This window comes from Megalops cyprinoides, chromosome 6 (genome assembly GCF_013368585.1).
Source record: "Megalops cyprinoides isolate fMegCyp1 chromosome 6, fMegCyp1.pri, whole genome shotgun sequence".
Classification (NCBI taxonomy): Eukaryota; Metazoa; Chordata; class Actinopteri; order Elopiformes; family Megalopidae; genus Megalops; species Megalops cyprinoides.
The window spans coordinates 11,447,501-11,720,000 of NC_050588.1; the positions used below are offsets into that span (position 1 = coordinate 11,447,501).

The following is a 272,500-nucleotide window of genomic DNA, read 5'->3' on the forward strand; positions in this document are numbered from 1 at the left end:
TGCCTGCAGTGGAGTATTCCTTTATACTTATGGGATGTTTTTACAAAACTCCTCGGGAAGGGTCTTTGTAATGTGTTTGTCCCATTTAGCAAAATCTGACTTAATAAATGGGCTGGCATGTAGGGCAATTGGTGGACCAGTTGATTTATAGATTTTTTTAGCCAAATGTTAATTAGGATTTCAACCTGGTTTCTTTTCTTAATGGAGTAAAATGCCCTGGTTTATTTATCCCTCAGTTCATTCACTGCAAGTCTGGAATTTTCACGTCCTGATTCTGAGACTCAGATGAGTGTACTGTATGCAGTGTTCTATCACATTCCTTTCCAATATAAAATGGTGTCCGTGCCTCTCCCTTTTTCCACACCTTTCAGTATGATCTTTTTTAGCTTTACCTGATGCTTGACTACACAGCGCTTATTTGTCTCATCCCCTCAGCACACTTAAATCCCAGGATGCACTGTGTGTCATGACTCCCCAGGCAGTCCCCGCTGTCGCTGCAATGCTGTTAATCATGTGACTCCCAAATTCCCTGTTGCCTCTGTATCCATTGCTCTGGGCCAGGCAGATGCTCTCAAAGAAGTAGCCACCTGACAGGAAGGCGAGGTGTTAGAGTGTTAGCAGGGCCCCGGGGCTCACAGCTGAGGCCTGATTGGACACCACGTGACATGTGATGGATTGCATCTGGCAGCAGGGCCACCTGCCCAAGACAGGAATGCAAGACTATATCTCAATGGGTTTGTGCGTGTGGCATTTTATGCCAGGGTTTTTTATTTCTTAACAGAATGTCCCTCAGCATATGAATTTGAATATAGCACAGAACACATAATGGTTGTAGCTGGGTTTTTTATTCTCAAAGGCGTCTCAGAGAGAAGTGAAAGCGAGCCCAGGGGAAAGTGTTTGGTTGATGAAACAGGCTTCCTGGGGTACATTTTAAAATGCTTTTTAAATTTTTCTGGAGGACTTCAAATAAATGTCAAGCTCCCATTAGACATGCGTATATACAGTAATTGCGAGATAAAATACTTTTTTTCTGAGTAGCTCTGGGCGCTGTTTATTTTCCCATTTTTCAAAGCAGATGCGGTTTAGGCCGACATTTATGGTTTAATTTAGGCCAGCACTTTGTAATCGGATCTCGATTTCTGCGGGGTGTTAAAACATCGTTCTGTGCCTACGTGGGGCAAGGAAACAGCTGTTGGAGATGATTCATGGGAGCAATTCAAAGCCTCTGCCTTTCAGCCTTAGAGAGAGCTTAGAGTTGGTGAGCTGGGGAAGTTTCATTATGCCCAGCAAGCAGACCTACAGTAACTGAACATCAGTGATGTCATCATCTGGATGTAAATCAGGGCTCAGACACAGTCAGGTGGAGCATTAATAACATGTCTCCCTCATCTTCAGTGTCCTACATTAACATGATTTGTCCATTTCTGTTAACCCATACTGAGAGTGGATCAGATTTAGGCCCTCGAGCTAAACAAATAAGACAATGCAAAAGGTCACCTGTCATTTATTTCATCGTTTTATTAAGCCCCCAAAAATGTGCCAGACCGGCAGGTTTGTGTGTTGTTTGCGATTGATGGCCACAGGATTGATGTCACCCCAGTTTTTGGCCTGTTCAGTTGTTTAAGTACGACTCCTGTGTTGCTGACAGATTCTGCCTCAGTCCACCACTGCTGTGCTGTGCTTATTTAAGGTGGTTAATGATCACTGCTATGGCCCAATTTTTGTGGCCTCCAAAGAGCAAGACTGTGAGAGTCGGCCTTGGCTCGGATGGGGGCCTCGGGTGCACGTTTGCAATGGAACGGATACGAAGGTTTGGTCAGCACCCTCCCATCGCGTTCTGCCCCGGGACAAGCAAACAAGAGGGCTATGATTCGCTCCCGAAATCCGACCAAACGCTGATTCAACTTTAAACACTCCCGCGCTCGTATTCCTGCAAGTTGCGTACATGGTCTTCTGAAGTTTCAGCTAGAGGAACACCATATTACCACTGACTCCGTTCCAAGCTTTTGTCCGGAGCTCAACAAATTGGCAACTCCCCTGGGTGCTGAAATTTGCCTCTGATGGTGAGACCTTCGGCCCAGGATTTGCATAGAGGATTTACATGCCAGCGTACGAGGGGAAAGCTCTTTCAGCCGGGGCAAGGTCCAGCCAAGCCAGGTTGACAGTTTTTTTGTGCCTTTACTTCCTTGTGCCTGTCTCTGACCTTACTTCTCCAGCGGTGTTTGCCTGGAAACTAATGAAAAGGAACGAGGGGGCAACTGGATGTTCATGGGAAAAAAAGCAGCCTTTGGTCCTCAGTGGTACTCTTGGCCTGTTGGGGAAAAGTTCTCTGATCTGAGACGTTTTGCATCTCCCAGGAGACAGTCCTGCTATACTGCTGTTGCTCAGTGTGAAAAGTTTCCATTGGAATGGTAGAGGTGGCATTAGGCCACACTAAATATGTTGGTGGTTGAAGTTCGTTGGCATAACAGGAAGTGACATCCGATATCCCTTTAAAGTAGGCGACGAGGGGGACAATTATGCGTCCTGGAGCTGTGAACTACACCTTCTAATCTCTGAATGCTGAATGCAGCCCATTGTATCATAGCTGGGACAGAGCTATGCATGCACATGGAGAGCCTTATATAAGTGGCTGATAAAGGGAGTTATATTGAGTCGGCAGAGAGATAAGGGACACCGGGAGCAAAGTTTCAAGAGCAGCGAGCCAAGGGGACAGAGGAGTCACAAGCGAGCCTGCCAAGACCGAGCCTCTACCAGCTGCTCTTTATACCACCCGGCTCAAAAAACAACCCCATCGCTAAGGAGGAGGGTAAACAAGGCGGGGGAGGGTCAAAGGTTGCTCCGCGCACATGAGAGGGTGAACAGGACGCAGCCCGGAGCTGACGAGGACGGCAGAGACGAGGCCACGCTCGAGACAGCAGGAACAGACAGGGACTATCGTTTCAGCTACACTGCGAACCAGGGTACATCCCGGCGGCATGGGCGGTGCACCAGCTCTCTGGGTTGTGTATCTGTCACCACACATCACCGCCAGCGCTGTGACCCACACGTCTGGAGCCGGAGCCTTGGGAGAGAGGGGAGAAGACTGCAGTGTGAGGGAAACTCCTGGACGTCATATTTCATCTGCAGTATGAAGGACACTCCTGGACTTTCTGTTTCATGGGACATTTCTTCTACATAATTGCTGACTGGAATGAACAGGGCAAAGAACCGATTCTTTTGACTTTTTGCTACTTATTTGCTGCTTATTTTGCTACATTATTTCTCAAAATGATTTTTATCGTGTGCTTATACATCTGTGTTGTCGAAACGCCTTGGACAGAGCATGAATCAAAAAAACAGAAAATTCAGAGCTGAGCGGGGTAAAACTTGGACGGTGATTCCCTGACCCCGGGAAAGAGAAACTCCTGGAAAGCGGCGGAATGGAAATCGAAAGATTGTGAATGGGGAAAGTTCCAGTCAACACAAACTGGCTGAATAACAACCTTTGACAGTGCAGAGGGCAGCTGCTATCTGATCGAATGGGAGCCGTTCGTTTCCAGTCTTGAGCGCCTGTTTTGGGCCAGTAGGCAGTCCAAGCTGCAGGCTAAGCACAGTGTGGCCACGCAGAGTGCTGGACCTGACCAAGCCTTTGTTGCCATCAGCTGGGAAAACCCCTCCTCAAAAATTGTTGCGTTGTTCCCTCTCGCTGGCTGTGATTTCATTTCCCTGTCTTGGTGGGTTTTGATTGAAGAGTGCGCCCTCTGTGGGTGAGCTTGAGTACAGTTGGGCTGCAGGTCAGCAGAGAGAGATTTCCCTAGTGGCTGTTGCAAGTTAGACCTCTAATTCTATTCAACAAGCAGCGTGCCAAGTTCTCTGGAGAAAAATTATTATGAGGCAAGTTTGTGCTGTGGTTTGTGCCCTCCTTCCTTTCGTACAGCCCTAATAGATCAACCAGACCACATCTGAGAGCTAAAATCTCCATCTGAACAGCGGTGGTGTCGAGGAACTTGGTGGAGCACGGCCAAGAAAGGCCAACTTCTCTAAACAGCTCTTTCAACGGTTAGCGCTTGTTTCTGAATCGGAAGAGATCCTTGGGAGGATTTTATTTTCTTCTTTCACTAATTCTTGAGCCACATTCCCGGGACTTCCGCGGCACCCTCGGGGGAGTCCGATGTGTGACAAGGCCCTCTGGGCGCTACAGGGGCCGAGCATGCTCAACTTCCGCCAGCGGACGTGGCACGTGCCCAACGGCACGGACCTCCCCAAGCTGCAGGGGGGGATCCTGACCCACTACAGCTCCCTGACTGAGCTGCAGCTGCTGCAGGCCCACAGGATCCAGGGGACGGGGCTGGTGGCCGCCCGCGTGCAGTGCTTTGAGGCCAAGGACCTCCCGCCCCCCCGCCCCAAGTCCGTCAGCAGCCCCTCTCTCCCCACCAGCCACCAGGAGAATGAGAGGAAGCGTACGTCCAAGGTACAGACCCTCTTAGGGACTCACTGAGAGAGCTGCTTATTTTTTCTTTATATTTGTATCGCTGTGTATGTATCTAATTTATGTACTATGCATTGTCTACAATTGTGTACATTTTCCCTGCAGATAAAAATATTGAATGGCTCTGGCATCCAATTCAATCAAAAAGTCTTGCTGTTGATGATTTTTCTACCTGTCAGCAACAATGTCATTGCCATGGCTATACATAACACCCATGGTGATAAATAACTGTAATCAACTAATAGTACTTACAACACATTTTAATATATTACTAATTACAGAGCGATAATGCTTTAAGCAGATAATAATTATTTCTTTTTAAATTCGACTTAATTGATATTATCGGTGGAAGTAAATAATTGGCAATGATATTTACTGATACAAATCTTTTATATCCAGTTAGTCCAGATAGATGCGTCGCAGACGTTTTAAACGGAATGGTTCTCATCCTCTCGCATTGCACAGTCCTATAGAACCTTTTGTACATTTATGTAAGGTTTACTTCAGCAGTATGTTTCTCACCAGATAATTACTTCTCCAGTCACATCCACATAACTTAAACTGCAGACTGAGTCCTGGCAGTCATCCTCAACTTTATGACCCGTCGCAATTCTGTCTCGCCTTTTTACACCATAAAGTCAGTCGCTTGCGTGACTCTGATGTCGTGCATGTGTCAGGAGCTAGAGTTTTCCCGCTCGTTGTGTTACACAACTGCGTGTTCCCAAGAACCCTCTTCGGTTAACCATGGGAGGAGGACGCCTTAGAGGACCAGGCGAGACAGGCAGACTGGGACACAGGTGATTGGATTAAAGGTGACCAACGCCCTGTTGGAGTGATCCCCTGGCCTGCAGGAAAATGCCCAAATCCAAACCGGTGTTCCTCAACTCACAATTGTATAGTGTTACTGTATCCCCAGTGGTCTTCATTACTCCAGCGTCTCCAAGCAGGGGATTACGTGGTAAATTTTAAAATGAAACACAGAGGAAGTATTTGGTTGGACTCAACAGGCGTTTATAAATCTGCCTTGTAAAGTTCAGTGACCTTGTGTGTGTTTGGTACTTAAAATGAATTTCATGTCACTAGTAAGATGTACCTTACATGTTAACTTACATGTTAACCTTACACGGTGATTGAGAAGAAATGTACTGAAACAGCTCACAGGTGCCCTTTAATCCACTGACAATATAGATTAATTCCACCGTAAGCAATTACCCTGGATCAGATCCAGTACTTCATATGTAATAGTTGCAAATGGTAGCAAAAAGGGGAATTTACTAGCTGGTCCTGGGTCAGTTATGTGGGAAGAAAGTACCTAGGGGCCCAATAACACTATCAGAGCTAGTAGAGAAGTATCATTGGTTCAGGTGAGATGGTGATCATTAGATGAATTAGGTGGTTAATGGGCCAGTTGTAATCTATCTGCAGGTACAGCAACCCCCAAATGACAAGGGTTAAATCATAAGATTCTACAGCCTTGCTACTGTTTCCTGGCCAGACCTGTCAACCAGAATCCCTCTGCTGAGATATTATACTTAAAGATGTAGACATGAAGGACTTAAGTCAACTGATTTGTTTCAAGGAAAGAGGAAATGAAGAACAGTATTCAGCTCCTCTTATCTACTATAAGCTGCTATCTCACTCTCAAAAAGGCCTATTCATGACACAAGCTCTAATCTAACTGGCCCCAGACAGCAGAAGTGATTAATGGGCCTGTTGACAATTACAGTAATTAGGCTGACACAATTAATATTTAATTAGTTTCTGGGCATCAGAATGCAATCCGCATACAATGGACAGTGACCGTTTCTCACTCCCTCATCACAGACAGTCAATGGGAGGAGTGGCCTGCCCAGGGTTACCTCGGTTTCTGCTGTGAAGTAGGAGCGGCTCTTTTTATACTATTCATGACTGTGTGACTGAATTTTGAAACTTAACACTGCAGCGCTGGTTTTAAGAAATTTCACCTTCCTGGGGCAATTTTCACCGAGAGGGTCAGCGGACAGGCAGTACCTCAGTGACACGCGTTGCATAGCTGGACTACAAATGTGCAACATTGTCGAAAGTACAAGAGAACACTGTGCTCGAACACAGTGCTACCATGCACCGTACAGCCGTGCTCGGATGTTGTTCGGGACGTCAAGGGAGCCGAGATATGCACTTTGTAGCCGTTCGCTGACTTGGAGCTGCATCATACACGCCTCTAGTGTTTCATTATTATGGAAAGCATATCCAGTTCTGTTCTGTAGAATGCTCTCTCCCCTCGGTCTCTCCTTTGTGCAAATGTTAATTTAGCTGTGTGAGACACTCACATCAAGGCTGGACTGTATGCTTTCAGTGTGAATTTGACAGCTGTTAGCATTTCAGTTGAAGCCGCCACTGCACGGTGTCGTGTGACAGTGCGTCCCCAGGCCTGACCAGACCGAGAGCCACAGGGTCAGCTGGTGTTTTAGTGATGACAGAGGTGGGAGGGGCCAGCTGGAGCCGGCTGCAGCTGGGCGGGGACTGTGGCTCTCGGTCTGTGTGTGTGTGTGTGTGGGAGCTGACTCTGTTCAGACAGGTGTGGAGAGTAGAGGGACTAGAGAGAGCTCCCCCTGCCTCGTCTGACTTTGCCCTTTGCTCGGCCAGGACCGAACGCTTTGAGCGCTTCCCTTTTTGGGACGGTTAGCAGTGGCACGGCAGTAGGAGCCTGGACCGCTGTGCTTTCGTCATTGCTTTTGTTCGGTGGGGGAGGGCGGTCCGCGGGGGGGCCGTCGGATAAACGAACCGATTGGATCGAGGAGCGGCTGAACGAACCATGGTGCGCATCGGGCGCCTCTCGTCCCGGCACAGCTGGGACCTGCTGCACCTCGCACCCGAAAGCCACCTGGACAGAGACGAGACCCTCAGGCAGGATCCCGCTCCCACACAGTGCCAGGTGAGAGGGGCCACGGGGCACTCAGCTCACGGCTGATTTATTTTATTTTTTATTTATCCTTTATTTAACCAGGAAGGTCCCATTGAGATACAATATCTCTTCTGCCAGGGAGTCCTGGTGTGCTGCCAGCTGCTGCTGGTCTAGCCTATGATCCCCTTCCTTTGTGATTTTATACTAGTGATATTAGTGTGCCGCTATCAATTCTGAAACTGAAGCTGCTGCCTGATTCGGAGGAAGCGTCTGAAGTGTCAGTATCCGTGTTTCCTTTCTGCAGAATTGCGTCTGCCTCTCCTGTAATGGGCATCCATTTGTTTTCCACACGAGCTCGCAGAAACGCTTCAGCTGACTTTCGAGATGAGGCTTGCTTTTGATGCACAGCTGAGATATTTGGAAACTGGGGGGAATGCACCACCAGGAAGTCCTTTCAGTGGCCCCTGGTGCTGTTTTTGGGCTTTTTCTTCCTCAGAGGGGCTTGTTTTAGGGAGTTTCCACCATTGAAATGCGATCCTGACTTGTGTGTGCTTGCGTGCTTGGTGTCAGACTGTTTTCACACCATTAATCAAATGAGCTGATTAAAGAGGTTTCCTTATCTCTGTGGTAAGAACAATAGGCCTGCTGGAGGGGATACTGAGGTTAGCTGTTGTTGTTCATCAGACCTGTGAGAGTAAATATTACTTCATACAGGGAAATAAAAATGTCAGACTGAGGAAAAAGTAGAGATTAGAGGCCAGGGGTTGCACCGCAAGATGTCATCAGTTGAGGAACAATTGTTAAATTGTCTCCCTGTAGCACCTGGTAGTTGCTTTAGTTACAAGGCTGGGAGATGCCCTTCCAAAGACAGTTCAGTTCCTTGAATGGTGACTGTGACATAGGTTTGGACAAAGCAGCTTATAATCAGTTAGTCAAGAGGAGGGTTGGTTCGAAATGTGGGACTCGTGGCATGTCGGGTCAGTGGTGTGAAGTGTCAGTGTCACCCTGCAGTAGACCTCCTAACCTAAGGGTTGTTGTGTCAGTTGTGGAGATGTACTGTGCCGTTGTACCTTCTTGAAGTCCATCATTTTGTAAATGGAATATGAGATTAACAGAGAGACAGACACAGAGACACAGAAGTCTGAGCAGGTGGGGAGTTTCCCCGTGCTATGACGTGCCTTGACATGGTTCAAATAAAAGAGCGTGACGCAGTTTGGAAATCTCTGATGGTTCCAGACAAAGTGAGATAAGGTGCTGGTTTAGGGGGAAACTGGTGCTCGGACAAAACCGCTACTCTTCTATCTAAAGAGATCAAGGTCACTGCCGCTGTCAGGTGTGATTGGTGGCATATAACCCACAGCAGCCAACGAGGTGCTTGCTGTTTGCGTTTCCCCCTCCTCCTTTCACTTCTCAGGTGTTTTCGGTTACTTCTTTCTGGAAAATGTGGTGTGTGTGAATGTGTGAGACTCTGATCTGCCTGCGCAGCTGGAAAGTGTGTATGTGTCTGTGTGTGTGTGTGTGTGTGTGTGTTTGTCTCTATGTGTGTGTGCGCGGTGTGTGCGCCACCGCTCAGGCTGTGTGGCTGAATTCATGACAGTTCTGCACATTGCAATGGCAGTGCGTATACAATAGCACAGATGCTGTGGGACTCAAATCTGTCATTGGATCAGGAAGGAAAAGTTGTGCCTGAGGGCTGGTGGGTGGAAGGCGGGCCAACAAGGAAACGGGACTTGGGGAGAAAACAAAACTGCTAAGCGAGCTCCTGGCATCTGCTGCGCCGGGACATCGTCCCATGCGCGCTCGGCAAGCTGTTCCCCCGCTCGGCCCCGCCCTCCCACTCTTATGCAGATCACGGCACGGCCCCGCCCCCTTTTCCTGCTCGCACAATAGGGCAGGATCCTGGAGTTGCCATGACATCAGGGCAGTCCCTATCAGCAATGCAGGCAGGGCTAGCTCAGTTGGCGGAGTTCACCTCGCGGCGCAGGGCAACTGACACACACTCTCCGGGAGAACTCGGATGCGCTGCCACGGATCCGCACATCCCTCTCCACCTCAGCACAGGACGCTCCGACCCTCGCGGAGCACTTTGGGGGAAGATACGCGGGACCCCCTCGCTGCCTCCGTGATTCTCGTCCATAGGAGCACCCCTCACCTTCAAACGCGTACAACCTCAGCCTGATGTGAAGGCTCAGACTACAGCGTAGCAGGTTTGCGTGTGGGTCAGGATTTTCTTTTTGGGGGGGAGGCGGTTTTGACAGACAGAGGATTTCAGCGTCCAGCGGTTCAGGCCAGCATGGGCCGGGCCACACGCTAAAGAGATACGATGGTCTTCGTTGCTTTTGACATGCCGCTGGCTTCCATGGTGAGTGCAGCTCGTCGGTACCCTCTTATTGACACTAGGGTCAAGCAGGAGCCGTACACATGAAGGAGCTGTACACATCCTTGAGCTGCGAGTTTTTTAATAACGTGATCTTTAGCTGAGACCAGTGCTAAGTGCAGCACAGGGCACTGCTTGCAGATTGCATCAGACAACTCTTGTAGTATCAGAGGAAAACAGTTTTTTCCTTTTTAACATAAACTTGCAGGTGTTGTTCTTTCTCTCGTGTGTTGATACATAGGACCTTTTGTGTGTGTGTGTTTCATAGCTTTTTTTTTTAATTTCTTTCTTTTGGGAGACAAGTCCCTGCAAAATCTGTTGCAGCCGCCTCTTCAAATACAAAGCACTAGACCTTAAATCAACATGACAGGAACTACATTCCAATACGGTAATAACGCTCTCACATTAGCGCTCCGGCTCGGAGTGAACCGGAATGCGGTCCGTCTTGTTCTCGTTCAGAACGTCGCCGCACCAGGCATCAGTCATCCTCATTAGCCGAGGTGATGAGGTAGCCGAATCGTCTGCTGACACCTGTGTCCTCTCCCTGCCCAGCAGGAGTCCCCCCCCACCCCCTGAGATCAAAAGGGCCGGCCGGTCCGCGGGGGACTGTTTGCTTGCCCCGTTCTGGAATCCCTGCCAGCCCGAACCCCCGGCAGTTGTAAAAATAGTGAGGGACAGTTTTAAAAGGACACTCGCCTCATAAGTGAGCCGTTAAAATTCCAGCGCTCTTATTCTCTTATTTATTCATCCAGGAATTTTGTGGTTGGCGGGGGGGGGGGGGGGGGGGGGGGGGGGGGACGAGAAGGGGACGAGGTGCTAGTCTGATTTATTTGTCCCAAGTGTTCTCATTAGCGTTGGTCCGAGATAAACAACCCCAACAAAGAACGGAGGTATTTTCCTTTCGTTGCGTAACATTACTTCTCATGCCAGCTTGTGTATGTGTATGTGTGTGTGTTTTTTAACCAAAGTGACAAAGTGTGTAGGTTTTGGCTGTTTATGTAACAGACTCCTGATGGCAGATAGCAAGGACAGCGGCCTGATATTGCAATCCGAGCAAGGGGAGAATTCCTGCTGCTTCCTCTGTGCTCTGATGGGCAGCACAGATCATCTTGATCAAACTCCGCCAAAACCGAACCTTTGGCTTTGACCCGCTTTCCTCTTGCTCTTTATAAAAGGTCAGGCGGTACAGGCGAAGTGAAAACACTGACGCATGTGATCGCGAGCAGGAATGCCGGCTTTTGTCGGCTGCGTCCTCAGACAGACGCAGGGACGCAGCGCGCCTCTGGCGTGTCCCGAGAGCCGGCCGCAGCATTGCGCCGAGGTTAACAGATGGGCCGTCTCGAATGCGCTATCCGTCTTGTGTCGCCGCGTGAGCAGCGCCGCTGCTGTTTGTCTTGCGCCCCTGAACGCAGGAGCAAACCAGTGAAGGGCCGTCCCACCCAGTGCTGCTCCGGAGCCGGAGGGGCACGGTCGTCTAAGGGTTAATGGGGTTTTACGCTCACACAATGGTAGCGTGTAGTGTACTGGTTAGATCCGCTAGACCGCAGGGTCGGGAGTTCAAGACTTTGCTGAAATAATGCTCTTGTACCTTTGAGTGGGGTACTTTAATTCAATTGCCTTTGTACTAAGAGTCCAGCTGAACAAATGTGTTGTGGAATGTGGAAGAAAACCCTTTTCCAGCAGGAGAGAGCAGGAACCAGGCTAGCATTAGCTGGACCCAACACATGCCTACTGAGTGCAGCAATACTGCTTGTTCATTGCATTACCAGTAACCAAAGCTGTAGAAAATGTTGTCACTCTACCCGGACTATAACAACCTGTTGGACAGGGTGATGTGCAATGCTGATGTTTCCCTTGACAAAAATACGCTCCTTATTAATTTTCTCTCACTTAGTTTGCTGTGATCAGTGATGGTGGCATGCTCCTTTCCCCTTTCAGTGTTTGATCTCCAGTGTTGCAAGATAGTTTGCTGAACTTTTGATTAGGCCAGTGCCAGTAATGCTCCCTGCCTCAACTGACTCAGCATGACAGAGTAATAAGTAATGTAAAATAACTGCAAAGGTTGGCAAGTGAGCTAGCCTGGTTTCCAGCTTTAAATTGAGCAAGAGGTATAAGTCACCCCAGATAAGGAAATGTGCTGCATAAATACATAGTGACTTAACATTCTTTGCATGTAGGCATTCTTATCCTGGATCATTTGAACATGCTATGTCAGCTGTACATACAATAGGGTGTTTAAGGGAATTTCTACCTCAACATTTATCAAATCAGTGTTCCACCTGCCTAACTGCCACGCCACAGGTTTCTTATCTGAAACTGGCACCTTTCCTTTTCCGCCATCAGTTGTTCCCCTTCTCCTTTCCTCTCCTCTCATTCCATTGTGAGTCGGGCTCATCCACGTTTTTGTGTGCCGTCTTGACATTCTCTCATCTTTTCCCCTCACCCCCCTGCCGTGTGACCCCGCAGTCAGGGTCACGGGTGACAGGGGTCATGCACTAGGGAACAGCTCTCGAAGGAAGCCTGTGAAGACCTGAGTTTTGTAGTCTATAAATGATGCGTGTCTTTGTCAAAACCATAAAATGGATGGATTAAGAGTGCAGATATTATTTTCATCAGTGTTTTAAAATGGCATGGGTGTGAAAAATTGGGGGATCCAGGGAAGCCTTGTGTCTGAGCCCCAGCCATGTCCATATATTAGAACAATGGCCTGCTCTGGTGACATCACCGGTGGGTTCTCCTGGCGTAATGGTATTTTCTTAGGTTCTTCATGAGGTGATCGCAGTTCCACCTCAGGAATTCTGTCTCATCCCCTCTTGCTCTTTTTCCCTCCCCTGGGGCCAGGATTGTCCTTAATGGTATTTTCACCTGGGCTTTTATGACGTCAGTCCTCTCACAGGAACACCTTCTTTCTTTCCTTTTCCTCGCTCGTCTCTCTCCGTCTCTGTCCTTCCCTCCCATAAGGCTGATTATGTTTCCTCTGCTTTTTAATGCACTCTTCCGTCTCTCGTTCTCTCTCTCCTCAGTTTTTTTTTCTTAGCTTCAAAAGTACGTCAGCAGATATTGTCATAATTAATGCCGCCGAAGCAAAACTGTAAAGAACATCAACTATAAGTGCAACAGACAGACACTGAAGTGTTTAAAGTGTTTAAAGCGATTGCAACAATAACAAAAAAAAAGTGGTTGAACAATAACTTCTTTTCCATGGGTCTTGAGTCATCGTTTTGTCATATTTCCTCCAGTGGTATCAGGCCAGACCCAAGAACTTGTGCTCTCTGTCTCTCAGGGTCAAGCACGTCGCCGCAAGAACATGACCGAGTTCCTGGGGGACTCCAGCATTCCGTCCTCAGACTCTCTGGCCCAGCTGGGCGGCTCCCTCCCCAGTGTGGGGACCGGCCCAGACAACTGGAAGAACCGGGCTGCCAGCCGCTTCAGCGGGTTCTTCAGCTCCGGTGCCGTGGCAGGGTCCTTCGGCAAGGTAGGAATCCCCACGGGGGGGAGGCCGGGGTGGAGGTGGGGGATTGCGGGGGAGGTGGGCGTCCCACAGCAGCAAGGGAAACCCGGGCATTCATGAGCGCAGCGTGTTTACACAAACCACTGTCCCAGCAGAGGCCGGGGTCAGAGGTCGCATCCGCCCCGGCTTCCTCTCCGCGCGTTCCCTTCAAGACGATCAGATACGGCTGACGTAGATCCTATTCACAAAACAATGGCTTTCTGTCGCTGCGGTGCTCAAGGAGTGTTTAAGAGGTGCCTTGGGGTTTCGCTCTGAGGACAATAACACAAAGGGGACGTCCCACTGCAGTCTGAAGTACATCAACGTCCAGTGTGGAAAAATGCAGTTAAGCGTTTTAAAAGAAAACCCCCAGTACAGGAATACTGTTGTACATACCAGGCAGCTACTCCAAGTACTAAATAATGATAGCTTCACCCAAGCGCTTTCCCAGAGTTTCATCTTCAAACACTCAGAACTTTCCCAAAGATCTTTCAGTAAGCCTTTAATTATGAACTGAAAATTAAAGGTTGAAAGTTCATGAAATGGTTAACATTCTTTTCTGCAGTTTCTTCTCAGTAATTGCCAGATGATTTGCCTGAAGGCCAAGTGATGCACTGCTGAGTCATTAATTTGTTTTCATAACCGAGTCGTTAGACAGCATATATAGATGGCATGGTGACACATGGAAACGCATTAGTGTAATCCATATTTGATGTGCAATTATAATGAATTAATACCCTGTCTGCGAGAGTCAGACAGAAACACACAGCACAAAGTAGCCAACACCACCAGACTTCGGAATTGCCTAATTTATTCTTCCTGCTGGTGAACTGCTTTATAATTCATACATGTTATTATTCACCATCATTATGTTATAATTGGGCCGTTCTCAAGGGAGTGCTGTTAGGGGAATGTGCAAATTAGAACACTGACATTTACTTTCAAAGTTTGAAACAACTTCAGTCAGTGGGTTGGAGCTTAGAGCTGCTAGCCAGCTCTCGACAGTTGATGTGGAAAAAGCTGCAGCAACTCCATGGAAGCAGATGTCATTTGACTTTAATATTCACATTGTACATACTCGTATTTGGCAAGCAGTCTCATCCAGAGAGACTTACAAAGCAACACCATAGACATGTAGATGATAATTTACCACTAACAGCAGTCACCTCCTAAGTCCTATACTGTGTGAGAGTTGTTGGAGTTTACTTGACGGATCCCAGCAGGGTTGCGTTCCTTCAGCAGAAGCATAGTCAAAGACTAACACATGCACACTTCTTGGAAGCAAGACTTGCCTCTCGTCCCCTAATGACACCCCCCCTCCGTACCCTTACGGACAGAGATATGACATCATCAGACGCGTCCTGTCATTCTCCTGTCACTCTCCCATCAGCCCCATTCACCCGGCCCGTCTCGGCCCTGGGGAGGCGGGTCGGCAGGGGCGGGCTTTAGCTCCCAGGGGACCTCCCATCTCCCGCCTTGGTGCCGCCTGGCACAAAGACAGGGTGAGCCGGGGGCAAGCTGTCACCCTCTGCGGCTCTTCCTGGAAAGACGGCTCCTCCCTCCCCGCCCCTCTTAGCGCCCGGCCTTTGTCTCTCGGGCCTTTGTCTGACTCCTCTCGCCACACATGTGCATTTGCATAATTACATTAGGCCACTTTGGGCCTGACAGTGTTTTGGATGGACTGTTATTACTGTGCCAAGGATTTAGCATGAAAGATCTGGCTGAATTGTACACGTGTTGAATGACTTCTGACCCTCGGCAATCAAGCAGACTGTCTGATCCTGAAGTGCACAGGGCTGATTGAATGGTGTGATAACCTCTCCCATTGTTAGTTCTGTAAGTGTGGGGGGCCCATTTCTGTTACTATTGTCCTCTAAATTTAGTTTTGTTTGATTCTTTGTTTGAAATTTCAGTAAGTGCTCTATTCAGACATAAATTAAGTTTGTACAATAATGACAGAGCTGCCACCGAAATCAAATCTCAAGCATAAAGAAATACAGCCATGACGTTCGCTCTGAAATGGAAAAATAGTCTTTAGTCTTGCTTTTTTAGTTTGAAAGCAGTGCAGCTGAAAAGAATGCTTTGACATTCTAGTAGCCTTGATCAGAATGTAATTAGAACAAAGATGCTTTATTTAGATGGCACAAGTGTTACAGTATCAAAACAGTTTACAGTACTCAAAGAGTAGATTGTCTTTGCTCAGCCTATGAAATCAATGACTTTTTCTCCCTCATTCTTCCTTCTTCCTTCTTCCTCCCTTTCTATCTCCCTCTCCTTTTCTTCTTCCATCCTTTTCTTCGCTCCCTCTCCGCCCCTCTCTCTGCCTCCCTCTCTCTCCCACTCTCTCCCTCTGTCCTCTCTGCCTCCCTCTCTGCCCCTCTCTCTGCCTCCCTCTCTCTCCCACTCTCTCCCTGTCGCTCTGTCCCTCTCTCCCTCTGTCCTCTCTGCCTCCCTCTCTCTCTCCCTCTCTCTCTCTCTCTCAGGAGGTGGACCGTGTGGAGCAGCTGCAGAGTAAGCTGCACTCCTACACCCTGCTGGGTCTGCCCAAGGTGCCCCAGCAGCTCTCCTTCCACCACGACTCCTGGGAGGAGGAAGAGGAGGAGACCAGCCTGGAGCTGGAGGAGAGCTGGCAGCAGCTGCTGGAGAACCCCGAGGTACTGCAGGGCTACACACACACACACACACACACACACACACACATACATGCACACACACACACACACACACACACACACACACACACATGCACTCATACTGACCCTGACCTACACCACCTTCCACATGCAGCTCCCAGGAGAGCTATCAGGATGAATGGAACGCCTCCATGCCTAATAAAGAACTCAACACAATAGATCACTGCTCTCAAACTTCCTCAATGCTGTCCACACAGAAAGAGAACAGACTCCTATCCCCAGTAGGCACAGTGACACAGGCCCTGCCCTGCTTCAACAGTTATGTCTTTACAACCAGCCCATAAGGCAGGCTGACAATCAAAGATCACCTGTCCACATTTTTCCCAGCAGACAAACGGCTCACTGGATTTATGAGCATAATTTAGACTGATATAAAAAGAGATAAATGACATTCCACATTCATCACTGATGGCTCCACAAAGGTGTGTACTGGTAGTGAGGTCGATGATTGAGGAACATTATTGTCATGCCTCTTACGGCGCCCTGCCTATTTCTTACATAAAGAATCAGGATATAAATGGATATTATTTTACTGCTCTTTATTTGGTTGACGCCCTCACCCAGGGGGATTTACAGCACTGAGAGGACACCGTAGCATGGCAACATACAACACAAAATTGAAACTTGCCATTTGTATGCCTACTTGTAACCTACCAATGAACTACATGTACGTACAGCCAAGAACATCACTATTCAAATGCAAACATTGCATGCATTACATACAAACCTACAAACATTACTTAGACACAGGAATTAACCAGCCTGTAGAGCCTGTAGTACAATCTACTGTATTATCATTTCAATATATATAGCAATGCAGGTCTTACAAATACATGTAAGTGCAGTGCAAATACCAAGTTACCAAGACCAGCAAATCAAAGTGTAATTTACAATTACAAGCTGGCAACTTCCTGCAACACCCTGAACCTAAGCATTGACCTGAAAGAGCTTAATTAGAAGACATGCTGAAAGTGGGAGATGTCATCCATTGCCTGTTTGCATGCTGGGCCTGTAAGGCATGGGTGTGGTCAGTGCATGGTGAGTGACTTTTGCTTTCCTCTTCGCAGTCTCTAACCAGGCGGCAGTTCCACCAGCAGGAGGCGATATGGGAGCTGCTGCAGACAGAGGCCACCTACATCAAGAAGCTGCGCGTGATCACAGATGTGAGTGGCCGGCCACGTTACTGAGAGCTGCGGTCGTGACAGCTCACTGACTGCTGGAGCACGACACACTTTACCGAGAGATTTGGTCTTACTTTTAACATTTAACGTGTCGGCCGTCAGTTTTGTTTCTTGAATTGCGGGAGTAGTTTGGTTATAATACTGAGTGAGTGAGAGTGTGAGTCTGCTCCTCTCTCTTACATTACATTACATTGTTGACATTTAGCAGACGCTCTTATCTAGAGCAACTTACGTAGGTGACAGGTTTTTTACATGTTATTCATTTGTACAGCTGGATATTTACTAAGACAATCGTGGGTTAAGTACCTTGCCCAAGGGTACAACAGCAGTGCGCTAGCGGGGAACTTGAACCGGCAGCCTTTCGGTTACAAGTCCTACTCCTTACCACTATGCTACACTGCCGCCCCTCTTGCCCTGTGCTCTTCCTGTTTGTGAGTGTGCTCCTCTCTCTCTCTCCGCCCCCCAGCTGTTCCTGTGCGGGCTGCTGAACCTGCAGGAGAGTGGGCTCCTGAGCGAGGTGGAGCCGGCACGCCTTTTCAGCAACATCCAAGAAATTGTGCGCCTGCATACGGCTCTGTGGGCCCAGGTCATGCTGCCGGCGCTGGAGAAGGCCCGGGAGAATCGCACCCTCCTCAACCCCATCGACCTGCACCAGGGATTCAAAACTGTGAGTGGCTCCTCATCCCATTCACTGAGCTTATGCCAGCGCACTCACACACACACACACACACACACACACACACACACACACACACACACACACACACACACACACACACACATATATACACACAAACAACACAACACACTGGAGCAACCTCTCAAATAAGTACAACCACCTCTCTGATAAACTACCTCAGACAAACACAAATGTGTGCATATTCAAGCTTTTAATTGAAATGTTCAATTACAGTTAAAATTCATTAAATTGACCTGCCTGTGACCGTGTTATATGGTTCCCCTGGGTGTCACCAGTTTGGCTCCAGGTTCAAGCCCTACATCCGTTACTGCATGGAGGAGGAGGCCTGTATGGAGTACATGCGCAGCCTGCTGCGAGACAACGAGCTCTTCAGGATCTACGTGACGGTTAGAGGCGCTTTAAACTCTCACCTTTCATTACCCCACCCCTCACTGCTGCGCTTAAATATCTCCTACATCCCTGCTTACACTTCACACTTACACAGGGTAACTAATGGGTCTGAACCCGCAAAATGCTGTTCTCAGCATTGTTCCTCCGTGTGCCTGCGCACACCCTCTGCCCTTTCCTCCCTCTTTACTCCTGGATGGAGTCAGTGTCCCATGACTGGGTGTGCCAACCTCCTGCTCTCTGTACTCCCACAGTGGGCGGAGACGCACAAGCAGTGTAACAGGCTGAAGCTGACGGACATGCTGGTGAAGCCCCACCAGCGGCTCACAAAGTACCCGCTGCTGCTGAAGAGCGTTCTGAAGAAGACGGACGAGCCGGCGGCACGCGACGCCGTCAGCAGCATGGTGAGGGGAGAGAGGGGATTGGAGGAGAGGGAGGGAAAGCGGGAGGGAGGAGTGGAGACTGGGGGAGGTAAGGAAGTAGTAGGGAGGGAGTGAGTGGAGTGGACTGACTGTAGGGAGGGAAAGATGAGAGAAAATAAATAGAAGAGAGGGTAGTGACGACAGGGAAAAATAGCAGAGAAGGAAGGAGGGAAAAGGGAATGAAGGAGGGGAGAGTGAGGAAAGGGAGAGTGGGGATAAAAGTGGGAAGGTGGGGAGAAAGGCAGGGCACAGGTAGGAAGGATATGGACAGGGAGTTTGTGGATGTGGAGAGAAGGAGTTTAAAAGAGAAGAGGGAGAAATGGGAAAGTGGAGAAAAAGAGAATAAGGGAGGGGTGGAAGCTAGTGCCTCGGTCATATCTCTCGGCTGTCTGGCCATTAGTGCCTGTGTGTGACAGTGTGACACAGTGGGGGTGTGACATGTGTCGGCGCTGCCTTCCAGGTGGCCTCGGTGGAGGGCTTCATCAACAGCGTGGACTCCCAGATGCGCCAGCGGCAGGAGCAGCAGAAGCTGGCCACCATTTCCGCCCGCATCGAGTCCTACGAGGCCGTGGAGGGGGGCAGCGAGGAGGTGGAGAAGGTGAGGGGGACACCGGTTACAGCGTTCTCCCCGGAAGCCCAGCGAAGGGGCAAGACGAGGCAAAAGCAGTTTAAACTACATGCTCCCTTAGGCTCCCACATACTGAACAATGTACAGTGCTAACATTAGAGATCCTACTCATTCATCCAGCCACGCAACTGCTGGAGTGATTCATACACAGCAGCAGTGCCCAGCCCGTGGGACACATCCCACAAATCTCTGACCTTTCTCTGCCTCCCCACCATCTCCGCCCCTTCAGATCCTGCGCGAGTTCAACCGCTTCGACCTGACGGCCCCCATGGTGGGCACCGCCCCCGAGGAGACGCGGCAGCTCCACCTGGAGGGGGCGCTGCGCATGAAAGAGGGAAAGGACAGCAGGGTGAGCGCCGCCGCCTGTCACCAGGCCCCAGGGCCACACAGACATCCGCAAGCAACCGGCAAGCAGCCCTCTTTAAACCTGTGACACTTTCAGAACTGGGGAGGGAAGCTGAAACAGGCCCACCCAGGCAGTAATCAATTAAATCAGAGGTTCAACAAGTGCCCAGCTGAAGAACAGCCAACAGACACAATGTGCTGTTAAATGATGAGGAACAAAATTGCACTCCTGTTCACGAAAGTTGTCAGTCCGGTTGGGTGCCTCAGCCCAGTCCCTGAGTCTGACTGATGCCTTTGCGCAGAAGCCAACAGCCCGCGCCAGTCGACGCGGAGAAACCCATGACAGTTACCAACGTGTCTGTGTGTGCCACTGTGTCTCTCTCCCAGATGGAGGTGTACTGCTTCCTGTTTACTGACCTGCTGCTGATCACCAAGTCGGTGAAGCGCGTGGAGAAGGTCAAGGTGATCCGGCAGCCCCTCCTCATCCACAATGTGGTGTGCAGAGAGCTCAAGGACCCCGGTGAGTGTGGACCTGCAACACTGTCATGAAAAATGATGCTGCATACCCACCTTCCTCTACTCACCGTCTAATAATCACATTACAGCCACTTTCACCATACCAGACTCCTCTAATTAATTTACAGCCACCGTCTCTTGACTAAAGTCCACCTGATGCCCACCAGCCCGTGTTAAACTGTCATGCCTGTGCGTCTTGCCATCATATCCACCATCATAGGGGCCGTCCGCATCCCCCCTCAGTTACCCACGCACAGGCCGCTCAGCTATAAAAGTCACCACAGTGAGTTGTGCTGCAGGGAATCTGACCTTTCTCTCTTCCTCCCCCGGAACGCCCTCCCACCGTCGCCCCCCTCCTCAGGCTCCTTCCTCCTCGTCTACCTCAACGAGTTCCACAGCGCCGTGGCCGCCTACTCCTTCCAGGCCAACAGCGCAGCCCAGGGGCGCAGCTGGGTGGAGGCCATCTGCAACGTCCAGGTACGGGTCGTCTCTGAGCAAAGCTGATGGGGGGCAACAGACAACACAGAAATCTCACACGCGTTAACTGACCTCAGATCAGAGCAGTTACCAAGCTCAGGGTTTGTCAGTAGGGCATGTCGACCAGTGTGCCTGCACCCAGTGAACCCACAACATTACTGTAACCAAGGAAGTTTAAGGAAGGACAGGGCATTTGTTAATCCCCCCTGCTGTGTTCTTTTTATGTCACTGACAGAATTGCATTCTTTCTAGTGTGTACCTGCCCGTACTGTTTGCTGGTTTCATGATGAAATCTCTGCTCCTGGGCTGGTCGTTGGTGACCCTCCCTATTATAGTATCCAATCATGTATGCTTTGAATGGTGTGAAGTCCCCTTGCTGTTCAATCAATGTTTATGAAGGGCTGCGTGAGGTATATTCTCTCCAGTCACCTCCACTTCCACATCCCCCCTCCACCTCCACATCCCCCACCAAACACATGTGCGCACACGCACACACACACACACATACACATACACACTAACTGTGAGGGAGCAATTCACACATACCAGTAAGGGTGTGAGACATAGACGAAGGGGTTTAGGTTTTCGGTTTCATACTCTCACCATCTGTAACGGTATCAGTTACCAGCCTGTAACTGATACCTGAATGTTATGTCACATAAAGCCTCCTTTGTGTGGGGTTCTGCTTAGTGTAGGACTGTAATGTGGAGTCTCTTTACACAGAACCAGCTACAGAGGCTGCGCTCCGAGGAGCATGTCCGGCAGCAGGTGACAACCCTTCAGCAGAGAGTGGAGGAGGAGGAGGAGAGCAGCAACTCCGCCGCCAGCTCCCCCTGTCTGAAGCACAAGGAACAGCAGAGTGAAAGGTACCTGGTCTGCAGGCATGCATGCTCTTTAGACTCGGAGCTCTGAGCTAGTATTGAATTGTTAATAACTCAAAAACATATGACGATATACATAAATTATGTTGTATGATTCTCACTTCAGTATGCGCACTGCCAGCCTACTAACCGCCTGGTGAATTGTACAACTGAATCAGAATGGAATTATGTTAATGAATCTTTACATTGCTGTAAATTCACTCAAACCCCCTCCCTCTTCACTCTCACAGCCAATCTGACGGCTCGACGGAAACACTATCAGTGGCTGTTATGGAGGAGACAGCTGGGACCAAAGATTCTTCGTCTCTCCGGACAGACTCCGGGGACTCTTTTGGAGAGCGCTCAGCGTCTGAGATTGAGAGCCCTTCCCCCTGTTCAATGACCCTGACCTCCGACCCCAGAGGACTCCAGCAGCTTCTCCCCATAGAGGAGGGGGTCAAGCCTGAGAGGTCTGAGGGCCCAGGCGGCCTGGACATAGATGGTCAGTGTCGCTCACTATCCATGGACAGCGCCTACGGGACCCTGTCCCCCGAGTCACTGCTGAGAGAGCTGCACCTGAGGGCGAGGCCCAGCCAGAGCGAGGGGGAGGAGACCGAGGGCGAGGAGGTGGAGCAGGAGGAGGAGGACGAGGACGACACAGCATCCAGCAGCTCCCAGCTCTCGGTGGGCCACTCCCTCAAACCGCGGCGACGCCCCCCGTTGCAGCCCCGCCCCCACTGCCTGCAGATCTTTGCCCTCAGGTCCCGCTCTGAGGACAACCTGCTTCAGAGGCTCCACCAGCACCCCGGTCCCAGCACGCCGGACGCCGGCCAAGAGACGCAGGCGCAGGGGAGAGGGGAGAGGGGAGTCAGCAAAAGCCTGTCCCACCTCTGTAAGCACAGGTGCCAAAGCACAGAGCTCATCTTTCAGGCAGACACGGGGCAGCCCGACACCGGCAAGGACCCCATGACCCACAGCACCCCCTCAGACAAACTGACCGACACCTTGAGGAGGGCCGAGGCCCGGCAGATCCAAAGGGCCCTGTCCTGCGACAGCAGCAGGAGCTGCCCCTGCAGTCGGGCCAGCAGCAGCGGGTCGGACAGCGAGTCGGCGCCCGCTGCCTTTCAGGAGGGGAAGTACTACCTGGGGGACGGCATCCCGGAGGAGGACGCCCCCATCGATGTGGACTCCGGGACAGCCAGGAGGTCACCCAGCGAGCTTCACGGCTCCTCCCAGCAGCACAAGAAACTGACCCTGGCTCAGCTGTACAGGATACGTACCACCCTGGTGCTCAACTCCACGCTCACAGCATCGTGAGTCCCCCCGCATTCCCCCCTCTATCCTCCTCTGCCCTCTCTGTTCACCCCCTTATCCTCATTTCAGTTACTTTATCATGACACTGACTCGCCCCCCTTCTCTTCCTCTGTTTCTACCATTGCCTGTCTCCCATAGTGCCCCCTTGTTCTTACATCCCATCCCACCACTCTCTCATAGGGTCAGATAGCTGCTAAGTTGCTATGTCAATGCCAAATTATTTAATGCAGAGGTTTTCAACCTTACTGTGGAGTCTTGTGTCCTCCTCACTCCCATTTTTTTTTTTTATTACCAAAGTCCTGAATTATGATGTTTACCCTGTCAGTTTATTTGTTTATTCATTTAGCAGATGCTCGAACAGCTCATCAATGCATATGATAAAGAAGTAAGCGCAAACCGTCATGCAACTTTTGAACAAATGCAAATGCAGCTAGGATAGGGTTAGGATAACCTTAGCCCTAACTGACTAAACTGACCAAGTAAAGCGCTGAAATAGAACATCAACAGCTTAACAGACCTGAGCGCTACCCCTTCAGTTTTATTTTTACATATGATTATTTAACTTGATCCCAAATACCCACTTCAGCCCTTTAAAGCAACCATTTGGGTACCTGTGCTGCTAGGTGAAAATCTCTTAATTAAGGATTTGCTGCCAGTCTTGATCACAGCAGGAATCCCCAGGTGGATCACACCTCATTTGGGCACCCACGCGACCATGCAGAGACGCCTGCACACATTTGCATTGTTAGCCAAATGGAAGAGTTATATATATTTTTATATAACAAGTTTAGCATGCAAAACGTCCTTGGCCCGCCCCGTTCCTGAAGGCCACATTTAGCACAGCTATTGTCTACGGCTGAGGCGGGTGTGGGAAGCTGGCATTTGGACATGGAGTCCTTTTGTCCCAGCAGGGATCTATGAACTTTAATCAAATGATCTCAGCCTCCACCCAAGCCAATAAAGGCCATTTGCTTATCACAGTGAGATGTGAGAAAACAGTTTGGATCAATGGACATTGTAATGGTATTTCCCTGCAATGCATATTCTATTTCTAAATGTTCCAGATCTATTTTTCCATAGCAGTTCAGATGGTATGGTCCTTTGTTACAACTTGGAGGAGACACCTATGCGCAGCAGTGGTCTTACTTGATGTAACTGACGTAAAACCTAGAATAGATATGCAAATGTTTGCACAATGTACCTCTAATGTAACAGGAACATTGTGGCTTTGCAACAATGTTAAAGCTACAATATGCAAATATCCTCATAAAGCCTGTGTAAAGTTAGTATAGGGCACACTAAATTTTTTTTTGCCTATTTAAGGCAATTTAATGTACATCTAGAGTGTTTTTCTTTTTATTTTACTCTTTATTATTAAGTTACATGTATCCAGTATATCAGAGACATGAAATTTTTGACATTTTCTAGAGTAGTTCAGTAATACTCAAAAATGAAACAGGGAATGTGTTTGGTTGGAGGTGTTCAGCCCATTTCTTTTGAGACGAGTGTTTGCATATTCATTAAGTGTGTGTCATTTTCTGTTTTTTTTCCTAGGGAAGTGTAGTCACACTTGGGAACAACAAGATGCCATTTACAGGCCTCCTGGTGGAACTGTGCGACCAGAGCTTTCGGACTCCATGGGACTGAATTCCCTGCGACACAGATGCACTCTTAAGTGTGAACTCGCGTATGACTCCCTCCCTTCCCAATGACAAGACTAAAGATTTACATTTTCTCAGTCTATCCTCCCCATTACAATGATAATAATAATGCCTATTATTATTTGTCTGCGTTGAGTTTGCATGGGAAGGGAGGGACCAGGGAGATGAATTGTTTGCACTTTGTAGCAGTAAGGGGGTGTGAAGTTGGACACTGAAGGAGACTGGAAAGTGAGAAAGACAGAACTACAAGCCCCAAAGTGACTGAGCAAATGTGTGGGAGAGAGAGAGAGAAAGAGAGCGAGCGAGAGAGGCCGCCCACGTCTATTCCAGAAAAGACTTCCAACCCTGACCGGGCCATGACTTTTGACCCCTGAGGACACCACTGCCCATGGGAAAAAATCAAAAGGGGAGGGTTAGACGCACACATTGGTGATGTGGGCGAAAAAGGACCACACAAGAAAAAAATGACTACAAAAAAAAAAAAACAACATTATAAACCTATAGCACCTTGGATTTCTTTTGTGTTCTTTGCTTCCCCCTGTGCTGTTTTAGAGAAAATACAAAAAATGCACAATAGTATCTTAAATGAGTGTTAAGAAGAAACAATAACTGGTGGGAAGGACTTGCCACATAAAAAAGAGTGCACTCCTTACATGTATGTGCACGCACCTGCGTGTGTGTGTGTGTGTGTATGTGCACGCACCTGCGTGTGTGTGTGTGTGTGTGTGCATGCACCTGCGTGTGTGTGTGTGTGTGTGTATGTGCACGCACCTGTGTGTGTGTGTGTGTGTGTGTGTGTGTGTGTGTGTGTGTGTGTGTATGTGCACGCACCTGCGTGTGTGTGTGTGTGTGTGTGTGTTTGTGTGTGTGTGGTAGAGAGAGGGAGAGATGGAGAAAGAGAGAAGAAGAGAAATATATTTGCCTGAGCACTCACAGTCTGACTGAACCTGATGGGAGCCTGGTTATCTCTGGAGTACGCCAACGCTGCCATGTTGCCGCAAAGTACTGCAGGAATGCTCCATAGCTATCTAGGTGACAAGTGTACTATCTAGAGCAATGTGTAACATCAGGATGGATTTATATGCCATGCAATACCACTCTGCATAACCAGGTTTCTGCCTCAGTCACTTCCTGCTGTAATTAGCAATGGGTGTGGAAGGCTCGCCACCTCCTGGCAGCCATGTGCTGGCAATCATTGATTGATTTGAACCATTATTCTCTGCCACAGAGAACAACAACAGTCAAAGTGAGAGAACAACACTTTGATTGGTTCAAATCTAAGTCTAACCTGACTAGCTCATTGATTGCATTTGATAGATCCACCCACTAAATCCTCCATCCTCCTTGAAGTCCACTCACCCATGTATTTAAAACACAGCCTTGCTAAAACTCACTATTGTGTTCCGTTGTGTTGGTTGATTATTGCAGCAAGTGCAAGTCATCCTGGTTTTAAAATGGGAGCAGTGGGACACTAGGAGCTTAGCTGCTCTTTGAAACCACGTCAACAGAGAAAGAGCTGAAATTGTGCTGTGGAGTTATTGCAGGAAGGTAACTTTATATTATCCGACATTCCACTAAACACAGGCTTGGCTAACTCCATCCTGGCGAGAGACGGGTTAGAGGTGGAGCGTTGGTTTTAGCATTCCCAATCAGAGGAAGCCAGGAACACAACCAAGAGCAAACGCATGCTCTTTAAAGGGTCTGACATGCATTTTAAAGGATTGGCGTTTGCGGACAGTGACCTAACGTTTGGTTTGGGTTTGCGACTAACGCGAGGTGGAACGGGGGAGACTGTGACGAGGTAGACGGCTGAGAGCCTTTCGTGAGCTGTGGCCCTTCTGAACTTGAACATTTCTTGGGGTTTATTTTGAGGTGGTTGCCAGATCTGTCATGTCGCTAACAGTATTACAGCTCATTTCTGTTTCTGCAAAGCTTTGTTTAACTGTTCAGGACTGTAGTCCAACTGTATCAAAAGGCAACGCAGTTATGGAGACCAAACACTTGAGTCAGAACAGGCACTCTGCCTGGCTGAATTCAAGGACCTGCTGCCTCCTTGTGGATAATGTAGGAATTACATAACCTTGAAACCTTGAAAATGACTTGAGCTTACAGTAAGGGGGTGATTGAATCCGGCAGCCAAGCAGTATTGCATTGACTTTCAACGATTGATTTGAGGCATTGGTGTTTATGTTTTTACCATGTCAACCTGATGTTTAAAAAAATGACGTGACTTATAAGTGCCAGTGTCTTCAATTCAGATGTTGAAGTTAAAGCCAAAGTGTTTTGCAGCTGGGTTAAATGGTCTCAAAAATATGTTTTCTTTTGAAAATCTATGTAATGGCAGGGACAGAGACACATGCTACACAAGGCCTATATGGTCTGGTTGAATTACAGCTTGTTATACTGAAAGGATCCTTTTAATTTACCCTTTGTAATGTTTCCCAAATCTAATAGGTTAAAACCTGTTTTCTCATTGTTTTGTGTATGTGTCATATTTATTGAGCTTGCTTCGTTTTATATGAAATATATGGTTTGTATTATTTGGATACATGCATTTGTGACATCTTCTTAGTACATATGCGTTGTCTCATTGTGACGCGTTTGATTCAAATGTTCGGTCATAATCACAAATCTGCTTTGAAAACAAAGAAATTGCTTACCCCTGGCTGGAATGTCTCAATCTTAAATTAAAGAAACGTTCCACAGTTCATGTATAGCGCCTTGTAATGGTCTGTGCCTTAACAACCTTTATTCTTGCCAACAGTGCGCTTGCCTTGTGCAAAAGTCTACCTTCAAATTTTCCATTGGTTTAACTATATCGATTCAACTGCATTGTCATGAATTCTGTTATAGCACCCCCATAGTGAATGGAGAACAGCATATTTATGAAACAAATCTGAATGATGTTATGGTAAAAAATTAGCATCTTGAAAGGGACTAAATATTTAGAACAATGATTATGATGATTACAATGATCATAAAACTGAATTAGACTATGAAAAAACTGCAGCTGGATACATTTTTTTTACTGCCTTTGGTTCTGGAAACTCGTACATTTTCTCTTGACATTCTTTATTAACTTCCTTATAATCACATGGTCAAAAGTATGGTCATGGAGCATGTCTTCAGTGCAGACCAGTTAACAGCCCATTAAACCATCACTGATAAGACACTTCCAGTGAGATGTGCTTTATTTTTAGCAATCACAGTACACTCCTCACTTACTCAGGAAATTTACTTGACCAAAAGAATCAGCTAGAAATGTAGCAGACATTAAGGCAAGACTATGATGTGGGAGAAGTTAGGAGTCAATTCATCAGTGTAACAGACACAGCGAGATTCAGATCCATAACTGCTGGGTCCCGAGTCTTGTGCTCTATCTTCTGCTGCTCATATAAATCACCCAAAGCATACCAACCAGCTGTGCTGTTCCCTCGCTAATAAAGCATAATAATAGATTTTATTTGTTAAGCACTCTGCTGCAGGCAAAGCTCTGTGATGCATAAAAAAGGAGCTGTGTATAAAAGATGAAAGACCAGGGTCTGCTAGCAGACAGCAGGAAGTTACTAGTGACTCATAAAAGGACATTTTGCTCAGACCTATGAATGGACTCACTCCCATAATTCCTTGGACCACAGGGCGTCCTGGTTTTCACAGAAAACGGCATGTTCAGGGACCTTTGCCCTGAAAGTGGTATAAAAACTGCAAACATTCATGATTCCAATCTGATGAATTTATTGCCTTGTATCATACTAATTCATCATGCGAAAAGCTAATATTTCTGTGACCTTAACAACTATGAAAGAAGTTATCCATGGTGTGCAAAATTATACCCTTGAAAGCATGCGTTCACAAGAGCTGTTCTTGTATGTTATGCCCAATGCCTTCATACATCTCAGCTGTCATCAGTGGAGTCACGGCCAGAGAACAAGCTTTGTTTGGTTCACTGGTGGTTTTTCTAGTCAGCAGCACTTTGTAGCATTAATTGAATCCCTCTGTGATTCCGGATGCTGGCGTGTTACGGGCTGGGCCGGGCTCTGACTCTCCGGCCCATGCTGGCTGCCATTGTGGCTTCTCTTCCTGCTGACTCAGAGCCTCGGTCTGGCTGCTGTGACACTCTGGGATGGTGCTGCTGCGGATCTGAATGCCTGCTGGTCTGGTAGGAGTCCCAGTGGGATGGGGTGGGCCACTCCCGAGATCGTTAACAAACAATACTGGGGCAACACAGGCTAATCCAGTCTTTTTCTCTCTCTCTCTCTCTCTCTCTCTCTCTCTCTCTCTCTCTCTCTCTCTCTCTCTCTCTCTCTCTCTCTCTCACACACACACACACACACACACACACACACACTCACACACACACACACACACACACTCACGCACACAGACATACACGTACATTCTCCCTCTGGCCCGCTCACTCTGCCTCACTCGTTCTCTCTCACACACATGCACACACTCACTTTCACACTGTCACTCTCACTCACTCTCTTACAAACACACGCATACACTCTCTCCCTCTCTTTCTCCCTTTCTCTCTCTCATGCACACGCACACGCATACACACACACACACACACAGTGTGTTTAACCACACTTGCAGTATTGATGGAACACAGACACAAGCCACACTTCACAGTTTCAGGAAAGATTCCACATGAATTATTATTGTTATGAATTATTGCATACCATCTTAGGTTCAATATCCTCCTAAAACTGGATTTCTCACAAGCCACACCTTTGTTTTTTCCGAAACCATTTTTTTTTTTTTTTTTTTTTTTTTTTTTACAAAAAGACATGCAGTTCCATAAAAGACTCGCTAGATGGAAGCAAAGTTCAGTTTTTCCCCAGAGTACTGCAGCCTATCTGCACTGCCACAGTCTAAAATGTTCTTACAACAGGTGATGTCATAGACAACAACTCTTTCCACCCTTACTTTTTCCTGCTTATTTGAGAAATCACTTTCAAGATAAAATATCAAAAGGGGGCACAACAAACTAGCAGCAATGCATAAGGTTACTCTAAGACTATGACAATCCATACACATATATACATGTATATATTTCATTTTACATTTGACATGAGGGGGAGGCGATGGACTGGCTATCTTGACTAACATACACTGCAGTTCAGCTGGTGATCGGGATAACCTCCCCTCTCTCATGGTCATTATGCTGTAACAGCATTCAAAATTTCAAAGGACCAAACGATGGCATTTTTTATCACAGCACTTAATGAATTTATAACTTCCCCTTCATGATCACTTCAGGGGCTCTGAGGGGTGACAAGTTGGCCAACCACTTTTTTTCTGCTGTACTGGTAAGAATTGCTTTACCATTTCAGTTATATAGTTACATATATATATGTATTCATGCGTATGTGTCAATGTTACATTGTATAATATGTCTGGGATAAGCCTTTGTGCTGAATGGGCAAATAATCATACTTGTAATAATACTATCATTACTGTTAATAATGATGCTAATGTTAACAATAAAAATAATAGCGGCAACAGCCATTTTTATGATAATGTTTAACATACCGGAAAAGAGTACGGACTCTCTTCCTGCTGTTGACTGCCTTTCCCACATGTCCTTGCTGCCCTGCTGAAGTTGCACTAGCAATCATGTCTCAGATTATTACATTATTACTTATGTAGTTATAATTATTTACATTTCACTCCTGTGTTATTAGTTCACGTCCTAAAATGAGATCAGTTTGTTTATGATTGGCAGTGTTAACACAACATCATAAACAATCAGCTTCACCACACTGAAGTACGACGTGCCCATAGACAGGAATGCCACTTCACTGCAACCTTTTGCCCAATCAGTTATCATTTAATCTTTCCTAAATATGAGAAACGGCAGGCACTCTCCAGGGTCTGGGACTGCCTTGGTGGATCCCCTTGTTAGTTGCCACCTGTTGGTAAAAGTAGAGTGCTGCCGTTCACTTTGGGGGGTTGCCTTTCACTCGGCCAATGAGTTAGTGAGTGATAGAGTGAGTGAGCGACACAGCTGCTCTGTTGCTGCTTAATTGCGGCCAGAAAACAAACACTGCTGGTTTACTCCAGCACCTTCAGGCCAGGTTCCTGAGTCCTGGGAACAGAGGGGCGATTGTTCTCCCAGACGCTTCTGAGACGCAGCGCGAGCTGAGTCTGCAAACAGGCCACCTCTTCCCGCTGCCTCCCGGGGGCCTATAAATACCCGCCCGCTTCGGTCTGGGCCAGGCGAGGCCGCCTTTGTCTCCTGGCACAATGGGAGCACCGCTGAGATCCCCGTTGGAAAGCTGAGCCCGCGGCGGGGGGTTAGGGCGCGGAGAGGAGGTCTGCCCCTGCTAACAGCCTCCCGTCACAGAGACCTGCGTGTTAGTCCCTCCCACCCTCTTTAAGGTAACAAATCCAGGAAGAGACCAGAGGACTACACTGGCTTATTATTGGGCTTACCCTTCTTTTTTAGCAGGCCCTGAGGGCGGCTGGAAAATAGAGCTGTAAACCAGATCTCACATTAGATCCCACTGTATTTCACATATGAATTTTCCTCACAGTGGAGGCCAGGTATTTTTAGAACTGCTTTTTTATCACAGACAAGCCTTGTTAGATTAAAACTGGTTTGAAAGGCTGTAGGTTTCATAGGTTTCACTCCACGAGTTTAGTCACTGGGTTCCTTGTCTTGACGAAACGGAAGCACTGGACCCCCCTCCTCCCCATTCATCTGGTCTGTGTCATCCCCCCAGACTGCATGACCCTCTGAATCTCATTCAAGTAATATTACAGTTTTGGAAATCCTGCAGGACTGTTCCTTAATTGGACCTCTTCTGTACTTCTGCAAATAGGCCAATGGTTTCAATCTTGACCTTTAGAAAAGCAGTCAAAACAACCACAAGGCAAATGTTCTCTCTCCTAACCAAAACTGCTGGGAAATGCTTCAAAAAATGTATTCTTGACTGTGTGTGCCAATGTCTCCTTTTTAAAAGAGAGCATATATCAAAAGCAATGAGGGGCAACGACAAAGTCAAATAAACCACTCTCTAGTGGTAAGTGCAGCAGGTGGTCATCCATGATGTCATTTCATCCCTTTTTAGTTTGTGCAGTTATTTTTGCACTGGTAAATATGTGCATAATGTCCATCCGGGACGGGGTTTAACTGTATTTTTATCTCAAGGCCGTCACTGTGTTCATGTTGGTAAATTGCCCCTGACCTTTGAATGGGCGCTGTGCTGGAAGTCCCTGTACGTACAGTTACCCTTGTGAGAAGCAGGAATCAAGAAAAATATCCGCAATGAGGAAAATACCCGCTAAAATCTTGTCTCGAGATGGGGGGCAAACCGCTACCCTGACACGAGGTTACCAGCAGAACCAGTCAACAAAGGAGAGCCGCGAAAGAAGAAAACGCCTTCTCAGAGGAAAATATGCTGGAGGGATTGGGGAGACCAGACTGGAGAGGATCCAAATTGGGCAAAACTTCTCAGCGCACTGCATTCCTCTGAAGGGGATATTAAAACCGTGCACAAACTACGAGGTGAGGGGGTGGGGCAGCCTAATTATTTGTATTCCCACAGAAATGTGTCTGTTGTTTTCTGTAACGGTATGGCAATTTACAAATTACATTTAAGACGTGATTGAGCCCACGTTCTGAACGGGAAATGCAATTTGTTATTAATGCACAGCCTTGAAGGGGCTGTACTGAAGCCATTTGATGAATATAAGCAGTATCCAATACTGTTTTTAATGGAAACTCACATTTCAAAGACAGTGTACGTGTATCTTTCAGTGGGCTACAATATCTCCATGCGAAACAGGCGTGGACAACTTTTATCGAAGTGATTTCTTTCACTTGGTAACATGCTTCTTAAAGTGTTTTCAAGCTGTCTTTTAAACAGACATTTGAAAGAAATGTGGACGTGAAGTTCAAAGCTGTAACACAGCGTTGAGTGAAAAGTACAGGACCGCAGAAACGGGTGGGTTGGAGGGGGTGAGGCAGAGTGCAGCGGTGGAGTTGAATTACACCGGCTTGGGGGTCCGTGCGGGTGGAGTCAGGGGATGTCCCGCAGTTAGACAGAGGCAGGTCGACACAGTGCTGCTGTTGTTGCGGGTCGACTAACAGCTGGTCTGTACGCGCCCGATCCCGTCTCCTGAGAGTCACTGTGCCGACCTACACACCTCCAAGGCAGGTGTACCGCGGTCCTGTTCGGCTGTAAACTTCTCTACAAGTTACTGTGCTTTGTTCCAGCCAAAAAACTGATCGGATATGGAGACTGCAAGAGTGCATATAATTACACGCATACTCCTGCTGTTTCAAAGTGAGTATTTATACCGCAACAATCAGTCTTTAATTACTGCAATCGAGTGTGTATTTGCTGGCTCAGATTTTCTATATCGGTGATATAGATACAGATTTTCTATATAAGTGACTTTGCGCAAATTCTTTATAAGCATATTTACAAATGCATTGTGTTTTGTTAAAATTAAAATCAAAAACAAATTTGTATTGTAAAATATATTCATATATGTGTGTGTTATGTGAAATACTTGTTTTCGTCCAGTGGCAAAATGTTGTGAAAAACACTTCTACTAACAGTTTCTGAATGTCGAGAGCCTCGACCTGGTTCTGACTTGTTGGACTCTGCATGTCTGAGTTTATCCCAGAAAGTACTAATGGAAGCAACCGGACTTCCAAAGCAGCTGCGCAACACTGCAGAAATATCGCGGTCTCTCAATATTCATCGGTCAAAAGCGGGTTGAAATCATGGCCTGTGTTTCCTTTGGCTTGACTCCGAATTACACTTACCTGTTTGTTTTGATAGGCTACGAGTCCGCCTGGCGCTAGATACATTAGAGGGGGGTGGTAGGCTGGGGACTTTAGGGATGGTCGCAGTTGAGGTCACCGGGCCAGTGGAGCGGGTGAACAGTAGTAACGCAGCGGAACCGCGCACCAGCTGAACGAGATCGGCACGCGAGGCTCTCGCTGTCCTCTCTGCAGCGCATTGCGTTTAGACCTAAGAATCTTCACAACAAGACTTCTTGATGGTTTTTCAAGCTGCGTCTCCTCACCGCACTCCAGCTGCAGACCTGAATGTCATAACCAGCTGTCGCTACAGTGGGAGAGGGCTTGACGGGTTGTCAGTTTTGATAGATCTGAGAATGAGTCCGGCAATAACTTCAGTGCCCCAGAGGAACATGATCGGCCAAGATTTACAGGATTTGTGGCAAGCGAAATCAAGTAGTCATTGTTTTTGCGCAGTTCTTCTGAGAAAGCTGGCTGGCTGTAACAGACGTCAAATAACATAACACGCCCTGCTCCATTTCTTGCATAGGTTACGTCATTGTTTTTGTCTTATTATTTTTGCGCATATCTATAGTTATTACATTTGTAGACTTTACCAACAGACTGACATCATTCATGAAGGCTTTATACCGAAACAATTGAATGTTTCTTAAAAACAAAATGTTAATCTGTTATGAGTGTGGGGAGGGTAAGAGCCGAGGAAGCGAGGCACGGTGTCTGGTTGTTAATGAGCCAGTAGGTCGGCGCGCTGTTCTCCGGGGGCTTTATAGAAATGTGTTTTGAGTTAGAGGAGGGGGCGGTGGGCGAATCACAGAGGGGATCTGCTTAGAGAGGGTTGTGATTAGACACGTCGCTCTCGTGGGGCTGGTCGTAAACTACAGAGTGATTCTTGTGTGATTCATTACGAGGGGATGGGCGCGGTGAGCCGCTACTGTTATTTGCACCGTCAGGAGTTTACCAAATTGCGGGGGAGAGGAAATTGAGAGAGGCAGAGAGGGAGAGGAGGGAGAGGCAGAGAAAGAAAAACTGTGGAGGAGACGAGCGCGAGAGCAGGACAGCTCGAGGGGTGACAAACGACACAAACAGCAACTGACAGCAGATATTTAGAAACATCTGCAGCTGTAGAGAATACCGCGAAGAATAAAGTGATGACATATTTTGGGGGAAAAAGGCTGGCAAGAGGAGAGATTGGATGAAGAGAAGCAGAGTCATAAAGAAGAGGAAATGCATGATTTGTCTGCAGAGCAGTTAGGTCGGTCACGGATGAAGAGCTGACACAGCACTCTTTGCACCATCAGATCAGAGAGCTGCTAAGAGTTCATGCCGACACCCAGACTGGCAAAAAGTTGCAGTTTAGGGAGAGCTGCGCTGCTCCAGGGCAGTGTTGCCGTGGTGTAAGGCTGCTGCAAAAAAGCCTGCTCAGCAAAACAGGGGAGGCAAACAGAACAGAGCGTGACTGACTCCAGAACCGCAAGTGTCAACACAGCCCTCCACCCCAGGCACACAGACTCACCCCGGGGACAGGCGGCCTCTCATTGGTCCCTTGCGTGTAGGTGCCCGGCACAGCTTTGCGCCCCAGGACAGAGATTTAGCCTTTACAGAGACTCCGTGATTGGTTCTGCGATTATGGGTGTTGTTTTTTTCTGCACTCCCAGCAGACGGATGGGGGAGATGCGTGCATGTGTGTGTGTGTGCGTGTGCTTTTGCGAGTGTGAGCGTGTGAGCGCATGTACACGTGGACCCGCGTCTTGGCCGAGTGCTTCCTCAGCACATTCCGGCACTGTGTCTCATGCAAGCACTTTCACTCAGGTGTCAGTGTGTCACCCTCAAGCCGACACACTCAGCACTGAGTAATTCTTCGCTCCTTTTTGGGGGATTTTGTAATGACCTTCAGGACTGGCTTTTTGGCCGTCTCCCATGATTCCACTGTGATGTGATGCCAAGATGCCTCTTTTTTCTGCTTTCTCAAACCCCTGTGTGGACACTGTGCCGTGCTTAGCAAACCATGAGTCATTGTGCCAGGAAGAGCTCTTTTCTCTGCTTGGCACTGCTTAACTTCTCAGTGCAGTCGTGAGGATAAGGACTACCTGCACCATTTGGTTGATGGACTCTTGGCACTAGCGTTTGATGCCTATGACAGGTAGCTCAGTGGACTTCAATGGACTTCAATGTCCAAATGCACTGGTGTTCAGGTTACATTTACCTGTACCATAATGCACCAGAAACTGCCTTGCTAGACCTGTATCACGCTATGTTAAATAGTAGCTATTGACTCCAAAACATTTCCAGATCCACTTTACAATAACAATTTGTTAATTATATCACCTTTTGTCTCTTAATAGTGACACTGCAGGCTAAGCATTTAGGTGATAGGTGTTAACATTTAGGTGCAGTTAAATAAAAGCAAATAATTGTACATAACAGGGAACCATGCTACAAAAAGGACGCAGAAGGTTAGCCTGTGAGTTGCACATGCTGGAATGGAGCATGCGGTGCAGGACAGTAATCATGGATGGTGGATCCCCAGTTGAACGAACAGTAGTTACTGCATGTGTGGCAGCCCTAAAAGTAGTTGTTAGGTTTTTCAGCTGTTCTGCAGTCATTGAGTGTGCATGCAGAAGAGCAAAGAGCAGATTAAAGGATGTGCATTTTACAAGGGCTTTTTCCCCTATGAGAACCTGCTCCTTGATTTGAAGTGAGTCATCTGTGGTGCGGTAGGGTTACTCAGACTGCCTCAGTGAGCTTAGGGAAAGGCCTGCTTTTTTTTACTTGCCGTGGGTCACGTGCCCAAACTGTCAGCGATCATGACACTCCCAGTGTTATGCGGTATGAAGGTTACAGGCATAATCTGTTTGCAAAATAAGGGTCAACTACGTCAACATTTTTTCCCTTCTGCAAAAACCTCTAAGGATATGGTACTCTGTGGTTGGCGATCTCCTGGGATGGGAAGAGCTAACCATGGGGTCAGTGGATTTACACCTCTGACTTTCCCATGGTGGGTAATACAGAGGGGTGTCACATCTGTGGGCATTCTGGTGGTTAGAGACATTCTAATGAATCAGCCCCTCCTAGCTTTTGAACACTGAAACAGGAATCTGACTCAACATTTGTAAGCAAAAATACAAATACTTATCCAATCAAGAACATTTTTCTACAATAGCGTGTGCAAAAATCCCCCTTTTGTTTACATGTAGTAATGACACATGTTTATTTAATATGAAGTGAGTCTCATCTTTTCCCTTCCACTAGGGAAATTCCACTGACGTGCAACATCGCCCCAAAGCAGATTGTCTTATTTTCATTCGCCACTTTTAATTGTAGTTCCATGGAACTAGTCAATACAGGTCAGTGTAAAAAACAAACAGTGTCTCCTTTTCGTTGTGTATACAGAAGGTATTGTTTGCTTCTGGAAAAGGTAGTCTCTCTTCTCCGTCACATCTTCAGGAGAGATCATAAAGTTTAGTGGCTGTTTTGTCAGGCGTTCTCTTCCATTGGTTCCAAACACACACCTACATTGGCCAAATGTAGTTTAAATGTGCCCTGGCTGTATTTAGTACAACATATACAACTCTACCGACCCCACCTCACCTACAAACTGCTAGAAATAGAAATGGCCTTATAAGATTGGCCAACTTCAAGTGTACCAGTTCACACATGCATGGAGCCAATAAGCCCTCTTCCTCACTGCTGAACCCGGGTCAGTCTGGTCCGAACCCCCAGATGAATGAGATAGGCGTACGGGGATTTTGTATAGTGGAGGATGGCGTAAGCACAGCAGACAAAAACAGGCATGCTGTATTTTTAATTCCAAATAAACTGAGGTCTGAGAGCGGGTAGGAACTGGCTGTTTGTGCCGTGAATCACTCCGCAGTGGCTTAGGAGTTGAAAAACACTCTGCGGAAAAAGATCAGCCTCACAGTGCATCAGTGTCTCGACAGTGGATTTCCCAAACTGACTACCACTGAGTGACTTATGTGACCATTGTAACACACACACACGTGTGCACAGGTATACATAGATTCGTATGGAGATGTTGAAGTTATAGATTGACTCTTGATGGTTTATTCCATGCGGTGAGCAAAGCTACCATTAACTTCATTTTGCAAAAGGAAAGTGTGCAGTAGACAGGACTAATGATGCATCTTGACAGTGTTGATGCAGGCTAATAAGCCCTGGCTGCATTTTTGCCACATCAGTACTGACTTGACAGAAACCAGCTGAGGATGAATGGGGACTCTGTGCACTTTGTGTCTTTGTGTTGACCCTCTTGCACATAGCAGTCCTGTCCCAGACGTAACGGTATGTGTAAACGTCTGAGTTTGGAATCCTCCTTTATTCTTTCCCTTCCTCCCGTCCTACCTTGCTTTCCTTCTGTCCTTGCATCCCCCTTCTCTCTTTCTCTCTCCCTCTCCCTCTCTCTCTCTCTCTCTCTGTCTGTGGCTGCCACAGTGGCACAGCTGTCTGGCACAGCTGTGCTGATGTCGTAATTATGCTGCTCTAACAAGGAGCGTGCAATTAATTGAGCACATGTTGAACAGGCACAGATTTAACCACAGGATAGCCAATCAGCATATGCAAGGAGTAGGAAAGGTGACCACAGGCCTGGGGTCAGCTCAGGACAGATATAGAGTAACTTCGCATCTGCAACCCCTTCTCCAAATACAGGGTGGAGTCAGGCCCGGCACTGTGGGGGTGCTTAGGGGTGCATACGGACCTCAGTGCACCCCCAGTTGTTTCCTTTTAACCCGATGTCTACATATAGTATTTATTACGTTTTTTTTAAGATGTGACTTTTTGTGCCCGCCCGTGGATTGCAGTTGCACCCCTCTGTATTTTTTCCTGGTGACGGGCCTGGGAGGAGTTGACCTGAGATACGATCCGGTACTCTCTGCCCTTGAAAACACATCTAAGATCAGTTTGTCAACCCCCGATCCTAATATAGACAGTGTATTGTGAAATTTTTATTCTCATCCAGGATCAGTTTCTAAGAGCAGTACCTACACATATCCTCAGCTTGCCCCCTCAGCTTCCCTTAAAAACAAATCATGTACCATAAGCGCTCAACCTCGCAAGACGTTATTCAACTGAAAAAATACAACACAGAAAGCCAGATGTTACAGTATCACATCTGGAATCTTGTCAATTTTCCAGGAGACTGCTGTACTGTATATGCTTAGATGTAATTTTCCCTTCTCAAAAAGCAATGTATGTCAGCACACGGTATTGCAACCTGCAATTTTATGTATACAGTGTGTTGTAGAACACTTTTTAAAACTGGTCATTCCTTTATTATGTTCTAGAGAAATAAGACCACAAACATGAAATGTTAAATAATTGTTAATTGTTTTGTAATATATGGTGTCTATTTCAACATAGATAAGATATTCTTCATATTTGCACTCTATATTACATCATTTTTACATCAGCTTGGGTAGGACCGTGTGTTCTGTTTTGACGCCCACATTCAATTCAACCGACAAGCACTTTACTTTGTCTAATACATTTAACAAAGTTAATTTTCTTTAAATCATACGCATTTCACCTTATTTTAGCCATTGTCATCATGTTGTGTAGCCCATAATGTTGTTAACATAATTAGTCTTACTTAATTACTTACTAAAAGGTAAGTTAAAGCCAAAAGGGGTTAGGTAGATTGAATGTGGGTCTTATTTGGCTAACAATCTATGGGCCCTTTCTGAATAAAAATATGTAGGTATGTACTCATTTTGAAGATGAAAGTGACCCCAGTGAATCTAAACAATGTATGTCAGTCTTAATGATACTATACTGTCATAAACAATCACAACAAGTCTTAGGTGCAAGTCTCAAGCAAGCACCTGTGTGAGCAGTCCATAGTGAGGCAGGAGCACATGCCTGAGTGCCCACCGTCATTCTGAGACCCCAGGCTGTGCACTGCATCCCTGGAATGCATCCTGAGTCGGACTGTCCCTTGTGTACACACACATGAGTGCTTATAAGTCTTTTTGCTTCTTTCCTTTTCAGTTGCTGTCGCCTTCCTGTGCGCAGTCGGTAAGTTTAAATATTGTAAACTGCAATTGCATTTCTGCCCTGCCGTCCTAATCCAGTAAACACATTTGATTCATTTTCTTTATAGCGTCAGTGTAGAATAGGCTAAAGCAGGACTGTTGGGATGCATATAGTGAATCCTGAAGTAAACTCACGCTGGAAAATCAAATAATATCAAAAAGGTGGTATTTGTCGAATGCATTTCTTTTGTAGTGCTTGGTACGCAACATACAAGGGAGACATACAACACAGTAACATGATTTTACTGGAATGAGCATGAGAAATATCCAGGACATCTGGGTCAGTTTAAAGTGAAAACAGTCCCAGTAATAGGTCTCATATTTGGGCAGTTACTGTACATTCCAGAAAGATAAGGAGGATTTGCCTATGCTCCAGTACTGGGCCATTTATCCAGCATACCTGTGTAGAGAGTGCTTTCTTTATTTTTATTAACAAACTCCATGTCAAAAAAAGAGTGTTTCGTTCTCACTTTGCGTAATTGTAAGATAGATGCTGCTTGCATAATCACCAACTAACAATTTAGTGCTCACTGTAAGTCAATGCCATGACCTGAGAATGTGAGTTTTTGTGTGTCCCTCAGTTTCAGGGCAGAACGGGGAGAGCGTGGTGGTGGGAGAGTTCAACATTAGTGCCCCTGCAGGCTCGGAGGCCGTACTGCAGTGCCACAGCCAGCGCATGGTGTGGACCCAGGACCGGCTGAAGGACCGGCAGCGCGTGGTCCACTGGGACCTGTTCCGGAGTGCGCCAGACTACTCCATGGAGCGGGTGCTGGACATGTTCTCGGCTGGTGACCAGCGCATCTATAACGGCTACAACAAGGGCCGTGTCAGCATGCCCATGACTGCCTTCAATGACGGCAACTTCTCCCTGGTCATTAAGGGTAATCCTGTCTCAGCCTATTGGACCACATTAACTAGCATTCCTGTTGTCCTGCCCTGACTGTCACTGATAGGATAGCGTGCTATTCAGTTCATGATTACCAATCAGTTAACTGCAACACCAATCTGTCAATGTTGAGTGCTGGTTTGGGAAAAATGGAACCTACCCAGAGAGTTGTGTGCAAATCTTGAGTATGTTGCAGGTATCATATTTAATCCGATTTGCCCCTGTAAATATACACCAGTAAAAATGGACAATGTATGAAGACTTAAGCTGTGTCAGTTACCACGGGAAGCAAACTGCCGATAATCGAATCATTTTTGCCTTGGTGTTCATGCTTTTCTGCTCTGTGCAGATGTGGCCATGAGTGACAGGGGCATCTACTCCTGCAACCTGCACCACCACTACTGCCACCTGTACGAAACCATCAAAGTGCAGCTCAACGTCACCAAGTCACGTAAGCACTGACCCCGCCCCCTTCATTCCATAGGTCTCCCATGACACCCTGGAGAGTTCTGCCATATTGGTTCATTCCCTTTCTTTGCTGGTGTCTGCCTTTAAGACTCCTCTCTATCCTTCATATTTGATCCTTTTAATGTCCTTTCATGATGGACGATGAATTCATCTTTAAATACTGAGCGTGAAACTACAAGCAGGACAGATTTCTTGCAGGTTTTTCCACAGTGAATTGTAACTGTATTGTAAATGGTGTTTCTCCTCCTCCTCTGCGCAGCCCGTAAGGAGCGGCGCTTCTGGGACGGGGAGAAGGCTGTGTTCGTGGTGCTGGTGGGCAGCACGGTGGTCCTGCCGTGCGTGAACCGCCACCCGGTGTGGACGGAGGCCCACAGGGAGGAGGAGCAGCAGGTGGTGCACTGGGACCGGCAGCTGCCGGGCGTGCGGCACGACCGCGCAGACCGCCTCATCGACCTGTACGCGTCCGGCGAGCGCCGGCAGTACGGCCCGCTCTTCCTCCGCCGCAAGATGAACATCTCGGGCGAGGCCTTCTCGCTGGGCGACTTCTCGCTCATCATCTCCGACCTGCGCCCGCCGGACGAGGGCGTGTACTCCTGCCACCTGCACCACCACTACTGCGGCCTGCACGAGAGGCGCATCTTCCACGTCAGCGTGGGGCCCCCCCTGGTCCCCGACCAGTCCCCGGCTCCCCGCCTCCTCCCCCAGGACGACCCAAGTAAGAGACCCCTTCATGTGTGCACCCCTTCCTTTCTTCCTCATACTTTTACAGGATGAGCCTTTTCATTTAGAGGCCAGTGTGTCAGCTGGACTTCCAGCAAGAAACACTGAACTACTCTGGTGCCTACAGTGGTAGGCTTCTCACCTCACAAGGGTCTGAATGGAGGCTGTTGGCTCAGGGAAATGATGTCAGACTCATGTGCAGTACCCTACAGTAAACTCAAAACACGACTGCTCTCTGTCCTTCATTACTCTGCTCTCCTCTTTGTGTGATGTTTACTCTCTATTCATTTTCCTTTTGTTTTGTCTTGGTTTCCCCCCCCTTCCTGGGGGACCCTTCCTTTATCTGTGTGTCTCAGCCTCTTAGTTTTCCTTTTTCCTCAGATCGCCATCTGAGTAGAGGAGGAGTGGGGGGATGGGGTGCGCGGGGTGCGGGCCAAGAATAGTTTGCGGTTGTTACTGGATTTCATTTATATATGTTTTGTTATGCATTCCTTCCCACAATGTCAGCATGTTTCTGAGCCAGACCGAGTAGGCCCCCACCCCCCCTTCCGAAACCCCCCCTCCCACTGCCCAACAGAACACAGAACACAGAGGAAGAGAGGGGAGGGGGAACGCTCTATTTTCGTTGTGGTGTCTCTGGTCACGGCTCCTACACCCCATACCGATAAATCACAATCCCTTACCAGTGCGTTTACTGTGCTCCTCGTTGCTAAACTCCGTCTTTCAGTCCGTTCAGATCGAGTCTTTCTCTTTGTATTTCTCCCCCTGCATCCCTGGGCAGGCCGATGATCAGATAGCTGCGTCTGTTTGATGCGTGGCAGGGGAAAAAGGGGGAGATTTAGGGATTGTGTTCTTTGGATCAGGGAGAGAGAAAAAAAGAAGGAGGTAGGGCATGCCTTCTTGGATTGTGTGAGAGGAAAGGCAGAAATATGGCGGGGGGGGGGGGGGGGGGGATCTGCTGAAAAACCGCTAATGGTGAAGTCTGGGGAAGTAGCATTGGTTTCATTGGAAAGGTTTCTCATTTTTGTCCTATTGAGAAATGGCTATGTTTCTTGGAGCCAGAATTTCATATATCTCAGAGGAGCAAGAGAGGAGGAAGAAGGACAGAGAGGGAGAGTGAGTGAGAAAGAAAGCAAAAAGACCCTAGGCTCATTTCATTAGGAGGGGAAGAGAGGAAACGCTTCCTGTGTTTTCAGAGGTACTTAAAACTTGAATTTAACATGTTGTTGTAGAGATAATGATGCATTCATGAAAGAAAATCAGGATTCAATCTCAGAGTTGCCTCCTTGAATTTGGATCGGTAATTTTTCTTTCTTTCTGTCTTTCTTTCTTTTTGAAGAACTGAATCCTTTGTTATCATGACCTGGTCCTACTTCTTGTTGACTTTGGCCCAGTAGACTCTTACAGTACAGCATGCAATAACACACTGAATAATATATAAAATATGTTTAGGTTAAGTTTATCTTAAAATTAAACTATCATACCCTTACTCTACTGAGTGTAAAGAGCAAAGTAAGTTATAAACACTCTCTCACTCCCTCTCTTACTCTCACTCCCTCTCTCACTCCCTCTCTCACTATCTCCCCGTCTCCCACACACACACACCCTATCTCTCTCTTTCTCTCTCTCTTGTCCTCTCCCTCTCGTTCTATCTCACATCTGACCTGGCCATCCTCCATCTACACTACCCATTGACATTTCACTTTATTTGTTGACCCTAGTTGGTTGATGTGAAAGACTTTAAGGCCTTGCCATGTTTTGAGCAGTTCCTCAACCACCCTCTCATGTGTGAACATATGAACACCTTCATGAACACACTGTAGGTAATGCTGGTTATGATAAACAGAAATACTAATACTGCTCAAACAACTACAATGCCTAGGTAAAATGCGTGAACAGCTGCAAACGTGTAGGTACGGAGTGCGGCAAAGAGCGAGAAAAATCATAAACAGACTGGCCAGCTGTCTCGCTCTCTCTCCCTCCCTCCTTCCCTCTCACTCTTCCTCCCTCCCTCTCACTCTGCCTCCCTCTCTCTTTCTCTCTCCCTTTGGGTTTGGAGCTGCCAGTTGTTTATCGACAGGAAAAGGAAGCTGCCTACAGCTGTTTTGCATCTGGCCAGCTGTAACATGAAAGAAAAATGCGAGACAGAGTTTGTGTGAGATTTGTGTCGTCTCTCCCCCTTTTGCAAAAAATGCTGGCCGTCTTCTCGGTCTGGTTTTTGTAAGGAGTGACTGGATCTGCCTAGTTCAAAGTCTCTCATAAAGAGTTTCAGGCAAGAGTTCTGGTACTGTGCAAAGGAATTACAGGCGAAAGATCCACGGATTTCTACTTTTCAAAATAGCTAGAGGTGGCTCTTCCCTGTGCCTTTGAATGTGACATATTGGATTACTTACACCTGTAAACATTGAGATTTAGCACGTGTCTGTGTTCAGGTTTTATAGTGTTTGTCTTCTCAGATGTGTGGGGAACATTGTGTCCCTGACTGTCTCATCAGAGGTGCTTCGCTTCCTTCATTGCGGTGGGCAGAATTATGGGAACTGTCAATAGTCTCTCTGTGTGGAGGGTGCTTGAGCTCTGAAGGAAGTGAAATGGGGGCCAAGCCAGAGGAATGGAGTCACCCGCGTGCTTGGTGGTCGAGGACACCTCACACAATGTCTGTGCTTTGTCTCTGTCAATGGTCACGCCCTCATCTCCAAGCCCAGAGCGTCAGGGCCCATCCAGCGGCGACTCCTACTTCCTGGCAGCCGTCACCCCGGCCAAGTCTACTTCTCCAGTTTCGCCCCTGCCAGAGCGCATCCTTCATACTCAGCCAGTCGCATGCTAGTCCCTGCAGTCTGTGACTCCCCAGCCAGGCCTCGCCCCCCCCTCTCCTCTCTGGCCCCTCATTGGTGGAACAAGTGACCCACCCCACTCAGGGTAGCTGAGTCACTCACCTCCTCCTGGTGCCAGCTAAAGATGCACCTCTTCAGACCGTACCCATATGGTTGTCTTTAAGACTTAACGTAGTCATAGTGGTGCGTCATGATGATAAACACCAGTTTGTTTTTGTTTTTGCACTTGAATGTAAACTGAACTCTGCTTGCCTTCGATTCCTCCTGGAGTGGTTTTCATTACTGTGCTGCTTAATGTTTAGCACTCATAACTACTGTGGGTTGCCCTGGTTAAGTACACAAAGAATTAACAGTAATGATGATAATAATAACAGCAATATTAACTATAATAATATATAAGACATAAATGGCAGCAGAAATATTTTAATACATAACACATACTTTGATGTAAAAAAAATTGTATTCAATATCTGAATATGTATCAGGTTGCTAGGTGGTCAAGGAAATTCAGCAGGTCACTTGCTTTTTTTTTTTTTTTTTGAAGTGACAGCAGGTCACTTGCTTAACTGAAAGTTTGTCCGGAGAATGCCAGGGGATGGTAGTTGATTGAAGGCACTGCCTATGGACTGCCTATGGCTGGCCCTGTAGGAACATGGTGGCCTAGCAGGCTTTCAGCACCAGCCACTGTGATTGTCTGTGGTTTCAAGGCACAGCAGGCAATGATGGTGATCAGGGTAACCAGAGAGAGGCCAGCTGATTATAATGATTACAGGAGCCTCCAACAGTTAGGGGGGCAGTGACAATCATGTCTTTGTGGTTGTATTGCCATGCCCTTAAATTACCATACCGTGAAGGGGGTGTAAATTCATGAGTGTGGTGTGAAGGTGCAGATTGCTGACCATGTTAATTATATAGAAGGGCAACAGCTTAGAGTCTACTAGATGCGCCTTCCCTTGCTCCTCTAGAAAACAACTGGATGTGAGAAGATCTTAAGTAAAATCAACCCAAAAAGTTGCTTGAATGTATGAGAACAGAAAAACCATACAAAAGTGTTCATTTGGACATACAGTACCAAGCATTTGTAAACAAGCTTTGTGAAGGGCAGGGCATGCGTGGTGTATCCAACTAACGATGGTCCCGGGGTTTCAGCACTTAAACTTTTTCCATAAAACAAAACAATTTTTCAGCTGTCAGACTGATGTACATGTTAACTGTTGGTTGTCAGGGGTTTTAAAATGTTGTTTGCTACATCTCAAGCCTTTGCTGTTTGTTCAATCTGCTCCAAAGTGCTTTAATGGTGTCAGCCAGTAGTAATAAATTTGAGCTCTGGCCTGTGGGTCTTTAAAGTGATGGGTAGCCGCAAGGCGTTGACACAGACTGACTCATCTAAAACACCTCCCTCATGAAAGTGCGGTCGTTACTGTGGTTATTCTGCGGTCGACCGCCCACAACACGTTCCTGCCATTGTCTGCCCTCAGTTAGTAAATTTTGCAGACCGGGAAAGCAACGTCTCACCTCTGTAAAGTCCATTCTTCTCGATTCGTCTCTCACCCCTCTTTCCTCTCCGTTCCTCCAGCCACCACTGCACAGTCCACTTTTCCCTCTCTGAAAAGTGGCCGAGCTTCGCTTGCATCTCGGTTAAACGGCCCCCTCCCCGTTCTTTGATGTGTACGTCCCTCGCGAGCCAGGGCCGTGACATCACTTCCTGCCAGCTGCGGGTCGACCCATCAGCTGTTTACTGCCGAGGAAGGGAAGCAGTGAGGAAGGGTCACAGAGAAGGTTCGGGAGAGAAAGCCTGGTTTTTTAAACAAGCTGATCAGCCAGCACTTTTGGAGAGAGAAAGCCCTAACCAGCGCAGTCCAAAAAGCCACAGAAGAACCTCCCCCCTTCTTTCTTTTCGTCCCCCTCCTCCTTGCCTGCGCTGTGTTTTTCTGCCAGGAAAAATAAATCGCTGCATGACTTCAGGTCTGGAACTCATTCCGGCTCAAAAACACTTGGATGGCGCGCTGTGGCTCCTCCTTGACTGGCAGACATAAAATAGGGCTGGATGAGACAGGCATGGGCGGCTCAGGCCCTCAAACCCAGCAGAAGAGCACAGAAGCCAGAGAGCCTCTCCACAGCTGTTTGGCCTCTGCTTTAGCAGCACTTTGAGTGGATGATGTAAGAGAGGCTTATCCATCTTTGTTCCCAGGGGAGATCTTTTGTCCTTTCTTTTTCTACTCTAATGATAGACTAAGGAACTTTCCAATTAAGCACTGGAAAAAAATGGAAAAATGAAAATGAAACATCCCTATGAACCTTAGGTGGTTTTAGCATAATTACAGGCTCAGTCAGAGTTGCCTTGAGGAGCAGATCTAAATATTTTATCACACTAATTCAATGAACCTGAATTCAGCACATAGTGCATCAAAAATATTTCTTTGGGAAACTGTTTGATGTACCTCCACCATTGCAAAGGACATCTGCTTACTGTGTGCATGGTACACTACACCAAGCATTTCCCTGCGTTTCAAATTCAAATCCTTACTGTCCTTCTTACATTGAGCTAACAATTGTTTATGCCCTATAAGATAAATATTGCATACTTACTTTAATGTCAAGTTTTAACATTTTTCAGCAAATGATCCTATCTACGTACAAGGCCAGACAGGAACTCTGAAGCCGTCTCATAACCTTACCGTGGTATTCTAGTCACTCTATAACATTTCTGGAAGGCTGTCAAGATGTAATAGCCTATAGCCTGGGTAGGATGCCTGATCAGACTGGTACTGATGCAGTGACCTCTTGTTGTCCACTTTCTTCTCAGACACCAACATGGTGGAGGTGCCACGTGTCATCAATGTCATCCTGCCTGAGCATCGAGGTCACTTCCTGCAGCAGGTCGGCTACATCCTGGCCACTCTCCTCCTCCTGGCCCTCATTGCCATCGCTGTCATCCTGTTCAGCCGTCGCTGCAGGAAGAGAGGTGTGTGTCGTATCTGCCTGTCTGTCTGCTGAGAAAACAGCATGTTTCTTTATGGTCATCCACTTCAGTATCTGCCTCAATGCTGAATTCCTGTAAAAAGGTTCTAAGAGTGTGTGTGTGTGTGTGTGTGTGTGTGTGTGTGTGTGTGTGTGTGTGTGTGTGTGTGTGTTTGTTGGGGGGGTTCAGAAGGTTTAAAGTGTTTGGCTGGATGTCTCAAACCATTTACTGTAAACACCAGCTCTGTAAACCCGTTTACTTGGTGTGTGTTCAGTGTCAGTGTATCTAAGCACTTTCCCTTACCTTCAATATACTTACTGACTCCAACCAATATGTTCTGAAAATCACTGTCAAGTTTCAAATACATATGCATGGTAAATAATCGCTGCATGGTAAACTACAGATATTTCTCTTACAGGACAGCCCTTTAATAAATGTGCGTGCGTTTGTATTTCAGGGCTGGAGTATGACCTGCGCAGATCTGAACGGTGAGCAGATCCCTCTGTTACTCAACACAAATACGACCCCAACACCTCTGGGTCCCCAGCTTACACACTGAGGAGGACCTGGTGTGAACCTGGGGCAGATTCTGTAGTGGCAAATTAGAGTCAACATTGTATTCATTCCATCATTTATTATTTTTCATAACGTGTCTGAGCGGTGCTTTGGTGCCCCATTCTCTGTAGGATCATCAGTAGGGTTTGCATGAGTTGCGTTAATGCGCGCCACAGTGCATCCTACTAAACGGCCCTGCTCTGTGTGTCTGGTTATGCAGGGGGAACGTGACCTCCAATGACTTCGAGATGGGCGTCACGGAGCTGAAGATGTGCAACCAGGAGGAAATGAGGCTGGGTGAGCAGTGCGCATGGGGCCCTCACGGTCCTTCAGCTGAGCCAAATTTATACTGACCGATTAGTCTGGCTCACGTTAACCCTAACCTGTGCTTCCCTCTGTTGCAGACTACAAAAACAACATCCTGAAGGAGAAGGCAGAGATGTCAAAGCTGCCGTCCCCGAAAGTCATCGACCTGGACAAAGGTATTGAAACTGCAGTCCTTAATACAGAATTTACAATGCAGCTTTAGCAAGGACTTTAATTTAACAACTTTTCCCACACCATACTGTACATCTTAAATAATAATTGCTGGGTACACCATGGATAACTTGTCTGAAAACAGCCCTAGGTGTACTTTAATTGGTTAGAAATATATACACTCACAAAAGCCTTACTTGATTTTTCTCTCTCTCTCTCCTGCTCTCTCTCTCTTTCTCTCTTTGCAGAGATGGAGAAAAAGGCGTGGAAGTGAGGGACTGCATGCCGCTGGCTGGCCCAGGGCACACAAAGAGAGAGGAGGAGTAAAAGAGAAGGGAGGGAATGGAGGGATGTGTGGAGGAAGGAGGAGTGTAAGGAGAGAGGGGAGAGTCCTAACTTCACTGCTTCAGAGCCCGTGGCACCAGCTGTGTGACCACGCCCACCTTTTGACGGCTGCTGCGCTGATTCGCTGCAGGGATGGCGGTGGCTTCCTCCAGAACAATTTAGCCTTCACTGAGCTATCATCACAAGCCTCACGCTTCTGTCAATATATGGTCAAATATGAAGTCCAGAAGATAAGGAAAGCATATTTAATAAATGGAAATAATTAATATATATATTTTAATTGATGTATTCACATATTTAATACATGGTAATAATGACCATAGAATATGATCACAGAATATATTGATTATCGTCGTTTTCATATATGAAATCTTACTCATATGTTTTAAATTTTATTATATAATATTCTGGATGGAATTTGACATTGTATGTAATTTTTCTAATATATTTCCTGAGCTCTGGATTTATATTTTAGCATATATTGCTTTTTCCTATCATTGTAAGCGAGCTGCATGAGGGACATTGTTCATCTTGGATGCAGGTGGGTTGCAGTTTAGCCACCAATGCTATAGGGCTCATCCATCTTAATAGGATCCATTGGACCTATCTGTTTAATTTCATATACTGTAGCTAGTTTCTGGAGCAAAGCAGCAATCTGTAATCAACAGTGTGCTTTATAATCAAAGGACGCATCTAGTTTGTCAACACTGATTATCTTTGAATAACCTATGATATAATTAGTTTCTCTGGGTGTCTATCATTTACCCTTTGAGCCTTTTGACTATATTCACAGTGGCTGCTGTTTACATATTTTCCTTTGCCTGGACAGATTTTGACAGGCTTTTGTTCATGTCACATATAGAAGTTTCGCAAATGGCTGCCTGCGTCTGTAAATATCTGATTTGCCTCATGACAGTTACACATACATGCTGTGTGATAGTGATGGGATAGCAAAGCCATTTCTAAAATTAAGATTGCAGTGCCTCATCCCAGGTAGTGTTTATATTCTGTAAGATATTTTTAGCTTAAAAAGTCTGAATGTTGTTATAGGACCAATCAAAATGCACCTTGTTCAAGGCTCAGGAGTCAAACCAGCAGCCTTGTGGTCAAAAGCCCAGTTCCATAACCACTATGCCACACAGTAGATTGACAGCACAGCTGCTGATAAAACAGTGATATCATTAGCAAAACTCAACAGCAACATCATAGGTGAGAATCTGCTTTATGCATTCGAACAGTACTGTAATACGCTGCCCGCGACTTCCAGGGGACATCTGTTAGGAAGTCCCAATAGGCAAGACTGATTCCTGCTCTCTCCTCTCTCCCTCTCGTTGCAGTTACTCCCAGCTTCTTATTGCCAGTGTTTCTGTATTTTATTGTATTGCTCCTGTATCCCCATGTGACTACTCCTGTTTGCTTATGGTGTCACGGTTATCAACGGTACAACAGTTTTGATATTTGCTAAAAAGATGTGACAGGCAGATGTGCAATCGCCCGCAGCCACAGTGTCACACATCAGTAAGCTAAAGATTGAAATGTGCTCTGTGGGAGCATAAAGACATCCAAAGTAACAGTTATGCAACTCAACGCCCAGCCACTGAAAACATAACTTACCACCGCTGCCTATCGAATATACTACATCTTCTTCTAACAGTTAAACCATATGCCCAGACATATATTCTCTATGTTAATCCCTATTCTCTATGTTAGCCTGGTAGTCCATTGCATTCTGCATTTTCCACGCAGTGATTATGTGGCCATAGTGATTCAGTCATGTTGGCAAGGTTACAACCCCCTCTTAAAGTTCAAATGTAATTTCCACTAATGCTGTCATGTCAGAAGCCAACTTTGATTAACTCTGGCAGGCCTCACCGTCACCATGGAAAAGACACCACTTGGAACATTAGGACTAGGTCAAGGGCTCTTCTGTCTGTCTCTCTCTATAAAAGCACATCGGTACAATAAATACCTTATCCATTTTTGTTACAGTAGAAAGCATGCAATATGTCTGCTGTGAAAAATGCTTTTTTATTTCAAATCAACACAGCCTTCTGCATGACACGCTCTCCCAGCTAGCACCCAGCGCCCTCGTTGAATTGCTGTCACATTACCGCTACGTTAGCACATTGCCTTAAGGTCACGACAGCGTCTTGGAAATGTTGGGGGCTAGCTGTAAAGGTAGTGTCATTTGGTTCTATAGTTTTCATGGAGTAAGTTCAGTGAGGTGGGCTCCTCCCCCATTTTTTTGTGTTTGTTTATTTCTTCTGTGTTGAGATGCGTTCAAACCCGTGGTGAGCACAACAGACCTCTGCTTGCCATGGTGACTGTAGCTTGGCAAAAGAGCGGTCTCAACGTGCACCCACTTGCAACCTTACACAAGTCCTTTGGGATTCGCTCACACCTGCATCTAACCCTGGCACACCCATATTACAAGGCAGTGTCCTTAACAGGAAATGCCTGGTCGGGCCAGCGGTCACCATTTTCGACAAGGGCGAAGTTGCCCACGTTAGTGCATGTCAGGCCAGTGTTCTTGTGTGGCAGGCCCACTCAGCTCTGGTCCTGGAGGGCCACAGGTTGGTTATAGCCAGACACTTAAGTCGCCTGATTCAGTGAATTTACGTACTGTCTTAACTTAACCAGTTCGATTCCTCCTGCAGTGTTGAGAGTGCCCTCTAGTGGTTCAAAAACAGCTGGAAATCAGCCCCCCGGGAGCAGATTTGAGAGGCCTTGTCAAATGGTCTGTGAAAGGGGTGGGCGTGGCAGTGGTGGTGGTGATGGGGGATGGGGTCCACAAAGGTATACTGAGGGTGTGAAGATTTTGTTTTGAAGATCACAGAAGGCAACGAAACCATGTTTTAATGCATTCCAATAAAACAGCTGGATTCTGTATTTGTGTCTGTGTGTTCATCACTCCCACCACTCAGAAGTATGTCTTTGTGTGTCTGTTTATCTGCCTCTGTAGAATGAGTTGCAGCTGTGTTTCCCTGTGTATTCATGAGTGAAATCAACAAATTCCATCTATTTTGTGTGCGGAGCCCTGCTCAACATAAATATGTTGCAATGCATGGGGAAGTACGCAGTTTGATATGTGAACTGCTGTGCAAATTGCACCATAGCTCCACATCTCGAAAGGTGCAAGTTAATTATCCCCTGGATCTCCACAAAAGTCTAAATACTATTCAAATACCTTTATTGTGAGGTCATATGTGTAAAAGACACCCTCCTCTGTGATCCTGCTTGCTTTGAAGGCAGTAGATTGTATCATGACAAAAACCTCTACTGGTCTAACAGCAATTTTGTTAATGTGGTGAACTAACATTCAATCTCAAGCACGTCCCAAAAAAACAATTTCATCCGACAGGTAATTAAATGCCTCCAGCCCTGTTTTATGCAACCTATTCTTCGAGGAATATGAAGTTTATTCATCCTCCTCGTTCTGCATCTTAAATTAGGGGAGCAGACGCATATTTTCCAGATAATGTTTTCTTAAAAGGTTTGCCATGGCAGCGAGAAATGCCAAATCTGGCTCAATGGCATATATGGAATGCGTGTCCGCAGTATTGAGTGTCTAAATTGCCTGTCTGCAAAGTTCGTTACATAAATGGAAATATAAATGAAAACAAAGACTTGTCTGGAGTGAAACAGGAGTACCTCATAAGCTATCCATGCGGCCGTCAAGAATCAGAACAGATGGACTGCCCCCCCATAGAGCTGGATCACAAGGCTGACACCTACATCGGGGGACCAATTCACAGAGGCTTAACAGCAAATAAAGCGGTCCAAATTACAACACAGGCCCCAACTCAGTCTCACATTTAAACTGGTGTCAGAAAAGCAGGATTCCAAAGCAGGCCACTGCCCAATGTGCCTGTGATAGGGAATGCCTTATATTAAAGCCAGAATCATTAAATCTTTTTAATGACTTATTTCATTTTGTTGGGTTGAATTTATGAATCTAAATCGACTTTGCTGCAACACATTTTTCATAAACAAGTCACAGTAGCATAATGCACAATTAAATTATACATCTCTCCTCTACAATTTAAGAAAATTATTACTTTGTTTCATATTTCTGTCTACATTGTTCTTCATAACCTTAGGGCTGTTTTTTTAAATTAAAGTGATAAACATTCTCATGTTATAGTACACGTCTTGTACAGTATCTGGGATTCTCTTAACAGTTTGAGTGGTGTATGTTCATTGGCAAAAAGGTCAATTTTAGAACTATTTTAGATGATAGTCGATTATATTGTATGTCAGTGTAGTCTAGATGGTAAGATCGTATTTCAAAAGTCTTTTTAATGATGTGAGAAGACACGGAGACACATTTTTAAGAAATAATGCATACCATCAAGCATACCAAACCGTACACTAACAAGACTGTGCCTCTATTATCGATACATTCACACGTCGATCCAAACATGCTAAGAGCTTCAAAACACTAAACACAAAGGCAGCTGTGACCAATGTGAAACGCCAGCACAGATAAATCAGTTGCAAATACTAACCAACAGCCACGGCTAAAGGCTGTTAAGTGCTTCTGATGAAATGGCACTAGATCAGTTCTTTTTGGCTAGATAAGATATAGATATTATTCTGTGAGTAGCTGCTGCACTAAAACGCTTCTTTGCAGAAACCTGGGTCATCTCGAGGTTGCAGTCAGTCCACTTCGGCTTCAGGCAAAGCGCTAAGGTATAGTAGGCTACATTGCTGTTGCAGTGGGAACAGGCTTGTACCGAATTTACCAGGCAGCCCTCCATCCCCTCGCGTCACTGCTACAGGACAAATAGCGCCACTTGGCTGAAGCACTCAATCGTGTTCCGATAGGCCTGGATAACCGTATTAATTCGAGCTGTTTTAGAAAAAATAAAAGATGGGAGTGTCCATACTGTATATGCCTTGAGATTAAATTCTTGCATGGGGCTATATTTCAGTAAATTTAGACACTACAAAAAAATAGACTCTACAACAAAAAGTGTCCCATAGTTGGTTCAGTTTTTTCTGTCTAATAGTTTAGATAGTTTCGGTTTACCACAGTCATGCTTAAAGTGGACGGAGTCAGAAACATCCCAGATTCTTCAGACCGACGTGAATGACTCGAATCGTTTCAAAATTATTTCAGCCGGAATGCTCGACGGTGTTACTGGAGGTGTAGCCAATGCGTATTCATGTAGCAACTATTCCACACCCCGCCCGTCAAAGAAAGAAAAAATCGCCTTGTAATGAAATCGGCCAAACAAGATACTTCGATGTAGGCTACTGAAAGTACCCATCGTATTTTAATGCGCGTCACATCAGAAACAAAAGGCAGCGGGTAAACTGAATTGTGATCATTTTACATTTATCCATCTTGCTGGAGCCCTTGAACTGGGCGACTTGATAGAAATGCTCAAGTGCACATCATGCATAAGGCCACATGAATGACAGTACCAGTATGTAAAAAACGCGGCCCAGACCACATTAAACAGGTGTCAATCAATGTGTCCCGCGGAGCTATGTCGGCACCAAACTGAAAATACACAGATAGCGTTGCAATGGCCAGAACAAAAACAACAATAACAATGGGTGATGATGGGTGCGATAATAACACCCTGCATGGACTATCAAAACGAAAAACTTAAGTGCTACAATTGTATGGGGTTTATACTTTATCAGGCCCTTTAATTACTGTAATCCCTGATCAGTTTTATGATACAAACTGCATTGACGACGACAGACCGTACCCTAGCAGCCTGTGCAGTCTCAGAATTTGGCTTGATTGCCTCTCTCCCACTATAGATGAGACATACCATAATTCTTGAGGTCACACGGGTCGAAAAACTAGACACGTGCCGCCGAGAAGTGTATAATAGTAGTCGTAATCATCATAATCTTTGTCCACCTTATTGTGCACACTAGTACTTGGTAGTGTTATTATTTGTGCCGTTTTATCCAGATCAACTGCATTATTCATAAGGGCTGAAGGAGTGCGTGTTCACTGAAAGCAATTTTGAAATTAGGCTAACTACTTTGAAATCAGGCAAACTTATATGGGGTTCTATCTTTTCATAATTACCCATTGCAGCAGACAGAAAACCACGGATCCGTTATGCTCTTTTTATTCACCCTGTTTAGTTTAATTGCGGCAGCTAGCGTTCATATAAGACTCCACTTACTGAATTGCAGAAATAAAAACGTACGGTACACCGCATGGTGGCAGCACCGGTTAGGGAAATCGCTGGAAAGCCAGCGATATTCCCAGCTCTGTCTTGCAAGGATATGAATCGTCCCTTCCTGTTTTAGCTACAGACTGGACTAGCTAGGTAGCTAGCAACCGTACTGTTGAGACACATTGGAACTGCATTACAGACACCCAGGTCTCGGCTATGTCTGTGTTCCAGCCTGTGTTGTTAAATACAGGTTTATTTATTTTATAGCGTGTAATATACCGTCGGATGTATTTATTGACAGTAGCTATTATTATTTATAGCAGTACTTGCCTAGGTGGCTAGCTAGCTAACGTTATAGGTTTTGTATTGCACCGCCACAGCCCTTTTTCCTTTCTCTACTTCAATGATTGTCCTATTCACATTCTCATGGCGGAGACTAAAATAATCTATCATATAGACGAGGAGGAGACTCCTTACTTAGTGAAATTGACAGTTCCTCCTGAGAAAGTCACTTTGGCAGATTTCAAAAATGTCCTTAACAATCGTCCGGTCAACAGTTACAAATTCTTCTTTAAATCCATGGACCAAGATTTTGGGTAAGTACAGTAGCTGGCTGGCTGGCTAGCTAGCTAGCTAGCTAAAATGCATTCTTTCTTTGGCTTGTCTTGATATTCATGTGGCTGTGAGCTTGTGAATGAAGGTGTTGTTAGCTGTCTAAATGAAAAAATATGTTAAATTCTTAAATATTGTAGTTTTCACAATTTTTGTTGACAATGACAACCCAGCGACTTTTTAGTGCCACCTTAATTAATCGGAGCCAATTGTGTAAAGCCTGATTGGCACCTGTTTCATGTTTGGTGCATATCCTAACCAGACCGCTTGTCCGAATGTTATCTGGCGACTAGGTACTCCGTTAACACTGGGCCAAACGTTTTGCGTCTTTATTAAATGTGGCGTGTTGCTTAGATAACTAAGTTAGCTGTCAGATAGCTACTAGCTACCCATTTGTAGCTAACAGGCTCGTTACGTGTACATTCGTATCAGTGATCTGCTTGAAGTGTTTGTGTTTTGAACGACAGCGACCTAGCCACTTGTTTGCTTAGCTAGCTTGCTTGCTTGACAGCCACTGAAGTTTGTCATATCTCATAAATGATTAACTTAAGATACATCCAGCGAGATAAATTATGTGATCAAGATGACAGTTTACCTGTAATATTTATTTAGATACAAGTGCATTGTATAAAATGACTCTAAAAGCACATTATTATTATTATTATTACTATTATTATTATTATTGTTATTATTATTATGTAGTTAACGTTATGTATTAATAAGCAAAATTGGTTGGCTACAGTAAACTTGATTTGTAGCTAACGTTAGCTAACACTTGCTCACGTGTACCTAGCTGATTAAAAACCAATGTAATGTTAGCGAGCTAGCTGTAGCCATGTACTGTCAAGACAGTCGGAGTCATTTGGGTGAACGCTAGCTAGTTAGGTAATACACGAGCTGATCTTTGATTGCATTGTCCTAGCGTGTCTGCAAACGGAGTGATTTCAAAAAGCCTAGATTATTTCCAGGGTTACTTGCTCTTCTGTGGCATATAATCAGTCACAGCCAGTGAATTCGTTAGGCAGAATATGTTTGCTGTATTTCATGTTAGGTTAATAAGTTCGTGTTTTGCATGAATTTATCGAAATTGGAATATACACTTATATAAACTTAGCCATCCAGCTTGATAGACAACTTGGCAGTTAAATTGTTCTGTCAACCTAATCAGACCGTTAGCTAGCTACATGTTCATACGATAGAAGGAACAATGATTTGCGGCTGCTAAAGCATATTTATTCATACAGCTGGTCAGCCTCAGCAATGTAGAAGCGTTCTGTCATGGTTCCGACTTATTTTGCAAGTGGCGACGACGCTTGTTGAAACAGTTGTATTCTCTTTCAGTGTGGTTAATTTTGCGTGAAAGCGGTTAGGGTTAATACTGTTTTTCTGATGGCTATCGAAGGCCGCACGTCAGCTGGAATATTGTAGCCCGGGGTATAAACATGGCTGCCCGGGAGACGAGCTCTACCTGCAAGAGGCGAGCACCGCGGACTGACGGCCTGGCATGCCATGGTTTCCATGAACAACATTAATGTTAGGCAGATAGCATAACCACAAAAAGAGCACATCTAATACTCATACACCGAGGGTCTATTGTGTATGTTAAATTTCAACCAAAGTCCATGCACAGCATCAGTCTTTCGATGAAACTTTTGTTGCCTCTATTTTCTAAATTGTTATCGAAATGAAATGCCGGTAGCTGCGAGCTGTAATGAATACAAAAACGTAAGGACTAGTTTGTTATTTATACGTGAGTAGCAATTATTCATAAACTTTTAAAACCGCCATAATTTAAACATTTTCTGTTGACAAAGATCGCTGTCTGTGATTTCAGTGAGTTAGGGACAGACCGTCTACCTCTGTGATGTGGAATGTTTACTGGTCTGGCCTGCTGCAAGTGCACTAGTTCACTGAAAGATGCTTCATGACAGTAGGTATTGGGCACTCAAAGACAGTGTTGATTTTTTAATGGCAGTTTCTGACAAGAAAATGAACTGTAATGCACTGATTGTAAACTGTAGGCACTGGACTTGCAGCACACGTGTGTTGCACCAGCGCAATTTACCATGACATTTGTAAAAATGTTATGCAGCACAATACAGCTGGCCTGAATTAATCTTGGAAGGCACACATTTGTTTAGGAGATGAAATACATACTGCAGAAAATGTTTGGTTGTGGCTCTGTACCTCAGAGCAATTCAGACTTGTCAGGCAGCTGTTGTGTTCCTCTGCAGTGTGTCACATGGTTTGCACCTGTGTGATGACTGGACGCAGATTGCATGTGCTTGCTTTAAGCAAGGATTTCCCTCACATAGGCCTGTACCTCTTACAAACGTCTCCTAATGGACTGGCCTCTTAAGGACAGAAATTGGCCAATTGATGTAAAGAATCCTGTCGTGAATGGTCTAACTTGCCACATGGAACATTTCTGTAAGAGTCAGTCTTGGTTCTGTGGTTCTGCCAGGACTGTGTCTGCCTGTCTGTCTATCTGTCTATCTTTGTCAGTTACAGAAAGGCATAGTGTGGTTTCACAGGAGCATACACACGCAACTCCTTTGTGTCAGGGTAGACTGGTCTGTTGTCAGTTGTTGTAAAAATCCATCTGTGGGAAGAGTATTGCTTTGGTAAATTCTCCTGTTTTGTATTCTTGTCAGTTTTTCACTTGAGATTGCTTTGTGTGCTTCAGTACGCTATGGCGATAACCTCTCTGTGTTGTGCGGCTGTCCTGTGGGTGGATATGTGCTTGACCTCTCCCCCCCCCCATTCAGATAAAATCCAAGCCTTGAATAGTCCAGAGGTCAAAGGTCAACCTCCTCTGGGAGGGGTCTCTAGTTTTGTTTTGTGTTTTATGAAGTGTACCCCAGAAGTAGGGAATTGGGACTGGAGCTTGTTGTGTCTAGTGGCTGTCCGCTATCTTGTGATAACCTTATTGGGAATCTGGCTTGTGTCTGGCTTCGATCTTTATAATAGTATGTGATCAGCCTGGTGCCCCATCTGTAAAGGTGTGCCTCTGTGGCTGTCTTTAGTTCTCAGTTCTACTGGGTCTGAACAGGAAAGTTGTATGAAACCTTACTGGAGTTGGGTGTTCCTGAAGTCACTTTTACATCAACTGGAAAGGCCACCTTGCACTGCTTTTGCTCTAGGTCTGAAAGGCCAAACTGCTGTGCTGGAGAAAGGTGACACAAAGCAGACTTTATCCATCCATCCCCTGAGCTATTCTGACAGGAATGTCCCTTGATGTGTTGAACGATGGACTGATCGAGCTGACAGCTGATGAATAGCTTCAGGTCAGGTCACGTTTCAGGATTTCAGCCACATAAGTAGCTGACCACTTTTTTGCAGCCATGGAGACAGGAAGAGCTCAGTGGTCTATTGAGGAGAACCTCATGCCATTGAAATTTGGGCAGAGGGTGAAATTCAGAGAAATGTGCAAGGATGGCAACTGTGTGTTTAAGAGACACACAGTTGGCTCCCCATAACACTGAAGAGGACTGAAACAGGTCCGGTAACTTGGGATTAATAGCCACAGAGCCACACTTAGCCAGCTTGTGTCACACAGAATGTATTCAGACAAGTGTAAAACAGGTTAAAGTGTCACTTGATCCCAGAGTTCTGTCAAACACCCTTTGACCTCACCACAGGGGGACGGCAGCAGTTGTTTGACCACTGCAGCGGGTGCCAAGTGTTGCTTTTCCAGTCAGGCCCGAGCCAGTTTGCGTCATTTAAGGGTATGCTCTTACATGGTGAACAAAGCAGGACCACAACAGGACCAGGCTGGAGAGATCCAATCAGAGGCCACAGAATATGACTACAACTCCAATGATTCTGCCTCTGTTTCCTTTAGAGAATGAAAAGGCAATCAGAACCTGTAAACAAGAGGTGCCGGCTGCAGTATCTTGTCTTTTTTTTCTTGTTTTTGTTTTTTTTTTTTTTTGTCCAGGCTTTGAGGAGTATTCCAGGCTCTAGCAGAAGGTACCCTTGGTTCACACACATGCATCAGGGTCTCATGAGGGCTCGGGAGAACACACACAGCTCAAACAAGCAGGCTGAGAATGAATCTCAGGAAAACATTGCCCTGGGGCATCAAAGCTCCCCCTGTGCCAGCCTGGCACTAGGTATTAGCCTACATGCTGGAATCCAAGTGGCCAGATAAGCAGGCGTGGTGGAATGTCTCCTCTCTGGTCTGAGAATAGAAGTGGCCCACCATCCGTACTGAAGAGAAGCATGCGGACAGCTGCACCCCCAAAATCAATCCAATCAATATGGCCACTGTACACAAAATGCGTCCCCATAGTACCAGATACTGATTTCAAGGTGGACTTTTCAGCTCCTCTCATTTGTTAGCCAGTGTCTGTGAACCTTGAAAGAAAAACAGGTAACGTGTGTTATGGATTCTCAAGAATTAGCACAGACTGGAAATGTTACTGACAGGATTAAACCCCTTGAGATGAGGGGGAGGTTGTGTAAAGATAAGATAAATATAATTAGTGTGTTGCAGGAGCAATACAAATAAGGTTAGTCTAAATTTTGATAACTTCACAACTTCTATTGGAAGGTTTTGAAATTATTTGGAAAAATACTGTATTTAAAAGAAAATCAAATCTTTCAAGAGATGTGTATGTAGTTCTAATTATGAGAACTGCTATTCAGATATATATTCCTTTTAAAGTAATAAAAATATATAGAGGTACAAAGTATAGAGGGAGGTGTGATATGCTATAACCCTTCATCCTGAAAGCTTTAAATTATAAAAATGATCAGACATATTTTCTCAGTTTTCTCATATTTTCATATTTTACAGTGTCTACCCTGATCCCCTTACTTTCAAGCCATTGACTTGAAAATCAGCATCAGGACTGAGCTGAGCTGCAGTAGTTCGTTTCTAAGGGAAAATTTCACTTTCTCTTCACACCACAGCAGGTGTATAGATATGGCTTTCTGTAGACAGAAATCTGGCCAGGAGCAAAGGATGCAAGCTACAGAAGTTGAGGGGACACTGAAGCCCACTGTGCATTACCTGCAGTGCACCAGTCAGAAAACAGAGCCATTAAAATCCCCAGTCGGGGAGCACACTCGTCACTTGGAGTGACCACAAGAGCTGGGTGGATGACTGACAATTACAATGTGGCAAACGCAGGCTGGCAGCAGCCCATTCCCTGGGCTCTCCTCACTCCCCGAAGGTTTGCCCATCCCCACCTTACCCCTGTGTGCTTTTTTGCTGCCTTAGAGCTGCAAGGAGTGGTTCAGCTGGACCAGTTAAAGCTTTGGGACCAGTGTAGTGCCTGGGGAGGGGGAAAGATCACAAGACAACAACTTCCATCCCCCCCAGGCCACACACACACACACACACACACAATCACATCACCCCACCTCCTTCCTCCTCCCCTTTCCTATTTTTGTGCTTCCAGTCTTGTTCACCTCCTCCACCCTGGGAGACGGGGGACAAGCAAAGCCAGGGAAGGACGTCATGCCAGAGCCAGCCCTAAACAACCCCCCCCCCCCTTCACCACCACCACAGTATCACACACCCATATCTAACGACACAGCCGTTTAGTGTAAATAAACACACTCTAATCACCAGCTGCAGACATCAACACACACATACACGCAAACTCTGCAGCAGTCCGCCCAGTTCCAATATTAAGCAATCTCCAGCAAATCTCGTGTATCAGTCCAGAAAATCTGTGGAGGCACGCCTCGGGAAGGCAGCTGGGAGCGAGCGTGGTGACAGGCACCCAAACAGATGTCAGCATTAACAGCACATCTTGTCATTTGACGGATTTCCTCCGGGTCTGGGCTCTGTGGCTGTGAGACCGCTGGTAATCGAAATAAAACAAATCTGCACGCCGAGATGTGTGCTGCGCGAATTCAGTTGACGGGTCTCGCCCCTTTTTCTTCAACACGAATCACGATCGGATGAGTGTTGCTTCGGAGTTTGCGACACCGCTCGGCCATTCGTGTTAGCCCAGCGGTTCCGGAGCGGTCATGTCTCGGAACGCGTTCCTGCCCGCGTACGTGTGGCCAAACGTGCCTGCGTTTTAAATGCCGGCGGGCGGGGGGGAGAGCAGCGCCAGTCTGTTTGACGTGGTCTGAAGACTCTGCGGCTCCTGGTGTGCGCGTATTTAAAGCCCTCTTTGTCACCTGAGGCGAGCGGGCGGATTTTTGCCGTGCCGGAGCGGAGATAGTGCACCGCAGCAGCAGGGGTTCTGGCAGGATACCACCTGCTGGGTCCTTTTGCTCTGCCGGCCTGTCTGTGGCGTGCCTGATATATTTCAGGTAGCGCTGTCCTTTTTTGTGGCCTTTCTCTATCAGTGCCAGCGTTAAACGATTCTCAGCGGTCGTTAATCTGTCCTCACTGCATCTGTAACACAGCGGTGTTTATTAACAGTGCAGCTGTACCAGGTGCTGTATTTTTTCCTGCATCCTTATGTAAGAAGAGATGGAAAATCTCACCTTAGACTCGTAAAAAATGAAATGATAAACAGCTCAGATAATGCCCATTTAGGACTGCAGTATAGCACCCCTTGTGTGTTTATTTGACATCATGGTTTCTGAATCCTTTAACAGGAGCAGGAAGATAGGTTAGTGGTGATGAATGGTGGTGAATTAAACAGACAAATGATAATAGATCTTGAATAGAATAGATCTTGTCTGCATGATAGAGTGGACAAGGGTGTCCATTGCACATCACCTCTTCAATGATATTTGGCTTCTCTCGATTGATGGATTAATAGAAAAGCACACATCGCCTTCCACAGAAGGACAAAAATTACAAAGACCATAGTATCAGAATAGATTTTTTTTCAACATGTTCAGTGCTCAATGTAAATGTGCAATTTAAAAAAAAAATCCAAAATATGCCATACCTGTTTACACAAAGCTCGCTATACTCATTAAATACAAAGTCATACACAAATTTCACCTTAGAATAGAAAACTGTTGTAAATGGTAATAGTATACCCTAGTTTATATATTAAGGTATGAATTCCTAGCTCCAGAATACTTTCCAAATATCCTAGCCTGTATTCCTTTTGTTTATCTGGTTATCATATTTAAAGCCTTTTCAGTTAGAAAAGGAAAGAATTATATTTTCTATTTAAAGGCCTGAATAAGTGAGATTTTAAAAGAATATTCTTGTGCGAGGGAGCCTCACCTCAGTGCCTAACCTTAGATCTCTGAAAAGGCAACTGGCAATACTACATCAAGCTGCATTGTGCTAAGTATGTACCACTACAACCTCGGCACTCACGGAGAAGCTCTTAGATGAGACAAGTGCAATCTGATACACTTGCAAACAGCCAGCAGGTGTTTTCCACACTACAAGCTGCACTGTGCACGACAGTGAAGTGTACGCGCATTGGAGGATAGGGGCTATCTCTCTGTCTTAGCATCTCCATATCTTGGCTGACCTACAAACCCCTATATCTGATGGAGCACAGCTTGTGAGCTCCCTGTCATTGTTGGAAAATGACAGGGTAGCAAACCCAGGCCACAGAGCTCGTCTTGTGCTCAAGGTGAGCGCCTCAGCCACTGAATTACTTGGGAGCTCAAGGAACTGGCAGAATGTATGTCCACTTGTCACATCACACAGGGATGGAGAAACATGAAGTAGGGCTGTTCTAATCAGCGGATTACTCAGTCAAGCACAGGGAGCCTGGGTGTTAGGAATGAGGTATTCTGTCCAAACGTCATGGCCCTTGGATGCCGCTGATTCTCAGCTCACACACAACTTGTTCAAGCATTTCTCTCCACATCACACATCCTGTGTAGTGGCACTCACTGTTCCAAACCATTTTGACTTGGCTTGGTGGACTAGATGTCTTACCATACCTACCCTATCACTAGTGATGTACCGGTGAAAGAGTTGAGGGTCACCTTGTCAGCTTGTTGCCTGTTTTGCGTAATGGGAGTAATTTGCCTCACAACCAGGCGCTAGAGCAGCAATTTGCCTGCCTTGTGTCTGCATGGGTGAGAATGGGGGAAAGACTGAATCCCTGGACTCCAGACTAGTTCAGTGGTTAAGCTGCTGGCCTTTAATGCAAGCAGAGCTCTGCAGGGCGGGTTCAGTCCCAGCCGTGTTATCAGATGACAATGACTGGGAGCCCACAGTGGCAGGATAATTTGGCTTCGCTGTGCTGGTTGTAGGGGTGGGCCGGGGTCACTGATTTCAGCACTCTCCAGTGAGACAAGCCTACTATATAGCTGCCAATTCCACACAGGGTAAAGGGCAAAGAAGCATACAAGGTCAGCTGTGTGATGCCAGGCTTTATGATATACCATCACCCTGAGTCTCACTAGCATGTTTCTTTTCCCTAAATGTATCTGTAAAAAGTCCTTAGTTGTTACTAGTTTATTAGTAGCAGCACCCCAAACCTGGGCACAGAACACTTGAATACTGCTGAACATTACCAGTTACAACCTTCTCAACAGGTCCACTGTGAGCATATTGTCTGTCATTTTAGACTCAGTTTTGTAACGTTGTCATTGTTCTTCATTCTAGGGCTGTAATGGTTGCCCAATATGGATCACAATGTTGATTCAAATGTAATATGGTCGTGTCAATCAGATGTGTTTCAGACGGGTTTGTATGGGAATATTAATGCAAATGTATATGCTCCTTAGCTGGTGTGATAATCCGTTACATACGGCTGTCTATTATTAATCTATGCGGTCAGACGTATTGCACATATTTGAAAACAACACGGAAAAAGGAAAATGGCAGGTTTACAATGCGCAAGTACAGCGAAAATATTCAAAGCTCCCCCTTCAGAGAAACCAAATGCATTACACCACCTGTTTAAATATTCATTCAGCCCATTGGAAATACCACAATCTTTAAGGGAGAAGGCAGATGAGGAGGCCAACAGATACAACAATGAAGACTCCCTACTCCTGACCGGGGACAGGGCAGAGTGGCAATGGACCCAAAAAGTCAAAGTCCCTATGCTGTCAGATCTTGCTAAGCACTACCCGTGTACATCTCCCATCAGTGTCCCAGCAAAGTGAGTTTTTAGTTCTGCCAGACATGTTGTAAATGTATTGAGAATAGCTCCAAACTTACAGCATGCTGACGAGTCATAATTTTTAAAGAAGAACCTTAAGGACCTAGCTTTCAATTGTGACTATGGTTTGATTAAAATAAGTGTAGCCTTTCCAGATTTAAGTTTTTTTTTGGTGGCAAATACATGACACTGGTCGCAGTAGGGCCAGTAGGGTAATTCACAGTAAATTGAAAGTTTAAAATTCAGTATTAAGAATATTTGCAGCACCTTCAAAGAACATAGCCATGGTGCAACTAGTCTGTTGTGCTGTGAGAAGTTAACATTTCAACAAATAAGCAATTACTTACTACTGGAAAGCAAATCAACTATAATTTTACAAAATGTACTAAAAACAGTGCTAGCTGGCCCACATGCAACAGGCAATGAAGGGTGTGTAATGCTAGGAGCACCAATGTATTGCCTGATGGTGCATCATATTGCATCATGTGGTAGGAAGTTCAGATGTCAATGATTTGTATTGTTGTCCTTGTATGGAACTTGGACTGTGTCATTTTGAAGTCTGAGATTTAAACCCCTAGTTCATTCAGGTATGATCATTCATTGATTATAGGGTTGTGAACATCCAGTACAAGAAAATACTGACCTCTTTCAATTAGAGATATTTGGCAATCAGCTTGCAAATGAACCATAGCCACATATTCCGAGTGATTTACTCGACTTTGAGGAAAAAGAGTTGATGGTCACCTTGCAAGTTTGTCACCCCCTGTAAGTTTGCCTGATAGGTGAAATTTGCCTCAGAACTAGGGCAGCAATTTGCCTGCTGTGTGTCAGGACAGGTGAGTTTAAATTGGCAGTGATTTGCTTGCTGCCATTTTCATTTTAACGTAAGTGGCAAGTGTTTTGCCTGGTATTTGTACAGGTGGATATAAAAGAGCAGGGATTTGCCTTTGGTTACACAGAGCAGGGAAAAAGCACCAGCGGCTCGGGTTGACCGCTGGACAGCATCGGAGGGGAAGGGTGAAACGCTGTGACGATGGAGAGGGCCGCCTTCGCCATCATCGTTGCTGTGTGTCTCCGCAGTGGGACCGCGGGCCTCGTCCGGGAGCATTTTTACGTGCCGACAGAATTGAAATGGCAGGACGCACTACAGCACTGCAACTACTACTACAGGACCTTGTCTTCCATCTGGAGCCAGGAAGAGGCCACTCAGCTATCTCTGGCTGCCGGAGATGCAGGTGGAGAGCTAGCCTGGATCGGCCTGTACCGACACCATGAGGACTGGAGGTTGATCGACTGGACAAGCGCCGAATACTTTAACTGGCGCCGCTCCCTGTTCTGCGCCTTCATGATGGAAGATGGGACTTGGCAGCAACTGTCCTGTTACGAAGAATTGCCTTTCGTCTGTTACGACAATACGCCTAATGGCAGGCATTACACCTACGTCAGTGATAAAAGAAACTGGTATGTAGCTCAAGCACACTGTCAGAAATACCACACAGGACTGGCCAGTGTAAGGAACTGGACAGAGAACTGGGATGTCAGGAAGGCCTTTAACAACGAAAAGTCTGCCTGGATCGGTCTCTTCAATAACCCCTGGGAGTGGTCAGATGGAGCAAGCTCCAGTTTTCGGAATTTTGTAGTCTATGAGCCTAACAATTATGGTGGCAGTCAGTGGTGTGTGAGAGCACAGCAGTTTGGCTGGGAAGACTGTGACTGCTCTGCTGAATGGGTGTCTGTCATCTGTTGTGATGAAGACCGCACCAAGCCTGTATGGCAGAGATGCCAGTATTACTCTGGATTTAAGGCCTGGAATGAATCCCAGGCTTTCTGCAGGGACCTTGGTAAGGACCTTCCCACTGTTTACAGTCCTGAAGAGTCTAACTTTCTAATGAATCTGCTACCTTTAGGGTTTCATTACCATTGGATTGGGATGTTCCATGGCAAGGAAAACTGGCTGTGGTCTGACCATGAGAATGTTAGCTTCACCAACTGGAGGGCCAGGCTCTTCTGCGCAGTGATGGACTCGGAGGGGTACTGGAGTGACCAAGTCTGCTCCAAGGAGCACCCTTTCGTGTGCCGCGCCAAGGTCCCGGGCGGCAGGGAGAACTACACGTACACTCTGGTACTGGAGCGGAAGACATGGGCTGCGGCCATGAGGCACTGCAGGGACCTGGACTCGGACCTGGCGGCTGTGAGGAACCATGAGGAGAATGCTGCCCTCACGAAAGAGGCCCAGTTCATTGGGAAGTTCTGGATCGGGGTGTTCAATGACCCCTGGAGGTGGACCGAAGGCAGACAACGCCCCACATTCCGAATCTGGAGGAGCGGCGAGCCCAATTTGGACCAAGACACTGAAAATTGCGTGGCGACGTATCAGGGCACGTGGTTAGACATGTCATGCGATGTTGCGTACCCCTTCTTCTGCGTGGACTACATGCGTGAGATGGTCCTGGTGCAGGAGAGGAAGACGTGGGAGGAAGCTCTGGAGCGCTGCCGGTCCAACCTCACCGACCTGACCAGCCTGGTCTCGGAGAAGGAGATGCGGCTGGCCAAGATGAAGGTGGCCAGGGCCGAGACAGCCTACGTGTGGACGGGCCTCCGCTTCCTGGGCGGAGTTTGGCTGTGGGTGAATGGGGAGGCTTTGGGGTATGAGAACTGGGGCAGTGGTGGCCCGCCTCAGTGCCCTGTGCCTCACCGCTGCGGAGCACTGTCCGTTCAGAGCGGATTGTGGGAGGCCCGGCCTTGCGAGGAGGAGCTCAATTTCCTCTGCTACTCTCAGTGAAGGAGACCACCAGGAGAGAGAGTGCCCAGAGAGTGCCAACTAACCTCCCTCAGCACACAAGCAGCAATGCACTGGGGGGTTTTAATGTGATCTTCCTATTTTTATCCCGCTTCTGACCATTGTTTTTCGACATAGTTATAGATACAGAATACAGTTTGAAACAGCTGTTTATATAATAATATTGGAAGTTCAGACTGTTGTTTTGATCACTACCAGTCCTGTGTTGTTGGGACTTGTGCATACATGTTCTTTTTCCAAAATCATCTAGTACTGTAAATGTGTTAATCATGATTGATCATCAGAACATATTTCAAGAATATATAATTAGAGGATAGGTAGTAATCCAGAGGAGAAATGAAGAAGTCAAGGTTATGTACTTGGATTGGTCATGCTTGTTTGTGTGGATGTTTTCCTTTCCAGATGTTTACCATTTTAGCTTTTAAATTAATTTTCTGATTGACTCAATGTAAACCCCCACCATTCAATCTTCTTTTGTTGTAATTTGTAAGCTGTCACACTAGTTTTCGTGAAAATGTTCAATAAATGGTAGTCCACTTCTGAGATCTCAAAAGGCACTGAAAGTTCTTTATACAAGTAGATAAGAGAAATACCATACCTTAATTAAGAAAAATCTATTCTCAAAACTGCTGCGCCTGCAGTTAGTTTCTTAGCTACTGTGTTACACAAGAATTCTTTTGATTAAAATTTTAGGCTGTTTAATGTGCACTAGATAATACATTTATTAAAGACTGCATTAAAATTCCCTTCAGAAAATCAATGGCTTTAACCTTGTTGCTGTCCCAGTAATACAATGTGTCTGCATTTTTGGGTGTGCGGAGGAGTAACTATTGGGTGTATTTGGACGGTTGTGTGCATGTGTGCACTTATGTGTGTGCCCTTTGCATAGAGGAATCAGTTAGTGTGTACGTGCAATGAGCGTGTATATTCAGCCACTGAAATTGTAATCTGGATGGAATGAATTTAATCGATTGCACCATTCTGCCATGTTTAAAAGTAGCTTGTGTCTGTTGTGGCTCAGGAAGTTAGATGTTACAAATTAAATGTTTTTCCACAAGGTCAGAAGAAAATACCTTCTTCCCAGGAGCGACCTGCCAGGACTGTGTTGCCAATTCTCATCTGATGGGTGAATAGATGTGAAAATGCAAATTACCAACTACTTGCACTCTTCAGACTCTCTGCTGTAGTCTGAAGCCACAGCAGCAGATACAAACACTACATTACTGAATGGCTATAATCACAGTCTAAATGACTGTAATCACACAACCCACTTGATTCCCGTGTCTGTACTGGAACAGAAGACCGCATCAGTCCCCTCATTGGTTGCCTCTCCAAGCTGTCCCACACTTCCTAAACACGGGTGTCACGTGACATCCAGATTCCTGAAAAATGGCATAACGTGCCCCTGGGTCCTGGAAGAGACAGCCCTGTTAAATTTTTAGGTATACTACAGCGCCCCCCCTCCAGCATCTCCGCTCTTCTATTTGCATTTCAAACTCGCGGGTGTCCCTGCCAGTCAGCCGGTCCCACCAAACGCTCCTCTCCGCCCGTCTGTCTGCCTGCTCCAGTGTCCCAGCTGCCTGACCTGCCTCTCTCCCTCCCTCTGCACCTTAAGGTCCTTTCACATCTTTCACTCTGCCACTTTTTATCCAGGCGTCTGAAAGCGGGCTGACGCACATTAGAAAAGTGTTTTGCCAGCCACCTCTTCAGGTGGTCTGACACAGATTCTGCCCGCCGCGCTTGAAGCGTGTGCTCAGAGGATCCCACATCAAATTGACAGGAATAAAAGTGGCAGTTGTGTAGCTTCCCCTGAAGCCATCACTTCGTATTGCAGCAGTGTCGAAAGAAAATATCATGGATTCTCTTAATTGTTGCAGAATTCCTTTAACATCTTAAACAAGTTTTCTGTCTAATGTATTGAACTATAGCTTTCTCTACTCTTTCTTAATCTTTCCCTTCTTCGCTGATGGGCCCTTCTCCCGGTTTTTCTCTCCCTGTCACTCTCTCCTCCTCCTGCCCTCTCTGTGGCTCGCTCTCAGGCCTGTTCTGTAGAAAGTGACACCGTGCGGTGGGTGTGGTGACAGCGGCCTGTCTTTCATGGGGTCACGGGAGGGAGGGGGAAAAGGGGGAGGGTGGAGAGTGTGAGGTATTCCCAGGGGAATCTCCACTCCCAAGGAGCCTCGCCCACTCTATTAATAACCTCCCTCTGCCCCCCCCATGACCTGCCCCAGTCACACACGCTCACCACTCTCACACTCTCCCACTGTCTGTCATGATCATGTTGTCATCGCCGTGCATCTCCACGGTAACTCGATTCCCACAGAGTGGGAAAGGCAGCGGTTTCTCCAGGACTGGCCCAGTGCATGATGTGGGGGCCTGGCTCCGATGTGAATGTTGTCTGCTGGTGTTTCTACCGGTGGTGCTGTGGGGAGAGCAGAAGTTCCCACTATGAGGAGTCTCGCCAGATTCCTGGCAATCATGACTCGGCAGGTGGTTTGTAAGGCGAGGAAAACGCAGGCCCGCACCTTGACCGTTGTTCATCTTTCCCACAGGGTCGTCAAGGAGGAGATCTCCGATGACAATGCCAAGCTGCCCTGCTTCAATGGGAGAGTGGTGTCCTGGGTAAGTTGGAGTGACGCTGCCTAGTCCAAAACCACAGCATTTCCCAGACCTGCTCCTTGGGTCCCACTTTACACTGCAAGATGAGCTTGCTGCTCATTGGGGTTGATTGAGCTGCATAATGTATGCTGATCTTTAATTGTCATCTTCTCATCTGATTACACTATAAATTATTTGTGAAAAAAGTACTGCTGGTTCATTTGTGTCATTATAAGAATAAAGTGTTTATTCAAAATGTTTGTGATAATATCATCCCCTCAACAAAAATGGTGCCACACTCTCAACTGAGCTTAATTAGTTTATCAATTACCAGTGCTAAGCTCCATTGAGCAACTAATCACTCTTTATCAATTTAGGTGATTACTCGGCTGTATTTTTAATTTGTAGAACAGGCACAGATGAACATGAACGACTTACAGGAAGAGACCTGTACTTGTATCCTTCAATCTGATTGAACTCATTTTCAACTACCGATATCTCTAACAAGGAAAAACTGGCTGATGCGTGTTATGTGATGTCAAATTAAGATCATTAAGATCAGTTATCTGTGCTGGAATTGAAAGCGGCATACACAGAGGGGCCCCCAGGACCAGGTTGGAGAAACACTGCCATGGCTCGCTGCTGCATGAACCGGTCCGGCATAGCGCTGTGCAGTGAATCACCTTAATGCAGCACCTATACAAAATCGAACAGTTTGGCCGTGTGGCACAGAGCACAGGGTAAAGCGGTTGACTGTAACGTTATGAGTTAGCATTGTCCGCCAGGCGAACAACGGAATACAATCAGGAAAAGCCTTTTGTGCTGATGTGGAGAAAGACCTTGCAGTGCAGCACAATGCCATGTTGCAACACACAGTACCATTTAAAGATGGAGTGGTATTCAGTGTAGCGTTGTGCAGTGTTGGCCCTTATGAAATAATCTGGGGGAATTGGTGATACACAGTACAGGCAGTGCCCGGGTTATGTATCACTCAACAACCACAGACTCAGTTCTACGCAATTCCGCTTAAAATATAAAAGTATAGAAATATAAAATGTAGAAATGTAAAAAATACAGGATGTGTAGGTCATAAGGAAGCAATATTTACTGTATTCATGAGACTTGCAGTGTAAAGAATGGTACGGTATGACACCGCACTGCACACAAATGTAAGGTTGGTAGGAGATACTTACATAAACGTTACATAAAGTTAAAGTAATGTAGCGACTTCCAATACGAAACTCTTATGCAACTCTGTCCATATATTACACATGATCAGGTCATATTAGGATCCACTCCAACATGTTCTTCAACACCCGTACTCGCATCTTTTATATTAGAGGAACTGCACTCCACAGGATACTACACACAAGTCGTATGCACGCACAGGCTTTCAGAATTAAATGCACGCAATCTGCCGCATTTCCCTTCCAGTTCTGGTCACGTGAGATGCTTTGTGGCCACCCGTCAATCCAAATGCTCTGTGCGGAACTCAGTCCAACGTCTGTCTGTCTGTCTGTCTGTGTATCCGTCCATCTGTTCCCAGCTGGTCCTGGCGGAGAGCTCCCACTCGGACGGGGTGTCGCTGTGCACGGAGAGCCACCCGGAGCTGCCACCGCCCCTGGAGAGAACGGGGGGCATCGGGGACTCCAGACCCCCATCCTTCCAGTGAGTTACGCGCCTATGCTGGGATGCACTTCCACAGGACTGCACACCATGAGTACAACCCACACACACACACACACATGTACTGTTGCTGTACTTCACGCTTGGTATACACATGCAAGCACATACACACAGCACAGAATATACACACACAGGCTTGAAAGCAGCACTTATAATACACACATATCCACAGTACAATTATGTAATACACACACAGCACACACATACACAGGCACACGCACTTGAAATTATACAAACATGCTAATTCTGCTACACACTGGTTGTTAATACATGTGTTCACGCTCTCTCTGATCCATCACCGCAGTGAGCATGTGGACACACTACATACTCTTGGTTCTTGTATACAGTTAATACATGTACTTGGTGATAGCAATGCATGCAAAATGTACATATGCAGGTACTGTAAATATACACGCTGTTCTATGCAGTGATCACACAAACTCAGTCTTGTACTGACTAAATATAAACATATACTGTTCTTACCCCTGTAAAAATGCTCCAAACACTGAATGCATGCATACACACGTGTGCACACACACACGCGCACACTCACACATACACACACACACACACACACACACACACGCACACTTGCCTCGTACAGTAACATCTGGTTTGAAAAAGCACCCCTACTGTTTTCACGTTAATTTGATTATCTTTATCCAAATCAACGGCACTGAGGAGCTAGCCAGCTGGAGGCCTGGTGTCTTTAATGACTGGCCATATGGACTCATCCAAGACCACGGCGCCGCTCGACCAGGCCTCTCATACGCGTCACGCTTTAATGGAGAGGACCTTATGCCTGTTAGGGTTAGACTTAACGCACCGGGGTCCTCCCAGCCATGTAATTACTGTACACACCAGCAGTTTCATCTGCATAATAGTATTGTTAACACGTGTTCCCCCATTTCACTCCCCAAATAGCAAGGACACTGTAAAAGGACTCCTTAATGAGAGCGTACTATGGCTTGGAGCCCTTAGCACAAGTACAGCCCAGGTTGGCGCTCATCTATAGTTAAGTGTTAATGATGCAGAGAAAAAAAAAACAGCACAGGGCAATATTTTGATGCCCAAAGGTTCAATGTGGAGCCCTGCCTTGAACTCGTTCCACTGTTACACAGCACTAGATTTAAACAGTAAACACAGAGTTCTGGTTGGATGTTCTGGTTACCTAGTTAGGAGAAATTCCTATCCAAATTTAGGGAGAAAGGGCTCAGAGGCGTTCTTGGTGGTGCTAGCGGCGATCTCGGGGTCTTTATTAATAACACGCAAATCTTCAACTCATAATATCTATTTCGGGGCGCATGACACCCAAGACGAACTGCTCCTATTTGTCCCCTATGTGCGGCTCCTCGCAATCAGTCTGGCGCTCACTTTGATGACTGCTTCGTTGACCTTCCCTTTCCTGCTGTATCTACTGCCCTCTGGTGTTGACAATGGGGAAAATTCCGTGCTCCCTCCCCACCGCCTCTCTTTCCACTGACAGGCATTGAACCTCTTTCACCAGAGATTAATGTGGTTGATGCCCTGTATTAAATCTCCCCCGATTTCCATTACAAAGGAAGCGCAGGTATCGTCCGCAAAAAAAGCCTTACGTTGTAATAATTACCCCGGTTTCTCATTGTGTCGCGTCTTATTAATATTCATGCGTGTCTGTGTTTGCAGTGTGTAGAATGGGCGTGCGGTTCCGTGGGCGGTGGTGGGGTGAATGTGTTTGCGCGGGTAATCCGGATTAGCGACATAAAAAAAACACCCATCTCCATTCCCCTCAGGACTCCGCCGGGTCGCGCAGCTGCGACAGGATCATGGATTCTGTAGAAACTGGCACAAGATGAATCGGCCGTCTGTGCGCTTTCTGTAACACTGCCACCGACGCCCAGTGCGCCCCATAACGCGTCTACTGTATCGTGGCAGTGACCCATAAAACTACAACATTCCGCCAACGCCGCGACACGTTTATTACAATAAATCGCCTTTACTTACTAAATAAATATTATGCAATGCATTTGCAACCGTGAACGTGATTGATGTAGACCAAAGGGCAACGTAACTCACATTGAAAGCAGATGGGGGAAAAGTTCGGTTAATTTTGACTATTCAAACATTAAAAAAAAAAAAAAACTAAGTCACCGGTTTGTGACTTTACACAAATTCAAATTTGCATGTGTGGCTAATAGGCTACTTGTGTGTTGCAACCTAAATCCACAAGGGGGAGACGTTAGTCAAATATTTATATCCTCATTAATAATGGAAGCAGGGTCTCATTATTTATGACAAATGACCTGTCCTCAAAGAGCAGCGCAGTATTAGCCGTAAGACAACACACACAAAAAATGCAACACAGGCAATACGAACAAAGCCATTTATTTAAGTATGGCCTGAAACATATTTATGGCACTGTGCCTCGTGGGTAAAATCCAGCGCATGGCTCTAAGAACCGGTAGGCAGTTGGAAACAGAACAGCTATCATGACTGTAAAGTTGACTCAGATGTTGTTGAGATGTTTCCATTAGTGTTATTGAAAATGCTGATGATTTGACTAGTGGCTGTTAAGGCACACAAAGAGCGCGCTGGCTCAGTAACAGAAGAGCATAATACTGTATGCTCATTCACCCATTCTGTGTGTTTACAGCTACAGTATGCACTCAATTAGCACAGCCAGGCGCATCATAGTGAAATCTTAATGACTGTGAAGGCTCCTCTGCCTTTGAGCAGCTCGGCGTGCATAGAGCTGGACCCTCACAGTACTGAAGGTTCTGTATCCTTTTCTCTCAGTGGGGGGTTAATCCATTTTAATGCAGCATTTTGTTCCTGAGCTTTCATTTTTGATTGTGATTGTGTGCCTGATGTGTGTGTGTCTGTTGCGTGGTGTGTGTTTGTGTGTGTGCATGTGTGTGTACGCGCGTGCGTGCGTGCGCGCGCGCGCGCGTGTGTGTGTACACGAGTGCGTGCACATGTGCGTGTGTGTTATGTGTGAGAGAGAGAGCCCAGAGGTCATCAGGTAGGTACTGCACGGTTCTCACCGGACTCATGTTACCCAGCTGCCTGCGAGCGCCTCTCCCATACCTGCCCCAAGGCGAGACGGAGGGAGGGAGGGAGGGGGGGGATGTCTTTCGACACCTGTGATAAGATAACCCTCCCTCCGGCACATCCGCGCCCGGCCCTGCGAACTTCACACCTGCGGTGCCCTGCCCTCCTCCCTCCCAGCCCCCCCGACACCGCACATTCGGCAGGGCTCTGCATACCACGCTAGAACAAGATGAACTCCTGGGTAACACTCCTCAGGGCTGCCAAACCCTCCTCTCACGCATTTCTGACAAATCTAGGGCTTGTCTCTGAACAAATGCCATTGGACCTATCTAATTGGAGCTTGGAATTCATTTGAATTTTTTTGGTTCTACCCAACGGAGTGTTAGTGTGAAGTTGAGTGTGTCATGTTAATGGCCTCTACAGCCCTGTTTCATAAAAGCTTGACCAGACAGTTTATTTTCTCATAGAGCAAACAATTCACGCTTTCAAAGTCAAACCCGGAACATTACCTCTGGATGATAAAAGGTAATGAATGCCACTGAGGAGGGAGATCTGGATTCTGTCAAGGTATCACTTTCCACGCCATAATAAAATCCAGTCCTCCTCGAGGGCGCGAGTCTGAATTCCACACTCGTTTGAGGTGGTTTCCTCTGGGTGCGAATTGCAGGGAGACACCCTGTTGTAATGCAGGAGAGGGACTGCCAGGGGGGCGCCAGCAGGACTGAGGCGGTGTCTCTTGTTTCAGTGCCCATGCGGTGAGCAGTCGTGACGGTCTGGACACGGAGACGGGCAGCGAGTCCCTGCTCAGCCACCGGAGAGAGAGGGAGCGAGAGAGGGCCCGGAGGAGGAGAGAGGCAGAGTGTAAGTACCACTGGGGAAGGGAGGGGGAGGGAGGGAACGAGGGAGGGAACGAGGGGGTGAGAGACAGTGTAAGTAATGTTGAGGAAGGGGGAAGGAGGGAGGGAAAGAGGGGGATAGAAGGAAGGGGCAAGAGAGAGGGAGGGAGAAGGAGGGAGTGAGAAGTGATGGGAGCAGGGGTAAGAGAGAGGAAGAAGCAGAACTGAACACCAGGGAGAACAGACAGAGGAAGAGGGGCGGAGAAAGAGGAAGGGAAAGCGAGACAAGGGAGAGTGACACTGGAGGGATAGAGATGGAGGAGAGAGGAGTTTGAATAAAATCAAGAACACACAGTACAAGTTCAGTCTCAATTATGGCCCTTGAGATTCTAGAGTCATATGCAGTCGAACCCTGTAACACCTTGTAGCGTGTGAGGAACTTGCAGGTTATGCCCTTATGAATGCCTGCAAGCCACATTTCAATTTTGTGCAAGTCTCAATATTTTCACCAGAGTGAGGTTGGGTGTCAGGTTTCACAAGCCGAAGCTTCAAAGCAGGACTGCCACAGCCAATGAAAAATGACCATTCAGCAACGCGTTGTGCCAGCAGTTGTTTCTGGCAAGCTGTTTCCTGCACAAACATAACAACAAGAATCAGCAGGAGAGCTGTGGAAAAAGGAAAACACAATGGCCACGAGAGGCGACGACCAATTCCAAAAATACATGTTAAACAGAAGCAGAATATTAGGAGCTTATTTAGGCGTGGAGAGAACAGGAACGCTCATTTGAATCTAGGAACGTTCACAGCAGCACAGTAAGTGGAAAGGAAGCAGTCAGGACCCAGTAGGAATGGGCGGTCTTTTTGCTTGTCCAGGAGTTATGTCCTGTAGTTAAATACCACTTAGCAAGCATGGTGAAATATCACAATATTGGCAAAACTCATCTTAATAGCTGTAGCTGCTTCCTGAAGTGGTGATGCATACTATGACTTCTTATGACTCAGGCCCTATGCGTCAGTTCTCCAGAGATCCAATAGCAGCCATGTAGCCATGTAGCGCAATGGAAGTGCCACACTGAAAAAATCATACTGTGTGTTCTGAGCTTAACACTGGGAAGAGGAAAGAAAAGGGGTAAGAAAGGAAGACAGTGGAGGAGGAAAGAAGGTAACACTGGGGGGAAGAGAGACTGTGGGGAAAAAAGTGAGAGAGAGAGGGATAGACAAATAGAGGATGGGAGAGTTGGAAAGGGGTGAAACAGGACAGTGAGAGAAGAAGAAGGCAACAGTCAGATGATACAAAAGAGAGGGATGACTAGAGACAAGGGTGGAGAAAGAGGATGGAGAGGGGAGGTGGTGAGAACAGAGAGAGTGAAAGAGGCACAAGGCAGAGTAGAATGGAGAGGAAGACAAGGAGAAGGTGGGGAATGGGGAGCCAAGGTCAGAGCACCGCGGGTCTTCACCACTTCCCGTGCTCAAAATGCCTCCCCGAGCCCACAGCTCCCACGAGGGCAGGGAACCGCCCGCAAATACGGGGAGCCGCCGGCCGTTTCGGGAAGAGAGGGTAACGTGAGAGCGAGTCACACAGCTGCAAGAGAGGTGGCAGGTTACAGGGACGCCGACGGAAAACACATTTCGACATTTTTGCCGAATGACCCGGGAACTCCCGGTTGCTTTCTCTGTCATTCTAGAACTCGTCTCCTGTTTCCCGGAGACAGGTCCAGGAGACTCTGTTCCCATTTCATCATTTCACTTCATCCGTCCTTTTTTCTTTTTTTTGGTCACGCGATTGCAAAGGCGGGAGACAAAGGCCGCCCTTCGCGTTCTGAGGGGATTACAGGCTAGCTGAGTTTGTTTTTCTTTTTCAGTTTCGCAAACAGAGCCACTTCATTGAACATTTTTTTTAGAAGCTTGGTGGGTTGACATCTAAAGAAAGGATTCTGTTATTAGTTTTTCTTTGCGGGACCATTTTTTGGAGGGTTTGTTTTCTTGACCGCGAACACACACATCCTCACACAAGAATGGTTCCAATCAGGAAAGGTCGTTTGGAGAGACCCACGCATGGCTTGTTCCCTCGCTGAGAGCTGTTCCAAAACTTTGAAGGGCTCATGGGGAAGGAATGCTCCTCGCCTCCTTGGGCCTCAGTGAGGCGTCCAAACACAGAGACGCAGGACTGATGTGGAAAAAAGGCCAGCGTTTTTAAACTGTATTGATTGTGTGGCTCTTGAACCATACAAAGGCAATGGTTCACAGTCCATTATTGCTCATAGCTCAGCTGTCTGTTGATGAATATCGGAAAAAACAACTGCCAGCACCTTAAAGCCGCTTCATAGTGTTGGATGTAGAAGGACTGCGCTGATTGGGGTGGTGTGCGTGCGTGCTGTGTGTATGTACAAGTGCGTGCATGTATGTGTGTGTCCACGTAGGATTTGACACATTCACTGTGGGAGAGCTTGCGTGGTGCCGCTTTGCCACTGTTTCTCCAGGTGGGTTTGTGCCATCACAGAGAAAACACTGTTCGGGTTGAAAGAGCTGTCCATGGTAACGTCGCTGAGTCCTAAACGATTGACAGTGAACCCCTAAACCAGCTCCCACGATCAGTAGTGATCCCCGCCTGCCCCCCCCCCCACACACACACACAAACACACACACAAAACCTCCCCCCAATAAGGACAAAGAGCGAAAGGACTCCCGTTCATCGCCATTCCAGGCAGCGTTTAAAGGCTTAGCGTTATCCTGCTCCCTTTCATTACCCACACGCATGAGCACGGCCTGTGCGCTGTTCCCATAATAACACGGCACGCCACCCCTGCACTGTATTTATACATGTGCCACTTCCTCGCACTGGGAGGGGAGGCTGCAGAGACCCCGCTGCAGAGCGGCCCAGCATTGCAGCCACACGGACCCTTTTAAGAGGAAATACCCTCTATATTTATCCCCCCCACCCCCGGCTTTGCCTGCCCACGCCCTCACAGACCCCTCCCTCCTCTCCTCCTTCCCTCCAAATCTTCCCAGGCTCGCAGTTATTTTTGGAATGATTCTGATAACACACACAATGAGAACCTACATTTATAATCTCCCTGAGCAGCTCTGTCTCTCACATACATACACACACGCTAATATGCCTTGTAATCCCTCTCTGTCTCGATCTGTTTCTCCTTCCTGCCCTAAGCTCTACACACGCCTTCTCTGCACAGGCCCCTCGTTAGTATAGCTCTCCTTAATTAACTTGGCTTAATTAGAAACCGGAGATGAGGGTCTATGGGGGGGACACTGGTGAAGGCTTCCTGGAGAAAATAAACGAGTGGTGTAGACATGAGAAAAGAGGACCTGGGAGCTTGTTACATGAGTGCAGTACTGTATTCCATTAAGAGGTGGAATCTGTGTGTGTGTATATGTGTGTGTGTGCGCGCACCAATGGACGTGTTGCAACGTACCTCCAAGGGTTGGTTTCCAAAATTCCCGCTTCCAGCTTCCCTCAAAAACAAACCTGTTCCCAAGTTTCCTCAGTAACACCGATCTTGGACCAGAGGACAACGGTAGATGGAGCAGCTGGTTGTTTACTTCTATGCAGAGCACTGACCTGTGATCAGTATTGCCGACGGGAGTAGAGAACAAGGTAAAAGATTTGGAACGCAACCAAAGGATCAGTTTAAAGAATATTTTGAAATGTTGTAGACAAGGCCCCCCGCTCCCATTCTGTTCTCTACATCTATGCCTTAGTTTGATCACATCCATATATAGTATACACTGATCATATATTACTCCATCTGCTCCCATACACTTTCAGAAAATATACAGGTGTGTATATTTATTATGTTTTCAGCATCTGTGTGATTCATTGATCACTCCAGTGACTTTTACCTTTGCATAAGCACAGCAACACTAAGGGACTGGGCATAGGTAATGAGGTGGTTTAACCTTTTGAATGTCAAGTGTGGTTATAATTAAGAAAGAAAAATGCAGAAAGGGTTGAAAAATGGCCCTCTTATCAAGAACTATCAATATGTTTTGAGGCCAGACTAAGTTCTGTACAGCTGCTGCCTGTGTTCACAGCCAGCCAGTTTATAACCTGTCAAGAGAGCACAGGTGAACACAGCGCGTCGCCAGTGGACCGTGAGATTGTGCTCCAACTTCACGAGTGTTCTCACGCTGCACGGTCCACATCACGGTCCGTCGTCAGTTTTTATGGTCAATGAATCAAAATGGACGCTGAAAAGAACCCATAATCCAAATGCAGCAATCAGCTATACAGTCTGCACCAGCACGAGGACCGGAGCGGTGCTGGCGGCGCCGATCCTAATCGCGACTTCAAAGTGCGCCGCGCCAGGGGCCCACATATGCACTGCAGATAAGCCGGCGCTGGATGGGTCCCAGGGTATTTGCGCGCGCTCTCTGCAGAACGGCTGATCCCCCCTGGTATGTTCTAAAGATGCGCTCCGTATGTAGGACGCTTACTTTAGCCCGGGGCTCCGTGCTTCACCCAGTTTGAGCGTTCCGTGCTCTGCCGATCCGTCGCTGGGGTTTTGAGGGGGTTTGGCCGCCGGACGCTGCCCTGTATCCGAGCGCTAGCATGGATACGCCTGTTCTCATGGGCCTGGAGAGCTGCCCTCCGGGAGGCGTCAGAGGTGGATCTCACCCCCGGCTGCTGACTTTACACCTGCAATAGCAGGTGTTTCAAGCTCTCGTCCAGTGAGTGGCTCCAATTAAGTCATTAAGGCCTGAATCGGAAGGAGGGTCACTGGACACCGGTGCATTAGTGTGTGCTCAGCTGCAGCATATTACCAGAGCTGCCACAGCATGCCTGCCTTTTGAGGGGATATCAAACGCGGTCCTCTTCAAACAAATCCGCTGGCTGCTTCAAACCTGCTCTTGACCCTGCTGGAGAAAGCAATCAGGTCGGGATTGATCACCCATGGGTAGCTTACAGCAGGGCTTCTCAGCGCTGGTGCCGGAGGGCCCCCAATCCCTGCAGGCTTTCCTTCCAGCCAGGCACTCAGCCACCTGATTCAACACATCATGGTCGTGATTGAGATATCGGCCTTCCCCCTGCCTGCTTCCCCAGCTCTGGGTGTGAGTAGTTTGAAGATGGAAGAGCAGCTGGGCAGCAGAGCACCCCAGACCTGGAGCCGAGTGGCCCTGTGTTGCTGGGGACCCCTCAGGGACAGGAAAGCCGCGCAGAGCTATTTATTTATCTGGATAATGGGACCCAGATATCAGCCCCCCCCCCCCCCCCCCCACACACACACACACACACACACACAACCTCCCCCGATTTTATCTAACCAATGATCTGTGTGCTGTCACAACATCAATCTCCTCCGCCCCCCCACCCTGAAGAATTTGGAGGGGGCAGTGGCGCGGCTCCACGGGGGAAGCGAAGCAAGGCTGCATCCTCCGCCTCTCGGGTCTGAGAACAGTGGGGCCGCCACCGAGGTGCTGAAGGAGTAATTATCGCCCCGCTTCCCATTCCCGTCCCCGCACCCCAGCGGGGCGCCCGCCCTCGCGGGCTCGCCGGTGCTAATTAACCGCGAGCGGCGGGGATCCAGCCCCCCCCCCCCACGGCACGCCTCGCTCACGCACACGGCCGCCCGGGCAGCCGCTTAAAAAGACACGGTAAACACGGTGAAAACGGAGACGGGCGCACGCTGGAGAACCTCAAAGCATTGCAGGGCGTGCTGTTTACACGGTACAGGCAGATGACTGTTTATTTCTCGCATCTGGAACGGGAGCGGTAAAAAGGATTAGAGTGCTTGTAAAATGAATTACAGTATTAATGTAGTCATTCAAAAAAAAAAATATTAGCCCTGGAAAAAAGTCTCACAACTTTATGCAGCTAATTTTATGACCATGTCTGCTGGAATAAGATGATAGCTACAGCTAAGCTAGCTACATACTGTCATCGTGTTTTATTACAGTAATATGTTAAGCATTGATCTCTTCAAGAAGCAGTTTGCCTGTGGGAAATCTTGCCTTAATAATTTCCCTTCATTGAACAACCTTCTTTGTTGTTATGACTAACTTGGCTACTTAAACAGTCATCTTTTATTTGCTGGTATGGCGCAAGCAGGACAAGTGGACATGTCGTCAGGAAAGAGTATCTTAATTTCATATTGAATAGTGGTTTTGGCAATAATTACAATAATTCCTTATGAATTGCATTTGTTAGTGAAGTATCTGTTAATGTAGTTTGAGAATCATACTGGCAGCCACATGCTGATATATTCAGTCACAATATGAGGGTGTGATGGCGTTATGATCATTCTCACTATTATCTTCAGTCCACACACACACACTTGCGATTCTGAATTACATTTAGCACTTTGAGATTCTGAGACCACACATGTTCATCAGTTCTGTCAGAAACGCTGTCAGTTCTAAGTACACCAACATTCTCTTCTGTTAAATCATCAAATATTCTTCCACTATTTGAAGTGGGTAGTTTGGCACCTGGTGGGGAATGGTGTAAACTGTAAAAATCACCTCACAATTGCAAACTACAGGACTTAAAATATAGGAAATAAGTTTCCCTTCTTGTGTCTCTACAGATAATTAATATCAACAAGGTAATTTCTGGAAACAGGTTTTTTTTATATAAAATACTAACTGAAACCTACTAAAAGGGGATGTGGTGAAACACTAGAATTTTGTGTTATGATATGTAGTGAGTATTCTAAACCTCAGATACGATCCTCATTCATCAGTAATGCAAACCACCCTTTCTGACTACCCAGAGCTTCTCGTTAGCGAATGGGGAAAAGCCAGACTGACAATAAGAGCTGCATTTTCCAGCTCTGTGATCACTTGAAGACACCAATGATTATACAAGCATATCATCATATGGTCTGAGCAAGGTGGCAAATGCATTGTGTAGGAATTGTGTGAAAAGCTAGACAGTAGAAACACAAGTATAGATTATGCTTACAGCTCCGTTCAGTGGAGGATCACATGCTGAAAGAGCAAACTCAATAAAGGTATACTCAATAAACAGTAAAACCATATATATGCACAAGTCACATATTTAAATGCTCATGAGAGGTTCTTTCTAGGTGAATATTGTCACTTCGAAGCAATCGGAGAGTAATCTGTGATAAAAGCTGTATTTGTACAGGGTTTTGTATTTCTTTTTTGTTAAAGAGGTGGTAGTAATGCCAATACCTGGACACCCAGAAAGGCTAAAAATGGAGTTGTTGTTGCCTGAAAGGACAGTGGCTTTGCAGAGCAGTGCAGTTTATTTAAAACGCCAATGAAAAACCACCTTGACTCTACTTTAGAAGCCCCACAGCGTGAGTTATGAACTGGTGCAAGCTAGAAATTCTAATGATGATGATGGCGGTGGTAAAATACCCTGTTTACCTTGGTGAAACCATCCTGCTTGTTTCTCTTTAAAACTTCAGAAGGGCTGAATAATGCATAGCTTGCTTGCTTGCTGAGTGCGCATTAGTTTCAGGCCCAGGGGCTAAAGAGTGGTTGTGTGAGAAGATCTGTTTCATCAACAGGAGCTAACTTTGCTCATTTGTTTACTGCCTGTTTGTAGCACAGGTCTGCTGGAAGGCGACTGACAGCCAGTCGTGACCAGGACTGTAGTCCTTCCTCCACTGATGCTAAAATGAGTGTTTCACCCCATGGTCAATGCGCAATTAATGTGCTGGTATTGCACATCTGCACATTATAGTGATCTTGCTGCCAGTGCATTACCTGCCACCTTTTTTAGGAGTAAAACAACAGGCCCTGTTTTGTAGTGGAATGTTGCCCTATAAAAATGTGGTAGACAACAAAGAAACATTGTACATTGTACTAGGCTATTACAATAATGTCCCCCATTATCAACAGCCATGCTGTTTTAATTGTTATTGTTACAATAAAACTAATGCGGTTCGTGCGCCAAGAATTCTCTCCCTGTTGTGCTTCATTCACTTAATTACAGGATGTGTATTGCGATAATTGAAGCGCTGTAAAAACACACCCGCGCACCAAGGAGATTTTAGGGCCCGTGTGTTTATTGGTACCAGTCTGATGCACCCCTCAGTCAGATAATTCTCCGAGGATATCGTTTATCTCCTCAGAACGGGAGGCTTGGTGTCTTTCCAAGAGCGCGGCGCGGCATTGTGTGGGTGTCGAGTAAGAAACGGGGAAAAGGGTAGGGAAATGTGCGCTCTCACTTACATGGCCGCCGGCGAGCCTTGGCCTATAAATCACCTGTTGGCACGGAGCACCTGCGGCGGGGGTTGATCTTTTACGATTCGCAGACCATGACAGCCCCGCTCGGAGGGGGCGCGCTAACTCAGCCGGACCGAGCATCGCGCTGCGAAATGCCCACGTTCTATTGGTCCGAGGGAGTTAAAGCGATTCCCAGCGAGCCGAGTGTGGGCGAGCACGGGTGGCGGGGGCAGGTTTGATGCGCGCTCCCGAGCCTGTGTGCGCGATGAGATCCTAAGCGCAGCGCCCCAGCATAGCTGTAGACTCCGTCCGCTCCGCTTGAGGTAAGATTGCATTTGTTTCCACGAAACTCTAGCGTTTGTTAGAGATGCAGCAACAATAAACAAGATGCTTCAGATTACTTGAATAAAACTAGCACTCTTCCTAGTTCATATTTATGCAATTTTGTTTAGAAAAATGTATGTTTAGCATTTTTTCCTCTGTATTATTATGAACGTACATTAAGTGGGATATAAATCCAAAGTACTTCAGTAATTCACGATTTCGCAGAAACTGCCTGCCTTTCAAGAATCTGTTTAACGTAGCATATTTAACTTAATAACTACCGTTCAGTTGTCAACGTCTTATTTTCCCGTTCAAAAGTAGATATCACAACAGTTTCTGAAGGATTTTCTTTTTTTTGCCAGGCCAGCTGTTCGCTGGGGCTTAATTTTGACTTCGCAGAAATCGTTGTATGATTTCACAACTTGCATAATAGTGTTTTAAGCGGCTTTTGGTGAGGTGCGAAGTAAGAGGGTTTTGTGCAGAAATGAAATTGGAATAAGCGCTGCATTATGTCGTGTCCCTAAGCCCCCCGTGGGCCACACATGGCAGCGGAGGAGCCATATCGATTAACAGCACTGTTGGTGGTACTGACCCGATAACATGCAGTTAACAATTAGAGTGGAATAAATGTGACGAGTATGCACTGTTCCTGTGGACGTCTCTGAAGAGTTTCATATGCCTCTTACCCCGCAGTAAAATAATACTGCTTACGTACTGTAGTACATAAATTATCCGCGTTGTTTCTTTATTGCAAGGCAGGTTTATTACCTTAATAACTGATAACTTTTTTAGGCTCAACACGAATAGTCCATTGTAATTGGTACACAGATGTAAATAACACTGCTCACATGGATCATTTGTTAAAGATGTGATGCACAGTCGTATGCTCTTAAGTGGACTTTGGTGAAACGCTGCGCGGATGGGGTTTTTACCTGAAACACTCCAGCTCGCTTCGGAAATGCGATCCCAGGCGAGGTGTCTCAGTAGAACAGTGCTGTTAGTTCCATGGCCCCCGGGCACGTGCTCGTGTTCGGTAATTTACCATATTAGTCAATTGTAGAAAATTTTGCTGTGGAAATCCACGTTTACAGATACGTGTGACGAAAGTGGCTAGCAGAAATTTGATGCTTGTGGTGCTAAAATTACCTGTCGTTCATACATTGTTTTTAGTAGTGCTGGCACCGAGCACGCGCATTTTTACAGTGCCTCTATCAAGATTTAGTCAATTATGAAAAATCGTAATACTGTATAGGCTCATATTTATGCGTCTAACTCACACTGTTGTGGTAACATTATTGTAAACACGACTGAAAACACTTAGTATAATAATCCATTGCTTGCAACTCAATTAGATTACTATTAGTAGTAGCAGTAGTTGTATTGCACGTTTTAATATTGAGCTGAAGTTACAGGTTAGTTTAGCAACAGCTTTCTTGTTCATGTAATTCAAATCCATAACATCTGGTTTGCCTTTCAAAATGATAAAGTGAAGCATCTCGGCGCCCCCCACCCACCCCCAAAATCATTTCTATGTAAACTAACTTTGGCTACATGGGATTCTGTAACCATTTTGGGCAAATTCATGTTAATCCAACCGCATGCTGATTTTCAGAGAAAAATAAATATGTAAAAACATGTTGAAAAAGAGGCAAGTTGCAGTATTACCAACCATAATCCCATAAAGCAGGAATTAGCACAGCTGGTGGGAGTGTCTAAAGCACAGATAACTGATCCTGGTTGGTGACTGATCCTCATCCTGGAGGCTGCAGTCCAGCAGGGTTTCAGGTTCTCTTTAAATGACCTCACAGCTTCAACAAGCATTTAAATTAGTTCAATTAAGACCATGATCAGTGGAGACTGAGGCTCTCCAGTGGGGTCACTTAAGTATTCCTGGTCCAAAATGAGCACAGCATGTGCTATTAAACAGAATATTTCTCAAGTTTATATGCAAAAATGGATGTCATTGGCACTGTCTGAATGAATGTAAAAATGTTGAAAAATGTACTCTCTATAATTATCTGATTGTATTAAAATCTGGAACGTTTGATGTTGTCACTCTACATCCAGGTGTATAAATGGATATATAAAATGTAAAATGTAAGTTCATTTTTACTAGGCTGTGAATCCTTGAAGACTGAAAAATTAATGTGGCTTAATTATCCGATGGCATTAAAATCCTCTATGATTCATTGAAACTTTGAATCGTCTTACACTGTGAGTATGTGAAGTGGTAGTGTGGTTGTGCAGTGAGCGAACTAGGCTCATAATCAGAAGGGTGAAGGTTCATGTCCTCGATGAGGCGTTGCACCCTTGACTAACATATTTAGCATGAATTGTGTCTCTAATATTCAGCAAATGGATAGTATTCAAAGGCAATGCTATGAAAATCCATCACAGACAATGGTGTTCTCTGACCAAATACATAATGTAGCTTCCTGTATTATGGTGTATGGATTTACAATGCCAATTTTGCCCATGGTTTGGGGGGTGGGGGGGGAATGTTGGGATTTTTTTATTCAAAAATAGAAAGTGACATTATGAAGTATTATTGAGTTACACTGGGAAAACACCTTTACTTGCTGTTTTTGCCCGAAATGGTTACTGTGGCCCTTGTAAGAAGCCAATATGATCACAGCTGCGGGCTCTTACAAGTCCCCACAAATGTTTTTGATTTATTGAGCGCTTCCAATGCAATTTCACTGCCGTTTGTGTAATATTGTTCTGTAATGGATGACTCTCCCCAGCGCTCGCTTGTATGGTTATTGAGAAAAGCGAGTCGGTCTTCAGCACGCTGCGTGCGCGCCAGCTGCACCCAGGCGTCAGGGAATCATTTGCGAGCAGCCATTTGCTTGGCGTTTCAGAAATCCATTCAGGCAAGGAGAAAAAGAGAACGATCGTATGCAAATGAGCGCGTGACACCTCCTTCCCTCGCTCTCCCTCTCTCTCTGTGCCGTTATCCCCCTCCTTCTCACACCCCCTGTCCCTCTCTCCTTTTCCTCCTTTTTGCCGCTGTAGATGAGAGCTGGAGCCAGCGGCTGGCCAATGGACGCGCGCCCGTTCTCTGTACGGTTGTAAGGGAAGACGAAGCAGCTGTGAGAGCGGGGGGCGGGGGGAGAGTGGGGATGATTGAGCTGTCAGTCAGGGTGCGTCGGCTGTGTGATCCGCGGCAGTAAATAGAGATATTAACAAAACTGCCGCCGCAGCACATATCTGCCGGCGGAAGAGCACGCGCGCGCACCTGCGTGCGTGGGGCGGCCGCTGTCCGGTCCGTGCGCTAGTGCAGCGTGTGTTGTTGCCCCCAGACGGTGTGGTGAGGTCATCCCTCCAACGGGCGCTTGGTGTTTGCGTGCAGGACTGAGGTGTGCTGAAGAGAGTGTGCTGGAATGGGATCTGTGATTGGCTGAGTGCTGTGTGGAGAACGCCACATGCCATTGCGAGGACGTGGCAGGGGGAGCAATGATGGGCACGCCCACGCTTTTGGAATGCTTCGGCCGCCCGCGGAGGCCCCAGGCCCAGCAGGGCTCCCAGCGACCTCACCGCCTCACCCGGGCCTTCCAGCCAATACGGTGCCACCCCGAGACGCAGCCACGCCCACGGCATTGTACGTACGGGACGGGGGGGGGGAGGAGGGACAACGGGTTTGCTTTTCTGAGTGCACCTGAGAAGTGATTGGCCTCTTTCTAAGCGCTCGCTAGAAGAGTTCTTATCTGTCGCCTCTCAGAAAAGATCATCTCTCAGCAAGAGAACAAGCCACAGTGGACCAATTTGGCCTTTTTCATCCTCACATCCTTTTAAATATTAATATTAAACTAGGGCAGAAAATGGGTACTTTTTAGTAGCCTTCAATAGAAACAGTTCTGGGATTTTCTCATATGGAATATGAATCTTTATCCTTTTCAGAACGAGTTTTTCTTATCCTCCCTTCTCTTTCTCCCTTATCTGTGTCTCTGTCTCTGTCTGAATCCTGGCCTTCTTACTAAGTCTTATTCTTTCACTATCTTTTCATTCCTACTTTTTTTCTCTGTGCACTTACTGTAGACCTCTCTTTGAGTGTGTAGCATTTAAAGGGCACCTTTTTTAAGATATTTCGCATATGAAATTAGTATTTGAAAGTAAATATTTAAGTAGCCTACTGTATTTTAAAATGAACCCTAAGGAAAGTGTTGAATTGGATGAACCAAGCACCCCAAGTCGGTGCTTCCTGCAAAGCTGTTTTCCAAATCCATAGAATGTCAAGCCAGGCGCTTTCTCTGAGTTTCTCCACATAGTCACCTTGGGGAGCCTTTTAAGTTCTCCATCTTTCGCCATCTCATCCTCGTCTCCTAGTATGACCCCCCCCCCCCAGCTGTCCCTCCTGGTTTGACCCTCAAACGAACGCAGTGTGACCCTAACCCGGTGTGTGTTTCTGTGCACTCTTCCTCAGTCCCTCGTGTGAACGGCCACTCCAAGGCCGAGCGCGTGGCGCGGGACTCCGCCATGGGCTGCGACAGCGCCTCCATGATGAGCAGTGAGCTGGAGTCCAGCTCCTTCATCGACAGCGAGGAGGAGGAGGACGCCAGCAGGTCAGCACTCTGTTACTCCAATACCAGAGTTATCAATCAGTCAGTCAGTCAGTCTTTATTTTATGTAGCGCTATTTACAAACAGGTTGCCACACACCACTTCACATTGGACCATTTCCAGGGGGAATCAGAAAGCTATAAACAGAAGACTCTTGAGTTAGATTGTTCATGTCACACTTGATAAGGCAGGAATAATACAGAACCTCCGCTTTTAGTGAGCAGATCATCACCAGAAAACTCTTCAGTTGGCCTTTACCTGGATTTGCGCGTTCACATATGGTCTGAATCCGGATTAAAAAGAGCAGCCTGGTTTCAGTGTGAGCAGATCTGCTGCTGGCTCCTCACCCGCCTCTTCCCTCCCACTCGCAGGCTCAGCAGCTCCACGGAGCGGAGCTCCTCCTCCCAGCTGATGCGGAGACACAAACGGCGGCGGCGGCGGCACAAAGTGGCCAAAATCGACCGGGTGAGCTTCCCCCCGCCGGCGCCCCTCTCATTTTACACGCGCCCTCGTTTCACCACAGGTTTTTGTCCCCCCCCCCAGTTTTCGAAGTTCCGGCAGGTTATGTATGAGTGACTTGTAAGGACGTGCTCAGTGCGTACGTTCGGCTCACTGAGTCCTCCGACTGTCCCCTCTCTCTCCTGCAGTCATCCTCCTTCAGCAGCATCACAGACTCCACCATGAGCCTCAACATCATCACCGTCACCCTCAACATGGGTAAGGCCTCCATGCGCTGGTTGCTGTGTGACCCTGACCCCCCGCCACCCCTCTGTCTCTCCTCCCTCCCTCCCTCCCTCTGTCTCTCTATCGATCTCCCTCCCTACATGTCTCTCCGTCATTTTTCAAGGCCAGATTAACTATGCCTTGGTGCAGTCAGACGTGCCCTGTGCTGAAGGCTCTCGGTCCCCCAGCAGTGGAGCGCTGACTGCTCTCCTCTCTCTGTCTCTCCCTCTCCTTTTTCTCTCTCTCCCCCTCTCCTCCTCTCTCTCACAGAGAAGTACAACTTCCTGGGGATCAGCATTGTGGGCCAGAGCAACGACCGGGGCGACGGGGGGATCTACATCGGCTCCATCATGAAGGGGGGCGCGGTGGCGGCGGACGGCCGGATCGAGCCAGGGGACATGCTCTTACAGGTGAGGGAGGGGGGAGCAGCATTCCAGCCGAAGGCCATCAGTAAGGAAGGAGACATAACGCAGATAGCATTACAGCGTTCGGATAACCGCACACGCAAGGATGGTTCTGGGCCATATTGTGTAATGAACCCTTCTGAAAACAGTCCTAATTCACTAACGTAACATCAGCGTTAGGCATTATATGTACTTGAAGATGGAAGGGTTTGAAAGGCAATACCAGCTCTGTTCGGTCAAACCAGTTTTCCCGTCTACGCTGCCGCGTGTAACCCAGTAGTCTTTTAATTTATCGGTCGCCGCATGCATCCTCCATCACCTCATCGCTCTGTAACGGAGCTCGGTGTCGTCTGTTTCTCTTCCTCCACGCTGCGGCCAGCGCTGCTGTGTCTGCTGGCCTTTTGGCAGATGTTTTGGTGACGGAGGGAGCCCGGCATCTGCAGAGCCCTCCTCTCCCTCAGACGCACGCACGGCAAGGCTGTGATGTCGTTCGGCGGGAAAGCGTGTGAAATCTCCATAACAAAACGCTGTGAAACGCAGCCGCATGAACAAACAGCCCTGACTGCGCCGCCGGCGTTTTTTTTTTTTTTTTGCTGCAAAATGTGGAACGCCGCGATATACGTTTGGGCAACCTGCCAGAGGACTCCGTAAACCGCCTTTTTAAAACCGAACAAAACGACGACGGGGAGAAAGGAAAAAAAACCCTGCGGCGGCCTGGCGGGGGACGGCCGATCGCTCCGGATCGCCGAACGCGGCCGGCTCTTATCACCCCCGCGCTCGCAAAGCCGCTTAAAATAATGCACGGGATTTGCCCGCCACCGAGGCTATGATAGTCCGCTAAAGCGATTAGAAAGACCGCGGTAGAAAGACGCCCCGGTTCGTTTTTCAAAGATTAAAGAGAAGGCAAAGCGACGTTCCCTTTTTCCACAGCCTCAGAACCTTGTGCAACCTCTGCTGCGTTAGGTACAGTCAGCAGGCACGTGTGGCCGGGATCAGATGAATCGGGCCGTTAATCCTCGTCAAATGGCAGTGTAAATGCAATTGGTCGGGATTAAATGAATCCCTCTGGGAGATGGTTCAATATAACATAGTGACACTCATGAATAGGTTTATCATATGCTCGTATTTTTCGCTCTAAGCCCGTGTAAGATGAATACCGCTGCTGCTAACGTGGTACCCACAGCTGCTATTTACACACCGTGTAATGATTAAAAATTTTCTTTACTGCCTAATTGGCGCACAGGGTGGGTATATGAGAAGGTAAAACCTAGGGAAAGCGTTTTGTTGGATGCACAAAACGCTTGTAAACCAGCCTTGTGTGGGCTGGTTACTTTGTGTTTGCTTAGTGGGTACTACTTTTTGTCTTTTTTCAGTACATAAATCTATTCTTAGTGTAAACTTAGTCCACAGCTTGTATTTGCAAATGTATTCGGAGTGTGAAAATGAATTTCAGGTGCTTTTGAATGGCAAAAACTGGCACAGACAGTGCATTTGCTTGGAATGTGAATGTACATACTGCGTATGTGACATACTGGTGTTCTTTCTTCTAAAACATACTGACGTGGTCTAGTGATCAGGGATACAAGGCTGGTGAGCAAAAGCGCATTTCCCCGTGAGTGACTCTGGGGTCTCCCAAAATGCAGGTGAATGACGTGAACTTTGAGAACATGAGCAACGACGACGCCGTGAGGATCCTCAGAGAGATTGTCTCCAAGACCGGGTAAGGGACTGCCCGAAAAAGAGGTAGCGATAGGTTAGCCCTGGGCCGCAGGTTCCGTGACAGGTCAAGGCACCTTTCCGCACGGCTGCTTTGTATCTCGAAGGATGTCTTTTCAAGATATTTGTGGTGGCATTGCTAAAAGGAGCTCCGCTTGTGAGCTTCCAACAAGCAGAGTAATGTGGCACTTGAAGAGGCTGGGGACGGAAACACTTGCAGGCAGCCTGTGAGGGAGCTCCTGCGGGTCTAAGGGAGAGTTTGAGTAATGGGTTTCAGTGGGAGTGGTGTGCAGGAGGCATCATTATAGTCACCCACACTCCCTTGGCCTCATTGAGCAGTACAGGCAGAGCACTGCAGTTAAGGCGTTTGGTCCCGAGAAGGGAGCTGGGTATGAATCTCAGGCTGGGTTCGTACTGTAAGGAATACAACATGCTATGACCCAGGAGCATGAATGGGTCCAGCATTGATTATACAGGGGAAGTAAGGGAGTCAGCGGTATTCAGACTGAATTGGTAATGTGTTAATCACAGACAGAGGCTGACTGTCAGTGTGTCTCCCTGCAGCCCCATCAGCCTGACAGTGGCCAAGTGCTGGGATCCCTCACCTCGCAGCTACTTCACTATCCCCAGAGGTGAGTGTGCATGCAGAACTTCATTACCCATAATGCTTCAGTCACCCTCAGGACAGGGAGCTGTGGTCTAACTGGATGTGTGTTTGTCTTTGCAGCGGAACCAGTGAGGCCTATTGACCCCGCGGCCTGGATCTCCCACACCACCGCGCTGACTGGTTCCTACCCGCAGTACGGTACGGTCGAATGCCCCAGTCTGTGACTTTCACGGCTGATTCTCTGTCATGGGATGGTTATTTTCTGACCTGTGACAGATGCCTGAAGCTCAGGGATTAGATGATCTCACCCGCTCCCGTGCTGCAGGGCTCCAAGGCCTCTTCCTGGGGCCTGTCTGGAAGCTCAGTGCGGGACAGAGGCAGTGACCCTTCTCAATTTGTGCCCCTCAGAGTTTGACGACCTGCCCCTGTCGGTCAGCAAGACAGACATGGCGACCATTGTCAAGGTGATGCAGCTGCCAGACTCGGGCCTGGAGATCAGAGACAGGATGTGGCTGAAGATCACCATCGCCAATGCCGTCATTGGTAAGGGCCCAGTGGCAACGATTCGATACTGTGTGGGTGTGGGTGCGCCCTGGTATGTGTCTGTGCATGTACAGTGTTCTGTAATATCATGCAAGTGGAGCACACTGTATGGACTGTTTGTGAGCCCTTTGTGTGTGTGTGTCTTTCAATATGTGTTTTTATGAAATGTGTTTGTGTATGTCTCTTTCACTATGTGTCTTGCCGGTGTAAGTGTGTAAGTGTGTAAGTCTCTGTGATGAATTGTCCTGCTTGAACAGTTTGTAAAGTTCTGAGCAAATGTGTTTTGCTGGAACAGTGCGTGTGTCTCAGTGAGTATGTGTCTTGCCAAAGTCTTGCAGTGTGTATATGTCACTGTGCGTGTGTGTCTCTGGCCCAGGCGCGGACGTGGTGGACTGGCTGTACTCCCGGGTGGAGGGCTTTAAGGACCGGAGGGATGCCAGGAAGTACGCCAGCAGCCTGCTGAAACATGGCTACCTGAGGCACACCGTCAACAAGATCACCTTCTCTGAGCAGTGCTACTACACGTTCGGGGACCTCTGCCAAAGTACTGCCAAATCTGTCATTAGCACACCCTCAGAACAGCCTCTGTGTTCTATATACAGCCAGAGGCATCCTTAGCACACTGATAGCTCCAGCACAAGTAATACTGAATGTTTGAGCTCAAACGTGCTGACTCAGTTTAACCCACAGTTTCTTCTCCCTTGTCTGCCAGACATGGCGTCTCTAAATCTGAACGAGGGCTCCAGCGGTGGGGGCTCCGAGCAGGACACCCTGGCCCCCTTGCCCCCACCTGCCACCAACCCCTGGCCTCTCGGGGGCCAGCCGTTTCCCTACCCGCCGTACCCCACAGCGCCCCCTGGCTTCCCCCCGGGATACTCGGACCCCTGCCACAGTTTCCACAGCGGCAGCGCGGGCAGCCAGCAGAGTGAGGGTGAGTGGAAGGGGGAGAGAGGGGGGCTGTGAAAGGCAGACTTCTTGCCGCAGTGACCACAAGATAAGTGTTTCCTGTCTCTAATGAGTGCTTGAAACAAAAAAAAAAACAGCCTTGAATCTCAGATGACAAGCTTTTCATCTAAATTGGCAGAGTATATTTTTGGACTATGCAATTTGGAATGACAGAAAATATTTAAGAACCAATTCATAGTTGTTAAGTATTATAGCACATTGAGATAGTGGCTTGCCTAAAAAAGTACTGCTGTTGTCACTCACCTCTGTATGGGATCCTGTTTTTTGGATGTCTGTTGCTCAGAAGACAAAATGTAATAAGTCAAAGATACTGGTTTGCTTCTCTGAGTCTTCATACCAGGTGATTTCTTTTATATCAGTGGCCATGTTATCTCTGCAGTATTATGGTCGCTGTAAGGTCTCAACATAAGGTCAATGGGCTTGCCCGTCTGGCTTTACCAGTTCCAGTTCCAGCTTTAGTTCCACCATGATGTCATAGTGAGCATTCCTACTTGATCTCAGACGCAACCTAAAAGTCATGGGCAATGCAATCCAAAGGCAAATTGGTTTGATCTGGCAAAGCTCCAACTGTTATTAATAAAGTTAAGGTGATGTTAATTTATACATGCACATACACAGTATTATTTTCTTTAATTCAGTTTGGAATAGGGAAATTCTGCACAAACTGTAACAAGGTAACACTACCTTAAATAAAATTAAATGATCCATGTCAAAATGTGCAATGCACTAAATGTACAAATGGTGTATAGATAATACAAAAATTTGTAATACATGTGTATATTATGGAGTATACACACATGCGATCTTGTTTCTCAGAATATTCTGTAAGATACGTATAGTTACATGTATGAAAGTTGCAATAATTTATGTATTTGTATGACACATGCCCATTTGTATAAAAGTGCTTTTCTGTCTTATTTCAGATGTTAACATTCAAAGCTCAGCAGTGTTTGATACCATGGTAAAGCACAGTTAAAGCTGAATGCTGTTGTCTGTGCATTCCGTGTCCCCAATCCACCTCAGAAGCCAGTCATACCTGACACAGATACTGCGGAGAGTAAAAAATGTCTTCTCTGTGCCTGTAAATATTATAGTAATACGTCTCTGCTCAAAATTTAGCGTGATTTGATGCAACACTCAATGTTTCATCAAAATCGGGAGACTGTTCTGTCCATTTGAAGTCAGCTCGCCCAGTTTCTTGATCGGGGTTAAAGGTGGTTGGTAGTGCTATTCTCCCCTGCCTTGCTTTCGTGAAAGTTCCAAATGGATTTGTGACAAAAAAGTGTTTTTCTAGAAAAAAACACCGCAAATTTTTTGGAGTGTTTTTTTTTTTCCTGAATGGGCCAGACAAACACAGAGGCTGATATGCTATAACTCTGTATTGGGGCTGTTGCTGTTGAAAAGGTGGATTGGTGGAGATCAATGCTTCATTTTTGGCTATGGCTAGAGGAAGCAGTCCTAGAAATGGTATTGTCCCTCATTCACTGACTGTCAGACTGACTGACTGACTGCCTCCTGCAGCAATGAAGTTTTACCACTAGAGGGTGAAAAAGGTCAGCACAGCAATTTTAGTCAGTAGGAACAGTGTCTGTCGGTTCAGTTCTTGTAATCAAATGAGCCGTGTTCCCAGAATATTATTTTACTATGTCATAAGTGGACAAAAGCTACTGAGTTATTGTTTAAGGCTTTTTGACAATAGAATATTACTAAAAAAAAAACAATTTTGTGGTGTGGTCAAAGAAATTGAGTTTCAGCCTCAAGCTCTTGTTCAAACTTCTTAGTGTTATTGTTACTTGGTCATTGAAAGTAATTTGATTATTTATAAATTAATCAGTACATTAACCACCCCCTCTCCAATAAAAAAATGAAAAAGAAATCTGCAAAGAAATCGACTGTCAGCTCTAGTATTTACACAGTCTGAAGATGGCTCATGTGAAAACAGACAGACCAGACAGCCGATCACAGATGAAATGGATCAGTGGATCAGGGTCATGAAAGGAAATAGATGACTGGAGTGGGAAGGGGAAGGGTGGTACCAAGACATGGCCGCCAATGTGCTGCACATTACAACAGTCTGAAACCCTCCTGACTTTTCTCTCTGCTGCACATCCTCCACGCTACCCCACCCATGCCCCCCGCCCCATTTCACAGCATTGCGTCCGTTCGTCTCTCCCTCTCCCTCCCTCTCTCCCTCTCTCTCTCTCGTCCTCTCATTCCGCGGGGCTGTAATGTGCTGTGGTCTGATATTTGTGGCCTGTTTCCGCTCAGCTATTTGCAAATAGTGTGCTTGGTTGGGGAGAGATTTGGGCCCCGTCACCAAAAAAAAAGGGGAGGGGGGGTGGTACTGGCGTGACTGAATGTGTAAGAGCTTGAATGTGTCCGTGAACGCTGATCAGACTGCCATGAGTCAGAGGCATGCCTGCGTTGCGCATCTGTGCGTCTGCCAGTTCCAAGTTTGGACCGTATGATACCGTAATGAGCCCAAGTCACATTACGCGCTATTGTTATCCACCAAAATATGCGCACATCATCAACACAGCAGCTTTGCCTGTCTTCTTTTACCTGTGAACACATATTTTCAGCAGGAGTTATAGAAAAGAGAGAGTGTGTGCATAATATACGTGTGAAAGGGACGTGAATGTGCGCCCGTAGTTGTGCAATTACGTGTGCGCGCTTGTGCATGTGTGTGTCTGCGCATGTGTGCGCGTGTGCGTGCAGTCGTGTGCATGCTTTTCGCGCGGGTGCGTGTGAGAGCGTGCGTGGCTGCGTGCCTGTGTTAGTGCAGCACGGCAGGGCTGTGCTTTGCGGTGTGTAACTGTGTTATTCCCTCTGTTTCTGCTGGGCAATGGCAGACTGATGGAGGAGGTAATCCCAGGGACAGGGGGATCCGGTAAGACAGCCTCACTCCCTCTTTCTCTCTCTCTCTCTCTCTCTCTCTCGATCCCTCCATCCATTCCTCACCATCACCGCTGCTCGCCCCCCTCCCCCCAGACAGACGCGTCTGGCCGCTTCTCCTCCCTGCTCCCTGCCTCTGCTCTGCACCTCTCCTCTCTCTGTGTCTCTCAGCATGTTTGATGGCGTGGTGTCGTTTTTGAGTGTCCCTCTCCGCTGCCGCGCCGTACGGAGCCAAGAGGGGGCGCATGCGTGGCCACACCCACGGGCACAGGCAGGGGTGTAAGCCACGGTTGTTTCCGGACACCGTGGACTTGTTTGGTCTGGGGAGATGTCATCTATAGGTAGGCCTCGTGGCCTAGAGGAAAGGCGGAGATGGGGTGTTCGAATTGTGAGAGAGGAATCTGATGTTGAAGTATAGAGTTCAGTATCGGGTTCTGGCTGAAGAAGATATTAAATCTGTCATTGACATCCAAGTGTCAGTCTCGTGTTTGTTTGTGGCAGTTGTAATTGTAAAATACGTGGCAAGGGTGTGGTATTCTGTGAAACATTGATATTGTGTGAAAAGCATGAGCAAAACAGTATTTCTTCCTGAAGAACACCTGTCAAAGTCTAACATTCGATACAGTACATTGTATATCATCAGATATCTGCATCCCTGTTGGAGAGGTTGTTTTGGTGTGCATAACTCTGAAACCTTGTCTCACCCCAAATTGACATGAACACTTTGGCAGTCTGAGATGTATTTGGGAAAAGGACTTTGACCCTCAGCTCAATCATTGATTTGGTTCAGTGATAATGAACACACACAAACAATTTCAGATTAGGACTGTCGTTAACCGAAAATTTATCCTTAGCCCTGCTTTAAACCTGAGGACACAGAACTGTCTCTACAGTTTCACCGCAGAAACTCGGCCCTGGTTCTCACATCAGAACAACCTCTCCATCAATGATGGCAGTATCTAGTACATAATGTGCAATCTATCAACTGATAGATTTTGACCACAGCTAAATTTTTGCAGTTTCAGTCTTGGTACTACTTTACCAATGAAGAGGCAGTTTGTACGGTGTTGACCATTGGGTGGCGGGGTCATACTGTTGACCAGTGGGGTGGCGGTACCTCTGTGCTGGCCAAGACTGTGTCAGCAGAGGCTGTGAGGTCTGTGTTCACTTGCCGCTGCGCTTTGTCTGTGAAGTAGGTGAAAGGCCCTTAGTAACAGGCTCCTGTGTGTGTCTCCTCTCACAGGCAGCCGAAGCAGCGGGTCCAACCCCAGTGCCGGGAAAGGCCGACGCCCGTCGCCGCGAGAGAAGGATCGCAAGTCGACGGGCAGCGGGGGCAGCGAATCAGAGCCGGGCACCCGGGGAGGGAGGCGGAGCGAGAGGTCAGCCAGTCAGATGAGCCACCACAGCCATGCTCACTCAAATCGTAGCCACGCCCACTCCTCCCACAGCCACGCGCATTCGTCCTACAGCCACGCCCACTCCCACCGGAGCCACATCCACTCCCAGCACAGCCGCGCCTCCTTCTCCTACAGCCACGCCCCCTTCAAGCAGCACAGCCACGCCTCTTGCACGCACAGCGAGCGAAGCCACGCCTCCTCCTACGGCCCGCCTGGCCTGCCCCCACCTTACAGCCTCGCCCGCCTGGCGCCCAAGACCTCGGCAAACAGCGGCCCTCCAGGGGCGCCGCCGGTGCGCGAGCTGGGGGCCGTCCCCCCAGAGCTCACCGCCAGCCGCCAGTCCTTCCAGCACGCCATGGGCAACCCCTGCGAGTTCTTCGTTGACATCATGTGACAGGACAGTGCCTTTCTTTTTTTTCTGAAGCACACGGCACAGCTCTGCTGGTTCCCCTCCACAGACGTCGAACCCTCTCCCACAGCCTCCCCTGTACCTGCTACCGACCAACCGTCCCTGAGCTCAGAGACCTGAGACTACTGCACAATCAGCCGTTTCCTCATTGTGCACATTAGTGTGTGTTGAATCAAGGGAAGACATTACAGAACCACATGCCTAGGTTTTCACATGTTCTCCTAGCAAGACTAAGCCACTGCAGACCTGTTCTGCCAGGCCTTCCAACAGGCCCAGGTTTGGATCTCAATCCCCCAGACCTGGAGTCTTTGGAGGCAGTCTGATTCTGGGCTCTGAAAGGAGGACAGGAAGAAGGACCTCCTTCGCAACTACATTTCCCAGAAGCCTCTGCACCCAGCCTTCAGCAGTAACTGTCAGCAAGTGATATTTATCCGGTTTCAAATGCCAGGTAATCTTGAAAAACTGAGATTACATTTGCCAACACAAAAAAGGACCCTTTCCACAGTTAAGAGTGGGCGGGAGCCTTTTGTATTTAGCGCTCAAAAGAGGCACTACAGCTAAAAAGAAATTTTTAAAAGAGGATGACATGTTTGCATGGAAGTCTCTCTTTGTGTGGGGAGGTCTGTCTCCTTAAAACAGCTGGACTCAGAAAACACAGGGAATGCCTTTGTATTTATTGTAATGTTCCAGTTACAGTGTGCTACGTTGTCTCTCAATGTATTGATTCAGACGCAGTTGAAGTGACAGACAAGACAATCAGACAGTGCCCGTAGTGGTTCTGCAGACTGGTGCTAGCACAAATTTACCCAGCACCCTCCTGATCGAGGAACCACACGTTAGACCTACTGTCTCCGCAGAATGTATTCGGTTTCACCATCAACGAATAACTCACACAAGCTTCTCTCGTAGAATTTCTTTATAAAGCTGGTTCAGATGATCGTTGTTGAAATAAGTTAATGCGCTACTGTATGGCTTTACTGCATCACCATTATACTGATTCCATATCAAGACTAATGGGGCCAAGGTTAACATAAGCCTCCACACATAGCTGGGGGATTGTTTTACGTAAAAAACAGACAATAACCAAAGGCTCACCAGTGTTGCTTTTCGCACTGCTTACCCTGAAATTACACTCTGAGGTTTTGTAACTTGTTCTGTGGAGCATCATGGGAGATATAACCGCACCCATGTGTTTGAATCACTTCTTAACCAGCCTGTTTAGGCCAATGGTAGTTAACTTAGCAGGGTTTTAAACCTGTATTTAAACAGCCTTTCCAGTTCAGATGGAGTGCCAAGGTCTGTTCGCTCTAAACTCGAAGTTCAGACCACTTCTGTCGTCTTTGCATTTGGCCCTGAATGTCTTCAGTGATGAGCTAATGAATATATAAGTACCATAAAATTTTTTCTGAAGTCATGATGAATAGTAAAATATGTTGATGTCAGGCCGCATATAATGGATATTCCAACATTCTGAATATCCATCAAGTAAAATCTCGGACCCTTGTCCGTCTTCTGCCTACCCCATGAGAAAGCATTGTGGCACTTCAAGCTATTTCAGCACTTTTTGAAAACATCTCTCTTTGCCCCTTTGTAGTATGAAACACTGTTTGCCATCAGAAGTGTCTGGATTCTTCTGTTCCTCAAAAGCTGAAGAGGGAGAAGACTAATTGTACATAAGGTATAAATATATATTGTAAATATATAAGAAATAAATATATATGTACAAAGATATGGTCTGGCAGTTTTTGTAGACTGACACATTGTAAATGGATACATTGGAAGTGGTGTTTAAATATGACTTTTGTTTGAAAATCATGTTTTTTTTGTCATGTTTTTTTTTAAGTACAGGATTGTTCCACATATTTTCATGTTAATTGTTCTTTATTGGAATAATTAAAAAAAACAACATGAAATGTTGTATGGTTTATTGCTTGAATTACTACATCAAAATCACATCAAATTAGCATATATGTGGAGAAGGAGGGTACACCTCTATTTTATTGTAGTAATAACAGGTGCTTAACTGACCCGCTCCAGCAAGTTAATTGTATGGCAACTGTCGAATGCTAACCCCCACACATTTCGAACAGCTTCCTGGGGTCACTCTCCTTCCCTCCTCTTTCTAGGTTCTGTCCACTTGATTCTTCTGGATCTTTCTGCAGACGCTTAACGTCATCAACATAGAAGTTGGCACACAGGTCTCTGACACACAGGTGTCTGTGCTTCTCAGCTGGTCTGAAGAACGGTTCACACTGGTTGGTGGACCGCCACCTAAAGCCCAGCCTGGCTAAGAATAAGATGCTTTACATCCTCTTTTACATCCTCCTTTATATCCAACATTCAAAGGATCCACCCCTACCTCACTGTGTTCTACACAGCTCCTCGTTCCAGCCCTGGTCCTCTCACATCTGGAGTACTGTAACTCCCTTCTTGCTCATCTTCCTGCCTGTGCCATCAAACCCCTGCAGCTAATCCAGAATGCAGCTGTACGACTTGTCTACAACCTCCTTAAACACAGTCAAGTCACACGCCTCCTGACATCACTCATTTGGCTTCCTATTATCACATACATTCAAAACCCTGGTGCTGGCATACAGGACAGTGAATGGGACAGCCCCCTCATGCCTACAGCCAGTCTTCAAACTCTATGTACTGCCCAGATCACTTTATTTTTTTTTTTAGTGTTGCAAAGTGTTTTTAATTCTGTGATCTAGTGAATGTGATGTATGGTACTGTGTGTACTTGGCGTCCCTTTCTAGGCTATCTCGTAAGGTTGCACAAGTTAACTTATGGTAGGGCTTGAATAGTGTTATTCTCACACTCACTGGCCTGGGGGTGTTGTTAGCCTGGTCTGACCTGGTTGCTTATTCAACTTGAACAAGTACACTTTTACTATTTTGTGCTGGACATTGCTCTGGATAAGAGCATCTGCAAAATGAACATAATGTAATGTTAATATAGATTCTGAGACAGCAGATGAAGGTCTCCAAAATATGATAAACAGCCATACAAGACAATATTCCAGATCTTCCTCCAATGCAACCAACAGATAAAGCAAGGTGAGACTTGTCTGTTGATGGTGTCATTGTCAACAGAATAAAATCACCCACCCTGTCCCATACTTACTTACAGTCCTCTTTGTCTTGAGTGAGACATATGGCCTGAACCACAAGAAAGAACAAATTTCCCTGGGAGATACGTATGTTAGTGCAGTCTGTACAAATCTGGAGAAATATCAGCATGACAGCACAAACTGGTCCGACTCTAGGAAAAAGCAAGAGAAGAGGAAATTCCTCCCAGACTATCAAGGAAGGGAAAGTGGCACATCTGAAACCACGTATGACTTACTCTTATTACTGGAGTAAATTCCCATCAGATAATGGAATTTCTGAGGAAATGCAAGGGTGCAATTCCCCTTTAAAATATGTTAATTTAGGAAATGTGGCTTGGTGATATTTATGAGGGATATACTCTTTTAACACACTGTGTTGTTTGAGCTGACTTCTCCTCATTTGGCAAATAACAATCGACTTGTTGATAGCTGTAACATAACTTTCAGATTCTCATCTTCGAAGAGAAACAGGCAAATATAAATGCCCCAGGCAAACCAACTGCAAATTAGGAGGGAGAAGGAACAAGGAAATGAATCTGAATGCTTTTAATGACATCTGTGACACCAAATCCACAAACATAAATATTAAAACTGGTAATCGATGATCGAATAACCCCTGTACTTTAACAGGGCAAATTAATAAAACACAATCTATGCAAAGAGAAGCACTCAGGGAACACATCTGACTGGATTAGAGTCATCAACAGGGAAATAACTAAACCACCTAGTGGCAAGAGTAACAACTGCGCATGTAAAACTCCACATGAAAGACTGTGTGCAAAACTGGTAAAGGAAACGCCTGAGGTATTTTCTTTCTGTCTGCCTTTTTACCATCAATATGTAATATTGCGTTTAATATTAATTTAACGTGCTGATCTGGTGTAATGATTTGGTTGTAATGGTTTTAACGTAGGTTTGGTTGCAAGGGCTTAACGCGCTCGCTAACTTCACATGCTAGTTGGTACCTCACCCTGCCAACTTTTGGAACTTGTCATGCAGTACTTCTAATATTGTGACTCTCTGTGGTTTTTCGCTTGTGTTGTATTGTACCTCACTTGTAAGTCGCTTTGGATAAAAGCGTCTGCCAGATGAATAAATATAAATGTATTGCTAGAGTAAAGCTAAGGCAGCAAACTGGTCCAGATGGGATGATAAACTTAGCTAAACACCCATTAGCTCAACTGGCAATACTGGAAACAGATTAAATCCATACAGACAACTTGGACTGTTTCTGTATCATATATTTAGTGTAATCACAGCCATGCCTTCAAACGGTCAAGACATTTTCAATCATGAAACGCATAAACTCTGAAGAGAACTAACGCTTTAGGTCTGAATCTGTTTACCTTGCCAACCCCACTCTTACCATAATATCAATTAAAATGCATGAGGAATTAAATGTATCAAGCACACATACAGCTTAACTGTAAGGGGAAAATGTATTGTTGTGTTTGGTACTGCCTTTGGTACTCCACAGATTCTTGTCTTGAATTACATTTGCTCATTTATCTCACTGCAAGTGTCACCAATAGATGGCGACCTATTCTCGGTTAGATTCAAAGGCTCTTTGTATTGTCACACCGCAACGGTAAAGTGAAGTAAATGAAAGTAAGTGTTCTCTCTGGTAACCGTATCTCATGCCGCTGTAAAATACATTCAAACAGCCCCAACTCGAGCTGTAAATACCCTCCACTACAGCTCTTTAGCTGGTGGCTTGGCTGAGGTTAACACATTTATGTCACCAACAGGCCAAAGGCACTTTTGGGCTACAGCGTGCTCACGTCACAAGCATGCGGGGGAGGACGTCACTCACAAGCAGTGACTGCAAGTGGGCGTCCGTGAGTGCGCACTCTGCTGAAACCGCTGTCCTTCTACTCCGGGTGACACAACAACGGCCCTTTTCAGTCAGAGCAAGATGGACTGGTACCGGCACTTGAAAGGGACTTTAAGTTTCATTATGACCCCGTGAAAAATAATGCAGACGTTGTGTTCCCACTCTGTCTGTGATACCAATCTGCTTTTGGGCATGCTCGAAACTACCCTCAGACACTTGGCAGAGCGCACCGCTCCCGTGTGCGTGGTGCGCCTGATTTTCCCTCTCGCTGGTTTTGAAGTTGAGACCGAAAGCTGGGCGTTTGTGTTCGTGCTGCTGACGCGAGGGCGGATGAGAGGGTGACGGGCTGCAGTCTCGACCTTACTGTAGGTGGGGGCGGGGCCAGAGTAAAAACCAAAGAACGGCGCACGCAGTATGACGACGAGGGCATCAGCCATTTCAACCTTAACGTCACCCAGCAGAGGCATTTAACGCTGCGTACCTTTTGAAGTTCAGTATTCTCAGAATAAGTCGGTCTGACTCTTAGAAAATATGAGAAAATTACGAATATATTTTTTAAGGGAAAATCCTGATTAATGTTCATCCACTGGAATGAGGGCATTTACATTATGCCACTATAGGGTTGTAAATTAATGTATTGAAGTATATAGCCAGTAGTGAAAATGGAATGAACTCATCCTGGAAGCTGTGTGGGGCGGTTCAGGGACACAATTTGTGAAATAAGCAACTAATTTTTGCATTCTGATGAGTTATCAATCATAAATTTAGCACTGCCTTTTTAGCAACTGTTGGTGAATATACCTTGAAATATGAACCACTTCAAAAAGAGAAGCTGTAGCCTGGAAACTGGCTGTGCAGAGGTGACACATTGATGAAGATTGACGACATTGAATCTCAAGTCATGAGTCAAACTGTTACACAAGTGATGCGATTAAAAATTTGCAGCGCTGTTAGCACAACATGGCAGAATTTCCATTCTGCACATTTCCATGAATGAATACATTTAATACATCAGAAAGCAAACAGCACTTCTGGCTCCTACAGTCAGAGAGAGAGCTTACATTCTGCTCTGTGCATCAGATGGATGCTTTTTTGGTGTGCTTGAAGCACTAGAAAATGCAGCAGTAACAGATTGTGCTGTTATAGATGTTCATACTATGTTGCTTGTTCAACATATTTTTGTGAGTATTTGCCCTGTGAGCAAATTATATCTGTCCCAGTTAAGTATAATCAGTTTTTTTCTTATTCAGTTTCTTATTCTAAGATCTACTGAACAGCACTCTGAATCAATTAAGGTAAATACTGATTTGTCTTACTAATTTAACAGATTTGAGTGGAAAAGACTCACAAAAATGCCTCACATGTATAATTCTGTTAGAGCAAACACATTTCAAACAACCTAATGTCTGTAACAGAACTGACAGCAGATATTTAAAGGAAGTCAAACAGAGATTGGTATTCATTTAACAGCTTAATCAAACCTAATTAACTGAGATGTGAGATGAATGAAAACCAGCAAACACAGTGGGTCCCCAGGACCAGGATTGGGAAACTGATTTAAACTCTGAATTTAAGCCTGTTGGCATAAAAAGGGAATACAGAGCTCAAGTCAAGTATTCATACTTTTGAGGTGCTCTGCATGTTCTCTGAAATACAACTGTTAAAATGACAAACTCAAAAAAGGATTCTGGTGTTAGAATTAGGGCAGATTTCTGAAAATATTTCGTTATGTATTTGAGATTATTTCTGTAATTTCCATATACCAATATTTGATCACAATTGAAATGTTTGATTATTGACATACCTACCTCTCCCCTTAGTATCTTCCACTTCCCCTCCTGACCTCTGTCTACCCTTCTCTTTCTCCTGTCAATACTCTACATCAGTGGTTCTCAACACACTGGTGTGCCGTGAGGCAAAGTGAAGTGTGCCGTGGAATTTTGAGGAACCCAATGCGTTATGTGTGTGACATTCTTCATAATCGATAACCAACTTTAAGTTGGTGTGCTTTGACGTTCTGGTTTGACCTTTGATGTTACATTTACATTTACATTTATTTATTTAGCAGACGCTTTTATCCAAAGCGACTTACAAAAGTGCATACAGTAGGTACAGCGACAGTACGGGGACAGGATGTGTACAGTTCCACAATGAGACAGTTCTCAGCTGAGAGCAAGGTCTGTTTGAGGACGCAGTACTATCAGATTTTTACAATTACAGCCTAAAGGGCAACTAGTACGATATACTTTCGAACGGCAAACTTCAACAACTTCAAAACGGCACAATGAGCGTCAGGGTTAAGGCGGCAACAAGAGACAAAATTTAAAAGCACAATTTAAAAAGCACAGCAATTTTAAAAAAGCACAGCAATTTACAGCACTGATGGGCGGGGGGGGGGGGGCAGCAATTGTGTGCTGGGTCAGTCCAGGTAGAGTCTGAAGAGGTGCGTCTTCAGGCCCCGTCTGAAGGACTGGGGTGAAGGAGCTGTCCGTAGCGAGACCGGGAGTACGTTCCACCACTGGGGAGCGATGTAGGCGAAACTATTATTGATGTGCCCCAAAAAGGTTGAAAACCTCTGCTCTACATTATCCTCATATCCATTATCCTCATATACATTATCACTCTGTATCCTGTGTAGCTGGTAGTGTACTGTTTACATAAAAGTGTTTTTATTGTTGAATCCAGGTGGTATTTGTATTCAGAGACAGTAAGCAGAAAACGGTGTACATGGTTCTTTGAAATACAAAGCTTATAATAATATAAATAATAATATATTATAATAATATAAAAGCTTATAATATTTACAGTTACCAATATAAAGGTGTCAAATGGCATATTAAAATAAATGGTTAACCTTAACACAAAAAGCGTTAAATATGCGCTTCCTATATGAAACATTCCCTGGGGGTACTGGGGGTGGGAGATTAAGCAAATGCTGCAACGGTATTGTCTGGGTAGCAAATCATGCCTGTCACTTCTGAAAGTACCTTTTGTGTGTGTGAGGAAAGGGACCGGTGGAAAGGCCCAAGTACCCCAGACATTTTCGAACAGCTCAGTCTCAGAACTGATGTGAGTCGCGAAGGCGAAGCTTTTTCAAAATCCATAGCAATTCCAACCAATCCCGTGCCCTTTTCCATATCTGCTTCAGTTTTGGAATAGGAGCTTTATTTTTCAAAAAGTAAAATTAATGCTCCAAACGGCTGTTTGTAAATAGAGAACGATTGGTAACTTTAAAAATTAAAAAGACCACAATTAGGGGGAACTAACTGATACAGAACTGACTTTGACTGAGACATATGAGCCTTCAGGATTCTGTGAATGATGAAAATATCCATTACAGAGCACTGTATTAAAGGGCAGTAATATTTATCTCAATTTCCTTTGCTGGCATATGACCTCAATGTTGATGACCAACACCTGAGAAACACTGAAATGTCTAGTCAAACTGAAGCACTTCTTCTTCAAAAAAAAAGTCACCGGTCTTTTGAAATTCAAAATACCAGATGATCTTGAACAGCCATGACTTGCAAAAGACGCCTGCCTGTTTGTCATTTCAGTTTCTGCATAACAAACAGTTGCAACTCACTTCCTCTGTGGTCACTACTTACCCTGGGTCACGTGCTTTCAGCTTTCCTTTGGAGTGATGTGGTACTGCCATATGTCAAGTCACTGTGGTAGTTGTCACAGTGACTCATTAAAAACAGCACGTGTCAGTTAATCATCACATATGCGCAGGCATTTCTTTTTATTCTTTTTTTGCTTTTTTCCCCTTGAGGCAGTCCTGTATGGAATTTCCAATTTCATATTAGGCTTGTATCACGATCGGCTTGTTTCTTGTTACAGTTCTCACACGGCACACCACAAAGGAGTGGGCACCGACTGAAGGATAGGCATCACTCCGTTGACATCAGCTGGGCAACTCACCTGATGAATCACGGGGTGCTTGAGAGTGGTAAAAAGAGGAAACCCTGGCCAGGGTTCCCACCCTTTTCCCCTATGAAATAAAGCTGATTATTAGCTATCGATTTATACCAGCCATTATTAAGTCATTATTAGCTGATGATGTGGATGAGATCAAACCCAAGCTGTAGGGCTCAGCCTGCAGGGTAAACAGTTTGCAGACTGAGCCAGTTGGAAGACCTCATAAAGGCATTTCTGAGTAGCAATCAACTGCAGCTCGCCTCATCACGCAGTATGTTCAGAGAATGTGGTTCCTCTGATGTTAAAAGTGTAAGTTAGAAGTTACATAACTGGGACTAGATATTGCATTTTATGAGCATGAAGTGAAAGCAAATGTTTGCCACACTTTGAGGAACTGACCCTCTCCCAATAGATGTCCAATATGAACCTAGAAGACACTTGTGCTTTGTTCCAAAACAAATGCTGGACGGAAGCCCTGGGCTCCAGTTTTGCAGCTGTTACACAGTAACTAAGACTTCACAGTATTCAGCTCATTAAGGAGACAAGGGCACACATGAAAAGGGCACCCAGGGCAATGGATTGAATGGAGATGATTGTGAAATTTCCTGGAGAAAGGGTAAATGAGTACTGAAAATTAACCCCAGAGAAAGATGTATAGTTGGATAGACCAAGTCAACTGCCCTTGCAAGGCTGATTGATAAATTATTCCTCCAACTAAACACTTTCCCTTAGTTTATCCTAAGCTCCCCTGCATTTTCTTTCTCACAGAATAAAATGAGGTGGTAGTAAAAGGTGTGAGGGAAAGATTGCATTACACACAAATGAAAACATCCAACCCTTCAGTAATACATTTAAAGGTTTGCATTAAGCATCCCCCATAATGCCTACATCTTAGCTCTACAATGTGTCACGAGAGTTGAGGTAAGCATATATTAATATCTATGACGGCACCCTCTCGGATGACCGCGCTGTGCTGGTGTAGGTCGGAGCTGGGCTCAGTAGTGAGGGCTGACAGTGCGTAGCGCAGCATGTGAGGGCGAGAGAGCCGCTGACTGTGTCAGTGTGCGGGAGGGCAGTGGCCCAACCACAGGATTCACACAGTGTTTTCTTAACCTTTTCTCATTGCCCAATAGCAAGCGAGCAGGGACAGAAAACCCCCTGCCCTGCTGCAAATGGCAAGGATGAATCACATTGTTTGTGTGGATGGTAACATTCAGGTAAATATCTATCAATCCAGGGTGCTACATGAGAGTATCACTGTGGGAAAGCCCCCCACATACCAGTTATCCAGAACAGGTCAGGTATTCATGTCTGTACTGGACTGGCAGTTTCTCTATAGGTACGGTATAGATACGTGAATATGAAGATGACAATACAGAACCTGAGTTCTAGTGTTGTCAGCTCCGTATTCCACATGCAGCCTTTATATTATCTGATAATGGAAAGGTCTCATTAATTAAGAATGGCTACATTTTCATTTTTTAGTAAGAAGTTACATTTTTGTAAGAAGACTATATTTTCAACATTGCATTACATTACATCACAGTGTTGTCATTTTGCATACACTCTTATCTAGAACAACTTACATAAGTTACGATTTTTACACATTATCTATTTATATCTCTAGATGCTTCTTCTGGGTTAAGTACCTTACCCATAAGTACAGCAACGGCAGAGCAGCACTATGGAGAATCAAACCGGCAGCCTTTCGGTTACGAGCACCCCGGTGTAGCATAGTGATTACATTTTCAATATAAATCAGTTTTCTGTATTTTTCATACAAACGGTAGTTGTTCACCTCTGCGCTACGTTGTGTTGTTACACTTCTGTCCTGGTTAAAAGTATTAGATTCAGGTTCATCTCATTCGATTCCATTTGAAACAGATCCATCCATTACTGTCACAAAGATATGTCCCCTTTGAAATCCGAAAACACATTTACATTCCTCTTAATGCAGTGCAAATGGTGAACCCAGGGTAGATATTAGCCTTCTGTAACAGGGACGACTGCAGCTTTCCTCACATGACCCTAAGGTTTGTTATCACAAGTAGAGTCGCAGTGCTCAGGGATGTTTCAGGTCATGTGAGCTAATTATATAAGTCTCCTATATACATTTACATTTTGTCACTTAGATAATGCTTTTATCCTGAGTGACACACAATATGGATAATGCTTTTATCCTGAGTGCCACACAATATGAGTGGCTACATTTAATAATACCTTTACATCGTTGACATCAAGTGTCTCTTATCCACAGCAATTCCAGAAGTCAAGCACAGAGGGCATCCAGCAAAACAACAACAAAACATTACACAAACAAGGAAGCCATCATCTATACAAGAACAAGAGCCAGTGTCAAAAACACAAGGCTGAGACCACAACTGCCCACAGGACCCAACACTTAAGTGCGACGTAATCTACCCAACAGGAGCGTACTATTCTATCACTATACCAACACATTCCCATGGCCCTCCTGGGTTAATCAACACATTCCCATGGCCCTCCTGGGTTAATCAACAGACTCTCATGGCTCTCTTGGTTTAATGTTAGTGTAAGGGCATAATAACGTAACAAATGGTAAAAAATACTCCCCCCGTAACCTCCCTCGATGGACTCCCACAGGTAGACTCCCTTGTCTTTGCAAGACCAAGTCTTTGCACAGCCCGACACAGCTAATAAGTACCTCATTCAGATATTGAGCGGATGAGCAGCCAGTTAAGAGGGGGAAGGAAAACTACTGACTAATCAGCGGTGAAATAGACCGTAGAAACATGAACTCATACATAAACTCCTTGAGCATGAAAGCATGACGAAGGATGTACAGGCCCCGTTTCAAGGTTACAGTTCCCGTAATTTGTTCCATTTTAGAATCACCAGGCTTGTCTGTGGCAACTAGTGAACTTGCACAGGAGTGCTGAGGCGAGACAAAATTTAATCCTCCAATACACTCACATGGAGCCATTGGCCTTTTTGGAGCACTAAAATGGAGTGGCAGCTCCAGCCCCAGCGATGTCATCTGAGCAACTTGCAGACGCCTTACGAATCGCACGTTGGCTGAGAGGCCCTGGCCAACCTACTTAGCCCTACCTATGGTGGAACAAACCCAATTTGTCCTGCCGTTACGGGATCCTGGTCACTGGAGGCAAATGGCAGGGTCAGGTTTAAACCAGGGCAGTGAAATGAAAGCCTTACCAGCTGAGTCACTTGGGATCCCCCTCTGTAACAGGTTTGATGCAGGATTTATGATTTCAGATAAAAAGACACATTTAGTACACAGAGAAAGAGGAAGAGGAACTTCAGATATCCATCATCCCAGGAAATGCGAATACATTGCAGTGAATTCCTGGGGGGGGCTATTCCCTGGACAGCAGCCTACTCTGGAATGGCAAAGAAGGGGACTGCCCTGTCACATCAGAGTAGCCACTAGACCAAAGTCCCCAGCTGTGTCACATATATCAGTCCCTTCATCCTTATTAAGGAAAAAAAATGTGAAGATGGTAAAAACAAATAAAAACCTTTCCTTTCATGGCTTTCACAGGATTTCACACTAATTGCTGTTTTTAAATTATGGGAAAACACAGCGTTGAATTCAAGCCAAGTTGATGACAGATTTACAGCACACACTTATCTGTTCTTTTCATTTCACTTTTCATGGGAGTTGGCAATGGCAAGCAGGAAGATTTAAAATCTAATCTGCAAGCACTCTCCCATATTGCACAATACGATATGGTCTTGGCAATCACGTGGAGGACTGCGTACATTTCATCTGGCAGCTTATCATATTTCATGTGTATATACAAAAATAGCCTTCCTGTAAACTCCTTGCCAGCACTCCCCAACAGAGACAGAGAGGCCACAATTTAAATATGTGGGACTTCTTTGGCTTATGTTCAGCCAAAGGTGGTAGGACACCCCTCAATTTTGCCACAACTTTCTGCTGTGCTATGTGGGTGGTATATCCCTTTAGTAGCATGAAAACTGCTTCCAGTCGGGGTGGTGGGGGGTAGAGATGGACTTGCTAATAACTGAACTCTAATTCCCGACACCCCAGCCAGCCTTACCCCAACTAGTATGTTTACTAAGGGTCGGACCCTTTAACAAGGATATAACTTATTGCTACCAAGCTCAACACCAGCGATGGCACCCTGTTTCAAAGGTCTGATGTATGCAATGCCATTCACTTACTGAAATGGATCTTTCATTACCTTTATCCCCACTACAAAGAGATAAATCAATCCATATGATTGTGTTTACTACACTATATACATAGGTGTTTACAACTGCATTGTTGGTTAACATTAGAGAGGGTGTGAAGGTATTACCATGAATGTCTAATATACTAAAAGAATGGTGCAGAGAAATTGTATGACAGTAATTGATGTGAACAACAGGAAAATAAGTACTTACAGTAAAATGTTACATTAAGTATAATGTGAGTGCGGTTTGAACTTGCAAGGGCAGTGCAGAGCACACCAGATAAAACTGGTCTGCTCTGAAGCTGGATTATGTGGGTCAAAAGGTAAAGCAAAAGCTAAAGCCTTTGGAAAATGAATCCCATAATATCCCCGATGAATCCCATAATATACCGGGTGACCAAGCCACGGCTAAAAGTGGACAGGAAAATCTTAATTAGAGAATAGACAGGGTGAGGGAGTCATACTTAGTGGAAGTTTCAGCTGATCCAGGATACACATTTGTTTCATTTGGTGACACTTGCTGAACTGGACCTTAGTGAACATAAGAAGAGTCGGCTCATGTTGACGACACAGGCGTATCTTCGCTCGCGAGGCTTTATTTGTTTCTGTTCTGTTTTTCTTCCCATTCTTTCCAGGACTGACCCTCTACCACCTTTCCAGGATCTTTCTCGAAAATCTCTGTCCACCACTTTGCGACAATGCAGTTGTAAATATGCGACGATAGTAACGAATTAATTTTCATTGTTTGAACACAAGGGTCTGCTCAAACAAAAAGTGAATTGATATTACAACTGCTTGCCAAAGTATTAACCATACAGTTCCCTACTGTGAATTATTTGCATGCTGTACTTTTTGTCTACCGCTGTCAAAATTCCAAAACACAGCGACCACTAGGAAACAAAAATACTTTCGTTTTCTGTAAAGCACGATAACGTAAAATTAACATGTGACCCTATCCATTCATAGCGATTGGGTTTTTATTTTTAAAGAGACAGTGTGTAACAGTTTCTCGTCGTAGAATCCGAAATATTGACTACAACGTTCTATGTAGCATCGTTTTTTTTCTTGTAGGCTTATTTTTTATCGATTTTCCCATACTGTGTTAGTGCACTGTACAAATACACAAGTGTAACTGACCTAGCTAATAAAATATTGAATATATCCGCAAATACAGGCAACAACCCACAACTTCTGGTAAAAGTTTGTCTTCCTTTTTGGAAGTCCTTAAATTAATGAGGTAGAAGTCGTGAAGGTGTAATTTGGAAAGTTGAGGAAGACATTTGCGACCCACTATTCCTATTAGCTAACTACAATCATGTAGGGGGTACCTTAATTCCGGTAAACCGAATATTAAAAACGACTTTGAGATAAAAACAGCTCAGAGGGAAATTCACCAGACAACCGTCCACTAAGATGTTGGGCTTTCCAAATAGTTTACAAAATTAGCGTCGTTCACTTCATCACGCCCCCCGGGAGGACGCAGCTCTATTAAGAAATTGTTTAGATTGAAACCAAGTGACTCATTCTCTGAGCGCCTGGCTTGCGACAAGCATCCTCAGGAGCGGGTCTCTACAACGCAAAGACAAGACAAATCAGGAGTAAGTAGACATATTAAATATTTATAACCGACAAATTGATTTAAATGTTAAGAATTTAACTTAATAGTTCGCGCGGTTATATGTTGAGATCTCATGCTACGTACTTCATTATTATGGCAACAGAACCTGTGACAATATCATGTGACAAAATGACAGCATCTGCAAAGATGCACTCGGTGGAACTGGAAGTTGGATAGGATGCGCCCGTGCGATGGGATAGTTCGGTGGGTTTAAGGGGTGCGATCGGTCATCCATCTGCTATGTACGACATTGGTGGTTTATCGCACCAGCTTGCTCTGTGATAGATTGACTGTGCAGGATCCCCGTTTTAACCATATTATAGTGTACAGTATAACCATAGCTGGACACATTAATTCCGGTTGCAGCTGTGGTCACTGCCTCAAAGACCATTATGCCCTCTCTATGAGTGACAGTCAGTTTTAATAACTTCCATTGTGAGTAGATTCATAAATGGACAATATATTTAGCTGAAAATGGGCTGAAATTTGATTTGAGCTGGAAATGAGATGTGGGATAGTACTTCTAGTACTTGAACATGGACGACCCCACTTATACTGAGGAAGTGCATAAGAGTTGATGTCAGAGTGCCAGCCCCTGCTCACAGAGGTCCTGTGCAGTTAGACTTTGATGAATATGTTACCCTTTTCAGCAGTGACCCCAGAAGCGAGGAACCATATTCATCATGAAAACTAAATTAAAGATACTTTCCCAGACAGGCTTGTGTTCATTATTGCCTGTGTAGACAAAGCAATTCAAATGGACAGATTAAAAGTTAAATTTTCATGCTTTCTGATGGCTAAGACTCCAGAGCAAAGTGGTATTTAGCAAAACCAGTGTTGTGTATAGCTTTACTGCTCATTCATCTAGACCACTGATTCTCAATCCTGCTCCTGGGGCCCCCCTGCTCTGCATATTTTCGATCTTTCCCTGCTCTACCTTCCTGACTGAACTCATCAGTGGCACTTTTGATTAGCTGAGCACACCTGATTTAATTAAGAGCAAGAGCACTAATTTCAATCAGGTGTGTTTGGAGTAAGGATAGATAGAAGATATGCAGGACAAGGGGCTCCAGGAGTATGATTGAGAAACACTGATTGTAGACAGAAGGAAGATTCCATAGATATAGGTATAGTAGATTGGACATTACAGTCTATCTGATGTGAATGAAAGCATCTTCTTTAACATGCCACACTGAATGACTCAATAAGTCTATCCCAGTCTTACCTGGCTCATACATAAGCTCTTTAGATTACAACATTACATTCAATTGGGGGCTGCAGCGTAGCATAGTGGTAAGGAGCAGGGCTTGTAGCCAAACGGTTGCTGGTTTGATTCCCCACTGGGGCACTGCTGGTGTACCATTGGGCAAGGTACTTAACCCAGAATTGCCTCAGTAAGTGTCCACCTGTATAAATGGATAGAATGTAAAAATGTAATCTATGTAAGTCACTCTAGATGAGAGCATCTGTTAAGTGCCAATAATGTCATGTTATGTTGTTGCAATTGACCGATCTACTAATTCTATTTCTGTTGGAAATCCCTCTCTTAGCAGTGCCTCAGGTAATGGCTTAATGTGCTTAATGATGGCATGGCTGAAAGAGAGAGGCTGTTCAGCAGCGAGAACCCCTGGTGGGCGGGGGCTGAGGAGGTGGGGGAGGTCGAGGGCCTGGGACGACGTCAGGCACACGTCAGTGTGGGTGAGAGATAACCGTGGGTGAGACCCGGAGTTCTCAGGCTAACTGCAGCCACCCTTTTCATTTCCTCTTCTCAGGGCGCCCTGTCAGACCAGAGGCCAAGAGCTGCTGGAGAGAGAGACTCGCTGTTCTGCTTTTTATTCGAGTCCAGTGCGCGTTTGCCAGTCGCCAAAGGGACAGATATGTGGCAGGTCTTGGGAGTGCTCCTGCTTGCGGTGGGATTCCTGGGCAGTGTCTGCGGCGTGGAAAAGGGCTGTCAGCTTTGGGAGAGCGGGGCCAATGGGAATGTGTGCTGTACACTCTGCAGGCCAGGTAGGTCCACGCAAAAGGGGCTCACAAACACCATGACGCAACATGTCACAGGCGCCAGCTCAGTTGAGATGAAAGACTCTCAAAGGAAATTAACTTGAACCATTAGGGCTTTAATGAAAGAGGTTCATACTGGGTTTTCTTTGGAAATTATTCTTAAATCATGTTAATATTAATATTTGTCAGGGAGGTGGGGTGCAAATCCATAGGAATACTAAGCCAGAATGAACAGGGGTTGGTGACGACTGGGCAGTGCTGTACATGTCAGTGGTCATTGTTTTGTTGGAATACAGAGGGGTCCTTTGTTGTGCATAAGTCCAAATGCAGTTCTTTTACAGAGAGCGCATTACCGTTGTTTTCTACCAGAGGGCTGCCTTGTTTAGGAATCACTTTAAGTTGTACAACATGCAGAATAATGCACCTGCTCTGGCACTATCCCAGAGATTGTAGAAACTGAAATCAAAAGCTCCTCTGTGATGTCCCCTCGGGCACCTTAACACATGACTGAAAAGCACATAGGTGCTTTTTATGACTACGTGCCAGTCATGTGTGACATGGAGGAATCATCCTACATGTGAGCTATTACTTGATTGTGACACACTGAGAAATTTTTTGGACGTATTTCTTGAAACAAACAAAAAAAACCTTGTTTTGTGTTTCACAATAGACTGGGGGACCATCATGGGATTCACTTTTTCTAATTTTTATAGCTGAACTTGACTCATTTCCATAGAATCATCTGGAAATCTGTTGCCTTTCACTTATTTTAACACATGTATCACCATGAGTGTGGAATTCAAATTCATTTCAAATTGAGTGAATTTCCTGACGTGGCTTCTTCCTAAAAATTTACTGCATGCCCAATCATGGCAAGCAGGGCTCAGACACAGAACAAGGCTAGTAGTGTACTGCAAGCAGTGTGCCAATTTTAACAGTACAGCAGCATGCTGTTCCTCTTGAAAATGGAACGCTTCTGTCATTCTGCTAGGTCACATTTGCTGTGGTTTTGAGTTCCGTCGAGCCAAACCATTCAGCTGTCATCAGTGACTGATGTTTTCTATTCACACACTGCAAGTGTCAATATACACATGAGAGGAGACACTTTTTCAAAAGATTCAAGTGGATAAAGTCTAGAGGTACTGACTTATGATGCGGCAGCATAAATACAACTTGGTGTTTAATTGACAGACCTTTGTATTTGGCATTGGATACTTTGAGGAAGCGAAATAGGAAACATAAGTGACAGAAAGCTGCAACTCTGGCCTCAAAATCAGATAATTCTTCTCAAAGACTTGACCACAATGTCCTCGTTTCAGTGGTGTCAGAGGTTTATCGAATGAAAGCCACATAAAAGGATCAAATGGCTTGGAAATGTAACTGGAAATTCTCTGCGTGCGTGGGATTGGGACGCGATAACCCTTTTGGCATTTAAATACTGTATGATTTAATGTGTCACAGACAACGCGCGTTTCCAGTCAGCTTTCACTGGATACTCAGAGGAGGGCACTCGAATGACGTGCGTGTGCATTACCAGTGCTAGGGCTTTGTCAGGGCAGCTAGCATTTGCTGTGCTGAAGCACAGAAGTTATAAAGGCATCTTTGGTGAAGAGTATTTATCAGCCTTATTAAAAAAATTATCTCTTTGATAAATCACCAAACACTTTCCCTGGCGTATATTTTTAGATGGTTTTTTTTTTAATCTTGAAGTTAAATTCAAGCTCCAATGAAATGAATGTTATAAACCTCTGCCCTTTAAGGGACCGTTGGGAGGGACTGTACTGTTGATACAACAAACAAGCCTTCTGTGCTTGCATTTGGTTGCAGGAAACCGCCAAGTAACAAGGTGTGGCCCGGACCCCAAAGAGCTGTGTGTCCCCTGTGAAGATGAAACCTACACTGATGTCCCGGGAGTGTCTGTCTGCCAAAGCTGCACCCAGTGCATAGGTATGCAATCCTGAGGGGCTCCGCCCACCTGCCACCTGATCTGGAGGGCATGGACTCTCCGTAATTTTGAGATGCACAGAAACATGGGTGTATCACCATGGAAACACAAAACTTATGAAAGGATACATCCATCTTTTCCCCTCTGTCTAGGTTTGCAAAAGGTGAAACAAGAATGCACCAGCTCCTCGAACACTGTGTGCGACTGCCAGGCAGGGTACCGCTGCGGGGGCACCGGGTGCTCCTTCTGTTACGAGGAGTGTGGGAAGGGGCAGCAGCCTTTACCCAACAGTAAGGCCTGTCGCAGATCACAGATCGCAGATCACAGATCGCAGATCACAGATTACAGATTACAGATTACAGATTACAGATTACAGATTACAGATCACAGATCACAGATCATAGATCACAGATTGCAGATCAGAGATCACAAATTACAGGTCACAGATTACAGATTGCCCAATTGTAAACAGTGCACTCTCCGATATCTCTGTCAAGCCCGGTCTGTGGTCTAGCTCTGATACAAACCAAAACTGAAACCTGGAATTGCTCTTATAGATAGGAAGTGAAACTTTATGTACTGAATCAAATGGTTTGCAGGGAGAGGGGCAGACTTGTCATGATGTGATGTGTGCACAGAGGTTTGTGTGTGTGCAAGCAGAGGTGGAGTCAGGAGGTGAAGGTACCGAGCTGACTGACTGTGTGTCTCTCTGTAGGGACCTGCCAGGTGTGTCCCCTGGGGACCTTCAATGACAAGATCCACAGCAAGTGTGTCCCATGGAGTAAAAGGTGAGACACATTAAGAGACACTGAAGATGGTTCTGTGACAAAACTAAAACCTGGGTAAGGGGTCAGAGGGGATTCACTGAGCATTTATAGATCTGAATCACAGTAAGGGCCGTCCCCTGTAGCTTTTTTTTCAAACACCTGTTGCCCGTTTTTCTAGGAAAGATCAATTTAGCTAATTATACACACACATATGAAATGGCATCAAAATGGTTACTTAAGTGTTGAACATCCTGAGCTGTCCTTTACTATAGTTCACTCATTCTGGAGATATTTCTGTCAAACCTATTGCCTGGCAACACAAGGGGGCTTCCCTCTCAGAATGCTGACATCCACTCTCTCCTCCCGCAGTTGTCCTCAGTCAAACCAGAAAATTGTGAAGAATGGCACCGCCGTCAGTGACATAGTTTGCACCCCCGAGTCGACGGAAAACAAAGGTATGTATCTCACAGAGACTCCGGAGCATCCCTCACACCCTTCCAGATGAGGGGAGCAAGCTGCGACAATTTGTACTGAACACTGGTTCCCTGAACCAGGATACACGAATGGATCCACTCATTTATATGAAATGCTGTAATGCAGTGTTGCAGTGCTGAGGATTTCTTTCACTGTCCCCCCAAGCACTGCATTACTGTGTTGCACTGTGTGCGACTAAATTCCAATGCAAGGGGACGCAATGCCAAATGGCGCTCTTCACTGTGCTGGGTGCAGAAGCGTGGCAGTGATACTGTGTGACGAAACCGTTCCACGCGTGTGGAGTGCGGCTCTCGGGTGACGGTGTGTGTGCGGTTGTGTCGTTTCAGATGGAATCGAGTGGACGGTGGCAGCCATTGTGGGCATCTGTTTGTGCCTCGTTATCATAGTGGCGCTTGGCCTGCTCGTCACACACATGAAGAGCAAGAAGCTGAAGATGACCGTGGAGGAGGCCATGCCACAGACCAAAGGTCTCCAGCACCTCCTGCCTTGTAGCTTCACCCCCCCCCACCCAGTCCACTCAACATCATCCTGGTTGATCCTCTAAAGCTGTTTCGTGGCTCAAAGACAGCAGGAAGGCCTGTTGGACTGTGTCCCCTCTAGGACCAGCACAGAATACTGCAGTCCAGCATATACCACATGGTTCTCATTTCCAGTCAGCTGGAGTACGATCCTACCATTACTGTAGGACTGTAGTTGATTTTGAGGATGTTTCGTTAATCCGTCTCTCTCTCTCCCTCTCCTTTCCCCAGACGGCCTTAGGTTGGTGGTGAGGCAGGAGGAGTGCAGCTTCTGTTTCCCCCAGCAGGAGCAGGGAAGCAGCCTGGAGTCTGTGGCCTCCCTGGAATCCAAGCAGAAACTCCTGGTCTCTGTGTGAGGTGGGGGTGGAGGGAACGTGGGGCACAGGCAGGACCTCAACGCCCCCACAACCACCCCACATCACCATTTCTCACCTTTGTAGCGGGGGTGACTTCCTGTATGACCGTGGCTCTGCAACCCCGACCAGCCCCAGACCGGCTGTCTGGATTGGGGGTCATGTGTGGGTGTTCACATGTTTGTATGTGTTACGGGGGGGGGGGGGGGGTCATTTGACATCAAAAAGCAGGAGCACATGTGATTTTTTCCTTTCCAGTGGTCCACCACATAGTGGGTGGCCTTGACCTTCAGTTTTGAGTTAGATCTGTCAGTTTTATGGAAGGGAAGGGGGTGGTACTGTGAATGTTATTGAGATGTATTTATTTTCATACCGAGAAATGTAAGCAGTTCATAATGTACTAGATAGGGATCTTTCTGTATTTATTTTGAGCAAGGTTGATATCCTCTTGTTGTACTTTATTTTTCTGATAATAACTGTGGTGTGATGGACTTGGTTATAGGCTGACATTGTTTATGTTTTGCCTCCTTTCTGCTGTGTGGCAATGAGGCAGATGAGATTCAAGGCACCGAATCGTCAAACCGACATTCTGTGGTTCCAGCACGTGTTGTGTGTGAACGAGAGAGAGAGAGACGGGGGGAGATCAGATAGAGAAAAAAGAACAGAGACAGAGGTAGAAATGCACACTGTTGCAGAGGAGTACAGAGACGGAAAATAGACTTTTTTTAAACAGACGTGGGCATGCCTACGCTTCACAACATGTCATGATGACTGCGTCTGAGCAGCCCCATATTACAATGTGGGAGATTCCCCCCTTTTCTTACCTGAACAAACTCGGGACTGTCCTCTCAAAAAATATCAGAGGGGCATTAGAATTATGTGAGTAGAATTGTCATTTGGCATGTACATCAAAGATAGAAGTCTAAACTCAGGACTCAGTTTGAAGTTTTGAGGGAAAAGTTTTAGTGCTTAAAACTGAACTCTAGGCAAATTCTTAAGCTAAGGGTACCAAGCCTGTACATAATCAATGGTGCACACACTGCTGATTTGCACACACACATTTTGTTGTCATGTTTTTTTTTTGTTTTTTTTTTGTGAGGGGTGGTGGCGGGTGGGGGGTGTTGTCACTTACAGTCAGGCAGCATCTTGGGAATTTTCTGCCTGTATAATGAGGCAGACCTGTGTAGTGGGGTTAGAAAGGAGTGTGCGAGTCAGGTTTTGTGAAAGGAGAGGTGGGGACTTTTCTAAGAAGTGTCGGGGGTCTGCTTGCCAGTTCCCTCTTCATGGCATGAGAGACAAGAGCTGAATACAGTTGGCGGTCAGCCTTGTAGCATATTTGTTTCGGCTTTGTATGCATCAGTTTTTGTATCCACCAGTCTGTTGTCCACATCCATTTATTACACAGCAGAGATGCGGAAACGCACTGTAGGCTTCCGGGCTGAGACAACAGAGGGAGAAGTGGCAGGCATCCATCTTGTTTTAACAGTGCAGAAACGGAAACGCGACCCTGATTGCATTCCCTGTGACTGCTTTAACCACCAACCGCTGAATATTCCCAAAATCGTGAGGCTGTTGTACTTCTACTGCCTTCCCAAACACGATGAAAAGAGCTTCCTTCACAAACCCTTCATTATTCATCTTTAAAACTGGGGCCATTTTCACACACACCAGTGTGTCCATGAACCATGAACATAAAAAGCAATGTATTTATGATATGTACCTTTGAGCAGGGATCCAGGTGGAGATTTTTATTGCCTAAATATATTGATGTAACTGATGTAATTATAATGTAGCATGTGTATAAGTATGAATTTTTCATAAACAAATGTGTTCTTCTTGAATATTTGCCTGTATTATATTATTTTATATTATATTTTTATAATATTTTGCCTATATGACTGACATCAGATAAATCGCTGTTCCAACAGAAGAATAACATAGGAACATGGGAGATGTCATTTTACATGGATCCAAAGGGGAGAAAAAGCTGCAATGAAACTGTGAAGGACATTTAGTCATGACAGGATTAATCCTGCCTGAAGTTGTTGATGTTAACATTGTGTCCTCAATGTGCGAGCAATCTGTGCAAGCATAACGTTTGTTTTTTTTTACTTTTTTATTATTACTCCTGGTCCTTGACCATGAACAGAACGACATGAAATCATTACTGTACTACCCCTTGCTCCCTACCTCACACAGAAACGCTGACCTCAGATCAGCACTGGCTACGCAACACTCACTCGGACCTCAGCCGATCATTGGATCGGTGAACTGAGATTGTGCTGGCGGTACAGAGCGGACTGACTCCAGGACCTAGCCGACTGGAACGAACCAGACAATCAGGAAACTAAGAGACACAACAGACTGCGGCTCAAGCAGTAGAAGAAAGGTGGAGGAAGTCCCCTCAGCGCAATGCAGAAAGCGGGGGAGGGGGGGGAGTGGGGGCGAGCTGCACAGCATCTACGCCCACAGTGAGCCTACACTCACTCTCTGCTGCTCTCTACTAAGAGCCACAACACGTAAGAGGTGGGAGTGAGTAACCAGAGGCTCGCTAGCACCTCCACCCCCAAATATCATCATCATCATCAGAATGTCTGACCTACGTGCTGTGTACGCTAAAATGCTTCTTTTCAATAGCGCAAATTCACTGTTATACTCATGTATTATAAATGATGTCATATGTTCACGTTTTCATATAATATAAAGCACAGTAATAAATTACTTTTAAGAAATATCTTTGTTTTCATTGGCTAACTTAAAATCACCATGTTTTCACAGTTACGGGTTACAGAGCACGAAACTGGGTTAACTGCAGAAGGATGTGATCAAAAATAAGCGATGAACCATGAAACAGAATCTCTATGGCATGTGTGCATGTTTCCCTGTATCTTTAACAGATAGTCACAGAAAAGACGCCCAGAGCAATATTTTATTTCCATAGAAGATAAGAATGAACTTTAATTGCAAAAAAAAAAACAAAAACAAATGGAATACAAAAAAATGCAGATTGCAACTACAATACATTGCAAAGACATCTGCAGTAAACTATAGCTTTTATGAGCTGTATATCCTATAAACACCAACTTATCAGGTGGAGTGTTTTTGTGCCACTTCCAGAGTGAAACCCACTTTGTTAAACAGCTCTTGCGATTCCACCACTCAAACCACTGCAGTCAGCCTGCCCAGATGACCTGACACAGACACAAGCACCAAACTCCACTCTCAAAAGAGACGGCTCTCTGGCCTCCACTGGCTGCCTGTGTCCACACCTGGGGGGGTCCCTTTCATGGTGACAGAAGTCAACTTTAACACTGGGTTACAAAAAGCTACAAGGCGGAAAGTGCAGTGACAAAGAGCAGGGTATGCGTAGCCCCCTGATCTCCCTTGAGACCATTTCATTGAGAGCCAAGGTTTAAATTCTGGGAAAATGCGGGTACAGAAGGGAGTTTGGTTCAGCTCAGTTTCTCTGTGAGGTAATGGGGGTGCCCAAGTGCTATTAACTGTAACATAAAAAAAAGACATGGCAAAAAAGAAACAGTCGGTGTGGTGGCACCAGCAATGCAGAGCACGTCTGCAGCCAGGCTGTAGTGTTACAGCGTTTGAATCCTCTTTTACCTAACCACAGCTCCACCACTCCCAGTGCTTTTGAAAGTGCACACACTGTATATCTTCCCAAGCCTTCATCTGCCACAGATTAGTGTAGTGTAGATTTGCTTCTAGTTCTTTGAGTGTTCGCAGTTAAGGTTACAGCGTGAGGTTTGGTTTTCAAATGAAGCTTATGTGTTAAAAATACCAGTTACTACTGCAAATAATGAGAACTTGCTTAATGTCTTCTATGCAACACTGAGAGGGATTCTCAACATACCATAGCCAACAAACAATTTCCATCCCGGTTCCCATCCATATCAGTGCATCATACTGAGGCAGAAGTGAGGGGAAGTAAAATATTGTAAAACTGTCAGCCTAATTGTAACCATTGGGGGAAAATGTTCTCCTTAATTTCCAAACTGCTCCACAGCAGCTGCCATTTGTAGGAGAGAAAAGCATACACACATTATGTTCATATTGAGCAGGTTGTGATATAAACAGGTCTCATTCAACATACAAACAATACGGCAATTATTTTTACAAATATAAATAAAAAGACAGGTTTGGACACGATGTGAAGGGATATTAAGTTCATATATATAATTTAAGGAATGTTCCCCTTTCTCATTTGTTACACAGTATTTTGCATCCATTTTAGTGTCGGCTTAAGAAGAATCAGAAAGAACACTAGCTGAATAGACCATAGGTGCAGTGGTAATAGAGCAGCAACATAAAATAAATACTTTTAAGAGGGATCACAGCATGTAGTGACTGTGTGCTGTGGATTACTACAGCCCCAGAGGGGTGAGTCACTCGTGGCTCTCAGGTCGTGGGCAGTAGGGTTCGTGGGAACGTGGGTGTGGGGGTGCGGGTGAGAACGGTAAAGGCTCCTGCTTATGCATCACCCTCTGCTCTCATAGGTCGTGGGGGAGACGTTTTCAACATGAGCTCATTTAGCTGCGATTCTCTATCGGCGACGTCACGGACCGCTGCCTGAGCACGCAGCGCGTGCGCTTTCAGAGTGGAGATCCCGGGGCTGTGCGGGAGAACCCAGGGGAGGTGCTCCAGAGCCCGAAACGCCGCACGGAGCTCCTGTGCACACCTACCTACTGTGGGAAGGACCTCTTCACACTTCTGAGAGCTGAACCACAGCTGTATTTCAGTGTTTCTGCCATTGCTCTGTACAGCCAACAGCGTGTGGCCAAGATTTCAGCTCTGTCCCTTACAATCCTTTCAAAACCACCTTGTACTCCCTGATTTGTGTGTTTTTAGATATGGCTTTGAAGTAAGTGGGAAAGCAATGATTGCACTGTAAGACACTGTTCTGACAAAAGGCCACTAGAACGTCTGGGGGATGACATAACGACATGGAATAAATCACTCTGCTTCCCCTCAAAAGTCCGATGCTAACGACTACCACTCGTTCCAAATGAACAAAGTTTTGCTTGATATTCGAGGTACACGGCTACAGCGGCAATTTCAAAGAAGCGAAGCCGTGTGCAGATTTTCATTCCCAGCGGTGTGACGCACAGCTGTGAGCCAGCTGTTCGGTCTCACTAACGACCGTCCCTTTCAGAAATCTGTTACAGAGGGAAGAAACTAAGTACACAGTAGTCTTTGCCTCTAAACAAACAAACCATAGAAAGAGAAGAAAAAAAAATCAGTCAGTACCCAGCTGTTTGAAATGAACCTCCGCAGATCAACACTGCAGTCAAATCACTTTCTCCACGCTAAACAAAACAAAAAAAGGCTGGATGTGAGATTGTCAACTATTCCCTTTAAAGGCAAAACCTCACTGTCCCACTTCCTGGGTCAAGTTTCGTATTTTCTACCGCACAAAAACTAAACTTCCCAATGAAAAAAATTGAGGGTAAAAGTGCTCGCTGGGGACTCAAAAAGGGTGCATCTCTGCTCGACATGACCAGAACAGCGCAAAGTGGTGGCCTTTTGATATTCCACCTAGGGTGCATTTCCACTGGCCTGTGCCCCCACACTGCACTGCTGCAGCCCTGTCCAGAGAGATCTACATTCCAAACCCCTCCCTCACACCCTGACCGGCTCCAAAATGCTGATCTGGGATCAGTGAAGGAGCCCCCACTGATAGTCTTGCTTGCCGAGGAGGGGAGGAGGGGGGAAACCGAGGGAGGGGTTTGGAGAGCGGCCGTGGCAACGTGGGAGGGGCAGGTCACTGCTGCTTACAACTCTCCTTCTTCTCTTTGGATTTGGGCCGTCCTGATTTGTCGCTTTGCCGTTTGGTGGGTGGGACAAAGGTGGGCTCCTGTGTGTAGTCATGGAGACCGGAGTGAGAGGAAGGGCTGGTTGAGAGACCTAGGGAATGAAAGGAACAATTGCTGGGATGCATCCCCTCCTCTTATTTTTAAAAACAGCACATATTTCCATACTTGTGTGTCCTCGGTTTCTGTAAATTCCACAAAGACAGTGTTTCTGAAACATATCTGTATTGTGTGCGCCTAGCAGGCCGACTTACAAAACTGTCACAACAGCAGATCGATTTGATAAAGGTGAACAGCTTGAAGCTCCCGTTTGATGGTGCGAGCACACTAGAGTTTGAATTATCAGGCTATGTTAAAGCGCTCCCGAATGACACATTTTAAATCCACCCACAGCTGTAAGAGGTTCTAAAAATGTGGAAAAGCTAATTAAAACTCATCCCAAATACTTTCTAAGGACTGTCCCAAGTACCCACAGGGGTAAAGGTACGTTCATTCAGAGAGCAGGAGAGACTGTGAAATGTAGTGGGACTAAAGACGCACGTTCTCGGCCCGTACCAGAGGTCTGACTCGGGTTGCTCTCCCTCCGGCTGGGCTTGAACGTCGGGTCCAGCTCCTCTGCGATGTTCCTCACGGCCTGGGAGTTCCTGCAATGACATCACCGGTGAGGTCACCAGCCACTATCGTGTCATTCAGTAACCAAAAGCGTCGTGTCTCGGCTGCCTCGCCGGCGCGGTTCTCCTTTTGCTCTCTCGCAGCCTGCAAGGGCACCGCAAGCCACAGCGGCACGTCTCGCACCACAGTAAAAGTTTCCGCTGAGCGACTGTTTCCCTTACGCTAAAGCGGCCGCCTCGCAGGAGCCCCGCGCGTGGCGTGTCGGCCCGCCTTCCCCTTTCTGTGCGCCGAAGGCATGACTGTGCAGCGTCAGCGCGTAACGCCATGCACGCGGGTGTGAATGAGTGCGTGCGTATGTGGGTGCAAGTGCGCGCAGGTGTGTGCGTGTGCATGCGCGTGTGCAAACTATGTTTAGCTGTGTCCGATCGCATGCGGAGGACATTTAGAGCATGTGAGAGAGTGCATGTGTTTCCATGTGTATGACAGAGAGAGAGAGAGACTGCTTGAAAGAGAGCGCTTATGTGTGTGTATGTGACTGTGCGTGTGTGAGAGAGAGAAGCTCGGTGCTTGAGAGAGTACATAAATGTGTGTGTCTGTATGTGTGAGTGTGTGTGTGCGCGAGTGAATGTGTGTGTGTGTGAGAGTGAATATGTGTGTGTGTGTGTGTGTGTGTGTGTGTGTGTGTCTGTGAGTGTGTGTGTGTGTGTGTGTGTGTGTGTGTGTGTGTGAGTGAGAGAGAGTGTGTGTTTGTGTGTGTGTGTGTGTGTGTGTGTGTGTGTGTGTGTGTGAGAGAGAGAGAGTGTGTGTGTGTGTGTACGTGTGTGTGAGACACAGTGGAAAGTCCAGGCTGAGACTCACGGTGAGGTGCAGTTGGGGCTGGGGGGCTGGCAGTCTGGGGACAGGTCCTCTCCTGGTGAGTTGAGTCCCTCTGAGTCCAGCCTCTCGCGAGGTGTCCGGGGCAGCTCCACCTGCTGTGAGATATGTGTGTCACTCCTCCACAGCACCCAAAATACACTCATTTATACAGCACTCAGAATACACTCTCATTTACACAGCACGCAGAACACGCACTCATTTACACAGCACCCAGAATACACCCTTATTTCTACAGCATAAAACACACCTGCATTCTGGTTTGGTTTTCAGAAAAAAGGCACTGTACATTTAACAAGGAAATGCCTTGATTTGAAACCACTTGATTTACTCTAAAAACCTTTAATGAGGTGTAAATGTTTTCGTTACTTGCACAATACTGTAATTTTATGTCAAGATGAAATGAATACAACATGTTGCGTAATTAACCAAAAACGCTGCACTTCCTAAAATTTCATAGTGCGATATCATGACTGCGGTCAGCCTGACTGAATCATATTTCTTTTTAGAAAGTACCCTCCTCTCCCGAGCAGATCTTCTCTCCTGGGCATCGCCTGGTTCTCTGTGGCTCCACTGTGACCCCTGACCTTCCACGTCACATGACTGGTGCTGGGACCTCCTCTCCTGCCTCTGCATGAAGCGGGCTATCTCCTAAAAGGAAAGCCAAACAGCCGACAATGAGGAACAGGTAAAAATTTTCCTGCTTCTCTTTTTCTCTTTATTTCCTGTTTTTCTTCTTTCTGTCTTTCAAGCACTCTCTCTTTTTAGACATATACCATTAAATGGAAGGTACATGCCACCCCTCCATCCTCTGGCCCCGCCTTCCTTCTCTAGACCCCACCCACCTCATCCTGTGCCACCTGAGCTGCTCTGAAGTCTTCCCTGGCGCCGGAGTTCCGAGGGCCGGACGAGGACCGCGGGCCGGACGAGGACCGCGGGCTCTGAAACGAAACAAGCCCCTGAGAACAGGAACCCGCATGACTGGTGCGGTTCCACCCGCGAGCCGCCACCGTACCTTCCTGAGCAGTCGTTCCTCTTCCTCCTGCAGCCTGCGGGCCAGCTCCTCGTCCCGCAGCACCTGCTCCAGCTCCCCGAGTTCCAGGCAGCCCCCGTCCTGCCGCGGCGCCGCCCCTGTAAGAGAGTGCCGTCAGCCGGGCGCGGCAGCGCTGGCTACACCTCAGAAGCGTCCGACAGCCGCTGTGTGAGAGGGGACAGCTTCAGGATGCTGTTCACGCCGGGGGAGGGGGTGTTTACGCTGGGATCACGACATGAACAGGCGAGCGTTTCAGCATTTTAGTGAAGTAAGACTGCACAAATACAGCCACAGCAGCCGTTCAGTGTGATCAGGATCTGACCTGCCTTCGGGTGACGACAGCATCACATCATTACACATCAACACACGTGTATAAGGTGGGGGTTTGATATTCATATCTCACTGTAGATGGCACAGAGGTGGAGCTCTCAGAACCCTCTCAGACCTTCAGACAGGAGCCTTTGGACTGATGAGCCCCCATAAACACAATCAATTCACCATAAATGGTGAGACAGATTTATAATCATGACAGTTAATCATAGTTTTAACCAAGAAAGACAAAGTTACTGAGAGACTACAGAGCAGAGGTGAAAAGTCTCAGGCATTCTTGGCTGCAGCCCAGTGCACTTCTGATGAACAGAAACTAAAATCTGCAGTCAAGGGCCCCAGTCAAAGTACCACCGTAACAACAAAACTCAGACCAAACAGGAAATTTATCTGAGGCCTGCCTCACAGACACACAGGAAAGAAAGGTGGAGAGCAAAGTCTCACAGCAAACCCACATCTTCCAGGGTCCACAGCATGAAGACAGGGAGAGTCAGTGGATCTGCGCAGAGCTGCGCACGGAGCTGTGTTACCTGCTCCCCTGTGTCCACCACCGGGGGGCGCCGTGCGACTGGAGAAGCTGACACAGCGCCGGACTCCTTCGCTCCGCCGTCTCTCCTCCCTCAATCCCCCTTCCTCCTCCCAGCCAGGCTCCTCCTCCTCGTGCCCCCGCCAGCGCTCGCTCACGCTTCGCCTCACCCTCCGCTCGCCACGGTGACGTCCGTCAGCCCCGCCCTCCTCCTCCTCCTCCTCCTCTCTCCCCATTCTGCTCCTGTGTCCCCTTCCCTCCCATTCCCTCCTGTCTCCGTGGCCACGATCGTCACGGTGACCGCCCCGCTGGTAAACCCTGTCCTCCTGGATTGTCTGGATCGTACCGTTTTCGCGGTAGCTCACCCTGTGCCCACTTTGGCTGCTCCCTTCATCATACCCTCTATGATCATCTCTGTTCGAATCTCTCCTTCTGCCCCTGAAGTCTCCATGGTAACTGCGCCTTGCAGACACGTTCCTCTGTAGGAACTGACCGTGGTGACGGCCACCGTCTTCTCCGCTCCTGTAATTGTCGTGGTAGCCTCTGCTGCCACCTGTCACCTGCCTGAAGTCACCACGGCAGCTGCGCCTTGCCGCCACACCCCTGTCCCCGAAATTATCATGGCTGCCTGTTGCTGCTGGTCTCCTGCTGTCGCCATGGTAACTGTTGTAGCGTCTCCCCTGATCTTGGAAGTGGACACGCCTCTCCCTGGCCCCCCCTCCCTCTCTGTATGTCCACCTGCGGACTCTGTCTTGAGCACTGCCACGATAATCTTCGGCTCCTCCCGCTTCCCATCTTAAATCTCCATGGTAACTGTTGCTACGCAATCTCTCGTCCCTACTTCTGTTGCTCCTCCCTGAACCCATGACCCTCTCTTCCCGGCTGTCCCTTTCCCCTGCTCTGACGTTGCCATGGAAACTGTGGTGCCCATTTCCCTGCGCGTGGTAATCAAGGACCTGGTAAGCAGGGGGGGCAGTATTAAGCCGCTTCTGCAGTCTGTGAGCTGGCATAGAAGGGTGTCTAAGGAAGACCTCATCGTCAAAGCAATAGCTGGGGCCTAAGGACTCTTTAAGTAGGTTTCTAATCAGTCTCAGGGCATCGGTCTGTCTGTCAGCCTGGCATGGGGCCATGTTGTTCGGGGGAGCATGGTTCCGGGGCTCAGGAGGAGGCTCTGCATAGTCAGAGTCAGTGTCAGAGACAGAAGATCGCCCCCTGCTGGCAGGAGGCCGGTGAGTCTCCCCTTCTTCCTCGCTGGATCTGGAGCTGGGGCTGGGGCTAGGGCTGGGGCTGGTGGTGGCGTGGGCAGGCCGAGGAGAATAGGGCGGCGCGGGTACACTGGCATACTCTTTAATCAAGCCAAAACATGCAAACACAAAGCAGGGGGGGGGTGATGGGGAGGGTTAGTGGTGTCAGGCAGGTGCGGTCAGTGGAGGTGCACTGGGTTAAACATTAAACACAAGCGGAGGGTGCGTGTCAATGCTGGGGGGTACCACAGTGGGGATTAAGGGGCTCATTCAACACAGGAAGACATAATTCACAGGAAGTGACACAGTCAGACTCATAGGGGTACTGACTGCAAATACAAGCAACATTAACACATGCATGAATTAGAGCAAGATGCTCAATGGAGAATCCATTGAGAAACCAGTAAGAAACTGGCAAGACACCATTACTGTCTTTGTGTTTCCATCTCCCTTCTCATACATAAAGGCAGTCTGACAGTGACATGCACATTTATTTACAATAGCGCACGAACGTAGCGTTCATAGTATTTACCGTAACAGATAGAGCTGAGAGAACTACAAATAAGCAAATGGGAGCTGTGACGCTGGCAGGTGAGCTGGCACACAGAGCACTCTGGTGAGGGAGGCAGGGACCGCAGAGGGGTGGGAGGGTCCAGGGACATGGAGGCAGAGGAAGAGGAAGCCATGCAGCAGGAGGAAGAATCAGAAACAGAGCCCAGCACCCCAAAGCGCCCACCTCGGGTTTCCCCTATTTGACAACCACACGCTGCTGGCGCGATTACCGCAATCAAATCAACCTTCCAGCACACCGGGGGTCGCTCTGTAGATGACACCCTTCCCCTGCCCACTGACGCCCTACCAGCACCAATCACTGTGCTCAAATCAACCAAACATGATTCACTTCTGCCCTGCAAACACCTCCCGTCAGTCATTCGAAACAAAGCCCCTGTAATCGAGGGTTGTGGTGGAAATTTTTATTTTTTCATTTGCTGGCCGGGAAGCCTTGACATCACAGGCCTGATGACAATCACGTCACTTTTATGTTGCTGATAATAATCATACACCACGCATTTCAGGATGTGGCTCAATTTGACACACGGTTTTCCAGAACAGCCCTCAATTTGCGTTTCAAAAAGCAGGACAATCAACTCTTTCTAAATCATTGCACATTGCGTGTCTTAAAGTGGGCATGCAACACTGATACAAAAGCTCTTCGTAGACAATAAAAATACATATTAATATATGTGGCTTGAGGTTTTTTTAAGTTTATAAAATGTAAAATGAGCTTAATTTAGTGCAGTGGGCAGTATTGGCCATCCAGACCGTGCCCATTTTAAAGCAGAAAAAGATGTGCTGTTAGAATTGGGATTCTATGCTAGCTTATTTATTACAGAGGCTTGTGGTGAAAATGTGCTGGAAGGCACAATGGATAATGGAACGAAAAAAATATGTTTATTTCCAAACGAGTCTTACGAGACTACAGTACAGTAGGGCACCAATTTTTCAAAGAAAACAAATCGTAAAAATGTTTCATGCCCACTTTAATCCTTTTTTGCCATTGATTGGTTCCGATTTTTAACTGAAACAGTGAAAGAGAGGTTCTGAGTCAGCATGTGAACAGACTCACAGCTAAATGGGTCATGTGACCTGGGCAGCAATTCGCAGCTTTTGAAGTCCATTTCAATGGACTGTCAGACCTCACTTGACCCCTGGAGCACATGTCATGACGACGCGTTTAACTCTCCGGTCAACAGACGAGGGCAAGGCACAGAGATGACATACTGAACACAGCTCGGCACAAATTCTCACATGCACTGTTCAGAGGGCCATCTCCATCCCCTGGTGCTATTAACAGATCACATGACACATTCGTAACAAAGCAAGTCACAGTGCCAAAGGACGGTTAAACACAAACATCAAACGATGGGACAGATTTATCTAGCACTGAAAGCCTGCTTTGTTCCAGCTATATTACTGAGATGCAAGAACACAGGTAATCATTAATTAAAGGACACCTAAGGCTGTTCTCTGAAAAAAAAATACCAGCAGTTTACCTTACAAGTATCATTAAATGAAATGGAACTTGACATTAATGTATACCGTTTATCGACAACGAACTCTGAAAATGAACCCTGGAGAAAAAGTTAATTTTTCATCCCGAGGTTCTGCAGTTGAGTAGATGTGAATTCCAAATGTACGTACAGCAATAAAACTGGGAAAAGTTTCCAGTTATGCGTACCAAGAAAACTGCAAGTCCGTGACTCTTAGAGGGAAGATTCACATGCACTTGGTACATGGGCTGCTTCCCTGGGTTTTTTTTTTTTTTCCTGAGAACAACCCTGAGTGCCTCTGACACCTTCAGCACCAGCTAAGCATGTTTAAAGTGGAAGTCACAAGCATACGCTGGTGCTGAAGGGAGATGCTAATCCACTGACGCACAAAATCACAAAGCTCTGAAATCACCAGGAGTGTACGCTGAATGCACTGGACATGCATCAACCTCACCACACTGCTGCCGATGTAGCACCAGCAGGGCTTTTCCCCGATCTGATAAATCGGTGCTTTTCATGATTTACCCACTGTTTTACCCACAAGCTGTAATCGCAGCAGCGTCGCACCCAGGGAAGGGATCCCCTCTGCGAAACTCTCCCCCTCGGAGGGGCCATGCAAGCCCTGCTCTGTGTATGGGCTCCCTTTTTGCACTCAGTTTCAGGGGCCCCGGGCACATTCTCCCCTGGGGGGTCTTTCTGTGCGCCACACTGAAGAGGCGGCACAATGCTGCCACCCTCACCCAACCTATACATCTGTTTGGAGCTTCAATTGACCGTTTTCTAGAAAAAGCCCAGGGGCGTTTGACAATGTTCAGCTGGACGTGCAGCGCTGAGCTCAACACCAAATCAGTGGCCCTTGTTACTGTCAATGAATGGTTGTCAAGCTTGTGAGTATGGCTGACCAAGTACTTTTTTGGGGGTTTTACATTCACATGGAAGCACGATAAGGGCTTTTAATGGCAGCGCTGGGAAATTCGGTGTCAAAGTCAATTTGGTGAAAGTTGTACGCTAGAAAGAGGCTCTCCAGTAGACTGAGGGGAGGCCTGACTGATTTCACTCACTACTCTCGCTGAGTTTTCGACTGCATTTAAAAAGATGATTCTGTGCCAAAAGATTGAGGTGACAGGATGTTTTATGCTAAATGTGTTCCATTTAAAAATAAAACAACAATACAAAACTGAGTATTGAGTATGTTCACATAATTTAGAACTCCAGACTGCCTTTTTACAGCTCCTGTCTACAGACAGCCTCTTTCAGAAGAGAGCTTCCATTATCACCTTTAGAGTTACAGCACAGTCTCCAAATAAGCTGCCTCCTCATTCCCGAGAGTGTACCAATGACCTTTTCAAACTGCACAGAACATTTCAACTTCCTGTGGCTTTCACACTAAAATTTTGATTTGTAATGTACCTTCTATCTTTTCTGATGATTGTGTAACCTCAAAAATGCCATTAGAGAAAACTGTGTTGCTACTAGTAATACTAACAGTAGTAAGAATAATTCAGTTTTTTATTCAGACAGAATATAAGCTATTGGTTCTTTGATGTCACCTCTTTGCTGGTAGCGGCGTACAGAACAGTACCTTCAGTGAGAGTGAAGTCACTGGTGTCGCCATGGCAGCCGCTGTCAGGCCTCTGCCTCCTGATCTCCATCTCTTCTTCTTCCTGCAGCCGCTTTGCCATTTCCTGTGGGGAGAAGTTCTGGGCAATCAACACATGCTCTGTCAGCCATCTGAGTGATAAGGTTTGACTTGATGGTGTGTGTTGATATACAGTAATTCTCCTTTTTTGATTATTATTCTTTCCTGTAATTTATGCCAATTGTGTTTACGTGGAAAAACACTAAACGCTAAATTGCCTTTTCCTCATTTTACATGTGTATATAAAACGCATCCCAGAAGGTTCCATTTCGCCAAGGGATTTTATTAGAGAAAAACAATGCAGCACCATGCTGCTGTGATAACTGGTAATGATTAGTAAAATGGTCTCAGACAGCCACATCGTATCTGCAGTTGCAATGCTTATGAGAATGGTTCTGGAACTGATCAAAATGTTGGTTTAGCAGAAGGGAAAAACAACATTTACTGTACACAGAGATGGCAACTTCTGAGTCAGAACCTCAGAAATTCCTGGATGGTTGAACTATATGCATCTCTACACTGACCACTTGACTGGGGAAACTAATGCAAGAAAATGACACTGCACTACTGCAAAGCCAATAGGGTTCAAGATTGTATGGTGTTAAGTTGAAAAAAAAAACTGTGTTTTGGTGTAAGGGGCACACTGTTATATAAATGGTTCTGGATCTGGCTGTAAGCAGATCTGCACCACAATCACAGTGCAGAAATCCCGTAACCGGTCATGATTATATGTTTCCTTATTGGTGATGAAACATCTGTATGACCATTCAGTTAGAGAGCATCCAGGGATTTTCTCTCAGAAAAGCCAAAGCACTTGTTCAGAGCTTAGGCGGGGCCCCACTGCAAGCCCAGCTGTGCCATCAGCCCACAAAGAGGGAACAAACTAGCTGCGTTTCGGTACCAGTAGGGGTGAATATGTTGGCAGGGCTCCCTCTTGACATGATGCACTGTGGGATTTGTAGTGTGAAAACCAGCCACTGGCTGCATCTGAGTGTATGGGAGATTTGCGCTCGCTTGCTCACAACTCCTGCTTGACCGTAGAGGCTTTGTGAAGAGATGAGTCTAGTGTATCATTCCAAATTGGGTGAGAAAAAAAAATCATAAAGAAACCATAAAGAAAATACTAAGAAAATGTGTTTTTTCTAAGATGCATTTCAGCTTGGAGCCTGAAATTCAGTGTTTCCAGAGCAAGAAGCATTTGAAAAATATAAACTCATGCTGTAGCTTTCGCAAGAGCACACAAACTACAGACAATCTGTGCTGTTTTGCGAGCGTAATCATTTACTCTGTTTACACATTGGTGTCAATTATTGTGTGAATTATTTGTTTCATTGTTAATCAAGGAAGGTAAAGGGGAAGAGGTTGAAAGTAATGATAGATTTAAAGGTAATGTTTCAGCTTCCCATGTTTCCAGCTCACCAGCCGCCACTGAAACTAATTATTTGAATATTTAATTGTCTGCAAACCCCCATACTAACCAAGTGCCCACCACATAACCAGCCAAACCCCCTTGTTGCCTTTTACACCTTTCATGTGGTACACAGCTTTATGCAAATTATACAAGTGACAAAGCATGATCAACTTCAATAAAGCAGACACTGAAGTTACTTCACATTTTACCCACAATGCATCCTGGCCATTAAACTTGAGACCCACTAGCACACTGCGCCAGCAATGTTGCTGGTTAAACACTAAGTACTGTGAGAAAGTGCTGATGAGCCAACATTTACACAGACAGCATCAACAACAATGACAGTGGCGGTGTTGCAGTAGATGCCACACTTATGACTTGGCCTGTATACAGGCAGATTTGGTGCAGCGTTGGGGGGCTACAGGAAACCACAGGGACCTGAGCAGATGGTCTGCAGCCAGAGCCCCACCCTTCCAGTAAACTGCACAGAATACCAGAAGAGCCCAGGCTACCTGCGCGCAGCCCGCCATGCGTCTGCTAAGCAGATGGCCAGCACAGCCCCTCCAGCTGCGGGGGGGGGGTTTGGTAAGCCCAGGGGAGTTTCCACACTCTGCTGTGTAAGGCCTGCTGCAGCGTCCTGTGCTGTCAGAGGGATCTGATTTCCCAGCAAGCCTCCAAAGGCCACAACCTCTTTATCTTCTGCACACACATAAAGCCGTAAACACACACACACACACACACACACAGGTTCAGGGTCTTGTGCCAGGCTGTGGAGACGGTTCCGCTCTGGGGGCGGTCTGAGTGGAAATACAGAACAAAAGCAGCCAGTGTTCGCCCTCAGTTTCCACTGAGCGCTCAGAGGCCTTTGTGCTCATAACCAAAGCCATCCTGCGTGTGACCTGGTCTCATCAGCACAATAAACGGGGGAGCAGGGCGGCTCTGCTGATCCGGCACACTGAGCTTGCGTTAACTCCGCCCACGCGTTCGACGGACCCGTTTCCGATACGGCCCTGTTTCCGATACACGGGCTCTTTTAACAGCAACTGCCCGGTCACATGAAGGGCTGGATCTCAGCTGCGGTTCGCATGCACTGCAGCACAGAGTGAACAGAGAATGAGGAACATTCTAATGAGATTTTCAAGATTCATAAGTTGCCATTTAAGGACAGAGAGAGTTCACCTGTGATGACTGAGGAATGAAATGAATATAAGTCATACATACAGTCCATCTCCACATGGTGGCAGTATAACCCAAGTAAAATGCCATCTCTGTGCGCTGGAGATACTGCATTGTGACTGCCTTAAGGGTGAGGCATTACTGTTGCCTTTCATTTCAGCACAAATCACCTCAGGCATAACAGAAAATTTGGTACAACAGAAATTAGGCAGCATATTATGAGCAAATCAGGCAGGGACAACCAAGAGAAGTATGCATGAACAGAAGGTTGAAGAAAAAGAGGAAAATATATTTAGCATGTCAATATGGTCTTATAGTGTAGTTTCTACAGACAAGGGAAGTTTTAAATCTAACAGAGATTTGGAATTGGCTATCTTGCCTAAATTATTCAGCACCATTTTCCTTGCTAAATCTTGGATGTGGTGCCCCCATTTTAAGAGGCTCAGCTGAACAGAAAAGAACAGGAAAAAGATAACAGAAAGCTCTAAAGATGACATGGATTAATACCAGTGGATACTATGCATCACCGATTTGACTCTCAGTTCAAAATTAGGGTTAATTCTAAGATTCCATAAAATATACAGAAAGTGTTTGACCAAGCTCATTTTGAGATATCTAAACTTCAAATCTCCAAACCTTAAAACCATCTCTCACCCCCTCGCTCACTCATAGATACATACAGTATATACACAGAAGCACACACATGCACAATCATGTTCACGCAGATGCACAGTGCTCTGGTCTGTGGATGAGCAGACCGTCTTGGGCGTTGCAGTAACACTGGTTAGTAAAGCAATGCATGTCCCTGTGAGGCACCGGCAGTCTAAGCACCTGGTCCCCAGCGTGACACTGAGACACGACCCAATTAAGAACCTTTGCGGGACCCGCCACATGAGGTGGGGTGCAGTGCGACCTCTTCGCTCCGAAAAGCGCAGCCTTCAGCAGACCATGCTGTGCTCATTAGGAGATACGTCTGGCGGTACAGTATTTCACGTCTGGATCCTGACACATTTGTGCACAGATGGCACCATCAGCGGAAAAACGACCTCACCGCCAGCGAAATGAACGTTCAGAGCGTCCCCGCGTGCTCAGGGCACTTTCTGATCCCACAGACCGATCTGGGATGAGCTTACTGAGCAGCGCGTCTAACAATTAAGCCACATGTGCTGTCTGGGAGAGATGGAGGCTGACCCAAGGTCAGTGCTTGAAGGCAGAATGCGAGCACAGCTCCTCAGCACAGCTCTCAGGCCTGCTGCAAGGTTACAGTGAGCGGTGGGCTCTTATGAAAAGTCAACACCATGTGGCCGCGTGTCAACACCAGGTGTCCCATTAGCGCACACCACCCGCTGCGGCTAAGCTGTGTTTATAGCGGAGACACCTGTCAAGGACGACCAACAACGTGTAAATTCATGGAACCCTTAGTCACAGGGCTCCGGGCAAAAAAAATATCCAGGAGCCATTGGCCATTGTTTGCTCTGCCTTCCATAGTCTACACAATGTATTCTTTACATACACAATATGTGCAATGCTCAACATACTGCAATCATATTACCATAAATACTTAAATGTCTGGTCTGCTTTTTTTCACTTTTTTATTCAACTACGTACAATTGGTAGTTTCCTGCTTATTCAGACTCAGAGTCTGTATCTCCCACCACCACCATGTCAGTGTCACTTGGCCAGCCAGTGTGATTAGGTCTGCGCCTTCTTTTGCTTGCAGACAACCAGCGCCTCACACTGGGCTCTGGGTCAAACTGCTCAAGTGAGGGGCCCTCAGTACTGATCCTCACTGAGTCTTCCAGTGTTGTAACACTTAGGGAACTGCACACTAGGGAACTTGATTCTATTTTGTGCTCCTTTTTCGCCCTGAGCTGCAGATACGGGAAGCACCAGCATAATTTCAACTAAGTGAAGAATGTTCTTAAAATCTGTGCAGAATGGCTCCTTCCTTAGCATCACTTTCCATGATTCAGTGTATGTCTTATCCATGAACTGACCTTTCACTAATGTTTTCAGCATTCTCCATTCCCTTTGGACAGCTATAACATCACATCCACTGTTTGTCAAGAGCTCTCTGTACCAACATCTTCTGGCCATGCATCATGACAGAACACTGAAAAGGACCCGATGACCTCTGATCCCCTTGAATGTCCTTTGTAGCATTCATCAGCATGTTTCCAAACCTTCTCTCTAGTTCTTTAACAGTAATATCACTCGTTTTATCAATGACTGCATTCAGATCACTTGTTGAACTTAAGGCCCCCAAAGTCATGCCACATTCACAAGTTATGACAGTGGGGTTACTTGCAGCTCTCCGCCTCTTGCTTACCGGCAGAACGTCCTGCTTCTCTGTACCTTCAGAATCCTTCCCTATGTGCTGTAAGAATTCCTGGAGCCTCCCTTCTCTCAGTGGCTTTACCTTCAACTTTTTAACCGTCTCTAGACAACTCTCAACAGCTGCAACAGCTTGTGAGAGGATCAGAAAATTTCTCTGAAGTGTGAGGCTGTGTTTTGAGACCTCTGAAAAAAGATCATGCAAAAAGTGACTGAAGGCAACAACAGACAGGCTTTCCATTTGCAGCACAATGTGCTTGGCCCTTCCCTTTATGTCAGTGCTTTTGGATGTGGCTGCAAGGCGCTCCATGTGATGATGCTCAGCAGTGTATTGCCCCTGCCCCGTTGCTTAATTTGACTGAAGGAAAACCGAGAGTGCCCGAAAAATGTGTGGCAGCCAGCGCTGAGTTTTAACAGCCGAAGGGTTTCGTACTGTACAGCCCAATTTTGCACCTATTACCTTCAGTTCTCGCTTGCTTTTAGGACTGAAGTGATATGTTTTCCACACAAGCTGCAAAAGGTCATAGACTTTCTCAGTCATAGGCACTGACCTTTGAGTGCTTAGCATAGCCAGTTCCAGATGATGAGGTAGACAGTGGAAGGGCAGGACATGTTGACCTATAACACCTCTGAAACGCGCCCCTATTCCCCCTGTTGCACCCACGTTAACGCTTGCACCATCCGCTCCCAAAGCACTCATTTTGTGTACCCACCAGTTTGGATGGGGTGGATGTGCATTTTCAGGCAGCAACTTGATAGTATTTAGGGTTCCTTCCGCATGACTGTGATCAAGTTCGGCCAATCCTACTAGACGGGTCACAGCTGTTCCATCAGATAAGTGCCTACAGTATACAATAACATTGTCTTTTCCTGAGACATCTGTTCCACAATCAGTTATAACGGAGATGTAATTTGCCTTTAAAGCCTCCTCCAGCACACTGCTTTCCAATTCATCTGCAAGGCAACCTACAAACTCTTTACATGCTGTATCATTATCATATGTCTTTGACACATCCATGCCATTCTTCTTCATCAACAGAATCTGAGAGCTAAACTTTATGAAAGGTATTTCTTCCACTGCGATCATGTAGGCTGCGTTGAATTTTATTTTCAATTCCCTCATCTCTTTTTCTGCTTTATCACTAGCACGTTGCACTGCTTTCACTATTGGGGTGGCACGAGGGGCAGACCGAGCAACGACACAATCCCTGGTTTTCTCATGTTTTTTACTGTCACCGTGCTTCTTCATGGTTTCTTTTTTAAAATGACTCAAACCGGTAATGAACTCTGTTTTACCAGCAATCTCTTGTCCTACTTGAGCACAAAAGGTGCAGTACATTTTCCCCTTGTCATAACGTAACCAGGCAAACTCTTGTAGCCAAGCGGATTTAAACTGTCTTGTAAGGATGGGAGCCGCAGGGACGGGAGAGGAAGACTCCACTCGCTGCTCTTGGTTATCATCATCTGTAAAGGACTGCACACTGATTGAATCGGGCTAGGATGACTCAAATGTCACTTGAGAACTTTCACAGCTTGAGTTGGTCTCGACATCGTTGGCATCTGATGTAGAGGAGGCAGGGTTTGGACGGGCAGGGAGTGAGAAAAGTCTGATATTTTTCTTTTGCGCATTTCATTTTGTTGCCAGCTGGTAACGCAGTTAGTTACATTTTACTTCTTAATTCAAACTCCATCAAACTAAACTACATCGAACTAAATTAAACACCGTTCATAAAGTTAACACTTCAAACCCGATAAACGTGACGTTAAACCATCTTCAACCACTGTTTCTGTTCATCTGTACAGCCGATACTTCAACCACCGCTGGACAGGGGTGCAGAGAGGTTTATGTATTGGAAACCGTACAGGAGTTCATGTGATAGGGCAGGTAGACGCAGGCGCAAGAGGTTTTTGCTTGTGGGTAATGGTGGCCACTGGCGACCATTTTAGTCGCCATCTGGAGCCCTGAGTCATTACGTCAATTTTCCAAAAAAAACGTGCGAACAGATAAAAAGCAACAGGGCACTGCAAGTTGAGGCCACCTTGATTGAAACGTGGACTAAATCAAGCCTCCAATTATCTATTTATCAGTATCATTACAGCCTCTGAACAGGCAAATTACCTATGGGATATCAGAACAGCCAGCAGTCACACAGGATATTTCAGGACATTAAATGTGCTATTATAAGGACTGACACCACAAGGGAAAAACAAAAGTTAAAGGCTCCTGGCTTTAACCCCAATCACCAACACAGGATAATTCTGCAGCTGGCCCTGCCGGAGCAGACAGGACAGGCCTCCATCTCTCCCAAAGCCCTGCAGCCCTGGATGTTACCCACAGCAGGTGATTCAATATTTTCACAGGCCTTGCTGACGGCACACAGCTCCCAGGCCTAAACCAACACCGCCGCTGCTCCCAGGAGACGCGGCCCTCGTCACCCCGGTAACAAACACCCGCCTGCCCCGGAGGGGGCGGGGACTCGGTTGAACAGAGGAGAGAAAGTAAGCATGAAAAGGCTCTGCACTGACACAGTGACCACTCTGGCACAAGGGCCTCCATTATCCCCTTTGCCTTGGTTCCCCCCCTACCCATTCTATCATCCCTTTTTCCTCCCTCGGCACTCATCGGGGGGGGTTTCAGCAGAGGTCTTAATCAGCGCTGGAACCGAAAGCCCCCGCATTGGCACGGCGCACTGCGGAGGCCTCTGCCGCGGACAGGCGCCAGCGTTTCGCGGCCTCGTCACCCTCACTGCCCCCACAGCATTGTTTGGACCGCGCCCGTCTGCTGACTAGGCCCGCGCAATAAAACGCCAGGGCCTTAGTGTGCCCGTCGCTCCGATGGCACACCGTGGACCAGCCCAGGAGAGGGCGCCGGTGAGGAGCTCTTCTGCCCTGTTTAACACCCCCTCTCCCTGTGCAGATTTGTACGGGCCGTCTGCAGCGATTATATATGGCCTGGCCCCCGTGAACTAGGCCTGGAGGCACTTATGTCTGTAATTGCCTTGACTGGTAATACAATGCCTGACAGTTGTAACTGCTCTCAGGGTTGTCCTTGCAGTTGGCCTTTGACACAAGCCCATAATTGGACGCATAAGTGAAGCCATGCTGTGTCCTGCCTGGGTTTTCGCTCACCATCATGATGAAAGAAGAGGCTAACAGCGCTCAGTCTGGAGAGGTGACTGAGCCTCTAATTACTGCAGTGAACTAGGCATCGTGTTAAACCAGCTCAGAAAAAAAGTGTCGCTGACATTTATGTTCTCCCTTAGCAGAATGACTTCCAATGCAAGGGTGCAAAAGTGCGCAAGAGTCATTGGAACAGCAGCACTTACAGAACACAACAGACCACATCTGAGCAATGTGCCAATCCCCTACACAGTGCTGTATTAAACAGTGGCAGATTAGCACCAGGTCTGGTGTTAAACCATCTTTGAACTGGTAATATGATGATCTTTCTACCAGTATATCTTTGTCCTTTTGTTAAACCCGGTCAGAGGCTAGCGTGCTTTAAAACCACTCGTTAATCAGCCCGTTTATGTCCCACAGGGGGAGTGTGTGCCCCGGCCCCCGGCAATACCTCATCCTCTTCCTCCCTCCTGCGAGCCTCCTCCTCCGCGCGTCTCTCAATCTCCTCCTGAATCATCCGAGCGTACTCGGAGTCCTGCTCCTCCCTGTAACAAAACCAGAGGATAATGGGTCCCCATGCGGCACCATCAATGGTCCAACCATCCTAGTATCCGAAGCTGCTCTCTGATGATGAAACGCAAATGGAATCGCAACCAGGAAAATATCTGACTGGAGTAACCCAGAAACTGAAATGGCATACGCTAACATATTAATAATAGCGTAGTGTATTTAGATTTTTTCAGATGTCGTCTGATATGTGCCGATGTTAGGAATTGATGTCAAGCAAGAATCTCTAGAACACACAGGGCATGAGATCATTGGCTTTCGTGGCCTTCAGCATCATGGATGTTAAAGGCCATGAATCAAAGGCAGACAATCATGGAATCGTGAATCAAAGGCCCATTACAACATCAGTTTCCGTCAGTGCCTTGTGGCCTTGTGCCATGCTTTAATTTAAGAGCGCCATGCTTATTCAAGCGGGAAGCAGAGCACCGCATAGCAGTGACATCATCATGTCTCAAAAAGGATGGGCTTCGTAGCAAGGCTCTTATTACCCGCTACAAAGCTCCTCCCCACAACATTACCACACCTGGCTGCTGTAACTGTTCCAAGATTCTGTCATTCAGGATATGTTAAGTATTTCTTAAGATGTCCCCTTTCACTTTTTAGCAAGTTTTTATCAACCTGAATCACTTATCAAACACACTAACTGTTTTAGGAACAGCCATTTATGTTCAATACAAAGAGTGAAACATAACTGCGGTTTTCACTGCAACTTGCAGGTGGAAATACAGGCTTGCAAGCCTTGCAAATGGTTTTTTTCCATCTGCAGTTTTACAAGAGAAAAGAATTTCAGGGCAAGTGGCAGCTGCACCATGCAATTCTGACTGAGCCATGTTAGAAAGACAATGTTTGACAGCATTCCAGGCAAAAGGAGGCCGTGCCGAACAGGTTTGTTTTTGACGTCCTACAATTTTTACTTTCACTTTACAAAATGAGCGCTGGTGTCTGGCTAAAACAGAAGCGATCAGTCCACCACCGGTCTGTCTGTCCATCTGGTGAGACGCCGAGAGGCTCTTACAGTTGGCGCGAGGCCTGGCTGAGCCGGGCCTGCTGATCTTCCTCGTCCTGCAGCCTCCTGGCGATCCGGATGTCATTCTGGACCAGCTGGTTCTTCTGCACGTTGGAGTTGTAGTACTGCTCAACTGGCCAGGGGGAGAGAAGCCAGAGAGAAGGAGAGAGAAAACGGGTAAGACCAACACGCTCAACAGCATTAACTCAATAGAATTAGCTTCCCACTAATACACACTGTCCATGACGCCGAAGCACAAGCTGTGTGGGGGGAAAGGAGGGAAAAGGGAAACAGGAAGAGAGGAGGACAGAATAGGCAGGACAACATCACAATATGGAATTAGTGAAGGTGGGCAGGGCAGAACAGAGCGTTACAAAACAGAAGTGAAGTAGAAGTGAAGGGTGTGGGAGAGGCGCGTACTGCAGACATGGTGAAGTGTGTACGGGAGGCAAGCGGCATGGGGGAGCGTTACTTACTCTCCTGCTCCTGCAGGTTATGAGCCAAGGCCCCGTCCTCCAGCACTGCGAAGCACTGACAGACTGCAAGAGAAATCACAGTGTGAGCACCGCAGCTTCCAAACAACTCGCACACAAACTCACAAGCACACGCAGCAGTGTGTGTGGCTTAATAATGTGATAAATACAGGAAGAGCAATGTGCTAGCCCGCACGAGTGACGGAACCTGCAGGGTCACATTGCTGAAGGCTCACGATTAAAGAAAGCTCGCTGAGGGGTGTGGTCCCGCTGAAAGCTAAAACCAATGTTTTTGAAGAGCAGCAGGGCTGGGGCGGAGCCAGACTGAAAGGAGGTTATTTGGTGTGAGTGGCGGCCAGGCTTCTGTGCCCCGAGTGAATCATAAAAGCATGTGGCGGCGCCTCGCCCTGCCCACAACAGAGGGAATGGCAAGACACTCGCGTGTAGACACCCGCACATATACACACAGGCTCCAAAACAGTGGCTCAATCACACGCGCACATGCACGCACGCCACTGTGCTGGAGCCTGTGTGTATGTGCACGGGTATCCGAACGCAATTGTCAAACAAAGACAGACACAGGCTGAAACACAGTGGTTCAGTCACACACGCACAAGCTGAAACACAGTGCCTTCGTTATAGACACACACTCAGTGGTCTCTGCTCAGAGACCATTTTTTCCCACCCTGCTCATTGGCTGGACCGCAGAGACTCCAAACAGGAAGTCAGTGGGCAGCCAACTGGGTCATCCTGGGGGGGGTTTGATGGGGTGAGGGGGGGGGGGCATCAGAGGAGGCCCCGTTGCCCCCCGATGCATTCCCTGTGCGACACAGCGCATGCATGGGAGACACAGCACGGCCATTGCTCAGATTGAAAGGCTTTTCTCATCAAGAGTGGAAAATGGCAAAAACAACACTCTCCCTGGCCGCATTAGCAGACAGACGGGACGCGTCATCATTCACCACACATAAACAGATGGCTGTAACCCATGCACAGATTGAGGCTCGTTAATGAATAAACGCTAATCAAAACTGCAGAAACTGAGAAGTGTCTCTGTGCCACCAGCCAACTGCACTGCATTACTGTACAGATGATGCAACTGTGAAAGGTCCCATGGTAAGGTTAAGGAGCAGATGGGAACTGGGGGGGGGGGGGGGGGTGCAGTTTTCAAAAGCATCTTGCGTTGTTCTGGGAAAAAAAGATCCATTACCCGCCTCGCTATTGTCATTTTTCATAAAGAGCTAATTCCAATTTGGATTTAACTCTATAATGCCAGGATAAAGTCAACAGCCAGGGGTGTATAGTAGGCTGACTAACAAATGCTTGATGACTCCAACCAAGCGCTTGCCCTGGGTTAAATCTTTCAGAGAGGAACCACAGGCATCTCAACACATTATGATTTGGCTTTACTTCTCAGTCTCAGGTCACATGACTGCAACACGGGATGCTGGGAAAGGCTTCCTTTTCTGTTCTGCACACTGCTGTGTCAGAGGTGGTGCAGAAAGGTCAGCCTGAACCCTGACTTCCCCTCTGCAGGGGGGGTCCCATGGCCCCCTAACACACTGCCAGGACAAAGGGCATGACCCCTGAGAAAGGGCTGATGGGAGATGTGATATATGAAAGGAGCGGGGCATAAATCGGCCCTGGACATTTCCTTGGTCACATTTGTTACATTTAGGGTTTTTCACTCGTCGGGGGGGCGGGGGGGACTACGCAACAATGAGTCCTCATTGCACTCGGTACAGCACTGAACCCTGGGCCCAAATCAGGGCTGTTCAACTCCAATCCTAGGGGAGGATGTTAGCAGATATTACAACTCTCCTCAAACAACTAAAACAGAACTGGAGTAGGAGGCTAAATTTGTTCAAACTAGACAGTTACATGTGCATTTAAATCAGCAGGTTTCCTGGCTGGAATGAAAGGTTGAACATACTTTCGCCCTCAATGACCACAGATGAGAAGCAGTAATGGCCTAAACTCACGTCACATCAGACCGCAATGCCTTCAAGAGAGGAGTGGACCATAAGCCTCAGAGCTGCAGTTACAATGATGACAGGGAAATGAAATATTCTAGCTGAAGTTCACATCTCAGAGGTTAGGAACAGGAAAAAGGAATATTCCGGTTCCAGTTGAAATATTCCCAGAGGTTAGAAGAGAAGAGGTTTAGACCCTAATCTCTGGAAACATTTCAATATGTCTGGTGACTGAGCACAAGAACTGAAGTGCTACTCACAATTCTCTTTTAAAACGATGCTAGACCTAAATATCTCCTCCAAATGAGCGACCAAAGGTGGGATGCAACCCGATCTCTTCTAGGGCAAGCAGCAGTGTTGATGTGCAATCAAACCTTCTTTAAAATGGGTGACTGAAAACACATGTAACCTGACCTTCTCTTCCAGAATCCGTGAGGGAACTAGTGTGCAACCTAACCCCTTTTCAGCAATGAATGACAGAGCACAAAGGGCATGACAGTGCACTCATACCCTCCCCCCTTCTATAGTGAATGGCAGAGCTGTTGTGCAACCAAACTTTCTTGTGCATAATGATTAACAGAGCTGGCGTTCTCTTGGGTGTGAGACCATAGCTACATCACTAAAACCATTTTAAATCAATCGTTACCACCCCTAAAGCCTGTGTTACACAGTGAAGCACACTGTAGTAAATATTGCTCTCCCCACTGGACACTGCAGCATACTGAAGTAAATATTACCCGCTCCCTATGGATGTGATGTATACACAGATGTCGGGTGTCATCTGACCTGCTAACAAGGGCAACTGAGACAGCTCTCCCACGGTGAAGACTGAGGACCAGTGAAGGGAGACTCACTGCACTACTCCAACACACACAACCACACATACATATACACACAAACACACACACACACACACACACACACACACACACACACGCGCTCACCTCTCAGTCAACACACAAACAGCTTGAATATCAACAAGCAGATTCCAGCACATACCAGCACACTACCCCATGACAGGCAGTCATTCCATCCATCTGTGCTACAATCCCAGACATGAATATTTCAGCGGGACCACGTGAGAAGGAGACGAGCTGCCTGTCGGGTCAGGTAGAGGAGCAGTCAGAAGCAGCACTGAGCGAACATGTTCCAGCCCTGTACGCAGACCTGTCTCCTTCTGTGGACACAGAGCTCGTCACAGTGGGAAATGCTGCAGTTCAGGCCCAGGGCTGGGGACTGCCTGTGGTTAGCCTGTGCGGATAAGGACCCCACAAGGGAGCTATTTAAAGCTGGCCTCGCAATCTATGCAGCCTCCCCTCCCCAGCCACAGACTGCAAACACTGCGCGGAACTCTCGCTCTCACGGATACCGCTACATGTGCAGTCTGACCTGCGGGGGAGAAATGTGAGTGGCAGCACAAGTTCCATCTTGCACATTACTTAGTTAAACTGCGCAAGGCACCGTCCAAAGGAGGGCTTTAGAGTTCAGGTTCTCTGTAAACCAGACCTGGATGGTGGAGACTGATGGATGGCTACCTGCAAAATAAGTCTCAAGATGGAAGCCACGGTGTCAGAAACACAGAGAGCAGTGGCAGAAATACAAGACAATTTAATTGTTTCGATTGTATAATTTGAGGGCCTTGTCACAGATTGGACGCTGGAGGCCCCCTGTGTGCTCCGGCTGAGGCCCACTCCGCCTTTACTGCTGACCTCCGGGCAGAAACGGGATGGAAGGGTTATGCATCTCATTTAGCTGACCTTTCATCCCAGAGCTCCCCCTGCACCCCCAGGAGGGAGCTCCCGAGATGAGCAGCGCTTGCTGGCTGCTCCCCTGCAGCCCGGGGTAAACACAGCTCCCTTGTTCCAGACACCCTGATGACAACCCACCCACAGGAGAGCAGTGTGGGATTGGGGTGCAATGGCTTCCAGATGTGGGGCGATCGACGGGGGGCTTAGGGGTTTTGGGGGGGGGGGGGGGGGGGGGGGGGAGACGACACTGCACGAGTCTCCGTTTGCGCCTTTCAAGTGCTGTTCCAAAGGCCAGCCCACTGAAGAGGCAGGATCCAAGATGGCGCTCTCCCCCACTGTTCCTGTCAGGCTTCATGCCAGCCGGGGGGGAAAGAGAGAGGGCGAACCGCCAGCGCTGGCCCTCGCCACAGTCTCTCTGATACAGTAGCTACTCTGGGTTGGAGGAGGGTGGGAGGGGGTTGGGGGGGGGAGACTGTACGAGGGGGTGAGTTAGACGGGAGCCAGTGAGTCAGGATGGAGTGGGCTTTGGTTGTTTGTTTTCCCATCTCCCAGCGGGGATTTGGACAGTGGCCTGCCAGGCACCGCATTCCTCCGCTGCGACGCACAGGGTATCGGGTGGGGGGAGGGTGTGGGGGGGAGCGGGCCGGAGGGGACGTGGATCAAGAGAGCAGCGCTGGAGCTAGCGGCACATGCGGGACAGATGTGTGCTCTGGTGGAAGGAGTTTTATCACCCCCCACGCCTCCTTCCAAATCACCTCCCCCCCAGATCAGCTTCAACAAAGAACAGGAAAATGACAACAGAGCACTTTTTACTGTTTGCTCAGCTCATTTACTGGTAGTTTGAGTCACTTTCATTAACACTGTAAAATAATGAAACGCTACTTTCGGCAAAATCTGCCATAGCTGCTTTTACCTCTGTGTGTGTGTGTGTGTGTGTGTATGTTTAGTGGTCTGCGATTGAGCAAGAAGCTTGGTTATGTGTGTGCTTCTTTGTCCATTTAGATACTGAATGCAGGGCAGAGTTCAGTGTGTGTATGTGTGTGTGTGTGTGTGTGCATATACACAGGTACAATAAAAGACAGTAGAGCAGCAATAACAGCAGTGTGGGGCAGAGAACAGCGCGGTACACCCTGCTGAGCATGCAGCCAGACGCCCCAGTCAGCTGCTTCTCACAGGTGGGCCAATCGAGACAGGGGTGACGCCCACAGCCATAACCTGAAATCTGTAACAGAAAAACTAAACCAGATCTGAACTACCCCTATGTTAATACCCTTCACCAAGTGCCTCAGAGTCTCTAAGCTCCAGAAGTACCCTGTATTTATGTGCGTGTGTGTGAATGTGTGTGTTTCTCCCTCTATACCTCCAACACACTCACAAGGTCTTTCGGTATCTGTACACAGCCACCAAGAACAGTCTGTCCCACAGAGCTCTCCGTTTGACTGTTTCCCCGACTCAGAGGAGCAGCAGGAAATCCTTGATAGATTATTTCCCTCTTTTTTTTGTCTGCACTCCGAACAAAGGGTTCAGAAGACGGTATTGAAAGCTGGGGTTTTGTCTCCTGCCTGATTTACACCCTATCAGACAAAGCGGCGCTACGTCAGTGTTTTGTGACCGCGAGCTGGGTTTACGGTTACTGGAGCCATGCTGAGGAAGTCTTGACTTTGTCTGCCTCTGAACGGGGAAACGGCCATGGAGCTACAGCCTTGACTGGAGGAGTATATGTGGGCCAATTTCATTACATTACTTTTCCTTAGCAGATGTTCTCATCTAGAGCGACTTAAACAGCGTACGTTTTTTAACGTCATGCATGTGTACTACTGGATCTGTATTCCAAATTCAGGTTAAGCACCTTGAATAAGCATACGACGGCAGTGCCACACTGAACCAGCAAAGTCTGGGCTATGAGCCCCCCCCCCCCCCTTTCAGCCACACCACCCCGCTGTTCCTGCCCCACCCTTCAGGGTAAGACTGTGAGATTATAGGGTACCTAAGGCTGTTCAGCAGTTTACCTCACAATAATTACTTAATTTAATCAATTTAATTGCACCTAGTACTAAATCTAAGGTTTTCTAGAGCTACCTAATAAATATATGCAAATACAACCCTGGCTGGCTTTTCGCTTTTTCATTGTGTTGTACTCTGCCTCGCTTGTAGGATGCTTTGGATAAAAGCGTCTGCCAAATGAATAAATGTAGAACATAACTTAAATGGGAAAGTTGGACGTCCTGTGCTCAAACCAAGCCAGTGGCACTTGATGATTTGGAAATCCTCAGTGCATCCAACATCCAACAGCTACACTCTGCCTGTGTTTTATTTTCACACCAAAAACCCCCTAGTGCCTTTTAACTGGAAATATTTACTAGGGTTTTGTGTTGTACAATTACAAGCCAATAAACTCACCGATTTTTAACAGAGCAAAACATGGCACTGCAGGCCTACATGATCGACGGTTTGTAATGTGACTGCCTCCCAAGGAGGCGCGCTCAAACACTGTGAAATGCAGCAAGCGTGCCACGCTGGACCGCAGCTCAGAGGACAGAGAGGCAAAACACGTTTCCACCCTTGGCCGAGTCTTGATGAGCCAGCAGATAGGAGCATATGCACAGGAACTGTAATGTACACCTTGGGCGCTAAGAGGATCAGCTGCTGGGACCCGGTCACACAGCAATCTGGATCAGCCAACCCCCCCGCAGCCTATCACAGCCACGCCACCCCGCTCCCTGCGTGCAGGTGAGATTAGCTGCGGCTCAACCGGGCGGCCTGCAGCGAAGATCCGGTGCTTCATCCTTTTCCCCACTGGAACTGGAGTCTCGTTAACATGGCAAGGTGCTGAGTGGGAGGAGAGAGAGAGGGTGCGGGGTGGGGTTGGGGGGGGGGTAGGAGTGTCTTTGGCAGGGTAACCAATCCCATGTGTCTGTCTGAGGTCACGTGTCAGGGTGTGCCAGGCAAACCAGGTGATTTACTGTTATTCAGTTAAGAGTTCAAAGGCCTTGGATATAGGCAGCAGGAAGTAAAACAACCACCTACTTCTGCAGTACGGGAAAATTATGAACATTTTATGGATGTCACGTTAGAAACGGACAGTAAAAGGTAACACTAAACCCTGAATATGATTTGTACATAGAACGAAAATTGGACAGAGTCCAGGATATAAATCAGAGTTTAATTTTAAAACTGTAAATCCTGCTTGAAAGAAATGACAAAAAGGAAATACCCCTAAGATTAAAAAATGTGACAAAATGGGTTCGTATTTTACATTAGAACTTGATACAGCTAAAACACATTTTAAAGAGGCATTTGATCAGAGTGTGATATTCATATTACATGGCACTAAGACTAGTTTACAGTCCTGTGTAACCCCTGACTGAGGCCCCTGATTCAAGAGTGTCTGAAAGATGAAGATTCAGTGTCAGTAAGCAAAAGAATGAGCAAAAACAGAATGCATAAAATTTAACATAATGGCCATTTATCAGTGAGTATGAGCAAAAACAGTATAAAGAACACTAGCTTCACCACACTCTTTCATTTTTACAAAATGTAAATCCTAATCAAGCTGGGCTATCTTTCTCTGTGCCGAGCACGGAAAAGATCGCCCATCAAAAAAAGGGAAACGCATCCCTGATGACATTAAAGAAATGGATCTAAAACCGGACCTGAACTCATTGAGCGGATGGACAGGGCGGATGAGGCGGATCATCTGCAGCGTATACGGGCAGCGTGTAGAACTGCTGGGATGGACGAGCAGACGCAGTGAAGGACACATCCAGCGCTTTCGCAGAGGGACTCTCAGACGAGTCACCCGAATACGCAAGGCGATGAGTAACGGGTCCCGGTCAGGGGAGCGAAACGAGGCCACCCCTCTGTGTGCAGCAGCAGCGGCTGAGAATTTCGAGTCTGAGGGAGGGAGAGGGGTGAGCGCAGGGGCAACGGCCAGGTTTTCCTTTTCCCAGTAACAGTCGGGATTACGTCTTTCCTTCGGCTTTGCGCTGGGGGAGGTGGGGGATGTGGGTTGCGTTTAGCGAGCAGGGCTGGGAGAGTTAAAGTTACAGAGCAGCGGAACAGAACAGAGGGGGGGCCTGATGGTGTTATAATTGCGAGTGTGTGAATTACCACTGCAGCAGTGCGGGGGGACGAGGTGGGCTTTTTTTTTATTATTCTGTGGTGGCGTAACTACAGAGCGTCTGGAGCCAGTCACCACACGGTTAACAGCCTATCAATTCCTGTCCCACCCAACTGGAGACAGGGTGACCCTGCTGCCACCTGAACAGCCAACATGCTCAGCTGGCCACAGACGCAAGGGCCTCCTTCACTATAGCACCGGCACAAGAGCAGAGAACGAAAGCGACAGGGCCCCATTTCAAGATCTAATCCTCCGCCCCCAGACTTCCCACTCTCCCTCTCTCTCCATCTCTATCTCTTGCTCTCGTAATGTTTTGACTAAATTTGGCCCCGTCAGCTCCTACAGTAGGTGCTGATATAAATATCTGTCTCAGCTGGGGTGGGCTAAGCCTCAGCTCAGAGAAAAGAGGTCAGCAGGGTCGGAGCGTTGAGTTTCACTGTGGGACCGGGGCCGAGGGGGGCTCCGCGTTCCAAGAGCACGTCCAGCTGTTTCGAGGCACTGAACAGAGGAATGCCACGGGATAGGAAAAAAAAACATAACACAGGGACCGATAAGGAGAGGGGGCGTAAAAAAAAAAAAAAAAAAAAAAGCAGTTGGCTGGGCTGCCAGAAAGAGAAGCTGGAGAGGGAAAGACACAAAAATAGAGTGTGAACAATACGCCAGGCAGAGGTACAATGGGGAGCTTACTCAGAACCAGTTTTTCATGTAAGAAAAAGAGCTGAAATTAAGCTACCAGCCGGCTAGAGACTGAGAAGATGGCAAGGCTAGAGCACTGCGGGAAGCTACTCTCGGTTGCCATGCAGCACAGACCATTCAGCAAATACGACTCACTGAGACAGAAGAAAAATTTGTGAAAATTGATGGTGAGACGGAGGTCTCCTGAATGCCTCCATTCCCTCACCGCTGCCAATTTAGACACTCAAATGCACCTTCATGTTGTCCTCAGAGGAGAGAGGGTAAAGGGGGAGCCAACTCCCAAGGGCAGAGGCGTGCCACTCGTTTGCAGATTAGACAGGTACCAGGGAAACAGCAGGCTCATACACATCACGCCACAGGCGGCCCGGTGTCGAGTGCAGACTGCAGCAGAGTTTCTGCATGGGCTCACACGCATTCAGGATGCGTTGGGACACATGGAACCACCAGTAACAAACAGCCAATGCTTTCCTTACCACCTGAGCAACACGCTTTGGAAGATGAACCCCAAGGAAGGCAGTTAACTGGATGTACAGAGCAACCCCCCTCTCCTCTCCTCCCCTCCCCTCCCCTCCCCTCCCTTACTCCCCCCTGCCAAGGCCAAACTGATACATGCTTCCTGCCTTCCGAATCCTGCCGGGACATGAGCAAGTCTATCTCACGGGTGTGTCACGGGCCCACACAATTCAGAGGCAGGGCATCTGGAGTGGCAATCACATTCCGACGTCTTATCGGCAGCGTCGTCTGGGCCATGCAGCGGCAGCTCTCTTTCCCATCACTGTGGGGAGAGCAGTCGCTGGCTTCCAGCCTCTTGACTTTACAGCCCGATCCTGCACACACACACGCATGCACACACGCGCAAACACATATGCGCATGCGCGCCCACACACACACACGATACCCTGCAGAGTGGACCGCGCTTACCAGCTTAAACCAGACCTTTGTTTTTCACTGTATTTACCCAGTGTAATCTGATGCCTGTATGTCATGGATTCTTGCAAGTTGGGCATTCCATGTATCGGCTTTCCCTAATGTTTCATTATAAGCAATTATGTCATCAGTGGTTTATCAGTGGAGCGACTTTATTCCGCAATAATTCCCTTCAGTGGGGAGGTAGCTATGACAATGTAGACTTCATGTGCCCCAGCCTAGCTTACGCTGCTTTGTTTTCCAAAGTACTGGTGCTAGAAACGTCTGATCTTGACCTTATGACAACAGTTGTGCGTTACACTAAGGTCACTGCAAAAAGAAGAATCCTCTCTCAGCCCACCTCTCTGATTTACCATTGACACTTCTGGCGTACAGAAGAAGAGAGGTCGTGCAGAGTGTAGCTCCAGACAGCCAAAGCTCTCACTGGAATGCTTGCTTGTTTATTAGACTGCTGCCATCCTCCAGCACTGACCTTTGATATGTCCATCAAAACCTTGACCTGCTCCTCCTAGGTACCGACTCCGACCTCAGTTGGACCCCTCCTTACCTGATGTCTGCAGCAGCACAATTCTTTGAATCGAAAAGGAATAGCTTCCCAGAGCAGCTATCTACTTCAAAGCACTGGCAGTGCAGTGCACTTTAGAGATTTAACAAAACGGATGCACAGTGCTCAAGGGCTCTTAAAGCCCCCCCCCCCCCCCCCCCCAACAGACGATACGACGGGTTGGGAAGGATGGGGTGGACAAAGTCAGATGGGGCCACCTTTGGCAGCGCGTTATCCCAAGACCCTCGCAAATGCTCCAACGCACAGCGATCCAGAGCAGCACACCTGCTCTGCATCGAGAGACAGCCCGGCAGAGAGACCACACCGAACTGCAGGTTCAGCACGGTCGTCAAGGGCAACAGACGGGGAATGGAAGGGAGGCTTTGGCCACAGTTAACCCAGAATTTCCTGCCTCCAGGACAAACGCTGGTCCTGCTCTGTCCCACAATCCCTAAAAACAAGTCTGAGGAGTGCAGTACCTTCCTCCAGCCACACTGTCAGCACGCACCATACACATTTAAGCCTACAGACAGATCACCGCCACTGCTGCATGTCTGACTGGTGGGGGGAACAAGGGAGTAGTTTTAATTTCTTTTTTTTTAACATTTTTAGAAAGCGCGCTAAGCTTAAATGGCACATGGATTATGGCCAAACTGTAAGCCATGCTGAAGCAAAACAATAAGTAAATGAAAACAACACAAATCAAAATCACCTTATGTTCACATTACAAACCGTCAATCATGCAGGCCTGCAGTGCCATGTTTTGCTCTGTTAAAAACCGGCGAGTTTATTGGCTTGTAATCGTACAACACAAAACCCTAGTAAATATTTCCAGTTAAAAGGCAATCACCTTATGTTCTACATCTTACACAATCACTTTATGACACGTCTGAGCAACCTTTCAAAATGCATACGACATACTGCTGACTTACAGCACAACACAAACACACACGCACACCTTTACCTGTCTGTACACCACAGATACAAGGTGTTCAGCAGTAGTCAATCAGGTGGCGGACGAGCCTTACCTTCTTGGACTCGGGGCAGGTGAGACTGGTCGATGTCCAGCTCCGTCATGGCTGTCCCCAGCAGTTCTCACAACCTCATGACACGGGGGGTATGGTTTGTCTCCTGAAGAGGAACAAATATGTAATGCGCTCCCACCTCAACCACCTCCAACAGAAGGCAGCATACAGCCAGCACACACCTACCAAATGACTGCTGTTACAATGTGATCAAGCAATGCACAAATTACCCAGCATGCCCAAACGCTCAAAACGGACAATGTGGGAGCTTTTAAGGGGACTACGGTCAAGACTACTATACTACACTAGATGTTTGGCTTACTGCCAAATATCTGTTGTTGCTGAAGTAGACTGCGGAGGTCAAATGCTTTTAAAAAGCTCAAAGGACAAATTAATCCGTTGTTTGCAAACTACAAACTTCAGCAGAAATAAAACGGTTGATGCTGTCAATGCCAAGTACAAACGTCAAGTACTACATCGTCAGTAAGCCAATTTCAAGTAACTAGGTATTAAGTAGGGAAAGTATGACTAATGCCTTGGTAACAATAGGAATATCTCACTACAAAATAACAAATCCAAAGCCAAGCATCTAATCATTGTTTTAACGTTACATTCAACAAATACCTACCAACATAGTACCGCGGGTGTCACAGACTAGAAGGTTTAGACATTGTACAACTGAGTCAACATAACAGTCATCGACTAGCTCAGGATAACTTACAAAATCTTTGCGTTAGATCTCGGATCGCCAACGTCTCCGCCCAAAATCGTGCATAAAGCAACAACTGTACTATCCAGCTACTCTACTTGACAAGCCAAACATGGTGCGCGTAAACATACACCCGCAAGGAAGATAATACTGGGTTTTCTGAACTGTCTGTCACTTTAAATGATGCCCGGCTAGCTAAGGAGATATCGCTCTACAGTATTAAAAACTTGCAAATGGATGCAAATGAACCATATAACCAAATTCTGCTCACCCTATGACTCCCGTGATGTTTTAGAATCACTCTTACTGGTTGCTTAACTTAGCTGCCTAGATACATTCGACAATGTATGTAAACTGTCTTACGTTTGTTTACGGGATACACTGGCCATCAAAGTAACAATTTGTTTATCGCGGCATTTAAAATAACCGGATGACAAAAGCTGTCAAATAGCTAAAAAAGCCAACAGGCAACATTACATCCACGGCAAAACGCTAGTTTTATTTCTGTGCCAAATAGCTCACTTGTTGGCTAGATAAGAACTTATTGTCAGCGCATGCAGCGCGACTTTCTCAGGCAGTTCCACTTAAAAAATAAAGCATGCAACGTAACAAAGCGAAGTATCTGGCTCAAAACAAGTGCAATATATTTACCCAATGCAGACGATGTGACTCAGCGTCATAAAAGACCCCGGACCTTTTTTTTCTTAGCACGCTGCCTCCTTGTTTCTGCTGTTTTCAAGTCCACGTCGCCAAAGCAGCTTGCGTAGCCTCCACCTCCATTCAAGCTGTGATTTTCATCGTCTCCAGCGCTAATGCTAGAGTCTGCCTGAGTGACACAAAGCGAAGCAGCTGGTGCTTGGACGGCAGCCCAATACGGACAAACTTCATCTCAAGCCAATTTCACCCGTTTCTCTCACAGCCAGCACCCTTCGAACGTAGGGAGGGAGAGTCGCCGGTATGTCTGCCCTTGGGGTGGATGTGCCCAAAATGAGTACAACACGTACCCGTGGTTCATTCAACAAACTCTACCATGCGGGCAGATATAAATATTATGATCAGTGTAGTAGTGACACTATGTTTACTTTTCTGATTGTTTACACAGTTAATATTGATGAATGAACTTGAATGTGTCCTTTTTCTGGTCTAGTAAAAGAAACAAAACTATGTTTACAGTTGTGCAGTAGTATACAGATTTTCTGTGCGGTATAGATATGACACAATATGGACATGGCCAAGGAGGCACTCGATTAGAAACACCAAAGATAACAAAACAGTTTGCTACGGGACTACATATTTCAGCCCATCAGAACTTCAATGAAACTATACTTCAGAAAGCGTGGTTAGTTCGGCTTACGAATTAGCAGCTACTCGTTGTGCATGGACACAAGGAACAGTGTACTGTTAATGGATTGATATTGCTTATTCTGATATCATACTTTTCAACCCCTTGTTCCATTCACATGTTGAATAAACCTTCAGAAATGCATCTGAATAATTATTTCACTACTTCTGAAAAATAAACGTTTTGCCATTTGCCAGCTGAATTGAAAAAAAAATTACATTGTCCTAGGTCTACGTTGTGAGCAAGGGCGTGGTTACCCCACAAAAGTGGGATATTGTACAATCTGATAATATGTGAATTGTACAATGTTAGTTATATATAGATTTTAAAGGTTATACATTTGGAAATTAATCAAACATAAATGACGTCAAAACCACATCTGAGCAAATTAAAGGTGAGGCGATTGAGGTGATTATTAATCCGTATAAAAGACATGTTGGACTTTTGTGCCACCTGCTGGTGAAATAGATACATGTTATGGGGGGATTGGGATTCGAACACTTAGACCATTCTGGGACCCACAATGTCCAGTGAGAATCTGCACTGAACTTGTGGGTTGCTAACTGTGTCTGCTAGTTTACCCACACGGCATTTTTGACGTTGGCGGCGTTGACATGTATGTACATGGCTTCCTCTGTTTAATCAACAAATTAACATCAAATTAATGAAATTATTTCACAGCAGAAGATCCTGTTCCCCAATTAGTTCTGAATCTGAGTCTATGACATAAGCTACATTTGGGGTGATGGTCAGGTGCAAATGTTTCATTCAAATATTGTGCCAACAACTTGCTCTGTAAAACGAACCTGTTTACCATACGGCTATTACTCCGTCTACTCCGGCACCGAAACACATAAACAAGAGTTTATAGCGGGTGCTGGAATAAATAAAACTACTCAGAGTACGTCTTGTCTGAACAAGGGCAGTGAATCATTTGAAAATGCGTCAAATCGATTTATAGAGTGATGACCAGTAGCCTGGTAATAAGATCCATTTTCAACTCCAGCATGAAATGCCAACCATCTTCGTGAAAATGACCCCTCTATTTCAAAGTGTAACAAATTATATATTCAAATTGGTTATGGTAATATTCCGTTTAGCAGGCCTTAACGTATAATTCAAAAAACTAGCATGGAGGAAAAACGACGAATACGCACAGAGAAAGAAGGGAGGAAGAGAAGGGACTGAATTAACCTTCTTTGATGATTAAACCTAACCTTAATCGTTTTCCCAAATTATTCTCGGTGCAAATGTAGTTTGTGTGGTAATTCAATTAATTTCAAATTCACATTTAAGACTGCGTTTATTAACATAACTTTTACTAATTATTTGTTCTTATTTCGATACGTAGCCTACTATTAAGCAGCAGTTCCATAGTACATGGCCAATAGGCATTTTAGAACCATTGCGATAGTAGGACGGTGTTCTACATCTCATGTAACAGCCTGTCCTCATTCGAATGTTACTTACACAACGAACGTATCAAACTGCCACTGTTTTGTAAGCCTTGGAAAAATGTTTGGGTATTGTAGCGACTAGTGAGATTGTTGTGTTGTAAAATAAACTTCGGAGAGACGGCGGGGTTCTTTCAACACTTTAACCAACATGTATATAGCCTACATCACTGCCTCCATCTCAAACCCTGACTCCTCTGTCTGGTTTGGAAAAGGGGGCTTTGTATCAGGAATAAGGTCACACACCTATATCTTTAAGTTTCCCCTTTTTGACAGTTGTAGGTTATTTATTCTTTTCTAGCCACTTCCAGCTCTGACTCACCAGGCATCCAACTGTCTCCTCTTGCCCTTCACCACGCAAGCCGTCCCCATTTAATCAGGAAAGATGCAGTCGCATGTTGATTATAGAACTCTGTGTCCAGACGCATCACCACACAGCGGTTACTCAGGGACGAGGGATTACTGCTGGATTGACAGTCTAGGTTCTCAAAGTCCAACTCCAGATAAGGTGACAGCTCATATGTCTCCAGGTAATTACAAATATCAAGCTGCAGCAGAAGACCCTTTTTCCTCTGCACTGGCTTTCAAGGGAACCCAAGGCTGTTCTCTTTTAACCATACCTTACTTTAATCCTTTCCAATGTACATCTGTAATTAGGTATAACTGTTAAATAGAACCTAATTGAGTAATTTTATCTAAAAAATTTGAAAATGAAAACCTTGAAAGCATGCTCAAATGGACTTTCTGTACAGAATCCTGTACAGAAAAGAATCTATCAATGTGTCACTTCTGAACTCTACCACAACTAACATATAGTACCAACCCAGGTGATGCATGGCAGCCATTTTATACCACAACACTCACCAGACATCAGCAGAGACAGAAAGGGAGGTTATTAAGCCAATTACATTAGGGCATTGTTGTATGATCAGACTGAAAGACCCTGACTGGGAATTTGGCCAGGGAAGTAGAGAACCACAAAGTACATTAAATGTACTTTAATGATGTTTAATGACCAGAGAGGGTCAGAACCATGGTTTAACATGTCTTCTGCAAGACAGGATCTCCTATAGCACAGTGCTCCCATCACTGCACTGGGACATTGGTCTTCTGTAAGGTCCAGAGGAAAGACTGCCACCTACTGGCCCACCAATACCACTTCCAGCAGTACTAACCAAGCCCATTCCTGCTTAACTCCTGCTGTTAGGTAGAAGAGAGTTGTAGGGCGTCATTGCACTCCTGTCCTTATGGAGTGAGTAACTAACAAAGTCTGCAATGGTATATTGTATCAGAAATATCACGGAGCTACCAAAGTGAAAAAGATGCATGATAATGACAGGAAGAAACCTCTTTTTAAATATCTTACATTTTGACTCCATCTTCCCCCACAAAAAATAAGTCTCAGTTTGCATAGTTTTGAATAATATTCAAATATTCTGTTATCTTCATCAATATTATGTTAGTAAGTAGTAATACAAAGCTGATGTGTGTTTAAACAAAAATACTTGTGTTGGTGATATTGATAAGATTGCTAAATGAATAAATGTAAATGTAAATGTAAATATACACTTGCTCTATATCCCATAGGCTATGTTTAATCCTTATCTTGTGCATGTCTTGCATCGAACTGTTGTTATTTTTTTTAATCACAGATAGAGGATTACACTTATTGTGTAGGCTTATAAATTCATTATGGTGAAGCCAAATCCAGGCACACAGGTGTAGATATGGTCAAAATGAATAAATTATCTAATTAGCCACTAATATCTTATTATAATCCCATTAATATGCTGAGCTGCACACAGTATTTAACCAGGCCTAAGGCAAACACAGCATCTGAATATAGATCCTTATTTTCTTATTTTCCAGAACTGACAAACTGCTCACCCTTTCAGTAAATTAGATGGGTGGTTTTGCGAATTAATCTGAGGGGCAGTTTAATAAGTGAATTAAGTGGGCAATTTGCCTGTCTCCACCCGATGCCGTTGACACAGGGCTCTCAGTGCACCTGCGTTCAGTCAATTTATGAACTCTGTAAAAAAAAAAAGCTGAATTAATGGCTTGGGTGGTAAAATACGGCTCTGTCCCTGACGCACAGAGCATCGCACTTGTCCCCTTCTTTTATTGGTCCATTCATTCTCTCGCTCCTGTTGGCCGGGGCCTTGATATACGAGCAACAGGAGATTTTAACAGGATTTACGGCCGCAAAGGGATGCGGGGTGGGGGTGCGGGTGTTATGAAGGCAGAAGTGGGACCGGGAGGGGTAGGCTCTTGGGACGGGGGGGTATATATACCCCGCGAGGAGAGCCAGGAGAACACAATTGGACTTCCGACCTCTTGAGCACGATCTCCCCGAAGTCCCCCAAGGAACGCCACCGCCCGGCCCCACCCTATCTGCAGAAATGATGTGCAAGCTGCTCCTGTCCTGGGCCCTGATTCTCGCTGCCTCTGGGTCCGTCTTCTCACACCCCATCACAGACTCCGGAGAGGTCTCTTACTCAGGGCCAGGTGAGTCCCCAGCCACCCGCCTCTAAATGCCAACCTATGAGAGACTCCCTGCCTAGAGGCAGTCTGCAGAACTGGGGTCACCTTACCTCAACATTGCACAACAGCATAATTGGCACAAAGATAAAAGCATGAATTCATGGTTCAGGGTTCGCCTGAGAGAATGTTGCTGGTCATTGACTTTGAAATAAGGGTTTATTGTATACTGATACATACTCTACTATGTGGTGTTACTGCAGCATTGTGGTGCAAATTCCGGGCTGTTCTTGCCACAGCGCTAGAGTTGTTGTCTATCCATCTTGCTCAATATGTGCTATAGCTGTTTGCTGCTGTCAGTTTTGCCTGTCGGTTGTTGTTGCAGTGCATTGTGGTTGTACAGTCGGCAGTGCCGGTGTTATTGCTATACTCTGGTGTGAATGTTGACTGTGTGTTGCAGTTACAGAGTGTTGACTGGGTGCTGTGACCACAGTCTGGTGTGAGTGTCATTTTGCGTTGCAGCTGCTGTGTAGCCTTCATATGAATATACATGGTGGGCCGTATGCTGACTGTATGTCGTGTTTGCAGTGTCAATGGAGGAGGGCAGAGCGGTTGGTCCAGAGGATTTGTCCCTGTCTGACCAGGCTTACCTGTCCCAGAGCAGGACAGGTTTAGGCTACCCCTCCCTATTGGCTGGGGAGCTCGGCAGAGATGGTGAGACACCCTCTCCCATTACAGTCGTCTAGCTTCAAGCTAACACAAATGTGAACTGTGTCTAAACCCACAAGGAAGAGGCAGTTTAATGTCGCTTGTAAAGCAAAATGTAGAGCACACTACTTGTACTGAGGTAAAACATTAGCCTTGGAGTATAATATAATATTAAGCATTGCTTCACTCCTCTCCAGAGACTCAATATGGTAATTAGTGCACAGTCTATACTTGTATACTGTAGGTTGAGTTGGAAATAAGGTCTACCCAATGCTTCAGCTTTATGATGATTGGTTTGTCCTGATTAGATGAAGCCTTGTCTTCCTTTCCTGCACTGAAGGAGCTCTGTATTTCACAGGTATCAGATCAGTAGCATACCTCCCCAGAGAGGCAGTGAAAGAGGTAAGAGCTGCTACAACCATGCCTACATGAAGGATAGACTTCATGCTTTGATTGTCTTGCCAGTTCATCAAGCAATTTTAGGCTGTTTGAATTACCTGAAGCCACTGCACAAAATTCAAAAAATGTCCAACTTCCATTTTGTGTTAGCTTTTCACAATCTGTCGTCCGCCGAGGAAGAAATGTGTCATTTTCATGCTTCTATGAGTTTTGTGAATAATTTATTTAGTAAGTATTTAACCAAACTGCGCAAAAAATAACAATCTGGGCCATTATCCCAAAGAATGGGCTTCCTTACAATGCCTTGGTGACTGCTATGTGTTCTATATTGCCTGCGTGTTTGACTGCCTCCCCTTACACTCTTTCAGGTCCTCCTGGAGAAACAGAGCAGACTGCATCCCTTCGCTCGCTTCCTGGGCACCAGGAAACAGTACAGGAAGAGAGGAAGCACCTCTGAGTGCTTCTGGAAGTACTGTGTCTGAGACTGGCACGTGCACATGTACACACACACGCACACACTCAACGACGCATGCACACCAACGCACACGCGCACACACGTGCCCCGACACGCACGCACCGCCCACCTCACAGAGAGACCTGACTCACAGTCTTGGATTCAGTCTCCATCTCCCTCTCTCACACACGTACTGCTCAGTGTGAAAGACTGATACACAAATTGCACATAGCATGAAAATGGCAAAAAAGTAATCCCAACCAGACACATGATCACAGACTAGGGAATAGATAGGCAGGGGACACCACCTTGAGAGGATTACAGCAGGAGTCAAACTATCGGCATTCACATTTCCAGGAAAAGAACTCATCTTTGTTGTATTTCAGTCCCCAGGTAGCCCTAAAACATCAAAGAAATATTGGCATACCCAGTTTGGGGAAAAAATGACTCCTGCATTGAATTTTTATACTTTGATCACCATCAGTTCTGTCTCAAGTGTAAATATAGTAAATATGGATTGTCAGAACAATTTGACTGAAACACCTGAAGGCCAATCTGTATGTTAAATACAAATAAAGCTTTATGTTTTGAAATGCCTTCATTTTGACTTTTCTTACATTTATTCAGTACCTTGTGTGTAAAAATCATTTACGGTTAGCATTGTTAGTAAAAGTCCGGAACACCAAAAAGTGTTTCGTTACGACAAAGAAGCAGATTCGATGTTCGTAGCAAAAGACAGGGAGGTTTATTTGCACAGCCGGCCGTGGGAACATCAGCATTGAGCAGAAGTTCAACAGGTATAGAATTTAGTTCATTTTTTATACAGTTAACAGCAGTCACATTTGCATATGAGTTATGATAACCAGCGGGGGTGCTGTTTCTGATTGGTCTTGTGGAGCTGTGCATAGCTAAACAGCTCCCTCTCTAATTGGGTATTTCCTGAGCCCTGTAACCTAATTGGCTCCACAGGGTTCACAAGAGGCGCCATTTGGCTCCGGTCGGATGTAGCGACATCGCTTTGTATTCGAATACACATCGCTTGTCTCCAGCGTTTGTATTTGAATACACATCGCGTGTCTCCAGATTAAACGCCATGCCATTCCACAAAACTGTCTCTTAACAGCATTAACAGAAATATGGACTGAAAAATAGGCACCTACAGATCAGTCAAGCTAAACTCTGGGGAAGTGTTTGGTTTGGTCTAGTAATCACACACCAAGCAAGTAGTTCTTGCAAGGCTAAGCCACACTGTAGTTTTGCCTTATTGTTTGCAGCCATAACCATGTGCTTCTCTACCGCCACTATCTGCCATAAGCATTCACGAACTGACCGATAACATCAGCGATGTGCAAACACTTCCCACCAGTCTGCTGGGATAGTGGACCTGTGAGCAACACAGTGCTGAGCAGCAGTGTTTCCCAGCCGTTAAAACAAGGAGCGGTGAGATAGACCTCCTGTTTTTATAACAACACTGAAGTGTCTTCAGTTCTTTCAGAATGAGTTTTTAGATTCTTCACCGTTGAATGCATTTGATGATCACAGCTGTCCCTTGCATGTTTCCGATATCAAGTCAATACCGAGTCAATGGACCGTGTAATGTTTTTTGTTTTGTTTTCATTTTCTAAAAAGGCGATGGATGAATTATTTCTGTTGGTGCTAGGCATCTGTTCAGGTCCATTTATTTTCATTGGGGTGAAACATATATTTCCCCACACTGACGGAGGCTGTCAACAGAGAGACGTCGTCAATAGGTCACACTGGCTCGCTGCCATATCAGATTTTGTGCAAGTGGGGCCTGTCTTCAGCTTGGCCTGCTAATTGCACCAGTTTTTCTGTGCAGTTGTTCGTGTTCCCAAATGTTTATAAGGTCACATTGTAAATTCGTGAAAGAATAAAGCAACAGACTAAATTATGTTTTTTAAGAGCTCCCTCAATAAAGACAAAACATAAATGTAAACAAAGCCATCCTCAATATCACAGATTTAGCCTCCAGAGAGGAAAGGGAAAACACAACAATCAGCATTACTTCTATACAGAGTTGGAAATGTTCAAAGCAGGAAATGTTCAAAGCAAGGGACTACTTCCAATTAAGCAGTCGCAAAGGAAAGGACAAAACACCCAAAAAGGAGTAATAGTCATCTTTTATTTATTCATTTCATGGTGTCGCAAAATGCCTCCCTGAATAATTGACAAAATGTCTTTTTCATAAACTTCATATCAGTTTTCCTATACTGTAAAATACAAGGTACTGTAATATACTTTTTTTTTCTCTAAAAATACTGTACAAAACCTGTGACTCCTGTCCTGTGGCAAAACTGTATTAAGCCCAGCAGTTTCACTAGATACACAGAGGTGGGTGTTCTCCTGAACAATGCCACCAGCTGGCCTCACCTACAGGCGCCATTACAACACTCCACCATCCCAGACAAACAGTATCTCTGACAGGGGAAATAAAGGTAGGGACATTACCACAACAGAAAACGGACACACTACGGAACATTTTCACAGAAGTGTTTTTGTTTGCATTTTTTTGGCATGACATTTCCATAAATAAAATAAAATAAAAAAAAACCCAAACAGGCAGTGCTCAGGGGCTGCTTCTACTTTGGTGGATCCCCTTATCAGTGCCTTTTCGCCACCTAGTGGTACAGTGAAGGTACTGTCATTACTTTCAGGGGAGCTGCCCGCTCACTGCTGTGTCAGTCAGTCAGCAAGTAAGGGATGCTATTGTTTCTGCCGTCATTGCTAGCCATCGCAAACAGACTGGCTACAGAATGGTTTTGGGGGGGCTGTTCTGTATGCAACTTCTTTTATTACATGGCAACACGCAAGTGCTTTAAGAATGTAGATCTCAGGTAAAAGAGGACTTAGGCTGGTTCGCCTCTTTACTGTTGGTTTAGGGTGGACGGAAAGACATAAAAAACATGAAGGTGCCCTGCTTTGCACCCGGGGGTAAAGGAAGCCTCACTCCTTCCTCCTCTACTCACTCACAGGCTCTGTGGCCTGCGGCGTACAAAGCCTTACAGTCATACATTTCAACGTAATAACCTGAAGTTACTAATCAACAAGTACACACAGATGTCTGTATCACTTCATAGCAGCCAAAACCACAAGAAAGGACAGGAAACACATTTGCATTTCACTGAGGTGAGCGAACTCAGAACATTTTTTTTTTAATTGGAGATGGTACTGTCTAACGTGTAGTTTCACTGAAACAAAGAGAAACACTTGGCTGGAACTCATCGGAGCGATGAAATATATACGGAGTTCAAGAATTTCCTTACACACTCAGGGAACGTTAAACACATAGAGATGCCAGAGCTTTCCAAAGGAAGGCAAAAGTACAGAGCCAACCGCGTGAACTCGAAAACCACTGGGCGTGTACCTTCAACAGACATGCCGACTGAGGCATTTCACGCAACCCAGCCTTGAAGTTCTTCTTGTAATTACAAACGTTAAAAAGTTAATGTGGATGAAAAAAAAAACACCCAGAGTGCTGCTTTCAGTTCAGCTGGCCCACGACTGATACAAAGAGAATGTGGTGAAAAAGGTGTTGTCCTTTATGAAAGAGGTTCTCCCTCTGTCCCAGAGTCATGTATTTCCATCTTGTGCGTATTCTCCGCTGCGTGTGTGCTGATATGTGGCACCCGTTGGACCTCCTCTCGCAAACACACGCAATCTGCCAGAATGTTCCTACACTGTTACAAAAGCTTGTGCACAAACTATGCACAACTACACTGCAGGAAAGGTTAATGGTCACACCCCCACCCCCAACCCCAACATCAACCCTAGGGCCAAGGGGCTAGAGAGAGCCTCTGATGTACAGAGAGGAAGCTAACAGCACCAGAAAACACCTGACCTGGCCACACCATCCATAGCCTTGCACAGAACTCTCAAAACTGTACAAAAAACACCAACGTAGGAGGCTTAATCAAAAAAATAATATATGTATATATTTATACCATCGTGCTTGAATACAATCTACAAAAGAATATGAAAAAGGAATTTGTGTGTAAATATAAATATACACTGCTGGATGGTTTAAGATTCACAGTTGTGGAGGTCCATCATTTGAAGATATACAGGTGCAGCAGACAAGGAGAGGATAGAGTCATTTCAAATGTCACTCTCTTTGCTGCTCTCTCCATCTCTGGTGTTATATACTTGTAATGTACTTGTACTTGTTATGTACTTATAACTGGCCTTGTTCTTGAACTGGTCAAAAACAAACACTGAGCTGTAGCCAAAACAACGGGTTCAAGTCCTCAAGCGGCATTTCCTGGCGCATATTTGCGTAGTATATGTGTGTTAATGAAAGGTACACAGACAGAAAGGTCCCTCCTCCTTTCTGATGTGCAGAGGGGATCGGGCGGATGGAGTTCCAAGGGGGCCCTGAGAGGCGTGGCCGTTTTGTCCATGTGGCTACACTCCCCTGGAGGTGGGGCTAGGTGTCAGGTGTCAGGTGTCAGGGGCGGGGCTTTCGTCCTCTGGCGGGCTGTTGAGGGGGCAGGACGTGTCGGGTGTCTGCAGGCGTGGAGAGTGCGGAGACTGTGGAGACTGCGGAGGCGACGCGCCGTTGGGCGCAGCACAACAGCCAACACAGCCCTGCAGCACAGGGAAGAAGACCGGGCATGAGACGGGGAGAGGACAGCAACACAGGAGCTCCGCTAACAATCCCTGTCCGAAAGCCACAGTCTGACCTGCGCCGTACATTACACAGACTGTTCAGGCAGACTGTTCTCCATCCCCCCTCCACCCCTCTCCACCCACTCGCTCACTACTGCTATGATTCTTCTTCTTGCCTGTGTAGCAGCAGTGTTGTGTAGCAGAGTGGTTAGGAGCAGTGTTTGTAACCAAAAGGTTGATGGTTCAATTTATCACTGGGGTACTGCTGCTGTACTCTTCGGTAAGGTGCTTAACCCAGAATTGCCTCAGTAAATATCCTGCTGTATAAATGGATAACATGTAAATAATGTAATCTCTGGATAAGGGTGTGTGCTAAATGACAACAATAATGTAATGTAATGTAATGTAGAGAACAGCAACCCTCTAGTGGTAAAGTGCAATTATTAATAATGCCTCTCTGGCAAGCAAACACTCAGTGTATGAGGGATAGAAGGGGTTCCTGGGATGTATTTGTGAGTGGAGGCAGTACCTGCGCGTGTGTGTGTGCGTGCAATGCTGCATGTGTGTAGGTCTGGCACTCACCTGCGTGTCAATCTCCTGGGGCAGTGTGTGCTGCTGGATCCAGGGGTGCACCTCAGCCAGCTCCTCCTTCTGCTCCTGAGTGAACCAGGGCTGCAGCGGCTGCAGGAGGAGGAGCTTCTCCCGGTCCTCCTTCAGAACCTGGGCCTGGTCCCTGCACATACACGCGCACAAACAGATTCAACTGCACAGCCGGGTTAAACAGACACACACACACGTGCGCCCGCACTCACGCACACTAAAGCCGCTTTCTGCACAGGCAAACGTTTGCACAGTGCGCACACACCACAAACGTATTCTCCATACACATGAACACTGCACCGCTGCATGTACTCACAATATACACATAAACTGTACCACCTGATGTGACCTCTCTCTCACACACACACACACACACACACGCACACACACACGCACACACACACACACACGCACACACACACACGCACACACACACACGCACACACACACACGCACACACACACACGCACACACACACACGCACACACACGCACACACACACAAAACTGGACCCACATTTCCTGTATGCTTAAGTCCCGGGAGGAAGAGTCTACGATCAAGACCTCCAATAAACCCCATAAGCCATCCCTTGCCAGGGCCTGCTCCCTCTGTCTATTCTCTCACATTAATATCACCTCGAGAGAGAACTCTCCACTCAGAGGACCGAAAGGGGGTGCTCCGGTAACGGGGCGGCTGAAATCACCTACCTCTGGCAACGCACAGAGCAAAGAGACAACTACCTCGGTGAGTGTGACTGCAGGCACTAACCCTCTCCCCTGTGGAGAGAGACAGCCCAGACATGTGATTCGTCTGCTATGTGGCAGAGTGCAGAGTGACACCGGGAGGTTTGGGGGGGGGGGGGGGGGGGTGAGGAATTGTGTGGGGGGCGCTGCAGCAGCGGAGGGGGGCGCACGGTACCTGGTGTGGATCTGGTAGGTCATCATGACGGGCTCGGGGGTCCGCTGGATCATGGTCCACAGGGAGTCCTCCACGCACTTGTCAAAGCTGGGCCGCTCCAGCGGCTCCTGGCTCTTGCGGGCTTTGCGGGACGTGTCCGATGAGTCGTTGCTGGCAAAGTACTTGCTGCTGTTGCTGCTGCCTGTGGGTAGGAGGCAGACAGAATGAGAGAGTGAGAGAGGGAAGAAGAGGGAGAGAGAGAGAGAAAGGGAAAGGGTAAGAGAGAGAGGGAGGGAAGGAGAAGGAGTCAGAGTGAGGGGGAGAGAAGAGAAAGGGAGGGAGTGGGAGAAAAGGGGGGGAAAGAGAGGGGGGAAAGTGAGAGAGTGAGAGAGAGGGGGGAAGGTGACAAAGAAAGAGAAACAGAGCAAGACAGAGAGAAAGTGTACATATGCATATGTGCCTACTATATGCTTGGGCAGTGTTTACACAATGTATTTCATGCCAAAAAAAAACTATTTAAATCTGAGAGAAATAAGGAGAGGAAGAGAGGGACCAAGAGAGAGGTGGCTTCAGACACGGAGGCCAAGATCCTCAGGCTTTCCACACCATTAATAATGACTGGCAATTGGCTGGCAAGATGAGACACGTCATGTACTGCCAAAGACACTGGCTGTATCAGATCATAAATACATAATCAAATGAGCTGTAACAGATGTAGCAGCAATAGATTGCTGGCTTGCATAGAAAAAAATAAACAGTCCCACATGCACAGGACACAAACAGGACGATCAGGATACAGGATGACTGTACCAATCGACAGATTAAATGCATCAGCTTTTGTTTGCTACTTTTACAACTCTAAATTTAAATTTGGCTCATAAAACACAGGGACAACAATAAAGATATTACTCTCAAAACTCTCCAATGTCTCCACGGGGAAAGTCCATAAGCATACACACCTGTGGGTTTACTAACTTAGGCCAGTTAAACACAGAATTGCATAGTAGCCCTAAACAATGAACTAACGCATGTAAAAATACACATATCTGGTCCTGTCAGGAACCATTTATTTAACAGCACAAAATCAGCAGAGTCCTGTGCCTGGCGAAACAAAAGGAGTGTTACAGTGGAAGACACAAGGTCTGAACCCTCATTTGAGACAGACACATTAAGCAACATCAGGCTCCACCTATACACAGCTCCAGCTCGTTTGCTGCGAAGACCTGGGTTGCGCATCTTCCCTTCCACTAATGTTTCATGACAGAGCAGTAGTGTAAAATAGCGGTAAGGAGCAGGTCTTGTAACCGAAAGGTTGCTCGTTTGATTCCCCACTGGGGCACTGCTGCTGTGCCCTTGGGCCTGCCCAGAATTGCCTCAGTAAATGTCCAGCTCTATAAACGGATATAATAACGTAATGTCACTTTTCACGCTAAGGTGGGACCCTTGCACTGTGACAGAGGGCAGAGTGTGAGGTCCTCGTTTCACGCAGGAATCCCGCACAGGCACACAGGTGTGCAGGCGAGGGCAGCAGGCTTGCCTGTGTGGCTGGTGGAGGTGCCGTTGGAGCCGGAGCCCGAGCCGGAGCCCAGGGAGCCGCCGGACTCCCCAGAGCCGCTGCCGGAGGCGTTGGAGCCGGTGCCGGAGCGGGCGTCCTCGTGCAGCAGCAGGTCCAGCAGCTCGCTGGAGGTAGACTGGGCGTCGTGGTTACCCGACTCGCTGGGCGCGTCCTCCTAGGGGGAGAGAAGAGGAGCAGGCCATCAGGACACTTCCAGCACCGCCGAGTGTCCAGACATTCCACGTTTAGCACGGGTTGCCTTCATGATGTCCCAGTTTACATATTGCATACTACCTTACCGTGTATCTCCATCTTCTGCAAAAGAACGGTACGTTCAAACAGGTTTTTGATGAGAGTGTGAACTACTCCACACAATTAAGAATAATAAAGAATAACTAATCTGAAGAACAAAAATTCTTCTGGCTTCACATGGTGGAAGCACACTATCGAAAAGCTAACTTTGCAACCTTTAGTTTTACCATTTAGCGCGTTATTTTTCAGTCATTTGTACAGGCTGACAACCGAAATCTGATGTGACAATAAAAATGAGACACAGATGTACAATATACCGTTTCCTATTTTGAAAAAGATAGTTCTGGCAGCAAAATATTGTTTCCACACAGTATGGACTTTGCCAAGGCGTGATGATATTGCACGGAGGCTAGCTTTTGATTTCGGTTAGGAGAGGGACACGTGTTAGCGCCCAGGCGCGGGCAGATGGCGCGACTCACCCCCTTGGCGCGCTGCTCGTGCAGACTCTCTGCCCGGCCCACGCTGCTCTGCGGCTCGGCCGGCTTGGGCAGCTCCTCCTGCAGGAGGTTCAGCTGCAGGGGGGAGCTGGAGCGCGAGCTAGAGAAGAGGGCGGGCGGCTGGGTGGCGTCCAGGTCCTCGCCCAGGGAGGAGGGCGGCTTGGGGGAGGAGAGGAACGGCGGGGCGCTCGGGGAGGAAACCAGGTTGGGAGTCTGGGGGGTGTGGGCCATGGGGAAGGGGGCGGGGGCAAAGCCGGCGATGTTGTAAGGCTGGGGGAGGAGGGGAGGGGCTGGGGCCGCCGCTGGGGGCATCCCCTGGGGGTACATGGGGTAGTTGGGGTAGGTGGGGAAGTTGGGCAGGATCAGAGCCATAACGGGCGCCATGTAAGGGCTCATTCCCTGCACCGGCTGCATGGGTTGCATGGGCTGCATGGGTTGTACTGGCTGCATGGGCTGCATGGGTTGTACTGGCTGCATGGGCTGCATGGACTGCATGGGTTGCAGTGGCTGCATGGGTTGTACTGGCTGCATGGGCTGCAAGGTTTGGTCTGGCCTCAGAACGAAGGGAACCCCGCTCTGCTGGCCGGCCGGGTTGAGGAGGGTGCTAGTCATGGGGGCGGAGCCCATCATGTCCCCGCCCACCTGCCCCAGCATGAAGTACGGGTGCTGGAAGGGCATGACCAGGGGTGGCATGAAGCCCACGTCGGACGTCGGCTGCCGCTGGGAGGATTCGGAGGGGGGCCAGGAGGAGTCCAGGGCCACGGGGGTCCGGCGAGGGGGGCGGCAGTTCCCGGGAGGGGAGGCATAGCTGTCCGACGAGCACTGCGGTTTAGGCCGCTTGTGTTTCGGCTTGCCGGTCTTGGACTTGTTCCATCCGCCTGCACTTACCGGCCTCATGGCCTGGTCACCTGAGAGACAAAAAAAAAAAGATTAAAATGGAATCCTCGCTGCAATGGATGTACTTCTGGCATGTATTTACAAACAATTATCACTTTAGTCCTCAGTCTGAATTAGTGAGACTGGTATTGTGCCATTTCATGCAACCTGCCAATTGGTGTGATCAAACACCATGTGCAAGTTTGCATACACTAACTAATGTTTGACCAGAATCAGTCACTACATATATAATATACATAACAATTTGCCAGGAGCGACATAACTTAATATGATGCTATATGTAGTATTATGTTACAGAGTCTCAGCATAAGAAACACATTTAATAGGAAATGTGGTTTGATATACCAGCAAAATTAGCCAAGTCAGCATAATACTCTGGCTGCACTGTACTGTTTGGACTACAAAGCTGTGGGTGAGCTGTAGCGCCCCCTGCCTGCTCACCATGGTGGTGCGAGTGGGCCATGCTGCCGTCGTCCTGCTGCAGGTAGGAGCTGTAGGGGCTCTGCAGGATGCGGTGCCGGAAGCGGTCCACGTACTCCTGCTCCTCCTTCTGCGTGTGCGCTGACAGCACCTCCTTGGTCAGCCCCACCACGCGGAACTCCTCAGGGGCGGCGGCCGAGCTGGGCTGGGGCCGGGGCGGAGGCGGGGCCGGGTCGGCCTGCTCGCTGCCCATCGGGGCGTCCTCCAGCGCCGTCACCTCTGTTTGCAGGAAAGAGGGCGGTGCCGGTGTGACCATTATCCTCTGAGGAACGATGCATCTCATCTGTCTGCGGGCACCGTCTGCAGCAAACGCTTACCAGATTCCGGCTGGGGCACGTGGACGATGGTGCTGCTGTAGCTGCACTGACTGGTGACAGACACCACGCTCATGGCCTTGGTGGACAGGGTGATGTCCGTCAGGGGGGCGCCCACCACCGCCGCCGCAGACTCAGCCGACACCTGGCTGTCCGGGACCCCAGGGGCCACCAGCGCCACCTCTGCAGGAGGGATGAACAAAGAGAAGATGAGGCCCGGCTCATTTACATCTCGCCCGGGCCGCAGGATAATTCGAGTGTCTCTGGGACCGTCCCGCTGTGCTCACCTTCTGTGTGCGCCGTGCCCTCGTGCAGGGCCGCGGGGGTCTTGTCTTCCTCCGACGTGGAGGATGAGGAGGAGGAGGTAGCGATGGACAGGGACTCGCTCTTGCGCTTCAGTGCTGGAACAGTGCAGCTCTCAAGGTACCTGAATACAGACAGCAGCCACCGTGCCTTCAGCTAGGTGTTCCACACTGACCACATTTAAGTTTAAACCAAAGCAAACTCATAACAACATTGCTGTTACACATCCATGCCACTACTGTCTTATTAACTGATTCAGCTGTGATGAATGTCAATTATGTGTCTCGACTGAGGACAGTGGGGTGACCTGAGCTCTATGGGGCTGATATCTTGAAAATCAACATTATTTGTTCAGATGAGCTCAGATCTAAAGCAAAATTTAAGAAAACATTTTCACTTACTGATGATGCCGTGATCAGAAAAGCTACAGTTATAACCTTGTGTGATTCAATGTAAGTATTTTTGCAGCAAGATCACGCAGAACAGGTAAGGACTGAATGGACTGGCGTGGCGGTGCTTTTCTTACCTGATGATGCTGTCCACACAGTTGATCTGCTGGTAGGATGGAACGTGCGGCTGCTTCCTGGACTCCTCGTGGGACTGGCCGTGGTGACCCCTGACCTCCACATTTTGAGCCGGGTGAGGAAGAGGAGCTCTTGGCCCTGTGACAAAGACACAGGATGTCTGAAAGCTCTGAGGTGGCAGGTAACTGCAGATTGAGTCCCTGGCTCACGGGGGGGATGTTTACCTGTGGAGGCCTTCACAATGGGGGTGAGCTTCCTCCGCGAGTCCAGGTAAGCCTGCTGGCCCCAACTCTTTACCTTGTTGACGTCAGCACAAATTTGCTGCAGTGTCATCTACGCACCATATACACACACATACACACACACACATACACTCTTGTCAGAGCCTGTGATCAAATGACATGAAACATTAATGAACCAGCCCAAGGATGTTTACTAAGGCATTGACACAGATACGAGAATCTAAATCTAAACTGAACAGGGGCCGCATGTATACTCCAGGCCACAGGGGGCGCTGTCTCACCGGCTCGCGGTGCGTGTCTTCCCACAGGTTGCCGTTGCTGTCACTGGAGGACGCCACGCTGATGTAGTGCTCGTGGGAGCCGTTGCTGCCCAGGCTGCCGTACCCACTGGAGCCATTGTTGTGGACGGGCTGCGGAGGAGACAGTAACGGGAAATCACGCATTCATCAGTCTGCCCTGTCAGGGATGTCCACAGGCCTTTGTCTGATCATCCACCCAAACCCCTTCCGAGGAGAATGAGTGCAGGAGTCTGGTAAAAACGGCATTTCTGCAGGCCTGTGCAGACACTGACCTGCAGGAAGAGCTTGTAGATCTGCGCCTGCAGCTCCTTGATCTCCTCGTGAATGACCGGCAGGTCCCCTTTGCTCCGCGCTGCAAACACGTCCTCATTGAGAGGGCCACTGCGGGGAATGGAGAGAGAGAAGAGGGTCAGGGGCCCACCTGCTGTAAGGAAGGGGAGGTCTTCAGGCACTGGGGGAAATGCTTTTACACCAGGAGTTGAGTGATTACAACAATCAAATAATCACTGGGACCAGAGATTATGGAACAGCGAGCCTTCAAGAACTCCCAAATGGATGCAGCTATCATTCTGCTGTCAGTGACACAAAGGCTTATATTAATCATAGCTCAAAGCAGAACAACATCTTCTGATTGGATCATACAAGTCAATGCTTCATGGCATGTGGTAGCAAACCGATTATCATAAATGCCCAACCCAACCACCACAAGACCAATGACACAAAAGGGATGGAAAGATTGGATAGTTCAGTGTGTGCCAAGGAAGGACAGCCATATCAGTAAGGGTGGAATCTGTCTGTTCTATTTTAGATGTAATTCCATATACATTTTTTTCCAAACCTGGGAGGGTAGAACACTTGTTAGCTATTAGACACGAGGCAAAATGTTTTGCTGCAAAATCAAATTGCCGTGTAACTCAGAGTACAGCTGTCTAGAATGCAATCCACTTATTTTCCAGAAAGATGATGTCCATAAAATTTTCCTTGCTGTACTTCTGTCTTCTACCCCAGCAGCAGTATTTAATCATTTAGTTCCAACCCACTGTCCCTATTGGACAGTTTGTGTTCAAGTCGTGACAACATTCATCTAAGTACCACAGACAAATGGAAATTTCACACATCCTGTTAACACCATCGTGTACTGACAAACATAAATATCGTTAGTGATACATTCCACATCAGCAACAGCCCCGTTAAATTACTGATGATGGAAATGTTTACCATCTCTTTGCAGAAATAAGTCTAGTAAGCAGGAAACTCTGAACTGTACGGTATAACATTAATATTACATAAACAAAGATGTCTCAAAACCTAGCTTGTTAGCTAGCTTGTTCACTGGCTAGCTAGCAAATCTAGCAGCACCATCGGATAATGTTGCTACAGTTTCATGTAGTCAAATATTACATTACGGTATTCCTTTTTACTTTATGCAGCTGCACTAAGCGGCTAACCTTACGTTAATCAATCAATGATTGACTGGTTTTATAAAAATAGACATGGCACTCAAACCTGCGATACATCATAAATATTGGCACAACAAGGGGTTTCAAATATGAATAAAGGAAACAGAAAGAACAGAAAGAACAGAAAGAACAGAAAGAACGCATTATTTCTCGGGGTGAATATCATTTTGTGATAACGTGAGTAGTAAACCACTCGTGAATCACTTCATGAAATGTATCGTATTGCAAGCTGAGCATATCGTCTTATGCCTTTGAGTGATTCCATGGTGTTCATATCCATTCAGGATGTTACTTTGACAAAGATAGTTTTAAGCAAATTATTCGACTTCCAACCACTGGAGAATCTTTCCCAAAACCCTTCCGATTCGGGGTGCTGGGAGTGGCGGGACAGGGACTCACGTGCGGACTTTGTGCCTGCCGATGATGAAGGCCACCTTGCGACTCCACGGGTTGATGAAGCTGGACCAGCTGGTGTCCAGTGTGATGTAGTCCCCGTTTTGACAGCGGAAGCGGATCGGGGAGTGCTCGAACGGAGGCTGGCCCGCATACTTCAGAACTGCAGGGAGAGAGAGAGAGAGAGAATGGTAAAGCTCAACACACTTCATGAGTCTCACAACTCTGAGCATGCGAGATCCGGCGTTTGGCAGACGCACTTTTGCGATGCATGGCCAGCATCAGTGTGCGGTCCTCGGGGTGCAGGCAGGTCAGCACTGAGGTTCCAATCAAGTCCTGAGGGAGGTATCCCAGCAAAGGCACAGCACTGCAGACACACAGAAAACAATTTAAACTCAATTTAAACACACCAGAAACCTACAGTAGATCTCTCTTTAAACACAGCGACAGAAAAATATGACTTTGATGCTGCGTTAGAAGCAGACAATAGAAATCACTGTATGGAAAGTAGAGGGAATCAAATGCTCAAACTTTCAGCACCACCTAAGTCGAGCTTTAGCATTAAAGCAGGTGTGAGGACTGCAGAACCTCTTTAAAAAATGGGGTGTATGGTGAAGGAGGGATTTAGAAAGAGCTGTTTTAGGACAGTGGACAGTTGCTTTCCCTGGGTTCCACTCTGACAGCATGCTGGCCCGGTCACCGGTACTCACCGGTCATCCACCTCCAGGAAGACGCAGCCTGGGGAATGTGTGGTGGTGAAGATGCGTTTGTCCATGGGGATCCGAGGGGCTGCGAGGGAGAGAGAGAGAGGCACGGGGAATGCTTCAGCACCACAGAGGACCAGAGCACAGAGCCATCCCGAGCAGGTGAAGGGAGGGGCAGGAGTGTCCATCGGTTTACCTTCGTATCCCGAGATGATTCTCTCGGCCAGCGCCAGGCAGCAGGGCTGCTCCTCCTCCCCACCCACCACCCCCTGCACCTTCAGCAGGTAGGGCGCGATGCGGAACGGGTTATACCGCAGCTCCCCATCCCGGTCCTTCCCGCCCCTGCAAACAGCATCAGGCCCTTCACTCAGAAACACATATATATGTGTACTTTGTGTAAATTAAAGACAGAGCCTGTGCTGGCTAATGGTTCATTTGCATTTTGAATTACCAGCACTCTATCATTAAATGTACAACACACCACAAAAGGCAAAATGGCTGAATAATAAAAGCATTTGATTTGCTTCACATAGTAAAAATGCTTACTTAGCTTACTAAGTAAAAATGCTTACTAGACTTAAGTCTGGTCTGAGGGAATGAGGTATTTCATATTGTGGCTACAAAAGCATACTCAGATTTGTTGAACCAAATGCATAACTATAGCACTGTGCTCTGCTCTAATGTACTTAACAGAAGCAGAAGTCTGAACCCCCCCCCCCCCCCCCCCCCCCCCCCTCCCTCTTTTATAGACGTCATTAGTATCCCACGTGTCTCTCATAATCTCCACTTGGCTCCAATGTTGGGAAAAGCCACCATCCATCATGTGAAATGGTGGAGTATTCAGCTGACCCCACGCACTGACTGCGGATTTATTTCAAAGAGAAATGCTGCCCTCGGTGAGAGTGCAGAGGAATTTCAATAAGGAGATCTTATGCAGCGTAAGGGCACAGTTAACCTCGTGGTCACACCGGCAGAGGTGGCTCTGAATTTTTTTCCCCCGTTTCTTGCCGGCTCAGCGCTTTCTACAGCTGCGAGACTTGTTGGAGACTTCATTGAAGCAGCCTCACCTGATCCTGCAGAAGAAAGACTTGACCTGGGAGCATTCGAACAAAACGCCTGCTGCGGACACAAAAAAGAGGCAATTAGAAGGTTCGCCAGCGTGGTACATCATGCGCTTCTGCCCTGAGGCCAGTTCTCACTCCATAACCACCCTCTTCCCTCCAGCCTGCGGACCCTGTTCTCACCGCTGTCAGAGCCCACGTTCCAGGGGGGCAGGTGCGGCTGGGCCGTGTGGGAGTAGAAGACGTTGACGTCCTGGTGGTACAGCAGCTCCACGAACTTGACCGAGTCCAGGAACTTGCGCTTGCAGTTGAGAATGCAGGAGGCCTGCTCGGACACGTACAGGACCCGTCCGCTGGTCAGGGAGAACACCACCACGAACGTGTCCTGGGAAAAAATGCACGCGGTTTCACAAATTTGTCCCTTTTCACTGTTCAGTTTCTGAGCACCGGAACAGTCCCTGGGTTTTACGATCATGGCCAGACCGCGATGCTTATTTTTATCAGTCTGACCCAACCGATACCCAGATACACCAGCTGGACAACAACATCAATTTGCATTTCATTCATCATTGCACAGGAACTAAAAGTGACTTCATTCACGACAGCATGTGTTACAGAACGCTGAACATGGTGAAACTGCACTTCAAAGATAATGTACAATGTGCTCTGCAAGTCTTTACACAAACCAAGCCCCGCAGTGCAGAAGCTTTTCAGGCACAAAAAGCAGCACTTCAACAGTGGATTCTAGTGTCTGCTCTGCAAAGAGCCCAAGGAAATTCAATAAAACAAATCTGATTAACCATCTTAAGACACAAGTACGCCACTTCATTGACCTTCCTACAAATGCCAGAAAAATGGCACCGGTGTCCCCAGCACAGAAAACAGCAAATGGCTGTCTAAGCAGCCATCATTTCAGTGTTCTATAAATTAGATCACGATCATCTAAAGGACAAGAGAGATTCATTATGTTAGATGCCCAGCTAGTTTTCCATTGCAGAATGATTTGAGTTTTTGTCATCTTACTGCATTCACAGAACCCTGCAGTCTTTCCTCAATGTTAAGCTTTTAGATCAGTACCATATTGCCCCTTCATTTTCAGATGACTTTTCAAGAGACACCTTCACAACACAGATTGGAGTCTATTCTCTCTAATCGCAGCTGATAAACAGTCTTCATTTTGTAGAATGTTTTTTTTTTTTTAACATGCCCCAGAGGTTCGTGGCTCCAACAGCGTCAGGGCCGTATCAGTGCATTACACAGTTCTGAGAAATTAAACTGCTGGAATCAACAGATGTTGGCTTGTTTACTGATACATGCATTCAAATAAACTGCTAAGGGAATGCCACAAAATAAATAAATGGCATTCAGTAATAAGTACAATACTTTAGCCACATAGTATTGTATTATATTTGGTTAGTCTAATTTCAATTATGTTTGATATCTGCTTGCTAGTACTGCTTAAGTAGATATAATTTAATGAATGTGTTATGAAACTTTGAGAAATAGGGAGCCGTAAGAGCACACTATGCAAATATTTGAGTCTGCAGCTTAATTAAATTTGTTGCACTCCCTCAGTTGCTTGGCTCTGTCTGGCAGGAAGAACTGATCATTTAATATTTGAGATAGAAAATAACTTCCTGAATCACTGGTATTTGCAGCAGAACTGGCAGAGACAGTTAAGCAAACATGGGAAATTGGTATTGAGCATCGGTGCACAGCTACCGATAAACCAGACAATATACTCTCTAAACACGCAAAAACATGAATAATAAGTGAAAGTGAAAAGGAAAACAAAAGGAACAATAACAGCTACAACAGAACACTTGTAACTTGCTCACCTGTATTTAACACAGCCAAAGTCAAATTGCCCCCCACATATAAGAGATAGTCAATGGCAAAAAATTAACCTCAGCCTCACCCTAATGAGGACAAACACCTTTATTTCTCTTAATAAGGAGTTTATTGACTATATCAGTTAAACAACAGACCGTCTCTTGTCCTTTTTACTACATTAGTAAAGTGTGGCTCTTCACATGGGAAAGCAGTCAGGGGGTATGAGGCGAGGCCGTGGAGATTTACCGTGTTTTTAAGAGTGTGCTCTGAGGTGATGCTCTCCAGCTCCTCCAGGGTGCAGACTGTGGTTTCTTTTCGCTTCTCCAGCCCGTTGCTCATCAACAGCTTGTAGTATTCGCTATTAGCTACAGAGGGCGCCAAAGACACAAACTGTTAAACAGCAATAAATTTGCCAATAGGACCAATGTAACCATGAGAGTAACTGGGTATGTTTTAGTTATTCCACAACTCTTTTCCTATTATTTATAGAAAAGGGAAAATAAAGTCGGGAATGATGATGTGTGCTAGACTCTACTGTCCCCAGTAGAGAAGTTATGAACTTAGAACCACAGGTATCTCTTGGCCTTCCGTAGAGAATATAGACAAAGCAAGTCAAAGGAGTTTTCAGGAAAGGCTTCCACTGAAAATGTACTGTTGTGCAAGACAGACAGGAAGCTTAATCAGTTGCAACAAGTTTCAGAGCATCAAAACAACAGCAAAAAAAATTACAGGTCAGAAAGTCATTAACCCTATGATTTCTTTTTGGCAATGCACCTTTCAACACTGGTAGACTTGAAATTTGCCCTTAAAATTCAAACACAAAGCAAATGTAAATGGAAAAAAACAACCAGTCCAGTACACAGACTACAAAGCACTGTATTTTTTCTGGAAATATACAGGTAAAAGGTTACAGGGCACATTTTTGGTTAAATTTTGATGTCAAGCAAGTTTAGCAAAAAACAAACATCCATCATGCAGTGCGTTTATGGTTTTAAATAAACAGCTGACCACAGGAAGCAAAAATGTCATCTTGCTGAGGTCTAACAGGCTTTTTTAAAATTGAAGGGAAACATTCTGGCACCCTGCAATTCTGCAAACGACAACAAAAAAAGCTTTCCTGTGTTTCTTTATGGTGCCCTGCAGCAGATTGTCATGGAAACTTGAAATAAAACCAAGGGGAACGAGGGACGGGCTTTTGTCTGGAGGTGTCTGGTAGAATCACAGGCCCAATTATCCAGCTTTCCTACTCTCTCCTCAGCCTCTAAGTCAACACACAGAAGTAAGTTTCTGTGTTCTTGGCAATACAAATTAAAACGCTGCATTCCTGCAGCTAGACCTCTGAGGGAGCTACATTACATAACTAAGCTCCTCTGCTCACCACACAAAAAACCAGAGCAAAACAAAGTCGGACTCTGCAGAGGTAATTACTCTACACCTCCCACAACAAAGTCCTTACAGGCCCTCTTAGGTCTTCTGTACAGCTGCACCCACTTGCACCCAAGTAACATGAAAGGGGTTTTTCCCCCCCTTTTCATATACAGTGCACTCTGATTGGTCTTGTCACCATGAACGAGCCAATCACCGATTAGCGCACTGGGACAGCGCAGTACGGTGCACCTAAGCCGTTCTTCTGGCAGCTCTGATCTCCTGCAGGGACCTACCCTGTACTTGTTTGACGCAGTTGAGTGCGTAATTGAGGGCCTCCACCGTGCTGGCCTTGCTGCGGCTCTTCTTCTCGGACGGCAGCCTCTTCTTCATCTCCTGCACGGTCTGCATCATCTCCCTGTGCGTCCGGTCCCTCTCCCGCTCCTGCTGGTCGCTGCGTGGGACAACGGCCTGGTCAGCGTCTGAGGTCACGGCCCAGGTCCTGCCTCTACCTCATTACTCAAAACCACGCGAGCGCGTGGAGCTGCAGTGCGTAACCTGTGCCCCCTGCTGGCAAAGGCGGGCAGCCCATCTGACAAGGTGCTGTGGAAGGAGGTGGAGGTGGAGGTGCCTGACATAACAGAGCTGAGCTTGCAAACAGCGGCTGAGTTGTTTCCAAGCTGCCTTGTGAGCAATAACACAAAAGGTATATCTATGGTGGAGCTGTGGGAACTGGCTGTGTGTGCGGCCCATATGCTACACGCCAAGAAATGCCACCTCTGTGGGCTTGTGGAGCCCGCCGAAATGACCGACACCACGGGAGACTCACCTGCCGCTGCCCTCGGTGCGGTGCGCCCCCTCCCCCAACCGGCCGCTGTGGAGGCTGCAGGAGGAAGATCCCGCCAGGAACTTGGAGCTGCGGGGAAGGGGTGGAGAAAGGGTTGGGGAAAACAGCCACCGTTTTTGCATAAAATAACACCGCGGCTCATCCCGGCCTGCGCTGGAATTTTTGTTATTACAAACCAATGCACGCTGCTGATGGCATCTTACGTAAGAGCAGACAGCTGATACCGCACACGAGAATGTCATCCTAGACCAGATAACAAGTCTACGGCCAGTGTGTGGCAGATGGCTCTCTCTGCTATTTTTGATTACAAGTCGATTACATGCTACGAACAAAATATTTCTGTTTACTCAAGTGGTGACCCTAACTGTGGACATACTCAAATAAAGTGCACAGGCACAAAACACAGGCATCAACAAAATCTGCACCTACGTTTCCGCAAAAACAGATGTTACCCCTTTTTTCCATAAAGTGCATTTGCAGGTGTTTTTTTAAAAAAACACCAGTGGTTTTCCTGTCAATTACCAGTCAACATGCACAGAGATGGAGTATGCAATGAACTGCACCATCTGGAGCATATCTATACATACACAAAGTACAATAAATCCCAAAGAGGGTGTCCAGCTGGACCTCAGAGGCAACCACCATGCAAATGGACCTTTCAAGGCCTGTTTGCTCCTGGTGTTCAACCAAACACTATCCCTGGGTTTCGTTTTTTCCCAAGTGCCTTTTCAGCTGCCTCACGGCAGCACATATTTCCTCCACAGTATTACTTTGTGCACTGTAAGTGCTCAAATTGGAAGCAGCAGCAGGACAGGTAACTTGGTTGATGGGCGCAGTGCCCGGGAGCGGGCACCTGTGCGGGTACCTCTTGGTGCTGCCCGAGCCCGTGGTGCTCCGGGAGCTGCGGTTGGTGGAGGACGAGCGCCCGCAGGAGTCCATGGCGCAGTCGTTGCCGCTGCTGGAGTCGTGGCCGCTGTTCATATCCACGTCGTCCTGGCCCTGCTCACCGACGCAGGGCTCCCCGCCACTCTCCTCACCCCCACGCGTCCCAGCTGGGGTCTCAACCCGGCCCCCTCCCTCCTCCCCCTCGCCCTCCTCCTCCCCAGACCCTGACCCGGATCCAGACCCCGACCCGGACTCAGTCCCCGCCGGGCCCAGCTGTCCCGACACCTCCTCCGCAGCCCTGTCCCCCTCCCCAGTCCCGGAGGAGGCGGCTGCCTCGTCCTCTCCCTCCGGGAAACCGCTGCTCCCCGGCATCTCTGCCGCCAGGCGCTCAGCCGAACGAACAGTCCTGCCCCCCCCCGCGTCCCGCTCGCCCCTCTCAGTGCTCAGCAGCGCTCCTCAGCGATGCAGAATCCCGCTGGCGTCCGGTCTGTTCCATGATGTACATCGGTTGTAGCACCTCTCGTATGGACACTGCCTCCTCTGGGCCCTGCAAGACAAGAGCAAAAGCCTTAAGAAGTGCCAACAACATCTCACCCGTCCACCTCTCATCACCAGCCTTTCGCTGCGAGGCAACTGCGAGCTCAGAGCAGCGAGTCCCACGATCACACTCACCACTCCGCAACCTCTCAGAATTATTCAAGTGCTAGAAGATAAGAGCCTAATGGCGCATCACAAAGATTACGTAACAGGCTTCACTATTCTGGGACGTCCGTTATGCCCGAGCCAGAAGGTTCACATTAAGCATGAATGAGTCGGAGATATCTATAGCCTGCCGTTCATTCATTAGCCAATCAATGAATTCACACAGTGCTTTATCTAACTGGCACAATGGTCTCAGGTAAGCGCCTCAAACTAGGACACGGCTGTCCAGGTATTATACAGCACAGATGTCTCAGTGCTTTCGTACACTGCTCCACAATAGACAGGTCACCACACAACTGAAATGTCTGAAAGAGATCTTAAAATGTGTTATAGAGGTATCACTAGCAGAGATGAATAATTCCACTGAATAGTCCCTTCTCAACACCTTTTAGTCTTGGACTACAGACAATGACCACCTCTTGATTTTTGACAGCTGAATTAAATACACAGAAAATTCAACATGCACAATAAGAAATAAATTCATGCTTTTGTGATGGATGTCAGAGATAAATTAAGACCAGATTTTCATAGCTAAATTTGCCCATCAATGTACACTTGATCCAACAAATGAGACAAAGCAGTACTCTAAAGCCCGGCATCCGCTTTGCCGGCCCACATTTCGGTCCTCTCCTATTGAACTATCTAATTCATTCATTCCTAAACGACCACAGGAATACGCGCCTCCATACCCCAGCATCTGATAACAAGGCCACGAGTACTCCAGGCTGCTTGGCTTTATTTAGTAACACAAATCAATGTCGTTTGGCAATTCAACGGATGTGCAGGAGAGCAGGCCTCTCGCCCAAACTGCTACGGAGACTGAACCGAGACGAGCGCTAAAGGCTAATGGAAACTGGAGAGAGCCGTAAGTGTCACCCTCACAGCGTAATTGCAGTTCAAACTCTCTATTTCCAAAGCCCTCTACCCCATTCTGGAGTAACTGTCTGATTGCCAAGGCAAGCACCCAGAAGAAAGAAGGTTCATGTGACATCACTTCACACACAGTGGGCGCAAACACTGGAGCCCACTTATCATATCTAGTCAATGTTTTCATGCCCTGACCACAAAACGAGGTCAAGAAGATCACACTGATGTCAAATGAGGAGCAGAAACATTCCTGTATGCTGCCTCTTAACTCAAAACCAACTCTACAATGTGGAACCTTGTACATGTGCACAAGACACCAAAAAAAAGTTATAATAATGACCTTTTAGTCTGACAACTTTTTAGTCTCAAATTTCCAATACAAAAGATTTCACCTTTCTAAACTGTTCTATTGCACTGTGGACCCAAAGAACTAAGTAGCTTTTGGCCTCTCACTTGCACTTATTCGTACAGGTTTCAATTAAATTACCTAGTTATGATCCTGCTGGTAATCAGTTATGCACATGGAGTGCACTGTCCCCTTAAACCACAGCTTTGTGCAAAATGATTGACGTCTGCATCCTGTGTGCCAAACTGGGTCATTATTACCTTCTGTGGACGAAAGGCAGAATGAAGCACAAATTTTATACCTTTGCCCTACAAACATGGGTACCTATCTCTCCGCAGAACCTGAGGATGGAGTGATGCCACTGTGTTTACATATACTCCCAACACATTCTGTTATGCCCAAAGTAAACATTTTTCAGCTCGGGGGGAGGCACCTCCTGTCTGCCTATCACATCCATCAGCTCGTCTCACACCCTGATCAAACCAGCGGTTGTGGCCAGAGTATCAGAAATCAACCCACTCTGCCATTTACCCACCGCAGATGCCTCCCTGAGGTAATGTCGGGACTTACTGGTCTGGCAGCAGGGGCCACGGTGAAAACTGATAGGGCTGTGCCGTCAGAGGAATGCAGGCTACCCACTCTTCACTCTCACAGCAACCTGGCCGAAAGGTTGCAGGAGTTTCTCATTCCTGTCATGTCTTTTCTCTTTTTTTTTTGACAGGCTTAACAGAATTTCTAAGTTTGCACACCTGAAAAATATGGACTGCTGAGATCAGAAATTTCTTAACCAATGTGTTCAGAGCAACACGGGTGCAAATTCAAATGAGGATGAATGACAAACCAGTGGAAACTAAACCATCTGTCAAGGGGATCTCGCCTGCGCTGAACCCCTCTCATTTATGACCTGACAGCGAAATGTGTGCTATCTGCCATGTCAAGGATCTCCCATGTTAGTAAATCTGTACGCGCGATATCAGCTGATACTCTGCTCTAAACACCAGATGCCACTTCAGTAAGTTCCATTATAGCCAAGGAACAACTTTCAGCTGAACATCTTCCTTTGACACTAAGGCTATTCAACAAAGGCCCTGGGGGGGGGGGGGGGGGGGGGGGGGGGCAAATGCAGACCTCAGTGAACTTCTCCTGGATCATTTAATCACTGAGAAGCAACAATAGCAGTTAAGGAGAAGTATACCACAGATGTTATTCTATACGTACACGGCATAGTCTCACTGTGCAAAAATATAATCACTTCTTTTATTAATATGATCCTCTTTTCCTGCTTACTTTCCTAACATTAAACGACTATGGCCGTAAAACATATTTATCAGTATTTCTGATTCTTTGATGATGCTTTATTCTGAACTGGTTGTACAGATCTTAATATTTCTGCATTGTTACACATATGGCAGCACACTACATTGTTATATCTCTAAGAAGTGGAAAATGTTTTGCCCAACTTTACCACATTTAAAGCTGAAGCTATGAAACAGTACTACTACTGCATAGCACATCTCCACCAGATGTTCCACACTCTTAATATAGTTATGATATCTAAGATACAACACTGCATCGGTGTTTCTCCAAAGTTGCACACTTGTTGCCCAATGTACCACGTGCTATCACAACTCAAAACTAGTAAATCATACAGTTAGGCTCAATAAGTGAGCAAAAACCTGTTCAGTTTCAAATGTCATCAACATGTACGATCTCACTAAATTATTCAGACGACATTGCCATTCACACCTGGTCCTGGCAGTACGGCCACAGTAGCTAACAAGGCATGCCCTGGTAGACAGGGAGCCGGCTAATTAAAACATGTCATTGTATGGCTACTTTAACATCTGATTACACTGCTGTATTCAGACATAACGTTGACAAGACTGCGTGCTAACTAGCCAGCTAAGGCCATTCATTTCACGAAGTAATCAAAAGTAGGCTAGCTAGCTAGCTAACTAAACTAACCATAGCCATCAGTCTAGCTATTACAAGTGGTGGACTTGGGAGATAAATTAAAAACACAATAACATTCTGGACAACCACCCGGTTAATTAAGCGACGAATGGTCCAGCCCGGCTGTGTGCAGGCACTTACAGTAGAAAGGCTTAGGCCCACTTCTTGTCATTAGCATGGAAACACTGATCGCACACATGTACAAACACGGGGCGCGTCAGTTCTCCTGACAATACGTTTCAATGGACTCAAGACGCAGCCAATTTTGTCGTACGTTAATGATGTTGGAGATTAGTAGGTAGATATACTAAAACCAACTGATACATCTTACTGATCAGTTAATTACTAAACTAACTAGATATATAGGTATAACTTTGAAGAGAAAGAATGGATAGCAGCTACTTAACGTTAGCTACTCGGGTGGCTACCAGCACAGGCCGTCTAGCTAAAACCATTTTGCATATAACTTGCCACAATACAACGTTACATGATTATTATCTATGATTATATAATGCGTGAAAAAGCAAACAACAAATAATGTACCGTTACCTTAAATGTAGTTAGCAACGGAAATACCACCGAACCGCCGAAGTGATGTAATATATTGGCTAGATAGCCAGCAAGCTATATGTAGATGGTCCGCTTAAGCCCTCCGTCATCTACGATCCCACTTTCTTCTTTGTAATCCACTGTTAAATTCTCTTCAACGTTCAACATCGAAAACGGCGCATTACATCCACATACTTATGTCTCTCTTTCCGGAACGTAGCTAGCCAGCTCGCTACATAAAATACAACATTTGATCATTGCCCCAGTTTCTCCAAGAGATCGCCTCTTTCCTTAACCAGAAGCTCGACACATTAGTGCAACGTGAGTGCAGGCTTTGGAAATCACGCCCCGAAGACGCCCATTGGCTCGTCTCCACAGCAATGGTCTGTTCTGATTGGTCAGAGCACTGCCGCGTCAGCGTCCCCTCCTCTTTGTCACTCTGAGCTGCTGCTGAAATCTCACGTGTACCACCATGTTACACAACAGCCGAAAACAAGGCACCGAGTTTGCAGGGGAAGGTGATGTCATTAACTGAGAGAGAAAAAAAAAACTAGTTCAGGAGGTGAGAGACAGAAGGCATGAGGCGATTTCGGTGCTCCCAGGCGGAGAGCCTCGATGGATGCCATTAGCTGATGCGGCTGGAATTGCACTGTTTGGCTTTCATTTGTTACGTTTGTTTCTTGATTTAGCAAATGGCTTGAAAGTCTGCTGGTATTTTAACATCTGGTTAGTTTTTAAACTTCCTTACATTTTTATTTTTTCTCGATTTTCGAATCACCTGCTACTCTTGTCACCTGCTGTTCTTGTTTATAATTTTTAGTATGTTTTGAAGGTATTCATCTAATAATTATGTTTTTCTTTTTGGAATAAAATCTTTTTTGCTTGTTTTGTCTTTCAGAATATCGTTGTCATTCAACTGTAAAGCAACCAGGATGCAACACAGCTATTCAATGTTTGAAAGGAGCCAGACCTCAGGATCATTGCAAGGGTGTGTCCTTCCAACCCGTAACTTGGCACCTGCCATACCCGCCACCGCAGCATGGCCACGTATGATGCACCACATGCAAATGTCAATCCAAAGGGAGACGTTTGGTTGCATAAAAGTGTAAGAATAAAAAATAAGAGGGGATTATTTCTTAGAGGGCTCACTAAAGAAAGTTTCTAAACAACTTAATATTACGCAACCATGCTGTGATTTCTACAGACTGCTTCATGGCTGCCATCCTTGCAGAGACTGCAGTCTTCACTCATTACGTGTGCTGGCAGTATTCTTTCAGTAGTAATTCATTAGATGGCAATTTCTCCACTGTACCTCTTTTAGGTTTCCGTGTTTTGATTTAGTGGAATGAGGTGATAAGTCCTAAATCCATTTTTCCATTTGTAAGTGAACATCATTTAAAGAATGACCATATAAACAGTTTTAAATTTACTACGGAAACTCCATTTCTGTATGTATGCACTCTGGCTCAGCTTTGAGAATATGCTGCAGATAAGCCAAAGACAACTGTATGTGGGAGATGGTCCATAAATTTATGAAATGGAATAAATTGATTTGGAAAAAATACCACCTTCCCTTCCAGGTTCAGTGTGAATACTTATTAATCTTGCTTTAAGAAAGCTATTAAGATATTTTCAGTCATACTGCAATAGACCTATCTCAAATTCTAGATAAATACAGCATTTCTAACTCTTACATCTGTAGACTTTTATAAATTTTAAAAAAAATTTTATCTATTCCTTAAAACAAACTCTAGAGAAAGCTAACGCCTCCAAACTGCATATTCTTTTGAGTGAAGCAGAAGCAGCTGACATGATTACATTCATTGGGGGGGTGATTGGAGTCTTACTGGAACAGATCCAGTCAGAAACCAGAAGGAGATCGACCTTGAAGAAGAAGCTGGTGGTGAAGAGTGGTCACAGATACATGATAATATTCACTTGTTCATACAACACAGTTTAAGAGGATACACACGGTATGTCACAGCCCCATAAAGGTACTTAGTGCTCTCATAAATGCCATTCCTCTAGTGAGGCTGTGAGAAACACACACAATCTGTGACACATGTGGTCAAGACATCCTTTTGGGAAAGTGTTCATAACATGCTATCAGCCTGTGTAAGAACTGCCATTCTTCCTATACATGCCTACAACCTGTAGAACATGTAGGTAACGGTGATTCATATCAAGGGGAATTCTGCAATCTTGCAATAATAACAATCCAACACACCGCTATTGACTGGATAATTTTATTTCTTCTTCCACCATTATCACAATGGCTTAGGGAGCTGTGAAGTCCAGTCAGATTATGTCTGTCTGCTACAACCGCCCACTAGGTGAATTCCATAGCTATTTGGAAACCATGCCTAAATTCAGGGGTCTTTACTGTGAAGAATCACTAACCTCGTTTTACAATACGCTTCCCATGAAGTTGACTCCTCTCAGCATTTTATAGACTGAATTATGGTCAGTAGTTATATTCCCCTTTTTTCAAACGCATTTGTGAATTCTTTAGGCATAATTTAAGCATGTTTTCTAGATTTTTTCGTGTTCATGTGATGAATTCCATTGCTACTGTTTTTTCCATAAGAAGACAAAAAAGGGAAAAGAGAGAATGCGTAAACTAACTCCTTGTTGCCGAGGGAAACACAATATCCAAGTATTACAAGTTCCTCTGTTTACATGTTGCACCGTGATGGGGTAAGCCTAGACAGGGGACATCTAATACTATAATAACAAAAAAATGTATTTTTATACATTATACTGTCCTGACTGGCATCGTGGTGTAATCCTAAATTTTGATTTCTGAAACAGATTCCTCTTTTCCCTGTCCCAGAACTGAATACTGGGAAATATGAGACAAAGGAAATTAATTATTTGATATCAACGTTAAGTGAATTGACCTGGAATTAGAGTAGCTGACAATTTTAGAAATGCTGTAAAAATAAGACAACAACACACATACAAACACAAACAAGGCATGAGTCAAAGTTTGGTGATAAAAAGTGTTAAATCAGTTTTATTAAGCAACAGTACAAGCAAACTCAAAGCTCAACAGCTCTGAGGCAACAATGTCAAATAATTGCACTTGTTTATAATATACACACATTCAAAGGAGGGCTAAAATCAGACATGTTTGGCACTTGCAGAATGTAGAATGAGAGACTGAAAGCTCCAGAGACTTTTTTTTAAACTCCAAGAAACGTAGTCACAGCAGTGCAAACAAGTCAAAGATCACCGTTTGGCAAAGCACAACAGAGAGTTCTCAAAAGATTAGTAATAGTCAGAAAACTACTTTACTGAATCTCATTCCAAATTATTCAATGCACTTCTGAGTTCAGGGAGACCTTACCAAGTCTTGTGACATGCTGCTTTGTGAGAAATGACGAGCGATCATCTTTGAATGAACTTTACCGGAGTCAATCCCTGCATGTAATTATACATTATGTTTAAGGGCACTTAATCACTGTGAATCACTGACACACATAAATGCAGAGAGGGTGTTTGGGTGGACACACCAACAAACACCCTCTGTGTGCTGCCTATGTTAAACCAAAATTCTCCCTGGGTTTTACTTCTCAAATGCTTACTGCCGTTTCAAGGCTCAAATTACAAAACGACAATGGTAAAATCAGGTAGTAGCGGTTTTTCTGAGAAAGGTCCTGGGCGCTTTTGAATGACACGTAATAATATCACAGTATGATATTAAAGTGCAGCCTCTGAAGCTACTTTCTCCATTTATCTGAGGCAGGCTGAGCTGTGAAGGCACTGTGGATTTGTAGGGGGGCGGGTGGGGTCATTAAAAATGGCTGTGTTTTTGGCAGCTCTGTCTTGATTCTTGGGCTCCCATGTGTGGGACCTTTCGTCTGAAGAAGCCTCGAGTAAACAACATGCACTCTCTGTGAGCAAGGACAAGCCGTGCACCAGAAATTCACCACAGACCCCAATAGCTTTAACAGCTTTGACTTGAGTACACTAAGGGTCTGATTTCAACCCCTCTCAGCTCTTTGACTTGTCCTTAAATCTGATAATCTTGAGAGTTTGTCATTACATTTATGTTACTTAGTCCATGCCGTGCTTGGCAGTCATGGAAATGAATGAAAAATATGAAAGCAACAGACAGCATGAATACTACCTACAATGTGCTACTCAAACCTAAGTACAAATTGTTCAGCAGTGGGACTGAATCTTCCCCGTTATTCTGTCTCAAAAGATATGACTTCATACTGCACTACTTATATCACCTTTGTCTATATACTTCTCATGTGGTGAAGCTGTAAATTGAGCTTGAAGTCATGATCTGAAATGTATTATTCAAAGCTCTACTTTGTGCAAGTTTTTCCTAGAGATTCTGACTTCTTGAGAATCCTCGGTATGTGTCACATATTTGGTGGGGAAGTGTCTAAAAAGGCAAGGAGAATTCTGGATAGCATATTAGGGATTCTTGTCTGCTGCTCCTTTATTTTTGTCTGTTTACTTGGCTTCAGAATTAACCACTAAATTCTTCATATCTATTTTCTAGAAAATGCATTTTTTCCTTCAAAATACCATGTTTTTTTTCTTTTTTTCAGTCATGCTAAAAAAATTCTAAATGCATGCCTTGACATGAAAAAATACAGAAAGCATTGTTGACACAAGGTTTCTAAAACAGATTTTTTAAAGTCAAACTTCAACATTCCCAATCTCATAGTGAACCTGTATGCAGTGTCCAATATATATATGGAGTAACCACATAGCTTTACATTTCTGATTAGTTGCTGTTTATGGGGGAGGAAAAAAAGAAAAAATATCAGGCACTTGTCTTGACCAAGCAGGCCACATTCAAATCATAATTAACCATTTTAATAAAATAAAAAAGAGAAAATACCTGTATTTTACAAAAAAAAAATGCTGTGGAACTCAGCAGGTTAGAACGATTTAGTGCTGGAAGTGAGTTCTTCTCCTCCTTTGTCTCCTCCCATCATTGTTTCATTCCCGCTTTAGGACTGGCTCCAGACTAAACCAAGAGGAGAAGCAGGTTAGAGAGGGACAAGGCCTAGTTTTCAAAGTCACCTCACCAAAATCCCCGATGGACTGTATCAAACGGAGGCAGGTGCTGCTGCGTCTAGTTTAGAGAGGTTGAGTCAAACCAGTGGCACCCATTTCTGGGGTCAGCTAACCATAAAAGGACTGCGTTTTACAAATAAGCAAGTGCATCTCGATACCTTTATGCTCCGGGACTATGAATTAAAGGTGTGCATGCTGGTCTGCCTCTTGTGCCATACCTTCAGTTCCTTAAGATCACAGCAGTAGGAGGCATAGCGTGTGTGTGTCAGCCAGCCAGAGGTCAGTCACTGTCAGTTTTTGTTCCACAGGGGAGAGCTGGGGCCCAAAGTCCACCTGAGTAGCTGGCCGCTTGGCAATGTGTTTTATAACACTCGTGTACCGGGTGGACGGCCTCTTGCCAAGCCTAAAGCAAGCCCTTTTGCTCCCGAGTCACACTGCTGGGAATTTAAGGGTCAGGACTGAATTCCAACAGGAAAATCCCCGCATTACTGCACTGGTGGGAAACTTCTGCTCAGATTCGAACAGGATGTGGCAAATCCTCCCAAACAGACATTGGCAAGGGTTTGAGAGACAGTCTGATGAAGGTCACCAGTTGGTACAAAAATAAAGCCACTACTAGTTGGTGATATGTGGTTTTGGAATACATGTTACATTCACAATGGTACCCAACCTTCTTTCGAGTTCAAAGGGAAGTGTTTGACCAAAAAAAAAAAAAAAAATCAAGGGTTTGACCCCCGGGTAAAGGTTCTCCTGACAAGTTCAATATATTAGCATTTTATTCGTCTTTCCGAACCAATGTCGGAACAAGGATTTCAGAGGAAACTGGCAGCAGTGCCAGCCTAAAACCAAACTGCTGCAGAATGACTTCCGGAAAGCTGCTGACAATAACAAAGAGCAAGTAAAGAGCTAAAACAAATGATGAGGATATTGCTGCAGTAACAGTAGTTTAACTTGTTTTGTAGTCTGTTACTGCAATACTGCTGCTTGCTGGAGGTACCTAGCATCTGTAGCAGTACCTTGAATTTATTTCTTGATATCACCAAAGTATCCAATCGATATATGCACAGATGCCATTGTGTAAGGTTTCACTGCAATCAGGTTAAGCCTGTATTAAGGTGTTCTAGTGTGAGGAGAGTATTACATATATTTAACAGAGTCACAAAGCCTACAAGAAGGGTCTGCCTAAAAAACATGTTTGTAATGTTCCTGCTCCTTAACAACTTTGTAAAACTCTGAATAAGGTTGTTAACAATGGGACCACCTGGATACTTACTGATGATGATGATAATGATGATCACAACAACAGCTATCAATATGGCCCACATCTGCAGATGAGAGAGCACCATGTGTTAGTGTGACAGTACCAGAAGACTTTCGGTCTTCACAGACTCAAACCTCCACAAATGGCCATATAAATAAAGCAAATACACTCTGATGATATCAATGTCTTTGCCAATTGCAGAACCAATGGGTGCAGAATGGAGTTTTCCCCTAAAATTTCAGCTGATCACACTTCCTGGAACAGCTCAGGTGAAAAAAATTCTCTCTGTCAAAGACTCAGTATTATCTAAGATCCCGTAATAAGTCAGCTGGAAAAGAATAAAATTCAATTTGACCCTAGGGACAATTCCCGCTATCAGATTATTTGATATGGACCAATTATATTAAATAGCGTTGTCAGAGCTTGAGCTGGACACAGACCCTTCAGGCCACATCCATTGCTTTCACAGTGGATATGAAAGCCATCTCGCAGCTTATTGTGAAATTTGAAGAGCGGCCACAGTCGTGTATTCCCACTCTGAAAGCGCTTGGCGAAACGGCAAACCACGCTCCATTCACACAGGTGGTGTGGGTGTGCATGCTGACATAACCGTGAACAATGGCCTCTCTGGCCTCTGGCCTTCACTGAACAGCGCAAAGGTGTATTCCTAGACAGGCCACAAGCTCAACAACCCCGGTGCCAAACTGGCCCCGCGCTACATTAGTGGCCGGGGAGATCGTTAATAATTGATCTACAAACAACTGGGTGTATTGATGGGGTTCCCATTCCAATGCGGCTAAATGGCGGTTTGACATCATTTGCCTCACCGGCTGACAACGGGCTATCTGCAACACAAATGTGATGTGTGATGAGTGTACCCAGCCTCGCCCCTCCCCAGGCTGTACCTTGCAGTTCTTCCACCAGAACTTCCTCTTCAGCTTGGCGGCGCTGGTCTCGAACTGGGAGGCCCCGGCCTGCAGTGCGTCGGCCCGGTCGTCCAGCTCCGACAGCTTCTGGTCGCGCTCCAGGACCTTGTCCACGTTCACACGCATGATGTCCACCACCTTGAGGACGGACACACAGGCTGCGCTGAGGAACCTCCCGGACACTTTCAGTATAACGTAATTCATTTGAGGGTCGCTCTCGTCCAGAGCAACTTGGAAGGCTAACATGGCATAACAAACTATATACATGTCATGACACGGTATTACGCAGTTCTAGGCATGAAAGCTGAGAATGAGATGTTTCTTCCGTCAGTGCAACACACCAAGTGTGACATGGCAAGCAAATGGCTTCCTTGGAGGGTATCCTTCTGGGTCCTAGATTTGTTATTTCCAAACTCTTTACAATTGAGACATTACTTGTGTGAATGAATCCCTACTTGTCTGTTGGCTCCGATATTGTGACAGAAGCAGTCTACCTGAGATAAACTCGTTTGTCAAACCCACCAAGGTAATCTGATCAGTTTTCAAACAGGTAGTCAGACAAAGGTGTGAACTGGAATGGCCTTGTATTGGTCAGAAAGTCAGACACCTGTTTAATGAAACTAAACATGCACCTAAGGGGGGGATATTCACTCACTCTTGCCATTTAAGAGCACATGCACATGAGCATACACACATGTTTGAAATGTTTTGAGAACCTAATCTGGACTGTTACCAGTGGGTTGAAATGTTTTGAGAACCTAATCTATACTGTTACCTGTGGGCCCTTATTGGAGTATGATGGACCACCGGAGCACAAATACCCAATGTGAAAGGGCCATGACTGACAGGAGAGGCTCAGGGCCAGGGCAGCCTTTCAGACGCGCTGCGATCGATCCAACTGCGCCCAGCGTGCGCCTGCCAACCGCTGGCGCTCCTTGGAGCCGGATGGGGGCAGGCGCTCCAGCTGAGCAGATTAGAGCGCGATTATGAAAGAGCGCATGATCTGCGCGCGTCTCCCACACACGGGGAGACGGCCCGGGCCTCGGGGGGGGGGCGGAGCCTGCCGCTGACGACGCAGCAGGAACGTAACCGACCGGCCAGCCAATAAAATCCACCCCTCCATCCGAATTCACGTGTCCAAGCCGACATGGAAATACTACAGTAAGAACAACTAGTGTTGACCAAAAGCTGATTCAAATGTGACACAAGTGTCCATCATAGTTTTTTTTTATGGCAAAGGTTCCTTACTTTCCACTGATGAAGGAAGTTTTCATTTGCTTTTAATTTTGACTTATTCACTTAAACATTTATTTCATGAAGACCAAGTCTGACAATTTTTGTCACACAGAACACCGGTTGTGCTGGATGCCGTTTTTGATACCGACTTAGTTGTAACCCAAATCTTTTGAATTGCATGGAATCACTTTCAGTTGCCAGGCGTTGCCCCACATATAATATGAGTCACGGCTGCGCAGGTGAAAGTACCGAGTCGCCTATAAGGCAGTGCGCACACCAAGGGCAGAGGCAGGACAGAGTGACAAGCCTTTGTTTCTAATCCAGCACTGAGGTAGGGGGCAGCTGCAGGGGGGGTGAGGGGGTGGCAATAACAGGTGTCTCTCTCTGTCTCTCACAGACAAAACAAGACTCTTATCTAACATGGAAATTCTCTTCCTCCTTATACTGACTCGGAGGCACAGTTAATGCCAGAAGAAAGACTGCCGTCTTACAAAAATAAAAAAAAAAGACACAAGCCCACGTGGGATAGGACATTGCAAAACAAAACCGTTGGGTAAAACGCAGCCTCTACCCCCCCTCCCTCGCGGGGAAAAAGGCCGTGAAAACGAGTGCAACCGTAACCCACATGTCCCAATGATCCACAAACCCTTGTGCAGGGCAGGTGGGTCGCTGGCCCTTTAAGAGCGCCGCTCCAGTCGCTGCCCTTCCCAAAGGAGGTGGGGGCAACGTGCTGGGGCCCATGCGTCTGGTTGCATAACCATGGAGACAGTTACATAAGAGGCAGGGAGCCTATAAGCTTCCTCCTCCTCCGCCTGGCAGAGCGGGCCGGCCGATGGCTGGCGGTTTGCGGGGGACCGGGCTGCCGCAGCCTGTCTCCCAGCCTGAACTCACTGGGGGGCGGCGGCCGGGGCAAAGACACCCCGCGTGGGTGTGGGGCTTTTTCTGGAGCCCACACCCGGCTGCCTGGCTGTCGGACCGAGAACCGAGTCTGACGCCATCCACCTGAGCTCCGCCCATACCCCTACCGCCTGTGCCAGATTACACACTTAATCATGTGCCAGTTACTGGCATTCTTCTTGGAAGCGGGCAGGTTTTGGCGAGTACCAGACGCCAGCTGCCATAAAACACGCCTGTCCTCTGGAGGGAGGGGCCGGTTCCTTTTTTTTAATCGTTTACCCCCGTTTTAAGTTTGAGCATGCCTCTTGGCGAGACCGCTCTGGCGGCTCACACTTCTCCGTGCAAAGACTTTGATCAAGCACACATTCCGTGACCGTGCTGACACACGGACACGATTAAACCAATCAGAGAGAATCCGTTCCGTTCATGTTGACTCCACCACGTGCCTGCTTCTTCCCCTGAAAAAATTACAGACCACTGACAACTGAGAAAAAACAACACTACGTGATATTTTTGTACACATTTCCACCGGGAGAGAATGAGACCCAGATGACTAAGAGTTGTAGGGAAGAGGAGCTGCTGGGAGATGAGAACAGAGTCTCAGAGCTGAGGACTGCATTACATAATGTGCTCTGCTGTAAGACACATGACTTATGAGCCATCAGCAGGATCCCAGGTTCTGAGCGGTGATGGATGTGACCCCCCCCCCCCCCGTGTGTGACTGTGTGAGGGAGTGGGCTCCTGTCCTCCTCTGACACACTGCCTGTGGGTGGGGTCTCGGCGGCGCCTTACCTCGTTCACCTGGGCCTGCGTCTGCTGCAGCCTGCGGTTGCTGCCGGCTGCGCCGGAACCTTCTGGGGCTGGGGCTGACCTGCCAATCAGAGCACACGCATAGCCTCAGACACCCGGTCAGCCAGACCATGACAACATCAAAGGGACCCTCCACATGCTCACTGCTGGATGCAGCTGAGATACCGCACTGACTCTACGTCTTCACCTGGTTCCAACCAAATCCCTAAAAAGGTGACCGAGAGCATTCTACCTGCTCTCTCTACTCTCATGGGAGCTCCAGCACAAGCAGTGTCAGACTCTTAACACTACAGAGGTCTGTTTGCTGATTCAGTTACACAGACCCACTACATTACAGACACAGAGGTAAAATTGTCTTCTGGGAGGTGGAAGTGCTTAACCACGGCAGGAAATGACTAATCGTGCCATGACATACTGCCGGCAGTCCTCAAAGGGGACAGTGCCGGCAACCTTCCATCTCTTCCTGTTTAGTTTTTCAAAAAAAAAAGGGGAAACATAAAACCAAACTGATGTCTTCTCATCCATAAATGGAGTGAAACACTGTGAAAATGAGCCATGATAACATGCCTGACTGTAACCCATGGGCCAGCCAATTAAATGAAGGGCAAGGATGCTTGATTATGGAAATGATAAAAAAAGCTTGGTTATTTAACTGTTAGTGACTCTATCAAAGTGCTTCTATGTATATTATTGTTTTTTTTAATAGGGAATGTGCCTTGATGTGGTACAGTATAACATTTTCAAAAATTAGTTCAATTACACTGTGTGATTATATGGTCCATGAACAATTCTCATAATTTAAGACTGGTTAGAAAAAAGCATTTTTAGCGAGAGACATTTGAGAATCATTAGCATATACTGATGACAAGAATACAAGCCAAGGAGCTCTGTTTTACATTAATTTAATTACTGAATTTAAACACTTGCACAGTAAATGTGTAAGCAATAAATCACTTAATAGGCATATTGCAAGCCTGCTGTTCGTCCTTACAGTGCAATATTGCCATCTAGTGGTACAAAGAGAACAAACAACAATGCAACATACAGAGATATTAAAGGCACACATCCTCTTATTTTCAGGTACCAACAACTGGAATTTTATGTGCATGAAATAAAACTAACTTCCTTGTTTTAACACATATAGTGATGAAAATGTGCATATTATCAGCCTACAGATATTATGATGCAGATGCACACCCAGTAAAATCCGCGAGCAGATGATGTTCAATTTATTAAAATTAATGTCTAATCATACTGAGCTGATTCTTATTAAAAATAGCACATGACAATTAGGATGTGTTGCAGCTTTGCAAATGAAACTCAAACATCACCCAGCAATTAAGAAATGAGTAGCTTTAGAAAACTGAGAAAATAATGACATATATTGATAGCTGGTTGTCAAATGGCCATTCAACCATCAGAACACCACTACCATTAAGATAGACGCTGGAGGGAAAACAAAACATGATGATCGTCTATAACTGCCAATGAAAAAAATCCAATCTGTATTTTCCACCAAAAAATTACATTTTAGTCTTAATGTAGTCTAAAAAAAACAACAGCAGCTCTACGCTTCCAAAAAAGATCCATCTGTCAGCTATAACTGTAGGCCCATTGTTAATTGTGGCTTCACTTCAAAAGTACTATGTCTGTATTACAGTGGGGGTGATTACATTTATACTGCAATTCCAGTCTGCGAGAGTGCAATTAGCTTCCTGACGGCCCTTCCTGTCAATCACCACTGAATCAGTCACTGAACTGCAAATTACTTGCTGCCACATGCAAACAATAATATGTCATATTCTGACAAGTAACTGTACATCATTCACATATACGGTATAGAGTCTTTGAACAGGAAAAGCTAACCTGTAATACTAAACAGGCCCAGCAGAGGGCAGATGTGACTGGAATAAAAAGTACAGAGGATCAGAGGAAGCGACTGATGCTGCTGGTACTAGACACCAGTTTACAAAGCAAAATGACAAAATGACAAAGCAACTGCTAGTAATTAATGACACGATTAATTACTAGCAGTTCAAAGTTAGTATTTCACATATATAACATATCAGAACTTGACTTTTTTGGGGAGCATTTGAAAACGAACTAAGCTTTAACTACTCTGACTTTAAGGCACCACTGGCGGTTCTCTGAGAAACGTACAGGAAAAGTGCTGGATGTACCGAGCTTGCACCAAGTCAATGGCCTTCACAAGCCCAATTAACAAATGTTTGTCCAACCAAAATCTTCCCTGGGTTTCACTTTTTCACAGGTCCGCCACAGGTGCCTAGCTAAACCTTCAACAAGCAACTGGACTATGCCTTTTCAGTTCCGCATTAAGTTCTCAAAGCCCTGCATGACTACGTATTTTCAGATCCACCTAATGCTGGCAATTCCTTGCATGACTACGTATTTTCAGATCCACCGGAACCTGGCATCCCCTGCAGGACTACGTCTTTTCAGATCCACCAGAACCTGGCATCCCCTGCATGACTACGTATTTTCAGATCCACCAGAACCTGGCATCCCCTGCAGGACTACGTCTTTTCAGATCCACCAGAACCTGGCATCCCCTGCAGGACTATGTCTTTTCAGATCCACCGGAACCTGGCATCCCCTGCAGGACTATGTCTTTTCAGATCCACCAGAACCTGGCATCCCCTGCATGACTACGTCTTTTCAGTTCCACCTAAAACTGCATGGCTCCATTACAGCTCCATTGGGTTAATAGAAAAGAGCCACACTCACAGTGTAAATGATTCAAATGAGGGGACCCAGTCTGAAGATCTTGTAGAAAGTATGCAGACAGGAGTTCAGTGTGTTTGCATTTCACCAACAAGCAGTCAGACAAAAATTCCACACCCTGGTCTCAGGAGCCTGGAGACAAGTCTCACGGTGAGGTCGGCGCGGACAACTGCCATGTTTTCTCTCAGTGTATCCGCAAGACCAACAGTTACCTCATACGAAGCAGGGGACGTGCGGTACTCCAGTCCTGGAGTCCAGAGGGACCATAGCTTTTTTATTTCTGTCTGACCTGTTGACTAAAATCCTTATCTGAGCCTTATCAGAGACCACTCTGGTCATACAAAGCTACAGTAGCTTCATCCGGAATACCACCGAACCCAAAACTACTTGTGTTTTAAGAATATCTGCAGTCACTTTTCCGTGTCCAACTGCTAGGGAAGTGCTGCTTCCAACACTGCGTTATTGACTGGGGAGAGAAAGGTCAGAGTTTTCATTCAACTGCATCTTAATGTGGGTTACATGAAATATGCTGTCACAATTAAAAAGCGGTGCAGTCAAAAAAGAGGTACTGAAAATGTCAAAAATGTATGGAACAGACATACGGGAGAGCTGCGTTGAACAGGGGGCGCACATTTACAAAGGCCCTGTGTTTCGTTCTGGGTCTTTAATTTCAGCACGCGCACAGCTGCTGTAATTTACACAGCCTATGACATTTACATACGTTTTGGGGTTAGTAGTGCCGTTATGCAATGCACAGCGCGGCGGAATGGCGGTTAGAGCGGGGGACTCGTGGGTGCAGGTCCCGGGAGGAGCGTTGCTGTCGTCCCCTTGAGCTCACCGCTTCGCCTCGGTCGCTCCAGTAATAATCCAGTTGTATAAATGGGTTACAAAATTAATTGCAAAGCTGTAAGTTGCCCTGAATACGGGAGTCAGCTAAACGTATAAACTGAGCAGAATAATATGGAAGCAAAGACAGACAGTTCATGTTCCACTTGTGAGTTTTGAAGGGAATCTAGTGCTACTTTCATATCGTTGGTGGCTTACCTTAAAACAGTCTTAAAACGAACTGTACCTTCAAATCAGTGTCATCCGTGTGAAAAATTATCCTAGGGAATGTGGTTAGCTGGAATTTATCAATCACACTCCAGGTGACTGGCCCCTACAAGGTTAATTTATAAACGTTTGGATACGTTACAAAACACTTTTCCTTGCCATTATTCACTCATAGGAGAATCCAAGGTGCTGTTTAAGATGAATTAGCACAAAAATCATCCTTGCTGAACAGATGACCCTCTGCATCAACACTCAGGTCTTTCTCTCCAAGCAGTTGGTTAGCTTTCCTGTGATGCATTCAACTCACACAGAGGCCTTTGACCGGAAAGAGAAAAAAGGACTCGTCCATAAATCAAATGCACATTCAGCATCTAATGTGTTGTAGGGATGTGCATGACAAATAATCAGCCTTGACATTTGAATATTCTGTCACTAGCTAAGTAATTGCTCATCCCCTTGCTGAACTAAACAGCTATCACTACAGGAAACATTCCAGAAGAGATATTTTATTTCTTTTCTTTACCTTTGTGTAGGTAATGTTCAAATGAAAGGTCATTAGTTTTTTTTTTTACTGCACTGTGCTGTAAGATTCTATCAACGTTTAGCTCAGCAAAAATAGCACATTTTTAATTGACAAACATTTGGTTCCTTATGAAGAGAACAGTGCTCACACACTACTGTATTCCAGTAATAAGCAATTTTGCACTGGCAAACTCCCTCAGCTTTGGGAACATTCCCTGGGGGGATTTTAAGCATGCAAAGCTTGCAATCTTCATTTACGTACAACATACAAGTTCATCAACAGTAATTATTTTCAGTTATTTAATTAGGTATGCCTGTACACTGGGATTTCAAGGGAGCCGGACAGCAATCTGTAGTAGGGCTTTTACGCATAGTTGAGAGAGTGCCCCAGGGGCGAACACATCAATCCAACATAACTAAATGCAGACGTTAACATGCGTGTTGCATGAAGTGACTTCAACCACTTCATGCGAAAAACATTTCTCAAAACTCATGAGGTTATTCGAACATGTCGTTCTCTTTCTGGCTGTATTTAGGAACTATTATGCTCACAAGCAGTAGGAACCTTGGATACTGGTGACTGTCAAAGGTTTCAACATGTGTGTGTGTGTGTGACCTCACTGGATGCTATCAGTAACGTAGTCTTCATATCAGGCTGTGCTCATGGAACAAAAACACATTCTGGTATATTTTCACACCAGGGCGCCGCTTAGCTAAACACTTCTGGGACCCTTCGTCGAAGCACGATTATTTAAGAGACCAGGCTTGGACGAGAAAAACAAACACACAAAAACAACAGTAGTACACTCGACCTCTGACACGTGACTGGGTACCAGCGACATCACATGCGCAGGGCTGTAGATGTCAGGCTTGCATTTCATGGCCTTTCACGGAGACAAACATACATACACACAGTGCTGGGCTCAGTCGTCGGAATGCATATGATCCGTTAGAACAGAAGTGGACCACCGTTACTGGCATACGGTGTGCTCCTAGGCAGTCTGTAACGCATAACCTGCGCCTCACCCCGCAGCCAGGTCTGACGAAGCCATTGGTGTCTGACTCCGACTGTGGAAAACTACGGTCCAGTTGATTTTCCAACAAAAATTTAGAACTTCAAAGCGTGGTTAAATACACTTTATCCAAGCATGACCGAGTACACATGACTGTGAGTGTGTAAAGTTGAATGTGGTGGAGAAGTGCTCACTGCCACTGAATTAACACCGCCCTGTTATGTGCTTGCAGTGGGAGAAAGGATCACTCCCCAATGTAACGCAATGAACTGATCTACCTACGTATATAATGGTGACTCGTTACTGTAATGTCATTTATACGTCTTTATCAAACTGTAAATAAATGTCATGGGGATTTCTGAGAGGAGAAAAACACAATGACGCCATCAAATTCAGAATCTGAGCACTGGCGAGCAGAATTAAACCAAGTAGAAACTGGCTGTAATCGGGAGAGCATTTTGCGAAACGAACATTAACCTCAAATTTGCAAAACTTGACTACACCCAACTCATGAGACCCAGTGCGGAACGTTATCCACTGCTGCATGGGCTAGCCGTAACTTACAAATTCGGTCACTAAAACACTCATTGATGTCGGAGGACTACACCCACTAAATTAGCAAAGCAACGCATCTAATCGACAGTGTAACTTCTTGTACTTTTAAGAAAGGATTTTAAAAACATATCTCCAAACTAGCTACAGTATTCTAGTTCTGTAAATCCTATGACCGGACTTCAGAGCAAGCTCACTGCGTGATCTCAGTTCCGCACCGGAAAAACTGTTTGACTTTGACTGTTTTCCGCTGGTCTAGGATCTTTACTCTCATGACAATGTTTGACAAATGTTGTCTATTAATGATGCTTTCGACGTGCATACGACAATCTGGCAATACATTCGCATTTCATTAACATTACCAGGCTAACTAGCCGCGATAGTGGCTCTCGAGTACTTTGTTTAACCTAGGGCAGCCAGTCTCAGCGGCTTGTCTATAACTAAGTTAGCTAGTAAGCCAACGTTAGTTCATACAACTTTTAAGACGTTTCTGTACTTCCTAACAGGACGTTTCGCAGAATCCATACAAAACTGGCAGGGTGTTTAGTCCTTCAGCACAATAAAGCAAAAACAAACCAATCCAGGTCAGGAGTGTACCGAGTCTGTGTGATAAAACAGGGCCTAACATCTGTGCAGCCGCGGTTTTGCCTAACCATATTAGCTCGAAAACGAACTGACGACCAGCGCCGACATTCACCATTTTGTCAGCTGGCTAGCCATTCAACAAGTGCGTACCATTTTAATAAGTCGAATAAAGTCTAAGCCACAATTACCCGGCGCGGTGACGTCTGTAAAACCGACAGCGGAGTTTTTTTTAAATGATCAAGAGAAAATACTTACATGTTTAAGCTATCTTGCTAGGTCCGACAATCGCTGGCTGGAGTCGAAGCCGTAACAGGTAGTACTAACTAACTTTCGTGCAGTGAAACGATTTAAAGGAACAGCGCTCCGATTGGGAAGCACAGATGCTGCGCGTCTCTAAGGTTGAACAAATGGTCAAAACCTGTGTTGTTTTCACTTTACCGCCGCCGTCAGCAGAAACTTTAGGTATATATATTCAAATTGTGGTAACGTGGGGCGAATTTCTGATAATTAATCAATACCGTTATCAAAGTTCACTCGTAAGAGACGGCGAAAACATTATTTTCCACCACACTGAAACAGCAGCATTTTCTCTGTTGTCACGAAAATGCTCATTAGATTTTCACTAGCTAGGTGGTGACGAAGTGGGCAAGTCTACTCGTGACAAACATGTGACTCAATTTGCTCCTTAAAATTTAGGCTTGAAAAGGATTGTTGCCCTGTGTAGTTTGGCCCACATAAGCAGAGATACGTCCTGCGAAAAATTCATATAAACCAATTAATTTTACAGCTGCTGCCCATCAGCATCACGTTCACTATATCTATACACTCAACATATTGTGATACAGAATTTGTGTCAAATTGTGTCCAACAAAATTACCCATTATGCACATAGCTTTGTTTTAATACGAGAAAACAAATGAATGTGGGGAGGCCTACATATTTCCCTACGTGTAATGTGGAATAAGTTTGCACGTGCAGTCAAACACAAGTATTCCAGAAATGATTTTTAGAGTGCAGCCACACAGTCTTGAAAGATCAGTCGCTCTGTTGAGTGCATGGTATGGGACATCTTCAAAAGGATCAACCTTGCAGTAATGTTAGTATGTAAGTAGGACAAACTTTAGTCCAAGTGAAGAGAGAAAAAAAGAAAAAACAGTGCAGTGATCAGGACACTGTGCTGTAGGGGGATGCTTTAGGATACAATGCTGAATCAATGTCTTGAGCAGTCCTGAGGAGTCATATGACTAAGTTAGAAAAGAGTAGTGAGGCTGGTGTCCTGACAACAGTAGAAACATGGCTGTCCCATTCTGGCCACCAACAGTTATCATGTCAAATTAGTTCTTGCCCCTTAACTGATGCAAATATGGCAAAATGGCTGTGGTGCACCACTCCACTGATGATGGGAATAGCCATGATGTATCAGTGGAAATTTAGAAGTTCCCTCTCCTTTTATAGGATTTAGGTAACGTTGCCATATTATTGTACTTCCCATTGTTCTTTTTCACCCTATAAGAGTTTTTGCCTATACTGGCATATGGTTTCGTGATGGTTAAGTCTGCCCTGTATGGAGAAGCTCCAGGGTTGTGTTCCCAGTAAACTATTGCTTTAGGTGGTAGTGTGGTGCACTGCTTCCTGCTTCTGTGCCCTCAAGCTGGTATGGACCTATAATAAACATACTGATCAACTGGTAAAAAGGTCCCAAAGCATGTGCTGGGGGGGGGGGGGGGGGGGCGACGGGACGACAGTTAAATGAAAAAAAAAGAAGAGCTCCACAGTGCAAATGTCATTTTTTTCTGTTTTTATTATTATTTTACAGCAGAAAGAATATAAAGCATTCATAAAACATTTTCCATATTTTAAGGGCAATTCAAAACGTTTTGCATGGCTTCAGCAGCTGAATTTTCTTTTTTTTTTTTTTAAACATCTCCAACGATTCAGACGCTTTTACATGCACTATTACAAAAAATAAAACTTACAAAAGAGAGGGCGAGACAGAGAGGAGGAGAGACCGATAAGGAAAACAGAAAATGAGGAAAACTCGTAGGAGTGAGAGAGGAAGGAAACAAACCAGGGAGAGACAGAAATAGAGAGGAAGAGAGAGGAGAGGAAAAGGAAAGTCTAACACTACACTACATGCAAAGTGTTGGGGGCCCACTACCTCGTTAAAAAAAAGAAAAAAGCAGGGCCTGTAATTTTTTTTCTTCATTTGGATATGATGAAAACGTGCAGTTAGGTCAGGGGTGTCATGTTATCACTGTCCATAAACTACTGAACGCCTGTCTTGCATTCTGGCAATTGCATAAGAGGAAGTCAACTATGTGTTTCAATTTTTTTGTCTGCATTAGATCTAAAGATCTCCACTTAAAACAGGAAAAATGTTTATTGCTCTGTGTCAATAAGTGGAAAGCCTTCTACAGTATTTTTATGCCTTGTTATCCCGACCTGTCTACCTTTTTGTGTTAGGGTGCAATACGATAAGAGGGAAGGTGGTCTTTCAGTTAGGGAGTGTTACTTTTCACTTTGCGTACAAAGTGCACTCACCAGTCATGGGCCCAGATGGGTTACATCAGGCTTCATGACGAATCAGTTGAGAGTGTGCAATGTATGCTAAGGTAAAAGCAACGTATTGTTCTACACGAGGAAAGAGTAATGTGAAAGGCCAAGATGTGCATGTTACCTGCTTGCATACCACACCAAGACTCCGCCAGCTTCACGTGCCTACAGATTAATTTAGCTGAATAGAAACAAATGGCTCTGTCTGTCCAAGCACCAAAAGACTTTTGTCTTTTTATGTCATGTGAACAACATGTCTCTAGAATTGTAATGTAGCTTTCAACAGCAGTCAACAGCCTTCCCCTATGAGAAAATTGAATACATTACAGTGGGAATAAGCGCATTTGGACATCAGGTGGCAAAACAGCTCAGTTTACTTTATTTTCTTAAAGGAGAGGTATCAAGTCAACTGTTCTGTGATTCAGAGAGGAACGCCCTCGCTCACTGTCTAGCCAGGGAATACTATATGTCAGAGGACGTCAGGCATTAATCTCTAACCTGGATTTCTCTAGGAATCCTGCTTCTGAGAGTCATACCTCTGTGTGTCCCACTCCACTGCCCCCTCCCCATTTTTGGCACCCTGAGTAAAAATACAAACGGGAGGCAAACCATTCCCTAAGCTCTTGGAACCATACGTGAATTTGCTATCTGTGAAATCCACGTGTGGCGGGACAGAGCGCTCTAGGTGTGCAAGTGTGAGTGTGTGATTGGCGCGATGCCTGCTGTCGCATTCCTGAAGGTACTGGCTCCGTTTGCATGTTGAAAGTCGGAAGAACACCACATGGACCAAAATGAATGGAAAATGAACAAACAAACGAAACACAAAAGAAACCCAGTTATGACTCAAAATTCATGCTGCCCCCAGAAACTTGGTCAAAGAATACTGACAATAGCTATATCATTCATTTTTTTAAGTTTAAGATTAAGTTCTTTGTTTGCCTTGCATTGAGAAGCCCTCTGTCTCCCTTGAGTTCTGCAACACATTAAACTGGTGTTCTCTGCTGCACAGAACAATACGTCTTTTAAGAGTCTATCTGACTACCAGTACTAGAAAAATAGGCATGCTTTGGGCACTGTTCAGACACCCAGTTATCTATGTTACCCATGCAAGCGAATAAGACCGTCTCCATCCCCACAACAGTGCAATGGCTGACATCCTCAACCAGTTTGTTGAATGCAAGACAATAATCACTGGAATAAGTACACAATCTTGTAATCCACATGGTTTCAGCAGGCAGTTCCAACAGGAAAATGAGGCCTCTTGTATATTGGCAAACACGTGGCAGTCTAGAATTCTGCAGAATTCCGTGTCATGTAGGACTTACATTAATAACTGGCTGGACAACTGACAGCCAATAGACTGATTAAAACCTTTAAGGGGTTGTTTAAAAGGGGGTTTGGAACTATTCAGGCGTCTTGTGTTCTGGTATGTTGGCAATTTTCAAACAATTCTGACATTTCTTGGTCTTCCTACACAGCCACACTTTTTAAAAGAAAAAAAAATCGCAATTGACCAGGTGTTGCTTCTTTTTTTTCCCCACTGAACAAATGACATGCTCCTGACATTGGCTTGGCTTTATGGTTAGGCACTTTCTACATAAACACTGAATAAAAGGTTTACATAGCAAGTCTCTGCAGTACAAACAAAACCAACAGACACAAAAGAATCAAATCCAGAAATTTTGCACATAACCTTCTGGGAAAACAGACAGACAGCAGTGCACAGAGGCTACAAAACAGATATCAAACTGAACTGACCAAAGGAAGGGCCTTTTCTGACATGCTTTCCCAGGACATAAAGTTCGGTCAAACATATGTGCTGTCACCGCTCACTCAACACAAACCTATTGCTCCATGACTCTCTATGGAAGTTTAGTACTCCCTTCAAAAAGTTCCTGCAACACTTAGTGACACCTTCTCGATGTGTCTTTAATAATCCAAAATAGGTTCGTACCACTTCTGAAACCTCCAATCATAGCAGACCAAAGCTCTTTGAACTCAAATAGTTAGAAAAGCTATTTGTATTACTTTTGTTTTGTTAATTCCTTTCTCACCTGCTATCCCTACTTTAGCTTATCCCTGCCCTGGTCCATTGAGACGCCACAGTTTTTGGCACCTTTGAACTTTGTGATGTCCCTTTACCACCGTTAGGAAATTCATGTTAATTTCCCCTGACCTCTAGACCCAGAAAATCAAGATCTTAAAGGTCTTACACCCAGGTCTAACAATCGATTAAGTGTTGCTTTCGCCTTTTGATATGGAATATTGTTTACTCAAACCTTGGACAGATAACACCCTCGGTCAGCTGAGAACTCCAGGCCACAGTAAGGTTCCGTAATCAGTCCCTATTCACGAACCTTCTGTCAGTAAAATCGGTGTTCTTTTCTGAGCCAAGAGCCAAGCCGCCCCACCCACGTCCCCTGAAGGGAAACGTCTCCCCTCGCAATCAACGTGCGAGATGGGCGCTCACCCCGGCTCACCCATCTGAACCCGCACATTTGCGGCACCTTTTTACGGGCCGGAGTTTCAGTGAACGAGGCTGCCATTTACAATGCCCGCAATCACAGCCACCAGGACACCGCGGTCTCCCCTTCACTTCTGCGCTCCTTTTTCCCCCTACAGATAAAAAGAAAGCTCTCCGCTTACATCTCACGTAAGGTTCCTCTTTGCATTCGTGTCTCTCGGTTTTCAACGGGCTTGTCGAGGTGTCACCGCGGAAATTTAGCCTGTCTGTTTTTTGGACACCGGTGACAAGATGAAAGACGCAAGAGACTCAAAAGTTTTTTTTTTTTCTCTGAAATATTTCTCCCTCTGCACTGTGTGGAGATCTTTCTGGGTTTCTTGGTTGGTAGTGGTGTGATTTTACTGTATTTAATGCTAGTATATTTCATCTTATGATTATCTGTTCTGCAAAGATTATAACTTAATTTTCTTGTTAAGCAATATAGCATTCACATTACTTGGCACCATTGGCAAAAAAGAGATTAAATTCTTGGTAGCCCAAAACAAAACAAAACAGAACAAAAATGTAAACGTAACCTTTTTTTGTCTTTGTTAAGATAATTTTGACTTTTTTCCTAACTCTAAAGATTTCTTTAACTGTTTTTTGCAATAAGGTCATGCTTTAGCAAAATGTTCTTTTAAAGAACATTTAAAATAAAATAATCTTATAAGTGAAATAGTTTGAATCATTTTACAGACCATAGCCACTAATGCTTTTTATATTTTTTTGTATCTTTGTTCATGTCTTAAATTTTCATGCACATAGCTCTTTTTTGTACCCGGTATTTACATTATATACAAACAATACAACCATACTTCTTGGGCATTCAAACAAAACTATACAAATATTCTGTTTTTGTCTCGTATCATGTTATCATCCCCTTTTCTATGAATAAAATAATATATATTTTTAAATACAATCCCCTTCAGATAAATGGTCTTCTCCACATACCTTCAACCATCTTTATATACAGAAACCGCTCAATAGTCAAAAATATGGATTTGTCTACCCCCTGCTTAGGGGCTAGCTTAGGGACCCTTCACAAAGTCTCTAAGAAGTCAAGGCAATGTATGTGATTTTCCCTTCAAAAGCCTTTTATAGCTTCTGAAGTAAATTTAAAACAGAACAACGATTAACTGTCAGAACCACACTCATTACAACACAAGAGAGGCAAGATACAAACGGGGAAAAATCCACAAAGACAGACAAACGAAATAAATGTGAAATAAGGCAAATTCATTGTCGTAACAATGGAATAAAGTAATGCTTCATACATTGATAAATTAAACACAAAATATGAGTTTGGGGAGAGGGGTGGAGTGGTGTGGTGGGCACATGTGTAACGCCACTATATACTAACATGAAAAAATAATCAGAGAACATAAACCTAATTTTTAAGCACGCAAGAGACAACTTTTGCCCAAAAACATGCATTTTTTTTTCCTGATTAAATTCAACAACACAGGACTCACAAAGGCAGGCTAGCGATAAAAGCGACATTAAGCAAAAGACTAATCAGAAAATTTAAAAACAATAATATAATGGTGCTTTAAAAAAGGGCAATCCACTTCCAAGGATTTGACCCCATCCTCATCCGTCCCTCGCCCAAAATAACAAAATAAGATTTTTTTTTTTTTTTTGGAAACCCCATCTATTTCCGTTACACCCTTTCTACATTCATGCATAGCCCCACCCCTTTTGATTGAATGGCAGGGTAGAGGGCAGCTTGACAGGAAATTAAGATTTATGATTATGATTTTGTCTGGTTGAATACGGGAGTGTGCGTGCAAATGGGTCAATGAGCAATGGCAACAATTTTTGGTTCATACTTTTTTTCTCAAATGGAATATGTAGTCACTAAAAAACAATCAAAATCAAATATAATCAGAACCAGGTCAATATTTTATGATTCCATATTTGCAACCCTTCTTCTTTTCTCTATCCTTCTTTCTTGATCCAAAGGATGACTCAGACTCCAGTCATGTTCTCTTTCCCCCCCCAATTCCTGTTATTCTTACTCCCAAAAAAATCCATGGAAAAGTGCAAAAAATGTCATGAAGATAATGTTACTTTTTCCCCTTTTTCCCCCATATAGTTTAATTTCTGCAGAACTTCCCACATTGCCCCCTCAGAGGAAGGAAAAAAAGCAATGCTGTTGCATTGGCAGAAGTAGAATCAGTTGGTGTATTGTCGTACTAATAATCGCAGTGTACTCCTTGAATTCCTTTTGTCGGATAGTTTTTTTTTTCGTCTTGTAAAATGTCTGGTACAAACAGAAAAAAGAAAAAGAAAAGAGTCTGAAGATTGATGTCACATCGTGAGGGGGCTCTTCGGAACGCTCTCATGTTCCCTGGCCCTTTTCAATTCTTTCACTCTGAAAGACAAAAAAAGAAAAGGACACTTGAGGCTATGCTGTAAGGACCATGGGGACGAGAACCAATCAGCAGTCAAACGACGTGCCCAAAAACTCTGACACAACCCCTTTCCATGTTACCAGCACATCTGAAGCATGAGCTCTGTTTAGGCCCCGCCTCTCATGCCTCAGACCAATTAGAAAACAGAGAGGGGACATTGGCCACAGGGGAGAACTGAAAGGTAGGACTGCCAGTGCCAAGTCTATATAACAAACCTTTGGCATCACTTGGAAAATGTTGCTCATCAGAGATATGTGAGCATTGAGTTGACATGCTGAATCACCCATACAAATATGACCACATACCTGAAGGATTCACCTATGAGTTGACTCATGAGGATTATGTCCTCATAGTGTAATTAAAGGACTGTAGTAGAATCACTCCTCAAGGTGCTACTAGCCACATTATTACCAAGCTTGAGAACAATTATGTGGTACAATGTTATAATGTACTGGAATCTGTGGACACTACAGAGCTATTGTTATGTATGTTGTTAACAGCAGGTATTACTTCAGACCTGCTGTGATGGACAAGCTATGTCTAAGTCTACATTACGACTGACAATGACAGTCCTTGGCATCCAGGGGGATACCTTTGCTGTCTTTCGACATAAACACAATTTGGTTCAGTGTATGACCTATTGTGAACTGCATTATATTGAAAGAGATGTGAAGTCTATTTATCTTTTTTGACTTAGGTTAAAGCTGGCTAGAATGTAGTTTACACATTTTTCAAAAATCATGACAGTGGAATTTTTACTTGATTGACTTGTTTTTACATTAGTCCTCAGTGCAATGACAAAAAGAGTATTACAAAACAATTAGTTCAGATCTATTGTTCCTGTTGGTTGGTTTCCATTTCATTTGTGAAAAAATTCACTGATATACTGATATATATGGGTAAATGGAATTCTGTATATTGTTTTAATATAATTGTACATTGACAAACATAAGTATTGTAACTGATCCATTCCACATCACTAAGAGCTAAGTTTAATGAACAAAGACAGAAATGTTTTCCATCTCTTTCAAGAAGTAGTTCTTGTTTTAAGCCAGCAACTAAACCCTGGTGTAACATAATAATCTATGAAACAAAGTTGATTCAAAAGCCAGTTTCTTCACTAGCTCATTCACCATCTAGCTAGTGAATATAGCAGTACCGCTTACATAATGTTAGAAAAGTTATAATTAGTGTCGTAACAAGCTAGTTATTACTTTGGTGGTTTAATGTGATCAGTAGAACTGGTTCATTCCGGTCTCTCTTCTTCCTTGATGTAGCTAATTAGAATTCAGACTGTTATGGATCCATTTTATAAAATTGATATGGCACTCAAACTCATCATGGTACATCATGAATATTAACAAGGCTAGGGCTTTATCATTTGAAGAAATTGAAGAAAAAGAGAAGAAAACATCCAATCGTGTTATATTTTTATTTTCTTATCGGTATTATTTCTTGAGGAATATCATTTTGAAATAATGTTGTATTATGAACCCCATTTCATGAAATTTGAATCTATCATCTCCCGCCTACTAGTTATCTAGAAATATTCCAGTGTTCTTCTAATAATATAATGCAGACATGCTTCATCTCCAATCTCAGTGCATTTGATGTGCCTTACCTCCCCTCACCAATGCAGTGGGATGACCATGGGCTGTACCCAGGCCTTCCCCGGGGCTTACTACCCCTGTGTGTAAGCTGACATCCTCTCACTACGCCACAGTGATGCCCACTTCCCTTGACAATGAGTGCCAGAGACATATGGTTCTGTCACTTATATCTGCCACCTCAAACCAAAATGTTGTTCATGTGTTAAACGGGCATAACATAGACCTGCTGGTTTCAATTTCCCTACTGGGCACTTGACAGGTAATGAAAAGGTTTAATTCACAGTCATCATTTCATGTGTGCATTTCATTGGACTGTAGCATTAGATAGTCAGGTTGAATATTTCTGCATGTCTTTTCCCTCTATGGAACAAGCTCAAGATATTTTCTAAGGGGTCAACATGTATTACATCATAATATGTAACCAACAGGAGGAAAAGGCTAAAGAGATGGTAGGCGGCCCTTGCTTTTGAAACACCAAATCTATCCCACTTCTAACACCATCAGAGTCTTCCTATCTGGGGCCATGTGATGTCGTCACAAGGTAGTGGTGAGCTGTGTTGGTGGCACAGTGAATGGAGGCAGTGACTCATTCTCAGTGGGGGAAGCAGACAGGGTGCTTTGGCAGGTAGACCCAACTGTCCCATTCCACCGAGTCAGGGGTTCCATGCCTCAGCGCACAAGCCTGCATGCCCTCCTGAAATCTGCGCAGCTTTGGAATAAACGTCTGCTCCCACGACAGCAGAAAAGGAGAGAACGATTCCCCCCTCTGCCCACCCAAGGCCAAACGAGAAACAAAATGAAGGGCACCTGGGTGGTTCTAGAGAACATCCCCACCCAGGAAGTGATGTCATTCTGAGCATGCCTACAAGTAAAGAAGCAAGGCCCCCTATTGGTCGGCAGTCATGCAGCAATCATCCAGCAATCCTCAGGTTTTCTAATGTGCATCTCCATGACAAGGACAGATAAATCAGTTGGAGAGAGAGAGAAGAGGAAACGGGAGGACAGTAGAGAAACAGTGAGAGGTGCTTGGTTAGTGTTGAGCTGTCACTGTCATTCGTGTGCTGCGGTTAGTGAACCTGCGCTTCCCTCTCTCAATCAGAGGCTTTCAGTCCATCTGTCGCTCCAGTCGGCAGCCGGCATGCAAGCAGGCATCAAGCAACAGTGACGGGGGGAGAAGGGATAAAGGAGAGAGAGGTATGGAGGGAGAGCAGGGGGTTCTAAGGAGGAAGAGAGAGAGGGAGGGAGAGAGAGAGAGAGAAGCTCAAAACCGAGTTGCTGAGGCTGCACTCACCCGCTTGAACAGTCTATGGTCCATCAAGGGGCTTCGCATTAACAGCAAAACAACACCAGACAGCTATTAGCACACACTGGGCACTGCCAGGGAGAGGGGGTCGGGAGAGGGGAGGGAGGGGAGCAAAATACAGTGGGGTGTCCCTGCAGCATTGTATTTACAAAGCCCTGCCACATTCAAACCCCTACCCACCCCACCCCCAAGCACAGTGAACCTGTCCAGTTGATTAATTGTCCGGGCTGCTGCTCAAAAGCAGCCAATTTGTATAGCGCTTGCTCCGCAGGAAGGCCCTGTTATATGTGGCGCCATATGGCAGGGCTGTGTAACTACAGAGCTGGTCAGTGTCAAAGGCTTGTGTGACAGTTTACCTGTGTGTGTGGAACTGGACAGAGAGCTTACACAGCTACCTGATACTGAGCTTAACCAGCCCTGTAAGCCTCACTCTAAAACTGAATATCCCCAGCAGCAGTGTATAGTCTCATTCGATGTGAATATGAGCCAAAGTTATACTATCTCTAAAAGGAATTCTGACTTCCTCCTTCATCAGTCTAATAGGTCTCAAGGTGAACAAGGAGCTTTTCTTGGTAAAAAAAAAGAGACAAAAAAATAAGGCTAGTGAAGAGCTACAAAAAAGAGTTTTGGCATGAAGGATCCTAATGCTTGCACAAGTATTCTCCTCCCTTTCCCCCAGCTTCTACATCTAAGTGTGAGTGTTTGTGTGACTGGGAGCATGTCTGTGTTAACTGTGAGCTTCAGTTTAGTTAGACAGTTCTGCCTCTAGCCAAAGGGGGGCGCTGTCACTGGGCTCACCTGTGGCGACAGCGGCGCAAGAACCTCATGATCTTGCGGGCGGCCTGATCCTGCTTCTTGGTGAGCAGACTGCTTCTGAAACAGATAATCAGCGAAGGTCAGACCAGTCAGGGTCAATGTAGTCAGTTCTTTACAAAGTGGCCTTTACTTAACTGTTGCTACCCATGGCTGGTATTACAACCCAAACCATTAATATATGGTATCCATGTCTTTGTGTTGTCAAGGTATATGTGCTTGAGCCTCTGCCTTTATCTTCAGCTGCATATGTAATACATTGTACATAAGAAAGGCTGTTTCATCAAGCTGTTGCTGATGTGGCTGATACCTTACCATGGATTCTTGAGGCCATAGTACGCAAACATTCATTTTGTAGTTATATTTGTGCTGCACAGGTGAGAACAAGCTTGTTAGGTTTCTGTACTGTTGCTGTACCTGCTTGGGTGTTGTAAGTTCACTGTTGGTGCTGGAGCTGCTATTTGCAGGAGGGTTTGTATGGGTAAAAGTAATCAAGCTGGGCATTGTTCACTTATTGTACTTATTGTACTGTGCTTATACAGTACAAGAGTGTAAGTGCTGGAGCAGCAGTGAGGGGTTTGTCTGGCATAGGACACTGTGAGCAAGCTGGGAACTGGTCTGTTATTGTACCTGTTTGTGTAGTACAAGTATATGAGTGTAAGTGCTTCAGCAGCAGAGATTACAGCAGGGATACCCCGGTCTGTGTGGCAAAGGAAGTAGTTAAAAAAAGGTCCCAGCAAAGATCCCCTAGGATCAAAACTCTGTCTGTGTTAAAACCAACAGGGAGCTATAGAGTAGTAGACTCTGTTTCTTTATGTTATGTTTCAGTCCTGCACCTCCCACTGATTGCAGGATATGTGTGTGATTATTTACTGCACAGCAAAGGAAACAGTAGCTGAGCTGGGTACTGGTCTGCCGCTGTGCCTGCTTGTGCGGCAGTGTGGTGTCAGAGCGTGAGTCAGTGAGAGAGTGCTGGCGTTGCTGCCTGCAGTGAGGGTACCTGAGTTTGTGCTGCACCAGGGCGGCTGCAGCAGCGCGGCGGTGGGGCCTCAGCCTGCCGCACTCCTTGTAGCTGCGGTAGTATTGCTGGATCAGCACGGCCGCCCGCCGGCTCTGCTGGAACTTCTTCTGCTCGTGGTAGCTGCGGAATTTACTCTGGATAAGGATGGCGGCCTGCGTCATCTTCTTATAAAGTGCATACTGCCGGATGGGGGGAAAGGGAGGGGACAGGGAGAGCAGGGCGTCAGATGGGGGCGGGCAGAGCACAAGTCACCTCATGATTTCAGACTCACGTCAGGACCAAGCTGCTTGGGCAGCGAATCCGGCATGCAACACCACTACGGACTACAGGACATAAGAAGGACACCATGTTACCTTCAAGGCTATCCATGTTAGCTTGTAAAGGAAAGAGAGAAGAGGTCAGGTGGTGAGGGATGATGCACACCCTGTTAGGGGGGAGGGAGGTGGGGGTGGAGTGTCGCCCAGGGTCTGGCTTGCTAGGAGTATAGGCTTGTCATTTGTGTAGGTAGACTTTCCTGTAGATCATAATCTGAGTCTGTCTGTTCTTCACCAGAAGCTTCTAATAAAACCCTTCCTTGGCAAGAACAGCAGTCATAACTCACATCCTCATCAAGTGACCTGCCTGTCCCATCCTTCTACAGCTGGCTTATTACAGACAGTCACACAGGTCCCTGCCTATACTATCCTGCATCATTTTTCTTCTCTTTATGCTGGGACTGCTTGGTATGTAGAAGCCCCTCTAGTGATTTCAGAACGCCTACAGTATTTCTCATGAGGATAGCCCCGGGGATGGCCAATCCAGAAGGTGCTACTGTATCCTGCCTACCTGTTTGTACTTCCTGTAGCAGCGCTGGATGACGGCGGCTGCTACTTCCTGTTGCTCCCGGAGCGGGCGGCCCTGCGGGGGGGAGGAGAGGCGGAGAGGTGAGTTGGAGCGGAGGACTCCGTTCGGCTGGAGCTGCCGGCGGAGGTGATGCGATCGCCTCGCGAGTCTAACAGGCCGGCCGGCCGGCCGGCCGCTTCACCGCCTGGAAGCGAAGAGAGGTGAGACAGGATCCCGTCCCGGGGCCGGAAGGGAGGGGGACGGGCGGACGGGGGCGGGGGTGGCGAGCGCGACGTCAGCGTGCCCTCCCGCTCGGGTTGGCCTCGGCGAACCGGGCGGAACAGATGCCTCTGAGCGGCAGCGAACAGTTTGAAGTGTGGAGACTCATTAAAGCCAGCCGCAGGGGAGCGGGGGGAGGGAGGGAGGGCGAGAGGGAGAGAGCGGTCTCGGGACAAGCAGCAAGGCAGCCGTTTCAGAGAGGGAGCGAGAGAGCGGCGGAGAAGGCAGAGCGGTCGTTCGTCACAGCCAGGCCATGCTCTGCTCAAGCTACTTCCCCATGCTAGAGCCACTGGAACCAGACTGGAAACTGTGTGTTTGTGTATCTGTGCACAGCATGTTGTATGTGTGTGTGTGTGCGTGTGTGAGTGTGTAGGAATATCATTGGATCACCTCCTTTTGCTAAAGACCTCACTGCGATCCAACACAGTGCAGTGCATTGTGAGCGTGCACACTAATCCACCACAGGCTTGGCCAGGGCCAAGGCTTTATTTCCTCTTGATCCAAGTACTCTGTACCCAGTGGAACTAAGCCCCAGCCATTTACAAATGGACAAAAACCAACTGTATCAAACCAGACTGACTACCAGTGTGTAACCCAGACAATAATAATGCAATCCTGTAGTTTAGACTCAGAATACCCACACAGGATAAGGATGGCCGGTGCCAGGCTTCACATACACCGTGTGCTTGCACCTCAGACCCCCCGGCTGTACCTGGTACTTGCGGAAGGCGGTCTGCACTAGCCGGGCGGCCTCGTACAGCTCTCTCTGCTCCGGGTCCGAGAGGGTCAGCTGGGCCAGCTCCCGCTCCACCTTGCTGTTGGAGGCGTTGAGGAAGTCGCTCCAGTTGGCCGGGGAGGGCAGGCCCGGCTTGCTGTCCAGGGGCCCCTCGTGCAGCGGGGAGCCGGCCGGGCTGAGGCTGGGGTTGGAGGAGGGCGTCAGGGGCTCGCTGTACAGGGACCTGCCCAGGGAGGACGGGGTGATCAGGAGCTCCTCAAAAGCACTACTCAGGTGAGAACACCCAGTACAAGTCTCAGCCTCACTGAGCTAGTCTTTATTGTTATATTGAAAATGGGGTTATTCTTTCAGTTTGGAATGTTTGTAATTTCACAACATTTCTGGCAGATGCATTCTGTGAAATACCAATTGATGGATGCGCAACTCATTACGTGACAGCCCTTTGGCAGAGTTTGACTGGAGTTATTGTCTTCAGCAAGCAGGGAGGGAGTGGTACTGTCAGATTTGGCATTTCAATCTGGATAGACTGCTGTTTTTTTGAAAAACTCAAAGTGTGTGCTTTGGCAAATGTGCCTCAGTGCAAAAGACTAAAGGGCCAGGCAGCTACAGGAGTCCTCACTTGGTGTACACATCTTTAAGTTCATCACTGTCAATCATTCAGTCCTGCAGAGCCCGGGCTGCTCACCGTAAGTGTATGAGGCTGGGCAAGTGCTCCACATCTCCCAGGTAACTGGCCAGCCAGCTCATGGTGTTGGTGACCCCTGTACTGTCCAGGGGAGCTGTCTCCGTGGCGACAAAGTTCTCCCGCTTGATGCGCTCAGGCGTGGCCTCGATGATGTGCTCCGCCAGGGTCATCATGTTCACCTGAGAGACAGACCGCAAACACACAAAGCTCAGCCAATAGGCACGCAGCGCAGAGTTTTGCTCCTCCCCCCCCATCCCCCTCCATGTGCTGTGACAGTGACGAATGGCGCAGGAGTCTGGCAGGAGCTCTACCTCGGCCGTTCGAACGGATCAATGGGCGAGTTTATTATGAGGTGGTGGAGGTCCTGGGAGAGAGTGGGGGTTGTGGAGGTTCTGACGGGGGTTGGAGGGGGGGGGGGGGGGGGGGGTGCGCACCAGAGACATAAAACAGGCTAACGCTTGCTGTGTTTACACATCAGAGCCATCCACACTCGGGCCTCTGACAGAGTGCGGGAGCCATGCCAGTTCCCCACTCTCCAGCTAACAGACATTCAAATCCTGATTGTTTTTTTAGTTAGTTTGAATTCCCTATTAAAAGCTGCGTTAATCACTCAAGGCCCTCTTGAGCAGGAGCTTGATTGAGAGAGGGAGTTATACAAACAAAACATTAAGGTTGTTAATGGGCTTGCTACTGCGGGTGTGCTTGAATACTACAGGCCAGGGTGGAGGAACTGAGAGTGCTTATTGGTTTGTATGATGGTGAGTGTGGAGCCCTACCCAACAGCAGGTTCTTGTGGCCGATTCCCTTCCCATCATTCCTAATACTAGACATTTGGCAAACTCATTAAAATAGCCACTCTTAAACTGATTTTGGCTGAATCTGAACTGAAATCTGAATGGTGACAGGACTTTGGTGTGGAAGAGCGCCCACCTGTAGGTCGTCCATGTGCGTCAGGCAGTCCTGGTTCTCCAGGTCCTCCCGGTAGGCCAGCAGCTCCGTGTCGGCCATCTCCCGCTCGGACACCATGAGCATGCCGAGCGTCTCCCGCTGACGCAGCCGGCTGGCCAGCTTCTCCTTGCCCGTGCCGCCGCTCCCGCCCCCTCCGGCCCCCTTCCTACCCGAGCTTCCCGCCGAGTACAGCTCCCTGGTGCTCCAGCCGGCTGCCCCGCCTCCGCCGCCGCCTACCGAGCCGCGGAGCACCCCCAGCTTAGCCTGAGACGCGCCCTCGGCCCCGGACCCCTCCTCCAGCCCCCTGTCCGCGCCGAGGCTCTCTGACAGCGGGGTCTTGGGGCTGCCGGCCAGCTTATGCAGCTGCTGCTGCTCCAGGGTGAGGGGGACGGACATGGCCTTGTCGGGTCGCGCCTGGAAGACCTCGGGGTTGGGCTTGTGTTTCTTGGCGAGGGGGAGGTCCCTCTGGCACTCGCTGCTGTAGTAGCTGGAGGGCTCTGACCTGGGTCTTCTCAAGTCTGCGCAGGCACGGGAAAACAGACGTGCATTGTTAAACTGCCGTGGTGCTCAGCTAAAGCAGCGCGTGAGATGGGGGCTCATTTATTTTATTACATAACTGTTACTGGACTTCATCTATGGCACAGACTTTGGGAAAATTTCCACTTTCAGCAGAAACTCATAACCCGTGAAACACAGACACAAAATAGAGTTGCAGAGTCTTAGAAAAGGAGTGTCTGTCATCACTGAAAGACTGTGTTACACGTTTTATACGTTAGATCAATTCAAACATCAGAGGGGAACACTACTGGATCATAACTGGCAGACATTTCAGCCAAAGGTTCAGCCAAACCCTCCAGCCCACAGTCCTTGCAGACCTGGCTCTTACCTGGGTTGACATTTGTGGTGGAAGGGGTGGTGCTCGTGGAACCCCCTTTCTGCCCGCTGGGCGCTGCCGCCCCGTCGCTGCCCCATGTGACCATCCAGCTGTCGGAGGCGGGGGCGTCGGGCGCGGGGGAGAAGGACATGCGAGGGGTGGGGGGCAGCGAGGTGGGGGTCTGCTGGTCCTCCCTCTGCAGCTGCTCCAGACACTCGGCCAGCTTGGTGTGGCCGCGGGAGCGGGCGATGGCCAGGGGCAGGCGGCCCAGGGAGTCCGGGATGGCCAGCGCCCGCCGGTCCCACTTGTACAGAACCAGCGCCGCTTCCATGTGGCCCAGAGCGCACGCCCACATCTGGAGAGAGACAGGGGGAGGAACAGACAGGACAAGGGTGAAGAGCACGGCATACATACCCATAGCCTGCACTCAGGTACACTTTATTTCACGCTCATTGTGACATAACTATATATAACAATAGCTATTTAAACTAATTGGGGTTAGGGTTGTACAGATGCAATAGCTATCTAAAACAAATTGTTGTACAGACCCACAGCCTGCACTCCTATACGCTTTGACTTATTGTGCAGTAGCTGTTAACCTATTGTACAGTCTCATAATTTTTTATACACCTCATTCATTCCATCCTTACACCATTCCATGTATGTGTCCTGCACTACTCTTGTTTGTTGTTCCACTGCTGTTGGGTGTTATTTGTTGTTGTCACCTTGTAAATCATTGTGTGAACGCACTAAGAGAGACACTGGAACCGGAGTCAAATTCCTAGAATGTGTAAAACCATACTTGGCCGATAAAGACTGATTCTGATTCTGGTTCTGATCTGGGACAAGAGGGCAACGCAGAGGCAGGTTTAGCCAGGCGAACAGTCAAAGTGACCCGCGCTGCCTTTAAACAATGGCAGCACAACATTCCTGCAGAATTAAATTCTAAAAAAAGCTTATCACAAGTGCCTCCTTATGAGCTGCCGTCAGTGTTTACCTCATGCAGCCTTCTTTGAAAACGGCAAAGGGGTGGGTATATCACAAAATAAAACCCAGGGAAAGCATATGATTGGTTGCACCAAACATGTATTAATCAGCCTGGTAAGAAACAGTGTCGTGCGCTTGGAAGATATAATTAAGCACTTTTCCTGTGGTTCATTCTCAAATACTTCTCTTCTGCCACTCTTCTGTGTGAAATACTTACAATGAGAAACACAGATAGACGAAAATAACAAATTCAAGCAAACATTGTGGGACGTTTTTCTGGTTGACCCGGTCTCAGGTACACCGAATATGGAGCATTAAGAAGGAGCTGTGAGATTACAGGTGCGGGTCAATTCTCTGTATGGGGCTTGTTTTGACAACACTGTGTGCATGTCCTGCGGCTCCCCCCAGCTTACCAGGGGGGTGCAGGAGAAGTGGTCCACGTTGAGAGGGTCCACCTCCAGCTCCAGGTCAATGCTGTCTGCGTGCTTGGTGCTGTGCAGGTGGAGAGAGGACTGAGTGAGACACGTACAGGCGAACAGACAACACACCCTTTCCCGTCATGCCACGCCAACGCCCCTGGGTACTAGTGGAGTGCAGCGCTGCATGAATGAACATCAGGGCTGCAGAGGTCATAAAGGCCTGGGGGGGGGCTGCTATATTTCTGGTGTCTGTGTTCCTAATGCACTGCTATATTCCTGATGTTTATCCGTCTAGAGCACTGCTACAATGATGGTGTTTGTGTTCCTATTGCACTGATATATTCCTGAACTTTATGTGTCTTGTGCACTGCTACAATGATGGTGTTTGTGCTCCTAATGCACTGCGACATTCATAGGATTTGTGTGTAGAGCGCTGCAATATTCATGGTATTTGTGTGCATAGAGGATAACTATATTTATGGTGCATGACTGTAAGGCAGACAGCTACGTTCTTAGTATTTGTATATGCTGAGTGCTCCTATGATCCCAGCACTTGTGTGTGCAGGGTAATGCTGCATGATTGATATTGGCGCATACAGTGCTCTCATATGTCCTTACCTAGTGCTCGCAGGAAGAATACTGCTGCGCTCCCAGTGTGTGTCTGTATAGCACTGTAATACCTAGTGTTCTGTGCCCAGTGTAACTGGTGTCTGTATACAGTGTGGTTATATCCTCGGTACATACACTGTAATGTACTCTATGTTTGTGTTTATGGTAAAAGGACTCCGCCCGCTTACCGCCACTTGATGAGGGTCTGGATGAGGGTGGCGTAGCCCTGCGCGGCGGCCAGGTGGAGCAGCGTCATGCCGCGGAAGGTCTTGGAGTGGATGAGGTGCTTGGACTTGGCCCAGCAGGCGCGGTTCATCATCTTCTCGCACACCACCACCACGCGGCTCTCGAAAGAGCTGCCGGCCTGGCCCTGCCCGGCCGCAAACTGGGGCAGAGGGAGAGGAAGGGAGAGACAGTGCGTGCCGTCAGGCAGGTCACATGATGTTAGTCCCTCCATCGCCCCGTGGCAGTGAGAATTATTTATGTTTCATGGTTTTTCACATCATATGATTGTATGGTGTTATTTGTGCTGATTCACGTCATATGATGGTATAGTGAACACATTTTTATAGATTATACCATTAACCATGTAGCACTTTGATGTTTCACAAGTTATATGATGACATGGCGAACATATCTGCAATGACTAAATGATTAGCCCTAATAAAAATTATACACCATGTATCACTTTAAAGGTGCTCAGACTACAACCCTGAAAATTATCAGTACATCACTTTAGAAACAACATGACATTTACTGATTTTTGAAATTTATTTTAAATTTTCCTGGAGAAGAGGGAACATACATGAAAACTAAACCCAGCAAAACAATGCGCAGTTTAACTTCTTGTGCACAAAACAAGGAGATGGCTGTTGGTGGCTCAGGGCTGGTTGATTTAATACACGGTATGTTCACCTAAACCTTTTCCACTGGGTAAAGTTGTCGAAGAATCAATCCTCAGCATATATTTAAACAGTCCCATTCCACCTTGTAATTAGTCCTGCTAGGATTTGCTCCATCCATTCAAATGTCAATAAACATCAATTTTACAATGACCACTCCGACAGAGTAAAAAAATGAATTCCAGTCCATAAAAAATAAATATATCTAGAGAGGCCAATGTGAAATTGTTTAATATTGAAGTCTTCTTTTTTATTCTCTCTGTGCTTTTTCTCCTTCTATCACCCTCAAATTGGAAAATTGTACGACACTAACGTTAAGCTCGCTTCTCCACAACACCCTTGTTGGTGCAGATAAATCCAGTCCTCTGATATGCAGCTAATGGTTACTTCTTTAGGGGAGGCGCTCACACAGTGAGTGAGTGAGAACCGTCGTAAGGACTGCTGGAAAAAAATTAATAAGTAGATAAAAAACAAACCTTGACCACCATTCTTAGGATGTGGTGCGTTTAATCATTTTTATTTTTATATTCAAAATCAGCCCCTGCTTATGGTACAGTCAGTGGCATTAAAAAACCCTGACAGAGGTCTCCCCCATGTATGGCTTCTGTATAGCAACTCAAAGGGAGCTGTGCAATGTTACCTGTGACTGGGTGGTGTTGCCTCCATTTCCTCCTCCCCCGCCTCCTCCTGCAGCCCCGCCCCCTCCTCCTCCTGCTCCGCCCCCTCCTCCTCCTCCTGCTCCACCAGCTCCTCCTCCTCCTCCGCTGCCCTGCTGGTGGTGGCCGGCCATCTCCGCCATCCTGCGCTCCATCTGCTCCAGCCGCTCCAGGATGGACATTCTGAACTGGTTATCTGTGACGCAGGGAGGGGACACACACACACACATGCACACGCACTTAGGATCCCTGCTATAAAAGCGAAACACTGATACCCTGCCCCGCCCTTTCCACCGCTTATTCGCGGGGTGTGCCGCCGCCCCGGCCCTCTAACCCCAACCGGCCAATCAGCTGACCACCGTCTGATGCCGGGTCGTGCCAGGTTACCTGTGTGTTTCTACCCACATGCAGCATTGGATTCTGGAACCTAGCACACCAGACGCTGCTACAAGAAAGGCCCCGCGTGTCGGCCAGAATGATAAAGGCTGTATTCAATGAGCGGCATGCAGTATTCATGGGGCGGCTCCGCGCAGTCTTTGTTCGCTGCTCTGGTCAGCGCGCGCTCGCTCTGAAGATACAGCTGCAGAGGCTGGAGGGGTTGCCTGAGGTCACAGCAGACAGGGAGAGGCACGCTGGTGCCCTCTCTGGGCTGCCGTTATTGATCTGCTGAAGGCAGCCGGGGCAGGACTGTGCAGCAAACGGCACGGAGGCCCCGCAGTCCTGCTGTGCGCATAATTACACATACGAAAGCGGCGCTGACTGATATATCTGCGGCGCCTTCCCGTATTTGTCAGACGCAGAGCAGCTGAGCGGGGCAGGACGGGGAGACCGGGGGTATTGCGGCAGAGTGGCCTGCCTGCGTCGGAACTCCTCCATGAGGTGCTGCAAGGCCGTTTCTGTGGCAACCTGCTGCCGAGTGGTAACCAAGCGACAGGAGCATGTGTGTGTGTGTGTGTGTGCGTGCCTGCATGTGTGTGTGTGAGCGTGAGGCTCGTGGGAATGCCAGCTCGCTGGCGCCCGGGAAGCGGCCGACGTAAAGGCGTGAGAGAGAGACAGAGAGACAAAGAGCGCAGGGGGGAAAAATGAGAGAGGGAGAGGCGACCGAGACGGCCGCGATGCTCAGCCGTCCGCAATCACGCTCCTCTCCTCCACGTGAGCGCTTTTTACTACGCTCCCCGTTCACATCAATCATGCACGCCGCCTGTCCTCCCTGTCGCAACACCCTCTCCCTCTCAGGCGCGCTCCCTCTGCCGACAAACACGGGCTTGGGGCGCTGCGTTTGGTGGAAGAGCACAAGGTCGTCTGCGAAGGGGTCACCCGTCCTTCTAAACTTCAGCAATGTATATGTGGCCAACCAAAAAGCCTTCCATTGAGACACCAGCACACCAGAGAGCACGCCGAGTACGAGAGCAGAAATATTACACAGCATTACAGATTTACAGTATATGGTCTGTGTGACATGCTTCTTTGTTGAGATGTGCCACAGAATGCCTCTATAGATAAATATACAAGAAACTGACATGGGGGCTTGGGTGAGTCTGACAATATCCTCCAAATGAACAACAGACTTAACACCTATGATTAACAGCCATCAGTCATGTGCATTCTACATACAATGTACACTGAAGTCTTAAGAGCCAGGGATCACACAGTTCATTGCTTATACTGATCAAAATCATGCAACAAACATCAATATGCACCCCTTTACAAAATCAAGCCCTTGTAAGAATGAAATCGTGCTATGGGGAGGGGAGCACTATGTAATTTCAGTGATGGAAGACACACAGCTCTTCAGCAGCCTCTTCTACACTGCAAGCCAATGGGAAGAGAAGAGCTTTGGGGACATCAAGCCCCGGTGGCACGTCCATCTCTCACGCTGCCAGCGAAGCCACCGCTGTCCTCACGAAGCCCGCCGCGACATTGTTCCGTAGACTCACCCAAGACTCATCTGACAGACAAAAGAATCGCCGGGTGACAGATTTCATTACTCTTAAGCGATATGATCCGTCTTCCCCGTGTCGGCTCTGAGGACGGACTCTCACTGAGGTGAAAAGCTGTTGAGCCGGTGGGTGGGGGGTGTTGGGGGGGGGGGTGCTGGCGGGTCACGACACCGTGTCCCTTCTAGGTGCACGCAGTCAGGCGCGCGCGCGCGGGAGAGCTTGGGGAGAGACGGGCGGCAGGCGGGGTAGCAGTCAGCTTCAGCGGCTCTGACATGTCTTTGTTCAGACAGTGCTGCAGTGTGCTGCAGTGCAGATGATGTCATCTCCACCTGCTGCCTCTCGCTCGGCCTGCTCTGAATGCGGCGCACGTACGCTGCGGGGGGGGGGGGGGTGTAGTGGGGGGGGGGGTGCTGGGGGGGGTGGAGGAAGAGGGGGGAGGGAGAGGGGAGCACACGACCAAACAGCAACTACAACAACACTGTGACGACACTGCCGCCCTCCCCCCTCCCGCTAGTCCCTCGACAGTATGTAACAAGCAAACGCGACAGCCGACACAGTCACAGCCAGCCACGCGAAGTACTTATGAAAGCTTGACAGAAAAGTCAATATGCAGATAAGTAGAAGAGAATGTCTGCAAAAACACACAAATCCGACCAAGCGCAAATCCCCTCGACTGCTTTTTAAGTCTTCGTCCACAGCCTCCGGTCAGAGCGCAGTCCCGGAAAAGGGCAAGCGGCGGTGAGGTGTGGATTGCAGGATGTGGCGTCAGAGCGACGCTTCAAACCAACTGTAATCTCCGTTGGTTACGTTCAGACAGCAGCGCTCAAGCTCCCCGCAAAAAGAGGGGCTTTCCGGTTCACAATCCCTAGCGACACCCGGCTCCAGATACCGAATTTGGTGCCGACAATTCTGAAACCGCCGCGGTCACCTGACACTCTGCCTGCGGTCCAGGTCACCCTGACCGCACGGCCACCTGCTAGACAGGAGGCGCTGGCCTGGCCTCTCTACCACAAACGCCCCCCCTTGGGCTGGATCGGTTTGCAGGGTCTGCATCGGTTACTCATTTTATCCGAGTGTTGCATCAGTCTGCAGTCTGGGACAGCCTACGCGACCTGGTTGAGTTTCTAGCTTATTTTGGTGGAGATTCATTGATGGCAAAAAAAAGCAGGGGCTCTGGGTACTTTCTGCTCCCAACATCTGATCCAGGATCATCTTATTCTAATCCTGATCCTAACTCCCTGCCACATGATCTGAGGGTAGCTGGAACTGATCCAGAGCCAGTGCTTGAGGGATAGTGTCTATCTAGACTACTAGCAGTCGGCATGTAGGCGAGACTGGCTGCCGACTCTAAAACAAGCTCTGACGGTGCACGTGGAAAATGTTACCAGCGGGTCCAGGCACTCTGTTGACTCTCAGCCTTCCGGATCAGTGTGGGTAAGAGGAGGTGGGGAGCTACCAGACACCCCAAAAACCCCTATGAGGAGAACACAGACTGTCCGCCTTGGCTGACCCTGGACCACACAGGAATCACACTACTTTGTTTTGAAATTACCAATATAAATAAATAAATAAATAACACAAAACCCTGTCACTTCTCACCTGGCACTTTTGTCCTGTACCTGTCCCCTCGCTCTGGCACTGCGTGTTTGTGACAGCCTGGACAGCTGCTGTTGTCCTTAAGCAGATCCTGGACGCTGTCTTGGAAGAGCCTTTCGTTGAGTTTACAGTGGTGTGCCAACAGTAAAGATTTGCCCCGCCCCCCCCCCCCTTTAGTCAGCTCTGCGGCGGATGTGTGTCATTCATATACAGGGGGTAAAAGAAGCCAGAGGAATGCGAAACTCAGCAAAACATAATGAGGCTGGGCCAACCTCCCTCCTCCATCCGACCTCTGTCGTTAAGGACATGTCCCTGTGCTCCCTGTTGCTTCATACGTATAAATATGTACCAGCCATTCCCTTTCAACATTGAGTTCCAGACAGAGGGATCCATATTCTGCCAGCAACCGTCCAATACTGACATCACATTAGGTGTTTGAAAGGCAAGCCTTTCGGGGCAAGGCTTACTTCATAAAAGCCGTCAAAGTGAGCAGGGGAGGAGACTACTCTGAGATAACTGAGCCAGGATCAGTTTTGATCCCAGCACAGAGGGCATCAGCATGACTATGCAGCACTAGAATGGAAATGGGGCTGGGGGGAGGTGTGTGTGTGCGGGGGGTGTCCATGTAATCAGACAGACGTCACTGTGTAAGAAGACAGCGGAGTGACTGACACCCTGATTGTGGCAGAATGGGGCCTGCCACAGCCCGGGCGTATATGGGGATTGACAAGGGCCAGTATTAGCGGGGCTGCCGCTTGGCTGCGGTTCGAGCTCTCACAGCTGGGAAGAGCATCTGCCCACTGCCCCGCATCCCGCCCCTGCAGGAACACAGGTGCCGGCCCGTCACGACCCTGCCACGTCCTTGTGGCCGGGTCTGTTGCTCGGCGAGTCACTCATCAGTGTCGCCACAAATAACACCGCCGTCACCGGCTGCCGGAGCTCTGACGCGGGAGCTTGTCTTGTGGAATGAACGTGACTGTGGACATGTTGGGTAAGGATGCCGACTGACCAGTTGAGAAGGGCCTGGCTAATCTATTTATTTTGTTGTCAATGTTGTCCCTAACGGGAAGGTGGAGCTCCTCTGAAACTTTGTCTGTCTACCTCACATTTGTATTTAGGCCCAGGGGTCTGCCGAGGTGTCTTACTGCGCTGTGAATGCATCTCATAGCCTTTGAATAAGCCGAGCCTTGGCACGCAGCCACGGTATCTGTTACTGAGGCCTGGGTGTTACTTGATTACAGCCCAGAGACAGGCTGCTAATGAGGCCCTGTCCACCTTTTTCGAAAAGATGTCCCCGGAAGCAAGACTTTCAGACACACAGAGCAGACTATTGTGACAGACTGCAACAATTTTTGCATTTTTTCAGGCCTTTTCAAATCCCAGCTGTGTCAGAGTGAATGTGTCAATATCATCACATCCATGATTTAGTTCTGCTCATGAGGAATGGTTCACACCAATCAGATCCATTCCTCAGTCGGAACGGTTTGCATACTGTGCGGTTGCTCCCGCAGCTGGTGGCTGAACAAACCCACCCATTCCAGCACATCCTAATGTAGTGCAGAATGAACCTCCTCAGTCTGGTCTAAAGGAATGACCCTGGACACTGGAGACAGGACACATAGCATCTTCTTGCAGGTCAAATACATATAAGTTAAAAAACCTCAATTGGACCTGTCCAGCCCACTGAATCAGAACTGGGATGAATGCTGGTCGCAACGGATTGTCCCTCTACCATTTCAGTGTGCAACATGCCAAGTAATGGATGCTGATATGTATAAATGTTGATCTTTACAGACAGACAAATATGTAGGCCAGGCACCATAAAGCCTGCCAAGCTGGGATCAAGTGGACAGTGGTGGTTTATATGTCAGCCCTAAATTCACACAGACACCATGGTTGCTGTGTTTCACTGTATAATTTCACAGTGATTTATGGAAATACGACTGAGTGAAAAAAAGCTGTCATAATACTGTGTTCCGGTACGTTCTGGAGTGAACTCAAACATTAATTTACACAAATGTCCCTATAATCCCAGCAAGCTTTGTAAGCCCCACCCTGGTACTCCAGATGAAGCCTTTAATGCAATTCTGGGGGATTCAACAGGAAATCTCATAATTCCATAGGAGGGGCCTTGTGCACTTTTGCAACAAGCTGATTAAATTGACCCAGTTAGTTGTTTTGTAATGATGAAAAATGAGGAGAGCGGGGAGAGGCGCGGGCTGCGCTGAACCGGCAGATTAACACCCCAGGAAGTCATCAGTCAGAGGTGTTCTGGAGCAGGGGCTTGTGGGATACCAGTCCATCTGTCTTTGACCCACAATCAATCAGCGAATTTTTTTAACAACCATGGCACCACCCTCCCAACACCACAGCAGGGGGTGAGAAACCAAGCGCAGTGAATCAGTTCAGCTGCAGCAACAAAACTGTATCATCTGTGAAATGCGCACATACTGTAGTCAACTAGTTAAGAGTGAAGCCGCTTGGCTGGGAATGAGCTCTTGTAATCCTTCATTAACACTGAAGTACACTCAGGCTGAATCTGCCAGGCTTCACGGCATCACTGGTCAAACGAACTCTTAGACACTGGTTTCGTGAATGTTACTTTTGTTAGTTTTCGTTCACTTTAAACAGATACTTTTTATTTGATGCCAACTGTATTTTGTGCGAGGTTGAAATTTGACCAGTTTTCTCTGTCTCTCGGGGTATTTCTAACCAGTTTTACATAGTTTTGTAAAGTACAGTTGTCCAATATTTTCTTTCATACACAGGTGACAAATCAACTGATCCACTGTTCCACTTTTGTAGAGGATGGCTGTGCTAGGATGGTGAAGAACGACAGCTCAGGTAGTAACTAGGTAGGGTCTAAGAGATGGCTAACAAGCCAGAACGTGTGTGTGTGGCTGTCACTTTCACACATAGGGATATGTGGACACTTTACATATGGGTAATCCAGTAAAAATGTTGACATCTTTGCACGTTCAAAGCTAACATCACATCTACCTCTTTATAATACAACATTCATTTTTTCCCTCATAGCTCTACATAACCTGCCTTCAGAATCAGAAAGTAAACATACAGGTAAAAGCCAAATGAGCAATTTTCTCTGAGGCACTATTTCCTTTCACCCCCATGGGTTTTCATTTTGGAGACTCTGACCTCAAGGTGCCTCACTCATAAATAAGCATTTCCTCTTCACTGAATTTTACCTTCATTTGCTTCAATCTATCTTGACAGACAAAAATAAAATGCAAAGCTTTATATTACATTACCCCTGAAACCTTGCATACCTGATGAATCACTTTAAGTCCAGCTCTTGGACAATCTGCAGCATGCAGATTGGCAATCAGTTGCCATTAGTGCAACAGAACCGCCTCGCTCTGTCAATCTTCACTCACACATCTGACCCGCAACTTTGTTTTTAGTAGTTACTACATAACACTTACTGCCCGTCTGTTGCATAAATGGGCACAAAACCAATTCCAGTTTCATTGAATGATTGACAGGTAAGACCAACTAAAGAAAATATAGTCAAATTCCACATCATCTCTTTCCATGACTGTGTATGAAACTGGAACACTTCTGACCAATAATCACAATGCCTTACTGCTGCATTGTGGGATACCAGTGAGTGGGCAGAGTAAACCTAGTTTCACACAAGAGTGGGGCTTCATCCGGATATCCAAGAGAATATGTGATAGGGTGTTTAATGTGCTGGGAAATCAGTAGCTCACAGTAAGCAGATAATCAACAAGTTTGTGTGAAACATCTGATTTGGACAGCTCCCACATTTCGTATTGCATAACTCAGTATGTTCACAGCCTTTCAGACTAAACAAGTATACTGTATGTTGACTGGAACGCAAAAGGAGTTAAAACAGCAGCACTTCTGCGACTTGCCACATTTTTGGCATCTGTCATTCTGTGACACTTTAGACCCATTCTGTGGATCTCTATCTCTCTGGGACCTAAGGCCTCACCAGGTCGCTGTTCATGACCTATGGTTCTGAAACCAAATCTGATCTGAATTACTGTTAGCGGCTATTGTTGAAATATAACACCTGCAGAAACACCTATATTTGACTTCTGCCACAAAAGATCCGTTATCCAAATCATTTCACCTGTGCACCATTTAAAGAAATATTTTTTATACATAGGAGAAGTATTACTAAGGCATTGGAGACGTTTCCACGTTCTACTGTAACAGCTGCAAAGCACTGTCCACAGTGAAAAGACAGAAAACTTCAGGTGTCGACAACGTGCGCTAGAATTAGCTGAGCCAATCTACGAAGTGCAATGAGAAAGACGGTCAAGTCAGTGCAGAAAATACTTGTCTGTGATTTATGAAATCCTGCTCCACAGCATTTCCAAGCTAATGACCTGGGGCAATACCGCAGCAGGAAGTTAAAACTAAACATTTATGTAGGTCACGAGAATATATTTTATGCAAAACAGCAGGTCCCCAACTACCATCCCATCAAAAAGCTATTCCCTTGCAAGCGAGGTACTCCTTAGAGCTACAACTTAACATACAGAGAAATGCATCTAAGGCTACTGGTACAATCCACGCATGTTACGAGCATGACATTAGCAACAGTGGGGTTGCCTTTGCCTACGTTTCCTTGTGTAAAACCATGTGAAAATTCTAACAGTCTTGGATTAACGGGTTGCACGTGACGTTTTACACTGTATCTTCAAGTAGAACTACAAAATTGATTCCAATACATTAGCCCATGCCGAGAATGAAACAAATCACTCCTCGCTAGTCACTGTAACATTCTGATTTATATGTCAGAAAAGAGTAAAGCCTTTCGGTGAACTTGAGCTTCGACCGAAAGGCAAGCGTGTCTCTTGGCTCTAAACTACAGCCAAGTATCTGCATGCATCACTTTATTCCGCGCCGCAGAACGGAGTTGAGTTTTAAACCGGCGTGGAAAAGTACACCTTATTTCATTCAAGGCAGAAAATGCAGACCCAATGTGCAACACTCGACGCGTTACCTAGATGACACGTAGTATGACACTTCATTCTAATAAAATGTACAGCAATGACACTTGTCATCGTAAATCGCAGACCCTTAACAGTGAGAAACTATTAAAGAACAATAAAACATTTGGCGGTAGACTGGAAGTATGGATACCGGCATCACTACAACCTAGACGGCAGTCATACTGTCAAGAGCATAGACATAATAACAATAAAACATGTACACCCAAAGTGTACCTGAAAGTACAGCAATGAGCAAAACCACTTAGCTGCTCAAAAAAATAACGCTTGCACTTGACGTATCAACCGTAACAGAGGAAAGCTGAGGTAGTGCTGTTTTAACTTTACTTTCATTCCCATCACCACAGTAAACTTACACAAGACCACCACCAGACAACAAGCTGAACACAAATCTAACCTTCTATTTCATTATCCATTGACAGAGTCCCAGACTTCGCAAACTGTCTCCCTTGTCTTTAGGTAAAACAGACGTCATTCCTCGGCATACTGACCGAAACCCCGACGGCCGCCTCTGTCACTCATGCACGCGCTCTTTCCCGCTTTTTGTGTTCGACACAAAATAAATCTTCCTTTTTGTGTGAAGAAGCGGCTTACGAACGTACTCAACAACAATAGAACAAAGTGGAAGAGCGAGAAGGAAGAGAGGGAGGGAGAGACATAACCCCCCCCCCCCCCCCCCCCACTACTCTCGCTCCCTTTCGCCCCCTCTTTCCCATCCCTCTCTCCTCCCCCTTCCGCGCCACCACTCTGCCCCCTTCGAAGCCTGCAGTTTAAAAAAAAAGCCCGAGTAGACGTTGGTGTGCACGTGCCGCAGGTAAACAGACGCCCTAGTTTTCTACAGCAGCCGTTACGCTCTTTGTGGCGCGAGGGCGCCTGGCAGACGCGTTTTTATAGCCACCCATTCAAATGACCACCGAACAGTGGCGCCGAAAACGGCGCCTTGCTAAGATATTCGTGACAAACTAGCTAAATGTTCCTTTTCTTTTTTTTTAAGGGAAGCCACTCAATGCCTGATGGATCACCTGAAAAGGGATTTAGAGACGTTTTTCGCTGAAGTAAGTACAGACGAAACCTATTCTCTATCGCCTAGCGAGCTAGCTCCAGCTATGCCACTCTTACGGGGAAAGAAAGCGACTTTTTTCTGTCCGTAGACAAATTCCTGCCTTGTCCATCCTCATTTAATTTTATAAGTCTAGGTTCACTAAACACGCCCACTGCTCTGGTGAATCGGTATCCCTGTTTTGTCTTTCCTAGCGCCGCTCAAAGCCTGCCTCCGTCTCGTTTATTCAGTATGATGACTGGGGTACCGCCGAAATCTTGGGAGTGGCTTCTCGTACACACACCACCCCCGTCTCCTCCTGGTCTATTTATCCGATTAATACAGAAGCCTGTTCTATGGGTCTGTCCGACTGCCACTGTGGATTCCACTAACGTAGGCTGTTGGGCTGGGCTGCAACTCTATTACCCCTGCCTCCTTTTGTCCTGCTCGTGGCTCCGTACCTGCAATGCTGCAGAGAAACAGTCTCTCCCCCCGCGCTCTCTCTCTCTCTGCATTATGACAAATCAAGGCAGGCAGCTGTGCCATTTAGCACATCACAGCACACTCTTCGGGCTGGCTGAAGTGAGAGAGGAACACAGACGAAAATAGAGCTCGATAATCGAACTGCGGACATGTCAGAATAAAAGACCCATTTTGTAAAAATAGGACTTCGTGCAACACTGCGGCGGTATCTTGTCGAAACAAAGACGTCGTCGTCTATTTCTGGTCGTCCGTTCGAACAAAGAACAATTGACGTTTACAATTTTAGCAATTATCTACGGCTTTTACGTTTTTATGCTGTATGTGTCATTGTCATATTGTTTCCCTGTTTTCTCGCATGATCTTGCGACACAAAATATTAACCTTTGCTATTACGTTAACCATATTAACGTTAGCTATTACGCAAGTTTCACAAAATTCACCGGTTCTTGAGGTGATTTTAAGTGGTGTGCTTGGAGTGTATTTCAGTTGCTCTTTGTTAATGGGTATTCGAGGGGATTTTATTTTGGTAAGGAACCATATCCAACTCCATTCATAACTCTGCATGCTCAGTCACGATTTTACACTGCAAACTCCACTTCTAGGAATAGTGTGTGTGTTTTTTAAATAAACTATTTACTCAGTTATTACGTTTAATGTACATGAGTCAGTCGACAACTTAACCATGAGAGAGAGGTCTGTCTCACAGCCTCCAGACTTCCCAGGGAAAATGCAGCAGGGGATGGTGGATCCCATAAAATAAAACTGATGGTGGGTCCCAAGAAATGCAAGTCATTTGTTTTTAAAACATTTTTTTCTGCTTTAAGCTGTAACCTTGCAAAGGTCAATCAACCATAAAAAACCTTGGCTGAACAATGTAATCATCTATAGCTATCCATATATACATACACATGCTGTTGGAAGAAACTAATATATTGTTGTAAACATCACTCACAGAAACAGCACCATCAGGTACTATCTACCTGAACAACAACCTGAGCAATAATTGAGTAAAGCAAGTCGGCATCCTTATAGATGGACACAAATACATGTCGACAGAACTCAAATGGTGAAATGTGGCAGTGTCCTTCACTTCTTGCACGACAGCGCATGAATCCACCGCTTCACCCGAGGGGGTCCACACGACTAAGGATACATGAAAAGCGATGCTACGTTTCTCTCCCAAGTGCAATCTGGCCTCAGAGCTAAGCAGGGCATTTTGATAAATGTCACTGGGGAGGTGGAAAGGAGGCAGAGGGGTCTGGTCAGTCTATCGCAATGCATCAGGGTCAAAGTCCCGCCACATAAAAACAAGCAACAGCAAGGGCTCCATGTCTCTGCACATCCCTCCAGCCCCAACCTTCTTCCTTGACAAGACAATCGCTGTAAAGTTGGTACAACACAGATTTCCTAATTTCTTTTTTTCCCTTTCCTTTCCTTTCCTTTCCTTTCCTTTCCTTTCCTTTACTTTTCTTTATTCCCAGCTTTTACCCAGAATGACTATCTGGGGATCCAGTGCCTGGAATATGTTGGCTCATATCTTGGCTTAACATGAATCACTCGACCCTGGCAGCCAAGCAGGGCCTGACAAGAATCATGTCTCCATTTGTTTTTATTTCTGTTGTCTTTGACAAAACTTAAAGACCTTGAAGGCCTGAGAAAGATTTGACAGCATTCCACAATACAGTGCGCCTTGAAAGATCTGACCCGCAGCCGATCGAGGGCCTCTGCTGCTGAGTTTATAAATCCAAGATTACACAGCATTGTCCATTTTATTTTACAATGCTGCCTCCAAACTGGCTCAGTGAGTCAACATCCTCCTGGGGTCTGTGGCCCTGAAATGTCAGAACACACTGTGTCAAAACATTCAGCAAACTGTTTTTCATGGAGTGCCTCTTTGTGGCAAATTACACAGGACAGATGAAAGATCCCAAGACCATCCCGAAGTACAAAGCTTTCACTCCTTTAACATTAAAAGACACAGGGGCACAGTACACTGGCCAGTGCTAGACAATGACAGCCAAAATGTGTTTCCAACAGTTCAAGAAGTTTGAGGAAAAAAGCGCAAAGGCAACCCTGAGGATGAGCTCAAAATGAATTCAAGTTATCCTAAATCATGATCATAACTGCCTATGAATGAATGTGACATTTCCCAACAGAATCATTTCAGAGAATTGTTATGTCAGGCAATTAATGGCAGAGTCCAGCTGTGTGATTTTAACCATCCTCAAGTTATTTTAAATCATGATAATGATAACTGTTTATGAATAACTGTAGCATTTCCCAGGAGAATGATTTTGGAGAACTGCAATTTCAGGCTATTAATGGCATTACTCATGGCTGTATGGTTTTAATTCCTTCTGTAGATATTTCGGGTCAACTTCTGTCCACAAAGCTCCTCCTCTTCTGCTCTGCTCCTCCTATTATTTTGTAGATGTGGAAGTTTTGGAGTTTCCACTGGGAATTGACCCCACGACCCCGTAGTTTGAAAAATGAAAACCACGAGGCCATATGCAGATTGCCAAGTAAGTCATGACAATCACTGGAAGGCATAAGAGACAGCAAAAAGCTGTCTCCACTGACTCCCGCTATAGCCCCTTTCTATCCTGGCTCTCTCTTAGTGCAGGTTCCAGTTGGATTTCCATTACCTTTTTGTTCTGCTGAATGAGCTCTCAAAGCCTAAGCTCAACTTGCTGTCTCTAATGACGCTGGCCTACTTACAAGGGAGCTCGGGGCGGAGACAGCAGGCTGTGTAGCTGTGTTGCCTCTGTCTGTGCTAAAAACTGAAGAGATAAACAAAGGAGTGTGTCACCAGTGCTGATCATTGTGTTTTGGTTGCTTTCGCTAGCCCCCTCCTGCCAAGAGTAAAAAGAATTCATTCTCCCTCTTCATTACCCTGTAGCATGATTTCCTTTCTCTTCTGTTTCTTAGGAATTGGCAGGTCCATAGTTCTGCCCGTCACAAAGCACATCCCAAAACACACATGAAGTGTGCAACTGCTCTGTTAGCAGGTAATGCTATTGCATTCATTTTCACCTCAGCATGGCTGGGATTTTGGTACATTATGCCATCAGCAGGCATACCTCAGCCTGGGCCATAAATGGTGACTCTCAGCACACTTTCAGATATTATACTCCACTAACACAAAAACACTCCAAGCTGAAGTGGTTCTGTTGAGATTCCTTTAGATGACTAGATTTAAAGACATTTCAAGTAAACATGTTGTTGCCCAATTACACAGTAATTATGTGTCATTTCACCACTATCTAATGATGGCAGCAGAAGTCAATACGGAAGCAAAACACCTGTGAGATAGACAAGCAGTAGGATGATCATTTTCCGTCCTTAATTTTCCATATCACGTTAGCTGTCAAGCTAATGTTTTAACGCCCTCACTAACAATGGTCTGGGGGCTGTGCACACCTGTGTCCCACCTGCATAAACAGCGGTCATTTAATGGTAAAGTGAGGAGCAGCCTGCTGGAATACCTTCCATGTCAAGCATACCTATGGCAATTCAAGAAAAATGAAGCCCACTACTTCAAAAATGCAGTCCACCACTTCAAATGCCACCGAGAAACAAGACCATACCATAAGTGCCTTGTTTACTCAACTTATGCCGTACAGAGAACAGTCAAACCTTGACCGCCCCCCCCCCCCCCCGCCCCAGGTTGTTCCAAGGTCTCACCAGAATGCTCTGAGAATGGATTTGGTATCTGTTTACATTGCGCTTCCCCTCCAGCCCACTGCAGGGGCTGTCCTCACCCATACTGCAGGTGCAGGGCAGAATTAGTTGCCCACACAGCTCATTTCCCCTCAGCTGAACGCACCAGGTGCTGCATTCTGCAGGATCCATTGAAAGGCATTGAGGGGACAGTGGGGGTTGGTGGACATGGCCCTAAACGCGAGGACTGGCCAGCCACCCTACATCCCAAAAAATTCTCCCATACCTGGGGAAGGATGAAGAAACTCCCAAAACCTGATATATTTACATGAAGTTCTCCACTTCAGCAAAACTTATAGGACAGTCCTCTGCAGGACTGACCATCAGAATGATGAGTGAGCCATTGAAAAAGATATGTCTCTTTTAGACATCTATCTTTAACCTACCACGAGTAATGCAGAAATGGTGTTGTGCCTCAATGGATGATGTAAGCCTTCCTGTCTAAGGAACATACAGTATATGAGTAGCTCTGGCAGTGCCATTAAAACCCATTCTGGCACGCTGAAGCGTTACATTATTGACAGTGAAATAGACCTCGGCTATATGTGGAACGGCATGATGGTGCAGAATGCTTAGCTTTTACAGGATGTCTGACTGGAGCTTGACATGAGCTTGAAGTTTGCAGGAAAAAAGTATTTGAAAATGAACCACAGGGAAAGTGTTTTTAATTGCACTTAGCACAGATGAAATCGGATATAACAGGAAATTCACCATTTAGTACTGCAACAGCAGTACCATAGGGCAATAACGTATGTAGGAAATGTTATTAATAGGTTATGATAGTGTAAAACCCATGTATAGGCCTGATAAAATACTCTTCTTTTTTCCAATATTTCCTTTACGTAATATTGTTACCCCTTTATAATCACACTCCACTTAATATAACCAATCTTAATGAGACAATATTAAGATGGCTACCCTGTATGTGGTGCATCAAACCAAAAATGCATTTCATGTTCTGGGCTATCTGAGGGTCCTTTCAAAGTCTGCCTCAGATATATTCTAGACAGACAAAGATCAGATACAAGGCATCGTACACATCTAACACAGCATGTCCTACTTCACTGGAGGAGTCGAAGCTGACAAAACATCACTGCCTCGCGATTCATGTCCAACATCGCACCGTGCAGAGACATGGAAAGGGGGTACCAGGATAGGAAGGGTTAATCTGTGAAGCTAATGATCAGGGAGTGGCTCCACAGAGGCGAATGGCAGATGAGAGAGGGTGCAGTGGCCCCTCCCACGTTCAGTCTGTGAATGGGCTGGCGAGGCAGCGCAGTGAATGGGGCCGGCCCCCGCGCTGCTCTGCTTTGAGCCGCCCCGCCGACAATTACTCACGCCTTTTCCCTCAAGGGCCCTCTGCAATGCAGCTGTCCCTTTCCCGCGCTCCTAGCGGTGCCCTAGTTTATCCTGTCAACGTGCACTGCAGCAGCAGACCCAACCCCCGCTCTCCACGTACACACGCGGCATCAAACGCACACACACTCTCACACACACAGGCGTGTGTGTGTGTCTGCACATACAGACACGCATGTACCCGCAGGCACACATGGTTCCCCTGCTGCCACAGTCACCAACAAACACCTGAACACCAGCTGGTCTGCCTCTCCTCTGGGCTGCTCTTAATACTTGCACTATTTACATATTTATTTCCCATGTATAGGTTACTGCTGCAATGTTCAGTGGCTGTCATATTTGTGTTGTTTGATGAACCCCTTCATTCTGAAAGTCTTGTTCATTCCAAACAGATCGATCTTTGTCTGATTATTCCTGCATTTTTGGGGTCTGTTATTTCTCTGTCTACTTATATGCAACACTAAATAATAAAACATTAAAAAACAGACATCTGAAATGTGAAAAAAATTTAAATTAAAAACCCTTATATATAGGGATCCTCATATCCCCAGATCTCTCTCATTCTCCTCATTCTCATTGAGGGGGTGGTAAACAGGCCTGCAGTCAGTGATTTACACCCCTGTCCTTGTTCTGGGCAGGGACTGCTTGTCTTTGTTTAACCCAGGTCAGCTGACTAGCGCAGGAAGAACGGCCACTGTCGACCTACACGTATGGTCAGGTCAGCACACACATACAGCATCACACTGCCCCTAGACTTAGTTTCATACTTTATATGAGCATTGTTTCAATACTGTAGATGCCATTCGGTGTTGTGTAAAATAGGTTCTATGGATTTTGTAATTTTGCTCCTGAAGATTCTGGTCTAAGCTCACTGCCTAAGTAATGGAAACACAGACTGACTTGTCAGAATAGTCAACAAGATGGAGTCTTTTGCTACACTATGCAGTAAACTCTGAATGTCTTTTAACAGTCTGGCATCAGAAAAAAAAGGCCTGGCCCAAGCACTGAATCTGACACTGTCATGGCTGTTCATATTAAAAAGCAACGCTGTTATCCCGCTGTATACACTTTGTTCCATACTCACTGAAACTCTAAGGAGACCCCCTCGAATCCAGTCCCAAAAAGGCAAGTGCAATGCAAGGCCATATATCCTAAAGACAATCTACATCGATTCAGAATTCATAACAATTCAGTAAATAAACACAATTCAGAAAACCACAACAACTGAAGACATTCTTACCCTGTCGAGAAAGAGAGTGCCAGGAGCAAGTGATTCCCAAAATAAACTGCAAAAGCACCTGCCTGCCTCGACACCCTGAGCAAAATGACCTATAAAACTGGCCAACTGGTACCCACCAGCCGGACTTGTCACACTTGAGGAGCACGACTTGGGAAGTGTAATGCCGACACAAAACCAGATGCAACTGGCGGGAGCAGCATGGGCTACAGAGAGCAGGGATTTGCCAGTCCCCATCGGTCCTCCACATCAGATATGTAATCCTGTCAACTCCGAACATATAAAACCACACTGGCCTTTATCCCCTCTGATGAACCAGCATAAACATCTACATACACTGTTTATATAAACTAGATCATAACTTGCCTTAAAATAGCGCAGATCAGATCTGGAGATTAAAAGGCATTTTCCATCTTTCATGTTGTACAAGTAAGCCCTGCTGCCAAAATGTCCATGATTTAAAATGCCCCAGTATTTCTCCCAGGTAATCTAGTAGTCTGCATTGTACAATGTCCCCTGACAGTGTCTAGAAATGTTGCCTGCTCTACACAGGAAGGATGACTTAATTTATTCACATAGAATTAGACACACAATGACTAGTTTGGTCAAAAACAACCAAGTCCAAAATGGTGTCTGCAGGGCAGAAGTTTATTGTGGGTGTCAAGGAAATGGATCAGTTACTAGATGGTCCTATGTTCAAATTTAGGGTTGGGCACTGCCACTGTGCCTGTGTGCAAGGCACTGTGTGCAAAGCCCAGATTGCTGTAGTAAGGCAATCAATATGTAAAATCAAATTTGTGACTTGCCTTGTATAAGGGTTGCTATTATCCAAATAAATACTGATAATGACATGGAATGTACTTAAGGGAAATATCCACCTGATATATCTTACAAAACAGATAAAGAACTAATACATTTGAGCAAAGTTTTTGTCCTATATAACCTGCTTATTACACAAGCTTCCATACATTCTAATACTGCTCTTAATTAGTTTAATCCTTTTTGGACATTCTATTTCTGTGGCTGCAGCCATCTTTCTGGGTGTAAAAACTCGAACCCTCAGCTCTAAACTGAGTCCTCTGTTTAAGGGACTGTGGGCTGTATAAAGAACAGATTGACTTGACTTTCTTAATGGATACCATAAAAAACTCAAGAGGCAAACAAACTCTGCATCGGAAGCCACTGACTGAACAATTCACGACTAGATTCCGGCATATTCTAAATCCTTCCTATAACAGCCTCTTGGATCAATGACACTAAACCTTCCCACCACCAGTCATCTTAATGTCCCTATGGGGAACTCCTTCCAGGTTAAACAAAATGGGAATAAAGGCTTTTAAAGGCAACCTGAAGCGTATGCTAAGACCATACCATTAGCGTACGCTAATGCTCTACTAGAATTCAGCTTAACAAGCCTTCCTCCCGCAGAGTGAGCAGCCTCCAGTTCATTTCCAGCAGCTGTCAAGAGCTCCCCCTGTCTTTTCTGGCAAGTACTGTCTTAAACAGCCACCACTCCCCCACCCCACTGTCACAATGACAAAGATCTCCTCAGTCAGAGATGGTTATGTTCAGGGAAGGGTAAAAAAATGGCAGTTTCTCACAGTACAGTCATACTTCAATCCACATATAAACCCACATAAACCCATACTTAAATCCACATATAAACCCAGTATCACAAAAACACTGAATCATGTTACTGTCCGACACCCTGGCTATGGTGACTGATGAGAAACAGGCTCAAAGTTAAGTTAATGAGAATACATGAGTGAGTCTTGCATAGATAGTGTTGTGCAGCTGGTTTATTGTGGCACTACACACATAATATCACTTATGCACACATAAGTTCTTCCATGCATATTGCACAGCTGGTCTGACTCTTACACTTTTGTGTCATTAAGTGCCAGAGGTCCAGTTTGTACACACCACATGTGTATTTTTCCCCTGGCATCATTTACAACACTAGGAGGTGGAGCTTCTTCCTTTACATTATTAATTTGCTTAGCCGACGCCCTTACACAGCTGCAAGCTTTATTTAATGAGATCATTCAGACCGAGCATATTCGCCAACGGTACACCAGCAGCGCCCCGCCCTGAATTTGGGGGTTCAAAATGACAAATTCTGGATGCAGGTCCAACGTTCTAAGCCCTACTTCACTGTACACCCCAGTCTACCTGTGTCCCTGCTGTCTACAACACTGTCTAACCGAGTGCTTAAACAGTATGGGAAAGTGCCTGGGGCTCATATGCTGTACCTGTAGTAATAGGGTTTTGGCGTCATGCGCTGTGTGTGCTTTCAGCATATGCGAATCCCCCAGGGCGCTGTGAATTGTTTGATCAGGGCTAAACACACAGCCTGCCTGGGGAGGTCTAGCGAGCCACACGCTAAACACCAGTGCAGTAAATGTTACATAGAGTCCAACAGTCAGCCTTTGGCATCACTTTAAAGAGCATTGCAAGCAAAAATAGGAGAACAATGGGGTGTTAGTAAAAGATGTCGTGTGGTCTGAAACCTGCTCTCTAAAACTTTTGGGCACACATTTTAAATTATGAACTGATAAAGACTGCAGCCTCCCTGGCATCATTTACAGCGTATAACAACTCAACGCAGCAATGTTAATAAAATAAATGATCATGTAGTTGTATGATTATCATTTACTGGTTGGTTAATAATAGTCTTTCTATATCTATTACACTACTGTAAGTAAAGAGTTTACTGCAATTGCACACAAGTAAAGGGATAGTATCTGGTTCATTGAACACAATGAGATGCATGCCAGCTCCTAGTAATGAAGGAAAATAACACTTCACAACTTTCATGCAACTGGGGCATCATGACATATATATGTTGTACAATGATAATACCATTGGTTTGCCAGGAGCAACCTGTGCTATTTATCTCGCTTGTGGATATAGCAGTAGTGCCACTCCTGCAGTCTGAACCCCCTCCAACTCGACCACCATCCCACCCTGAACTCTCTGTTCAAAGTCAAGTTCTCGTAACTCCACACTACCACCCGTGGTAGATATTTCATACAGATTGGCCACTGTTCGCAAAGGCGAACATGTCACCTGGAGACAGTTGACCTTGTAATGGGAACCACTTTTTGCTCTGTGCTTGCCTGGCCACTCTTGCTGCAGAAGGATCTTTATGTTTCCATACTGTGGCTTTCAACCCAGTGGCTGAGACAATAATGGAGATTGTACTTAGAGCGGATCTTTACTAATTGAATTGGGGGCCTTGCCACAGGCCACATGGTCAGTGTCAATGCCTATCTCATGCTGAGGTTGGCCTTTGGGCTTTTAATGACTGGCCAGGAAATTCAGCATCCGTAACATCTTTGAACTGTTATCTTATTGCATTTACCAAATAAGGTTTTCGTGTATGTGCAATGAATATATATGTGGGCCTCTGCGGTATATATGCTTCAAGCAACAGATATATCATATTTTTGTTCTTAGGGTACTGATTTTTTTCTGAATTGTATAGCACTTAGGCATCTTTAGTATGCCACTACTATGATCTATATATGATCACTGCTGTGCACTGTCATTTTTACTCTAATGTGCTACTGCTGCTTTCTGGATTTGCACCACTGCTTGCATGGCCTTTTCATGTTCACTAATGTACTTTACATTGCAAGTCGCTCTGGATTACAGAGTAAATGTAAATGTAGACTATTGATCTAACCTCTAATACTGTGTGTGTGAAGTCTGTGTTCAGTCGATCTTTTCCCACCTCACTAAAGATCATCAAATGGATCTTTGAGCAAACAAAGCCTTGAATGATGCGGGGGCAACGTTTACACACTTGACACAAAATAAATGCACACCTCTGGCAACTGCTGTGGCAAAATTTCATTTCTCAAACTAATGAGTCACATGCAGTCACTCGCACTCTACAGCATAACCGTATCAAATTGCCTTGCTGAAGCAGAGTCATTTTCCAGCCAGCGATGCACCGGGCGCTTGGTTGCACTGCCGAAATCGGTCAATAACAATTGAATGCAGCCCTTTCCCTGGTGTGGGGAGTGACCTGGCTCTGACTTCTCTCTGGAGCGGACAGCTCCAACGAGCTTTGGACTCGGACCAGCAGGTGACAAAAGAGCGCCTCTCGGGCCAGCATCCAATTCCAGCGTGGCAATGAGCATCCTGTCACACTCGGGGGAGGATGAGCGCATGGAGCGCGCGGTAGATGGGTCTGACGTATTGCCTGAGTGGGCTGTAGGCACCCTTTGGAGAAGCACTGGCCATGATCAGCAACCTGATACTGGCCTGGCCCCCTGCCACAGCCCCTTACCCATTCAGACTCAGCCAGAAGATCCCAGAGATCCTACAACCTGTTCTGAAGCTGATAAAAGCCACACGTGTCAAAACCGCCCCTATAGGTACCTCAGTTCCCATAGTGCACGGAATACACAACAACACTGCAAGTGATGGTAATGGAAGAGCACTTAAGACCAGCAGTACAGGGAGCCAGGGAGGGACCTACCGTCCAGGGAGAGCCAGTCGTGCTGGGAGGAAGGAAGGGCGGGCAGGGCGCGGGCCTTGTACTCAAACACCACTGAGTTGGAGATGATTTGATTGCTGACGGCAACCTGTAGGGTCACCAGTCCTGTGTCATGGGCTGCAGAGACAGGAGAGATAGAGCAAGGAAGAGAGGAAAGAGAAAGAGAGCGAGGAAACAAAGAGAGAGAGAGGGAAAGAGAGAGAGACAGAGAGAGAGAAAAACCAGAGAATTAGATTTCCGAATAGAAACCAACACTTCCCATATCACCATTATTCAAAAGCAGAAATGCTGTGACAGGCTGGTGACCTTTTCAGGGAGCTGAGCCTTGTGTTCCATGCATGCTGGGACAGGCTCCATTGCAGCCTTGACCGAGTCTGGAGGCTGTGTCTCCTTCTAGCCACTCTCCCCTACCTCCTGCACCAGAAGCCTCCCCAGTGTAAACATTTTCTGATATCACGGAGTGGGTCACTTGAGTCGGCAAAAAGTACAGAGAAGTGGGAAGGTGGGAGGTTCAAAATGTTCGCTATGGGACACCCTCTAGCCTAACTCAGCATATAGCAATATTTGTTTGCTATAACAGAATTGTTAGAGAGGAAAACTGCAGTTCGGTCCTTTACATGTTTGGTTGCTTGTCTCTGCAATCACTTTAAGAAAGAATATTCATCTAAGAGAGAGAGATAACTGGCAATCGTGAGAGCATGCTGGAGACCGACTAGAAGTTAAGCCGAGCAGGATAATGGTTAGAAGGGTAAAATCTCTGATGGAGAGGGGAACAGAGTAAAGGAGGGGGAGAGAATGCAGGGTGCTGGGTGCAGGGGCGCGGGGCTTACCCGGGCAGTAGCAGCGCAGCACCCCGGGCTGGATGAGGGAGGCCGGCACGGTGATCTGGTCAAACAGGCAGCTGTAATTGCTGCTGGCCTCCTGCCACGGGCCCGTAATGAGCACCTTCACTCCACCCTGAAACACAGCGCATTATCCAGGCGGTGTCAGAAACGTGTAATAATGCATCATCATCAATACAATGACAGTAACATATAATACAGTGCAGCATCCGTGCAAAGTCAGACACCTCAAATACTTCATATTCTGTATATTCTCAGGTCGTCACTGTAAATGAGCACTTGTCCTCACCTGACCCTCCTGGTCATATAAAGGCCCATCTGTACACTATCAATAATGCATAAAACTATTTTTTCCATATCTACTCAGTAATATATAATAGTGAATGTTGTCATTACAGACTCAATAATATATATACATAGTACAGTAGAGTCTATCATCTATGCTGTACATCTTACATATAATACTGTGCATGATCTATAAATCCTCAGAAAGATAATCACCAGCTCGACCTGCGGCTGGACAGTGTCAGATTTAAATCACACAGGGGACACTGCTCTTCCCCCTGAAGCATACTACTTAACCATTTTCCCCGTGTAAGGACGCTCGCTAAGCAAATAAATGTTAGAATAATGTAAGGCTGTAATACATCATCCATACTCCACCATTAATTGCTCCAATACCAGCCTGCGGAAGTGTTGAATACTGCGTGGAATAATGATGGTAGCTCAGCTGGGGAATGGCTGGCCAGTTACAGCTCAGCCACAGAGTGAATGAGGCCTTTTCAGGCCTCCTGGCTGTGTGCAAGCTGAAGGTTGCTGCCCTGTTCCACAGCTAAATGTACGCTGCATCTCCTCTCAATGACTCTGCCTGAACTGTACAAGTATGGCGCAGGTGATGTGGAGTGGTGATTAAAGCGACCTGGGACTTTATGAAGCCTGAGATGGGAGACAGCTGAGGTAGTTAATCTGCATTGCTTCAGCTAAAACGGCTTGAATTTGCTAAAATGCAGAACTAAATGCCACCTTTGCTACCTGTAGCTGTTTTGCACACTGAGAGGAAAACATATCAAAGCTGGCTCTGGAAGCTCCATTTTTGAGTTCCTGCTGCCATCTTGTGGTGGTTTAGTCAAACAACACAGGAATTCTTGAGGCAGTCGATTCCTGGATGGCTAGTGTGGTTACATGTTTTTACTGTGAGTTCCGCTCTTAAATTTTTAACTAGACCAATTAAGTGTTATTTGTTATTATTTGTTCTATTTGTGTTTAATATTTGTGATTCCTCATTAAAGTGCTATAAAACAAAGAATGCAAATGTACCCTGTACTAAAATATTACAGAGCTTTTGAGAAATCGGTCACAACAGATGTATACCGCTGCCTAATTGGACAAATTAAGCCAAGCCAAATTGATCGAAGAAACAGCATTCACACCAGCTTCTCTGGAGTCCAATGCCCCTGTTTTTACATTTTCATTTTGGTAAAATGCTGACATCGTGTGGCTAGAAGAAGAACTGCAAAAAAGCTGAGGCACAACTGTGCAGAATCATTTTCTTTTCATCCCGTTTATTTACTTAAACAATGTCCATATAACGTTGCAACCCAGCATGCAACAAAATTCTGTGAAACTTCTTTTCAGTCAATACTGAGAGCAAAAAACAAACATCACTCACGCTAAAACAAAAAAGAAATGCGTGTCATGATATATGCATTTTTGCAATTATGCCTCCAAACTATGCATTTAGGTCCCGGACCTATTTTTCATGATTATTAAGCTTGGCCATTTAATAACAGTTAACTGTCAGCAAACTCCCTGTTTATCAATTATATGTAATGTTGAGGCACAACCTGCACTTCACATTAAATCATTTAAAATGCATAGGAAATTTCATCAAAACAAAGAGATGCAATCGTTGAAAACTTCATTATTACGAAAATGACTTAATGTGAAGCTTACTTATGCGAAACAATTCACTATGCAGCACAAAGGCAGAGCTGGCACATTAGATGCAACATCAAAAAGAAATCATTCACTGAGCAATGATTGTTAATTAAACTGCCATACTTGCTAATCTTGGAAAACAGTCAAAAACATGGATCATTACCAAATAAAGGTAAGTTATCTGGCTCTCTTGTTTTCAGCTCACCGATTGCCACTGAGGTGCAGTGCACAGCCTAGCGCAGCTGCCTGGGTGAAGCCAGTGCTGACTGGCAGTATGCCACCGTGGGCTGTGTGGTGCCGTGGGGGAGTCTCACCTCGGGGTAGGACCACTCAGGCGAGTAGTCTGTGACCATGAAGAGCCTCCCGGTGGCCTGCAGCATTCCCAGGGTCCCATGGGCCACGGCCGCTGACACCACCTCCGCCACGTGCATGTAGGCCAGCGAGCCCGCCTCCCCGCCGGCGCCCCCCGCCGCGGCCCCGCTACCCAGAGACTGAGGGCTGCAGCAGGGCTGCAGACAGAGCTCCGCCGGGCTGTATCCTGCCGCTCGAGTCCCTGCGTCCTCGGTGCTCTGCTGGGGGGCCCCCGCTGCTGCCGCCGCTGCCGCTGCCGCCACCGCCGCCGCCTGCCCCTCTGACCCGTGCTGGGCCATGAGCTGGTGGGCGTAGAGGGCCCCGCCCGGCCCCACCGCGGCCCCAGTCCCGTCCACCGAGATGAAGTCGTTGATGAGGTCGGAGAACTGGTTCCCGAAGGAGATGTCGAAGTGGTCCAGGCTGATCTCCATGCCGGCCCCGCCGGTCCCGGCCGCTCCCAGGGCCTGGTGGGCGCCCACCGCGTTGTAGAGCCCCTGGACAAGCCCGCCCTGCAGGAGGGGCTGTAGCTGCTGGTGGGGGCTGCCTCCCGCGCCATTGCTGGAGCTACCGTTGCGCAGCACCACAGTTGCGTTTGCCCCTCCTCCTCCGCCCGCCGTCCCTCCTCCTCCTCCCCCTCCATCATCAGTGGTCTGCTGGAGGTAGTGCTCGGTGGCCCCTCCCTCTGCGCTGCCCCCACAGGCCTGCAGGTGATCCCCGGTCTTGAGTATCCCGTCCGCCCTGGTCTCTGAGCCTGCTGCCTGGCCAGCCCCGGCGCTGCCCGTCTGCTCGATGCTCACCACCTCCTCATGCTCAGCACCCAGGCCTGGGAAGCCGCCCTGGTACTGCAGCAGCTGCAGAGATCCTGGCTGGCCGGGCCTCTCCGTAGGGGACCCTCCGTTGCAGTTGGGGGTGCCCTGGTGGGTGTGGTGGTGGTGGAGGTGGAGGTGCCCGTTGCTGTCAGGGGAGTCTGTCTTGACCACCTGCAGGCCCAGATAGGCCCCTGAGTCATGGGAGTTTTGCTCCAGCAGGTGGCTCTTCTGTCCTGAGCCTTGGCCGCTCTGAGTGGGCTGCGGCGCCTCCTGGAGGAAGAAGCTGGGAGAGCGGCTGGGGTGAACTAGGTGGGGGCTGGCCAAGGCCTGGGCGTAGCCTGCTGACACGGCGCCAGACGAGTAGTCCTGCTTGGCGTTGATGGCGCTGAAGTCCATTTGCTCCAGCGTGGTGCTGGGACTCAGCCCGCCACCGGAGGGCAGCAGAGAGCCCGTGGGTGTCAGGGTGAGGGCGCCCTGGGCCACCCCTCCGGAGCCCGACATGCCGCCCCCGGCGCTCACCACCTCGCCCACCTGGTAGCCGCTTTCCTTGGCGAGCTGCTGCTCGAAGGAGGTGTCCTCCGTCTTGATGTTCTTGACCAGGGAGGCGTTGAAGCCGTAGCTGCTGTCGGTGACGGGGGGCGAGCGGCTCAGGCCGTTGCTGCAGCTGCCGCCCGTCCCCACGGAGGACGAGGCGCCGGGGGACCCACTGTCCGCCTTCAGCCCGCTGCCCCCGTACGTCTGGCCCTGCTTGGGGTTGTTGAGGAAGCAGTCGGGGTCGAAGTTCATGGTGGTCTCAGGCAGCTTGATGGCGCTGGAGTCCAGGCTGCTGGAGAGGACCAGCTCCTCGGACACGCCTGACGCGGACAGCATGGCCAGCCCCTCGGCGGGGCCTGCCCCTCCCGCGGCCCCGCCCCCTGCCCCAGGGAAGGCGAACTTGTGGCCGTCGGAGGCCACGGCCAGGACCAGGCCCTGGGAGGCGGCGTCGGCACCCATGAGGTGGGCGTTGGGCCCGCCCGTGGGGGACATGCTGTAGACGGGGTCACCGGTGACCTCCGACATGAAGACGGCGGCGCCCTGGGGCAGGCCGCCCATGACTGAGGCCACGTGTCCCATGCCCGTGACGGCGGGGCTATCGGCCATATCCGGGTCGCTGTTCAGGCCGCTGCTGATGGAGACGGGCGAGTTCTGGGTGGTGTCGGGCACCTCCACCTGGTTGGTGGATGACACCTCCGTGCTGCTCTGGTGCAGGAGCGCCGGCTTGTGCACCTTGCCGTTGCGCTTCTCCCGGGCGCCCCCGCCGCCGCCACCCTCTGCCCCACCCCGGGCGCTCTTGCCCCCGCCGTGGCTGTGCTCGGTCTTGCCCTCGGAGACGTCGTTGTTCTGCACCTCGGAGTGGGCGCCGCCGTACCCTCCGGAGCGGGGCTCCAGCTTGGGAGAGATGATGCGGTGCTTGGCGCTGTTGCACTTATGATGGAGGCTGCTCCCTGCACCTGTGCAGAGAGAGAGGGGGGGAGCTGTAGACCTCACCTCAACCACTTATCACTCCTTCATTTCCTTCCCTCCTCCCCTTGTGTCCCGCTGTGGTAAAGTGTAGAAAGTGTAGTCACTGGTGTGGTCAGTGGCTGTTAAGAAGACCAGCAACTACATAAAATCCATTTTTCTTCTGACTGACTGCTCTCTCTGAAGAACCTGCAATGCAACCTACATTACCTCTATCATTTAAATTGGACTGGGCAGTTTCTCTAAATAATGCACTAAAGGGTAAATAAATATATCAAAATCATATCAAGAAGATATAGTGGACAAAGAAGTCCAGCATTAAATGAATATACCCCGATATGTTTAAAAATTCACAATGTGAGACATTTTCATTTATAGAGGAAATAGTAGTGCATATTAATTACCAGTAAAAACTAAGCTCCCAAACCGTGGAAGCACAGAATTGTATGTTATTTTTGCTCTTTTGACAATCTGCCACCCTGTGGTCAAAGCTTATACTGCGGTCAGGCAAAGAATTTTGATCAGCATTCTGAGAACCAGCCACATTCTGATGAAACATATAGAGCCAGGCAAACGTAATACCTATCCGGAGCTGACCTCACTCTCAGAGGCAGCTAACGCAGGCAGAGTTACCCCGAAATGAAACGCATAACAGAAAAAAACGCAGCATGGACAGCGACACGCAGGCAGCTCTGGGTGTAGAACCTGCTGCAGCGCTCAAACATCATGCAGCAAGGGAGCTTGTGCACTTCTAGGAACTCAGCCCCAGCATCTGCTCCTATGTCCTACACGGTGCTTCAGCTGCCACCTTATGGCGGCTCGCAGGGGAGTGAAATTTGGCCTGCACGCTGGAATGATGCAGGAAAAATACAGGCGACCTATCCTATGATGGCCCTATCCCTGTCCCCATCCCTGTCTGTCTCTGCCTTGTGCCGCGCCCCGCCACCCCGCCCCGCCCTTACCCAGGGTGCCCGTGCAGAGGCAGTTGTGGGTCCGGGGAGGCGGCTTGGTCTGGTGGCTGTCCAGAATCTGCTGCACCAGCTGCTCCACAGAGAAGCCGGTGCTGCTGTTCCCATTGCTGCAAGTCCACTTGATGCCATGAACTGCCGAGAGAGAGGGAGACAGAATCGTCAGCCAGCCGCACAGCCCACCAGCCACGCCACCCCCCTGCCCTACCTGCACCCCTGTGTGCCTATATCCTCCTGCTGAAAGGCGGAAAGAACTTGCTCCTCTTCTAGCCCCCTTCTCTCCTCATCTGGGGTTGGGAGATAGACCCCGTACTCACCCTGTTATCCCAAGACACCTTCTGTGAGAGGGCTGGGCAGGGGATGCAGTATCTCCTGCAATACAATATCTCCTATCTAACCAATACATTCCCTGTGTATGTATCCAATGAGCTCAAACCCTCAAATATTGCCTAAGCAAATTAGGCCCCAAACTCAAATAAGAGAAGTTGGCATACCCAACAACTAGGGAAGGAGGGCCTACTGAGTGGCAGGGAGGCCTAGGTGTTGGGAGAACACTGTGTCTCACTCTGGCCATGCCAGGGTCAGAGCAGGCCGCCCCCCGGGCTGTCAGTCAGGCAGATGTTTAAAAGCAGGGTGAGGCAGAGAAAGGACATTGCACAACAGAGACATCTGCTGGCCAGCTGGCAACACTGCGGCCTGTGCTCCTGACTGCGCTCTGAAGGTGACATTCTCCCCCCGCGCAGCAGCTGCTTTGATGGAAAAACCACTGGAGAGGAACGGACCTCAGCAGCGAATGAGGAGAGCTGCTCTCGCTCACACCTCCGCTCCGCTGTGCTCTGCGTGGGCCACATCCCGCACACACAGAAATAATGCCACTGTACTGCTGCTAATGCCATTCTGGCTTCTGGCGCTGCCCTAATGCTATTACCACGGCTCCGGCCAACACTGTTAGCGAGGCAGCCACCACCAGTGCTGCGCTCAACCTTCCTCTAAAAGGAAATATATATATTAATGGAAATACCAAGCGCTCTGGAGAGGAGCAAATTTAGATTATCAAACAAAATCAAGGCAGCTTTAATATCTACTCCCCACGGTCCACTATTCCTGTGAACAGAGAAGTGGAAGGGAGAGAGAGACGAGAGCGGGGAGAGAGAGAGGCAGACTGACGAGAGAGTAAATGAAAAGACAGGGTGAGAGAGAGGAGAGGAGATGCACAGAGACATGAAAAGAGAGAGACGGAGAGCGAGAAAGCGGCTTGCAAATGAGAGGGTATGAGAAAAGATGAGGTGAGAGAGAAAGTGAGAGGAGGGGTGAGAGAGAGGGTAAGGCAGAAAGAAAGAAAAACAGAGAGCAAGTAACAGAGGGAGCAAGAGGACTGAGAGAGAGAGAGAGGGAGAGAGAGAGACAGACAGGGGTTTGTGCAGTTACATCAGCCTTCATGTGGCTTCGATTTGAACCCTCTGCTGGTGCGGTTGTCACTCAGACGCTCTGAAGCGGGTCACAGCCGACGCATTCGCTCCACTCAAGTACCTGCGCAGCTGAGGCAGGAAATGACTGGCACACAGCTCTCGCCCTGACGGGGAGACTACACCATGCGTACACAGCTCCTTCCCTCTGTAAATGCACACCGCTTCTATCAAATACACGTGTCCAGATTGTGAGGCAAACGCATCCTACACGCACACCGCAGCCAGCACACAGGACTGAAAAGGTGTTAAACTGGGCTACAATGGAAAGAGACAGAGTGAGGTAAACAGGACGCAAGGACTGTGGGAATGTGGAGGACTCCTTTATGGGCCTGCTGGAGACTGTCGCCCAAAAGAACACTGGAAAGCACACGAAAGCAGGTACTAACAGAGGGAAGTGCCTCCACCTGACTGCTTAAGGGTGTGGGTTTGTAACCGATGGGTGTCAGGTTCTGTTCTCGGGCGGGGATCTGCTGCTGTGCCCCCGAGCGAGGCGCATGACCCCAATCGCATCAGCGCACATGCGGCTGGAAAAACGGATAACATGCAGGAGCGTCGGCAGCGCAGGTCCCCCTCGCTGAGGGCGTCTGATAAGCATTGAAGCGATGCGATTCGCTGCCAGGGAGCCGGAGCTGTGAAGGAGTTGGCGAGGGGGGGAGGGGGGGTTTACCGCCGCCATGTAAGCCACTCCAAAAGAGAGAAATAAATCAGCGCTTTGCCAGGAGCTTTTGGCAGGCTTAGGGAGCGACATAGCTGCTTCCCCCCCCCCCCGTTGCTGGAGTGAGCGGCGGAAATCGCACCCGCGTTGTGAAAAGGTGTGAGAAGGAGAAGCCCGCCGGAGGCACGCCTCCTCCCTGCGAGGGAGTTTTCCCTCGGAAGCTTCTGGGAGGTCCTCCGAGGCTTGACTGCTGCGGTCCAGTTTCCTCCCCGTTTCAGCTCTGACCCGTGAGAGGTTCTGACGACGCTGCGCCACGCTTCCTTCCCCCCTCACCCTGCCACGGAACAGCCGGCCCTCTGCTCACTCTGCCCCCAACCTGGCATCCACCCCGGCTCCGACCCTCCTTCGCCATAAAAACATGTAAATATTCTCATCTCCCTGGCAACGGTCCAATCTTTCCAGCTTTCACAGGGCGCTGAAACATAAACGCCCCCAATTCCTGCCAGCGCCGTCTGCCGTGGAAGCACAGAGCCCTCTGCTTTAGATTAGGAATCACTGTTAAAAAGGGTGGTTGCTTATAATGGACAAAATCATTTTTCTGCACATCAGCAGAAACCCATACAGACTCACGCTGTCCTGATCAAACTCAGCCTCCGGAAAGGACCAGCCAAAGTGGACTTGTGTGACACGAGTAATTAGAATATCGCTTCTATTGCAGATACACCTGTATCTCTCTAGGGCAGTGGCACTGATGCAGCACAGTGAACAGGTGGGTCCCACCATCAGTGTCACTACAGCCTGACACCCACCTCTCCCTCACCATATACCAAATACTCTTGGGGTAGAGCAGGGTGGGGCAGAGGACTTCAAGGGGATGGTGATTCATACTCCTGTTTGTCTTGTTTCTTTACAAAAGCAGCACCCATCTGACAGTACAGAAAATCATAATCACCTGCTCACGCATCCCTGGGAGGGGCAAAGAAAGCTAACGCAGTGCACGGAGTGCATCATCTCGAGTGTTCAGGCAGAGCAGACACCACTTTCACTTCCTCCCACCCTCATGTTCTCCTGCCCCACTGAGGCCTGAGTGCAGGAGCCAGGGTCACCCCAGCACAGAAATGAAAAACACGTCTCTTTTGTCAGTATAAAAGCTCCGAGACTCAACCGTCTGACCTTGAAGTCTCCTTGACTCGCATGCACAGCAGTATTTTACACATAAAGGAATATGGGAGCCAGTGGGCCTCTGAGAGGTGGGTGGGCAGAAGTGACAGCAGGTCCTTCACGGCTCTGCGCCTCCCAGAATGCACCTCTTCCCCCGGAGACAGGTGCTCTCGTGCCCCGCGCTCCCACGCAGCGCACACGCACTCGCTGTGGGTGTTCCTTGCGTGTCAGATGTGGGTCATTCCGGGAAACAGTCTGTACTTCCGTGAATAATACATGGGGCAATATGCACGTAATGTACAGTTCGCCTCATTCCCTCCTCCTGCTGACTAAGGGGAAGCCATGGCCCGCACTTCTAAAACTGTACCACTAGGTGGTAGTGTTGCACTATGGTGGATCTCACGGTGCTTCAGGTCACCCAATGAGAACGCTAAACCTGCAACGTTTTACCTCCTGGTGCTCTAAAGCAGCTCAGCCTCTTCCCATTGTCCTAACAAATCATGAAGTTAATGGCTCAATACATTACCACTAAAAGGTGTTGATTTAAATGAGGCTTCAGGTGTAATGAATTAGTTGGGGTACAGTAATCTCCCTGAAGAACATCGCTATGAGCCTTTTTAGTGACTTCCACACCAAAACGTAAAGAATATTGTAATATTTCTACTGAATATTATTGTATTGCTGTATATGTGGCTAATATATAACACAGAATGCCATAAACAATAAAATACTGAGAAGTCAAATACGGTATGGCATGGATTTGTCCTGATTCAGGCAACCAAGATGATTACCAAGGCTGTGATCTGCACAATCTGATGCCCTCAGCAGGTCATGAGGCTGATACAGATTTAAAAAACCGGCCTTGAGTTGGACCACCTTAATCAATAATCCCGCCACTCTCTCAGATCTTCACGCACTTCTCTAAAAAAATCATTACCTGAACTTGGACCCTGGAGATACTGTGCTGAGGTGGTTTTTTTAAAGACAGATCTTCAGGATGCTACACTTAAAAGGGGTGGGGGGGGGGGGGGGGGGGTGGTAGGAGGAGGCAGAATCTCACAGAGCCCTGACAGGGAATGGCTGTGAATGTATGAGAGACTCTCTGGGGCTGAAGGGGTCCATGGCAGCACTGCATGCGCATGACAGAGGCTGGGGTGAGGAGTGCAGCGGAGGCTTGTTGGCACTGTACAGGCTGTGAGCCAATGAAGAGACGGAGCGGGAGGAGACAGGGGTGGACATGTGGTCAGCTCCTCTCCTCCATGCCCTGCTGAGATAGTCACCCTCCCACCTACAATGCCCAGTACGCAACTCCCCTCTGTATTGTTTCTGACAGCAACATGCAGGCCAAACTTACTCCTGAAATCCCTAATGTCACTCACAACAGGACGGGATGTGAAGAACTCTCTCAGAAACAGACAGATATGCACCTGTACTGTAAATGCGGCATGTTTTTGTGAGGGATCTTGATGTGTATCAGAGAGCTGCAGGTTTGTATCCCAGCTAGAGCACAGCTGTGGCATTGCTGAGCAAGGCGGTCGATGTGGATTGCCTCGGTAAGGGAGCGGATCATAGCTGACGCATAAGCTATGCTCGCCGCTCCGGATAAGGGTGTCTGCATATCAAATAAATAACACCGTGTAATACCACAGCGTGTATTTTGTATTTATATTGTAGGCTGTTGAGTACGCACTCACAGAAAAGCCTGTGAGGGGGACTGATAGCTGCGTGCCGGAGAGCAGGCAGAGTTTGTTCAGATCTGAGCTGGTAGCACAAAGGGTTGCCAATCAATAGATGATCCATCAATGTCTCTTCTGATAAATGAGAGTTGATGGATTCTAAAATGGCAAAGGAATACTATGACCTGACAGGGATTTTGATGGCTTCTTTTGTGTGGTCCAACAGGCAACCTTGTAACAACTGAGAGATGTCCTGTATAAGTGCGACAACTCACTCAAGTTTGATTGATCTGAGAGGCCTTGTTTGTGACAAATTTCATGCCGGCATCACGTGGAATCCTATCCAAATCTGTCTTCTGAAGACGAGGATTCAAATAGTTCTCAACCATCTCCTGTGTCTCATGATGCCAAAAAGGGAGAAATAAAACAACAGTAACAAAAAAATGTGCGTTATCGGGTTTTTCCCGTGAGGCCGGTCAGTCACTGATTGGCTGCAAATTACTAAGGTGAAGTTGTGTTTCTTTGAGGAAAGACAATGATATCCTGTCCTCTTCTTGGAGAGCGGCGAGGGAGGGGCCAGGGTGCTGAACCAATCAGACACTCACACATGGGCTTTAGCTGGCCGATGAGCTCCTCCTTGGTCCACTTGGCCCACTCCTTCTTGTCGGTGTTGATGGAGCAGAGGATGGGCCCGCATGGTTTACCACAGTCCTCTATGGCCGGCACGTTCAGATAATGGACCAGCACGATGTCTGGGTTCTGGAGGAAGGAGGGAGAGAGAGGAAAGAGAGACACAATTGAATCAACTGGTGAACTTTACTTGAATACTGTACGCATCACAAAATTCAGCCGAGGAGAAAAAATAGGCATATAGGCAGGCTGACATCAACCCACCGGTACACTACATGGGAGAGATCTGACTGATAAAAACCCTTCATGTAGCAGCTGTCAAAAGATCACAAATAAACAGAAAAAAGGATAAAGGGAAAAATCATAAAGAAAAAGAGAAAACCACAACAAAAACAAAACCACATAGTTAAATGTGGCAAGCGATGTCATACCAAGAAGCCCCCCCCCCCCCCCCCCCCCCCGTTCATGTCATGCTGCCCAATTACACATAAAAACTTTCAACCAGGTCCAAGTCTCAACAGAAAGGGGAGGGAAAGAGAGGGAGGGAGAGAGGAGCGCTCTGTATGTGTATATGTGTGTGTGTGTGTGTGTGTGTGTGTGTGTTGGGGGGGGGGGGGGGGGGGGGTTGCAGGAGCTGTTTGTTATTTCTGTCTTTGATATTTACCATTACCTGCTGACTAGCTCTGATCTAACCTAATTACTATTTTCATCGCAAAATTTTAATACATTACATTACGTTCTCTGTTGTTATTATACTGTTTGTAATCCGACTTTGGGAAATGTTGTATGTGGCAGTCAAGCTGACAGCGTGCGTTTTGAATGCGAATTTGACAGAAGGAGCAGAGCAGAGGGCTGTGGGGGGTAGACAGAGAAAAGGGAGGGGGCACACAGTCCTGATGAGTGGGAGGGCAGAGCACGGGAGGACGAGAGAGATAAAAGCTCGGTGGTAAATATGCAGCGAGCGCGTCAGCACAAAAGCGCATCGTTTTTTAAAGTCATTTCAGTGGCAGAGGATGAGAGAATGTTAAAAACGTGCAGCCTGAAACACACACACACACACACACACACACACGCGTAACGCGCAGGACGGAATGAGGCGAGCGGCGGATTTGGAACGATAGTCTGAACACAAGGAGCCGGACCACAACAGAAGGCTTTGAAAGTTGCCCTCTGAGCGTTTTTAATTGGAAGAGAGAGAGGTGGGTGTTGGTAATTGCCGAGCGCGCGCGTGGAACGCCACGGCATCACACACACACACGCCCTTCTCTGAGGAACTGATGCCCTCAATTAACTTCAAAGTATTTACCAACTCAAAACGCCGCGATTCACAGGCAGCCAGAATTACTGCAGTAAATTACCTAAATTGACAGCTTATGAGTAATAGGTGCTGTTTAAAAGCACATTGAGCCGGCGTGAATAACATCAATTCCGTTCAGCGGGCGTGAATGGCTCTGAGCGCAGGGCAGTGTAAGCAGCTATGAGAGAAGCAGTCCTGCACTGCTGTTTGTATGCAAACACGGGCACACACACACACACACACACAGCTGGCACACACACCAGTAATACACACATACACACTATTCATACCCCTCATACATACACACACACACACACACAGCACATATACCCTCTTGTATACATACACAAACTCCATACATAGCCTTCCACAGACACATACATACACACCCCTCACACCCCTTTGTACACACATACATGCACGCACACATACAGACATGTGCCATTGTTCACGCACATCCAATCTCAATACAATACCCTCTGAATATTGAACTCTCCAATGTTTAACATTATCAATTCTGTTCCAGTCTGGCAGGTAATCAACAATGCTGAATCTGTCTCTCTCTTTCACACACGCACGCACACACGCACGCACACACACAAATGCACACACAGACACTCACACACAAACAGAGCACACACGGAGCACGCACACACACACACTCACGCACCCACACACACACAAACATGCACACATACACTCACACAAACACAGTTCTGCCCTCCCACGCCTGTGTAAGCAGCCCCTTGGCGGCATGGTGGCGGGGCCTGATAAAGAAAAATGCAGCGGCAACATCAGCTTGACTCCTGTTTGAGGCTTCATCAATGCTAAGTGCTCAATAAATCAGCGTGGCACTGGTCTGTGCCGACTCCCGGCCTACATCATCAATCTGCGCCCGTCGTCTGAGAAACTACACGGCCGTGTCCCAGCAGGCCCCTCCCCCCCACGCTTCCCACCCCTCTCTCGCCTGGCAAAGTCTTCACTACGCTCTGCGCTCAGCAATGGAGGTGCAACGTTGCGGTGACGTCACAGCAACATGCATGCCACCCCATCCGTTTATTGCCACCCACTCTACACCTAAGTGCTCCTGGGATGTTTTAGAGAGGTGATGACCCTGATGCAATGCTACAACCACACTGTGTGAACGTCAGCTTAGCAGGGCCGTTGGCCTCCTGGTCAGGGAAAGAGCTGCAGCTCAGACACCAACATACATCTAATGTAGGTATTTGACTTGTTTGGCAACTCACTCTAGCGACTCATTTCTTCCATGTACATAGGATTAGGAGACAGCTGAGCACGGCAGGAGTGCAGACACTCATTTGACACCTTCGAGGACCAGGCGCTTGAGTCACAACTGAACGTCTCCACACTCCAGAGACATAAAATCACCAGGCTAGTACTTGGCTTTGATTCTGAGCAGAGGTGGGCGCTTATTGAACCTTAATGTCATACCGTCAGCTGAGGTCTTGTCAACATGCGACACTACCACGACTATCGATGGCTCGGGGAGAACCCTGGCAGATGGATGTGAAACTAGAGACAGGAGGTCACACAAAGGTCACTGTGAAGAAAAAGGATTTGCCCATCCCTTTGAGGAAGGGTTTTCTATGGGGTTCAAATCAAAGGCAATCCTTCTCCATTACATTTTGTCTGCAGGCGAACATTAGCAAATTAATTCTGTGGTGTTTAGGTCTGAACAAGTTTTGGTGCATGCTGGAACTTCTGAAATGAATATTTCAAGGTGTTTGCACAGTGCCTACCCCGGATTTGAAAACCCAGCAGATTTCATCTCCCTTTCAAATAAGAGAGAAATTGGATCAAATCCTTCTTCAAGAGAAAAAAAAGCTTCTAATTTTTTTTTTTAATGAACCTCATAGTTGTTAGTGCTGAGGTAATCTCTTTTATGAATGACTTCAGTTGGGCCAGACGCTGAGATCTTTAAGGCCAAATGAACCAGAGCTCTGGATGGAGGTGAAAGTGAAGTTTGGGATGCAAGGCTGTCTGCTCTGTTGCGGTCAGTGGGTCTGGTATATTTTAGGATGGCGATAGATGATGGGTATCATGTGGCAAGAATGCAGAATAAGGGGGAGCGTACCCCACCGTGATGATGGGATTTTTTCCTAATTTTACCATGCACCCTCACTTGCAACACAAACGCACATGAGATGAACAGGAAAAACCTGCCGTGCAGATTATGCATGCATGCGTGCATACACGCGTGCACACACTGCTGCTCTGTGTTCTATCCTTGGCATACCCCCCCCCCGCCGTGTTTTCAGCGGACGAAAGCATTGGCAGCCTGGCATGGTCCGTAAAGCCAGGCTCACCCATTCTAAACTGCCTGTGCATCGTACATACAGCTCCCAAGCCAGAAATGCATGATGTGCGCGGCTTTCCCCCCTGCTCTTCCGGCGGCCACTGCCTCAGCCCTCTCACCAGCTCTTACACCTCCTCTCTCCTCTCCGAGAGGGGAGCAACACAACGAAAATGGAAAGTGTCACATAAATCTATCAGGATGGTAATTTAATTGAATTTCCTGCTGGCTGCTGCTTTCTTTTCCCGCCGTGTGATATCGGGGTTTGGTCGTCCTTCCAGCGGCACACGCAACAAAAAACAAAGAGGGGCTTTTGGCCGCGGCCATCTTTTGCTGAGAAAATGAGGTCTTATTAACGTATTGATTGATTGTGTAATGTGGCCTTTTGGCTGGGTGTGTGTTTGCTCTCCACACAGCGCTCCGGGCCTGGATCCAGCTGCCCCATCAGCCAAGAGGGGAGGGGGGAGCACAGGGAAAACAGGGGGGGGGGTATGCTGAAATGCCTCCAACGTCCCGCCTCCATACCGAAGTGATGTAACAAATCACGTGATCGTTCTGAGGATTCAGCCAGAGGTCCCAGTGCCATCACATTCTCTGGGACGATGTCCCTTTCTGGTGTCCCCCTGATCGCCATTTACGCAGATCACGCAACCGAGGGCTGTTTTTCATTTGTCTGCGCTTCGGTCTGAGCAATCGTTTCCATGCAGGCACCCCGCTCGAGTGCCAGATGAGTACAGGTGAGGACGGGCACGCAAATGTGTTTCTCGAGACGCGGCAGACGCACCGAATGCACAATTTAGTGCCGGGTCTAATTTGAATGCAGGCTTTATTTCTGCATCCGAGACACGGGAGTGGCGAGAAAAGACACAAGCGCCGAGTTACACAGATTGTCCCTGACAGATGCTGTTTGCAGGTAGGAGCGCTCGTCTCTTGAGCGGTTGCCGGTGGTGGCGGTGGCGGCGGTGTTGTGGGGGTGGTGGGGGGTGGTAGGGGGAGGTGTGTGTGGGGGGGGGGGGGGGGGGGGGGATCTGTTCGCCCCTATCTCCTCCCACGGCGGAGAAGACGTCGGCGCTCGCAGAAAAGGTTGTGCTCGCTCTCGTAACTTGGCAACAGGTCTCCGGGGCGCCCACGCACATCCTGCGAGCCAGCGCTTCTGCGTGCGGCCGCCCCTCTCCACGGCCGGCCCGGATGGCTATAAATAAGCAGCACAAATTGCATTTGGTCTCATCCAGGGAGCGGGGGGGGGGACGAGCGTCGCCTGTGCTGGGTAATTGCCAAGGGTCGATCGCTGTGAGTCACGGCGCACCCGCCGACCCCCACCCTTCGCCCCCCTCCAAAACGGCAAGTATATGTTTATAGCACCTACAACACCCAGCTCAATGAACCCGAGGTGGATCCCTACGGGTTGCCCCTGTGTGTCTGAGGTGGTGCAGATTCAGATTCATCCAAAACACAGTCCAACACGTTACCGCCTCTAGCCCTGCTGTGGAGGTAAGAATGCACAGGGACACCTGGTCCAATGTGCTCTCTGCAAAGATGTGAGCACACGGGGCCGGCCCGAAAAGCGCCAGTCCTGTTGCTCCTGGAAGCCTGTCGTGGCGGGCCCCGGCTGTCACAGCTGCTCTCATTAACGGAGCTGCCATCCGGGCCCCCGCGCCGCTGTGGAGACGGCGGAGGACGTGTCCTTTCCCGGCACGGGAAGCGACAGCGGCGGCATTAACACGAGAGCCTCTTAATGAAGTCGCGCCGCCTCGCCGGGGCCAGGAGATGTCAGACGTGTAGCAGGAGATGTAAATGGTAAAAACCGCGCTCGCCTCTGATTAACAAAAAGAAGAGGAGAAAGAAGGCAAAAAAAACCTGCCCAGAGCAACGCCGTCACAGTAACACGGACAACGGCGCACCAAAAAATGTCAGCACTTAGCCCAAGGAATTCAGGAGCGTGAGCAAGGGAGAGATTGTTGTCGTTACCCTGACGGCTTCCAGGCTGGCTCTGTATGGAGAAACCATTACCCCTAGGTGTACTTACATGGGTAGCTGTAACATGGGTTACTGTTCTCAATAAGTCATTCATTTTAATGTATCTTTTTATTGTGCTTTTTCTCATAATTTTGTGTTTTCTATACCAATATACAAAAACGCACTGTTCACTAATGACCAATGCGTCATAATTTAACCCTTCACAAACACATGACCAGTGAGCTGCTTCAGAGAGGTAATAGCTCTTATTTTATGTAATAGGTGCAGGCAGGCATGACCTATTACAATATGGCATGTGACAGCATTGGTCTGGTTTGAGTACATACTGTACTCAAAATACCATCCAAAAACATCCTGCGGTGAGCAGGTTCTGGGCTGTATATATTTGTAGGAATGATGCGCATCCAAAGATGAACAGCTAGCAGATTGTCTGTGGAGTGTAGATAGATGTACATAGATGAGCATATCCACGCGATCACAAACGCACAACCCCATCCCCTCCCTGCAGAGCGCTGAGGGACCGCCGGCCGTAAGGCGCCGGATTGCTCACGGTGTCACCCGCGTCCAGCGTGTCTGAGCTGACAGGGGCTCGCGGAACGCCATGTCCGCTTGTGCCCCGCTGAGACCCGCGCGGGCTGGCCCGGCGGCAGCCGGAGTGTCACTCACCCTCCGGAACGGGATTAGAGCCCGGCTGAGAAGTGCCATCCCTCTCCGATCAATAATGATTGATCTCCCAATTACTCGTACCTGTTGGGTGTTGAGCCACTTCATGCTCTGGCACTAAAACGCGCCGCCGCCCTCACACACCCCTCGGCGGTTTTTTTTTGGAGGTGCGAAAAAAGCATTTCCAGAATTGGTCTGACTGAGAAGAGTCAACAGACATGCTTTTGGATGTGACTGCATAGAGTAGGCAAATGCTAACGTGTGTGAGCATGTGTTTGTGTGTGAGCGTACACACGATTCTGTGAGTCAGAGTCACTGCAACTGTGTTTGCATACAAGTCTATGTATGAATTTATGAGTATGTGTGTGTCTATGTGAGAGAGAGATTGTCTGCATAGGTGTCTATATCTGTAGCAGGTGTGTGTGTCTGTGTGTACGTATGTGAGAGTTTTTGTGAGCAGGTGTGTGTGTGTGTGTGCGCGCGCACATGTGTGAGAGTTTCTGTGAGTAGGTGTGTGTGCGTGCGTGCACATATGGGTGAGAGTTTCTGTGAGTAGGTGTGTGTGTGTGTGTGTATGTGTGCGTGTGTGTGCTTTGTGGGTGTGTAGAGGGTATGCTGGCAGTTTCTGGGCTGTGTTTAATAGCTGCTCCAGCTCTGGTGCGGTGATGGATGGCATAGTGTGCCCGTCATTACCCAGCGACCTGCCCCCTGGCACCCTGGCCAGCTCTTAAATGCACCCACACCGCACTGTCCCCAAATGCTGCTGCTCATTTCAAGGTCAATTGCCTCAGTGGTGCTGTAAGTTCACCCCGGTCTCACACAAACACACACACACACACACACACACACACACACACACACACACACACACATGCTGTACACTTGACTTGCACATTCTCTCTTTCTTTCTCTCTCTCCCTCCCTCTCTCACACCCACACAAATAGACACACACCCTTCAATCTGACTTACTCTTTCTCTCTTTCTCACACACATACACACACACAGTCACTCACTTACTTTACTGGCACACTATCTCTATCTTACACACTCTCACTCATTCTCTTTACTTGCACTCTCTCTCTCACACAGACATGTATACCCACTCGCTCTATTAACTTGCAAAATCTCACACACACACACACACACGCACACACACACAGACCCACGCACTCGCACGCTTTATCTGGCATCGTCACACACTTATCTCTTTGTTTGGGAGGCTTACTGTTTCTAACTGTGGGGTATGTTTATGTGCGGGGGTGGCTGTTGTTGTTCTCAGCTGACACTGCGCATCAAAAACCCGAAAATGCAGCAAGAGGCCTGCGGCTCCCGCCTGCTTGGAAGGGAGTCCCCTGTGTGAGGCGGCCTCCTTCCCACCCCAAACCCCCCCCCCGCCTCTCTGGGTCCTCTCGGGGAAGGCTTTGTTCGGCTCTGTAACAGGGTGTTCTGTGACTGCCGCCAGCTTCTGCCGTTTGGGTAACCGTGTGTCTGTCGCCATGCCCATGCCCTGAGGCGGGGCCAGCCTAAGGGCACTCCGTGTGTCTCTCACCAAACTGCACACTGCAGTCTTACATTATGGCACACCCAAGGAGCAAGACCAACTGACTGCTAGGTATGTGTGTGTGTGTGTGTGTGTGTGTGTGTCTGTGTGTGTGTGTGGGTGGAGGAGAAGGTGTTTGTATCTATTTGAAAGTATACACACCTGTATGCATAAATGCAACAACATGAGCTAGTATCCATCATCATTGGCCAGGTGTGGGAGGCCTGGGACATAGGGAGGCAGGGTAATCCATCAGACCTCAGTCTACACCCACACAGATTGAAGGCTTCCCTCACCACCAGGCCAGGTGGAGGGTATCAGGGAGCTGCTGCTCTGCCATTCAGGCCTCTGTGATTGTCACTTACACTGTCTTTTACCAAAACACAGGTGATGGACATGACCAGTCTGAAACAACTGCAACCTATACATATTTATAGTAAGAGCAGATTAACTCTCTTAGTCTGGGCGATAGTCTGCTACATGACAGAGGCCTGTCAGGGCAAACACGTAGTGGTCCAGAATCTAACCATAAAGCAAATGAGTTATGGTTTCACTGCTGAAGTGTGAGGATTGGCGAGTGGGCCCTCCCCCTGGTGTTTGGGGTTCTCTGCCCAGTCCCCGCAGTCAGGAAGGCAAGGGTATCTATCCCTCCCTGTGGATGCGTTCAGCGTCGCTAACTGCTTGCCCTTCAAAGAAGAAAAGCAATTCGGCTGGCCCGGAGCGGGGGCAATGACGCGGCCCTCATCGTCTGTCGCTCCGGCCGTCTCCTGGCTCCAACCGCTCCATTTCGCTCCCCAGGCCCCGGGACACCAGACCGCTTGCGTCCCCTGACCAGCGGGCCCCACCAAATGGAGAGACTTCCATTAGCAGCCAGTCGGCACACCCACACAAAATCTGGATGGGCACCTAAAGGTGAATCACTTCCTTATGGTTTGATAGCTGACTGCTCTGCCTTTAGCCTGAGAGGCTAATGTCAGCCAGCAGACCGTCACCCAGGCTACTCCCCCACAGCTCTCATGTTTTTCTGCATTGTTCTGTTCTGTTTACCCACCCTGCTGCAACACCCGTTTAATTCGCACTAAAATACCATACTATAACTTACTAAGGCAGCCCCGCAGTAGATTGGCCAGGTCCTACAGTAGATAGGCAGCTCTGATAGACATTATTGCGAAGGAGCAGCCAGTACGGGTATGTTTGTGTTCAATCCCTGCAGGCAGAGCCAGGTTCCAGTCGCCACTGTTTGCTCTCTGCTCATCTGTACACAATCCGCCTGTCAGATCAGCGGGCCGCGGAGGAGAGGGGGGGATGAGGCGTGCGCCGGCGCATCTCTAAACAGGAAGTGGCGGCCAGGGCAGGACGGGGGGTGTGTGGGGGGGAAGGGGGGCATCGCTACGGGGATCGAACCCTGCTGGCACCTCTCTCCGCATCCTGCTGACCAGACACAAAACTTGAAGACTTAATATGGGGACGGATTTGGGGAGAGGGGGTGTGGGGGGTGCTGGAGAGGGCTTTGGTGCACCCCCCCCCCCCCCCACTTCCTGCACCCCACCCAGAGGTGGGGGGGGGGGGGGGTGTGCGTGGTGACACTCGTGGTCCCCGGAGCGCACACATCAAACAGGTGCATTCCGGCGTCTGCCGCCACCCATGGGAGAGAGCGCTCGGGCTGTTGCCTAGCGACGGGCGGTGTGTATTTTTCCCGTCCTCGCCCCTGACACAGATGAAAAATGAGTGAGAGACAGAGAGAAGGGTGCTGCGAGAGATAGCAGGAGGAGGAGGAAGCGGAGGAGGGGAACAGGGGAAAAGTAGGCAGGGGAAGAAGGACAATGAGGAGGGAGAAGGGAGACTTCTCTTTCCATGGGAAGGCCGTACACGTGTGCGGCTTTGAAAACATTGCAAAATTCCGTCCATGATTTGAGCTGCACTTCCTGATCTGGACTGAGGGGGCAGTGTTGGCTGCAGATCAGCGGGAGGAACAGAGGGATATCAGAGCTGTGAGAATGGAGAGATGGCAGGGTCAGCAGTGAGGATACATGAGCAGGGGATAGAGGAGCACTGTGGGACAGAACCTCAGTGCAGAGGCGGTCCTGGGAAGGACATCGAGATGAATATTTGAAAAGCCGTGCTTCAATGCCACAAGGAGCAAACTGCAAAAAAAAAGGTTTGAACTTGCGCTTATTGAGTCAGCAAATGGTTCTATAGTTTAACCAAACACTGATAAAAACCATTCAGCAGCCAGAGTCTCCAATGAGAGTGTGTGTACATTACACACACAGACCCACACTCGGAGAAATACTGAGACACACACACGCACACACACACACACACACAACGTCTGCTACGCCCTGAGACTCAACTGCCATTGAAAATCTTTCTTAAACAAATTGTGGGATGCGACAGAGGCAGAGTGTCCCGGGCCTTCTGTGGCATAATAGGAAATTAATTGAGACCATCAATATGGTATTAATCATTAAAGCGCAGATGCTGAGACGGCATTTTGCTGAGTGCGCCTCCCCAAGACACTCGCAGCGAAAGTTTCCCCAATCGCCCACTGGAGAGAAGGAGGGAGGGAGAGAGAGAGAGAGAGGGAGGGGGAGGGAGGGAGGCAGGGAGGGCGGGGAAGAAAAGAGTCAGAATGAGAGGAAGAGAAAGAGACAGAGAGATAAAAAGAATAATGGCTGGCAAATCTATGGCAAGGGGTGGTTTCAGAAAAGTCCTTGAAAAAAATACAGAACAGATACAGACAATGGGGGACATACAGCAGAGCACAGTGTCTGTATACGTACACTGTGAAAGCATGCGGGCAAAGGTGTAAATTACACTTACTCCAACAAGCCATGCAACACTATCATGTATGCAGGCTGTTGCTGGAGCCTGCTCCAAAGGGAGGTTTAACCCAGTTAAATGTTCTGGAACATTTGCACGCAAAGAACAACGAGAGCAAAGTACAACAACAGCTTCAACGCAGCAAGACACCGAATAAACTTAGCATACATACAGTAAACAAAAGGCTGTAATGCAGCTCGGTGGTATGGTATTAATAATGTATCTTAACTTTGAGCAGGACAGGAAAGACTCTCCAGCGAGCGTGTGAAGACCGAGCAGCTGAAGTGTTTTGAATTGGGCTGAAATGAATTGGCTCTGGGTGCGAGTGGAGCGGGTCGTGCTCATCGGGGGCCTGACTCAGTGCTGTGGGTCTGTGACGGGCGTGATGTGAGCCCAGCAGCAGCTGTGAGTGAGGACAGGCTGGGTGACACTGCAGCGCTGGCGCCCGAGCCTTTGTGTGGGTGCAGCGTATGTGTATGTACACAGGCAGGGCGGAACATGCCCAGTGCAGTCTGCACGCACACACATACGCACACACAAACACACACACACACACACACACACACACACACACACACACACACACACACATGCACACACACACACACGCACACACACACACACAAACACACACACACACACACACACACACACACACACACACACACACACACACACACACACAGCACCAGATCGAGCAGGTGGCTGGACCGTAGTGTGACAGGGGCAGGAGGTGGGTGCTGGAGAGCAGAGAGGGAGAGGGAGGTGTGGTGACTCCTCAGTAATTAAGATTCCGCTCTGATCAGAGGGAGCGTGGCCCTCGGGCCCAGGGACCCATCTCCCTGGTGGGCTACTCTCTGTTCCTCTCCAGCAAGCTGGCCCGGGCCCCCGAGGGCCGAATCAAAGCAGCCGGCTCCCTCTCCAACCTTTGAAGATTTCTCCTTTTGATGACATAATTTCCCCTATTGTTCCTTTCCTGGGCACAGTAAATCAAAGCTGATGCACACTGGTAGCGCTCGAAATGGGGGCGGGGGGTGGGGGTGGGGTGAGCCTGTGTCTGTGACCGCGAGCGTGTGCATGGAGGAGTGTGCACGTCACAGCATGAATGCAGGTCAACAGTATGGAGGAGTGTGTGTGTGTGTGTGTGTACTGTACTGAATGCACAACATGCATTTTTTGTCTATGATTGTGTGTGTATGTGTATATACAAGGTATGTGTACATGACTGTGCATGTGGCTTGTATATATGTAGTGTGCATGTGAGTGTGTGTAGAGTCATTTAAGTGTTCCTGAAAGAGTATCCAGTCTCAGTCCTTGAGACTCATAAGTGCTGGTGTGTGATTCCTCAGCACAAGATCATTTTATTGAGCATGTAATATATGCTGAATGATAAAAATGGGACTGTATGGCAGGGAAGATAAAATTCAGACGGCAAAGCCACAATGCGACACACATACACCTTAAAATAAGGAGAGAACCTGTGAGGATATATATACACAGGTGCGCACGCGCACACACACGCGCACACACACACACACACACACACACACACACACACACACACACGCATGCGCTCACACGCACACACACACACACACACACACACACACACACACACACACGCATGCGCTCACACGCACAGTATTAGCCGCATTCTCATTTGGGATTACATGCTCTTGTGTTGCATTTTAATTTGCTCTGAGCTGTTTCTTGTTATTTTGGAGAAACTAATGAGAGTTGCAGAGTTTGGAGGCCGGCTATCACAGAGGTTGCAGTGAGCAGCGCAGCTTTAAGGAGCTGCATCAGGGAAGGAGATTCGCTGGTTGGGTTGCGGAGATGCGGGAGGAGCAGAGGAGTAGGCGTCGGTCTGGGAGATCGCGGGGGGAGTGGAAAGGATCCCCCTCCCCCTCGAGGAGGCAGAGGCTTCCCTTGGTTATTCTCTGGGGCCCACTGGCTAATTTGTTTCCATCAATAATACATTCAGAGGATTTATCTCACTTGCAAATGAATGTTGGTTTACTGGTTCGGTGGATGAGGTGGGTAGGGCCAGCACTGGGCTACAAACAGCCGGCCGGCTGTGGTTGAGGGCTGTTGAGGGGCGGGGTACTTTTCGCGCCCTGGGTGGGGGGAGAGATTTCGGAGGTGGCGGTGAAGGCCGTGAGATGCACTTGGCGTACCGGCGTCGAGCGAAAGCGACTGGGACAAATAGAGCTTTCCCCACCTGTGTTTCAGGCAGGTGTGTAGACTGCAAGACTTGTGTCCGGTGGGCTAAAATTTATAAGCTGCCCTAGAGGACAGCTGACCTGGCTGGGGGGAGGGGGGTATTGAGTGACCTTGAAACAGCTCTGAGGGTGAAAGCAGGCATCTTTATTTTAATAAGACGAGCAGAGAGGGTTAAAGATGGTTCAGTTAAGCTGGATCCTCGGAGATGCAGGCCTGTGTGTGGAGGGGGGGGGGGGGGGGGTTGGGATAAGGGCCTCTGTCCTGGCGCTGTTCTGGAGCGACATCACAGCACCGAGCTGGACAACGGCACACGGCATGGCAGCCAGGTCCAGGAGGCCCCACAGAACAAACAGAATGGTACCCCGAGCGGAGACAGGAGGCGAACAAAAGAGGAGACCGTCCCGAACAAGAGAGCGAACACCGGGAGCCCTGGCCTGGATTCGTATTCAGATGGTGTGATTTCGGGAGGGAGATGTGAGATCTGAAAGGCTTTGGAGCTGCAGCGAGTGGGACACATGCTGGGCCACACCGCCATAAAAGGAGATCCTCCAGGCAAGCATCCACTCTGAAACACAACTCCCACGACACGCACACACACACATGCGCACACACACACACACACACACACACACACACATGTGCGCATGCACACACACACACACACACACACACACACACATGTGCGCATGCACACACACACACACACACACACATGCGCACACACATGTGCGCATGCACACACACACACACGCACACACACGTGCGCATGCGCACACACACACACATGTGCACACACACACACACACACACACACACACACACACTCACACACACACACACACCCTGACACACCCTGCACCCAGCAGCACATGGACCCAGTGGTCCAGTAGGCCTGTCCCTTCCCACACTCAGCACACGCAGCTCTCCTGCCTCAGCCCTGCTGCACACGCACATACTAAAACCCCCAGGGGAGGAACAAAACTGTGATGATGGTGCACATCGACAATGAGATGACAAGGCCACTGAAGAGTGGGGGAAATCGATAGCGTAATCTCACCCATAAGCAGAATCCCACCAAAATCAGCAAGAGCCAGCGCAGAGCTCTCTGAGCCCTCGGCAGAGGCTTTACGGACCTTCGGGCCAATCAGACGCCTGAGCTGACACCATGAGCCAGTCAATGCCTGAGGGGACACCGAGGGCCAATCGAACGCATGCGCTGACACCACGAGCCAATCAAACGTCTGACAACAAGCTAATCTCTCAGCCCTTTTTTTTCCCATTCGCACTCAGGTCAAAGAGAGAAGTACAGCCAGTGCAATGAGGCCGGTCTGTCACACAGGAGCAACCCTCCGAGACACAAAACACACACAAGCACACAGACCCACACATACACGTGCTTATGACACGCCCCCATCCACACACACACCCACACACACACACATGCACACGGCCTCCCTAAAATACCCGGTCTAAAAATAGCCTGCAAGAGTGGGAGTGCTGCTGTTATTATTGCGCACACGTCCCACTCAGCCCCAACCAAGGAAAGGGAAGAGACTAATGATTTTCCTGGTTCGAGCAATTAAAAAACTATTTGTCACCTGCCAGGCGCTGGAGCTGGGGCCTTGGCAGAGGGTAATACGCAGGCTCCCCCCTGTACAGCGGCACCCGGGACACGGGCTCCTGATTTATACGGAGCAGACAGAACCTCAGCCAGCCCCGGCCCATCAGGGCCTCATGCAATATTTAACACCGCAAAGGATTGAAGATATCCTCCTGCCGCACCGGCCCGTGGTAAAAAAAAAAAGGGAGTTCGCGCTTCTCTCCCCTCCCCCCAGGAAGGGCAACCGATCCGATCGTGCGACCGTCCAGGAGCAGGATGGGTCCTGAAGCAAATCGAAAAACCATGGGTGCCGCTTCCTGGGAAGAAAAGAAAAGTCGATCGGTCGCAAAAGTTCGGTTTTTTCGAGCGTCCGTGCCAGCGAGGGATCGGTGAACGAGCGCCCGCCGCCCCAAAACGGGGGCCGCGGTGCGTGACAGCCTTTTAATTGCTTTGTTAAAGTAATGGGTTCATTTTCTGTTTGATTAGTTCCATACTGTTGCCGTGTTTTTCATCTGTGTCGCTGCGGGCCGGCGAGGTTCGCAGCCAGCAGCCCAGACGCATTCTTCACGATGGCTGCGTGGTCAGGGAGTGACCCTGCGGGGCTGATCTGGGATCAGAGCCGGACATACGCGGGGACTCGGGGCTCGAAACACTACTGTGCAGTGCTCCTCAAACTCTTTTTTCTTTCAGCAGCCTACTCAACCACCCTCCGAGCGCGGTCTCCAAGTGCGCGCCACATCACTTAGAGAGACGCGGCGCCCTGTTGAGCGTGCTGAAGCTCCGTGGTGTGGTTCTGGCAGAGATGAGGGTTCATCTGCGCAGGCACTGAGATGGACAGCCTCTGCACATGCTGTCGGGGGTCCTGTGGTCTCATTAATTTCGCACCATCATTAAGGCTGTGCAGGTTTATGAGGTGAGGCACCCCACACCCGGCAGGGCAGCAGAGAGGAGGCGGAGGGGGGTGCACAGTCCATTTTCAGACTGCTCTGCTTCCCTCCTGCTGAATATTTCATGCTCATCAGCCAGAAACTAAAGCACTGGCAGACACACCTGCATCCAGAGGAGGCTGGGGGTGTGCGTGTTTGCAAGAGTGTGTGTGTGTGTGTGTATACAGGTATGCTTGTATGTGTGTTTGTGTACATGTGCGTATTTGTGTGCATGTGTAAATGTATGTATTTTTGTATGAGTGTGTGTATGTGTGTGTGTGGAGGTGTGGATAAAGGAATGGGCATAAAGAAATGGAGAGTACGGATTAAAATGGATGCACTTCATCCATACCTGCCTCCCTGGCTCGACACGCGGTTTCCAACACGCGCATGCATGCTGATTTACGAGGAAGCTCGTTAACAGCAATGACTCCCGGATCTTTGCTGCCTGACATCACTCTCCTAGATTACTCTCCTCTCGCTCTTGCTCCTGTCCTCCTTGTGTCAATATTACGTCAATATGAGGGGAATAGCCTGTCCATCTCCTCTTTGATGAGGACATGTAAGAGCCAGACCAGTGGCTGATTGGACAGCCACAGCCTAAGAGATGCAAAGAGAGCACACCACGCCACAGGAAGGTTCTGATTCTTGGAGGTCATAATCATAATATTTTGTTTGACGTGAGTGTTGTTTATCTTTTTCTATTTTCTCTCTTCTCATTATCATATTATTCACGTATACATGCATATGTTTGCTCATGTCCTATATTGTACAGTTGGATTTTGAGCGACATTTATACCATGTGTAATATAGCATGTAATACTATGTGCTTTGGCAATGAGTTTGAATTTGAAAGAGACAGAATAAGAAACTGTATATGTGGCTGTGAAATAGAGCAAGAGATAGGAAGGGAGAGTGTGTATATGTGTACAGGGGATAGAGAGAGAGAAATGAATGCGTGTAAATGTGAGTATATAGGTGTGTTAAGAGAAAGAGTGGGAGACAGACAGAGGAAGGACTGCAGGTGTGAGGGCCAGTGGTATCGTAGAGACACACTTTGCGATGTGAAATTGGCCGTTTTTGTGAGGGGAACACATTCGTGTAGTGAGGGGAGAGAGGGACCCTCGCAGGGAGGCGTAATGAGAGGGCTCAGGGCAGACGGTCACAGCACATTTTACAGCCCAGGCCCTCTGAAAGCCCACGACGGGAGGATTCGCCAGAGCGGCAGAACACAGCGGCGGAGTTCACACGAGGCCCCAGGAGCAGATCTGGGAATCAAGCGGTGCTCTCACGCACCGTCTCGCCGCCCCCTGACAGACTACGCACTGAACTGGTCCCAGCTACCTGGTGGGTGCAAAGCAGTGTGAAATGCAGACCAGGCCAGACCACCTCACAGACAGGTGTGGGACCCATACCCTCCCATATGATCATCTCTCAATCAATGCAACTTTACATGCCAGCTCTTCATCTGGTTAACCCCTTTATGTCATAGCTGACAAAAACTCACTCAACCCCTAGATTGGACAGAGCCTTCTTTTGTTTGTATTCCTGTCCAGGGCAGTGTTATGAATGGATGCACACAAAGTGG

The 272,500-nt window shown here is 47.0% G+C and overlaps 9 protein-coding genes across 22 annotated transcripts in view; 5 read left to right on the forward strand and 4 right to left on the reverse strand.

The window, feature by feature from the left end:
• LOC118779882 (pleckstrin homology domain-containing family G member 5-like) overlaps nt 1-22,748 on the forward strand; it is a 67,456-nt gene extending 44,708 nt beyond the window's left edge. The window contains exons 9-20 of the mRNA XM_036532200.1: nt 13,016-13,207; nt 15,706-15,876; nt 16,983-17,078; nt 17,563-17,763; nt 18,072-18,182; nt 18,438-18,587; nt 19,066-19,203; nt 19,463-19,582; nt 19,966-20,098; nt 20,456-20,571; nt 21,295-21,437; nt 21,683-22,748. Of these exons, the coding sequence (XP_036388093.1) occupies nt 13,016-13,207; nt 15,706-15,876; nt 16,983-17,078; nt 17,563-17,763; nt 18,072-18,182; nt 18,438-18,587; nt 19,066-19,203; nt 19,463-19,582; nt 19,966-20,098; nt 20,456-20,571; nt 21,295-21,437; nt 21,683-22,748 (2,637 nt within the window). The remainder of the gene's footprint in view (nt 1-13,015; nt 13,208-15,705; nt 15,877-16,982; nt 17,079-17,562; nt 17,764-18,071; nt 18,183-18,437; nt 18,588-19,065; nt 19,204-19,462; nt 19,583-19,965; nt 20,099-20,455; nt 20,572-21,294; nt 21,438-21,682) is intronic.
• Nucleotides 22,749-32,496: 9,748 nt separating this feature from the next.
• Nucleotides 32,497-48,604, forward strand: LOC118779799 (matrix remodeling-associated protein 8-like). Its single transcript, XM_036532065.1, has 10 exons — nt 32,497-32,703; nt 39,192-39,218; nt 39,817-40,116; nt 40,471-40,572; nt 40,849-41,304; nt 46,947-47,105; nt 47,560-47,590; nt 47,878-47,954; nt 48,062-48,139; nt 48,383-48,604. The coding sequence occupies exons 1-10, from the start codon at nt 32,652-32,654 to the stop codon at nt 48,406-48,408; spliced, it is 1,308 nt and encodes a 435-aa protein (XP_036387958.1). The 5' UTR covers nt 32,497-32,651; the 3' UTR covers nt 48,409-48,604.
• A 6,177-nt stretch (nt 48,605-54,781) lies between these two features.
• LOC118778762 (segment polarity protein dishevelled homolog DVL-1-like) lies at nt 54,782-98,960 on the forward strand. Of its 4 annotated transcripts, XM_036530456.1 has the most exons (17): nt 54,782-55,224; nt 69,595-69,664; nt 71,187-71,308; nt 75,102-75,217; nt 88,094-88,232; nt 88,601-88,694; nt 88,877-88,946; nt 89,223-89,362; nt 91,000-91,076; nt 91,637-91,704; nt 91,800-91,877; nt 92,088-92,222; nt 92,599-92,766; nt 92,935-93,153; nt 94,112-94,149; nt 96,041-96,078; nt 97,327-97,601. In XM_036530456.1, exons 1-17 carry the CDS (start codon nt 55,055-55,057, stop codon nt 97,508-97,510), a joined length of 1,926 nt encoding a protein of 641 aa, XP_036386349.1. In that variant the 5' UTR covers nt 54,782-55,054; the 3' UTR covers nt 97,511-97,601. The 4 variants fall into 4 exon arrangements, with proteins under 4 accessions (XP_036386349.1, XP_036386348.1, XP_036386351.1 ...); XM_036530455.1 differs by lacking the exons at nt 94,112-94,149; nt 96,041-96,078 and having other exon boundaries at nt 97,327-98,960; XM_036530458.1 differs by lacking the exons at nt 94,112-94,149; nt 97,327-97,601.
• Nucleotides 98,961-112,493: 13,533 nt separating this feature from the next.
• Nucleotides 112,494-118,652, forward strand: LOC118778953 (tumor necrosis factor receptor superfamily member 9-like). Its single transcript, XM_036530755.1, has 8 exons — nt 112,494-112,550; nt 114,343-114,577; nt 116,399-116,518; nt 116,669-116,806; nt 117,232-117,304; nt 117,653-117,738; nt 118,105-118,245; nt 118,528-118,652. The coding sequence occupies exons 2-8, from the start codon at nt 114,448-114,450 to the stop codon at nt 118,650-118,652; spliced, it is 813 nt and encodes a 270-aa protein (XP_036386648.1). The 5' UTR covers nt 112,494-112,550; nt 114,343-114,447.
• A 7,285-nt stretch (nt 118,653-125,937) lies between these two features.
• LOC118778954 (filaggrin-like) lies at nt 125,938-155,512 on the reverse strand. The gene is made up of 11 exons (XM_036530756.1): nt 155,257-155,512; nt 153,900-154,002; nt 142,867-142,929; nt 142,400-142,523; nt 141,269-141,362; nt 132,720-132,822; nt 127,847-129,187; nt 126,972-127,087; nt 126,802-126,897; nt 126,473-126,607; nt 125,938-126,054 (listed from the first exon to the last, which is right to left on the reverse strand). The coding sequence occupies exons 2-11, from the start codon at nt 153,946-153,948 to the stop codon at nt 125,938-125,940; spliced, it is 2,238 nt and encodes a 745-aa protein (XP_036386649.1). The 5' UTR covers nt 153,949-154,002; nt 155,257-155,512.
• A 4,291-nt stretch (nt 155,513-159,803) lies between these two features.
• uts2b (urotensin 2, beta) lies at nt 159,804-161,471 on the forward strand. Its single transcript, XM_036530296.1, has 4 exons — nt 159,804-159,909; nt 160,471-160,596; nt 160,949-160,992; nt 161,358-161,471. The coding sequence occupies exons 1-4, from the start codon at nt 159,804-159,806 to the stop codon at nt 161,469-161,471; spliced, it is 390 nt and encodes a 129-aa protein (XP_036386189.1).
• Nucleotides 161,472-164,633: 3,162 nt separating this feature from the next.
• per3 (period circadian clock 3) lies at nt 164,634-181,624 on the reverse strand. The gene is made up of 22 exons (XM_036530613.1): nt 181,458-181,624; nt 180,575-180,661; nt 180,042-180,199; nt 178,627-178,745; nt 176,731-176,932; nt 176,554-176,602; nt 175,683-175,828; nt 175,493-175,571; nt 175,043-175,149; nt 174,789-174,945; nt 173,202-173,310; nt 172,912-173,040; nt 172,613-172,721; nt 172,391-172,526; nt 171,849-171,988; nt 171,565-171,744; nt 171,209-171,466; nt 169,853-170,778; nt 169,104-169,296; nt 167,588-167,768; nt 166,652-166,802; nt 164,634-166,048 (listed from the first exon to the last, which is right to left on the reverse strand). Exons 1-22 carry the CDS (start codon nt 181,571-181,573, stop codon nt 165,902-165,904), a joined length of 3,879 nt encoding a protein of 1,292 aa, XP_036386506.1. The 5' UTR covers nt 181,574-181,624; the 3' UTR covers nt 164,634-165,901.
• A 7,265-nt stretch (nt 181,625-188,889) lies between these two features.
• vamp3 (vesicle-associated membrane protein 3 (cellubrevin)) lies at nt 188,890-202,969 on the reverse strand. The gene is made up of 5 exons (XM_036532345.1): nt 202,790-202,969; nt 196,050-196,128; nt 193,104-193,262; nt 192,211-192,262; nt 188,890-190,887 (listed from the first exon to the last, which is right to left on the reverse strand). Coding segments are annotated over exons 1-5 (309 nt in total). The 5' UTR covers nt 202,792-202,969; the 3' UTR covers nt 188,890-190,870.
• A 6,054-nt stretch (nt 202,970-209,023) lies between these two features.
• LOC118779983 (calmodulin-binding transcription activator 1-like) overlaps nt 209,024-272,500 on the reverse strand; it is a 317,969-nt gene continuing 254,492 nt past the window's right edge. For 2 of the 11 annotated variants that reach the window (XM_036532353.1, XM_036532358.1), the window contains 18 exons: nt 255,524-255,677; nt 249,952-250,092; nt 246,644-248,979; nt 244,380-244,506; nt 243,532-243,666; nt 222,653-222,864; nt 221,299-221,495; nt 220,496-220,574; nt 219,108-219,450; nt 218,204-218,739; nt 217,274-217,452; nt 216,565-216,811; nt 215,577-215,648; nt 215,105-215,125; nt 214,731-214,930; nt 213,716-213,790; nt 212,906-212,936; nt 209,024-209,964 (listed from right to left, as the gene is read on the reverse strand). In XM_036532353.1, the coding sequence (XP_036388246.1) occupies nt 209,932-209,964; nt 212,906-212,936; nt 213,716-213,790; nt 214,731-214,930; nt 215,105-215,125; nt 215,577-215,648; nt 216,565-216,811; nt 217,274-217,452; nt 218,204-218,739; nt 219,108-219,450; nt 220,496-220,574; nt 221,299-221,495; nt 222,653-222,864; nt 243,532-243,666; nt 244,380-244,506; nt 246,644-248,979; nt 249,952-250,092; nt 255,524-255,677 (5,118 nt within the window). In that variant the 3' untranslated portion in view covers nt 209,024-209,931. Of the gene's footprint in view, nt 209,965-212,905; nt 212,937-213,715; nt 213,791-214,730; nt 214,931-215,104; nt 215,126-215,576; nt 215,649-216,564; nt 216,812-217,273; nt 217,453-218,203; nt 218,740-219,107; nt 219,451-220,495; nt 220,575-221,298; nt 221,496-222,652; nt 222,865-226,207; nt 226,307-231,604; nt 231,824-243,531; nt 243,667-244,379; nt 244,507-246,643; nt 248,980-249,951; nt 250,093-255,523; nt 255,678-272,500 lie in introns of those variants that run through there. The other 9 variants (XM_036532355.1, XM_036532360.1, XM_036532356.1 and 6 more) reach the window with 9 other exon arrangements.

Bases quoted from the DNA above. Each gene is read 5' to 3' on its own strand.
- LOC118778954 (XM_036530756.1), bottom strand. From the start codon at position 153,948: ATGACGGAGCTGGACATCGACCAGTCTCACCTGCCCCGAGTCCAAGAA. The intron at 142,930-153,899 runs GTAAGGCTCGTC...TTTCTCTTGCAG, and splicing joins CCTGCCCCGAGTCCAAGAAG to TCTGTCAGTGCTTCGCAGTG. The intron at 141,363-142,399 runs GTAAGAGCCTCT...GTTTTGTTACAG, and splicing joins AGCCAGGCCTCGCGCCAACT to GGAGGAGCAGGACTCCGAGT.
- LOC118778762 (XM_036530455.1), top strand. From the start codon at position 55,055: ATGGCGGAGACTAAAATAATCTATCATATAGACGAGGAGGAGACTCCT. The intron at 88,947-89,222 runs GTAAGGCCTCCA...TCTCTCTCACAG, and splicing joins CACCGTCACCCTCAACATGG to AGAAGTACAACTTCCTGGGG. The intron at 91,077-91,636 runs GTAAGGGACTGC...GTCTCCCTGCAG, and splicing joins GAGATTGTCTCCAAGACCGG to CCCCATCAGCCTGACAGTGG.
- per3 (XM_036530613.1), bottom strand. From the start codon at position 181,573: ATGAACAGCGGCCACGACTCCAGCAGCGGCAACGACTGCGCCATGGAC. The intron at 173,311-174,788 runs GTGAGTCCCTGT...CATTCCCCGCAG, and splicing joins GGCAGGCACAAAGTCCGCAC to TGGCCCTCTCAATGAGGACG. The intron at 166,803-167,587 runs GTACCGTGCGCC...GTGTATGTGCAG, and splicing joins ACCTACCAGATCCACACCAG to GGACCAGGCCCAGGTTCTGA.
- vamp3 (XM_036532345.1), bottom strand. The intron at 193,263-196,049 runs GTAAGGCGCCGC...TCCGTCCTCAAG, and splicing joins CGCAGGCCCAGGTGAACGAG to GTGGTGGACATCATGCGTGT. The intron at 192,263-193,103 runs GTACAGCCTGGG...TCTCATCTGCAG, and splicing joins TCTGGTGGAAGAACTGCAAG to ATGTGGGCCATATTGATAGC.
- LOC118778953 (XM_036530755.1), top strand. From the start codon at position 114,448: ATGTGGCAGGTCTTGGGAGTGCTCCTGCTTGCGGTGGGATTCCTGGGC. The intron at 116,807-117,231 runs GTAAGGCCTGTC...GTCTCTCTGTAG, and splicing joins GCAGCAGCCTTTACCCAACA to GGACCTGCCAGGTGTGTCCC. The intron at 118,246-118,527 runs GTCTCCAGCACC...TCCTTTCCCCAG, and splicing joins GGCCATGCCACAGACCAAAG to ACGGCCTTAGGTTGGTGGTG.
- uts2b (XM_036530296.1), top strand. From the start codon at position 159,804: ATGATGTGCAAGCTGCTCCTGTCCTGGGCCCTGATTCTCGCTGCCTCT. The intron at 159,910-160,470 runs GTGAGTCCCCAG...TCGTGTTTGCAG, and splicing joins GGTCTCTTACTCAGGGCCAG to TGTCAATGGAGGAGGGCAGA. The intron at 160,597-160,948 runs GTGAGACACCCT...TGTATTTCACAG, and splicing joins TGGGGAGCTCGGCAGAGATG to GTATCAGATCAGTAGCATAC.
- LOC118779799 (XM_036532065.1), top strand. From the start codon at position 32,652: ATGGAGACTGCAAGAGTGCATATAATTACACGCATACTCCTGCTGTTT. The intron at 32,704-39,191 runs GTGAGTATTTAT...TTTCCTTTTCAG, and splicing joins CATACTCCTGCTGTTTCAAA to TTGCTGTCGCCTTCCTGTGC. The intron at 39,219-39,816 runs GTAAGTTTAAAT...TGTGTCCCTCAG, and splicing joins CGCCTTCCTGTGCGCAGTCG to TTTCAGGGCAGAACGGGGAG.